Genomic DNA, 288,358 nt, shown 5'->3' with positions numbered 1-288,358 from the left:
AATAGCAAGTATAAGCACCAATTCACTGCAAGAAACAAACCAATTAATGTACAGCACAGCTGCAGTTATAACAGAATACCTGGGATGTAAAATCAACAAAAAAGAAAAACAAACAAACAGTGCACCAGAAAAATGGAAGGTTAGACTAGAAAATAAGATCAGCAAGATAAGATCACATGCAAGCAAGCTAGAACAGATGAAAGAAAAGAAGCTGAAGAACAAGAAGACCAAAGAATACCTAATCAAGAAATACCACTTAGAAACAAGGAAGAGCAAGGAAGCACTGGAAATAATAAAGCAACAAATAACAGCTATAGCCAGGAAAATCAGTAGATATGAAGCTCGAATTGCAAACTATAGGCAGAAACTCCAATTTCAATCCAATCAGAAACGTTTCTACCAATCCATCAATGGAGAAACTGCAAGGAATCAGGCAGTACCTGACAAGGAAGAAACAGTGCAGTTCTGGAAGCAGATATGGGATAACCCAAAGAAATACAACAAGGATGCGGCTTGGTTAAAAGAGTTGGATGCAAATAAAACAGAAGTTGAAATGAAAGAACTAGTAATAACAACAAAAATGGTAGAAAAAAGAGCAAAGAAAATCAAAAATTGGTCAGCACCAGGTGAAGATGAACTGCATGGGTTTTGTTTGAAACATCTAACTGTTATACACCCACTCATTGCCAAACAGTTCAACAATATAATACAAGGAGGAGAAATTGAAAAGTGGCTAACAACTGGGAAAACCTACCTAATAATGAAAAATCCAGCAAAAGGGGCAACACCAGGTAACTACAGGCCAATTACCTGCTTACCAACAACTGTCAAATTACTAACTGGGGTAGTAGCTGATGCAGTGCAACAGCATCTAGTTGAAAACAATCTCTTTCCAACTGAGAAGAAAGGAAACGGCCCCAATAGCAGAGGAACAAAAGATCAACTCCTAATAGACAAAATGATCTTGGAAAACTGCAAGAGAAGGAAGACAAACCTGAATGTGGCATGGATTGACTACAAAAAGTCATTTGACTCTCTGCCACATGATTGGATAATAAAGTGCCTAGAAATAAAAGGAACGTCAGTAGAAACATCAGGCAAACTTTGTGCAAAGATCGATGGCACAATGGAAAAGGACACAGTTCGCAGATTCAATGGTTGAGAAGCTGGGCCTGGGAGAGGTTAAGATCAAGAGAGGCAGAGAGGAATATTTCAAGGAGATTCATTATCACCATTACTATTTGTTATTGCACTGTTTCCTTTGTCAACAATACTGAATAACTCAGGACATGGCTATCAAACATCAAAAATATCTGCCAGACTATCCCACCTCCTTTACATGGATGATCTGAAACTGTATGGAAAAACATCATCTGAAATAGAATCGCTGCTCAACACTGTCCGTATATATAGCCAAGATATTGTAATGGAGTTTGGCTTGGACAAATGTGCCACACTTACTATCAAACAAGGAAAAATAGTGAAAACTGAGGAATCAAGATGCCCCACGAAAATAACATTAAGAGTCTGGATGAGGAAAAAGAGTACTACCAAATTACTTGGGTATCCCTTCAAGATGAACAACATCAAGCACATTGAAGTTCAAGGAAAAAGATTAGAATGTGAATACATCAACGAGAGTGAAGAAGATCTTAAAGTCCAAACTCAATGGAGGAAAGACCATAAAGGCAATCAACACCTGGGCAATCCCTGTCATTAGGTACACAGCTGGAATAGTGGACTGGATCAAGCAGAACTAAACGCAATGGATAGGAAGACCAGAAAAATAATGGCAATGAATCATGCCCTTCATCCACGCAGTGACATTGACAGACTTTATCTACCAAGGAAAATAGGTGGGCGTGGAATGCTACAAGTACATCAGATGGTTGAAGAAGAAAAAATGGCTTTGGAAGAATATCTGAAGAACAATGATGAAGATGCCCTGAAATTAGTATATCAGGAAGGCTTACTAACTACTGGAGAGACCAAACTGGCCTACAAAAAAGACCAAATGAAGAACAGAATAGAGGCATGGGAAGACAAAGCACTACATTGCCAATACATTAAAAAAATAGCTGGGAAAGCAGATAATAATAAAACATGGCAATGGCTAAGAGCAGGAAAATTGAAGAAAGAGACCGAGGGACTAATTCTGGCTGCACAAGACCAAGCCTTAAGGACAAATGCATATAAAGTCAAAATTGAGAAGACAGCAACAGACAGTAAGTGCCCCCTATGCAAAGAAGCTGAAGAAACAGTGGACCACCTGGTAAGCTGTTGCAAGAAGATTGCACAGACTGACTACAAGCAGCGGCATGACAAAGTAGAAACAATGGTGCATTGGAAGATCTGCAAAAAATATAGATTTGCCTTGTAAGCAAAAACTGGTGGGATCATAAAATAGAGAAAAGTCATAGAAAATGATAAAATTAAAATGCTCGGGACTTCAGGAATTCAAACAGACCAGCACCTGCAACTATAACACCCCACGCTTAAACTAATTGCGACAGAAAGACAAAAAAGTCGGATAGTGTGTATGCTGCGGCAGTGACTGGAGACAGCAGAATAGACGAGAAAGATAAGACTGGAGAAGATAACAATAAATTACAACAGATGTACAAAGAGAAATAGAAAGACTTCGTGGTCAAAGCAAGCAAGGTTAGTACCAATAGTAATAGGCTCCTTGGGTGCAATCCCAAAACAACTGGAGCACCACTTGAACACCATTGGCATTGACAAATTCGCTATTAGTCAATTGCAAAAGGCAGCCTTACTAGGAACTGCTTCCATCCTGCGACGATACCTGTAATACCATCCAACATCCACATCTGCCTATCCCAGGTCCTGGGTAAGGACTCGATAGGTAGACAAAATGCCAAATCCAGTCTGAACATCTGGCTGACTGTGCGATTATTGATAATAATAGTAATAAAGTTGGAAGGGACCTTTGAGGTCATGAAGTCCAACCCCCTGCTCAGGCAGGTAACCCTAGAATAGAATAGAATAGAATAGAATAGAATAGAATAGAATAGAATAGAATAGAATAGAATAGAATAGTTGGAAGGGACCTTGGAGGTCATCTAGTCCAACCCCCTGCTCAGGCAGGTAACCCTATACCATTTCAGACAAATAGCTGTCTAGTTTCTTCTTAAAAACTTCCAGTGTTGGATCATTCACCGCTTCTGGAGGCAGGTTGTTCCACTGGTTAATTGTTCTAACTGTCATGAAGTTTCTCCTTAGTTCTAGGTTGCTTCTCCCCTTGATTATTTTCCATCCATTACTTCTTGTCGTGCCTTCAGGTACCCTCAGGAGTTTTATTTATATATTTCTTTTGCATCCTACCATTGCATTTGCAGAACCAATGTCCTGTGCAATGTCACAGCAAATGGTCCTCAAATTACGACCACAACAGAACTCAAACTTTCTGTCGCTAAGTGTGAAAGTTGTTAAGTGAGTTTTGCCCCATTTTACGACCTTTCTTGCCCTAGTAGTTAAGTGAATGACCACCCTTGTTAAGCTAGTCACACGATTGTGAAGTGAGTCTGGCTTCCCCATTGACTTTGCTTGTCAGAAGGTCACAAAAGGGGATCACATGACCCCGGGACACTGCAACAGGCCAGTTGTCAAGCGTCCATCACGTGACCACAGAGATGCTGCAACTGTCTTTAAGGGTGGCGATAAGTCGCTTTTTTCAGTGCCGTTGTAGCTTGGAATGGTCACCGAACAAATGGTCGTAAATTGAGGACTACCGGTATAGGGTCCTGGTTTTCCAATTTTACTGCTGAACACAACAATTTACATGTTTCCATGTTCAAGAGAACCTTCCTACTAATCTAGGAGTGGGGGAAAATGATCCAACAACCCCTGGAATTAGAATCAATTTCCATGGAATTTGATAGTGACTTAAAGCTCTTGATTTACAGCACATTTATACTGTGGATCTTGTCCTTAAAATAAACCGATAAGCTCTTGGGTATGTGTCTCCAGCTCAGTCTTGTCCATGTTTATGTAGAAATCCTAAGACTAAGGTCAATAGTTCTTTCAGTACAGGAAGTCCTCAACTTACAATAATTCCTTTAGTGAATGTTCAAAGTTACAACAGCACTGAAAAAAGTGACTTAGGAACCATTTTTCACACTTACAACCATTGCAGCATCCCCAGGGTCACGTGATCAAAATTCGGACGCTTGGCAACTGATTCATATTTATGACGGTTGCAGTGTCCGAGGGTCATGGGATCCTCTTTTGCGACTTTCTGACAAGCCAGGTCAATGGGGAAGCTGGATTCACTTAACAACGGTGTTACTAACTTAATGTAGAGATTCATTTAGCGAGAAAGGTTGTAAAATGGGGCAAAACTCACTTAACAACTGTCTCAGTAAGCAACAGAAATATTTATGACCGTTGCGGCATCCCAGAGTCGTGTGATCCCCTTTAGTGACCGTCTGACAAGCAAAGTCAATGGGGAAGCCAGACTCACTTAACAACCATGTTACTAGCTTAACAACGGCAGTGACTCGCTTAACAACTGTGGCAAGAAAGGTCATAAAATGGGGCAAAAATCTACTTAAGAGCTCTCTTGCTTAGAAATAGAAATTTTGGGCTCAGTTGTCGTAAGTCAAGGACTACTCGTGTTTTGTTTAAGACGGCAGCCTTCAAGGTCCTGCCTTATTGATCATTTTTGCATTGATCAAGACCTTAACATAGGAGAACAGACCCATCAGGACAAGAGTCAGCAGTCCATCTGCATTTAAAAGACAACAGTCACTCTTTCGAAGACAGCAAAGTCCACATTTTGGACAGAGAGGACCGCTAGTTTGAAAAAGGGGTCAAAGAGGCCATTGTGTCAAAACTCAACAGCCTTCTCTCAACAGAGGGGGAGGGATACGACATCACCTATCTCCAGTCTACGACATGGTCCTTTCAGCAATTCCAAGAAGGCTCCACACCCATTTGCACCACTACTCGGGTGACCCTGAGGATTCAGACAATCCTCCAGGTGGCCTCAACAACTCTCTAAAAGAGTGCAAATGACCGGCTGTCTGCAAGGAGTATAAATCCTTCTATTCCCCACCATCCAGTCAGAGCTGAAGAAGCTTCTTGGATGAGAAGTGAAATGTCTTCAAGGAAAAAAACAAGGAAGTCCAGTTGCCTCGTGAAAAAAGCACCTCTGGGACAACCATGACCTGGATGACTGAGAATCTCCATAGACATTTAGAGATCAAGACCTTAAGCCAGTGATGGCGAACCTTTTAGAGACCGAGTGCCCAAAAACTAGCCCTGCCCTTCCTCCATCCCCTGCCCCGCCCCTGGTCTGCCCCCACCCTGTCCCCCACCCTACCTGCCCGCAGGGCCACTCACCGCCTCCAGGGCCCACCACAGATCGCCCAGGCAGCCCAGCAGCGCCATGGTGGCCATGCCCTCTGCCCGCACCCCGCAGCATCAACTGTGAGGGATGGGGCGTGAGGGCAGAGTCTTGTCTACGCTGCCTGGCTGCCATGTCCTTGGCTGCCCTGCTCTTTGTGGGCCACGCTCAGGGGCGACTCTCCTCCAGGGGGGCTGCTGGTGAGGAGGGGGTCGTGGGGGGAGGCGAAGTTGGGGCAACGGCACGTGTGCCCATAGAGAGGGCTCCGAGTGCCGCCTCTGGCACCCGTGCCATAGGTTCGCCACCACTGCCTTAAACATTCAGGAGAACTGGAATCTAGGGCTTCTCTTTGCCACATAAATAAAGCTGGCCTTTGTTCTCTGAAGATGCTCTGAGCTCTCCTTTGCTCTGCCTGTGGAAGGATAGGGAAGCATATTCTCAACTCTAATGAGCTTTTGGTATTTTTTTTTTTCCATGAGTTGCAGCTGCCCAGAAAGAAAAGAGGCAGAAACATTTTTGTACGGGGGTTTGTTTAAGAGCTCTGCAGAACTGCTTGTTATTCAGTGCATATTTAACAAATCATTTCTGCAAAAGTTCAAAGACCAGTTATGCTGCACGTGTTCTGTGACTGAGCCCGGATATTTAAAAAAAAAAAAAAATCCTGGACGGAGTTCTAGAATGGAGCAATATGACTCCAATCGCTGCATTTCACTTGCAAAATTTTGGAGGGGTTATTTTCTTTCCCCTTTTGACTAGAATCTACCTTAATCTGTGCAAAGGAGCCAATAGGGAAAGGATCCTTTGCAATTAGGTCCATGATTCTTCTATACGTGTGGATGTTTCCTTTTAAGTTCCAGGGAAAAATCCTTTCTGTCTGTTGGAGTCTCTTCTCTTTTTCTCTCTGAATCTTGTTAATTCCAGAACTGCCAGATTATTTTCCTCTGCATTCTAAAGATTAAGATTACTGAGCAGCCCCTCCTCCCACGATTTCAAAATCCTTTTCCATATTGATAGAGAAGTCATTACTTGTCTTCAAGTTGTCTTTCAAGGCCTGCCTGGGTTGGGTATCCTTTAGTTCATTACCCTTTGATCCTAGGAAAACATTGTGATTTTCACCAAGACCTTCATCAACGACCAAAGAGTATTCTTCCAGGTAGGGATATCATTGGAACAATAATCAAATAACTTATTTTCCTTTCATCATCATCATCATCAATATCATCATCATCATCATCATCAAGTTGGAAGGGACCTTGGAGGTCATCGAGTCCAACCCCCTGTTCAGACAGGAAACCCTACACCATTTCGGACAAATGGCTGTCCAGTCTCTTCTTAAAAACTTCCAGTGTTGGAGCATTCACCGCTTCTGGAGGCAGGTTGTTCCACTGATTAATTGTTCTCACTGTCAGGAAATTCCTCCTTAATTCTGGGTTGCTTCTCTCCTTGATTAGTTTCCACCAGTTGCTTCTTGTCCTGCCTTCAGGTGCTTTGCAGAATAGCTTGACTCCCTCTTTTTTCCTTTCCCTTCCTTTCCTTTCCCTTCCTTTCCTTTCCCTCTTTTTACATATAACTCAAGGTGGCAAACACACCTTCCTCCTCCTATTTTCCCCACCACAACAACCCTGTGAAGGAGGTTGGGCTGAGAGAGATTGGCTGGCTCAAAGTCACTCAGCTGGCTTTCATGGCTAAGGTGGGACGTGAACTCACAACTTCCTGCTTTCTCGCCTGGTCCCGTAACCATTAGACCAAACTTGCTCATTCTGGTCAATGCCATGGGCAATTACTCTTCCACTGCACTTCAGCTTCTTTCTGTGTAGGCTGCACTTCAGCCTCTTTCTGTGACAGCTTGCGCCAATAAACAACTTCTATCTCCCCAAAAGTTTTGCTTCTTGAATGAAGGCAATGAGCGTGGGCATGGGAGGGTGCATGACCCATTTTACCTCCACTCCATGGAACTGTATTACGGCGGAAAGATGGCATGAGTATATTTTTGCATACATATGCCAAGGGACGTTCCATAATGAGGTTAGCAGATGAAAGATTTATGGGTCTGGGTTACCAGGATATAGTACAAAAGCTGAAGGGACAAGACCAGTGGTGGGATTCAGCTGGTTTGCACCGGTTCTATAGAACCGGCAGCTAAACTTTGCTGTATTTGGAGAACCGTCTGGCTTCCAGAAGTCCAGTCTAGGCCTCGGAGGAGGAGAAGAACGGAGGAGGTTTAGAGGAGGAGAATGGAGGAGGCCTAGAACAGCCCATCGGAAATGCATGGATGCCACTTCCAGAAGTCCGTTCTAGTCCTCAGAGGCTGCATCGAATAAGAGAACTGGTTGTTCAGGTATTTGAATTCCACCACTGGACAAGAGATTCCTTATTTACTGCCAAACAAGCACTTGATTGGTTGAGCCATCTTCGTATTCAATAACTGGCCAAAAAGAACAAATTCTAATTGAATATCCTTTTCTGTATTCTAGATATGCAAAGATATGAACATGAGTGGCAAACACCAATAGGATTTCCTGCTCAAACATTGCTTCATTCAGAATATTTAGATGGCCTAAAGATATCTGGAAATGACTTGGAAACCTTTCTGGAAATGTGCAATAGAAAAGAACACAACTTGGCAAGCTCTTTGGGTTCTGTGATTGCATGGCTTTGGGTTCTACTTCAATTGCCCTTTCCCAAAAGTTGGGGGATTTTTAAATCTCGTGAGATTTTGACTTTGAGATTTTATGAAAGAATGTAACTTTGACTTTAAAAAATATATATATTTGGAGGAGAATGGATGGTGTCCAAGGTTATTTGCTCACTATCAGTGTTGTGGCTTTGGACTGTTCTGATCACTTGTGGCTTGGGATGATGAACAACTCCTAGAATAAAACACTCTCATTTTTTTCAAACTGCATCCATTTTTGCTTTTTAGTTTCTCGACTTGTATCTTGCATACCCATAAATGTGTACGCTAAGGAAATTCGCTTGCAAAACCACACCTTAGGGAAGATTGCACAGAAAAATACACATTGGAGAAACTGAGTACCAAAAAACTGTAAACTTTCATGAGGTTTGTTTTAATCTGGCAAACAATGCAGGAATTGTAGGAAATAAATTTGTATGCGTGTAGGACTGACCTCAAATTTAGACCTAGCAGTGGGATTTTGATGCTTATTAAATACATTTTTTTTTCCTCTCGCCTGTTCTGGGTTTGCCTCCTTGATTCTGAGGAGTTGACAGCTGAGACAGATGGTATGGGAGCTGTCTGTCTAACCCTCTTTATTTTTTCACATCCTTTCATTGGTTCCAGGACAGCAAAATAATACAGGCATATGGTGGAGAAACGAAAGAAAAAGATACAACAGACAAGGCCGAAATTCCTGTAGTGCTGATTATCTCCCAGGCAAATCTTTATTGTCTGATAAAATCGGTGCTCTCTTCACACCTGTCATCCTAATTATACCAAAGACAAGGTGTTTTTTCTGCTGATCGGTGAGGAAGCTGATGCACGCTCAGCTGATACAGTAAGGTTCCTGCACCTGCTTTCCTCCTATTCATGGCAACTGTTTGCACCTGGTGATAAGACGATTAGGCACAGCGTGCCCACCATCAAATCATAATTGCTATTTAAGTCATAAACTCTGCATGGTCTGATGGTCAGAATATTAAAATAAGACCTGGAACACCTGGATCTCAGTTGGGGACTTTGTGGGTGGCCTCGGGCAATCTGTTTTGTTCAACCACTGCACAAAGGCTGAATGCGAGAAATAATAGCATAGTTTACAGGGATTTGGGGAAGATTAATCAGATTATTATGATCACAAAACAAAAAAGAGATTTTTTTTTTGCGGGGGGGGGTTTAAAAGATCGGTGGAAATTTGACCGTGGTTTAGGAACAGAGGAATGTACATGTTGCGTCTTACAAAATACTGTGCTGGAGATGATAAGGAAGTAAAAAAGGTTATTCTTTTTTTGGATATTAGCTACTGTTTTGAGTCTTTCTAATTAGATTCATTTCTAATAATAATAATAATAGTAATAATAAGAACTGCTTCCATCCTGCGACGATATCTGTAATATCATCAAATATCCACATCTGCCTATCCCAGGTCCTGGGTAAGGACTCGGTAGGTAGACAAAATGCCAAATCCAGTCTGAACATCTGGCTGACTGTGCGATGATCAATAATAATAATAATAATAATAATAATAATAATAATGTAATACCATCAAACATCCACATCTGCCTATCCCAGGTCCTTGGTAAGGACTTGATAGGTAGACAAAAATACCAGATCCAGTCTGAACATCTGGCTGACTGTGCGATGATCACTAATAAAGTTGGAAGGGATCTTGGAGGTCATCTAGTCCAACCCCCTGCTCAGGCAGGAAACTGTATACCATTTTGGACAAATGGCTGTCCAGTCTCTTCTTAAAAACTTCCGGTGTTGTAGATTCCCGGCTTCTGGAGGCAGGTTGTTCACTTGATTATTTGTTGTAAAAGTCAGAACTTTTTTCTCCTTAGTTCGAGGTTGCTTTTCTCTTTGTTAGTTTCCCTCCGTTTTGCTTCTTTGTCCCCTGCCTTAGGTGGCTTTGGAAAAACAGCTGACTCCCTATTCTTTGGGGCAGCCCCCTGAGATATTGGAACCGCTATCATGGTCCCCCCTACGTCCTTCTCTTCTTAAACTAGACATACCCAATTCCAGCAATCGTTCCTTATATGTTTTAGCCTCCAGTCCCCTAATCATCTTTGTTGCTCTTCTCTGCACTCTTTCTAGAGTCTCAACATCTTTTTTACATCGTGGTGACCAAAACAGGATGCCGTATTCCAAGTGTGGCCTTACCAAGGCCTTGTAAAGTGGTATTAATATTTCACATGATCTTGATTCTATCCTTCTGTATGAAGACATACTGACGATTAATACAGGCAGTGCTTGATTTGCGACCACAGCTGAGCCCAAAATTTGCAGTGCTTGATTTACGACCACAGCTGAGCCCAAAATTTGCTTACTGAGACAGTTGTTAAGTGAGTTTTGCCCCATTTTACAACCTTTCTCGCTAAATGAATCTCTACATTAAGTTAGTAATACCGTTGTTAAGTGAATCCAGCTTCCCCATTGACTTTCCTTGTCAGAAAGTCGCAAAAGGGGATCCCATGACCCTGGGACACTGCAACCGTCAGAAATATGAATCAGTTACCAAGCACCCGAACTTTGATCACGTGACCATCACGGGGATGCGGCGATGGTTGTAAGTATGGAAAACAGTCGTACTTTTTTCAGTGCTTCGCACAGTGACTAAATGAATGGTTGTAAGTTGAGGACGACCTGTATTTGAAACATTTAAACACCCTGTAATCCCTTTATTTTCACCAAAACAATGGCACGCTGTCTTGGATTTAAATAACATAGTATTCAAGGGAAAGTGACATGACCTATGGGGCTAAAACTTTTCTGTACAAACTTTGAATGGGAAAGAATACAGTTAAAGAGAATTTCATGTTAGCCTGGAAAGAAAATATTCCATGGTGCAAACTTTGCAAAATACTGTATATTTATTTGCTGGTTGCCACCAATGGGAAAAAACAACAATGTTGTGCTTAGTCAAAAGAAAGTCGCCATTTTTCTGGCACCCAAAGGAAGCTTGCTGTTCACATGAGACGGAAACTCTTGCTGGGTCTCTGATCAAAAAGCACTGAATTAGGAGAAAGGTTTGGGCTTGCTAAAATATAGCCTGTAAAGACAGACTTTCCTGGGCTGTTCATTTGTAAACAAATATGTGCTACAGAACGAGAAAGGTCGGGTTTGTGTGCTTATTCCCTTCCAGCCTGCTAACATATTCCTGTGAGCTGAATTGTAATCTAAAAACACACTGAGTCAACAAAATATGCTTTGGACAGTGCTGGCGTTTGTAGAAAAAACAGAACAGAATAACAGAGCTGAAAGGGACCTTGGAGGTCATCTAGTCCAACCCCCTGCTCAGGCAGGAAACCCTATACCATTTCGGACAAACGGCTGTCCAGTCTCTTCTTTAAAACCTCCAGTGCTGGAGCACCCACAACTTCTGGAGGCAAGTTGTTCCACTGATTAATTGTTCTCACTTCAGGAAATTTCTTCTTATTTCTAGGTTGTTTCTCTCCTTGATTAGTTTCCATCCGTTTCTTCTTATCCTGTTTTGGAGAATAGGTTGATCCCCTCTTCCTTGTGGCAGTCCCTCACATATTGGAAGACGGCTATCATATCACCCCTAGTCCTTCTTTTCACTAGACTAGACATACCCAATTCCTGCAATCGTTCTTCATATGTTTTAGCCTCCAGTCCTTTAAATCATCTTTGTTGCCCTTGTCTGCACTCTTTCTCAACATCTTTTATATTTACATCATGGCGATCAAAACTGGATGCAATATTCCGAGTGTGGTCTTTATTTTGAAGTTGCATAGATTTTGGTGCTCTCTCTTCTTCGTTCCCTTCTTATGGTTCAAACTGAGGCATTGCCTCCAAGTTTTTTTGATAGCAGTGGGAGGCAAGACAACTGGGATTTATCTTACTGATTATGCAGGAGGCATAATATGGGAGAGGCCAAACTTCCTGTTAGATCCACAGGAAGCTCACCGAGAAGCTTTTGAAAATCTATTTATCAAGTGTCTGGGGCAGAGCAATCTAACAGATCTTTCCTCACTTCTGTTGAAGGAAAAGTCTTCATCATGGTTCAGTCCAAGCCGGGAATAAACAACATGGCAACTGCTTTAGAAAGAAAGTTGCAGTTTATTGAAGAGGAGAGCCAGACAGAAAGATGGCTCTGGAAGAAAAAGGGGTGAGCACATGTAGGGAGTGGGTTTTTATACCCTCTGGAGCCTTTTGTTTGGAGTTGTTCCTGTGGCATGAACTTTGACCTGAGTCTACGTGTGCCTTTCTGGTATTCTGATGGTGGTGGGTTAATCCTATTATGTCCCAAAGATCATATCCTGCTTCCCTGTGGCTGTGGCTGTGGCTGATGACTTAAAATTTTGGTATGTTGATTCTGGGGATCTTTCTTCCTAATCCCAGTTTCCTGATTCCAGTCTTTCTGACAAGATTATCACATCTGCATTTCTGCAGACTTGGTTCCTGTTTGGGACAGAGAGACTTGGGGACAAGTTTGGTTTCTGCTTTTAAAATCCTTTAGGGAAATATATTCTGTCTTTTAAATATTTCCAAAACTATTTCTTTCTCTGGGGTGGGGGCTGAGTTCACATACTTCATTGGTCATGCCAGAAAACTTCACAGGAATCAGAGAGGAAGCTTCCAGTACTAGGGATAAGTTCAGAGCCCCATATCATGTTGTCCCTGTCCCAAGACTAAAACTAGACGTAAGATGTGGCCTCTCATGTGTGTTGGACCCCTGATAACTCAGGTCAGATCCATGGTTGTCATGGCGAAGGTTGAAGTCCCCCAAAGTTACCAGTTGGGGGAACTTCACTGCCACACCAACAAGCAGGTTAAGGCTAGGGCAGGGATAGGTAACCTCGGTTCTTTTATGACTCATGGACTTCAAATCCCAGAATTCCTGAGTCAGCATGGGTCAGGTTGGAAACCTCTCCCTTTCCCCTCAGCATAGCTGACTCAGGAATTCTGGGAGTTGAAGTTCACGAGTCATAAAAGAGCCGAGGTTGCCTACCCCTGGGCTAGGGATGCTGCTGTGTAGCAGGGAAAATGAAAACAAGTCTCACAGGTAGTCCTCAACTTACGACCACAATTGAGCCCAAAATTTACCTTGCAAAGTGAGAAGTTTGTTCAGTGAGTTTTGTCCCATTTTTATGACTTTTCTTGCCATGTTTGTTAAGTGAATCACCGCCGTTGTTAAATTAGTAACACGGTTGTTAAGTGAATCTGGTTTCCTCATGGACTTGGCTTGTCAGAAGGTTGCAAAAAATGTTCACGTGACCCCGGGACACTGCAACTGTCATAAATGTGAGTCACTTGTCAAGCGTCCAGATGTAAATCACATGACCATGGGGATGCCGCAACGGTCATAAGTGTGAAAAACGGTCATAAGTCACTTTTCTCAGTGCTGTTGTAACTTCAAATAGTCACTAAGCAAACTGTTGTAAATCGAGGACCGCTTGTTTACGTGTCCCAGGATAATGTTGCAAAATCGAATCTAAGTCAGTCACCAGGACCAGAGGTTTACTCTTCCGAGCTTTCAGACTCCCATCCTCAGGGAATTTCTCTCTATTGCAGGGGTCTTCAAACTTGGCCCTTTGATGACTTGTGGACTTCAACTCCCAGAATTCCTCAGCCTGGCTGAGGAATTCTGGGAGTTGAAGTCCACAAGTCATCAAAGGGCCAAGTTTGAAGACCCCTGCTCTACTGGAACATGTGCTTTGGGCTGTTCTTGTCAGTCGTATTTATGTGGTGCCTTCCTATTGGTTGATTGGTCTGTTGATGGCCGGCGATTGGAAGAGTCTCTGATCCTCTGATCCAGTGACCGATCCAGATTCGATCTTGAAAATTAGTCTCTTTGTGATTTGCGTTGTTTTGGTTCTGAAAACCTATCTTAGTCGTATATGTTAATGTATTCCGTGGTCTTGTTGTTGTTTTTAATAGCACCCATTTAGGGAATTGAAAAGATCAAAATCCCATTGCCATTTAATAGCAAGGGTGCAATATTAGGGATGAATTTGTACATTTCCACAAGTCTTCCCTCTCCTCCAATCTTTACTTCTTGGATTCTGCTGAGAATCTTCCTTCTTCTCCCCACCATAATGGTCTCCATTTAATGTTAAGCAATTTTCCAGTTCCTCAGTCATTTAAACATTTGTCAGTTCTGAAAACAACAGCTGCTCCTAACATAAGCAGCCCATCAGCATTTTGCCAAACACATGTCAGCAGTTTGAGTGTTTTCTTCTCCCATCCAACTCTTTTCCTGAATCAAATCTACCTTGTGGGAAGGAGCACAATGAGTACAAGATACTTTAGAAATCAACGTAGTAATTTCTGGAGAAGTTTCTAGAACCCTTTGTACGATACTGTAGAAACATATCATTTTAGTCTATTTCCAGTAAGGGCAGGGAAATCCTGTGCATTATTTCTGAAAGGTAATTTCCAGTGTTTAAAAATACAATTGACTTCAGCTACAGTAAATGGACGCTTGCTCCTGGGGAGGAAAGCTATGGCAAATCTAGACAGCATACTAAAAAGCAGAGACATCACCCTGCCAACAAAAGTGCATATAGTCCAGGCCATGGTTTTCCCAGTTGCAATGTATGGCTGTGAAAGTTGGACCATAAGAAAGGCTGAGCGCCAAAGAATTGAGGTCTTTGAACTATGGTGCTGGAGAAGACTCCTGTGAGTCCCCTGGACTGCAAGGCGATCAAACCGGTCAGTCTTAGAGGAGATCAACCCTGACTGCTCTTTAGAAGGCCAGATCCTGAAGTTGAAACTCAAGTACTTTGGCCACCTAATGAGAAGGAAGGACTCACTGGAGAAGAGCCTGATGCTGAGAAAGATTGAGGGCAATAGAAGAAAGGGACGACAGAGAATGAGGTGGCTGGATGAAGTCACTGAAGAGTAGGCATGAGCTTAAATGGACTCCAGAAGATGGTAGAGGACAGGAAGGCCTGGAGGAACATTGTCCATGGGGTCGCGATGGGTCGGACATGACTTCCCAACTAACAACAATAACAGTAAATGGTGTTTTCTTGGAGATGAGAGATGAAAGTTGGGACAGTCCTGGTTTTGTCTTGCAAGAAAAAGAATACCGCATCTGCCAGCTTACTAAATCACAGGGACATGTGTCTTGATGGGAAGCTTCTTCCCTACCCAACCTGAACAGTTTGCTGTGCTTGTAGGTCACCAAGCAAACCCAAACTGGAGTAAAAGGTACTTGAATATCTTTGCAGTCAAAGGAATAAAGCAGAACAGAATAACAGAGTTGAAAGGGACCTTGGAGGTTTTCTAGTCCATCCCCCTGCTCAAGCAGGAGAGCCTATACCAGTGGTGGTGAACCTATGGCACGCGTGCCAGTGGCAACCACTCAGAGCCCTCTCTGTGGGCATGCGCACCATTGCCCCAGCCCCGCCTCCCCCATGGCCCCCTCCTCACCAGCAGCCCCCCTTGAGGAGAGTCGCCCCCAAGCACGGCTTCGTGAAACAGCATAGCCAACGTCATGGCAGCCAGGCAGTGGAGACAAGACTCTTCCCTCACGCCCCATCGTTCGTAGTTGATGCTGCGGGGTACGGGCAGAGGGCGTGGCCACCATGGCGCTCCTGGGCCGTCTGGTGATCTGCGATGGGCTTTGGAGGTGGCCCTGTGGGTGGGCAGGGTGAGGACAGAGTGGGGGCGGGTTGAAGGCGGGGTGGGGCAGAGCAGGGGCAGGCTGGAGGCGGGTGGTTTTGGGGCACTCAGTCTCTAAAAGGTTCGCCATCACTGCCCTATACCATTCCAGAAAAGTGGCTGTTCAATCTCCAGTGACTTTTTAAGGCAGGTCGTTCCACTGGTTATTTGCTCTCACTGTTAGGAAATTTCTCCTTAGTTCTAGGTTGCTTCTCTCCTTGATTAGTTTCCATCCATTGTTTCTTGTCGTGCTTTTTGGTACTTTGGAAAATATGTTGACCCTCTCTTCTTTGTGGCAGCCCCTCAAATACTGGAAGACTATTATCATATCACCTCTAGTCCTTCTTTTCATTAAGCTAGAGGACATACCCAGTTCCTGCTGCCGTTCTTCATATGTTTTAGCCTCCAGTCCCCTAATCACCTTTGTTGCTCTCCTCCATATTTACCTCACAATATTGGTTTACATCAGGCAATGCCTTGTCACGATTAATTCGACATAACCAGTTTGGATGTCTGAAGATGTCTGCTATGAGCTCCTTCTCCTTGCAAGATTCATGGATTTTGGATAAGGGCAAAGGTCTTCTCAATGTTAGCTCCGATATTGTGGAATATGGTGGGTTCCAAAGCTGTCTTATTTTACATCCAGCTCATAAACCAGAGTAAAACCAGAAGTAAACTAAAAGGGAGATCATTTAAAAGAATTAGTAACGTTCTTAAAATATAAGGGAGCATTTCGCCTGATTGTAAAGTGCCCATGGTAATATTTTCTCAAAGACAATGTTCTAAAAAATAGAGAGTGATTAATGAACAGACCAGCTTCTCATTTTGATTCATTCGACAGGGGAAGCCAGAAGAGAACTTCCTATGATTGATTTGGGGTCTGAGAAGAATAATATGGAAAGAGATAATCTATTAGGAATCCTGATTCATTAAGCTAATTAAGCTTTGGAAGTGAAAGGCATCTCTCTGAAATGGATCTAGTTCAGTGGTTCTCAACCTGTAGGTCGGGACCCCATTTGGGGTTGAACGACCATTTCACGGGAGTCGCCAAACAACGCAGTCCGCCATTTTTTCCCCTTTTCCTTAGCTGTGCTACTCCCTCTTATTCTATTGGCGTTCGAAAGCCAATAGAATCTATTGGCTTTCAAAAGCCAATAGAATAGACTCTCTTGAATAGAGTCTAATTCTATTGGCTTTCAAAAGCCAATAGGAATTGTCCAGGCTGTCTCTGCCCTGCTGATCCCGCCAAAAGTCCCATTCTGCAAATGATGCTGCACCAGTTGAGTAGTCCTCAACTTACAACCGGTTGAGTAGTCCTCGACTTATGACCGGTTGGGGGGGTCGCGGCATTAAAAAGGTTGAGAACCACTGATCTAGAAACAAAATGGTGTGATAAATTGCACCCTGCTTTTTTTAAAAAAGAGCTTTTCTTTATTTCCAGAATCATGTTTTATTCTTGGAGTCTAAATATAGTTCTTGGCAGAAGTTTAAGAGTTTAAAAATTTTAAATTTTAAGAGGTGGCCAAAGTCATATTCTAAGCCAGGCAGGTCTGAATTTGGCCCCATCAGTTAAATGTAACCTGGATGCAGTTTCAACCATGAACATAGTCCCTTAAGAACTTTTTTCCAGAACAAGCTGGAAAAACCAAGACATAAGCTTAAATAGCATTAACCTTCAGATTTAACTTCTTTCAGTTCTGTTTTGGTAAAAAAAAAAAAGTCATTAAAAGGGGTAAATTAGGGACAAGAGACCTCAGAAATGTACTAAAAAGTACATCACTGTCTTAAGGGCAAGTCTTAGGGAAAATGTTGATAAAGAACATTTGTTTTCTTAGATGAGACGCTCATAAACATTTGCATTTTCATGCTGGCTTTAAAAACCTAAATTGTAGAGCAGTGGAGAAATAACACGGGACACTGTTGATGCTGGAAAAATTCAAAAATGGGCAAAGCAAGAAGGAAGCGGGGTCCTTGGTGCTCTCTGAGCTGGCTTGTTTTCTTGCAGATGTTTCATTACCCTACCTAAGTAACATCATCAGTGCTAGTAAGGAGGTGCTATTTGCTGTCAGGTTATATTCTAGTGCAGTGGTGGCGAACCTATGGCACGGGTGCCCAAGGCGGCACTCAGAGCCCTCTCTGTGGGCACACATGCTGTTGCCCCAGCCTTGCCTCCCCTCGCAACCCTGCCCTCACCAGCAGCCCCCCTGGAGGAGAGTCACCCCCGAGTGTGGCCCATGTGGAGCAGCACAGCCAAGGACATGGCAGCCAGGCAGCATAGACAAGACTCTGCCCTCACATCCCATCATGCAGTTGATGCTGCAGGATGCGGGCAGAGTGTGTGGCCACCATAGCGCTGCTGGGCTGCCTGGGCAATCTGTGGTGGGCGCTGGAGGCGTTGAGTGGCCCTGCGGGCAGGCGGGGTGGGGCGGGGCAGGGACGGGGCCAGTTTTGGGGCACTCGGTCTCTAAAAGGTTCACCATCACTGTTCTAGTGTCTTGCCTGTCTGTGCGTGGGGGGGGATCAGTCTTAGCAATTCTTTGGTTGGGCTGGTTTAGAAATGGCTCTTTGGCAATTCCTTGATTGGTGTCAAGGTTCCGACCAATGAAACACTTCAAAGAACTTTCAGGCATTGTTTATCCTAGAAAGCCTTTATTGCAGTGTAACAGAGTGTCGGCACTACATGGATGGATGTCAAGATCTGAATTTCTCTTCCTTTGCACATAACATTCCAGCCTATTCCCCTCCCCTTTTTGCAGTCATCATTCACATTTTCCAATCAACCTGGAAGGCAAAGATTCACTTCTGTTCCCTTCCCGTGGGCAGTCCTTATCTTTCTCCCCCCCACCATCATCTGAATTAACTCTAAAAATACCAGACAGTTCTGCGTATCTTGTCAAAGCAATAATATCCAATATTAGCAGCGTTGACAATTGGGGCATTGCTTACTTGATTGTTGGTCTGAAATTGATGTTGGAGTTAATCTATGCTGATCTGAGTGCTGATTACTGGTGGAAAGATGTTGGAGTCTTTTTTTTTCTTTGGGGCTGGTTGATTGTCTCTTTTGCATAGTCTATAGATGTTGTTAATGTCTATGTGTCAATCGATGGCTGATTTGTCAGAGTGCCAGGCTTCTGTGTTACCTAGTTAAGGTAATGAATAGTTAATGAAACATCTGTAAGAAAACAAGCAAGTTCAGAGAGCACCAAGATCCCCTCATTTCAACCCTGATCTACAAATATTCTCCCTCATTGGCAAGAGGGATGCATTTCACCCACCTCTGTGAATAGTAGTCCAATATCTCAGGGGCTGCCCCAAAGAAGAGGGAGTCAAGCTATTCTCCAAAGCGCCTGAAGGCAAGACAGGAAGCAATAGATGGAAACTAATCAAGGAGAGAAGCAACCTAGAACTAAGGAGAAACTTCCTGACAGTTAGAACAATTAACCAGTGGAACAACCTGTCTCCAGAAGCTGTGAATGCTCCAACACTGGAGGTTTTTAAGAAGAGACTGGACAGCCATTTGTTTGAAAGGGTATAGAGTTTCCTTCCTGAGCAGGAGGTTGGACTAGATGACCTCCAAGGTCCCTTCCAACTTTTTTATTATTATTAATTCATTAAACATGAACCTCAGTCAACTGAACATTCAAATTGGCTGGCGCAATTTGACACGGGTTGCTACCAGCATCCTAGGTGTCAACCAGGTATCTCCTTAAAATGTAAGATGTTCCGAGTAGCCCAGTTTTTTTGTAACATTGCTGGAGTTATTGCAGGAAGCTGCAGTTTCTTAATGTATTTTGCAAAGTTTTTGGACATAGTTCCTAGTGGCCCGATGACAATGGGTACCACTGTTACACGTTTCATCCATAATCGCGCAGTTTCGATGGCCAAGTCACAATATTTCGTAAATTTTTCCAGTTCTTTTTCTTCACCTCTGGCCTCTCCTGGTACAGCAATACCAATCAGCTATACGCTTCGGTTCTCTACAACTGTGATATCCGGCATATTGTGCTCCAAATGGCGATCTGTCTGTATTCGAAACTCCCACAAGATCTTCACCCTCTCATTCTCAACAACTTTTTCCACCTTATGTTCCCATGACTTTTCGGACACAGGCAAGTCGTATTTTTTACACAATGCCCAGTGGATTAATTTAGCAACTCGGTCATGTCTAGATTTGAAATCAGTTTGCACAATTTTGCTGCACTCACAAATTATTACTATTATTATTATTATTATTATTATTATTATTATTATTATTATTATTATTGATCATCGTACAGTCAGCCAGATGTTCAGACTGGATTTGGCATTTTGTCTATCTATCAAGTCTTACCCAGGACCTGGGGTGGATGTTTGATGGTATTACAGATATCGTCACAGGATGGAAGCAGTTCCTAGTAAGGCCGCCTTTTGCAATTGACTAATAGCGAATTTGTCAATGCCAGTGGTGTTCAAGTGGTGCTCCAGTTGTTTTGGGATTGCACCCAAGGCGCCTATGACTATTGGTACTACCCTTGCTTGCTTTTGCCACAGTCTTTCTATTTCTATTTGTAGGTCTTTGTATTTTATTATCTTCTCCAGTTCTTTCTCGTCTATTCTGCTGTCTCCAGGCACTGCCACGTCCACTATCCAGACTTTTTTGTCTTTCTTATTAACAATTGTTAAGTTTGGGGTGTTGTTGTTGTTGTTGTTGTTGTTATTATTATTATTATTATTATTATTATGTTGGCAACTTTGGCATCCTTCTTAATCAAACCAATATAGTATATATTATAGCTCCATGTGATGGAGCTATATTTTCACGTCTCTGCAGATCAGTAAACATGGGCCCTTTTGATTCAGAAACAGTGATTGGCACGTTTCCTTTCTTCCCCGTGGTGTATAAAGTTCCATGTACTGGTGTAAAGCAATTTCTGTCCAATCTTTCCTGGCTTCCTACTTTAGTTGTGGACCACCTAGATGAGTTGACATTGGTTGAGAAAACAGAAGGAAAACATGTTACAAGCTTGGTTCTGTTGCAGTAAAAACAGGAACTAGTTATATTGGACATTTTAGTTTCTGGTCATTTTATTGACAGAACCTCCTCCCCCCTTTTCCTGTATGCCTATCCTACTTTCCTCCACCACATTAAACATGTAAATCCCATCAAATTATTATTTCACAAACTCAAGAGATATTTTGCGAGGGTCATGCTCCGTGAGCAGCCAAGGCAACTGGGAGATTTCACACCAGACTGATGGAAACTAGCAAATACATCGGACGTTCTAGCCCTCGAAAAACATTGGAATAAAAAAGGAAAACATGTGAGCACTGAAAGAAATGTAACATAATCAGCATGGGGCGAGGAGAACAGCAACATATGTGTTTCGCTGCCCAAATCTGTGTTTTTCCTTTTTCCAGCTGTAAAGAAACTGGAAGAAAAGAAGGAGCATTTATTTAGCATGTTAACCATTTTGCTGGAGAGCTGGGAGATTAGAGGCAGTCAGAATAGAATAACCGAATAACAGAGTTGGAAGGGACCTTGGAGGTCTTCTAGTCCAGCCCCCTGCTCAAGCAGGAGACCCTGTACTATTTCAGACAAGTGGCTATCCAGTCTCTTAAAAACTTCCAGCGATGGAGCACCCACAAGCTCTGGAGGAAAGCTGTTCCATTGATTAATAATAATAATAATAATAAAGTTGGAAGGGATCTTGGAGGTCATCTAGTCCAATCTCCTGCTCAGGCAGGAAACCCTATACCATTTCAGACAAATGGCTGTCCAGTCTCTTCTTAAAAACTTCCAGTGTTGGAGCATTCATCACTTCTGGAGGAAGGTTGTTCCACTGGTTAATTGTTCTAACTGTCAGGAATTTTCTCCTTAGTTCTAGGTTGCTTCTCTCCTTGGTCAGTTTCCATCCGTTGCTTCTTGTCCTGCCTCAGGTTCTTTGGAGAATAGCTTGATCCCCCTCTTCTTTCTGGCAACCCCTGGGTTGTTAGTTGTTCTAACTATCAGGAAATTTCTCCTTACTTCTAACTTGGATCTCACTTGGATGAGCTTCTACCATTCCTGCTTACTTCACCTGGGTCACAGTTGTCAAACTCGCCATGTCATGTGGCATGTCGTGACGTATCACGGCTTTTTTCGCATTGCCAGAGTTGGGGTGGGCACAATTGCCGCATGATGCAAGCAGCCCGCAGGCCGGCAATTTGACACCCCTGACCTAGGTTATCAAGTTGGAGATCCACAACCATTAAGCCAGCATTCGCCTTAAAACCTGCTAGAATAGCCAAAGGTCAGAGACCAAATATTCAAATATAAAATTGAAAAACCAATAAAACTTATATATATATATAAAGGACTAATAATCTTCTCTCAGCCTTCAGTGGGAAGGCTGAGAGAAGATTATTAATCCTATATATATATATATATATATATATATATATATATATATATATATATATATATATATAAGTTTTATTGGTTTTTCAGTTTTATATTTGAATATTTGGAAAGTAATGTGGTGACTGGGTTAGTCAAAAGTTCAATAACAGAATCTTTAGTACATATCTCAGGTTACATCATTAAATATTTCTTCTCTGTTTCCCTTAACATTTGCTATATCCTATTTAAGCTAGTAAGTTTCTAATTGTATCAAACTCAATTAAGATTTCATTATCAATACATTTTTTGCTTATACATCTCCTTATCCTGTTTTTGAGTTTTACCTAATTTTTAGTTTTTAATTACAGTACTCCAATTTAACCTTTAATATCCAAAGTATTTAAGTTTCAGGTAGCCCATATTTCCTTTGTCTCAGTACATAAAAATTATAATGTCTCAAATGCACATATTACTTACTCAGATATATTCTAATTTTATTTCATAAACATTTTCTATTTCTCGCCCTAATACATCATCACCTTACTAGTGGAGTATCCTTTGTTATCTATATTATCTGGGCTAAACAATCATTCAAGTCCTTGTCTTACGACCATAATTATTAATCCTTGACCTACGACCACTTACTGCTGCTAGGTAAAACAGTTGTTTCTCCTTAGTTCTAGGTTGGGTCTCTCCTTCATGAGTTTCCATCCGTTGCTTCTTGTTTTGCCTTCTGGTACTTTGGAGAATAGGTTGACCCCCCTCTTCTTTGTGGCAGCCCCTCAAATATTGGAAGACTGCTATCATGCCATCGACCATAAGAAAGGCTGAGCGACAAAGAATGGAGGCCTTTGAACTATAGTGCTGGAGAAGACTCCTGCGAGTCCCCTGGACTGCAAGGTGATCAAACCGGTCAGTCCTAGAGGAGATCAACCCCGACTGCTCTTTAGAAGGCCAGATCCTGAAGTTGAAACTCAAGTACTTTGACCACCTAATGAGAAGGAAGGACTGACTGGAGAAGTGCCCAATGCTGGGAAAGATTAAGGGCAATAGAAGAAGGGGACGACAGAGAATGAGGTGGCTGGATGGAGTCACTGAAGCAGCAGGCGTGAGCTTAAATGGACTCCAGAAGATAGTAGAGGACAGGAAGGCCTGGAGGAATGTTGTCCATGGGGTTGCGGTGGGTCGGACACGACTTCGCAATTAACAACAGCAACAATCATACCATCCCTAGTTCTTTTTTTTCATTAAACTAGAGATATACCCAAGAACCCAAGTTCCACCCTTTGGAACTTCCTACTTTCCAAGATGGAATCTGCTCCACTTTCCTATCCTTCTGTAATATCCTGAAGACCTGACTCTGCCGGTTGACCTGGGGACCCAATGGGAGAGTACCATACTAAAGATGGCTCCTAGATTGATAGCAAGCCCCACCTTCCCCCTTGCTCCCTACCTCCCCCTCCGCCCGTCGTTTATTCTCATATCGCTGTACCGTTGTTTTCTTTTTCATTGTTTATTCACTTGTTGCTACTACTACTTTTAGGTTTACACTTCTTTCCATTTCTCACTTTTTATTGCTGCAAGCTGCCTAAAATAGCCCTGTGATAAGCGGCAAATGAATAAGCGGTAATAAATAAATAAACCTAAATATTCAAGGATACCATGGAAGTCTTGTCGTTCTCCGAAGTATTTAAGATCAGAGTTCAAATATCTATGGCGATTCTCAGTCATCCGGGTCACAGCTGTCTCAAAGGTGCTTTTTCAAAAGACAACTGGACTGGGTTTTTTTTCCCCCCCATCAACTGATGAAGTTTCTTTTTCATCAACTGATGAAGCTTTTTGGATGAAAATGTCTTCTTCCTCAAAAAAAAAAAAAAAAAAAAGTCCAGTTGCCTTTTGAAGAAACACTTTTGAGTCAGTATTCAAAGCACATCTGTGTAGTGGATCATGCCAGACAGAAGAAGAATTTTCTTAAAGGTAGAGACTGTTTGAAAGAAGGGATGACTCTCTCTGTGGCCTAAACAGGAATGCATATCCAGTTGTGTGCAGCTGTATGCCTATTTTGTTCACAGTATTCCCAACCTTCTGTTGACCTTACAGACAGTTGCAGTCCTCAAGATACTGGAGATCAGTATTAGTTAGTAATAGTAGTAAAATTGGAAGGGACCTTGGAGGTCATCTAGTCCAACCCCCTGCTCAGGCAGGAAACCCTACACCATTTCGGACAAATGGCTGTCCAGTCTCTTCTTAAAAACTTCCAGTATTGGAGCATTTACTGCTTTTGGAGGCAGGCTGTTCCACTGATTAATTGTTCTCACTGTCAGGAAGTTTCTCCATAGTTCTAGGTTGCTTCTCTCCTTGATTAGTTTCCACCCGTTGCTTCTTGTCCTGCCTTCAGGTGCTTTGGAAAATAGTTTAATTCCCTCTTCTTTATGGCAGCCCCTGAGATATTGGAATACTGCTATCATGTCCCCCCTTGTCCTTCTCTTCGTTAAACTAGACATACCCAATTCTAGCAACCGTTCCTTATATGTTTTAGCCTCCAGTCCCCTAATCATCTTTGTTGCTCTTCTCTGTACTCTTTCTAGAGTCTCAACATCTTTTTTACATCGTGGTGACCAAAACTGGATGCAGTATTCCAAGTGTGGCCTTACCAAGACCTTGTAAAGTGGTATTAATACTTCACGTGATCTTGATTCTATCCCTCTGTTAATGCAGCCTAGCACTGTGTTGGCCTTTTGGGCAGCTGCAGCACACGGCTGGCTCATATTTAGGTGATTGTCTACTAGGACTCCGAGGTCCCTCTCACAGTTACTACTATAGTAAAGCGTCTCTTCTATCAAAAATTTCGCAAGTTTCTTCTGACTTAGCACGTGCACCCTCTTCCTAGAACTTGCTGGAAGGTACAGAGTAAGAACCTGGATGGCAGATCATGCAAGAAAAAGGGCTTAATCTTTTTCCTCTTTCTATTTCCTCCTGTGCCAAGAGAAGAACTCTGGATAAACATGACGGGCTGATCTTCTGCCAGCTCCAATCATGGGATGCGTCCAAGAGAGAGCAGGAGAGACATTCTAAATTAAGAAGTGAGATGTTGATTCTGATCTTTCCATAACATCTCCTTTTCGAATTTCCCGTTCGTTCCATTTTTAAAAGGACTCCTGCTTGCTCAGAGGCACAAGGTGTTAATATGATATAAATATTTACTATTGCTGCAAATAGCCGGGCAAGTATGTTATCAGAAAGATCAAGAATGACTCATAGCCAGTTAGACTGTGCTAGGAATACTCTGTGTTGGCTATGGTTCCACTAGAACAAGATACATTGCTGAATGATCTTATTTTTAGCTAGAGAAGAATCAGTTACAGTAAAGTGTGTTTTTCTTTTCTAATGTTCAGCCTAGCAGCTCGAAGCCTTCTTAAAAGCATTTTAATATAGATTTTATTTATTTTTTTAAAAAAAGAACATAAAAACAGAGAAATTAATACAGAATGAAGCAAACAGAACGGGAGAGAGACAAAAAAAGAGGAAGAAGAAGAGGAAGGAGAAAGAGAAGGAGAAGAAAAGGAGAAGGGGGAGGAGGAGGAGGAGGAGAAGAAGAAGAGGAAGAAAAAAAGAGGGAATTAAGCTATTTTCCAAAGTACCTGAAGGCAGGACAAGAAGCAACGGGTGGAAACTAATCAAGGAGAGAAGCAACCTAGAACTAAGGAGAAACTTCCTAAGAACAATTAATCAGTGGAACAGCCTGCCTCCAGAAGCAGTAAATGCTCCAACACTGGAACTTTTTAAGAAGAGACTGGACAGCCATTTGTCTGAAATGGTAGTAGGTTTCCTGCCTGAGCAGGTGGTTGGACTAGATGACCTCCAAGGTCCCTTCCAACTTGACTACTATTACAAAGAAGAAGAAGAGGAGGAAGAAGAAGAAGAAGAAGAAGAAGAAGAAGAAGAAGAAGAAGAAGAAGAAGAAGAAGAAGAAGAAGAAGAAGAAGAAGAAGAAGAAGAAGAAGAAGAAGAAGAAGCTTCTAGTTTTCTTTACAGCAAATATAAGTACTGTAGGATTAGAAAGTCTTACTGTATGATTACAAAAATATCTTACTTTTTCCTTTATTATCCAGTTTTTCTTCTAAGCATCAAAATCATAAATGATACATGCATTTTGTCTGTTTTATGCCAAAAGTTTATAAGTGGTTTCCAGTCAGCCAAAAATGTAGAGAGTGACTTTTTTCTAATCAAGGGAGTCAACTTAGACATCTCTGCAAGTTCCATCGTCTCCGCAAACAGCATATACCAAAGCTCTGTAATTTTCATAAATTCTCCTGCAGTTTATAAAGTTTCTGTTTAGTGCAACATAATTCCAGATTACTTTTGTTCTCTATAGCGGCGGTCCCCGACCAGTTTTGTGGAAGGCAATTTTTTCGTGGACTGCGAGTGGTATGGTGGTGGTTTCGGGTTTGCTCACTTGCCCGCCCACCACTCACCTCCAGCTGTGCGGCCCGGTTCCTAACAGGCCACAGACTGCTACCGGTCCGTGGTCTGGGGGTTGGAGACCCCCGCTCTACAGGACAGTGTTTTTTATGATAGAAAAGCAAAGGGCTAACTATTGTTTTAAAAAATGGTTCATTGGTGAACCATCCAATGGCTCAAGACTATGAATTAAGGAGACTCAGTGAAGTGATAGGCGTCTTAAATCAGTTTCTGGCATCACTGGGAAAACAACATGAGCAGCAGGATGAAAATAGCTTGCATAAACTAATCTTTTGCAACTATATGTATTATTTTGAATATTCACATAAAATGTTGGCTCTAGTATATAGGCTAGGTCTCCTATCCCTCTAAACTATACTTTGCTCTTGGAATTTTATCTGAAGCAAAACGTGGACAGTCCTCTTTCAGGAGAATCACCCTTGAAGAATCCCAGGTGGTTTCAAGAAGAGATTGGACAGCCATTTGCTTGAAATGGTATAGGGCAGGGGTCTTCAAACTTGGCCCTTTTATGACTTGTGGACTTCAACTCCCAGAATTCCTCAGCCACACACATGTGCCTGGCTGAGGAATTCTGGGAGTTGAAGTCCACAAGTCATAAAAGGGCCAAGTTTGAAGACCCCTGGTATAGGGTTTTCTGCTTGAGCAGATGTTGGACTAGAAGACCTCCAAGGTCCCTTCCAACTCCGCTATTCTGTTGTTCTATTATTCTGTAATCAGAAGAATTGCATGCTCTTAACATTTCTGGGTAGAGATTGCCAACTCTAAATTATTTTTGAGATTCCACCCAAAGCAAACTTTGAAAGTCTGTCTGCAGTTGAGACATCTAAGGAATTTCTCTGGGAGGAGAGTTCATAAATCCTATTTTAGAAAGGAGATATGAAAAATGAGAAAGCAATTTGCCAAAAGCTGACTGGCCTAAAGCTGGGTAGAAAGCACTGTTATTTCACCAACATTGAACCTTAGTTGTCCCAGAATCCTGCAGAAAAGCTACAGGCATTGGATTACCACTGGTATTTGCTAGTAGTTATATCCAATTTAGGATATTTGAAGGGATGCGAGTCCTGTAATCTAGAAGACCCCTAGCCACTTTGCTCCTGTGATGCCTTCAGATTCAGTATTGGTTCCAATGAGGGATCATTAAAAGTGTCTGCCTGCCTGCCTGCCTGCCTGCCTATCTGTCTGTCTGTCTGTCTGTCCGTCCGTCTGTCCGTCCCTCCCTCCATCCATCTATCTATCTATCTATCCGTCCATCCGTCCATCCATCTGTCTGTTGGTCTGTCTGTCTGTCTATCTATCTATCTATCTATCTATCTATCTATCTATCTATCTATCTATCCGTCCATCCATCCGTCTGTCTGTCCGTCCGTCTGTCTCTCTGTCTATCTATCTATCTATCTATCTATCTATCTATCTATCTATCTATCTATCTATCTATCTATCTATCTATCTATCTGTCCATCCATCCGTCTGTCTGTCCGTCCGTCTGTCTCTCTGTCTATCTATCTATCTATCTATCTATCTATCTATCTATCTATCTATCTATCTATCTATCTATCCGTCCATCCATCCGTCTGTCTGTCCGTCCGTCCGTCTCTCTGTCTGTCTATCTATCTATCTATCTATCTATCTATCTATCTATCTATCTATCTATCTATCTATCTATCTATCTACCGATCTCTTCTATCCATCCATCAATCAATCCATAGAATACAAGGCCTATCCATCCATCCATCCATTCATTCATCCATCCATCCATCCATCCATAGGATACAAGGCCTATCTGTCTGTCCAGCCGCCTGTCCATCCATTTGGAAAATGGGAAAGAAACAGCTACTCCATTTCCTGAGGTACCAATAGCTTAGGGAAATCAATCATGGTTATGGAATCTTACAAAACAAAAAAACAAAAAAAACACTTCACTGACCTCATCCTGACCTTGTGTTTATAAGAATACAGGATACTGCTTATCCCCTTAGGAATCTGCAATTGTTCCTCGCCCCAAACTGCCCTGTACTTTGCAGGAGGCTATTTGGTGTAAAAAAAATGAGTGATGCTTTTGAAATACCTATTTTATACTCCAACATGTTTTATAGCCATCTTGAGGGTTTGGCTTCCAGAACACGGAGGCTGTCAGAAATAACAAATTACTCCCAACAATGTTAACTTGTTTTCCCTTTTAGCAGAAAACATTCTTCTCCAACTGAAAAATGATTATGGGTTTGGTCTCCTCTAAGCGTTTCATTGAATCCAACTGAAAATTACCTTCTCCACAAGATGCTTTCAAGTCTTGAAAAGAAAAAAAAAAAAGGGGGGGGGAGATAGACGTAACAGGTTAACAAAAACCCCTAATACCACCCTCACCTAATTACAGAAGCCACAATCCTGAATTTGGGTTGAGAATGCATATCACACTACACCGTTTGCCAGCTTTGCCAGCCATCATAAACAAAGATATTGGAATGTTTAAAAATGATAGTGTACCCAATTTCCAGCTTTTCCCTGTTAACAAGATAATTTTTTTTTATTTAGATGAGGTATATCATATATTTGTTCGCTTTGCTAAAGGATGTGTACCATGGAAATTAAGCATCAACCTAATATCTTCTCCACATCCCAACTCTGCCCTTGCTATTGGTGTCCCACCTTAATCTCCATGATGCAAAACCAAAGGGTCTTTTTTGGAAAGCAGACCAACCTGAGTGGGGGAGAGGCAATTCAGGATTCTGTGAATTTCTCACACCCCTCTCATAACCCCATACTAGAGCAGAAGTGTGCACAGTACTGTAAATCATCTTTCTTCTAGAGCAGTGGATGAAATAGAAAGAAATGTATCAGATGGAAAAGCAATACGAGGTGTGATGGTGCAGTGGTTAGTGTAATGTATTGAGTTAAATTGATGGAACAGGTTGCTGAAATCTGTGCAGGAACGGTTAGCAGACCATGTGGCCTGCCAGCCAGACTTGCGGTCTACAAGACTTTATTATGCATTTGAGCGGGAGAATACTGTGCTTTCATTGGCTGATGCCGCCCAGAGCTGAATGTATAAATAGGGGCGGAGCAATGCTTGTTAGTTCCTGTTTTGACCTTCAATAAAGAAGTACTTGTTTCTATTACTGCCTCTTCAATGCTGAACCAAGTAGAAAACAGAACAGTTAGAGTGCAGTATTGCAAGCTAACTCTGCTCACAGCCAGGAGTTTGATCCTAGCCAGCTCAAGATTGATTCAGCCTTCCATCTTTCTAAGGTCAATAAAATGAGGACCCAGATCGTTGTGGGCAAAATGCTGACTCTGTAAACCGCTTAGAGAGGGCTGTAAAGCACTGTGAAGCACATATACAGTGATGGGATTCAGCCGGTTCGCACCGGTTCGGTAGAACTGGTAGCTAAATTTTGTTGAGGTTGGAGAACCGGCTGAACCCATGCTGCTTCTGGAAATCCGCTCTAGGCCTCAGAGGCCTGGAGGAAGTCTCCCAGGCCTAGGACGGCTCACTGGAAGTGCATGGATTTCACTTCCGGAAGTGTGTTCTAGGCCTGGTGGAGGCCTCCCAGGCCTAGAACGGCCCAACGGAAGTACATTGATGTTACTTCTAGAAGTCTGTTCTAGGCCTTGGAGGAGGCTTCCCAGGCCTAGAACAGCCCACAGGAAGTGCATGGATGTCACTTCCTTGGAGGCCCAGGCCTGCATCCACACAGAGAACCGGATGTTCAGGTATTTGAATCCCACCACTGGGTATATAAGTCTAAATGCTATTGCTGCTATTAACTAAACAGTTTACAGAATGCAAACAAATTAATTAGCTGGTTTAATAGGCTAATAAAGAGCTGACCTGTTCTTAAGAGTGAATTAAACTCTTCAAAAACAATAATAGATCAGAAGCTAATTGGTATTATAGACCTCTTTCTCTTAGAGTAATGTTTCTCATTCCTTATGGGGGAGTATTAGATCTTACACTTTTTATTCTTTTGATCGATCCCAGTGTCAGGTTTGATAGCTTTTTAAATTGTGTGCCAGTTTTTAACCTTCTGAAATGAAAAAACATTAGTTTTTTTTTTTAATGCCACCTGTTTGGTAAATTGGCGTCACTAAAAACAGGGACCATTAAAAGCTGCTGAGTCTAAGAGAGTGAAGTCTCTTTTCAGTCCAGTTTAGTTCTTGTTGGTGTCATGGACACATTCTAGCCATTTTTTTAAGCAAAGTGTTCTATCATTGCCAATTTTTAAAATATTTTTCAATTTCTGAAATTGGCCTGTAGACTTCATAGTCTTTTCTTCCATCCAAATGTTAACCAGGCTTGATTCTGCTTTGCTTCTGAGCTCCGAAAAGATCAATCAATTGCCAAAAATGTGTATCCTTCTGTTTTTATCTATAGCATCAACACAGAGTTGCTGTTTTTATCTGCTTATGTATACACATAGACACACACACATATTTAGTATAGTATATAGTATTTGTGGCAGTCAACAATGAAGCAAGACCATGCAAAATAACATCAGGCAAATGGTGACGTCATTATGCAAATTATACTGTATATTTATGTATTCGCACCTGACATCTGGTACAAGTAAGGAATTCACAATATTTGCCTGAGGTTGCCATGACATTTTGTTCTCCAAGTGCATGTATGTCAGTAGTGGGATTCAGCCAGTTCGCACCACTTCAGCAGAACTGATAGCTAATTTTTGTTTCCCAGGCCCAGAATGGACTTCCAGAAGCGGCATCCACACAGAGAACCGGTTGTTCACGTATTTGAATCCCACCACTGATGTATGTGTTTGTCTTTTATACAGCATGGAGAAAGTGTGACTAGGAGAGCGTTTGTCCAGCTTTACCAGGTCCTCCAGTTAGAGTTACAGAGAAAATTGGTGCCTTTTTGTTGTTTGGGTGGCAATGAAAACAGTGACTTATGCCCTTGTCGTTTCTCAGCTAGGTGACTACAACTCACTTTCAGTGGGGCACCCTTGAAAATGACTCAGGTGTTGGAGCTGACTCAGAATGTGGTGGCCTACTTGTTGTGCAGCACTTAATGGTTTAGCACAGGGGTCTTCAAACGTGGCCCTTTTATGACTTGTGGACTTCAACTCCCAGAATTCCTCAGCCAGCGTGCCTGGCTGAGGAATTCTGGGAGTTGAAGTCCACAAGTCATAAAAGGGCCAAGTTAGAAGACCCCTGGTTTAGCAGAACAACATCTCTTTTGCAGAACTGACTGCTAGTAGACTTCTGAGCCCTTTCCAAGGTGCTGATAATTAATATAAAGCCATTGACAGCTTGGATGCCTGTTGTGGTGGCACAAGTGCAGTATTGCAAGCTAAGTCTGCTGACTGCCAGGAGTTCGATCCTAACCAGCTCAAGGTTGGCTCAGCCTTCATCCTTCTGAGGTCGGTAAAATGAGGACCCAAATTATTTGGGGGCAATACGCTGACTCTGTAAACCACTGAGAGAGGGCTGTAAAGCATTGTGAAGCAGTATATAAGTCTAAGTGCTATTTGCTATTGCTATTATCTCAGGGACCATCTTAGAACGTAGAATAATAGTGTTGGGGATGGGCACTGGAGGTCTTTTAGTCCAACCCTCTGCTCAAGCAGGAGACCCAATTCAGACAGACCGGCTGTCCATTCTCTTCTTGAAAACCTCCAGTGATGGAGCATCCACAGCTTCTGGAGGTAAACCATTCCGTTGATTAAGTCAGTGAAATTTCTCCTTAGTTTTCAGTTGGATCTCTCTGTAATGATCTTTCACGTGTTACTTCTTGTCCTGACTTCAGATGCTTTGGAGAATAAGTTGACGCCTTCTCTGTGACAGCCCCTCAAGTACTAGAAGACAACTATCATATCAACCCAAGTCCTCTTTGTAAGACTAGACCAGGGGTAGGCAACCTTGGCTCTTTTATGACTCGTGGACTTCACCTCCCAGAATTCCTGAGCCAGCCTGGCTCAGCTTGGAAACTCTCCCTTTCCCCTCAGCATGGCTGGCTCAGGAATTCTGGGAGTTGAAGTCCACGAGTCATAAAAGAGCCAAGGTTGCCTACCCCTGGACTAGACATATCTAATTCCCTCAACCATTCACTGTATGGTTTAGCCCAAATTCCTTGTGCGTCTAATCAGCCAAATAAAGTATCCAGTTCATTTCTTCATGTAGTATAACCTGCCTACCTTACATGATGAAGCATGGTGAAGCCGTCCCTTGGACCAATCAGGAGGGCTGGGACCTGATCGCATTACAATAGTTCTCCTGATATTAGAAGCCATGGTCCTCTTTCACTAAGCCAGTGATCCTCAACCTTTCTAATGCCGTGACCCCATAATACAGTTCCCCATGTTGTGGTGACCCCCAAGTGGGTGTGGCCACCAATAAAAGGGAGTAGGACAGCTAGGCAAAAGGGAAAAAATGGTGGACAGCATGGTTTGACGACCCCCGTGAAATGGTCATTCGACCCCAAATGGGGTCCCGACCCACAGGTTGAGAACCACTGCACTAAGCAGTCGCCATGTTCCCTGGTAGTTCCACTGTTCCAGATTTATTCCATCGTGTCTTTCTGAACATGTAACTGTTTGCAAACGTGATTAAAGGCCATACTTGTTTTTTCCCAGGGAGAGAGGGCTCAGTAAACAAAATGCTTCAGAAACGCATATGTGATTATGCTGTCTCTCCCTCTCTCCCTGTACCATGTTTCTTTTCTAAGAAGAAACAAATTAAAGGTTTCTCCTAGAGCACTCAGTTACATCTGCAGTATAAACAACGCTGACATTTGTTTCGTTTGGTTGGTCTTCAAGCTTTTCCTCAAAACCTTCAAGCTCTCTTGGCCGTTGAGGTTTTCAGCTGTGCCGGAGTGTGGGTTTTGTATGCTTTTGAGTTTGGAAAGTTGCCATCTTTGGAAGAACCTCTAAGAAAACAATCAAAATGTGAAGGGGAAACCCCCAGAAACATTGCAGCCATTGAGGAGACCTCCCACCTCTCACTTCAACCCCATCCCGAGGGGGAGCTTTCCTGAGGTTGAAATAAAATTTGGCAGCAGAGAGAGAGAAGACTTCAGATTTCATTGTCAGTTGCCTCTGGAAGGCAATGTTCCATTGGCCATTCAGGGCCCTAAAATGGATTTGTGAGGCGGGTAACCCTTGAAGTAGATTTCGGCATTCAGTGGCCGTGACACGGACATGAGAATCCCTTTGAATGTAAGGTAGAATTACTTAAAATGTACAGCACTGGATCAATTTCTCCCTGAACAGCCAGTGGCTCCTGTTGCTCAGTGAAAGAAATCTTGATTAGATTTGAAGGATAATCAAATTACCTAACTGAATGTTTAATCAGAAGTAAGCTTCAGGATTTCAATGGGATTTGTGCCCAGTCTGTTCCTAGATTGCAGTCTAATCCTGCATAAATGTCCAGGAAAAGAAGATAATATTTCTGATGGAGCAGAATTGTTCTTAGGCAATGTGGCAGAAGCTTGCTTTTCTTTAGCTCCATCGCTGGAAGTTTTTAAAAAGAGACTGGACAATCACCTGTCTGAGATGGTATAGGTCAGGGGGAGGCAACCTCGCCTCTTTTATGATTCATGGACTTCAACTCCCAGAATTCCTGAGCCAGCATGGCTCAGCTTGGAAACCTCTCCCTTTCCCCTCAGTATGGCTGGCTCAGGAATTCTGGGAGTTGAACTCCACAAGTGATAAAAGAGCCAAGGTTACCTATCTCTGGCCTAGGCCTAGGCCGCTTTATGACTCATGGACTTCAACTCCCAGAATTCCTGAGCCAGCATGGCTCAGCTTGGAAACCTCTCCCTTTCCCCTCAGCATGGCTGGCTCAGGAATTCTGGGAGTTGAAGTCCACCAGTCATAAAAGAGCCAAGGTTGCCTACCCCTGCCCTATCCAGTCATATCCGACTCTAGGGGGCAGTGCTCATCTCTGTTTTTTTAGCTGAGGGAACCAGCATTGTCCAAAGACATTTCTGTGGTCATGTGACCAGCATGACTATCCACCAAAGGTGCAGGGAATGTTTTTACCTTCCCACCGAAGTGGTACCTATTTATCTACTTGCATTTGCATGCTTTCAAACTGCTAGATGGGCAGGAACCAGAGCTCACCCTGTCACATAGTGCTAGGGCAAGGGTCTTCAAACTTGGCCCTTTTATGACTTGTGGACTTCGACTCCCAGAATTCCTCAGCCAGGCATGCCTGACTGAGGAATTCTGGGAGTTGAAGTCCACAAGTCATAAAAGGGCCAAGTTTGAAAACCCTGTGCTAGGGTCTCAAACCTGGGCTGTCAGCTTTCCAGCTCAGCATCTTTAACCACTAAAAGTTACAACGTTTGAAAAATAATCTAAAGGTGTGAATCACCTGTCTCATGTTGAAGTATCGATGTAAACGATTCAGAAAGGAAACTTCAGGGACATTCAACACCCTGTTTTCTTTTGACCCATTTCTGCCTTACTCATACCTTTTGGGGACATGACCAACACAGCTGCTGCAGCATCTTCTCCTTGCTGGTAAGCATAATTTCCAGCACCCTCCTCCTCCTCACATGGGTTATGACCCAAAGGGTTGAGAGATCTTTCCAAGTTTCAGCCCCAAATTTAATTGCAGCAAAGATACGGTCAATTCTGGAACATGGCATAACTGTTTAAGCCTTGATCTGATGGATTTTAAAATAAACCTTATGAGATCCCAGCCACCCTCTCCTCTCTATTTCCTTGTGACCGCATTCGCTGCTCGGCTCTCCTGGTTAATTGCGGGCTGCTCCAGCTTTCCGCAGAGACATCTGCATAGTGGCACACCCTATAATTACATGGGAAGGGATCTCTATCTTGTGATTTTGTTGATAGCTGCCGTTGCCTGGCGTTCCACTGAACCTGATTGGAAAGGACAGCTCGTTTTCGCTAAGTTGTGGTGGCCGGGAGGGGAGAAGAATCCAAACAAACAAGAGAAAGCCTGAAATTACTCACTAGGGGTCTGCAAAAAAGTGGTAAGGGAGAGGAGCCATGTCAGTTTTCATCAGCTAAAATTGCACCGGCCTTGGCTCGGCCAGCATCAAGATCCTCTATGTGGTGAAATGTGTATTGGATCCAGGAAGAGACCATGTGTAGATTGTATCCTGGTTGAGTCAGGCATTTGCACTTACAAGCGTTGAGCTCACCTTGCTGACCTCACCACGTATATTATATTTTGGGTTTTACCTTTTGCAAGCAGTCTAGTTTTGTTAAATGTCTCTGGAGATTCCCAGTCGTCCAGGTCATGGTTTTCCCAAAGGTGCTTTTTTTCAAAAGGCAACTAAACTTCATTTTTTTTTTTCCTTAAAGACGTTTCACTTCTCATCCAAGAAGCTCCTTCAGTTCTGACTGACTTCGGTTCTGACAGTTCTGACAGCCAGAATTGAAGAAGCTTCTTGGATGAGAAGCGAAATGTCTTCAAGGAAAACCAAAGTCCAGTTTTCTTCTTTTGGGGAAAAAAAAAAGCATCTTTGGGTCTAGTTTTGTTGTTTTTTGATAAATGGAATAGAGGGTTATATCAGATAGTAAAATCAAAGATGCTAACAGAAGTGAAACAGCTTAAGTATTCATTATAGTTTTCCTAAAAACCAAATGCATGTTTTAACTTTCACGAACCACCAGGAAAAATGTTAAATAAAGCATAGGTGGATCCTTCAAGGCTGAATCCACTACACTTGGGAGAAACACCTATCACAATTAACTTCTCCTAGCTCTTCCAACATCTGTCCCTGGAGATTTGAAATCATTCAAGATACAATTATGGATTCTTACTACACAGGTAATTTTCGACTTACAATCATTCATTTAGTGATGGTTGAAAGTTACAATGTTACAAGTTTTTTTAACTGGAAATCACTTGTGGATTTTGTGCTTGTGTTGAAAAAAAAAAGAAACTTTGACTTTGGTTTTGCCAGTTAGATAGATTTGTTGTAATAGAAATGGCTAGTTATATACTAACGTGTAAAAGCAAAAAGTTGAGGTTGTAATGTTATCTTGTACTGTGCAAAAAAGAGTCGGATATCAACGACTTTTTCTTTCTTCCCTTGTACCTCATACTTGCTTTTTTCTTCCCTTAATTTCCTATTTTTTATTTTTCCTTGTATTTTATACATTAATAAAACAATAAAGGTTATATAAGGGGAAAGTTACAGCGGCATTGAAAAAAGGGACTTAGGACCATTTTTCACACTTATGATCATTGTAGCATCCAGTGTTTTTGTAAAAAAAATAAAGGTGCCAGAACTCACACACGTCATACAACCCACCTTGCCTACCTTACAAGGTTTACCTTTGTAGTTGAAAAAAAAAAACCTTCAATTTTTAGTGTATCTAAAAGACTAGGATTTTGTTCAAGGTAAGTTAATACTATTAATATTACCCGGCACTGTGTGGCTTTAAATTTCAAGAAGGCATTTTATTAATCTTTTGGGACATTTACCATTGGAATATCCATTTAGTTTAATGAGTGGAAATGTCAGCTTTCTATGTGGAATGAAATTGGCCCAATAAAACAAAATGTGGTTGCTTGTAAAAGATTGAATTATTTTTAAGAAGTTGTCAAACAAGGTAGAAAAATTTACATTTGGAGTTTAATATGGATATTGACTTGAAACAAATTAGAAACTTTGTCAGTGAACAGTGAACTTTTAATTTTCCTTTAAGTTAAACCCAATTTAATAAATAGATCTGGTTAAACCTCATACTGCAGGTCTACCTTTACATCTGACCAATACGTAATTAATATATATTATTAGTAATAATAATACCTCCAAATCACAAGACATTGGCTTCATTCTTATTCTTCCCCTCTGAAGTTTGAATATAAAGTATAAAAGACTAAAAAGATACATCTCGGTGTGGAGAAGATGGATAAATTTTGTACAGAATAAATATGGGATTAGAAAGTATCATTTAGTTTTTGATTAACTTATAGTTTAAACTGGGAATTGTTTGTATTCAAGTTAAAGTATTTTAGGGATTTGGTTATTGGTATAGTTGGATAAGCTTAGTTAGAATTTGTTTGCTTATTTTTAACCCTGTAATCAGCTCTGGGAAGTGAGGGGGGGAGGGTTGGGGTGGGGGGGAGGGGAGGGAGGGAGGGATATTGTATTGTAATAATAAATTTGTATAAAACTTTTCAATAAAATAAAATAAAATAAAAAGAGATTTTCGTAGACATCCCAGCCTTTGAACTACCCAAGGAACTGAAACAGCAAAGTTTCACTGTCGGGCAAACTTTCACGCAAGCTGCCTTTCTTTCCTCTCGCTTCACCTCTTTTTAACCTCACACCCCATCTTCTATAAGGGAAGGCAAAAGGCTCACTCACCCTCTCATGAAAGAGGGCCTCCATATTTATGTGTCTCCCACCGCCACCATCGGCTTCCACACCACATGGTCCGACCCAGCCAATCAAGCCACGCTCTGGCTGTGGTGCTCCAGCGCCTCATGGCTCCTCCTAGTGGAGGCAGACAGAGCTGCAGGGGACCTTGCTGCCACCGTACCACCAGCGGGGCATTTTCAAAAACAAAGGACGATAGGAAGGGAAACCATAGGAAAAGAACACAACTCGGGAAAATCCATCGAAAAAAGGTGCTGGAGCATCCCCATGGTCATGTGATTAAAAATTCAGACACTTGGGAACTGGCTCGTATTTATGACGGTTGTGGTGTCCCAGGATCACGTGATTCCCTTTTGCAACCTTCTGACAAGCCAAATCAGTGGGGGAGTGAGATTCAGTGTTACTAACTTAACAACTGCAGGGATTCTCTTGAGAACTGTGGCCACAAAGGTTGTAAAATGGGATGAAACTCACTTAACAACTGTCTTGCTTAGTGAACGGAAATTTTAGGCTCAGTTGTGCTCATAGGTCAAGAACTACCTGTAGTTTATCTCTCTCCTTAATTATCAGCCTCTGCGGCCATTTTCAATATATCTCTTCTCTGTTTCTCTTACCTTTTTAATTCTTTTCCCTTCTTCTCATTGGAATAATTTGTGCTTTCTCATTCCATTTGGAACTATTTATTCTTTGGGGTTTCACACTAAAGTATGCTACCCATCTTCAGGCACAGTTCATTAAAATTTGTCTTCTTCAAGTTTTCCTCTTTGCCTTTCCTCCCCTAATTATCTTGAACTCCAGCATGACGTGATCATTCCTCCTCAAGTCATTTGGCATCTTCGTTCCATCACTCAGTTTATGTCTAGGTAATCCTCTCGTTTCTTCTTCCCCCTGAAAAAAACAGATCAGAAATATGTTGTACTTAGCTGAGTTAATTTTCCCACAGATACTGGAATATAATTGAAGTCTTCCATTCACACTATCGTTTTGGCCCTCTTAAGAACTTGTTGAATTGAAGTAGAAAAGCCTTGTCTATATTTTATTTTTTTGCTTATAAAAGTGGCCTCTGACAAACTCACAATAGTATCACTTTAGGTTCTTTTCATCTTAACAGATGCTTGCAGCAGGATTTCCATAGTCAGAGTCATTTTTTTTTTTTTTGCAGGCATATTGTTTCACGGTATAGAAAGCTGTTCTACTTTTTTTTTTTTAAGTTGGGTCTCTTTGAATGAGTAGGTTCCAATTATGACTGTCATCAGAATTGGATTCTATCAGTTCATGCTTTCCTTTCTGTGCTAAGGTTTTTATTATCTCCTGTTTGTTATCAGTACTCTGTTGCTTGGTGTACCAATACTAGTACTGTAACCTGTATTACTATATGTAGTGTATTAGTTAGTATATGGCTGTATTACTATTATCCTTGTCATCCTTTCTACTACCTTCTCCTATTGGTATCATATGCTTATATTACCTTGATGTTTGTATGTACACTTGTTGTTTGTATGTACATTGATGATATTATCTTGTGCTTTGTACACTGAGAGCTTATACACCAGAGACAAATTCCTTGGGTGTCCAATCACACTTGGCCAATAAAGAATTCTATTCTGTTCTGTTCTGTTCTGTTCTGTTCTGTTCTATTCTATTCTATTCCTAATAATTCTTAATTCTATTCTATTCTATTCTATTCTATTCTATTCTATTCTATTCTATTCTATTCTATTCTATTCCTAATAATTCTTAATTCTATTCTATTCTACAGTATTCTATCCCATCCCATCCCCATTCACTTTATTTACTCCTTTCACCCTAGCAGTGATTATGTTACCTAGTTTAGGTAATGAACCATCTGCAAGAAAACAGAGAGCACCAACACTTCCTAGTTTACTCTTTTCCACAGAGTTGTGTTAGGGTCTCTGTCTGTCCTTTTCTGATTCATACCTCCTGCGTTGGAATGTGATGCCATTCTTCCTAATGCTCAGCATTTCTCTACCTGCATCTGTGCTTCTATTTCCCTCTCACTTCTATTTTTAGTTTCAAGCCCTTCTGAGAAGTATGCAAGGATGATGCAAAACACATTTTTACCAGCTCATACTCATCTAAAAAGTCCTTTATATGGGTAGTGTTGGTCAGGGTCTATCTCATCATCTTTCCTTTTTACCCATCGTCTTGTTTTCCATACTTATCCCTCAATCACCAACAGATCAGCAACTTTCTCAGGGAGCTCCTGTGGTTAGAATGCTGGGCTCATGTTTGAGACCCGTTGTTACCATAGGACAGGTTGAACTCCCGTCACGTGCTCCCGCTCCCGCTGATTCAATCGTTCGAAAGCAAGCAACTGCAAGTAGATTAATGGGTACCACTTCGATGAGCAACTTCACCAGGGTGCAAATGGAGCCTCCAAGTGGGTGCCCCCCAAGCAACAGTGATTTCAGTGGCAAATCCTTTCACCGAGGAAGCACTTTGGTGCTTCCAACATGAAACTTATTAGGATAGCAACTTTATGTTCCTCATCAGAGCTTTATAGACAGTTTTAATTCTCTCAAATGTTGTCCTCTTCTTGCAGTATCATTTATAGTTTATACCAGTGTTTCCCAAACTTGACAATTTTAAGGCATGTGGACTTCAACTCCCAGAATTCCACAGCCAGCGTTGCTGGCTGTGGAATTCTGGGAGTTGAAGTCCTCATGCCTTAAAATTGTCAAGTTTGGGAAACACTGGTTTATACCATGGATAAGCAAGACTGGTCAGTACTTGATTGATTTAATGAGGTGGTCACAATGTATCGATCACATCCCAGATTCACGCACCCAAAAAAAACACACCTTGACAGTAGAAGCCAGAGGTGTGAAATATGCTAGATCAGGGGTCTTCAAACTTGGCCCTTTTATGACTTGTGGACTTCAACTCCCAGAATTCCTCAGCCAGACATGCCTGGCTGAGGAATTCTGGGAGTTGAAGTCCACAAGTCATAAAAGGGCCAAGTTTGAAGACCCCTGTGCTAGATTCAACATTTGTAACTGCTTGATCTTGTCCAAAACTCACTATAAGCAGCAAATCTTTGGATTCAATAAACACTTGAATGTACCCCTCAAAATTGTGTAGTAGTGGGAGTCTGGGGACTTGCAGGCTATGTCTAGGCCCCAAAATTTCTCTAAATGCCATCTTTGTTCCTGATCTTTTAGACGAAATATTACATTTTCTCAAGAGAAGACATGAGGCAAATTTCTATCTAGCTTCTTCTCCACGTATTCTGCTAGCTGCTAGATGAAGACAAATTGAACTGAACAATTGAAATACATGAGAAAGTGCCCAGTTTAAACCACAAATGCTATACATTCTGGGGAACAGTAAGCCCTTTTGCATACGTCACAGGTTTTTTGTGTTTTTTTTAAAAAGAAAATCTATGGTTTGCTGGCCTCTCTGCTCTTATTCCGTGAAAAAATACCCCCCTTGTTAAAAATTAGTTGCTGACCCAAAGTTTTGTGCTAGCACAATTATTCTATGCAGAAATCCTTAAGGTCAGCAGATAAGAAAAAGTTGACTACCCCAGAGAAAAAAGATAACCATTAACTGCTCTGCTTTCTAAAAGAGGCCCAAGGAAAGAAACCAAGAATAAACTAGAAAGCTACAGTTGGGGGAAATGTGCCCTTAAAAACCTAATATAACAACTTCCAGAGGTTTTGATTTGTGTTGTTACCCCATCTAGTCTTCTCATTCTCACTTTGCCTAAAAGCAGGGGTCTTCAAACTTGGCCCTTTTATGACTTGTGGACTTCAACTTCCAGAATTCCTCAGCCAGGCGTGCCTGGCTGAGGAATTCTGGGAGTTGAAGTCCACAAGTCACAAAAGGGCCAAGTTTGAAGACCCCTGGCCTAAAGTAACTTTGAGGATAGCCTGAGGTTGAAGAAACTGTAGACCTCTCTGAAGATATTCACCCTAGGCTCCAACTGATACTTTGCTTGGATGGTGAGCTTTTGTCCCATTTTACGACTTTTCTTGCCACAGTTGGTAAGTGAATCACTGCAGCTGTTAAGTCAGTAACAAGGTTGTTAATTGAATCTGGCTTCCCCATTATATTTCGCTTGTCAGAAAGTCACAAAAGGTGATCACGTGACCCTGGAACATCACAACCATGGTAAATATGTGTCAGTTGCCAAGCATCTAGATTTTGATCACATGAGCACGGGAGAGCTGCAATGGTCATAGGTATGGAAAATGGCCACACGTCACTTTTTTCAGCGCTGTTGCAACTTCGAACGGTCACTAAACAAACTGTCGTAAGTCGAGGACTGCCTACATTTACAATGGTTGCAGCATCCCAGGGTCGTCATTTGTGATCTTCCCAGTCAGCTTGCAACAAGCAAAATCAACGACGGGAAGCCAGGTTCACTTAACAATCCTGTGGTTCATTTAATGATCCACTTAAAACTATGGCAAAACAGATCATAAAATCAGGCACAATTCATTTAACAACTGCCCTGCTTAGTAATGGAAATCTTGTTCCCAGTTATGGCTGTGTATCAAGGACTACCTGTACTCCATCCATCTCCCTTTTTTCCCTACAACAACCCTGTGAATTTGTTTGGGCTGAGGGAGAGTGACAGGCCCAGAGTCATCCAGCTAGCTTTCATGATTAAAGTGGGACTAGAACTCACAGTCTCCTGGTGATTGGCCCAAAGTCATCCAGCTGGCGTTTGTGCTCAAGATGGGACTAGAACTCACAGTCTCCTGGTGATTGGCCCAAAGTCATCCAGCTGGTATTTGTGCTCAAGATGGAACTAGAACTCACAGTCTCCTGGTGATTGGCCCAAAGTCATCCAGCTGGCGTTTGTGCTCAAGATGGAACTAGAACTCACAGTCTCCTGGTGATTGGCCCAAAGTCATCCAGCTGGCGTTTGTGCTCAAAATGGGACTAGAACTCACAGTCTCCTGGTGATTGGCCCAAAGTCATCCAGCTGGCGTTTGTGCTCAAGATGGGACTAGAACTCACAGTCTCCTGGTGATTGGCCCAAAGTCATCCAGCTGGCGTTTGTGCTCAAGATGGGACTAGAACTCACAGTCTCCTGGTGATTGGCCCAAAGTCATCCAGCTGGTATTTGTGCTCAAGATGGAACTAGAACTCACAGTCTCCTGGTGATTGGCCCAAAGTCATCCAGCTGGCGTTTGTGCTCAAGATGGAACTAGAACTCACAGTCTCCTGGTTATTCTTTCAAAGATACCCAGTCAACTTTCATGCCTAAGGCAGGACAAGAATTTACAGTCTCGTTGTTACTAGCCTTCTTCCTTAACCACTAGACTAGCTCCAGTTCAAGAAACAGGGGAACAGCCCTGGCCAAGTTTCCTCACAACTTTGTTTCCTGAACAATTCCTCACAGTTACTAATGCCCTTGTCACCTCCCAAGTGGATTACAACAAGGTGCTCTACATGGGTTTGCCCTTTGAAGAGGGTCTACAAGCTGCAACCGGTACAAAGCGCAGTGGCGCAGGCAGCTACGGACCTGCCTTCGCGTGCTCATGTTACACTTCTGTTTCGCAAGCTGCGTCGGCTGCCAGTATGCTTGTGGGCACAATTCACGGTGCTGCTTGTCATTTGTAAAGCCCTTTGTGAAGTAGGGCCAGGTTATTTGTGCAAGTGTCTCTCCCCACTTGTTTCTACCCATCCCGTTAGATCAGCAGGAGAGGCATGCTGCAAATCCCATCAGTAAAAGATTGTCAGCTTGTGAGGTCCAGAAATTGGTTGCTGCCCCTGCCCTAGGGAATTTTGCTCCCTATGGAACTTTGCTCCCCCAGAAACTGAGTCGGTATTGACCCTACTTATCGTTTGGAAGGCATAGTTATGTTCCCAGACACAAGGGTTAGAGCAGGGGTTCTCAACCTTGGCAACTTTAAGACTTGTGGACTTCAAGTCTCAGAATTCCTCAGCCAGCTTTGCTGGCTGAGGAATTCTGGGAGTTGAAGTCCACAAGTCTTAAAGTTGCCAAGGCTGAGAACCCCTGGGTTAGAGAGTCTGTGAGAGCCTGTGATGTGGTATGATGTTTAGGCTGATTTGGTCTCTTGGCTGCTGCATGTGTTGTACACTATGTTTTGTATTGTTTTTGCCCATTGTAAGCTCATGTGTGTGAAGTGCCTTCCAAGTCAAACAAGGGACACTTTCTAAGCAGCACCTCAAGAGGAACTGAGCAAGGTTTTGCCAACAGAGTTCCAGAGCCTCCCTACAGGTTCCTTCTCCACAGGACTTGTTTTCATTTTCCTGACTGTGGTTTGCACAGATTGGTGACTATGGCCTGGCCTGCTTTCCTACATGCGGCAAACTAGTAATAAACAGAGCCCAGCTGACATCCAGAGACACCTGCAGCCATCTGCACAGTGCACGATTGTTCAGCCCCCCCCCCCCCAAGAGGAAAACTTTGATGGCAGGAGAGATTTCCGCAGGCTTGCACTACATTCAAGTACATGTGCACACCCAGCAAGGAAAAAGAGGAAGCTGAAAAGATGTTTATTTGTATTAAATGCATTGGCCGACCATCTTGCCACGGAAGTTTCGTAAGTTTAAGAAAAAGTGTACTGTACTTGGAAAACATTTGTAGATTGCCAGCAAAAAACATACATAGGAATTCATGAATTTGCTTAATGACTTTGGCATTCACTTAACTACTGCTGTATTCAGTTAATGATCACACTGTTCCCTCGAAGCCGTGAGGGTCTGGATGGGGGTTAACAGACTCAGGCTCAATCCTGACAAGACTGAGTGGCTTTGGATGTTGCCTCCCAAGGACCATGTCGACTGTCCAGTGTTGACTCTTGCGGGGGAAAATATACCCCCTTCGGAGCGGGTTCGCAACTTGGGTGTCCTCCTTGATCCACAGCTGAATTTGGAACATCATTTGATGGCTGTGGCTGGGAGGACCTTTGCACGTCTGTTGCACCAGTTGCGACCCTACCTGGACCGGGAGGCTCTCCTTACAGTCACTCATGCCCTTGTCACCTCACGTCTGGACTACTGCAATGCGCTCTACATGGGGCTACCCTTGAAAAGTATTTGGAGACTACAGTTGGTCCAGAATGCAGCCGCGCGAGTGATAGTGGGCGCTCCTCGATACATCCACGTTACACCTATCCTCCGTGAGCTGCACTGGTTGCCTATTGGTCTCTGGGTCCAATTCAAGGTGTTGGTTATTACCTTTAAAGCCCTATATGGCTCAGGGCCAGGCTATTTGCGAGACCGCCTACTACCTCATAGTTCCCTTTGTTCGGTTAGATCCCACAGGCTGGGCCTCCTTCAGGTCCCGTTGGCCAAGCAGTGCCATTTGGCGGGGCCGCGGAGGAGGGCTTTCTCTGTGATGGCGCCCACCTCTTGGAACCAGCTCCCCCCGGAGATTAGGACCGCTCCCACCCTGTTGGTTTTCCGTAAGCTGCTTAAGACCTGGGTTTTCCGGCAGGCCTAGGGTTTATAAAATCTGACCCCTGGATGACTGTTCTTGTACTGTTTGTTTTGTTATGTTTTATGTGTTTTTATTGTTAGCTGCCCAGAGTCCTCCGGGAGTGGGGTGGCTTATAAATTTTAAAAATAAAGTAAAATAAATAAATTATTGACCACTACAAAAAAAAGCTGTCAGCTGCCATCTTATGCTTGCTTGCGCTTTGCTACCATGTGGTGACAGTCTGCCATGAACTCTGGTGAATGGGAGGGTTGATGCTTGGGGGGAAATGAAAGTAACCGCCGTATCTCCCCAAGACGCTGCCTCAAGGGAGAAGAACCTGGCTGGGAGAAGAACCACCCTACCCTTGAACTGACCCTTCTGAAAACATCTTGCTTGATCCTGGATTGGTTATGGGAAGATCAGTGATGGGAGGCAGTTAAGGGCGGGAAAAGTTGAACTTAGGAATTTTGGTGTGTGATTCTCAGTTCTGGCTCTGCATTACTGCAATACACTTGACGTCTAATAAAATTATACCTTTCGCAAAAAAAAAAACCAGCCAAGGATCATTTCTATTTAGAGCAGTGGTTCTCATCCTGTGGGTCGGGACCCCATTTGGGGTCGAACGACCATTTCACGGGGGTTGCCAAACAACGCAGTCCGCCATTTTTCCCCCCTATAGCTGTGCTACTTCCTTTTATTCTATTGGCTTTTGAAAGCCAATAGAATAGACTCTCTTGAATAGAGTCTAATTCTATTGGCTTTCAAAAGCCAATAGGAATTGTCCAGGCTGTCTCTGCCCTGCTGAGCCCGCCAAAAGTCCCATTCTGCAAACGGTGCTGCACCAGTTGAGTAGTCCTCGACTTATGACTGGTTGACTAGTCCTTGACTTACGACCGGTTGGGGATCACGGCATTAAAAAGGTTGAGAACCACTGATTTAGAGGTTTAAGTGCTGGCAGGTCTGACAAAGTTATAAAGTCAGATCCAGTCATGATGATGCCTCAACGTATGACCGTCACGACTTACAGCAGAAATTACAGTTGAAAGTTGAGGATTATCTGTACAGTGAAAATTTGGTCATGAATGGAATGACCCATGGACCTTCTAACCAAATAAATGCCAGAATTTTACCACGAGTATTACATCAAAATGTATGCTGCTTTAAAAAAAAACAAATCCTTTTCTTTAAGTGGAAGGAGAACTAGTAGGAAAAAAGCAGACATTACAATCCCTTGAAGTCTACCAAGATTAGTTTGAAGGTGAAGGAAATGGAGACTCTTTCAGAATCCTGAAATCTCTGCCTCACAGTTGACTTGCCAGAATCTTTAATGGAGTCACATGAAACTCTTACAGATCAGTTCTGCCAACACCCAACTCCCCTGTTCCCCCTTTGTGATTTTGTTATTTGTTTCAACCTGCTTAATCAAATTTTCATATGAGTTTTTTTCCCTCTTAGGAGTTTCATAAATATTGTATATTGTAGCATGATGCTAAGAATGCTCTCAACCATGGTGCACATGGAAATGTACCGGTTTCAACATCCTGTCTTTGTAAGGAAAGCTTGCTTTCCTTGGGACCAAAGCTATGAAAATAGTCTTCCTTTTAATGCCATTTATAGTCAAAAATGACAGGAGTAACTGGGAGTGAAATACTGGATAGAATCAAGATCATGTAAAGTATTAGTACCACTTTACAATGCCTTGGTAAGGCTACGCTTGGAATACTGCATCCAGTTTTGGTCACCACGATGTAAAAGAGATGTTGAGACTCTAGAAAGAGTGCAGAGAAGAGCAACAAAGATGATTAGAGGACTGGAGGCTAAAACATACAAAGAATGGTTGCAAGAATTGGGTATGTCTAGTTTGATGAAAAGAAGGATTGAAGGTGATATGATAGCAGTGTTCCAATATTTAAGGGGCTGCCACAAGAAGAGTTCGATCTATTCTCCAAAGCACCAGAAGGCAGGATAAGAAGAAAGGGATGGAAACTAATCAAGAAGAATGCTACTTAGGACAAATTTCCTGACAGTTAGAACAATTAATCAGTGGAACGACTTGCCTCCAGAAGTTGTGGATGCTCCAACACGGAAGGTTTTTAAGAAGAGATTTGCCTGGAATGGTATAAGGCAGGGGTAGGCAACCTTGGCTGTTTTATGACTCGTGGACTTCAACTCCCAGAATTCCTGAGCCAGCCATGCTGGCTCAGGAATTCTGGGAGTTGAAGTCCACGAGTCATAAAAGAGCCAAGGTTGCCTACCCCTGGTATAGGGTTTCCTACCTGAGCAGGGATTTGGATTAGAAGACCTTTCAACTCTGTTGTTCTGTTCTGTTCTGTGTGCATGGCAGATGCTGTTTATGTACTCTCAAGAAAATCCAAGAGGAAAATGTCTTGTACCTTTGAAAGCAAATTGGGTCAATCCAGGACTGGCAAGCTTAAGGAATACAGGGAGAGTTTACAAAAGGTGTGTTTAGTCCTGAGTAATTGGGATAGTGGGTAACAGTCTTCAAGTACCAGAAAAGACAACACAATGAAGAATATCAAGAGATGTTCATGAGTGTAGGACAAAAATTCCCCATTACTTGAGGAGATGGAGCTAGCATTTACATATGAATGGGTCAGAACCTGGGATAATAAATTTAAGATTCAGAAAAGTGGATTCCCATTGAATGTTAGGGAAACTTCTTAACAGTAAAAGTGGTTTGAAAATAAAGTCAGGTACTCAGGAAGATGAACAGTTCTCCTTCACCGGATGTGTTTGGAGGGAGCCTGGAAGGCCATCTGTCCGTGTTGCTTTATTCTGGATTCTTGCATGATCAAGGAATTGGATTCAGTAGCCTTAATCCCACTTCTGATTTTATCCTTCTGTGAAAGCAGATATTTAAGAGCCTGATGCTAACTGCTTCTAAAACCTGGAGATGCCATAATTGTTAGTTGCATTGAGTAGGAGTGGAGAGGTTGAAAAAAAAAAAAAATCAACGCTGGCCAACATTTGGTCAGCTCTTACAGAGTTTGCATCTTCAAATATGACTTTCACCTCCCAGTTTCCTGTGTTTTAGCTGTGTGTTTATTCACAGGTTAGGATGTGGTCAGTCAAAATACCATGCCACCATGAAATAGTAACTGTGGGAATTAAAAAAAAAATAGTGGATATAACTGTAACAGGTCCAGCAAGATCCAAAGCCACATTTGCTGGTGGAGTGCAATATCCAAAATGTGGATTTTGAACAGAGAGGCCCATGGAAAAACCAGACACATTTTTAAGTGTAGTGGCCACCATGAGTGATGAACTGACCAGGTGAGCAAGTTATATAAGAGACTTTGAGAATGAATTGGCTGTCTAAGGTCAGGTGTTTCCAGAAAGAGTGGATGATGGTGTTAGACTTGAGTCCTTGCAGTTCTCTTCAAATCAGAGATGCAACTTCATCACTGCAACTTTTATCAATGCCAAATAGGTACCCAGGAGCTACTGGATGGCTTTGTAGCCAGTACTTTTCAAGTGACAGAATAACAGAGTTGGAAGGGATCTTGGGGTCTTGAGCAGGACATCTTGTACTATTTCAGAGAAACAATTGTCCAATCTCTTCTTGAAAACCTTCAGTGATGGAGCATTCACAAGCTCTGAGGCAAGCCATTCCACTGTTCTGTCAGGAATTTTCTCTTATTTCTAGGTTGGTTCAATTATTGATTAGTTTCCATCCATTGCTTCTTGTGGGTTAATTCACACATTTGGGTGAAAAATCCAAAGCAGATTTTCTTGTGCTTCTTTATCCCTTGAAACGGGCACTGACAAACAAGTTATGCAAGCCTCACATAGTTGGAAAGGATTTCAAAGGTCATCTTTACCCCACTCTGCCAACTCCAGTGTGCCTAACCCATGGATATCCAGTCTCCCTGGGGGGAAAAAAAAACTGCAGTAAAATGGTCCACCATCTTCCAAGAGAAATTCAGCATTGTTTTAAGCGTGAGAATTTGCTCCTAATGACCAGCCAAAATCTTTGTAATTTGAACCCCTTGGTTCCTGTCCAAAGTAACATTATCCAAGTTATGGGGGGGGGGAATCTCTTTCTGGTGTTGTTCTTGTTTATATTTTAATGGCTTATTGTTTTAAAAAAATGTGACATAAAATAGGCTGCTGTCTCAAAAGGTTCTATGCAAATATTTTGCATAAAGATATGCTTTTATGATCGCTAAGAAGATCTTGAGTATGTCCCTCCAAATTTTCTATTTTCTTTCATCTCATCAGTCAAGTCTTCCTTGGCAGTTACCAGGATAGCTTTGATTCATTTCCAGTATCCTTCTCTCTCCTCATAGACCAGAGGTAGGCAACCTTGGCCCTTTTATGACTCGTGGACTTCAACTCCCAGAATTCCTGAGCCAGCATGGCTCAGCTTGGAAACTTCTCCCTTTCCCCTCAGCGTGGCTGGCTCAGGAATTCTGGGAGTTGAAGTCCACGAGTCATACAAGAGCCAAGGTTGCCTACCCCTGTCATAGACCATGACCTTCAATGGGAAGAGATGACAATAACAGCACCTGTGCTTCCAAAATCTTCAGCTTTCCATCTAGAGCCCTAATTTTCTGGGTGGTCACTTATGATTCTGGAAGAATTTATTGGGCTATGTTAGCCTGATCAGATAAACCAGACAGGAAATGAAACCAGACCAGCAAACTTTACTTTTCTGTTAAGTTACATTAATAGAATCTTGCGAGTCTGAAGCCACTTTTTTGCCACCCTAAAAAACTAGGGAAGGTCTTTTCTAAACCTCTGTCCCCACCCACATTCCTGCTGCAGGTTCAGCTCCCCTGTACGATAATCCCCGACTTACAACAGCTCATTTAATGACGTCTCAAAGTTACAACAACAATGGAGATGCTATGATGGTTACAAGTTCAACGACCAGTCATAAGTCATTTTTTTTCAGGGCTGTTGTCACTTCAGATGGCCACTAAATGAATAGTTATAAATTGAGGACTTACCTGTACATCTCCTCTAATAGTCCTGCCTATTGATAATTGGGATTTCCAAAAATCAGCCTAGAGGGGATGTGCCTTGTGCAACATCCATACTGCTTTGGAGGCACACGTGGAACACAGAAGGCGTTTCAGTTTGGTAATGCCATCTGTGCGAATACAAGATGCGTACACACACACTCGGGAGTCTGTTCTCACTGTGAATTACCACTTGCAAATGCAGCCAACACCCTGTTTACACAGATAAGCAAATCCGCAGTCTGCCAAGCTTCCTCCAGTCAGACGAGCAGCTGTGGGACACTGTGAATAATAGTTGACTGGAACACACAGTTGCGCAAACACTGGAACGGCTCTTCTCTCCAAAGCCAGTAGCCTTTCTTTTGAAGACTTCAAAGCTGGGACATCTGTTCCTCAGCCAGCCACTGTCTCTTATGCAAAACTGGATTTTTTTTGTTTTGGAGGTGGGGGCCTTATTGCTTTTTCACATGGTCCTGTGGAATTTGTGCCTCTGCCTTGTGTTTTCAAGAATTATATTCATTCACAACTTCTGGAGGCAGGCTGTTCCACTGATCAATTGTTCTCACTGTCAGGACATTTCTCCTTAGTTCTAGGTTGCTTCTCTCCTTGATTAGTTTCCATCCATTGCTTCTTGTCCTGCCTTCAGGTGCTTTGGAGAATAGCTTGACTCCCTCTTCTTTGGGGCAGCCCCTGAGATATTGGAACACTGCTATCATGTCACCCCTTGTCCTTCTCTTCATTAGACTAGACATAGCCAATTCCAGCAGCCGTTCTTCGTATGTTTTAGCCTCCAGCCCCCTGATCATCTTTGTTGCTCTTCTCTGTACTCTTTCTAGAGTCTCAACATCTTTTTTACATCATGGTGACCAAAACTGGATGCAGTATTCCAAGTGCGGCCTTACCAAGACATTGTAAAGTGGTGTCAAAACTTCACTTGATCTTGATTCTATCCCTCTGTTAATGCAGCCTAGCACTGTGTTGGCTTTTTTGGCAGCTGCAGCACACAGCTGGCTCATATTTAAGTGATTGTCCACTAAGACTCCCTCTCACAATTACTACTATTGAGCGAGGTACCACCTATGCTGTACCTGTGCATATTAAAAATTTTGGCACAACGGGCCACCATGGCTTTGTTTATTTGATTGGTACATCTTTGGACATTTTCTTTCAGGTGTGCTAAGTTCATTCCCCTTGGCTAATCATATTTAACAGCTGCCAGGGAACTGCAGGCTAAGCCCTGGACCCCCTAAAAATATTCCACTAGCTCCAAGAACAGAAAAAATAAGTTTCTTATATATAAAATATATAAAACTAAGGAGAAACTTCCTGACAGTTAGAACAATTAACCAGTGGAACAACCTGCCGCCAGAAGCGGTGAATGCTCCAACACTGGAAGTTTTTAAAAAGAGACTGGACAGCCATTTGTCTGAAATGGTATAGGGCAGGGGTAGGCATCCTTGGCTCTTTTATGACTCGTGGACTTCAACTCCCAGAATTCCTGAGCCAGCCATGCTGAGGGGAAAGGGAGAGGTTTCCAAGCTGAGCCATGCTGGCTCAGGAATTCTGGGAGTTGAAGTCCACGAGTCATAAAAGAGCCAAGGTTGCCTACCCCTGGTATAGGGTCTCCTGCTTGAGCAGGGGGTTGGACTAGATGACCTCCAAGGTCCCTTCCGACTTTATTATTATTATTACTATTACTACTACCACCACCACCACCACCACTACTACTACTACTACTACTACTATTATTATTATTATTAATATTATTATTATTATTATTATAAATAGTAGTAAATGATGAGCCACATTCACTTCTTGGTGGTTGTATCCATGCAGTTTTCTTGGGGTAGGGTGGAAATGGTGCTATTATTTGCCATTTCTTTGCACACAACTATGTGATTAACAGGTGATCTATCATCAGCAGCATTATGTTGCTGAACTGAAAGAAAGAGTTTGGTGTAGTGGTGAAAGTGCAGGCCTAGAAACTAGGAGACTGTGAGTTCTAGTCCCACTTTAGGCATGAAAGCCAGCTGGATGACTGTGGGCCAATCACCAGGAAACTGTGAGTTCTAGCTCTGCCTTAGACATGAAAGATGATGGGTGACTTTGGGCCAATCACCAGGAAACTGTGAGTTCTAATCCCCACCTTAGCCATGAAAGATGAGTGGTTGACTTTGGCCCAATCATCAAGTGACTATGAGTTCTAGTCCCGCCTTAGGAATGAAAACTGACTGGGTGACTTTGGGCCAATCACTCTCTTCACCTTACAGGTTTGCTGTTGTGCGGATAATAGGAGGAGGAAGGAGTAGTAGGTACACTATGTTTGCTGCCTTACTTATTGATAAATATGGGATAAAATCTAATAAAGGTCTAATTTAAATAAAGATCTAAGCTAATTATATTAGATTAGATAAAATCTAATAAATAAATAAAAGCTGCAAACAAACAAACAAATAAATGCCACCTTCTGCCTTAAGCAGGGAATTGCTTTCAAAGGCCCATCAGTGATTCTGGGATTCTACAAGAATAAAGGAAAGAAACAAAACTGAATAATTGGGGCAACATAGTAGAACATAGTAGAAAGTGAAGAGCCTCTTGATGCAGGTGAAGAAGGAGAGTGCAGAAGTTGGCTTGAAACTCAACATTAAGAAAACCAAGATCATGGCATCCGGCCCTCTCAATCCCTGAGAAATAGATGGGAAAGAAATGGAGGTAGTGACAGATTTTATCTTCCTGGGCTCCAAGATCACCACAGATGGGGACTGCAGCCAAGAAATTAAAAGACGCTTGCTCCTGGGGAGGAGAGTTATGACAAATCTAGACAGCATTCTAAAAAGCAGAGACGTCACCCTGCCGACAAAAGTGTGTATAGTCCAGGCCATGGTTTCCCCAGTTGCAATGTATGGCTGTGAAAGTTGGACCATAAGAAAGGCTGAGCGCCAAAGAATGGAGGCCTTTGAACTATGGTGCTGGGAAAGATAGAGGGCAACAGAAGAAGGGGACGACAGAGAGTGAGGTGGCTGGCTGGAGTTACTGGAGCAGTAGGCATGAGCTTAAATGGACTCCAGAAGATAGTAGAGGACAGGTAGGCTGGAGGAACGTTGTCCATGGGATCGCGATGGATCGGACACAACTTGGCAACATTGCTGGAATATCTCTTATTAGGATTCAATGTGTATTTTATGTGCTTTGAAACTGTTTTACATGTTCTGAGACAAAACATGATCGAGAACAGTGGGGCTGTAGATTCGACGCCTGGCTTATTCAGAGCAGCAGTCTGTTCTCACAAGGAAGACCACAAATCTCCCAGAAGACGATCTTCAGAGACAATCACATTACCATCAAAGCTATTAGCCCCATTTCCCAAAATATTTCCATGAATTAGTCCAACTTTTTTTCTTTTTTTGATGCCAGTCAGGCTGGTAGCCTGGCACATTTCATTATTTGAAAATATGTTTCTTTCTCTCTGCCCTGATTCTTGCTTCTTCAAGGATTCAGGTAATTGATTCTAATACTTTGGCAAGATGAAAATAACTTCACTTTGTCCACTTTATCCATACCACACATCATTTGGTAGACCTCAGTCCTGTCTCCAGATCTTTTACTGTTATCTATTGGTGTCTTGTACAAGTTCAGCACTCAGGTGCAATTTGCAGAACTTAAAATGATTGTCTCTTGAACTCATCAAACTGCATATTAATTGCTCTTAGAGAGAGAGAGAGAGACAGACAGACAGACAGACAGACACTAAATAGATATCTAATTTAATCAGCTTTGATTATAGCCAGATTTTCTTCTGAAAGATAGATTGCCTCATCCCTCAAACATAGGAGCACTTTTTAAAAAATGATCACATCTACCATCTGACAACTATACAGGTAGTCCTTGATTTACAACAGTCCATTTAGTGACTGTTCAAAATTACAGCGGCATTGAAAAAAGGGACTTATGACTGTTTTTCATACTTACGACCAGTTTCCCCAAGGTGACATGATCAAAATTCAAACTCTTGGCAACTGGCTCCTATCTATGACGGTTGCAGTGTCCCGGGGTCATCTGATCACCTTTTGTGACCTTCTGACAAGCAAAGTCAATGAGCAAGCCAGATTCACTTAACAACCGTCTTACTAACTTCCACAATTACAGTGATTTATTTAACAACGGTGGCAAGAAAGGTCATAAAATGGGGCAAAGCTCGTTTAACAAACATCTCATTTAACAACAGAAATGTTGAGCTCAATTGTGGTCGTAAGTCAAGGACTACCCATATAGACCTGAAATAAAATGCATTTGCAGACCAGGCCTATCCTAGATTTGTATATTTTTTCAAAACTGGATGCAAGGCAAATATTTTTACCTGCTCCATTTATAGAGATACTGATCCAAAGGGTCACCATTTGTTGCATCACTGAGGACAAGATAATTACAATATTCCAGAGAATGTTTTCCTAGTTGCAATATATGGCTGTGACAGTTGGACCATAAGAAAGGCTGAGCGCCAAAGAATTGAGGCCTTTGAACTATGGTGCTGGAGAAGACTCCTGCGAGTCCCCTGGACTGCAAGGCGATCAAACCGGTCAGTCCTCGAGGAGATCAACCCTGACTGCTCTTTAGAAGGCCAGATCCTGAAGTTGAAACTCAAGTACTTTGGCCACCTAATGAGAAGGAAGGACTCACTGGAGAAGAGCCTAATGCTGGGAAAGATGGATGGCAATAGAAGAAGGGGACGACAGAGAATGAGGTGGCTGGATGGAGTCACTGAAGCAGTAGACCTGAGCTTAAATGGACTCCAGAAGATGGTAGAGGACAGAAGGCCTGGAGGAACATGGTCCATGGCGTTGCGATGGGTCGGACACAACTTCGCAACTAACAACAACAGAGAATGTATGCTCAAAGTTTAAATCAAGCAACCTTCTTTCCTTGAAATCACCATCCCTGAGTTTCAGGCAGGGAAAATAGCGAAGCAGAAGATGATCATTCTGCAGCCAGCTTTCATCCCTTCTGCAAAGCCAGGCCAAACACTTTTGACATTTTTCCAGAAAAGAACTAAGGCCATCTGTTTTTAAAATACAGCAGGTCAGTTTCCTTTCACTCCTGGAGCCTGATGCTGTGTTGGCTTGGTGTAACCCGATCCACAGGTGGCAGATTAGGCCAGACATTATTATTTTATTTTTTTAAAAAAAAAATAGCCAATCATTAAGAATTTATTTTAAGTTATAATGTATTTTAAGCTTCCCCTTTCTCGGGAAATTGTTGCTTCAAGCCCTTAGGGCACCACCTGTGAAATTGTCCGTGTTTGGGTTGGACTTTTTTTTTAAATTGCTTCCTCTGTAGGTGAATAATTGATTCCTAAATATTGTCTGCATCATTTACCCTTAAGCTGGCACCCCTTCAAAGGTTTTCCGCCGTGGACTTTGTGTGCCAGGTGACAGGGCTGAGGTTTCAGGACTCCCCGTTTTTGTCTTCTCCCACTTTTCACTTGGGAAGAAAATTAGATTTCTCAACAAAAGCCTTTGCAGTCCAGAGGCCATTGTGTGGCCTCTCAGAGGCCAGGATTCTTTAGTTCTCCTTTCCCAACCGCATTCACACTTCTTTGAGGTCATGAAAATGTCACAAACGGCACTGCGTGCATCATATATCCATCTAATGATGCAAAGGGTACAATTTTTTTTATTTACTTATTTATTTGTATCAGAGCGGCATGGTGGCCCAGAGGTGAAGACACTAGCCTCCCACTTGAAAGGTTGAGAGTTCAATCCTAGACAGCGACACATGTTTCTCTATCAGGGCACAAAGAGAAAATATCTGCTGTGAATTCGGCGTAGGCGTCAGGAAGGGCATCCAGCCAGTAAATGCACAGCTCCACTCAGTCGCCCCAGCTCCACCCCGAAACAAGGGATTAATGGGTTATAAAAAGAAAAAAATATATTTGTACCACATCTTTATTATTTTTACAAGTAACTTCCTCAACCTGGCCCCATCCAGTGTATTGTGATGGCAGTGATCAGGATTTCCAGCTTCGAATCCAACCCCCTGCTCAGGCAGGAAAACCCTATACCAGTGGTAGGCAACCTTGGCTCTTTTATGACTCGTGGACTTCAACGCCCAGAATTCCTGAGCCAGCCATGCTGAGGGGAAGGGAGAAGTTTTCAAGCTGAGCCATGCTGACTCAGGAATTCTTGGAGTTGAAGTCCACGAGTGATAAAAGAGCCAAGGTGGCCTACCCCCTGCCCTATACCGTTCCAGACAAATGGCTGTCCAGTCTCTTCTTAAAAACCTTCAGTGTTGGAGCACCCACAACTTCTGGAAGCAAGTCGTTCCACTGATTAATTGTTCTCATTGTCAGGAAATTTCTCCTTAGTTCTAGTTTTGTTTTCTCCTTGTATTAATTTCCACCCATTGTCTATGGAGAATCTTAGTCATCCAGGTCATAGTTATCCCAATGGTGCTTTTTCATGAGGCAACTGGACTTTCTTGTTTTTTTTCTTTGAAGACGTTTTGCTTCTCATCCAACAAGTTTCTTCAGCTCTGACTGGATGGTGGGGAATGGAAAGATTTATACTCCTTACAGACAGCTGGACATTTGCATTCTTTTAGACAGTCGTTGAGGCCACCTGGAGGTTTGTCTGTGTCCTCAGGGTCACCTGAGTGGTGCAAATGGGTGTGAAGCCTTCTTGGAACTGCTGAAAGGGCTGTGTTGTAGACTGGAGATAGATGATGTCATATCCCTCCCCCTCTGTTGAGAGAGGGCTGTTCAGTTTTGACACAGATGGCCTCTTTGACTCCTCTTTCAAACCAGCGGTCCTCTCTGTCCAAAATGTGGACTTTGCTGTCTTCAAAATAGTGGCCTTTTTTCTTTTAAATGCAGATGGACTGCTGAATCTTGTCCTGATGGGTCTGTTCTCCTATGTCGTGTCATGCGTTTATGAAGTGGTTTTCACACTTGCAACCATTGCAGCATCCTCATGGTCACATGATCAAGATTTGGACGCTTGGCAACTGCTTCATACGTATGACGGTTGCATATCCTGGGGTCCCACGCGATCACTTCTGGCGACCTTCTGACAAAAAAAGTCAGTAAGGAAACCAGATTCCCTTAACAACGTTGTCATGAACAGCTGCAGTGATTCCCTTAACAACGGTGGCAAGAAAGGCCGTAAAATGGGGCAACACTCACCTAACACATGTCTCGCTGAGCCGCGGAAATTTCGGGCTCGGTTGTGGTCATAAGGTGAGGACTACTTGAACTCTAATCCAGATTTAACGAGGGTGTGCATCCTGTTCCAGGTAAGGACGCCAGCTGCAACTTAACATTTCTGAAATTAGATGGCCTCTGAATCAACAGCCATTCTGTCATGGCTAGGTTGAGTCTGAACATGTTTTCCCCATCCAGACCCTGACATCCTCCAGACACCGGGTCGTGACTTTCATGGCAGCTACCATCAGCTTGCTTATTCTTCCCACAGCTGGGACCGGCAGCCGGTGGTCTCATTAAAGGACAGTGCAGCAGTCCTGGGTCCTGGCACATCTGCTTTCCTGCTGTTGTGCTGCACGTGAGCTGGCAGAGCAGCTGAAAGGGAGCAGCATTCAAATAGAAGATGGTGGACTGGGAAAACAAAAGAATTACGTTTACAGCTGCAGCTGCCAAAAAAGGCCAACACAGTGCTAGGCTGCATTAACAGAGGGATAGAATCAAGATCACGTGAAGTGTTGACACCACTTTACAATGCCTTGGTAAGGCCGCACTTGGAATCCTGCATCCAGTTTTGGTCATCACGATGTAAAAAAGATGTTGAGACGCTAGAAAGAGTACAGAGAAGAGCAACAAAGATGATCAGGGGACTGGAGGCTAAAACATATAAGGAACGGTTGCTGGAATTGGGTATGTCTAGTTTAACGAAGAGAAGGATGAGGGGGGACATGATAGCAGTGTTCTCAGGAGCTGCCACAAAGAAGAGGGAATTAAGCTATTCTCCAAAGCGCCTGAAGGCAGGACAAGAAGCAATGGATGGAAACTAATCAAGGAGAGAAGCAACCTAGAACTAAGGAGAAACTTCCTGACAGTTAGAACAATTAACCAGTGGAACAACCTGCCTCCAGAAGCGGTGAATGCTCCAACACTGGAAGTTTTTAAGAAGAGACTGGACAGCCATTTGTCCGAAATGGTATAGGGTTTCCTGCCTGAGCAGGGGGTTGGACTAGATGACCTCCAAGGTCCCTTCCAACTTCTTCTTCTTCTTCTTCATCATCATCATCATCATCATTATTATTATTATTATTATTGATAAGTTTAGGCATCAGTCAAGGAAAAAGTCAAGGCTAACCAGCGGCAGAGTGCTGGTTCCAATGAAGGAGAACGTTTGTTGCTCAGGGTTGAAATGAGGGGTCGTGGGTAGTCTCTGAGCTTGGTTGTTTACAAGGAGTCCTTGACTTACGGCCACAAAATTTATGCTGCCGAGTGAGAAATTTGTTAAGTGAGTTTTGCCCCATTTTACAAAGTTTCACCCCATTTTGTGAGTTTTCTTGCCATATTTGTTCAGTGAATCACTTCAGTTGTTAAATTAGTAACACCGTTGTTAAGTGAATCCGGCTTCCCCCCCCCCCATTGACTTTGCTTGTGGGAAAGTCACAAAAAGGAATCACATGGCCCCGGGACAGTGCGACCGTCATAAATATGAACCAGTTGTCAAGCATCCGAATGTAAATCACGTAACCACGGGGAATGCTGCAACGGTCATAAATGTGAAAAACGGTCAGAAGCCACTTTTTTCAGTGCCGTTGTAACTTTGAACAGTCACTAAACGAACTGCTGTAAGTCGAGGACTATCTGTATAGTACTTGCGGACATTTCATTACCCAAACTAGGTAACCTCTTCAGTGCTGAAACATCAGTGAAACATCCGCAAGAAAAGAACTAAGCTCGGAGAGCACTGATGAGGTTAGCTATTTTGGGTAATGAAACGTCTGCAAGAAAACAACCAAGCTCAGAGAGGTGCTTCTTCTTCTTCTTCTTCTTCTTCTTCTTCTTCTTCTTCTTCTTCTTCTTCTTCTTCTTCTTCTTCTTCTTCTTCTTCTTCTTCTTCTTCTTCTTCTTCTTCTTCTTCCTTCTTCTTCTTCTTCTTCTTCTTCTTCTTCTTCTTCTTCTTCTTCTTCTTCTTCTTCTTCTTCTCCTTCTCCTTCTCCTTCTCCTTCTCCTTCTCCTTCTCCTTCTCCTCCTCCTCCTCCTCCTCCTCCTCCTCCTCCTGTCCATAAACCCCACTCTCTCCTAGCATTGATGAGGTTATCTAGTTTGGATAAGGAAACATCTGCAAGAAAACAAAGAAGCTCAGAGAGCACCAAGGAATGCTGGCTGGCTGCCTGATCTTAGAGCTTTCTGATCACCAAAAATGGTTGGTATGGCCAAGAGTAACTTTCCATGGGTTTTAAATTGGAAGTGCCTTTTGTCAGCCAGCTAGGTTTCATGGTATAAAAAAATGTAGTAATAATAATAATGATGATGATGATGGTGGTGGTGGTGGTGGTGATGATAACTGGCTGACTGCGATGATGATGATGATGATGATGATGATGATGATGATAATGATAACAACAACAACAACAACAATAATAATAATGGATCTTGGAGGTCTTCTAGCCAACCCTGGCCTATACCATTTTAGGCAAATGGCTGTCCAGTCTCTTCTTAAAAACTTCCAGTGTTGGATCATTCACCGCTTCTGGAGGCAGGTTGTTCCACTGATTAATTGTTCTGTCAGGAAATTTCTCCTTAGTTCTAGGTTGCTTCTCTCTTTGGTTGGTTTCTATCCCTTGCTTCTTGTCCTTGCTTCTTGTCCTGCCTTCAGGCGCTTTGCAGAATAGCTTGACTCCCTCTTCTTTGGGGCAGCCCCTATCATGTCCCCCCTCGTCCTTCTCTTCATTAAACTAGACATACCCAATTCCAGCAAACTCTTAGGAGCAGTAAAAAAAAAAAAATGAAGAAAAATTCCTAGAGTATACAGGTAGTCCTCAACCTATAACAATTTGTCTAGAGACTGTTTAAAGTTACAACGGCACTGAAAAAGTGGCATGACCATTTTTCACATTTACGGCCATTGTAGCATCCCCTTGATCACATGATCAAAATTCAGATGCTTGGCAACTGGTTCATATTTATGATAGTTGCAGTGTCCCGAAGTCATGTGATCACCTTTTGTGATTTTCTGTCACAAAAGCAAAAATTGACTTAACAACCGTGTTATTAATTTAACAACGACATTGATTCGCTTAACAATGGGGCAAGAAAATGGGGCATAATTCACTTAACAAATGTCTTGCATAACAACAGAAATTTTGGGCTCAATTGTGGTCCTAAGTCGAGGACCACCTGTACTGAATCTCCTGCAGATGGCTTGCTGGGATGGATGTGGTCAGTGAGCTGACTGTTCGTCCCAAAATCTGTGTATTCTGCAGTAACTGTTAATTATTCTGATTTAACTTACTTTTAAGCTGCCGATTGTTAAAAACGTATCTCGCTTCCACGTTTTTATATATTTCCAAGCTGCACAATAGCAAAGGGTACGTCACTGCTTTCAGAAAAACCAAACTGTTCTTTTCTCTAGCAATTCTGGGGAGTCTGTTTTCTTTCAATGGCACTTTAATTTCGTTCCATTGTTGGAGAAATTATGCTTGGCCAACTGCACGCATTTCTGAAGGGGATTTTTCAGGGCAGAGAGAAAAACGGCTTTTGAGAAAGTTCATTGTGTTACTTTTGTTCCAACATAATTGCTTAAGGAACTGGAGCAGAGACTAATCATACCTGCAAAATATGGATCCAGTCCAAGAATCCATATAACTGAGTTTGCCCGAGTAAGACTATGGACGTCTGCTTCTTAAGTATGTAGTGGATCAGTTCTGAGATGTTTGGACGTTTGCTTGCAAGGTAGCATGGACTATTGGGTGGGGAATAATAATAAATTAAATTAAAAATATAATCTCTGAGAATATAATGAAAACTCCCTAAATTAATCTTCTAAAAAGAATCAGCCCATTTTACTTTTGTCCTGGAAGTTGGATAGGATCCTTGTATGACCCACTGACTGTGGGTTGCTCCTCAGATTATTGTCCACCATATATAGTTTGTCACACTTACGACCTTTGCAGTATCCCGTGGTCACGTAATCAAAATTTGGACGCTTGGCAACTGATTCATATTTATGACGGTTGCCACATCTCAGGGTTATGTGATCATCTTTTGTGATGTTCTGACAAGCAAACCCAATGGGGAAGCCAAATTTTGTCAGTGAGAAAATCTGACTATAAGGGGTGTCAAACTGCTGGCCCATGGGCTGAATGCATCATAGCGAAATTGCGCCCACTCCATTGCTGGCAATGGCAAAAAAAAGTTGCGATACGTCGCAACACGTCACGTGACGTTGCAAGTTTGACACCCCTGGACTATAGCGATTCACTGAACAGCTGTGGCAAGAAAGATTTATTTTACTTTACAGACCTGTGGAAATCCTAAATGTGAGGATAGTTATTTTTTATCACCTTTGTAACTTCAAATAGCAGCTAAATGAGGACTATCTATACTGGATTTCATTTTCAGAGTATCTCCCTTTATCTGGTTTTGTATGAAAATCTGCCACATGTCAGGCAACTGAAATGGACATCTGTTTATAAGTTACTATTCACTATTATTATGTCATTCAATAAAAATATAGACAAAGGAGCATGGATTTCTACACTTTAACTTTGAGGGAATAAGGAAATAAAATAAAATCCTTTCAGAGCTAAACAAAGACCCTTCATTTAAAGGTCTTTTCATTTGATTGAAATAGTATTGTCCATGTAAAATGTTACATTTGGTTTAATGCCCACACAAAACTCGCATTTTATAAATATGTAATAAAATATGTAAAGACCTATTTGTGGGTAGGAAAGGCATAATTCAGTTAATATTTCTGTGATTTAAATGTAATCACCAAATGATGCAGAAGTAAATAATTTAATATATGCCAAATAGACAAGGACTAGATATATACTCCTCTCACCATCTACAGACCAATTTTATTTTTCTAATGTTTTTTTCTAAAGACACTCCTCCACCTGTCTGTACGGAGCACTATTTCTTATTTGAATGACTATTTCATCTTCATATTATTTAGTTGTTAGTTGCTGCTTTGATATTTTTGTCTGTACTTGTAGTTCTAGTATTGGCATCTTTAATGGGAGAGAGAGAGAGAGAGAGAGAGAGAGAGAGAGAGAGACGAACACACACAGAGAGAGAGACCCTATAGATTTTACACCACTAGTAGTTGCCAACTATAGAGGGCGGTGCTTATTTCCATTTCAAAGCCACTGAGCCAGCTCTGTCTGAAGACATTTCCATGGTCATGTGGCCAGCATGACGTCACGGAGAGCTGTTACTTGCATTTGAATGCTTTCGAACTGCTAGGTTGACGGGAACGGGAGTGAGGATGGCAGCTCACCCCATCACATGGGCACTCGGGTCTCAAACCCGGGCTGCTGGCTTTCCAACTGACAAGCCCACTGTCTTAACTGCTGAGCCACTGTGTTGCCCTCTAATGGTAGACCTTTCTGTATTTTCATGGTGAACCCTTCTGTATGTTCATGGGTGCTTGTAGCATGTTGAAGGAAAAGTCTTCATCATGATTCAGTCCAAGCCAGGAATAAACAACATGGTGACTGCTTTAAAAAGAAGGTTGCAGTTTATTGAAGAGGAGAGCCAGACAGAAAGATAGTTCTGGAAGGAAAGAGAGTGAGCACATGTAGGGAGTGAGTTTTTATACCCTCTGGAACCTTTTGTTTCGAGTTGTTCCTGTGGCATGAACTTTGACCTGAGTCTACGTGTGCCTTTCTGGTATTCTGATGGTGGTGGGTTAATCCTATTATGTCCCAACGGTCATATCCTGCTTCCCTTGGGCTGTGGCTGATGACTGTTGGATTTTTGGTGTTGATTCTAGGGATCTTTCTTCCTAATTCCAGTTTCCTGATTCCAGTCTTTCTGACAAGATTATCACATCTGCATTTCTGTTCTCTGTGTTCCTGTTTGGGACAGAGAGACTTCGGGGGGGGGGTGGTTTCTGCTTTAAAATCCTTTAGGGAAATATATTCTGTCTTTTAAATATTTCCAAACATATTTCTTTCTCTTGGGGGGGGGCTGCCTTCCCACAAGCTCTTACCACATGCTGCTGTTTCTTTTATTTTTGACTAGTTTTTAGGATAAGCCCTGTTCAGTCCCAATCTTGTATGAAAAGGCCAACCTGAAGATTGGTGCTAACCTTTCTGTCATGCTGGTTAGAAATTCTTGGAACTCAATTCCTGAAACATCTGGATGGAGCCAGGTTGAGGATACCTGCAGTCTCCTACCACCTTAACGTGTCCTTGTAGTAGACACACCTTTGTGATCGTCCTGTGAAACTCACATTAATTATTAGCGTGAACAAAGTTATCTTCTGCTGATCATGTCAAGGGAGAAAATGTTTAATCACCTCCCGCGAAACCTACTTTCTCTGAGGGAGAAAGGTGTGGTAAAACTGAAAAAAAAATATAGAACATCTTAAGAATATCTACCCAACACACTTGTACATTTTATGAATGAAAGCTTTTTAAGTACTTCTAAATGAATTTTTGGAAAAAGGGAGAAAATGGAGATGAATGCTGACAGGTGATATTTGATCAAAAGCAAAAAATACGAAACTTTGTTCCTTTATCACAGGACTTTTTTTTATGGGTGGGGGGTGTCTTCCAGATATTTTTGATCAGGTATTTGAAGCTGTTTTATTTTTAAAAAACAACCACATAGGGAGACATCCTGACTGCTTCCTTGTAGAGCTGTATAAATTTGTCATTTTCCACATGGTAGGTCTGTGTGAAAACACCCACTTTAGGAAATTAATTTTATAGTCATAGGAGAGTTGAAAGATATCCTTTATGTTGTTCACTGAACATAAGACAGCCCCTGCTTTGTCAACTTTTTAAACACAGGAACATCCCATGTGATTTAAGGTGATTATTGTTAATTTCTTCTTTTTTTAACCACGAATTAATGTTTCATAAATCTATAGCATGATGTTTGTCTTTTAAATCTTCATAGCTACAATATGTATTTCAGATCTGGCCACGAAGAGAAAATATTTTTCTGTCCTTAGCAAAAATGTTTTGATTGCAGCTCAGATATTTTTTTCTTTTGAGAAGATTCATACTGTAGTTTTTGATAGGAACCTTCTGTCTTTTTTTTTTATCCTGATAAATAGAAAAGTAACTCTGTATAACTCTTCTTTTTATGATTTCACTATGGGTTCCTCCTTGCTTATATTCATATTAAATATACTTTTCAATTTTGCCTCTTCCTGATCTTTATATCCTGATCTTATTGTCAGTGACAATCCAAAGTCTATTTTAAAGTAGGAGCCTGAAAACAGCTTTCGGTTTTCTCAAAACATGCAATCTTTGTTTCTTTTCAGAACCAACAGCCACTACCACTATCATAAATTCCGGTTAATGTATATGTTACCAGCAATGGGTGAAAAGCTGGCATTGTATAGAATGCCTCAGAAATCCATAGAATGTGTGACATTTTTAGGCAAAGTATGTGTGTTACTTTAATATGCTATATGGCTAGGCCAGGGGTAGGCAACCTTGGCTCTTTTATGACTTGTGGACTTCAACTCCCAGAATTCCTGAGCCAGCATGGCTCAGCTTGGAAACCCCTCCCTTTCCCCTCAGCATGGCTGGCTCAGGAATTCTGGGAGTTGAAGTCCACGAGTCATAAAAGAGCCAAGTTTGCCTACCCCTGGGTTAGGAGGATGGATGGGCAGAATAACTAAAATCCTGATCTTGCAAAGAAACTAGGTAAATGGCACAAACTATGTTTTGTGGATGCTTGAGTGCAGTAATGCTTTTCCCTTTCTCTCTAGTCCATAGTCTTCATTCGCGATCGAAATGCCCGTGGCCAGGAGGTCTCTGCCTATATTGATTATGCCCATCGTTTGAAGGTGGATGAATTTGATGCCTATTTCAGTGGAAAAAAGAAACTTTTCCCCAGGCGCAGTGATCTGAGGTTGGTGAGTCGTCTTCTGCCCACATTGGAAATTTCAACTGTTTGTAGACACATTAGAACCCTTATCTCAAGGGTGCTTTTCAAAAGATAGCTGGACTTTGTTTTTTCTTTGAAAACGTTCCACTTCTCCTCCAAGAAGTTTCTTCAGTTCTGACTGAATGGTGGGGAATGGAAGGATTTATTCAGCCAGTTTGCACTGATTCGGGAGAACCGGTAGCTAAATTTACCTGAATTCGGATAACCGACTGGCTTCCAGACGTCCAATCTAGGCCTCGGAGGCCTGGAGGAGGCCTCACAGGCTTAGAACAGTCCACTGGAAGTGCATGGATACCACTTCTGGAAGTCCGTTCTAGGCCTCGGAGGCCTGGAGGAGTCCTCCCAGGCCTAGAACGGCCCACCGGAAGTGTGTGGATGCTACTTCCGGAAGTCGTTCTAGGCATCGGAGGACCAGGCCTGTATCAAATATGAGAACCAGTTGTTCAGGTATTTGAATCCCACCACTGAATTTATAATCTTTGTAGTCATCTGGTCCTTAGCACTCTAAAGGTTGGTTATTGGCTCTCTGAGAGTCGTTGAGGCCACTGGGAAGTTTATCTCTACCCTCAGGGTCACCTGAATCAAAGTGCAAATGGCTGTGGAACCTTCTTGGAATTGCCGAAAGGGCTGTGTTGTAGACAAGAGATAGGTAATACCCTGTCCTTCCCCCTCTGTTGAGAGAGGACTGTTCAATTTTAACACAGATCAATATTAACATTGAACAGCCCTCTCTCAGCAGAGGGGGAGGGATATGACACCACCTATACCTCCTGTCTACAACACAGACAATACAGAGACAATGAGAGAGCTAACAACTGACTTTCAGACTGCTAACAATTAGATGATTGCAAAGAATATAAATCCTTCCATTTCCCACCATTCAATCAGAACCGAAGCTTCTTGGATGAGAAGCAAAACATTTTCAAAGGAAAAAAAACAAAGAAAGCCCAGTTGCCTTTTGAAAAGCACCTCTGGGACAGCCATGACCTGGATGACTGAGAATTTGCATAGACATTAGTACAGGGGCCCTCAAACCTGGCCACTTTAAGACTTGTGGACTTCAACTCCCAGAATTCCCCAGCCAGCCATGCTGGCTAGGGAATTCTGGGAGTTGAAGTTCACAAGTCTTAAAGTGCCCAAGTTTGAAGACCTCTGCATTAGAACATTTACTTTCCAGTTGGAACCATAAAAAGGAATCAAAAGTTCAACCTACTTCACTTGAGGAAACATATTCGACAAGATGAGCAGCCCTTGACTTACAAACCTTCATTTAGCAACTGTTCAGAGTTACAATAGCATTTTAAAAAAGTGACTTAAGACTGGTCCTCTTGGACCATTGCAGCAACCCCGCAGTCAGGTGATCAAAATTAGGTGCTTGGCAACCAGCATGCATTTACCACAATTGCAACATCCCTGGGTCATGTGAGGTCACCATTTGTGACCTTCCCAGCCAGCTTCTAACAAGTAAAGTCAAAGAGGGAAGCTGGTTTCACTTAACAACTGCAGTGATTTGTTTAACAACTGTGGCAAAAAAGGTCATAAAAAAATCAGGCATAACTCGCATAACTACGGCCTTGCTTGGCAATGGAAATTCTCTTCCAAATTGTGGTTGTAAGTTGAAGACTACCTGCCAAGAACGAAACTTTGGCAGCTACGTGCCTCTTCATTTCAACTTGCCATTAGAGTAAAAGGAGGAGCTGTTGCTTTAGAATGGGTTAGATCAGTGGTGGCGAACCTATGGCATGGGTGCCAGAGGCGGCACTCAGAGCCCTCTCTGTGAGCACATGTGCCATTACCCCAGCCTTGCCTCCCCCCATGATCCCCTCACCAGCAGCCCTCCTGGAGGAGAGTCACCCCCAAGCATGGCCCACGCGGAGCAGCGTAGCCAAGAACATGGCAGCCAGGCAGCGTAGACAAGACTCTGCCTTCACACCCCATCACGCACAGTTGATGCTGCAGGGTGCGGGGAGAGGGCGTGTCCACCATGGCGCTGCTGGGTTGCCTGGGTGATTTGCGATGGGCCCTGAAGGCAGGCGGGGTGGAGTGGAGTGGGGGTGGGGTAGTGGGTGGAGCGGGGGCGGGGCCAGTTTTGGGTACTCGGTCTCTAAAAGGTTCGCCATCACTGGGTTAGATGGAGAAACGAAACCTCTATAATTCTGTTGAAGACTGTGAGAGCCTGAAACCTTTCCAAGGACACCCCAGCAGGTGCGGAGAGGAAGCAGAAAGTTCCCACAACAAAGTTAAAATCGTTTACATGTACTAGGTGAGAGGTTGGGGGTTTGGCCGGAAAAAATATTGTTTAATTTTTATGAACGGATGTCTGGGAACCTCAGAATTAGTTTTGCTTCAACAAAACCATGCCGTATATTCAATAAACAGTAAGATTTTCAGAAAACGGAATGAACCTGGAGTTTCATTTGGATTCTCAAGCTGGACGTTGACACTACTTGTATAGATGTCCCAGAAGATAAATACATACCAAGTTAGAAAATGTGAGCCATCGACATGCCAAGTTAGCCTCAGCTAATATTGAATCATAAAATTGAGACTCTTCCAATGTTATCTCATACGCTGTCCTCTAGGCATTTTGCCCCAGGATGTGTAAAGTTTTACAGATCAGAAATAGCTCTTAGAATTGAATTTCGAAATGTACTTGGAGGCCGTGTTGCTATAAATGGTGCAGGCCTGAGGAACAAAAATGCTGTGAGATGTTTCATAGCCTGTTTGTTCCATTTTTTACCTGATCATTGGGGGTCTCCCAATGAAACTGTGAATCAAGTGCCTCAGAAAAGGGTAGCCTCACCCCTATAAAAGGTTCTATCTCTGGTGGCAGTTACACACGTGCAAATACCACTTTATAATGCCTTGATAAGGCCACACTTGGAATGCTGCATCCAGTTTTGGTCAGCACGATGTAAAAAAGATGTTGAGAGTCTAGAAAGAGTGCAGAGAAGAGCAACAAAGATGATTAGGGGACTGGAGGCTAAAACATATAAAGAACGGTTGCTGGAATTGGGTATGTCTAGTTCAATGAAGAGAAGGAAGAGGGAGGACATGATAGCAGTGTTCCAATATCTCAGGGGCTGCCACAAAGAAGAGGGAGTCAAGCTATTTTCCAAGGCGCCTGAAGGCAAGACAAGAAGCAATGGATGGAAACTAAGCAAGGAGAGAAGCAACCTAGAACTAAAGAGAAACTTCCTGACAGTTAGAACAATTAACCAGTGGAACAACCTGCCTCCAGAAGCTGTGAATGCTCCAACTGGACAGCCATTTGTCCAAGACACTCAGACAAATGGTCTAAATAGTTGGAATCTTTCTATTTGTTGAACACCAGAAAGTCTATTAAATAGTTGGCAATCCCCGTATGTAGGAGAAGTTTCTTCTTATTTGTATCAAGATTTGTTTGACGTTCTGTATGAAAAATATATTTTCTCTGTTAGTGAATGTCCCCAGCTTATATAACCAGCCACATCATTACAAACTCTGTTATTAGAAACATCCATTGGGGGAGGGCATATACAGGCGTTATGCCACTGTGACTTTTTCCCTCCTTTTTATTTTGATTATGATGGCCCTGGATTAAATATTTATCAAAATAAAGATGCACTTGGGGTACCAGGGGAAGGGGGCAGATATTTAGACTAGAGTTGGTGTTTCTATCCACTTTTCAGGTGCTCGTAAAGGCCCTGGGATAGGCAGATGTTGTTTCATGGTGTTAAAGATATATTCGGAGAATGTAAGCTGTTCCTAGTAAAGCTGCCTTTTGCAATTGACTAATAGTGATTATATCAATGCCAATAATTTTCAACTGGTGCTCCAGATGTTTTGGGATTGCACCCAAGATGCCTATCACTATTGGTACTACCTTTGCTTTCTTTTGCCACAGTTGTTCTATTTCCATTTACAAGTCTGTGTATTTTGTGATTTTTCTCCTGTTCTTTCCATTCTATCCTGCTGTCTCCAGGGTCTGCGGCATCCCTATCCAGATTGTTGTTCTTGTCTCAGTATACTGGAACATCTTAGCTTCAGCACTTTAGCCTATAAGGTAGTCCTTGACTTATGACCACAGTTGACCCCAGAATTTCTGTTGTTAAGGGAGTTTTACCCCATTTTGTGACCTTTTTGCCACATTTGTTAAGCCAATCACTGCAGTTGTTAAATTAGTAACCTAGTCGTTAAGTGAATCTGACTTCTGCGCTCATTTTGTTTGTCAGAAGGTCGCAGAAGGGGGTCACATGACCTCGGGGCAATGCAACTGTCCTAAATATGAGTCAGCTGCCATTGCGTCCGAATTTTGACCACTTGACGTGGGGATGCTGCAACGGTCATAAGTTTGAAAAACGATCATAAGTCACTTTTTCCCATGCTGTTGAAACTTCGAGTGGTCACTAAAGGAACCGTTGTAAGTCGAGGACTGCCTGTACTGTCCCTTTTTTTTCATGCCTGCCTTGAGCTGGAGCGACTGAATGCGTTGAGCAAGAGTGTTCCTCTCCTGCAAAGTTTTGTCTTGGAAGTCAAAAGTGGGGCACCAGTAGGACAACACCCTCTTTGTGTTCTCTCTCTCTCTTAATTGCTTCTGTTTGTTGTATCGAGATTCAAGAGAAATCCAGGACACACTTTTAACAACCCTGCAGTGTTCTCCTGAGTTTGGAAGGTGTTCCCCTTCACGTCTCCCTAGCCAAGGGCCTGCCTAGACTCATTTCTTATTATTGTGTCAGCTGAGCAATCCTCTCTGACATATTCAGGTAAGTGGTAGCAGCCAAGCTCACATCCATGCTGCGATATCTCTCGGCAGAGTGGCTGAGCCAGCAAATCTGTAATTTGAATGAGTTCATTAAGCTCAACTGGCTTCTTGCTTTGGCTGTTTCAGGAGGCCTCAACTCCCAAGCCTTAAATGTAATTCCAGTTCCCGAAAAGCAAAATTCAGCAGGTGTCAGACTGAAATTAAATGCAGCAGCAGCAGCAGCAGCGAGTGTGTTTCTGACATGCAAAGCAGGGAGCGGGAGTAGTGACTTCAAGGAGGGGGGAGTGTTTTTATTCCCTTCCTTGCTTCCATTCACATGCTGCCTTTTTCCTAGGCAGGTTTCCAATTAGGAGCACGTAGGCCAGCTTTTCACAAGCTGGCGTTTCACGCATAGGTTGAGAAACACCCACCATTCCGGGCTAACAGGCTCTTTGGCTGGGCTTTTTACATTTACTGGTGGTTTATCCAACACATGGGAAGTACAATCAAGTTGAGGAAAGGCATAGACCAGGGGTCTTCAAACTTGGCCCTTTTATGACTTGCGGACCTCAACTCCCAGAATTCCTCAGCCAGGCACCAGAAGTTGTGAATGCTCCAACACTGGAAGTTTTTAAGAAGAGACTGGACAGCAATTTGTCTGAAATAGTACATGGTTTCCTGCCTGAGCAGGGGGTTGGACTAGATGACCTCCAAGGTCCCTTCCAACTTTATTATTATTATTATGGATCATCGCACGGTCAGCCAGATGTTCAGACTGGATTTGGCATTTTGTCTACCTATCGAGTCCTTACCCAGGACCTGGGATAGGCAGATGTGGATGTTTGATGGTATTACAGATATCGTCGCAGGATGGAAGCAGTTCCTAGTAAGGCCGCCTTTTGCAATTGACTAATAGCGAATTTGTCAATGCCAATGGTGTTCAAGTGGTGCTCCAGTTGTTTTGGGATTGCACCCAAGGAGCCTATTACTATTGGTACTACCCTTGCTTGCTTTTGCCACAGTCTTTCTATTTCTATTTGTAGGTCTTTGTATTTTGTTATCTTCTCCAGTTCTTTCTCTTCTATTCTGCTATCTCCAGGCACTGCCACGTCCACTATCCAGACTTTTTTGTCTTTCTTATCGACAATTGTTAAGTCTGGGGTGTTATGTTGCAGGTGCTTGTCTGTTTGAATTCTGAAGTCCCAGAGCAGTTTAATTTTATCATTTTCTATGACTTTCTCTATTTTATGATCCCACCAGTTTTTGCTTACAGGCAAATGATATTTTTTGCAAATCTTCCAATGCACCATTGTTGCTACTTTGTCATGCCACTGCTTGTAGTCAGTCTGTGCAATCTTCTTGCAACAGCTTACCAGGTGGTCCACTATTTCTTCAGCTTCTTTGCATAGGCGGCACTTACTGTCTGTTGCTGTCTTCTCAATTTTGACTTTATATGCATTTGTCCTTAAGGCTTGGTGTTGTGCAGCCAGAATTAGTCCCTTGGTCTCTTTCTTCAATTTTCCTGCTCTTAGCCATTGCCAGGTCTTGTTATTATCTGCTTTCCCAGCTATTTTTTTTTTAATGTATTGGCCATGTAGTGCTTTGTCTTCCCATGCCTCTATTCTGTTCTTCATTTGGTCTTTCTTGTAGGCCAGTTTGGTCTCTCCAGTAGTCAGTAAGCCTTCCTGATATACTAATTTCTGTGCATCTTCATCATTGTTCTTCAGATATTCTTCCAAAGCCATCACCATCATTATTATCATCATCATCATCATCTTCCACCTGTTATTTCTTGTCCTGCCCTCAGATGCTTTGGAGAATAGGTTGATCCTCTCTTTGTGACAGCCTCTCAAGTATTGGAAGACTGCTATCATGTCACCCCTAGTCCGTCTCTTTGTTAGCATTTTAACTATTAAGAATCTGTCTTTTCTATTTCCATTTCTTGCTATATTTATTAGCAAACAGCAGCCATGGCACTCAGGCATTTTTAAAAAGTCAGCTAGGGTGAAAATGTTTCTGGTAAATAGCCAGAAATTGATTATTGGTGTGCAATACACCAAAAAAGACCTTAAGGGAACAGGTTAGGGACAGATTTATTTATTTATTTATTTAAACATTTTACACAGCCAGCTATCTTTTAGGCAACATTAACCCGGGGTGACTCACAAACAACATAAAAGCAAGCTTTAAAAAGAAAAAAGTGAAAATTTTATTTTAAAAGAACACAGAAGTCCCTCGTAACCACAGCACATTCCTACAGCTCCACACAAGCAACTTCTTGGAGTTCCAGCTTTATACTGTCCCAATGCTTGTGGGAAAATAGTTATTGAAGACTTAGGGGAAGCTAGCAGGAAAGGAAGTCATTGTGGAGAAAATCTATGTGGTCACCAAGAGTCAACATCAACTGGATGGCACATAATCAATTCATCAGTTGCACAGAAACCAATATGCATTTAGTTGTGGGTTTTCTCCCCTGCACTGATACACACAAATAAGATATGCACAGAAAGAGAGAGAGAGATTATTGAGGTCAAAAGGTAGCATATGGACTGCAGGCTCATCTCTTTGTTTAAAGATAAAAAGAGGAGATTCTCCTTTGAAACACGCTCTACTGATTTCATGAACACAACCGTGTAGTTTTCTCAGCTTGTCTGTCTTTCTGTCTATTTTTCTATCCACAGGTCGTCTTCAACTTCAAGCCACAATTCAGAGCAGAATTTCCATTGCTAAGCCAGGTGTTTGTTAAGTGAATGATGCCCAGTGTTATGACTTTTGTTGTTTTGCCATGGTTGTTAAGTGAATCCCTGCAGTTGTTAAATGAACCATGTGGTCATTAAGTGAATCTTCCCTCATTTGCTTTGCTTGCTGGAGGGAAGATCACTGCTGGGTTTGTAAGTGCAAGGACCTCTTGTAAGTCACTTTTTTCAGTGAAGTTGTAATTTCGACTGTCAATAAATGAATGGTTGTAAGTTAAGGACTACGTCTGCCTATCTGTCTGTGTACCCACTCACCCATTCATCCATCCATCCATCCATCCATCCATCCATCCATCCGAAGGTAAATATAAAGGTTTCTCCTGTCCAGTCATGTCCAACTGTCTGGGGCAGTGCTTATCTCTGTTTCCTAGCCGAGGGAACCAGCATTGTCTGAAGACACTTCTGTGGTCATGTGGCCAGCATGTCTATACATCAAGGTACATGGGACGCTGTTACCTTCCCACCAAAATGGTATCTATTTATTACTCATATTTGCATGCTTTCGAACTGCTAGGTGGGCAGGAGCTGGGGCACGTATCGGGAGCTCACCCGGTTGCACAGAACTCGGCTCTCAAACCTGCACTGTCAGTTCTCCAGCTGACAAGCTGTCTTTAACCACTGAGCCATCACATCTGTCTGTCTGTCTATCTATCTATCTATCTATCTATCTATCTATCTATCTATCTATCTATCATCTATCTATCATCTATCTATCTGTCTAGATCTACTTATCTATAATTCATCTCTCTCTCTCTCTCTCTCTGTATGTCCGTCCATCCCTCCATCCATCCCTCCATCCACCCATCCATCCATCCATCCATCCATCCATCCATCCATCTATCTATCTATCTATCTATCTATCTATCTATCTATCATCTATCTATCTATCTAGATCTACTTATGTATAATCCATCTCTGTCTGTCTGTCTCTGTCTGTCTGTATGTCCGTCCATCCCTCCCTCCCTCTCTCCATCCATCCATCCATCCATCCATCCATCCATCTATCTATCTATCTATCTATCTATCTATCTATCTATCTATCTATCTCCATCCTTTATCCATCCATTTTCATTCATTCATTGAATTTATTTGCTCCCCCCATCTTGCCACAAAATGACTCTGTCTATCTGCCTATTCATCATCTTCCCTATCTTCCCTATAGTTGTGGAATTCTCTGGCACTCTCCCATTCCAAATCCAAACCAATATTTAGTTTTTTTGGCCCTGATAAGATTAGCCTGGTACCGCCACATATTAAGTAAAAAAAAAAAACCTCTGTTTACTTTCAGGATATTTTCTTTTGGTATAAAACATGCATACCTGATGCACAGCTATCAATGCTAAAAGGGTATTGTAAAACCAGAGCAATTTTTAAGACTCCGAACAATTAACACCAGAACAAACTAGTTGGAGCTGTCATTCTAAGATTCCCTTTGTTTGGGGGTTTTATTCTGATTACTCTGAACTCTCATTTTGAATTCAGAAAGTGGGGTTGGGGAGTGGGAATTATTGCAAGGCCCCTACTCTTGGGGGGAAAATATTCTCTGTTAGGAAATTTCTCCTTAATTCCAGGTTGCTTCTCTCCTTGATTAGTTTCAATCCATTGTTTCTTGTCCTGCCCTCTGGTGCTTTGGAAAATAAGTTGACCGCCGTCCTCTTTGTGGCAGCTCTTCAAATACTGGAATACTGCTATCTTGTCCACCCCAAGTCCTTCTTTTCTCTAGAGCAGTGTTTCCCAAACTTGACAATTTTAAGGCATGAGGACTTCAACTCCCAGAATTCCACAGCCAGCAACGCTGGCTGTGGAATTCTGGGAGTTGAAGTCCACATGCCTTAAAATTGTCAAGTTTGGGAAACACTGCTCTAGACTGGCCATAATCAATTTCTGCAACCGTTCTTCTGCCCTTTAATCATCTTAGTTGCTCTTCTTTGCACTTTTTCCAAACTCTCAACGTAGTCCACGATCCAGAGCCAGATGTATATTTTTGTTTGCAGCCTGAATATTTTGGATTTGATTAGGTTGTGTAATAAAGGAGGCACCACATGTGAGAGTGATGGCTTAGCCGATAAGAAGCAAGCGTGCTGAAAACAGGAAGCCACCCCCCCCCCCGTTTCAGTTTTGTCTCCACGTTGCACCCAGAGGTATCTGTGGTTTTTTTTCATGTGTTACCATACAAGCCACTGAAGTCTTGCTATGTAGCTGACTACAGCTAAAAGGGAAAGAAATTCACAGCTTGTGGCTTCACGTCAGCCACTCTTTTTCTTGACAATCAGGAAGAGAAGGAGAAAAAAAAACAAAAACCTTGTGGCTGATCTTTTTTGGGCAAAACTTGTCAATGAGATGCTAGGTATCTACTTGTACCCCAGCCAGATAGGGGTTTTTTCTTGGTGTCAAATTATAGTCCTTAAGTTTTATCCTGTCTTGATGGACGTATACTGTAGGTTTCCTTCGATTACCTGCTTGCTATTCAGAAATTTAAACCACAGGCTTATAGAATTAATTAAACATTCTTGAATGAATTGTTTATCATGTACTATAGGCTTTTAAGAAACGACTGGATAGCTATTTTTCCAGAATAGTATAGGGCAGTGGTGGCGAACCTATGGCACGGGTGCCAGAGACGGCACTCAGAGCCCTCTCTGTGGGCACGCGCACCGTCGCCCCGGTCCTAGGCCTTCAGCTGGGTTTTATAAAATCTTTTCGCTTTAGGCCTCTGCCGCCATGTGCAAAAAAAAAAAAGGTTCAATCAATCAGTCAATTTCAACTTTTCGCGGGAAAAAAAAAAGATCCTGCAAAGTTGGAATTGATTGATTGAACTTTTTAGTCCCATCCCGTCTGCCATTACCACCGAAGCCACGCCCACCCAATTGGCCACACCCTCCAATGGGCCACACCCACCTGGCATTCGACAATGCATAAGTGGGTTTTGGGTTGCAGTTTGGGCACTCGGTCTCTAAAAGGTTCGCCATCACTGGTATAGGGTCCCCTGCTCAAAAAGGGGGCTGGACTAGAAGACCTCCAAGATCTCTTCCAACTCTGTTATTATGTTACCCAACTAGAAGAATTCTAATGTGTCTGTTGCTGTCTGTGGTACAGCAAAATCACAACTTGCATAGTACCCTCTGACTTTGTAGACTGAATTTTGGTCCCTATTCACATCTGAATGGTGTGTCCGGGTGTTAAGAACTGCTGACTGTTGTCCTGTGTGATAAGGAGGCAAAGGTAGTTTCTCGGCAGACAGACAGCCTTGCAGATCTGATGTGGTTCTACCTCTCCTGGTGGAAAGAATATAGAGGATTTCATTTTGCACCTAGCCTTGAGGTGACATCAAGGTTTGCTGTGGTTCTAAGCCAGCAGAATTGTCACCTTCCAGATATGTTGGGGCTTGTTCTCAAGACCTTCAATCTCAGCTGGGAAGATTGAAGACTTTGAACGCTCAATAACTGAAGGATGTTGTTTCTGGTTTTATTCTTAACAGAATAATAGAGTTGGAAGGGACCTTGGAGGTCTTCTAGTCTAACCCCCTGCTCAAGCAGGAGACCATATACCATTTCAGATAAATGATTGTCCAGTCTCTTTTTGAAAGCCTCCAGTGATGGACTGCCCAGAACTGCTGAAGGCAAGTTGTTCCATTGGTTGATAGCTCTCATTGTTAGGAAATTTCTCCTTAATTCCAGATTGCTACTCTCCTTGATTAGCTTCCATCCATTGTTTCTTGTCTTGCCTTCTGGTGCTTTGGAAAATAAGTGGACCCCCTCTTTTTTATGTCAGCTCCTCAAATATTGGAACATTGCTATAATGTCCCTTCTAGTCCTTCTTTTTTCTAGTCTGGCCATTTTCCAGACTTGCAACTGTTCTTCATATGTTTTAGTCTCCAGGCCTTTAATCATCCTAGTTGCTCTTCTTTGCACTTTTTCCAAAGTTTCTACATCTTTTTTGTAATGTGGTGAGCAAAACTCGATGCAGTATTCCAGGTGTGGCCTTACTAAAGCTTTACAAAGCGGTTCTAATACTTCATGTGATTTTTATTTTACCAGCTTTGGAAGGATGGAAGGCTGAGTCAACCTTGAGCTACTCAGAATCAAACTCCTGGAGTGAGCAATGAGTTAGCCTGCAGTACTGCATTGTAACCACTGTGCCACCATGGCTCTAGTTTCCACAGTGATTTGATAGATCATAAAGTTTGATTTCCCAGGCGGAGATTAAGTATTGCCTATGCACTCACTATACAGTTTTTGAAATTCAAACTCTGCCATAGGACATATAACTCTGTGGTGCAGGTCATCAATTATAAAGCCTGCACTGCAATTCCCAATCAGCCTTAAACATGAATGATTGTGGGTCAAACATTGTTTCTCTTGATATAATATATGGTTGATTACAGTAGGCTTTTTTTTACAGAGAATGTGATCAAATATGATAACAAATAATGTGAGTGACAATCCACCCTCGACATTTTATCTCTGTCTACCAGAAATGAGCTGACGTTGTAAAACACATCTCTAACCATCTGCAACTTCAGCACAAACGCTCTACAATCCCAGCATCAAAGGCCACCAAAAGTCTAAATAACTGCCATTAATGCAATGTTCTTTTTAAATCCTCAGGCCCATGTGAAACAAAATACTGCATCATCCTCAAGTTTCAGAGACATGAGATTAATCCTAAGCTTACTGGATAGTTGTGAAAATTTTAATTGAATTTAACTTAGTGAAAAGTTAGCTAAAAATATGGGAGCCCAGACTGACATCTGTCTTTGACAAGTCATATGTCTTCTGATGAGTTTGAACAGAACAGGCTGAGGTCCTTTTATCCAGGACTGGAGTGCCGCAATCAAACTAGTTGTCTCCAACCTCTGCTACATATAGTCATAATTATCTGAAGGATTATCTGATAACCTGTTCCAGTAGCAGATAGTAATAGTAGTAATAGTAGTAAAGTTGGAAGGGACCTTGGAGGTCATCTAGTCCAACCCCCTGCTCGGGCAGGAAACCCTACGCTATTTCGGACAAATGGCTGTCCAGTCTCTTCTTAAAAACTTCCAGTGTTGGAGCATTTACTGCTTCTGGAGGCAAGCTGTTCCACTGATTAATTGTTCTCACTGTCAGGAAGTTTCTCCTTAGTTCTAGGTCAGTTCTAGGAACTGACCTCTGTGAACTCAACAAGCTGAAACTTTCACAATAGTAATAGATGAAACTTTTCTGCTAACATCTGTCAAACTGTCTCTTGAGCACCAGACAGTGTAGATATGATCTAATGTATCTAATGTATCTCCTCCATGCCATAGCATTTCTTCATACTGGGAGAGGCTCCCACCAGTTAAAAATATGACATGGGATGGATTAGGCAAAATAATGCATCTACTTATACTTACACATGCTATGTGAGACTGAAATTTTGTAGAGAAGGAAAGACTTTCTCATTGGAAGTTTTTAAGAAGAGATCGGATAACCATTTGTCTGAAATGGTAAAGGGTTTCCTGCCTGAGCAGGGGGTTGGACTAGAAGACCTTCAAAGTCCTTTCCAACTATTCTTTTTATTTCTATTTCACCCCACCCCACCCTACTCTACCCTACTCTGCTCTGCTGTACTCTGCTCTGCTTTAATCTTTGCTTCATCGAGAGCCAGTTTGATCTAGTGGTAGAAAGCAAGAGACACTGAGTTCAAGTCCCATATCTATTCTATTCTATTCTATTCTATTCTATTCTATTCTATTCTATTCTATTCTATTCTATTCTATTCTATTCTATTCTATTCTATTCTATTCTATATTCCATTCCATTCCATTCCATTTTCTATTCTATTCTATTCTATTCTATTCTATTCTATTCTATTCTATTCTACTCTACTCTACTCTACTCTACTCTACTCTACTCTACTCTACTCTACTCTACTCTACTCTACTCTACTCTACTCTACCCTACACTACACTACACTACACTACACTAAGAGCAGGATTGTTATTGTTGTTTTTAACCATTTACTCATGCCCTACTCTTGGTGACTTTATAGGCAAGTGGTCTCCATGCTACCCTGTCAAGCACAGTTTCTTCCAGTTGTTGGATGATCAACTTTGCATCAGATTTGATGCTATCAAGCCAGCGTTTTCTTTGCTTGCCCCTTCTTCAAGATGCAAATAAATAATAGTCAATAATCCTAATCTTTAGAGTGCATTAGAGGAATTCGGTTTTTTAATATTGGTCTTCTTTTTAGAAGGCAAACTAAGTAGTAGATTTGAAAGATACTAATGGCCAAGCACTAAATAATACACCAAACTATTTATTTATTAAATTATTGCAGCCTGGAATGACATATGTAATCTTTGTTAGACTAGAGCATCTAAACAATTAATGTTAAGTGCTCCTTTTCTTGCTTTGTGTTTGTGCAAAATTATCGGCTATCTAATATCTAATATCCATATAGGCTCACTATGTTTTGGAAATGTTTGCCAAAACAAAGTAATTGTGATGTAAAGCATTCTCCTCCCCCCCCCACCCCCGACTGAATATTTTCATGTATTGTATGCCATCAGATTCACTTCTGGTGAAATGGACAGCTATTTAGAATGAATGAATGAATGAATGAATGAATGAGCTATATAGAATGAATGAATGAACAAACAAACAAACAAACAAATGAACGAACGAACGAATATATCTGTGTGGGAACTTTATCTCTCCAGATTCCTAGCCATCATTATCCAATACAAATCCTGAACTGGCTGGAAATGTTGGCCATTGCCATCTCAGGAGCCTGGTTGAGGCCAGGTTGAGGAAATCTAAGGAAAGGATGACTGATGCTCTGCATTAGTGGGGAAGAGCCATTTGAAAAGAGACAAACTAATCATATCTATAATACCGATGCTGAATCCAGGAAAAAATATGCAGAGTTCTGATTCTGGGCATCTTGGTTTATTGCTGTTTATTGTAATAGATATGAATGGGGCATTCTGGGGATACTTTTCTCATCTGGGCATCAAATGTTTCAGAAAACATGCAAAAAAAAACCCCAAAAAATTGCGTGTAGGCAAACCTTCACCAAGGACCCCACCCCCTTTTAGCACTGTTGATGTTACCTAGTTGGGTAATGAAACATCTGCAAGAAAACAGCCAAGCTCAGAGAGCACCAAGAACTCCAAAGTTCAACCCCAAGCTATCAATACTTTTCTCACTGTCTTTAAGAATTAGGTTGCCTCCCCTGATTCATGGTCAATGGACATTACCAATGGGGTGTGGTAGTTTCACTGAGTTTCACTAGCCGCAGAATCACCCTGCAGGGTCCAAAAATAAGTTATAGGAAACAGGGATCCATCATTCCTCATCACTATCCATTCTGATGAAACTCAGAGTCCAGCCACATCTGGACAGCCACATCTTCCCTGCAGAGCAACAAAGCATTTGTAACAGAACTGTAAAAAGATTAGTTTTTCGCTCTAGAAGGGAGCACTTCCTTGTTGTCCTCAAGTTTCCCACATAGTGAATTAAAAAGCAACTTTTCCAAAGTTGTCAAAAGACATTAAACTACACGTTATAATATTATCCAGTTAAATTCTCCCTCCTGAAAAAAGAGAAAGATTTGGACAATTAACAATGCAATGCAGCAGTCATACTTTAAACCCTTCGGGGGTTCTTTGAAGAGTTTGCAGTTGATGTATAAGGCTTTCCCTTTCCATTTTATTGCAGCCCTTTATCAAGGGAGCATTATTTATGTGTTATGATACTCATTTGGTTCTAGTTGTTAAAGGAAAGGAATGTGTTAGCAAGAAAAAATTTGCAGTGAAACATGGACCAGGAATCTGGCTTGTAATTTAAGTCATTGTTCCTCTGCTGGTATTTATAATCTAATGGGGTACAGGTGTAATTCAGTTTTTTCAAAGGGAATTCAATGTTTGGTTTGGAATCATTTTCACTTTTTTTCTCATTCTCCCCACCAAAAATCCCTGCTGAAAAGAATAGAGAACCGTACTATAAACAGCAAAATCACCTGCCTAATCATTAATTGTTGAGTGCTCTGGAATAAATAATGGATTTTTAAATCCAGGTAGTCTTGGTATGTCTTGATTTTTGGGATCCAATCCAACCCAGGTGTATGAGATCATTTCTGTTAAGTATTTCACCATTACCATTTAATCTGTCAAGGGTAGGAAGTCAGGAAACCCAGGCAGCTCAAATGAATATAAGGATTTGTTGCAAACTTAAGGTCTCTACAAGAATCTGAAGTACTGACGGTGAAAACAAATAGGTGGTAGATAAGAATCAGTGGAATTAATTCAAGGTGGGCTGGATTTAGATCTCTTGTGGGTGTGAAGGGACTCGAGACTGATGACGCATTTGCCCCCGCCCTCGGGCTCAATCCGGTCATCTCCTACATAGTCATGTGGAATGGAGACACAGTAATGGTATAGTGAGTGATGTATGCATTTTAGAAAATCTACATTCCATAGAACATACGTGGTTCCTTGGGGGGAAACCATAGCATGTATAAGCTTGGCTTTGCCAAGTGGCAAAGGAAAAAGTGTCCCTGTGTCTAGTTGTTTTGTCCTGCAATGCCCTATAGCAGACATGTCAAACTCGCAACGTCACATGATGTCGCACGACGTATCAGAGCTTTTTCTCTATTGCCAGCAATGGGGTGGGCACGGTTTCCTCGTGACACGTCCGGCCCGTGGGCCGGCAGTTTGACACCCCTGCCCTATAGCAACATCCTGAGAGGAGGAGTTGAAACAGGATGTGAGGGGGTCTGCAGATATCTTCTCAATGTTCCTTTCAACCCACGCAATATACAGGTTTTCTACGGAAGGCAGGCTGGTTGCAACTGTTCTTTCTGCAGTCTTAACTATCCATTGGAGTTTGTACCTGTCCTGTTCAGTTGTTGTACCAAACCAGACAGTTATATTACAATACATCTTTATGGTCTCTCCTATAATCTAAAGATTGCAAGAGAAATTGAAGGATAACCAATTTCTGTGTCAGCCTTGCCTACCTAGAAGCCTTCTAACAATATACTGTCATACATCTGGCAGGTACCCTTTGAAGGACAGCTGTTTCTACAAAATATGAGTCGTGCCAAATTTTATTTTTTCAGATACTGGAACACTGAAATTCTTTCCTTATTTGGCAAGCCTGGACTTAGCACCTAGAGAATTCCTAGCAGGAGGCTCCCTAGTTTACTTTTTTAAAAAAAAAAAAAAAAACCAATCCTGAACATCCTGGCAAAGCTCTTTGTTATCACATTAGGATAAATGCCAAACCTCTTTTGTTGCTGACGAAACAGCTGGTCTCTTCTGAAACTGAACACGGTAATGGAAAGGCTGGTGGAACTAGTTAAGCTGCTTCTGAGACGGTCCTAAATATCTAACCTGGGGAATTCATAAGACTAACTTCAAGTTCAGAACCTGTCTGTGGAGCTGACTTTTGGACTTCGTAGTTAGTAACCCCCTATTTAGAGGCCCCTTATTAAGCTATCCGGAGGCTGAACTCCAAGGTCTCACCATCCTAGCCAATGTAGCTGATGGCGTGGAATGATCATCTTGGAGGCTACTCATGTTAGAAATAAAACTGCTGAGTCAGGAAGCAATATGTTGGAGAGAAGTAATTTATGGTCCATCACATTTAGCAGGAGATATACAATGCAGGAACTGTGTTGGAAAATTCCCAGCCAGGAAAGGACAAGGGAGCCGAGCAGAGAGGTATCCTAGAGTTGTTGCACAGTTGCAAGAGACCAAGGATTGACCCCATCTAACTTCCATGAAACCATATCTACCTTTTCCCAAGGGAAGGTGAGCAGTCTAGGGAGATTCTTGTCCTATAGCAGAAGTGTCAAACTCGCAACGTCACGTGACGTGTCGCGACATATCGTGACTTTTTTACCATTGCCGGCAATGGGGTGGGCGCGGTTTTGCTATGATGCATCCGGCCCATGGGCCGGCAGTTTGACACCCCTGTACTATAGGCAGAATACAATAAAGTAGTCAACTTAAATGCTGTTATTTTTCTTATTTGTTGGTATTGTGCTAGACTGAGCTTTTATTATCTCACTTTTCAAAATTTCCCAAACTCCTTGAGTTGTTTTCCCCTTAAGGATTCTCATCCATGGAATCCTTCCTAAGCTGTCTCTAAGTTTATTGAAATTAGCTCTCTTAAAATCCAAGACTCTAGTTTGACTGTGTTCTATTGCTTGTGCTTCCATAATGTTGAATTCCAATATTACATGATCACTTTCCCCCAAGGTTCCTGTAGCTTCAACACCTTTGATCACTTCATCTCTGTTAGTGAGGATTAGATCCAATATGGCTAATTCCTTAGTTCCCTTCTCTACTTTTTGGGAGACAAAGTTGTCTGCTAGGTTTGTCCGGAATCTGTTTGATCTTCCATTTGGTGCAGAGTTTGTCTCCCAGTTGATGCCAGGTTAATTAAAGTGCCCCATTACTATTGTGATGTGTTTCCTGCATACCTTAGTTAGCTGATTAGCAAAAAGTTCATCTATTTCCTGTTTGGTTGGGTGGCCTATAGTATACACCCATGGCAATGTCATTTTTCCCACTTTTATATTGACCCAAATGCATTCAAGACAGTTTTCATCATTGTTGGGTTCTATTTCTGATTGCACATGATAATTCTTTCAAGCTGAATTCTATATTGTTTCAAAAATCTTGCAGACTGAAGACTCTACTATCTGCCTCTATCATATACTCTGTGAACTATTAGGGAGGGGCTGTCTTCATCTCTTTCTCTCACACAAAATATCTGGGCTGAGTTGCCTCTTTTTCCACTGGAATGTACCCTCCACCCTGCAGTTCCACTTCCTCATTGCATTCCATCACACCTTAAGACAGTGATGGCGAACCTTTTAGAGACCGAGTGCCTAAAAACCGCCCCCCACCCCCTGCTCCGCCTCCCACCCTGCCTGCTACGCCCCCGCCAACCCCCTGGCCCACCCAGCCACAGGGCCACGCACCACCTCCATGGCCCGCCACAAATCGCCCAGGCAGCCCTGCAGCACCATGGCAGCCACGCCCTCCACTCACACCCTACAGCAGCATCTCCACGCTATGGGGCGCGAGGGCAGAGTCTTGTCCCTGCTGCCCAGCTATGTCCTTGGCTGCACTGCTCCATGTGGGCCGCGCACGGGAGTGACTCTCCTCCAGGGGGGGCTGGTGAGGAGGAGGCTGCGGGGGGAGGCAGGGCTGGGGTGATGGCATGCGTGCCCATAGAGAGGGCTCCAAGTGCCGCCTCTGGCATATGTGCCATAGGTTCGCCACCACTGCCTTAAGACTTTCCAAAAATCACTTACAATTTTTTTTTCCCCATCAGGCCTGGGGATATCCTGGCAGGAAGTTGATGTTGGCTGCATCACACTCTGTAACATTCTGATGCATTCCTTAATGCAATCTCATTTTTACTTAAGTCTAATTGTTTTCAGTGGTCTCTGTAGAATTTTTTAATTGTTGGTTTTATTGTACCTCACCAGAGACACTTTGTGTGAGGGGGCAGCCATGTAAATTTGATAAATATATTGATTAATTAATCTAATGGCTCATCGTGACCTTGAAAAGACAGTAAGTATCCATTCACCTGTGATGAGGCCTAGAAATATTTTGCCACTGTTGGTGAAAAAATTCTCTAGGTATCACTCTACCTAATATGATAGACTCTAATAATCTCTTGAAGATCCAAATTACAGATATCTCCAGATAGCAGCATCCATAATAAGCTATGCTGACATCAAAATGACATAATATCATGGCATCATTATACAACGTCACATAGAAGCATGGTGTCACAATCATTGTGATTTGCCTTCTGTTGTGTCCTGAGCCTGCAAGAGCTGAAAGCAGGCTCAGAATGTTGCAAATGGTCCCGGGCATTCCAAAAGCTGCCCGGGATCAGACAGAGTGGCGTCAGCCTTGTGCGCATGCGCAAGGTGCGAAAATGCTCAATTCCTATTGGTTAACACTGTCTGGGTTTCTGGCCCTATGAAAGGCCTGCGTGCCTTTTGCTGTTTGCTTAGTTGTAGGAGAAAGAGAATAAAGTGTTTGTTAATTGTCACCATGTGCCTTCATCAACTACACACGAACCACGAACACAACACCTTCCATCTCTCCCATTGACTGCAATATCTCCAAGACTCCAGTCCTGCTTAATTAGCCAGTATATTGTAATGCTTGCTTATTTGTTTGTTTGTTGTAACATTTATTAGCTGCCCATTCAACCACTGGGTAACTCTGGATGGCTTCACATAAATTCTTACAATCTTACATTTCCCTAGAGCAGTCTTTCTCTACTTGTTACTTTAAGGTGTATGGACTTCAACTCTCAGAATTCAACCTAACCTAGTCCAACCCAGCTATATTAGCTGGGGAATTCTGGGAGCTGAAGTCCACACAGTTTAAAATCATCAAAGGGGAACAGCATAGAGCTAGAGTCTTTAATAGTTTCCCCAGGGAAGACTGATTTGGGAGGGGTTTTCCTGTGAAACCTCTAGATATCCAACCAGTGAAATTAAATTGTAGATGCTAAAGAAGTATAAATAACTCCTAATTTAAAAACACTGCTAGAAGACTAACTCGCCACAAATATACACGAGCCTTTTCAATATATTTCCTAGCCTGTCTTCCAGCTACAAAATCAAAAATACGTTTTTCCTTAGCCAACAAGTTAAGAAATATATACGGACATTGAGAAGGAAAGTCGGGAAGCTAAGAATGAGGGTGTTAGTAGGACAACATAACTAAAAGAGTAAAGTGAGAGAAATGTGACCTTATAATGTAGATTTGGGATTGTGTGTGTTTGTGGAAGAGAAATTACGTGTACAGTACATTCAGAAGTTCTGTTAATTTCTCTCGTTCGTATGACAGTTCCACCACAGGTGGCTTTTTAACACTGGAGCCTGAAAAAAAGATCTTTTCTCTCTACCCACTTGATTCAGAGGATTGAAGTCCCAACTTGCTCTAATAGCAAGTTTGGGAAATGAAGTATTAGGGCAGAGACCCAAGCAGCCAACCACAACAGACCAGAAATGCATTGTTCTTCTGAGTCTGAGTGATGCACTTGTGTCTGTACATTACGAACACCACAAGGGGTGGGGAGTCTTTTTATTACTTGTAATGGCTTCTCAAGATGTTTCAAGTAATAATGTGGTAGGAGGTCCTTTTTCTCCTTTCTCCCTTCTCTCCAGAATACGCACTGACGTACTCTGATATTGCCAGGAATGTCAGTGCAGAGCTCTTGAAGGGATCCAGAAACTAAGGAGAATGTCTTGACTTGTGGACCTACAGCTATAGGGGGTCAACACCCAAATTTCAAAACGAATGCCGCAGTGCAATAAAGGAGAACTGTCAACCTTTAGAAGTGATAGAAGTGGAGAAGATTAACATCTCTCCATCCTTCTCAATCTTTCCCCTCTTTGGAAAGACTGCTGGAAAAACCGAGAGCACAGAAAAGATCACAACTCAGCTTTCTGCTGACGAGCATGCAGAGGAATACGGAGATAAAGAGAGGCATATTCCGACATGCATGAACATGCCAGGCTCTGATTAATAGAAGATTTGTTAGTTAACATCATTCAAAAGGAATCAGAACATTAACAGAACAAGATCCTTATGGAGGCACCCAATTTTTAAAAATTTCACTTTGTAGGCAGTTTCTTCAGTTTCAGAATAACGTTAAAGAGAGCTAACAAAAGCCCCACAATACACAATGAAAGAAGAAAACACATATTTTCCATTATTGATGCAGAAAAGTACAGAATGAGTGTGGTAAAGAGTTAGCAGTTTGTTTAAATCCATGCTTATAGGTTTGCACAGGAACAAGAAAATACATGTTTGGGCCCTGCATATGCGTGGGGGACAGAAACAGTAATAAACAGAAAGCGAGTTCATTGAGATAATGTAAAAAAGGATTATTTGATTGATCCGTTTCTACTATCCCATTGCTTACTGAACCCCTGAGGGGGTTGATTTGAATCTCCTTCCTATGATAGCCACTCCTGCTTGAAGATTTGGTTATTATTTTCATAAAATAACAGAATAAAAGAGTTGAAAGGCACTTTGGGGGTCTTCTAGTCAGACTCCTGCTCAAGCAGGAAACTCTATACTATTTCACACAAATGGCTGTCCAATCTCTTCTTTAAAGCCTCCAGTGTTGGAGCATTCACAACTTCTGGAGGCAAGCTTTTCCACTGATTAATTGTTCTCATTGTCAGGAAATTTCTCCTTAGTTCTCCTTGCTTCTCTCCTTGATTGGCTTCCATCCATTTTTTCTTGTTTTGCCTTCTGGTGCTTTGGAAAATAAGTTGGCCACTCTCTTCTTTGTGGCAACCCCTCAAATATTGGAACACTGCTACCATGTCACCCCCTAGTCCAGGGGTAGGCAACCTTGGCTCTTTTATGACTCGTGGACTTCAACTCCCAGAATTCCTGAGCCAGCATGGCGTGACGTCACTTCCTATAGTGCTTTTCCATACAGACATTCAGCTGCAAATGGTCAAATCTTGTATAATCAAGCAATATTTGTCCAAGTGAGAATCAGCCCTGATTATATTTGAAACTCCATAATGGCTTCTTCCCAGTAGTTTACCACTCAGAATCACTTGACTTTGGGAAAGTATTAGCAATAAATAACTGTCCAAAGAATCAACTGGGAATTTCCTTAATTATATAGCATTCACTTTTTCTAATGCCTATTGGGAGCCATTCCATTGTGTTATCAAAAATGTCTAATAATCAAATCACACTTAACTGCATTAAACAGTTTTTTGCCTCAGTTCCATAAAACACATACACACAGAGAAGCATCTGGCTAGATTGTGCAAGAGAACAATTCTTAACCCTGTTTTTATTAAATCTACAGAGAAAGTCTGCAGACTGCCAAAAGACAATTAGCCCTGCTGGAGTTTAATTTTCCAGCCATTAAATCTGTGTATTGAATTTTAGACTATTTCCAAATTCTTCTTTGGAGAATAATTTGCTTTCGTTGTGCTTCTCTTCTTTTTCTTTTTTAAAGGAACTAATAATTCTCCCATACTCTGTAAAGAACCTGTTCCTCTGTTCTGCAGTTTTTAATTCCAATTTTTTTTAATGATTAATAATACAAATAAGAAGCTATTAGGTTATTATGTTATTTTCTTCTTCCCTCACCATTTTTTAAACTTTGGTATACAGACTTACATTGAATCATATAAATCTTAATGTAGTTTATTCTGATAGCAATTTACAAATATGAAATGAAAGTTTCATTTCTAATATTCAATTTTTTTTCCTTTTAAGTTTGCATTCTGCACCAGAATGCAAACTTAATATAGCTTTCCATTTGGGATCAATCATATCAGAATCTGGTTTATAACTCTGTTGCTCAGAGAATTCACTGAATTCAAAATAGGTACTTGTTCCATTCGGTTTTATTCTGTTCTGATTCTGAAATCATGTTTTAGGATCGACTGGCTTGCCATACTGTATATTTTTAAATCCATTGCAGATGATTTTGCAGTCAAACATTTAATAAAGACTGTCCAATCTTATTGTGCTAAATATAGGTGCAAGCTGACTGGTGAATAGATTGAAGGCTGATCCTATCATTCAACAGAGTGCTGCAGTCCACTTCAAGATTCGATGGCCCTTAATGGTCAGCCAGTTTTCCAGGATTTTTTCTTTTTTATACAAGGTCATTTTGACTATTCATAGAACCAAAAGATCTTGAACTGCCTCAGGGGACCAGGAAAGTCCTGGATGCAAAGAAATACAGCTTGAAGCATAGCCAAGGATTTGAACATTTTATTTATCTTTCTAAAGCATTCCTTTAGATTCCAGTATTTAAAGATTGGAATTTTTGCACTGCAATCTTATTTCTTGATCTTTCCTCCCAAGAAACATATTTAGGATTACAGCTACAGCTTTATTATATATTGACTGTATGAATGCCACCATCTTTAATCAGACTTTAAACCCGTATTTCTCAACCTTGACAACTTTAAGAGGAGTGCTGGCCAGGGAATTATGGGAGTTGAAGTCCATCCACCTTAAAGTGGCCAACTTTGAGAAGGCATACTTTAAACAGATAATATTAATTCATTGCTGATATCTTTATAAGAGTGTTGAAGATTAATGCTGGATTTTTACATTGGTTTGTTTATATCGGGTAGGCAACCTTGGCTCTTATATGACTCATGGACTTCAACTCCCAGAATTCCTGAGCCAGCATGGTTCAGCTTGGAAACTCTCCCTTTCCCCTCAGCATGGCTGGCTCAGGAATTCTGGGAGTTGAAGTCCACGAGTCATAAAAGAGCCAAGGTTGCCTACCCTGGCTCTAGGCCTGTATTTTTCAACCTTGGCCACTCGGAGATGGGTAGACTTCAATCCCACCCAGAATTCCTGAGCCAGCATGGGGGAACTATGGCCCCTTCATGATTCGTGGACTTCAGTTCCCAGAATTCCTGAGCCAACATGGCTCAGCTTGGAAACTTTCCCTTTTCCTTCAGCATGGCTGGCTCAGGAATTCTGGGAGTTGAAGTCCACCAGTCATAAAAGAGCCAAGGTTGCCTACCCCTGGTTTATATGAAGCTTTGTATTATATACTGATGTTCTATTGCACTGATTGTACACTGATAACCTCATTCAAAACCATCTTAAAATCTTTCAAACAGATAAACAGTATGAAATGTGATGAAGTGATAGAGGAGAAGTATCTTACTGCCTTGCCAGAAATCTGGCCTGGCCTGGCCTGTCCTCTGCTTCTAAGAGTTAGGAAGAAATGTAAGCTAATAGTAAATGGCAAATATTTGGAGACCATTAAATAAATCACTGATGAAGCACATTCTAAGATGAAACATTTTAGCTGTATTGCCGATTTGTTAAGGACACGCGCTTAAGATGCTAAATCAGGAATCTGTGCTGTTATACCACATAACTGATATCTCATGGATCTTTTTTTTTTTTTTAAGATTACAGATAGAAATGTCTCCCAAACCACAAAGAGCTGGTTATGTGCTTAGAAAAACATAGCAAAGCTGTTCCTTTGAAACAATTCAGATTCACAAGTACCATGACTGACAGACCAACAAAATGAGGATTAATTGTCTCTTTCTATTCCTCCGGCTCCATTATTGTTTGTTTGCTTGCTTGTTTGTTTAAAAACAAAGTGGATCATATGGTGATCAAGGTTTTTTCCTCACGTATCATGGTGAAGGCTCAGTATTCACAGGCCAGGGGTAGGCAACTTTGGCTTTTTTATGACTCATGGACTTCAACTCCCAGAATTCCTCAGCCAGCATAGCTGGCTCAGGAATTCTGGGAGTTGAAGTCCACGAGTCATAAAAGAGCCAAGGTTGCCTACGCCTGTCATAGGTTAACAAATTCTGGGTATGTAACCTGATATTCACTGGTAATGTGTGGTATTGCTTTGTGCTGGAAAGATTTTGCATGGATGTAGGACAGTTGAGATAGAAAGGAGACCTTCTTTCAGAGATTTTTTGAGGACTCCTGGAAGTATAAATTATTATTATTGGGGGGGCACTATCACATATATCTGAATATATACATAAAGATAATAGTAACAAGATATTCTGTGTGTATTTCCATGTTCTATAAAGATGATATTGTAAAACAGGGATCTCCAATCTTGACAACTTTATGACTTGTGGATTTCAACTCCCAGAATTCCTCAGCCAGATTGGCTGGCTGAGGAATTCTGGGAGTTGAAGTCCACAAGTCATAAAGTTAGAGACCCTTGCTGTAAAGAATCCATACTTCATAGATTCTGAAGAAAGCCTGCTGTACCCGTAGATCAAAACTCATTGCTTTAATCATTTATTGTTTTTGTTAAGACATTAGCAATCATAATGACCATGGGCCAAAGGTTACATCATGTGATCTTGACGAAACAGCCACAAGTAGCTTTTTTTTATTAGTAGTACACCTTCTCTTGAGAACCTCCTGGTTTTTCAAGCACTTTCTCTGGAGTGACTGTTATGACTAATCCAGGGAGAGAGGGGCATCTCCCTACATGTAGTGAACTACCAGAGACCACATTGCTCACTTGTGTGCTTGCACTGAACATTTGCACTGAGCTTGAGTCACATCTGCACCTCTTATAAAAGTAAAGGTTTCGCCTGTCCAGTCGTGTCCAATTCTAGGGGGGCGGTGCTCATCTCCATTTCTTAGCTGAGGGAGCCAGCATTGTCTGAGGATGTTTCCCCAATCATGTGGGCAGCATGACATCATGCCACAAGGCAGAACATGTGGCAAAACACAGAACGCTGTTACCTTCCTACCGAAGTGGTACCTATTTATCTACTCGCATATTCATGCTTTCAAATTGCTGGGTGGGTAGGAGCTGGGGCAAGGAACGAGAACTCACCCCGTTGTAGAGTGCTTGGGTCTTGAAACCAGGGTTAACTGTTAAGCCCTCACACCCCCTTGCACCTTTTCTAGGGAGGCATAAAGGCCAAAGTGCCAGGATGTCCTGCTTCTGCATTTTTTTCAGTCTTACGTAATTCCATCAACAAAGCAAGAGAAGTGCATGATACAATCAGAAAAATGGCCAAACAACACATCCTGCCCTGTTAAATGTTCAAAAGAAGAAAAAAATCTTATTAAATAAAACAACTAATCTATTTTATGCCATTTTTTAATTCCTGAAGCCAAGCTGCAAATCAAAGCAAAACAACAATTGTTATTATAGCTACCTCCATGCCATTGGTAATGATCAACTTCTAACTTCATTGAACAGCGACCAATTAACCAATAGAGATAATGAATTAACAGAAACGTGGAACGGTATTTCAGAAATGTAACCTGGAATTAAGAATATGTGCAGATTAAAGTTTGTGCTATGGTGGTTAAAACGTTGGATTAGTTCCAGTGGAATCCAGGTTCAAGACCATTCTTAGCGCCCTAACCATTGTCTCTCAGTTGCACCAACTTTAAAGGGTTGCTGTGAGTCAAACTGGAGGAGAAAGTGCTATGTATATTCCCTCGATTTCCAGGAGAAGATATAAATCTAATAAATATATTAAACAAGCACGCTCCCTTCTTCCCATGTGTAGCCTTAGAAAACTTAAATTAAGCTCTGAATGTTGGTACGTTAGACACATCACGACAAGAACTATCTGGCAAGGGCAACTGAAGTTGAGGATCAAAAAAAGAACAGCAATTTGGGGCTGATCTGATCCTTCTCCATTTCTTCCTTTTGAGATGGGCCACCTTCTCGAACTATTTCCCCTTTAAGGACGCAGCATTTAATATCTGTGAATAAACCAGCCTTTTTGATCAAAGACTGATGAGCTCTCCAAAATGGAAATTCTGGGTCTTTTTGAAGGCAAGTTTTCAAAGCTCTCCATAATATACGCATCTCTCCAGCTCGCTCCCCAGTTCTGTGGTTTCTTCAAAGGGGCTTCTTCTCTTCCCTTTTAATCTCCTTAGGCACTGAAACACTTTCATCCAGAAAGAATCAAGTCACTGAGCTGTGCACAAAGCTTCTAATCGCCAGCCAAGCTAATGGGATTTCTCCCCCCCCCCCCCGTTGTTGTTTCAAACACTTCCGCTGCTTTGGGTGAAATCGAAAGCTCGCATTTATTCCGTGTCTTTTTCATCCTATGGAGAGAAAAATGCTACATTTCCGATAGCCTTTGTAAATCTTAGCCATTTGATTTACAACTCCTTCCATCCTCATGGGCTCAAGGCAAATAAGAGCCTCATTAACACAACCATTTCTGCTCAGAATCTCATGCAAACCATCAGTTGAAAAGCTCATGGTTTGGCAACCCCACAGGAGGAAAACTTTCCCAGACTTGGAGTGATGCCATCTAGGACCATTTCAAAGGCGATGCCTTGCATTCAGTTCTACCTCTAAGGCACAAGTGAAGTACCTCTAATATCAGATATAAAACCATAGGCAATTGTACTTAGATTCAAGCCTTCCAAATCATATCTGTGGCTGGAGTTATTTAAGGCTTGATGTTTTTAACCAAACCTTCTCCTTCAATTTTCCAATATCTAACGGGCTGCCACAAAGAAGGAGGGGGCCAACTTATTTTCCAAAGCACCTAAAGGCAAGGCAAGAAACAATGAATGGAAACTAATCAAGGAGAGAACCAACTTAGAATTAAGGAGAAATTTCCTGACAGTTAGAACAATTAACCAGTGGAACAACCTGCCTCCAGAAGTGGTGAATGCTCCAACACTGGAAGTTTTTAAGAAGAGACTGGACAGCCATTTGTCCGAAATGGTCTTGGGTTTTCTGCCTGAGCAGGGGGTTGGACTAGATGACCTCCAAGGTCCCTTCCAACTTTATTATTATCATTATTATTATAAAGTCAAGCTCAGTTCCTTATACACATATATGCAGGAATGGCTGCTAGAATTGGGTCTGTCTAGTTTAACGAAGAGAAGGACGAGGGGGGACATGGTACCAATGTTCCAATATCTCAGGGGCTGCCCCAAAGAAGAGGGAGTCAAGCTATTCTCCAAAGCGCCTGAAGGCAGGACAAAAAGTGATGGATGGAAACTAATCAAGGAGAGAACCAACCTAGAACTAAGGAGGAATTTCCTGACAGTGAGAACAATTAACCAGTGGAACGACTTGCCTCCAGAAGTTGTAAATGCTCCAACACTGAAGTTTTGAGAACTGACTGGACAGCCATTTGTCTGAAATGGTACAGGATTTCCTACTTGAGCTGGGTGTTGGACTAGAAGACCTCCAAGGTCTCTTCCAATTTTATTATTCTGTAATCCAGCAGCATGGAGATGCCAACCAGCATCCAACTTACAATGCAGAGTTTTTGCTACTGTGGACTAACATGCACTCATGAATCCAACTGCTTGATGCTGCTGCATTATTATATAGCCACAGAAACATAAAGGATTTTTAACAGTCTGTATATATAAACCTTCACCCTCTGACCATCCAGATATCAGTGAACCTTAGAATTTCCAGCTTCCGGTGAAACTGGTTAGGAATTCTGCATGTTCTAATCTAAGACATCTGGAGGATGGTAGATTGGAGAAGATGCTGTTTGCTTATATTTGGTTCACTGCTGTTTTGTGGATTTTCTTGGCTAAATGCTCTTGGTTGGGCTGTTGAGGCTGTTACAGACACAAGTCCTCTTCACAGCTTGAAGATGCCCTGTTCACCTTTTGCAAAGGACATATCCTCATCATGAAGTTTCCATCTCATTGCCCATTCCTTGATGAGGGAGATGAAGCCAGATAAAGGTAATGCAGCAGGAAAATGATTATTTCCCATAAATGATTATGGGTAAATGCAACAAAACTTCCTCTGCAAATCAAGATTTAAACCCTAGCCCAGGTTTATGATTCCCAAAGAAATTCATCCATGATACATGAAAACCAGGTGGAATTGGCCAGTTAAGGCTAGAAAGCAGGAAACAAGGAGTTTTGATCCTGTTTTAGGTATGAGAGACAGCTGGATGACTTTGGGCCAATCACCAGAAGACTGTGAGTTCTAGTCCCCACCTGGGCATGAAAGCTGTCTGAGTGACTTTGGGCCAATCACTCACTCTCAACTAATACACCTCAGAGGGTTATTGTTGTGGGGAAAATAGGAAGAAGGAGCATTAAATATATTTACCACCTTGAGTTGTTTATGAAACTAAACAAAGGTGGGATGTTAAATAAATAAATTTCTATTGTGTCATCATCGTTGCCATTAAGACATATTTTACCATACTCTGTGGATTCACTTCACTCTAAAATACCTATAGGCTTTCTCTATAATGGAGGTGTGTTCTCATTTGCCATCTGTGACCTCTACCTCCTTCCAATACCTTGCTCTAAACCAGCCTCCTTGTAGGAAATGAGTTTACACACAAATATTTAGTGTATGTGATCTAATAGGGAGCCTTGAGACTATAACACTATGGCCGCCATATAAGACCCTCATTCTTACCAGCAACAAGTCAAAGTTGCATTATTGCATTAATTAAAAATATTCCTTACGTTTCAGTATTTCTGTTCAAAATTTGAGGATAAATGAGTTGACCTAAAGCCAGTTTAGTGTAGTGGTAAAGGCATCAGCCTAGTATGAACGATTGAGGAATCTGGGTATGTCTAGTCTAACAAAGAGAAGGATTAGGGGTGACACGATAGCAGTCTTCCAATACTTGAGAGGCTGACACAGAGAGAAGAGGATCACCTATTCTCCAAGGTACCTGAGGGCAGGACAAGAAGTAATGAGTAGAAGATCATTAAAGAGAGTTCCAATCTAGAACTAAGGAGAATTCTCCTGAAAATTAAATCAGTGAAACAGCCTTGCCTCCAGAAGTTGTGGGTGCCCTGTTACTATCGGTTTTCAAGAAGAGATTGGACAGCCATTTGTCTGGAATAGTATAGGTCTCCTGTTTGAGCAGGATGTTGGATTAGAGGACCTCCAGGTCTCTTCCAAATTATTCTATGTTCTAGAAATCGAAAGAATGTGAGACACAAAGCCAGCTGGGTGATCTTGGGCCAGTTACTTTCTCTCAGCCCTAAAAAAAAAAAAACCCATTGCCAATAAAACCACTTGTTCTTTCAGTCTCTAAAATCAGACACAATTGAGCAGAAATAGAATATATATATATATATATATATATATATATATATATATATATATATATATATATATATATATATATATATATGAAGGTTTTCAACGTATGTCAGTGCTGTTAAGAGTACTTGAATATTGAAACTATTCATCTTATTGTTTCTTCCCTTTCTTTCTTTCCAAAGCTACTCTATGCCATTTATTTCTGTGTCTTGTCTTCAGTATAAAACAATTTAGTTTCCATGGCTATAAATAATATTTTCCTTTCCTGGGTGGGGAGAACTAATAAGATAATAAATTTTGAATGATTACCAAATAGCTTCTGGAGCCTGATGATAATTTCATCATATTTGGGACTGGGCCTTTACCCTCGAGGTCTTTAATTTCCTTTTATTTTTATTACTGTTCCCCTTCATCCTGAAAATGTAAACACACCATAATGATCACTCCAAAGGAATTCCACAAGTACAGAGGAAAGTACACAGTCTCCAAAAACAGAAAAATCTGATATGATTTCCAGATTATTACTGAGGGAAAAAAATACGAATTCTAATTTGCTGGATCTTAAACTCCAATTAGCTAAGTCCATAATTCTATTCTCTCCATTTTTAAAGCTTCCTCCTTTTGTTAGGGTCTACTTGGAATCAATCTTCCCTCCTTCCTTCCTTCCTTCCTTCCTTCCTTCCTTCTTTCCTTCCTTCCTTCCTTCCTTCCTAGCAGTGGTTAAGACCACAGGCTAGAAACCAGGAGACTATGAGCTAAACCAGGGATAGGCAACCTTGGCTCTTTTATGACTCATGGACTTCAACTCCCAGAATTCCTGAGCCAGCATGACTCAGCTTGGAAACTCTCCCTTTCTCCTCAGCATGGCTGGCTCAGGAATTCTGGGAGTTGAAGTCCACGAGTCATAAAAGAGCCAAGGTTGCCTACCTCTGGCCTAGGCCTAGGCCGCTTTATGACTTGTGGACTTCAACTCCCAGAATTCCTGAGCCAGCATGGCTCAGCTTGGAAACTCTCCCTTTCTCCTCAGCATGGCTGGCTTGGGAATTCTGGGAGTTGAAGTCCACGAGTCATAAAAGAGCCAAGGTTGCCTACCCCTGAGCTAGTCCCATGTTGCGCAGGAAGCCAGCTAGGTGACCTTGAGCCAATCACCTTCTCTCAGTCCTAGAAACCAGCCAATGGCAAACCACTTCCGAAATCTTGGCAAGAAAACTGAAGGGACTTGTCCTGACAATCACCAGGAATCAAACACTGACTTGAAGGCACAAAAATAATGATTCCAAACAACTCTGGACATGGGGGGAAATATTTGTGTACATCCAGAAAAAAGAGACTTGTCCGTGTGGTCACCAGGAGTCATGTATATGAGTGCTACACTTAGAAGAAATTGGAAAATAACATGCTTACAAAAGCATGTTGAGGATGGCTTGCAAATCAAATGTTTTGTGGCATGGCAAGGTTCCAAATCACATCATCGTAAGCAGGTGATTGGTGGTGGCTGTCTAGCTTCAAAAGATTAGCTTAGGGCAGATTTGAAAGAAATTTAGCCAAACTAATGCAAATGCATATATCATTAAAGATATACCCTGAGAAGGTCTAGGGAGGAATTGCCTTAACTCTCTTCCTCCCAACCAAGCTATCTAACTTTCACTGTCTCTTGGTTCTCTGGAATGCAGCCCCTCCCTTCTGGGAATCCAGGCTACATTCCACCACATCATGCCACCTGAACACGATGACAAAGTTGTAAAAGTGGTGAGGGTACACCTTCTTCTGTTAGTGGTTTTTCCCATCTGCAGCCTCTTAACCTTCATAGATCTTCTCATTAATCATTGCAAAGACTGAAGTATCTTATTTTTTCTCAGAAAATTATCTTTGGCTGTTTTCCATATCAGTGTAAAATATCTTTTACAAAGGACGTTTGGGAAGATATGGTGAAGGACTCAGGAAGTGCCATCTTCTCTTTCTTTCTTTTATTTATTTATTTAGAGAGAGAGAGAGCAACAAGTATTAATGTCCTATCAGCTATTTATATGGAATTCCCTTTTCTGGACAAGGGGAAATGCTGATTTAAATACCAAGACAATAGGCATGTGTATAGTATGTGTGCAAATTCATATACAGAGAAAGAATATTATGAACTAGCACAGTGATGGCGAACCTTTTCGAGACCAAGTACCCAAACTACAACCCCAAATCCACTTGTGTATCATCGGGGGCCAGGTGGGTGTGGCCCATTGGGTGGGTGTGGTCCATTGGGTGGGCGTGGCTGTGGTGGTAATGGCAGGCTGAGTGGGACTAAAAAGTTCAATCAATCAATTCCAACTTTGCGAGATTTTTTTTTTCCTGCAAGAAGTTGAAATTGATTGATTGATTGAACCTTTTTTTTTTTTTGCACACGGCGGCGAAGGCCTAAAGCAAAAAGGTTTTATAAAACCCAGTTGAAGGCCTAGGAGTGGGGCGAGGGCGCACGTGCCATAGGTTCGCCACCATGGAACTAGCATCTCAGTCCTTTCCAATCACAACTCAGTTATCAATAAAGACTTCTGCTCCCCATATCTTTTTTTCAAATCCAATAAATAAATCAATAAATCAAAGGTAAACAGCAATGCACGACTGAGTGTCAGTACAGTATGCCTACTTGGTACATACTTCTCTTATTCTATGCCATGCTGTTTCCACACAAAGGTAGTTTTAAGATTCAGCCTGTTTAAAAGAAATGCAAAGCTGTTATCATCAATCATAGTATAACTTTTATTTACAATATTCTTTCTGGACCTCTTCTGGACTTCTTAGGAATAAGGAGGCTGCAACCAGTAGCAAGTACTTTGTCTGCAAGTACACCCATTACAAGGAAGGAAGGAAGGAAGGAAGGAAGGAAGGAAGGAAGGAAGGAAGGAAGGAAGGAAGGAAGGAAGGAAGGAAGGAAGGAATCGAAGTGGTTGCAAAAATTTATTCTGGGATTTAGTGAGCCTCCTCACTAAATGTTGAGCCAACGAGCATCAACACTGTCCAAAAGATGGACACTTGAGTATCCTTTAGATATCCTGGCTTAGAACTTGGGTATCCTTTAGATATCCTGGCTTAGAATGTGGAACGTTGAAATCCATACATTTGGAGAATATTCAGGATGGAAAAGCCTGATTTATAAGATCTCTCAACATAGTCCATGTCAGTGGTGGGATTCAAATAGGTGAACAACCAGTTCTCTATGTGGATGCCACTCCCGGAAGTCCATTCTGGGCCTGGGCAACAAAAAATTAGCTACCGGTTCTGCTGAAGTGGTGCGAACTGGCTGAATCCCACTACTGATCCGTGCACTGGCCTAGAACACCTTTGTCCTCAGGACTATCATCACGACAACAACTCTATTAGAGCAAGCTTAAGACTCTTTATAGAAAATCTGGGGCTATGGATTTCTGGAGCCAAAATACCTGGACCATCTTTCCTCGTCCTACTGGCGGTTGGGAATTCTGGAGAGGACTAAATTAGTGCAGTACTTGACAGGGTAGCTTGTTTCTTGGTATAGTTAAAAATTCAAGGCCCAATTAATTTTGTAATGATACGTTGATGGTTTGTGTTGTGTCCTGGGCCTGATGAGGCAGCTCAGCAGGCCCAGAATTGTTGCAAATGGTCCCGGGCAACCCAAAAGCTGCCCAGGAGCAGACTGGTTGGCGCCAGCCTTGCGCGCAGATGCAAGACGCGAACAAAGGAGATTTATGATAGGCTGTTTGGAAAACTATAAAAGGCCTGCGAGCCTGTTGGGTTAGTGAGTGGTAACATGGATCAAATAAAGAAGAACTTGGTTACAACGTGAGTGTGTGTCGCTTCAATGCCGCGAACCCCAAGACATAAAAGTTTGTATATATCTGATCTTCAGACACAAAATAGGTCTTCCTGAACTGACAGATAAGATTTGAGCTATAAATCTGTTTAAAGCTCTAATTGCTGGCTCATTAAAAATCAAGGGAACCAGTATAAAGCAGATGATATCATACTGTGAGATTCAGATCTCCCACAGACTCAGAAGGATCACATGAAAACAGCCTTTGCAGGACTAATTTATTTTTATTTTTTGAATGATGAGGTTGAGGGATTGAACTGTAAAGGTGTCTCACAGGTTAGACAAGTGCCCTAGAGACACTTGTAGCTTCCGAGACTTTCCGGTGCCTTTCACTGATTAGGATTAAACCTAAACCAAAAAAAAAAAAAAAAAAGGCCCTGAGTGCAGTGACTACATCTTCCTGAATCTAATATAGGCTACTCTGATCAAAATGGAGCAATCCAGAGAGCGGTATGCAAGCTGCAACATTTAAGAAGACAGGTGAATGCTATCTTGCCACAGAATAATTAAAGATGCAAGTTGCCTTAAGCCAAAGGAAGATTTGGCTGCAACTGACAGCTTTGCACTACAAAGGAGATGAGTGTAGCATGTTCTCTATCCTATCAGGTAAACCTTAGCCCCCAAATTAAAGATACCTCTGCTGATAATGAAAGAGAGGAGAAACTGCCAAGAAACCTTGCTAGTTCTACTCCAACATCTTAGGTTTACCCAGGCATGCTTCAGATGTTTTCCTGAGATAAAGAGATTCCGTACTTGGCTGAAGTGTTCATCTTTTCCCATATCTCGTGCCAACCTCTTCTCAAATCTTATCAACTTTTCTCTCTGCCCAACTCTCAGGCAAATCTTTGCAACAGACAGCCAAGGGATGTAGCTCTGATTGACAAGCAAGCTTTCAAGGCCAGGAAGATATTTTGCTGCTGATCCAAGTCAAAACTGTGTAGCAATCTAAGCCACACGGGTTATTTCAACATGGAATCTGAAAACCACACTCTCCACCTTAGCAATCATTCAATTAACAATTTGCTGCCCTATTATGAAATTTGAAAACTGCTACCTAAGGTAGTGTTTCTCTCCAAGAGTTAGGAAGGCTTTGTAGTTTCCATGAAAGGTTTTGGAAGGACTGTGGTTGGATATGTCTCAGTGAACATAGGAATTTCTGTATCGCGGTCCTCATCTGCTTTAACAGAACAGTCCTTAACATAGTCCTAGGCTGCATTAACAGAGGGATAGAATCAAGATTGTGTAAAATGTTCCAATATCTCAGGGACTGCCACAAAGAAGAGGGAGTCAAGCTATTCTCCAAAGCACCTGAAGGAAGGACAAGAAGCAATGGATGGAAACAAATCAAGGAGAGAAGCAATCTAGAACTAAGGAGAAATTTCCTGACAGTGAGAACAATCCGTGGAACCACTTACTCCAGAAATTGTGGGTGCACCAACATTGAAAGTTTTAAAGAAGAGATTGGACAATCATTTCTCTGAAATGGTATAGGGTCTCCTGCTTGAAGAGGGGGCTGGACTAGCAGATCTCCAAGGTCCCTTCCAACTCTGTTATTCTGTTATTGGCCCTGGCCCTGGAGAACATCAGTCCCTCTGCCAACTGCATGAAGTTTGTATTGGAAACTTCTCGTTATTACATCCCTTTGTGCTATTTCCATATTTCCTTATGCAAGAACATTTCCTTTTGACCCAGGAGATGCAACGTCCAAAGCAGCAAATCTGTTTCTACCGTTTGTTGGAGTGGGCAGATGGTGCCCATAGGAGGAGATTTTTGGCATGATCTGTCTCTTCTTGGGCTCTTATTGTAGCAATACACTGGCATGGTTTAGTACAGTGGGGGCGAATCTATTGCATGCGTGCCAGAGGTGGCACTCAAAGCCCTCTCTATGGGCACGCGTGCCATTGCCCCAGCCCCTCCTCCCCCTGTGGCCCCCTCCTCACCAGCAGCCCCCCCCCAGAGGAGAGTTGCCCCCGGGCGCAGCCTGCGCAGAACAGCGCAGCCAAGGACATGGCATCTGGACAGCGGGGACAAGACTCTGCCCTCGCGCCCCATGGTGCATAGATGATGCTGCGGGGCACGGATGGAGGGCGTGGCCACCATGGTGCTGCTGGGCCACCTGGGTGATCTGCAGTGGGCCATGGAGGTAGTGGGTGGCCCTGTGGGCGGGCGGGGTGGGGGCAGAGCGGGGGTGGGGCAGTTTTTGGGCACTCGGTCTCTAAAAGGTTCGCCGTCACTGATTTAGTATATTCTTTCTCAACCTCAGTAACTCTAAGCTATGTGAACTTTAGCTCCTAGAAATTGCTGGGAAATTCTGGGAGTTGAAGGCCACAAAGCTTAAAGTTCCTGAGGTTGAGAAACACAGGTTCAGGAATAGGAGCTCATTGCTGAATTGCTGGTCTACTAATATTAGAAGTTTGTTAACCAGGTTTGTTGCTATGACATGTTGAGGGTTTCAGTGCATTTTTTTTTATAAAAATAATAATTCATCTTATCTTGTACAATATCCCCTCAAGCTGACTGTGGAATTTGGTTGCAAAAAAGGGAGAAAGGTTTTGTTCATAAATGTATGTACCGAAACACTTGGAACATGGAAGAAAGGGAATTCTAGCAATGAATTCCATTTCTTCTTTGTAAAAAAATAAGGAAGGAAGATGCATTTAAGCCAGGGGTCTTCAAACTTGGCCCTTTTAGGATTTGTGGACTTCAACTCCCAGAATTCCTTAGCCAGTGTGCCTGGCTGAGGAATTCTGGGAGTTGAAGTCCACAAGTCATAAAAGGGCTGAGTTTGAAGACTCCTGATTTAAGCCCAGACTGGGAGAACTTGGCTGGATAGGATAAACACTCAGTTACTAGCTGTCAATTAATTCTCTCCCTAGCAACTGGCCAGAAGGGATAACTGATTAGAAAGGAGAATACTGAATGTATTATGGTTCTTTTCCAACATTATGGACTTGCTGATATATAAATTTGATGGGGCTCGTGATGGATTGAGTTCCAACTACTGTAGGTCTGCCAAAAAAACAAGATCAGCATTTGGTGTGTTTTAAGCTGGATTCAATGGGTTAGTAATAGTAATAGTAGTAAAGTTGGAAGGGACCTTGGAGGTCATGTAGTCCAACCCCCTGCTCAGGCAGGAAACTCTACACCATTTCGGACAAATGGCTGTCCAGTCTCTTCTTAAAAACTTCCAGTGTTGGAGCATTCCCTGCTTCTGGAGGCAGGCTGTTCCACTGATTAATTGTTCTCACTGTCAGGAAGTTTCTCCTTAGTTCTAGGTTGCTTCTCTCCTTGATTAGTTTCCACCCGTTGCTTCTTGTCCTGCCTTCAGGTGCTTTGGAAAATAGCTTAATTCCCTCTTCTTTATGGCAGCCCCTGAGATATTGGAATAGTGTATTATACTCTATTTAAACCCCATTTCAACTCCTGCCGGGCTGCTGGAATGTGCTATATTGCATCAGCTGCTGCTAGATCTGCAAGTTTTGTGAGAATCCACCAGGAAAGTAGTGAGGCCCTGATTGGATCTCCATTATATTTATAGTGTATTATACTCTATTTAAACCCCATTTCAACTCCTGCCGGGCTGCTGGAACGTGCTATATTGCATCAGCTGCTGCTAGATCTGTAAGTTTTGGGAGAATCCACCAGGAAAGTAGTGAGGCCCTGATTGGATCTCCATTATATTTATAGTGTATTATACTAGAACTCTGTCTTCTCCATTCAGAAATGGAGGTTTGAAGTAATAACTAAGGTTATTAGGGAGGACAGTCCTCCTTTTGTAAGTTCTGTTCTCCCTCAAAAAGTGTCCTCCTACATGTCCTCCTTTTTGATATTTGAAGACTAATCTGCAGGGCTTTTTTTTCCCTCATAGAACGCTCAGAACGGCATTCCAGCACCTTTTTTATGTGTTTTTTTTTTCAACTTTTGCATGAGCTGTGCTACTTCTACTATTGGCTTTTGAAAGCCAATAGGAATTGCTGCTGCGCCAAAACACCTGGCTGGCAAACTTTGCACATGCAAGTTGTCTGTATTATTGTTGCAATGAATAAAATGTTTCTTTTATTTATGATATTTTTTTCTTCAATTTATTTGTGTCCTCCTTTTCATTGTAAAAAAGTTGCTCACCTTATAATAACAAATCAAGAAAGTAGAAGTAGGTTTTTATGCATTGCTACTTCTAATAGCACCAGACCGAAGCCTCGTAGCTATCCATTGCTTACTTTGATCCAATTAACCTTTAGGGCCTTGATACAGCCTAACTGAGATCTCCTCTGTTGCCCAATCTAGCTTTTAACTGCATTTTGTATCAGGGTAGATAGAATCTCAGTGTTTTGATTAACAAGCTTAACAAGAAAAGGAACAGCTGAGATTCAGATTTCTGTATCTGAGGAGATATAAAATATAGGTGAAGGTGTGGTTGGCATATGCATGCCTTATCATATCCAGGGCTGAGAAAGGCTTATTTATTTGCTCAGGTGTGGCAAAGCCGGAAGTCTACTGTGTAGAGAATCCCTAACTCATGCTAGTGAAATTTCCACATCATTGACCACATTTCTCTGAGAACTTTTTTATATGAAATTCAAGCAGGGCACTTTCTCAGAGGGCATGTCTTATGCCATTGCTGTTCAAAATTGCTTCCTGAGGCCTTTTCCTTACCTACCTTTAATCTGTTTCTTTTTCTTATATCAGATATATTTAAGCTCATAAAGATACCCGCATTCCTGCAAACCCAGGTTCCTTCTAAATCAGGGGTGTCTAACCTTGGCTACTTTAAGACTTGTGGACTTCAGTTCCCAGAATGGCTGGCCAGGGAATTCTGGGAACTGCTCCACAGGTCTTAATGTTGTCAAGGTTGGACACCCCTGGTCAAGACCTACATACAAACACCTGCGAAAACCTCAGAAAACACCCGCATAGATATACATATATAGATATACATATATAGATATACATATATAGATGGACTTGAAAAAGCACCTTTCAGACATCAAGTGTGAGCATTCCTGAAAAACAGAATATTCACACTATGATTGAACTCTAACATAATGGCCGAAATATGCCCAAACTCATCAAAACAGGAAAATAGGAAGAATATAATGAATGATCTTGGAATCAGCTAGATTTAACTTTATTTCCTTTTCTTATTTCATGCCTGAATTTCTATGGTTTCCTATCTCTTATTCCCATTCTGTGCGTTGCGTAATGTTACCTACCCTAAAAGGGGAACAGCACAATGGATATGCACATGCAGATACGTTTGGCTTGCAATACCTATGTGCAACACAAAACCAAAAGGATTAAAAAGTAGAGAAGCCTGTCTTAAGGCCAGACATTTACTGAAGTCTGTCTCGTGGTTTTTAGCATGTTGGGCCCTTCCCAAGAGATTTCTACACCAGTTGGAAAGCCACACTGGATCTCTGTCATTTCATGACTTTAGCAGTAATTAGAGCTTGGCTGATTAATTTGGGGCTTGTAGGTGATACTGTTCTAACTGCTGTAAAACCTGGGTTTGTTAGTGAATGTGTGAAGCGGGTTAATTTTATCTTTTGGCCATCAGATGACTCCTGTGTTTGAGACTTGACCGTTTTTCCTTAGTAACCCAGCTGCAGTAAGGAAAAAAACATATTTAGTCCATGCGGTATTGGATGGTCATGTGATCATGTTTTGCCATATTTGTTTTCCATTTTTTCCAGCAAAAAATGTCCATTGGATAATATGGGCTTGCACTTATGACTATGGGGTTCACTGAACACAACATGGTTTGCTTAACAATTCCAGTGACTCAGAACTAACCATTGTAAAAACAGTAATAAAATCAATCCGGTCACATGATGCCTCGACTTAATGACCATAATGACTTACAAGCGAAATTCCAATCCTAATTGTAGTCATAAATCAAGGACTATCTGTACAGAACTGGAAAAACCAAGAAGCTGGTTGAAACCAGAGCTATCATCTCCAGATTGGGCCAGTATGCAATTAATTCACTGATAATTCTCTAAGATGATGAGAGAGTATTAAGGAAGTCAGATCTGCAGATGGTATCAAAATATTCTGGATGGTGAGAACAGAGGATCAAGGTAATGATTATACTAATGCCATGGCTGCAGTTTAGTACAGTATAAAGGCGCCTCCTGAAGCTATTATTTGCACTGAGTGGAAATTTTTAGGATAACTTTTATTGCCATTTTTTTACTGTGGGCATGTTGGCACACATTAAAAATGAAATTCTGTTGCCTGCTCTCAAAAGTGCACACATACATAACACAGATATAGACAGGCTACATACATACATATGTATATTCCTACACCCTTACATGTGTTCCAATATCTCAGGGGTTGCCACACAAAGGAGGGAGTCAAGCTATTCTCCAAAGCACCTGAAGGCAGGACAAGAAACGACGGATGGAAACTAACCCCCCAAAATAAGCAACCCAGCACTAAGGATGAATTTCCTGACAATGAGAACAATTAATCAGTGGAACAACCTGCCTCCAGAAGCTGTGAATGCTCCAGCGCTGGAGGTTTTTAGGAAGAAATTGGACAATAGTTGGTCTGGAACGGTAGAGGGTTTCCTCCATGTGTTGCTGTAACCTGGAGACTGACTGCACATCCTTAATCCCCTGGGGCTGTGGGCTTCTGCTTCTGCCAGGAACTCATAAAATTCCAAATGACATCAAACCAAAATTGGTATGCCCCCCTCTCTCTAAACAAAAACAAAAAAACAAGTTCAGTGTAGGTTTGAAGGCAAGAGAAGCAGAACCAGAGAATGGGAGGGGGAAGATATAATATGCATTGGGGTTTCCAGGAATATCAGGACTCAGTAGGGGGTATGAATTAGATCAAAGAAGAGCCGTGGCAGCAGAACTGTGCAACATCTCCCCCCCCCCCTTGATCTGAGAACTGCTCCAGCATGCTTCTGAAGACATTAAAAATAAAATCAGGGCCCAGAGCCAACATCTTCAGCATCTCTCTAGCCACCTCCCATCATTTGCATAAGAAGAAATTTTGCCTTGAATCTGCTTAACCCTTGAGAGGACTGGAGAAAGGCACACCTGGCAGGGAGACTCTGTAAAGCCACATTGTGCTGGCGCCAGGACAGGATTTATCCATCGCCGCTCATTAGTATTTTCTTGGGTTGATTAAAAACCAATGAAGAACTGATGCAACAGTAGCCCCCTGATGAATGACTTGGTTGATTAAGATCCTTAGGGCAGGTTGGGTCTGTTGTCTTTCAGACGTGGCTTGTGGACCAAAGGCATGTTAATGTTGGGGTTTTGCAAAACCACAGCTCAAAAGGCATTTTAAATCCCCACATCCCTTTGGTATGAGCGTGGTTGGGTAGAAGCACAATAAAGATTCAATCTCTAGAACAAAGTACTGTTTCAAGTCAGCTCTTGGAAGATAAGAGGAGGTTAGGCAGCTGTTGTGCTGCTTGTTATCAGATCCTAAAAGTGGGAGGGCTGTTGGCTCTTTCCCTCCCAAACCATTTAGTTGTTCTGAACCAGCTGTGGAGCTTCTGAAAACCATCACTGGTGTGTTCACACAACATGCATAACCAGGTTAAAAACAAAGATGATTAGGGGACTGGAGGCTAAAACATATAAGGAACGGTTGCTGGAATTGGGTATGTCTAGTTTAACGAAGAGAAGGACAAGGGGGGACATGATAGCAATGTTCCAGTATCTCAGGGGCTGCCATAAAGAAGAGGGAATTAAGCTATTTTCCAAAGCACCTGAAGGCAGGACAAGAAGCAACAGGTGGAAACTAATCAAGGAGAGAAGCAACCTAGAACTAAGGAGAAACTTCCTGACAGTGAGAACAATTAATCAGTGGAACAGCCTGCCTCCAGAAGCGGTGAATACTCCAACACTGGAAGTTTTTAAGAAGAGGCTGGACAGCCATTTGTCCGAAATGGTGTAGGGTTTCCTGCCTGAGCAGGGGGTTGGACTAGATGACCTCCAAGGTCCCTTCCAACCTTACTACTATTACTGTTACTAACTACATGTGCACAAGTTCATAAACTTGGGAGTGTTAGGTTCTGGAGGCAGTGACCAAGCATTCATTGGGCAGTTTAGAGCTCAATGAATTGTGCATAGATTAGTTCAGCAACCAGGTTAAATGTGGTGTGTGAACATGGGCAATATTAAGAGCTAAATTGGCTTTAAATTCTAATGTGCATCCTTCTTGGTGTTTATCCAAAGGCTCCTTAATCCTTTGTAAACTGTTGGGTAGCAGTCAGAAATGTATACTCTTAACTTACAAAGCCCCATCATGGATCTGCCAAGGGGGAATAGATTAGCGACAGACAGCAGAGGCTAAGAAGATGATTGAAAAGGAATAAGGAAAAGGAGAAGGCTGACTCATCAAAGCAACAGCCATTTTGCAAGATTTCTTTGATAAATTACACCCCATAATTAATATAAAATGGAAACAAAGTCAAGAGATGCCTCCTGAAAAGAGAGACCGTGTTTTAAACTCCTCCCCTAAATATTCCTATAGCATGTTTGTGGAGATTCTCAATCATCCAGATCACGGTTGTGTCCCAAATGAACTTTTTCCAAAAGAGAACTGGACTTTTTTTTTTTCTTCTTGAAAAAGTTTTGCTTCTCATCCCAAAAGCTTCTTCAGTTCCTATATTCTTATACCATTTCAAACAAATGGCTGTCCAATCTCTTCTTAAAAACCTCCAGTGATGGAGCACCTAGCTTCTGAAGGCAAGCTGTTCCACTGATTAATTGTTCTAACTGTTAGGAATTTTCTCCTTAGTTCTAGGTTGCTTCTCTCTTTGGTTAGTTTCCATCCGTTGCTTCTTGTCCTGCCCTCAGGTGTTTTGGAGAATAGCTTGACTCCCTCTTCTTTGGGGCAGCCCCTTAAATATTGGAACACTGCTATCATGTCACCCCAGTCTTTTTTTATTTTATTAAACTAGACATACCTAATTCCTGCAACTGTTCTTCATAAGTTTTAGCCTCCAGCTCTTGTTGCTCTTCTCTGCACTCTTTCTAGAGTCTCAACATCTTTTTTACATTGTGGTGAGCAAAACTGGATGCAATATTCCAAGTGTGGCCTTACAAAGGAATTTTAAAGTGGTACCACACTTCACGTGATTTTGATTCTATCCCTCTGTTAATGCAGCCTGCCCAAACAAGCATATCCTTATTTCATCTTGCCAGCAAACTGGAGAGATCATCTCCCATTACCTGATCTGATTAAAGTTGCACATCTGAAAAATTCCCCAACATCAAACACTATAACCTGGTACAAGATCAGTGAGGTTGGGGTTGTTTCTCTCTCTCTCTCACACTCTCTCTCTCTCTCTCTCTCTCTCTCTCTCTCTCTCTCTCTCTCTCTCTCTCTCTCTCTCTCTCTCCCTTCCCCTAATTATCTTTCTGGATGAAGAGTTCTTGAAATTTTAAAGCTTGCAGTCTAATAAAGGGGTAGCCTGCATGGATTTTGAATCTGTTGTTGTTTTTTCTCATGGCTTTGAGAAAGGCTGATTGGCTGAATCCCATCCTACGGAACATCCAACTCAGGATTCTATTTGTTGAGACTCAAAAGAGGACAAAACAGATGATTATTTGCTGATTAGCAATGAAATGCAGAATGAATTTCATATATGTTTCTCAAGCCCATTACCAACCTTTCAGTTTGCTTTCCCCGCTCATTTCTGGAATAGTAATTGCTTTAGTTCTTTGAGGTAGATTAGGAGTGTCAAACTGCTGGCCTGAGGGCCAAATGCGTCATGGTGAAACCGTGCCCACCCCATTGCCGGCAATGGCAAAAAGTAGTGATACGTCATGACACATCATGTGACGTTGCAAATTTGACACCCCTGAGGTAGATTATGACCTGTATGGCTGACATCACAAATTTTTGAAACCACAATCTGAAGAGCTATCATTCCATGGTGGTTCACAATTAGTAAAAGGTAAAAATAAAGATTTCCCCATCCAGTCATGTCAGAATCCAGAATCCATCTCCGTTTCTTAACTGAGGGAGCCACTTCTGTGGTCATGTAGCCAGCATGAATATATGCCGAGGTGCACAGAATGCTGTTCCCTTCCCACCAAAGTGGTACCTATTTATCTTCTTGCTTTTGCATGCTTTAGAACTGCTAGGTGGGTGGAAACTGGGGCAAGGAACGGGAGGTCATCCCATCATGTGGCACTCAGGTCTCAAACCCCAGCTATCAGCTTTCCAGCTGACAGGCTCAGCGTCCTTAACCACTGAGCCATCAAGCCCCAATCTGCCTTAGGAAACATTTTTATCTTGTTGTATTTACAATATGAGGGGGTCGGGTGGAAAGAAAACTGGAGAAGGGAAACTTCCTGGCCTGGTGCAAAAGTTGAAGAGAGAGGCAGAAAATCATGTAGGATTTCTCCAGCACAATATGTGGGTGGATGTATAGCTACCTTAGATAGATAGATAGATAGATAGATAGATAGATAGATAGATAGATAGATAGATAGATAGATAGATAGATAGATAGATAGATAGATAGATAGATAGATAAGTAGATAGGTAGGTAGGTAGGTAAGTAGATAGATAGATAGGTAGGTAGGTAGGTAGGTAGGTAGGTAGGTAGATAGATAGATAGATAGATAGATAGATAGATAGATAGATAGATAGATAGATAGATAGATAGATAGATAGTCCTTTTGTGGCAAGATGAGTAGCAAAGAAATGGATGGATGGACGGACAGACAGACACAGACAGACAGACAGACACAGAGTCACTTTGTGGCAAGATGGACAGTGGATGGATGGACAGACAGTCATTTTGTGGCAAGATGAGTAGCAAAGAAATGGATGGATGGACGGACAGACAGACGGACGGACAGACAGTCACTTTGTGGTGAGATGGGCAGCAAATGGATGGATGGATGGATGGATGGATGGACGGATGGACAGACGGATGGACAGACAAACAGGCATAGATAGAGTCACTTTGTGGCAAGATGGGCAGTGGATGGATGGATGGATGGATGGATGGATGGATGGATGGATGGACGGACAGATAGACAGATGGATGGATAGACGGACAGACACCATCCCTAAAGATATCATCACATGTATCATAGATTATTTTATCATATTTCCATCTCTTCCACTTTCAAAGAAGCTCAGGACATGATAGGTGTGGTGTGTTCCTCCTCAGTTCTAATTTGTCCTTGAACTCAAGAGTGTTTGGGATACCAGTGGAAGTGTCTTGTTCCGAAAGTTTGAAAAGAGCTTTTACCTGTTCCAATTTATCAAGGATTCCTAGTGGTATATTACAAGTGCCCATAATCTGTAGGTTTTCTCTGCAGTATTCTAAAGGGATCTATAGCCGGGAGTTTTAACGGGCATTTCAATTACACCAATATACTAACATTTATTATGCTAATTTACTAATTTGGCAATGAGGGACACGTTGGCAAAGGAATCGATGCATTTCTTCCTTATTCGGTTACTTGAATAAGCAAAGAAAGAATCATAGGATGCCCAGCTGGGAGTAAAAGTCTGTTGTTTGAATAGCAATGCTCACCCGTGTGAATTAGGCTGTTTCTGATTCTTCAGTGGATCTTTTGTCCACGCATTGCAGACATTCAAAGTGCTCCAGTGTTAAGTAAAATGAACAAATAGGAAGGAAGAGAGGGTGATCGTTCCCTTTGTTGTACACTTGGAACATTAAATATGTTCTATTACAAAGTAAATAATGGTCCTGACAGACTTGAAGGTTGGTCTCAGATTTCCTTCAAGACAAGCTGACTGTCAACTGTCTGGCTGGCGAATTCAATACTGAAGAAACTCTACAGTCTTGAGGTGTCATAAGAGATCATCTTTATTGAATACACATCCCGGCACTGAAGAAGCAAAATCAGCTCTAGATTTCCCGTGCAAAATTCTGGTTAGTTAACAATGGCTTTTCATAACCCCTGCCCACCAAGTGTTCACATTGCCCAATCACATTCTTTCTGTTTTTTTATGGGAACGGTCCACTTCTCCATCACACACCTGCTCTGGTCTCAACGGTCCGTGGACGGCTTCCTAAAACTCCCATTTCTTTCCCAGGCTCCCCCTCCCCCGTTTCTGTGGCAAGTTGAGTAGCAACAGAGGTTAGCAAGCATCTTAGCAACTCAACCTTGACCTTCATAGGCCTGTCCACGTAGATTTTTCAACATCAGTATGAAAGTATTTTGCCATTGTTGTCCTTGACTTAACAACCATTCGTTTAATGACTGTTTGAATTTACAACAGCCCTGGGGAAAAAGTTGACTTATGACAGTTTTCCAGAATCACAACTATTGCAGCCATCACTCATGGTCATGTGATCAAAATCTGAACGCTTGCAGTATCCCAAGACTTAACAACCACGTTACTAACTTAATAACGCCGGTGATTAACTTAACAAAAGGGGCAAGAAAGATTGCAAAATGGGGCAAAACTCACTTAACAACTGTCTTGCATAGCAACAAAAAATTTAGGGTCAATTGTGGTCATTCGTCAAGGATTACTTGTAATTTAGAGTAATGATTAGTCTCCCTTTTAAGTTATTTTTGTTAAATTTTTTGCCAGTGCAATGTCTGTAGTTCAGGACAATTTTAACTTCCTCTCAGAGATGAACAAGTGTTTCTGTAGCACCAATTGTTTCCTAAGAACCACATAAGCCCCAACTGTTAGTTTCGCCTAATTTCGATTAATAACATCAGAGCTGCCTTTGAAATAATTTAAAACATCCTGAGATAAAGAGCAAAAAAATGTTATCCAGTAAACAGTGAAGAATGCCAAAAATGTGCTAAAACTGCAGCGTAAATTTCCTCTTATTATGATTTTAGGTTTTCCAACTGTTCTAAACTGAATTCATATCCTTCCAGTAGACAGTCAGCTATGTGGAATATGCAGCCCTAACCGGTGCCCACTGTCCAGCTGCAAGAGGAATTCTATTTTTATTTGTAAGGCAAATTGTTGAGGTTGTTGCCATGCTTAACAAAAGCATGTTATTTGGAAAAGCAGAGAAAGGAATGTCGAGATAATTTCCTCTGGTTTATTCTAGCCAGCAAAGGATTAGAGAGATGGAATACATTATCTTCTCCACTTCCACTTAGAACATAGAATCATAGGGCTGGAAGAGACCTTGGAGGTCCTCTAGTCCACCCTGCTGCTCAAGGCAGGAACCTTATACTATCCCAGTCAAATGGCTGTTCAGTCTATTTTAGAAAACCTCCAGTGATAGAGCACCCACAACTCTGAGGCAAACTATTCCATTGATTAATTGTTCTCACTGTCAGAAAATTTCTCCTTGTTTCTGCTTCTTACTTAACAAGCTTCCACTCATTGCTTCTTCTCCTGTCCTCTGGTGCTTTGGAGAATGAGTCAGCCCTTCAAGTACTAGAAGACAGTTATGTCCCTTCTAATCCTTTCCTTCAATAGACTGGACATACCTAGCTCCCTCCATGGTTCATCATACAATTTAACTTCTAGACCGTTTGTCATCTTTGTTGCTCTTCTCTGCACCCTTTCCAGGGTCTCCACATCTTTTTTTTGTATTCTGGTGACCAGAACTGGGCACAATATTCCAAATGTGGCCTCAGTAGTGCAGTATTGTCACTTTTCGTGATCTTGATGCTTTTGGTTGATGCAGAACTGCATTGTGGTTTTTTGGGGCACTTGCAGCACATTGCTGGCTCATAGTTAAGTGGTGCTCTACTAGGATTCCTAGATCCCTTTCACAGTTACTACTGTTGAGCCAGATACCACTTATTCTGTATCTATGCATTTGGTTTTCCCTGTCTTAAATGCAAGAACTTACTTTAGTGAAAATCCATTGGCCATCTGGTAAAGGCCGATGGGATTTGTATTCCTATGAATCCAGATGACATTAAATTGGTCCAGTTGCCCTGGGAGAAATAAGCACAATGAAATTTGTTTTGAGCAACAGAGACAATGGAGACTTTTCTCAAGTCATTGACACCAGTGCAAATCCTTGCAACACAAAATTCCTCCACAATGTTCTTAGGGGGTCACCTGGATCATTTGTCACCCTAATATCGACCAACACAACTTCTTGTCTTGGTTTCTATGACCAGAATTATAAGAGAAATAGGTGGGCACAGCAGGTTGAAGTTAGCTGGGATGTTTGAGGTATCAAAACGAAAGGAATAAATGCCAGTGTAGAATTGGTAACCTATCAGTCAATGCTGCTAACATTGGATGTTTTTGCATTGACAACACAGGGAAATGTAGCCATCTTTTACCTTTTGCTTTTAGAGTTAGATGATGCTGGGAGGGGGAATGTGAACAAGAGTTCAGCTAGACATAACAACACTAGACCTAGCATGAGAAACAAGGTTATTGTAACCAGAGCTGATAAGGAATTGGTGGGCTGGAGAACTGGAGAGGAGGCCTGCTCTTTAAACTAATTGGGGGATGTGATTTATGACTGTTAATTGGAGGAGGGAATTGTGCTTTGATACTATGTGCTCAGGGGAGGAGATTTCAGTTTTTGGCTTCAATTATGCAGTGCCGATGTTATGCTGCTCAAAATAAAGATTCTTTAAGGTAAGCAATGCCTCAAAGTTCTTTTGAAGAGTTTCGGAACCATGACCCTATCCTTTTCTAAGGCAGGGGTCCCCAACCTGTGGGCTGTGGCCCACTACCAGGTCATGGCATGTTGGCCACTTGGCCGTGGAAGTGGCTGGCCAGTGCATGCACATTTGCGCACACACTCACCTCCACTCGCACAAGTGCCACCACCAGCATCGCACGGGCGCTAATGGCCCATTTATATCATACAAGCACTAGCGCTATCCTGAGCATTGCGCGGACTCTAACAGCTCCATTTGTGGCACATGGGCACTAGCAGCCCTGTTTGTACGGTGCAAATGCTAGCACCGCCCCAAGCATTGCATGGGCACTAGCGGTCCTGTTTGTGGCCTGTGTGCGCTCGCAGCCCCGTTTGCATACGCACGTGTAAAAGTGCCTGCCCCTCCCTTTCCCTCCGGGCCGCCAACCCAGAAAGCATCCATTCTAAGTCAGCTTCTACTCTTATGAGGAAAAGATTTTGATTTCATTCAGGTAATATGTTGCGCCATGGTTTATCTCTATTTTATCAAGCCACAGTGAGCTGAGTTCATACTACCCAACAAATGGGTCAAAACACGGGTCTTCAAACTTGGCCCTTTTATGACTTGTGGACTTCAACTCCCAGAATTCCTCAGCCAGCAGGTCTGGCTGAGGAATTCTGGGAGTTGAAGTCCACAAGTCATAAAAGGGCCAAGTTTGAAGAGCCCTGGGTTAAAAGCATAGTGGCTGGGTTCATAAGCCACATACATGAGTATTGATGAAATTAAGAGCGTGTTTACCCTCGGGAACTGAGGTGAGGTTTCCAAAAGGAAGAAGCTCTCCTTCACTGGACTATTTAAGCAGTTGGCCCTTTACCAGGCATACTGGAAAAGAGGATTTCTGCGTTGGAGGCTGGACTAGATGGTCTCCCAGGATCCCTTCCAACCCTTACATTGTATCCGAATTCTTCACCCTAAACCAAAATCAAGCCAATTGCATTTTGAATTGAAGCATTTTGAGACAATTAGGAAGGACCTCCCAGAGCCATGGGTGCTGTGGGCTCACTGAGCATGTGGGGAAAGGTATATATCAAGCCATAATGGTTATGTTTGTTGTGTCATGTACAGTCTTGCAAGGAAGGGTTAATTCCTTGGCCAGGTAGAAGTGCTCAGGTGCATGTTATATGAGGGCATGAAGAGGATAGAAACACAATGATATTTATTTGTGAGTATAAAATTTGGATACGTGAGGGAAGAAGTTATCCCGGCAATGGTTTTTTTCTCCACCGATCTAATTTATTTCGTCTGACCAGGGAAAATACAGGTGGTCCTCAGCTTACGATTGCAACTGAGCCCAAACTTTCCGTTGCTAAGCAACACAGTTGTTAAGTGAGCTTTGCCCCATTTTACGACCTTTCTCGCCACCGTCGTTAAGTGAATCGCTGCAGTTAAGTTAGTAACGTGGCTGTTGAGTGAATCTGGCTTGCCCATTGGCTTTGCTTGTCAGGAGGTGACAAAATGGGATCACATGAACCCCCAAAACACTGCAAGTGTCATAAATGGGAGTCAGTTGCCCACTTCTGAATTTTGCTCTAGTCCAACCCCCTGCTCAAGCAGGAGACCCTATACCAGGGGTAGGCAACCTTGCTCTTTTATGACTTGTGGACTTCAACTCCCAGAATTCCTGAGCCAGCATGGCTCAGCTTGGAAACTTCTCCCTTTCCCCTCAACATGGCTGGCTCAGGAATTCTGGGAGTTGAAGTCCACGAGTCATAAAAGAGCCAAGGTTGCCTACCCCTGGTATAGGTGGTACCTTGCTCAATAGTAGTAACTGTGAGAGGGATCTGAAAGTCCTAGTGGACAATCACTTAAATATGAGCCAGCAGTATGCTGCAGCTGCCAAAAAAGCCAACACAGTGCTAGTCTGCATTAACAGGGATAGAATCAAGATCACATGAAGTATTAATACCACTTTACAATGTCTTGTTAAGGCCATACTTGGAATACTGCATCCAGTTTTGGTCACCATGATGTAAAAAAAATGTTGAGACTCTAGAAAGAGTGCAGAGAAGAGCAACAAAGATGATCAGGGGACTGGAGGCTAAAGCATATAAGAAACGGTTGCTGGAATTGGGTATGTCTATTTTAATGAAGAGAAGAACGAGGGGGGACAAGATAGCGGTGATCCAATATCTCAGGAGCTGCCATAAAGAAGAGGGAGTCAAGCTATTCTCCAAAGCCCCTGCAGGCAGGACAAGAAGCAACAGATGGAAACTAATCAAGGAGAGAAGCAACCTGGAACTAAGGAGAAACTTCCTGACAGTGAGAACAATTAACCAGTGGAACAACCTGCCTCCAGAAGCGGTGAATGCTCCAACACTGGACGTTTTTAAGAAGATACTGACAGCTATTTGTCTGAAATGGTATAGGGTTTCCTGCCTGATCAGGGGGTTGGACTAGATGACCTCCAAGGTCCCTTCCAACTTTATTACTATTACTATTACTATTATTATTATTACTGTTGCTGCTGCTGCTGTTGCTGCTGCTGCTACTACTACTACTACTACTACTACTACTACTATTACATTATCCAATTGAAGGAGAACGAATCCTTCCAAATGCAGGCGAGTTGCGCAACATTGTCCATGCCTTGAGTTGTGCAGTGAGTGAAAGCGATTACAAGGTAGCATGTGAGATAAATAGACATGAGCCGAAACTCAAGCAATTCACCCTTGGGCTTGCTTGTTCAGATCTTCCTGCAGAACTGAGCAGGCATATAGCAGTGAGCAAACAGGAGCTATTTCTACCCTTGTAGTCATCCAGTGTTTTTGAACTGATAACATGGAATAACAGAGTTGGAAGGGACCTTGCAGGTTATCTAGTCCAACCCCCTGCTCAAGCAGGTGACCCTATATATCATTTCAGACAAATGGTTGTCCGATCTCTTCTGAAAAACCTCCAGTGTTGGAGGACTCACAGCTTCTAGAGGCAAGCTGTTCCACTGATGAATTGTTCTGTCAGGAAATTTCTCCTTCGTTCTAGGCTGCTTCTCTCCTGGATTAAGTTTCCATCTGTTGTTTCTTGTCCTGCCTCCTAATTGTCTCTATTCTGTTTTCTATTTTCTCTATTCCATTATCTGGGGTGAAGAGGAGGAGGTAGGAGAATGTTGCACAAATATTTTTCTTCTGAAACATTTTGGCTCTGTTAATGCTGACATTAATGCTGAAAAAGAAATGAAAATAAAGAATTCAAACTGACTGGGGAAGCATTGTATGGTGATAAGGTGGCTGGGTTTGGCAGGTAATTTAGCACAAGGATGCCTCAACTTAAAACCATTCCTTCAGTGACTGCTCAAAGTTACAACGGCACTGAAGAAGTGACATGTAACTATTTTTCATTGCAGCATCCCTATGGTCATGTGATCAAAATTCAGACGCTTGGCTCATATTTATGATGGCTGCAGTGTCCCGGGGTCATGTGATCCCCTTTTGTGACCTTCTGACAGGCAAAGTCAATGGGGAAGCCAGATTCACTTAACAACCGCGCTACTAACTTAGCAATGCTTCACTTAACAATTGTGGCAAGAAAGGTTGTAAAATGGGGCGACTGTCTTGCTTAACAGCAGAAATGTTGGGCTCAGTTGTGGCCATAATTCAAGGCCCGCCTTCGCGTGGTCTTCAGGAATCTTGGGAGAAACATGGAGCTATGTCTTCACCTTCTTTTAGAAATGCAGAAATGGGTGCCAAGATGCCTGCCATTCCCATAAGCACTGCTTACAGGAACAAGAGATCTTTGTAGTAATAACTTTATTGTATGTATGCATCTGTGCTTGTTTCCAGGTGGAGTTGGGAACACCGCTATATATTTATCAGGCCCCTTGTGATACGTTTCCTGAATCCTAGGAATTCACAATCGTAGGACAGATGCAGTGCACACACAAACTCACTTCGAAAGTAGCAGGCAACCACAAAATATACTATTTATTTGGATCTTCAGCGGCTGCAGCCCCAGATCCAGTTATCTGAGAGTTAGTTCCTGGTTCAGTTTCTTCTATTATATTTCTCTGATTTAACAGACAAAATATATGGATCATTAACTAGAGATCTTCAACTAGTTGAAAGTCACTCTTTATCTTGGGAAGAATGTTGCCACTGATACCTTTCAGAAAGGAATCTGAAGAAAGGAAAGTAAAAGCTCTCCAGATTCATTTTTACTTCTCTTGACTGCCTTGTTAATCTTTCTCAAACAGCAGCAAACCCGAATCAGAATAGAGCTGGAACCAACCTTGGAGATCCTCTAGTCCAGTGTTTCTCAACCTTGACAATTTTAAGGCATGTGGACTTCAACTCCCAGAATTCCACAGCCAGTGTTGCTGGCTGTGGAATTCTGGGAGTTGAAGTCCACATGCCTTAAAATTGTCAAGGTTGAGAAACACTGCTCTAGTCCAACCCCCTGCTCAAGCAGGAGACCCTATACCAGGGGTAGGCAACCTTGCTCTTTTATGACTTGTGGACTTCAACTCCCAGAATTCCTGAGCCAGCATGGCTCAGCTTGGAAACTCTCCCTTTCCCCTCAGCATGGCTGGCTCAGGAATTCTGGGAGGAAGTCCACCAGTCATAAAAGAGCGAAGGTTACCTATCTCTGGCCTAGGCCTAGGCCGCTTTATGACTCATGGACTTCAATTCCCAGAATTCCTGAGCCAGCATGGCTCAGCTTGGAAACTCTCCCTTTCCCCTCAGCATGGCTGGCTCGGGAATTCTGGGAGTTGAAGTCCATGAGTCATAAAAGAGCCAAGGTTGCCTACCCCTGACCTATACCATTTCAGAAAAGTGGCTATTCACTCTCTTCTTAAAAACTTCCAGTGATGAAGCACCCACAACTTCTGGAGGCAAGCTGTTCCACTGGTCAATTGTCCTCAGTGTTAGGAAGTTTCTCCTTAATTCCAGGTTGCTTCTCTCTTTGATTAGTCTCCCTCCATTGTTTCTTGTCTTGCCTTCTGGTGCTTTGGAAAATAAGTTGACCCCCCCCTCTTCTTTGGGGCAGCCCCTCAAATACGGGAATACAGCTACCATGTCACCCTAGTCCTTCGTTTCTCTAGACCAAGATAACATCATTATCTCTTTACTTCCTTTCTAATCCAGGATTCTCCAAACTTGGCAAATTTAAGACTTGTGGACTTCGACCTCCAGAATTTCCCAACCAGCGTGGCTGGCTAGGAATTCTGGGAGCTGAAACCCACAACTCTTAAAGTTGCCAAGTTTGCAGACACCAGTCAAAGAAAAACCAAATGCACAAGTACAGCATAGGTGGCACCATGCTCAATAGTAGTAACTGTGAGAGGGACCTCGGAGTCCTAGTAGACAATCACCTAAATATGAGCCAGCCATGTGCTGCAGCTGCCAAAAAGGCCAACACAGTGCTAGTCTGCATTAACAGAGGGATAGAATCAAGATCACTGAAGTATTAATACCACTTTATAATATCTCAGTAAGACCACACTTGAAATTCTGCATCCACTTTTAGTTGCTACGATATAAAAAAGATGTTGAGACTCTAGAAAGAGTACAGAGAAGAGCAACAAAGATGATTAGGGGACTGGAGGCTAAAACATATAAGGAATGGTTGCTGGAATTGGGTATGTCTAGCTTAACGAAGAGAAGGACGAGGGGGGACAGGATAGCAGTGTTCCAATATCTCAGGGGCTGCCATAAAGAAGAGGGAATCAAGCTATTTTCCAAAGCACTGAAGGCAGATCAAGAAGCAACGGGTGGAAACTAATCAAGGAGAGAAGAAACCTAGAACTAAGGAGAAACTTCCTGACAGTTAGAACAATTAACCAATGGAACAACCTGCCTCCAGAAGCAGTAAATGCTCCAACACTGAAAGTTTTTAAGAAGAGACTGGACAGCCATTTGTCCGAAATGGTGTAGAGTTTCCTGCCTGAGCAGGGGGTTGGACTAGATGACCGCCAAGGTCCCTTCCAACTTTACTACTATTACTAAAAGAGGAGCAGGAGTCACCAGCTATTGAGAAGTCCAGCTTCTATTAGGAAAACTTTCTGGGGAAGAAATGCCCTCGACAACACAATTCCAGATAATGAGGTCAAATTGCTTTGAGCTTTTCTTACATGAAAGGGTTAGTTTGCATAGTTTCTGTTTTTGTTTCCACAGTTTCTACAACTGGGACCGAAACCTCTGCTGCATGAATTCAAGCCCAAACTACCAGGTGATTGCAGAAAATGCATGTGGCTTACTCTTTAAGAACAAGTCTGACCGGAAGATCATTAACGTGGATCCCAAGGTAATAATGTTGCCTTAGATATTTTTTAGATCCTTCAACATATTGTTTATCTCCCTGTATTTAGGCCTCAGGGACACATATGGTCTTTATCTCTCTAATACGTTTGTCGTTGACCTGTGCCAAGATATGCTGTAATGAAGTTCATATATCTTCATATAGGCTTCACATATCTTTGTGATAAAATATTCTTCAATTTAATAGAGACAAGAGAGACATCCAAATTAAAACCATCCCTGGACCATGTCCTTCCACCTTCTGCTCAAGCATCCAAAATTAATCAGCAGTCATCACTTCTTCAAATGTTTCTTTTGCTATTTTCCAGAAGAGGTTTGTTCAGCACAAAATAGCATCTACTATATTTATATATCTTGAATAGCTTTTGATGAAGCGAGATGTTATTGAATCACCCCCTTGAAAGATTTGGCTCATTAGTTCAGAGAGCAGTGTAAAATAACAACAAAGTGTATCCTGGTCTCCCCAAAAATCAAGCTCCTGTGAATTATGGGAACAGGGTAAGGGGTGATGTGACACTTACTAATAAAAACAGGACAGGCTGTTCCAAGACAGTGCAATAGGCAAAATTACATATGAATGCAAACTTGGTTATTGAAAAACATGGATACCTTTGATGATTGATTGTCTATAGCTGTCCAACTCAACCAAGGCTAGCTATTATTATTTTTTTTAAATAATTTTTATTCATAATACAATTAAAACAACAATGGACAAACATGACATTCCAGAATGAATTTTCCTATCAGTTCCTATCATGGTACAAAAGTTTAATATATCGTTCTTAACCTCTATATAAGCCTCATCTTCTATACAATACAATTATATATACAATTATATGTACAGTTATATATATGTTTTAATTCTACCATTAACTTGAAGTCTAAGCAGTTCTCCTTAATTCATACCAACGGTAAAATTTGCCCCAGATTTCGAAGTATTCGTGTTCTGTCTTGTCTTTCATAATCATTGTAAGCCTATCCATCTCAGCACATGATAGAATTTTATGCAGGATCTCTTCTTCCGTTGGAGTTTCCTTATTCCTCCAATTTTGAGCAAAAACCAGTCTAGAAGCAGTTAAAATGTGTAGCATTAAATAAAGTACGCCTTTGTCATGCTTTTGCGTAGTTAAACCTAATAGAAAGAGTTCTGGTTTTGGTTCTACCGCTTGCTCTAATATTTCTTCCAATCATACTTTAATCCTGTTCCAAAAATCACGAGCTTGCGTGCATTCCCACCACATATGATAGTAAGTTCCACTTGTCAAATTACATTTCCAACATTTAGGGGAGACATTGGTACACATTTTAAAGCAGTGGTTCTCAACCTTTCTAATGCCGTGACCCCATAATACAGTTCCCCATGTTGTGGTGACCCCCAAGTGGGTGTGGCCACCAATAAGAGGGAGTAGGACAGCTTGGGAAAAGGGAAAAAAATGGTGGATAGCATGGTTTGGCGACCCCCGTGAAATGGTCATTCGAGCCCAAATGGGGTCCCGACCCACAGGTTGAGAACCACTGTTTTAAAGGCTAGCTATTATTGATTAATTTAAGGTTTTAATGAATATCTTAAAAACAAGCTATGTTTCAGAATACCTAAAGAGTCTCCCATCTCCAATTTCATTGCCTTCTAAATGTTCACTTATCCATAAATGGCAATTACTTCCACTTGAAAGTAATAGTCATTGTTTAGTGTTCTTTTGGGGACTCAACCTTTGACAAGAAGAATAGTATAAAAGAATAGAAAATAACAGAGTTGGAAGGGACTTTGGAGGTTTTCTAGACCAACCCCCCCCCCTCCTCAAGCAGGAGACCCTACACCATTTCAGACAAATGGTTGTCCAGTCTTTTCTTAAAAGCCTCCAGTGATAGAGCATCCACAGCCTCTGAAGGCAAGCCGTTCCACTGATTAACTGTTCTCACTGTCAGGAAATTTCTCCCAAGTTCTAGATAGATTTTCTCCTTGATACGTTTCCATCAATTGCTTCTTGATCTGCCTTCAGGTGCTTTAGAAAATATGTTAAACCCTCTTCTTTGTGGCTGCCCCTTAAATATTGGAACACTGCTATCATGTCACCCCTAGTTCTTCTTTTCATTAAACTAGACATACCCAATTCATAAAACATATAAGGAACGGTTGCGAGAATTGGGTATGTCTAGTTTAACGAAGAGAAGGACAAGGGGGGACATGATAGCAGTGTTCCAATATCTCAGGGGCTGCCATAAAGAAGAGGGAATTAAGCTATTTTCCAAAGCACCTGAAGGCAGGACAAGAAGCAACGGGTGGAAACTAATCAAGGAGAGAAGCAACCTAGAACTAAGGAGAAACTTCCTGACAGTGAGAACAATTAATCAGTGGAACAGCTTGCCTCCAGAAGCAGTAAATGCTCCAACACTGGAAGTTTTTAAGAAGAGACTGGACAGCCATTTGTCCGAAATGGTGTAGGGTTTCCTGCCCAAGCAGGGGGTTGGACTAGATGACCTCCAAGGTCCCTTCCAACTTTACTACTATTACTATTACTAATTCCTGCAACCGTTCTTCATACATTTTAGCCTCCAGTCCCCTAATCATCTTTGTTGCTCTTTTCTGCACTCTTTCTAGAGTCTCAACATCTTTTTTATATCATAGCAACTAAAAGTGGATGCAAAATTTCAAGTGTGGTCTTACTGAGATATTATAAAGTGGTATTAATACTTCAGTGAGCTTGATTCTATCCCTCTGTTAATGTAGCCTAGGATTGTGTTGGCTTTTTGGCAAGCTGCAGCACACGGCTGACTCATACTTAAGTGATTACCTACTAGGACTTTTAGATCCCTCTCACAGTTACTGCTGTTGAGCCAGGTACCACCTATTCTATACCTGTACATTTTGTTTTTCTTGTCTAAATATAGAACCTTACCTTTCTCATCACTGAATTTGATTTTGTTAGATAGGATCTTCAACAGCTGATTGGACAACTTAAATCATTTTTCACTGTTAGGCTTGTGATTTTGATTCTAAGCCCATATATCTGGGTTTATAGACTAGGTTCTATTTCCAAAGAAGGCCCTTACTCACTTCCATTAACACAAACTTGTTGGGATTGTATGTAGCCTTGGGTTTGATATAATTCGGGGGCAGTGTCCGGTTTAGGTTTGATAGGACGTCTGGGGCCAAGGATTCCTACCAGTCTTGTTTGCATGATCGTTTAGATCAGGGCTCTCCAAACTTGGCAATTTTAAGACTTATGGGCTTCAATTCCTAGAATTCCTCAGCCAGCATGCTGAGGAATAACACACTGGCTGAGGAATTCTGGGAGTTGAAGTCCACACATCTTAAGATTGCCAAGTTTGGGGAGCCCTGATCTCAAGAAGGGAACAACAGGTGTTTGTTCCTTCTGTGGCTTCTTTAGCTGGTCCAAGCTTTCTTGTAAGTGGGGCAAGGGCAAGGCTTCGCCTCTCCCTCAATCCCTCTGCATTCGTTAGCCAATAGACAGCTACAGGAAACGGCAGAGAAATAAACAGAGGTTTGGCGAGCAAGTCAAGCAGATACTTGGAACCTTTGCCTAGAGCAACTGAAGCTTAGCAGGATCAGTTGCCAGATGCAAACCTTGAGGCTCTGCCTGAAGCCGGAGGATGGAATGCAAAATAAAATAAAATAATCACAGGCTTGCAGGCCACAGGCAGGAAATTGGCAGATCCAACATTTCCAAGTGGTTTCCTAAGGGTCACTTTGTGCTGCGTGGCCGTATAAACCAACTGTAAAATAGAGGAAAGTGGGCTGTTTTCTCCAGGTGGGAGAGCACCAAAGGTTACGTGTCGTCAAACCAGCAGCTGCACCATCATAGAACCCCCATTTGCCTCAGCAGGTACATCTTTTCTTTTTTCTAATAATAGTAGTAAAGTTGGAAGGGACCTTGGAGGTCATCTAGTCCAACACTCTGCTCAGGCAGGAAACCCTATACCCTTTCGGACAAATGGCTGTCCAATCTCTTCTTAAAAACTTCCAGTGTTGGAGCATTCACCACTTCTGGAGGCAGGTCGTTCCACTGGTTAATTGTTCTAACTGTCAGGAAGTTTCTCCTTAGTTCCAGGTTGCTTCTCTCCTTGATTAGTTTCCATCCGTTGCTTCTTGTCTTGCCTTCAGGCGCTTTGGAGAATAGCTTGACTCCCTCTTCTTTATGGCAGCCCCTGAGATATTGGAACACTGTTATCATGTCCCCCCTCGTCCTTCTCTTCATTATTTGCTGAACAATAAACTGAATGAGTGTCAAAAAAGCCACCCATCATAAGCAGGTGACTGTAGATGCTAGAACCAGTCATACATGCAAGCTGGTTGTCAACTACCTGACATGCAATCACATGATGGGGGGGAGGACCATTTGTAACTTTGAGAACAAGTTGTAAGTACTTTTGGGAAGTCCGTCATAACTGCAAACAGTCGTTGAGCAACCGGTTATAAGTTGAGGACTACTTGTACATGTAGCTCAGGGTTGAATTGTGGAGTTCTTGGTGCTCTTGGTAAGCTTGATTGTGCTTGCAGATAACTAGTTACCTGACTAGGTAATATCTTCAGTGCTAGAAGGAAGTGGGATTTTTATATGGTAGTAGTTGGTCCTGTTGGGGATGTTGTTTTCTCCTTCGTAGTTCTTTGATTGGGTTGTTGTTTATAGCTTGATTGTCTTGAGTTGATCATTCTTTGAAGAAGTCACTGTTTACTGCTTAATTTATGGTCTGGTGTTAATCCTTGAGTTAAATCCTGTTGAATCCTTGCTAATCCTGAAATTTGAATAGAGATCTGGAATCTTAGACCCATAGCAGATGTTCTAGTAGTAAAAGATCTGGGAGAACAGAGGCTTTATCTCCAGGTGCAACTGTTGCCTACAATAACCCTGCAACACTTACAACTGCAGTGATGTTTTATATAAAAAGCAATTCCCCAGAAGCTGTTTTCCCCTTTCCAAGAGACTTTTAATATATAATTTTATTAAAACTTTTAAAAACGAAATTTAAACAAAGTGAATACCGACTAATGAGCAAGGAAGAAAAAAAGAAAAAGAAAGAAAAAGAAAAAAAGAAAGAGAGTTAAAAGTGCAAGAAAGGAAAAAAGTAAAAAAAAGAAAAGAAAAAAGAGATACACAAAACTCGCCTCTTATCGTCTTTTTAGCAGATATAAGTACAATTATAAATTCACCTCTTTTTCTAAATTTGCAACACGACTGTCTTCTTTGTATGATATATATCCTATCTCATCATCAAAACCGTGAATCATACATTCATTTTTACCTGTTTTATGCAAAAAGTCCATAAAGGGTTTCCAGTCAGCCATCAATGTGCCTATTGCCTTTTATCTAATCCAGTGATGGCGAACCTTTTAGTGGCCAAACTGCAACCCAAAACTCACTTATTTATCGCCGGGTGCCAGGTGGGTGTGGCCCACTGGGTGGGCGTGGCTGTGGTCATGGCAGACTGCTTGGGTGTGGCCAAGGTGGGCGTGGTCACCTCGATGTTGCTCGTGGGGAGGATGCCTGTGGGGGCCGGGCAGGGTTGGGGGAAATCCAGGGGGTCTCTGGCAGGTGGGCAGAAGGCTCGTCCTTCAGGGTGAGGTGAGGCAAGGCGAGATAGGGTGGGGGTGCCATTGTCGCAGGGCAAGGTGAGGCAGGGGCCGGGGCGGCTGCTGCCTGACACCATCGGCCCCTGCACACAGAGGCCAGCGAGCGCATGAAGGCCCCTCAACCAGCACACTCTGGGGCTCCGCAGTCCGCCACCAGCATTTCAGAGAAGCCGCCTCTGAGCTGGACGGCCAGCTGACAGCTGAGGAGGCGATGCAGTGGGTTGTGCCCGGGAAAAGGAGCACATGCGAGGCCAGGAGGGATGGGACAGGGAGAAGGGAAACCAGCCATGCTGGGATGCATCCAACTACGTGGAACCTCAGCAAGTTAGCGGGCAGCTGGTTGAAGAGGGATGGTTGCCATCTCCAGGGCATGGTGCGCGTGCCCACAGAGAGGGCTCTGAGTGCCGCGTCTGGCACACGTGCCATAGATTCGCCACCACTGATCTAATCAAACAAATCAGCAAGTTCTATCATTTTCACCAACCATTCCTCCTTTGTAGGTATTGCCAGATCTTTCCATCTTCGTGCATACAAAAATCTTGCTGCGGTTATCATCTACAAAAACAAAGTTCCATGATTTTTTCCCAACTATTTGTCTATCCATTCCAAAAGGAAGACTTCTGGTCCCAATTGTATATTAATTTTTAAAATCCTCTGAATCCATATAAGAGGTAGTCCTTGACTTACAACACTTCATTTAGTGACCCAAAGTTACAACGGCACTGAAAAAAGGGACTTATGACCGTTTTTTACACCTACAACCATTGCAGCATCCCCAAGATCACATGATCAAAATTCAGACGCTTGGCAACTGACTCATATTTATGACCGTTGCTGTGTCCCAGGGTCATGCGATCATCTTATGTGCCTTCTGACAAGCAAAGTCAATGGGGAAGCCAGATTCACTTAACAACTGTGTTACTAATTTAACAACCGCAGTGATTCACTTAACAACTGTGGCAGGAAAAGTCGTAAAATGGAGCAAAAGTCAGTTTAACAACAGAAATATTGGTCTCAGTTGTGGTCATAAGTTGAGGACTACCTATATGTATTTGAATCTTATATTTGGGACCAATTTGGTCTAGTGCAGGGGTAGGCAACCTTGGCTCTTTTATGACTCATGGACTTCGACTCCCAGAATTCCTGAACCAGTCATAAAAGAGCCAAGGTTGCCTACCCCTGGTCTAGTGGTTAAGCACCAGGCTAGAACTGTGAGTCCTAGTCCCACCTTAGCCATGAAAGCTGGCTGGGTGACTTTGGGCCAATCACTGTTTCTCAGCCCAGCTCACCTTATGGGATTGTTGTTGTTGAAGGAGGAAAATATGTAGGATATGTTTTCTATGTTATTTGTGAAAAATAATAAAGGCAGAATATATATCAAATCAAATCTGCCTGCCCAAATGTGTATTTGGGGAAGACGCACTCAAAAGTCCCCTCCCCAAATCCCTGAAATACAATGAGAAAAAGCTCAGAGTGAAAATTCATTGTTGGAGGCCCCTTTGGTGGACTAGTTTAGTGCCTGAAAGAAAAGCAGTACCCTCCATCTTGGTAAAATTAGTACTTAGAAAAATTAGTGATTAGAAAATTAGGAAAATTAGTAAACCCTTATTTATTCTGCACAGCCTTTGGAGAGTAAGATGCTGAACGCTATCAGTGTGTGTGTGTCGTGGAATGGGGGATGAGTGCTATGGATTGGGACTTTATCTGCATTACTATTATTGTTTAATAATTGTGATGATGGTTTTGCTGTTCTATGGGACTGCTAAACCCCCTTTCATTTGCTTGATAGATGCAGCTGTTGAGATGAGTTAGAGAAGCCTGGATGCAGCTATCCGGAGTCAAGCTTAATCTGAGGGTGTCTTTATTGTTTTAATTCATTTATATGTCTGCATGCTTATATGCACTCGAAAATTAAAAGCATCTTGTATGCAAATGAAACAAATGCTACATGCGATAAGGCATGCCCTTGTCTCTGATTTAAAGCCATAGTTCAAGGATGTTTAGATTGGACAGGATCCATCTCAAACACTTGGGTTCCAATGAAAACTTTTCCCACACACTGCATTTCTAATTAAAAACACATCTGCTTTCACATGACACTGGAAACGAGTCATTTACTGTCCGGTGTAATTAGCCTCTATAATTTAGCCTAGTCTTAAGCACTGAAAGTGAGATTATGTTAGATACCAGCCTTTCTTTTGCCACAGTTTTAACCTCAGATTTGCCTCCAAGAGGTTAGGCTGACTTGAGGGAACAAAATAGCCACTCCATCCAATCTAGGAAGAGTGGACTAGTGGAGAGAGCTTGAAACAAGCTCCAAACCATCTCTTCTCTGCTCTCCAACTCAAGGAGAATCATGCTAGAACCCAGATGCTTTCTCTCACCGGCTCCTGTAATTGGCTGATTTGTCTGCTTCTGCCTATTGGCAGAACCAGCTCTGGAAAACTACTTTCTTCCAGGTCAAACTATGGGTCGACTTAGGCCCATATTGTTTAGCTTGTATGGCAGTGACTTCCCCTCTTGCTTTCATATTATTTTCCAGATTAACAACGGTAAGAGGTCCTTACGCAGCAATATTGGCCTTGTCCTATTACCTGAAAGAGGTGGGGAATCAAACTTGGGCCTTCTTTATGAAAAACATAAGACCTTCTGCTGAGCAATGATTTTTCTTAAGGTGACCAACTTTTTTACAATGAAAAGGAGGACACAAATAAATTGAAGAAAAAAAATATCGTAAATAAAATAAACATTTTATTCATTGCAACAATAATACAGACAACTTACATGTGCAAAGTTTGCTGGCCAGGTGTTTTGGCGCGCTCAGCAGCAATTCCTATTGGCTTTTGAAAGCCAATAGGGGGAGAAGCACAGCTCATGCAAAAGTTGAAAAAAAAACCATCAAAAAAAGGTGCCGGAACGCCGTTCTGAGTGTTCTATGAGGGGGGAAAAAAAGCCCTGCAGATTAGTCTTCAAATATCGAAAAGGAGGACATGTAGGAGGACACTTTTTGAGGGAGGACAGAACTTACAAAAGGAGGACTGTCCTCCCTAAAGGAGGATGGTTGGTCACCTTATTTTTCTCCTAAAGGAGATAACATTGCAAGAGATTGTGGCCAATATGAGGTTACTCCTTTATGTACATAAATGGCGCTTGGACCATTTTCTCCTCCACAACAAAACAATAAAGCAACCAACTCAATCAGGGATGACATAGTCTACATACTAATGTTTTACAGTGGGTCTACTAAGCAAAAGCCTACTTTTCCAATAAAATGGGACATGCTAGGCTGATTTGAGGTCTACCCATTTGTGAGTTGTTTCTTTGCTCGCTTTCAAGGAATGGAGTTTTCCCTTTAATGAACAATGACTCTGTCTTGTAATTGGAGCATATCCAGTTGTTCTTCACCGCCCTCTTTTAAAAAGTCCTTAAGCAGAGTTTGAATATGACAAACACACCCATGCTTTGGTTCCTCTCAAACCAAACCAACCCAGAGTAAGCCAGGCAGTAATTTGTTTGGGTTTGTGCAGAAACAATTCTCGGATGATAGTTTCTTTGAAGTGCTTCCCACGAAAGATGGTTGCATATGAATAGCCTCGGTACAAAATATCAAATTATAAGCATTCAAAATGAGCGCATTGGTTTGCGAGACGTTTAAAAATGCATACCTAAAAAGTGGATTTGGTTGCACTCAAAATGGGTCACTGGTCTATGTTCCAGCAGCTGTGGAACATCTGTAATGAATAAGCAGATCTTCTCTTGCTGTGTGAAATATATACTTTAAGCATTAAAGCCCCAAAGAATCTGGACCCTTGAAAGACACAGGCATTACATTGTTGATCTCTTCTGTGTGGTGTGCATGGAAATGATTGAACACAAATGTATCTCCTGAGGTATATCAGTTATGGGAAATTGTACATTTCTCAAATGGTTGTGAGGGACAAAGGATATCAATCAAGGATCAAGCAAGGTCTGCATGGACAAATGCTGACCATCTTGACTGTCTTTGTCAGCTGCACTTCTGACAAGCAGAATATTCCTAGAAAGATACATCATGCATGCACGAGATATCATAAACAAAAACTTGGCTTCTTGAAGTCTGCAAAGATTTTTCATGATGGATTCTCCCACAAGATTTGCCAAAATGACTACTTTGAGTCGGAAAGATTATCTAAGATTGCAATGAATTCTAGGGTCATCTAATTTAAGAAGGGCTGTGCTTGCATGACATACTAACCCATGTTCTCTACTCAGTTTTTAAGTTTGTACAGTACACTGTGTGATCTACTTACATGGTTATATGAACCAGATTTGCATGATACTATAATGCGATTTGCTAGTTTTTAGTTCACTTTGTATGAGAACATAATTATACCTTCCATACAGGTTGCAGTGATTGATATAATTTGTTCACCTCCACTCTTTCTGATGATGGCTAATATTTGGTTCTTAGGCATTTCCCGGAGATAACACAACACGGGTTCCGATCAAAACAGACCTCTACCTGCAAGTGGTTATCTATGACCATGTCCTCAGAAGAAAAATCTAATTATCAATTCTCATGAGGAGAGAGACATTGGCAGAAATCTTTAACCTACCGGAGACCCCTGGACAGCCTTCCAAGATCCAAATGGAACAAGCATTAAGATTCCAGACTTAAGTAGCAAGATCTTTGTAGAATGCTTCCCTGTGACTATTCATTACAGGTTATTGTGATTCTTTGCTGGCTTTAAATCCTTGTAATTGCACAGTAACATTAAAAATGTGTGCATACAGAAGGTGAGATACCTGCTTGTTCCTGCGTTTTAAATGATCGGTTTAATTCGCTTCAGAATACAGTAAATGTCATTGTTATCGCTATAAAAATGTGTAGGAACTGAAGGAGTAATCATAGAGACTAAGGAAGATGAACTTCTCAAAAATATGCAAGAACTATTACCTAGAGAAAAGGGGTTGAAACACTTGATAAGTCCAGAAGAATAAGACAGTATACAAAATGGCTCCCTGATTCAATGGAATATAAGATAGGTAAAGTCATATAGCACAATCAGATTTGTAAAATTCTGTTATTATCTCAATATAAATAGTTTTAGCCTTCCTTTGGACTTGATTTCTGGGTATGGTCTATTTGTGGGGCTGACACCAGCTCTGATGGATTAGGCCATGAATCCATCTAGCCCAGGGGTAGGCAACCTTGGCTCTTTTATGACTGGTGGACTTCAACTCCCAGAATTCCTGAGCCAACATGGCTCAGCTTGGAAACTTTCCCTTTCCCCTCAGCGTGGCTGGCTCAGGAATTCTGGGAGTTGAAGTCCACGAGTCATAAAAGAGCCAAGGTTGCCTACCCCTGATCTAGCCCATACTGTATAGTCAGTTAGATACATTCATAAAATTCAAAGCCCACCAGATGTGTTCAGGAAGCTTACAAGCACAAGAAGGAAGATGATGGACCTGTTTCACTGTAGCTTCCCAGCAGTTGATTTAAGCTCTGCTTCCTGAGATCTATGAAGTCGTAAATAACTATTGGCTTAGCAGTCATGGATGGTGTGATTTCTACAAATGTGTCTTTGCTGTTTGTTCAGTAACTTCCAACTCTATGGATATCATTTCACCAGAACTGGCTGATAATTTTGCTTCTTTGAGTCTTATAAGTTTTTTGCTTGTTACCAGTAACAGTGTTTAACCACTTTGATGCCAGGGGCCTCTTTTTTATTGTTTTTGAAGCAAGTAATAAAATTTGCCTTTGCAGTTTGTGTCCCAAGTATTTACATTTTCCCTTCATTATTAGGGCTTTGAATGACCTACCCGGTTTTCCTTCATCTAGCAGTGAATCGTGTGCTGTTCCTACACTTCAAGGTATTCTCAACATTTTTTCAAGCATTGCAGTTCAAAGGCATCCTTTTTTAATTTAGCCTTTCTGATAGTCTAGCCATCATATTTGCATATCACAACTGGGAAATCTATAGCGTGACAATGTAGTTCTTTACTGTTATGTGACGCACTTTAACATTTTGTCTAGATCTCCACAAAAAATGCTTGAGGGGACAGGGAGAGGCTTCCAAGCTGAGCCATGCTGGCTCAGGAATTCTGAGAGTTGAAGTCCACGAGTCCTAAAAGAGCCAAGGTTGCCTACCCCTGCACTAGAAGAATATCAAACACACTGTATGGAAAGGAGGTAGTTTATTTTCAAGAGTAAGAAACCTACTCTTGAAAGGTAGCTACACATGGGGGTCAGAGCTAGAAACATATATAGGGAAGGTAGTCTTTGTGGGGGTGTAAGATATGGGTGTGTATGTGCCTTATGTGCTGTCTAATTCAATGAACTTCAGTGTGGGGAAAGATAGTTTAATTAACTTTACTGTATTTGCAAACTCTCCTTTGATGTGTGGGTTAAGTCTGGGTAAGTCATTTGTGAGTTCAAGGATGTTTGAGCAAAGGATTTCCCTGTTTGCTATTTTTACTTGATTTAATCAGTTTCAGTTTGGCTGTCAGTTATTTAGTGGAGACACCATTTAGTAATCTTCTGCAAAAATGTATTTATCTTTGCTTCAACTGTTGTTTTTATCCTTGGTCAATTGTGGATTGTGTTAATGGTTAAGGGAAAGTCTAAGATACTGCAGAAATGGAATTAATTTGATATAAAAGAAATTATTTTGACACTTCCAAAGAATCAATTCTAAGATTCCGCTCTATGACTCCATTCTAAGGGGCAACTCAACCAAATCATTCCTTTAAAAAGGAATTAAGTGTCAGTTATTTCCTGGTTTCTGGAAGTCTGCCTTATCTCCTGGTTTTGATTCCAGGTTTCTGCAAAATACCAAGAATTTAGAAAACAAATTCCTAAGAATTTAGGAAACTTGCTGTTTTGTCCTACAATTCACTTGACCATTATAGGAACTTAAAAAGAAACAGATAAGTGATAGGGATAAGAAAATGACAAGAAATGTGCAACATTAATTGTGTCATATAAGTTTAGGAGCAATGGTTTAGGCCAGGCATAGGCAACCTTGGCTCTTTTGTGGACTTCAACTCCCAGAATTCCTGAGCCAGTCATGCGGGAAAAGGGAGAGGTTTCCAAGCCGAGCCATGGTGGCTCAGGAATTCTGGGAGTTGAAGTCCACGAGTCATAAAGCGGCCTAGGCCCAGGCCAGAGGTAGGTAACCTTGGCTCTTTTATGACTCATGGACTTCAACTCCCAGAATTCCTGAGCCAGCATGGCTCAGCTTGGAAACTCTCCCTTTCCCCTCAGCATGGCTGGCTCAGGAATTCTGGGAGTTGAAGTCCACCAGTCATAAAAGAGCCAAGGTTGCCTACTCTTGGTTTAGGCCAAAGATAAGTAGGTTGAGTATTCTGAACATATCTGGAAGATACCACCTTGTAGGTAGTGGGGTAGAAAATAAAAATAAAACTGAAGGTTTTACCAATAGATTCATTCAGGACATTTGAATTCCCCAACCTGACGTTCTCCAGATGTTTTTGAACTACACCTCCCCTTATTTACACAATGTACATTTTGTTCCCAACACACCTGGAGGGCAAATCCCGATCTGGACAATTCCAATCCACCATACGACCATTCCTTTCTTTCTTCTTCCTAAGGGTCTCAGGCACAACCCTGGGAAGCTAATGTTGCCTCTCAACACGGAGCAATTCCCTCATTAGTTTGCAAATCTCTAATTAAAAGGACCCACCTACTAAAGTGGAGAACAGATGATGCCATGGGCCAAGTGCTTACAGGAAGGGCTGGCTGGGAGAAAGCAGGCTGGGAATTATCAAAGAACTGAAGAAGACATAGAGAAGAGCAGCAGCTCCAGGGAAAGGACTATACTGTTAAAAAGGAAAAAGAAAAAGAAAGAATGAAAGGACACCCAGGGCTGGGATACTCACACACTAAGCAGTTTCTTCAAAGTGCAGCAATCTTTGAGAGGCCCCCAATAGAGGAAAATTCATTAAGGGATGGGAGAGGTAAATTCATTAAGAGATGGGCTCAGTTCCAGGAAGCTAACAAGATGAAGGCAACGCAAGGACAGTCCAAAGCATGACTGCCAGGAGTCTCTCCGTTTAGAGTCACATTATGAGCTAAGATGTTGTGATGTAGGCAGAAGTGCCCAGGTAGAAACAACCTTCACAATAGAAATCAACAGCGCCCAAAGCATAAAGCAGACATTCCTTCCATAGGGCTCTCCAGATGTTCTCCCAAAATTCCCAGCTTTGCACCCATTGCAATAGCCATGGAAGGTTGATTAGATGGTTGCCCCATGGATTGTGTTCCAGGCAGCAGCTGACTAGCTCTCCACAATGTGGCTGTGTTCTTTTCATCACCACAAAGGATTTGGGGGAACCTGCTCCACGTAATGTGAAAATAAGAACATGAATGACGGGAACTAGTACATATAAGCATAAAAAATGTCAGGGATAAGTGAGAATCTCTGGGTGCTTGATGTTATGGAGATTTGTCTGAATTGGTGTAGGGTTTCCTGCTTGAGCAGTGAGTTGGACTAGAAGACCTCCAAGGTTTCCTCCAACTCTATCATCATCATCATCATCATTTCTCAGTCATCCGGATCATGGTTGTCCCAAAGACCCTTTTTCACGAGACAACTGGACTTTCTTGTTTCTCTTTGAAGACGTTTCACTTCTCATCCAAGAAGCTTCTTCAGCTCTGACCGAATGGTGGGGAATGGAAGGATTTATACTCCTTTCAGAGAGCTGGTCATTTGCAGTCTTTTTTTTTTCTGGGAGCTTGCTTTTTTTCTATCAGCTTTGAAAAAGAAAAATTCTCTCTGAGTATTTGAATTTGCCCACGAAAAGAAGTCTATGGGTTTAACACAAATACATAAATCTTTAGCAGTTGATAAAGAAGACCAGCTACAGAAGTGTTTTTTAACCTTGGCATCTTTAAAATGTCTGAACTCCAACTCACAGAATTCCTCATCCAGCCATGTTTCTCTCCAGGAAAGACTATTCATAGAATCATAGAGCTGGAAGGGACTTTGGAGGTCTTCTAGTCCAGGGATAGGCAACCTTGGCTCTTTTATGACTCGTGGACTTCAACTCCCAGAATTCCTGAGCCAGCCATGCTGAGAGAAAAGGGAGAGGTTCCAAGCAGAGCCATGCTTGCTCAGGAATTCTGGGAGTTGAAGTCCACGAGTCATAAAAAAGCCAAGGTTGCCTACCCCTGTTCTAGTCCAACTCCATACTCTCTCTGATTGTTGCTTGTCTCTGATTTTTCTCGCAAAGAATATCTTTGAAAACAGACAGTATGTCTTCCTTTTCATCTTTTAATGAAAAAGGATATAATAGAAACACTTCCACTACTGCAGAGGAGTGTTGTACCTCATTTAAAAGTTTATTTTAAAATAATTTGTTATCCATTTCATCAAATCTAGTCCTTTGCCAGGAAATTGTGTTTCATCTTTCGCTTCAAACCACTAACAAACATAACTGCACCACTTTCAGAGGCAAGCAGTTAATACTGAACTACACAAAATTATTTCTAACTAATAGGTTTACTCATTAAAGGTAATTTTAATAGATAATAATGGATTGTTGGTTTGCTAGTTTTTTATTATAGAAAATTCCAAGGAGTTTAGAGCAACCGTAAAATCATTTCGGAATAAAGCAAAATGAAAATAGGAAATCTGTCAGCATTAGAGACTAAAACACTTAATGAGGCAGGTGCTAAGTAAGACTGTGATTCAAATATTCAGTTTACTAGAATAAAGTAATCCTAAAGAAAATTAGCTTTAACAAATTAGCAAGCATCTGCTGTGTTATGAAAATAGACTATGTGTATGGGAAAGATTGTGGGGTACATCTAGCTATTTCTGTACTACAAGTAGTCCTTGATTTATATCCATTGCTATAGCAACCATTTGAAGTTATAGCAGCACTACGAAAAATAGACTTATGACCAGTCCTCACACTTATGACTGCTGCAGTATCCCCAAGTCATAGGATCAAAATTGGAGTGCTTGGCAACTTAAATGTATTTATTTTGGTTGCAGCATCCCACAGTCATGTGACTACCATTTGCAAACTTCCCAGCTAGTTTCCCAACAAGAAAAGTCAATGGGGAACACCAGATTTGCTTAACAATTTGCTTAACAATTACATGATTCACTTAGCAACCTCAGTGACTTAGTAACTTCAGTTAACAACCATAGCAAAAAGGGTTGTAAAATTGGGCACAAGTCATTTAACAACTGTCTTGCTTAGCAGAGGAAATTCTGATCCCAATTGTGGCTGAGAGTTGAGGACTACCTGTATACAAAGAGCCCTTAACATTACAAATATGGAAAGAACAGAAGATTGTCAAATATTAATCTATGAGGGGACTATTTCACACCATGATGGCGCAGTGGTTAGAATGCAGTACTGCAGGCTAACTCACTGCCTACAATCAGGAGTTCAATCCTGACTGACTCAAGGTTGACTCAGCCTTTCATCTTTCTGAGGTCGGTAAAATGAGGACCCAGATTGTCGGGGGGGGGGCAATAGGATCAGTGGTGGAATTCAAATATGTGAACAACCGGTTCTCTGTGTGGATGCCACTTCCGGAAGTCCACTCTGGGCCTGGGCCACAAAAACATAGCTACCTCTTCTGACCACCACTGAATAGGCTGACTCTGTAAACCGCTTAGAGAGTGCACTGAGAGTCTAAGTGCTATAACTATTGCTATTTTAAGAATGTTCACCTCACATTTAAAAATTCAGTACTAAAAAATAGATTACAAAGCACAAAGAATGTCGCCAGTGAGGCTACCCCTTGCTGCTGAAGATGAATTTTAAAAAGCCTTGATGGATGATGTAAAGGAAACATACCCAACCAAGAGCTCACAACCACTCTAAGTCCCTGGACTTTTTCTCTAAAGGAGAAAGTTCTGGTAAAAAAGTCAGAAATTTGCCTTTTTACAGAAGATAGGTCATTAAAATGAAGTTGATGGCATGGATGATGTTACCTAGTTTGGTAATGAAACATCTGTAGGAAAATAACCCAGCTCAGAAAGCATCAAGGACCCCACAGTTCAACCCTGCGCTACAAATATTCTCTTCTCTCAACAATGTCATTGTTGGCAATAATTTCTATCATTAAGATCATTGTTTTATTTAGAATGTTATTTTTATATCAGACAATACCAATACTAACTAGTGACTGATGTACCACTTATGCAATGGCAAAAGGATATGTCCAAATTTGTCTGGCAAGGCATGAAACTAAGAATTAAACGTAAATTACTGCAGGATGCCAAAGAAACAGGGGTTAAGATTATAAGGCTTGAAATTATATTTTGTTGCTTTTTGTTTGGAGTGGGTGACCTTGAGAAATAGGAGGTTAATGGAACTGGAGGGACATGATTTAAGATTTGGCTGCCACCGCTTTTTATGGTATAATAAAGTTAAGGTCAATTTAGGTTTTAAAAACCGTTTTATTAGATGCGCCGTATTGAGAATCTGAAATAGGTATAAGGCAAGATTGTTTCCTGAAATCCCCTTATTGTCACCTCAAGAAAGTTTTTATAGAAGAGAAATTAAAGTTAAACAAAGTAATTAATTTATGTTCTTATACTGATTTTTTTCTCAAGGAGAGTTTAAGTTAAAAGAAAACCTGGAATTGGCAGGTTATATGTATATGTCATTGATTTCCCTGTGTTCAGCTAATGGAAAGATTTAAATTTGATAAGAGTTATGAGTCTGAAAATGGTAAGAGTGATGTAGAATTGTGTACAAATGATGATCATATTATTGTTAAGATATACAAACTTTTACTGAAAATGGAAACAGGACGAACAAATTAAAGATAGTATGATAAAATTGGCAAAAAAAGGTTGAATGTAATATACAGCTGGATCAATAGGCAAATATGTAGAAGAAAAGGTTAAAATGTACACTGAATTACAACCTTAAAGAGAACCTCAGTAAAACGATGCACAATTCTTGTTATTTTTCTATTAAATAATTCTCTGTTGCAGCATTTAGTACGGTAAACCTTTCTGCTAGTTAATCAATTGCAATCATATAGGGGATTTATTTATTTACCTTCCGCTTTGTTCAGATGTATTCATTCATCTGGTAAGTAAAGACAGTGGGAGGTTTCAAAGAAAAACTTTATTATGTCCAAAGACCAACATAAAGGAAGTTTCAAAGCTCAGCTGTTATCTTCAGTGAAATTCTAAACACACTAAGAACAGTTTGATAATGCTTTCATTAGGTGATGAATAGAAATTACATTCTGCAATTCTTTCAAATAACTTCTATTGCCCCCACCTTCTGACATCTCTGATCTTAACATAATAAAAACCTACAATGTGACAAAATACATGGAATATGGCAAATATCACCCAGAAGTGGAAAGACACACACATAGGCAGAGAACATAAGTAAATCTGAGAAATCAAAAGGGAACAAAATTAAAACTTGCAAGGATATGGAAATTATTTCTTCAAGGTGTGTTCTTAAGTTATGCTCTATAAATCAATGCTTTTGAAGTTAGTTCAATTACAGCAAAAACCGTGTCTTTGCCTGTAAGGGATAAAGAAAGTAGAATTGATGCAGGGGTTTAAATTATAGCACATACATATTAAACACATGATTATAAAAACATGATGATTGAAAAGAAATTTGTGTGTATTTCAAGTACGCAAAAGGAGGAAGATTGTAAGAAAAGACAGCCCAGTTAAGAAAGGCTGATGTTATAATGTGGTACATTATAATACAAATTGAATAAACATGAGGATTGGTGATCGATTCTAGTCATCTTCTCCAAGTGTACTGATCCAACTTACAACTTACAACCATTCATTTAGTGATTACACCGTTATGTAATCATTTAGTGATTACATAACCATTTTTCACACTTTACAATTGCAGCATCTCCATGGTCACACGATCAAAATTCAGAAAATTGACAATTGTTTCATATTTATAACGGCTGCAGTGTCCCGGGGTCATGTGATCATCTTTCCTAACTTTCTGACAAGCAAAGTCAATAGGGACTTTGGTTCATTTAACAACTATTTTACTAACTTAACTGTAGTGATTCACTTAACAAGTGTAGCAAGAAAGGCAATGAAATGGAACAAAACTTACTTAACAAGCATCTTGCTTAGCAACAGAAAATTTGGGCTCAGTTGTGTTTGTAATTCAAGGGCTACCTGTGCCTTCTAGATTCTAGAAGTTCTAGCCATTGATGGACAAACCATACTGGAAGAGTTCCAGATTCAGGTTTTGATATTTTTTTAAGCCCAATTTTCAACTTCATTGTTGTTTTATTCTTGAGCAGATCTCTAAAGCAGACCCAGAGTTTCTCAGTGAAGCATAAAGCTACCTATACAGCTCTTCTTTCAGTTCAAATAACCATCACCAGTGGACAATTACAGGAGCCTCACAATTCCATCCAGAGTTTGTGCTCCTGTGGATTAGATGTACAAGATTGGTTAAATCAGATGAAAGATGTGTCTCCCATTTCTGGAAAGAGTGTGGAGAAGAGCAACAAGAATGATGACGGGGCTGGAGGCAAAACATACAAGGAACAGTTACAGTTCAAAAGCACGCAAATGTGAGTAGATAAAGAGGTACCATTTTGGTGGGAAGGTAACAGCGTTCTGTGATGTCATGCTGGCCACATGACCATGGAAATGTCTTTGGACAGCACTGGCTCAATGGCCTTGAGCCAATGAATTGGGTATGTTTAATCTAATCTAAAGAAGGACTAGGAGAGTGTTTCCAATATTTGAGGGGCTCCTACAAAGTTGAGCACCAAAGAATTGAGGCCTTTGAACTATGGTGCTGGAGAAGACTCCTGCGAGTCCCTTGGACTGCAAGGCGATCAAACCGGTCAGTCCTAGAAGAGATCAACCCCGACTGCTCTTTAGAAGGACAGATCCTGAAGTTGAAACTCAAATACTTTGGCCACCTAATGAGAAGGAAGGACTCACTGGAGAAGGGCCTAATGCTGGGAAAGATTGAGGGCAATAGAAGAAGGGGACGACAGAGAATGAGATGGCTGGATGGAGTCACTGAAGCAGTAGGTGTGAACTTAAATGGACTCCAGAAGATGGTAGAGGACAGGAAGACCTGGAGGAACGTTGTCCATGGGGTCGCGATGGGTCAGACACAACTTCGCAATTAACAACAACAACAACACAAAGATGAGGGGGTCAAATTATTTTCTAAAGCACCAAAAGGCAAGACAAGAAACAATGGATGGAAACTAACCAAGGACAGGAGCAACCTAGAATTAAGGAGAAAATTTCTAATGGTGAGAGCAATTAATCAATGGAATAGCTTGCCTTCAGACTTTGTTGGTGCTCCATCACTGGAGGTTTTTAAGAAAAGATCAGATAACCATTTGTCTGAAATGGTATAAGGATTTCCTGCTTGAGCAGGGGGTTGGACTAGAAGACCTCCAAGATCCCTTTCAACTCTAGTATTCTATGTTAAATGGTCTTCTATGGCTATGTTAGTAACTAGTAATTCAGTTAAAAGTTCATTAGCAAGCCAAGCAGAGTAGAAATAAAATATGAAAATGAGGTAATTGCTATGCTACTGTCTTGCACTTGGAACAACAACAAAAAATAACTGTCTTGGATTTGCATCCTTTTCAAGGTCCAAAGCATTGTTTGTGAAAAATCTACCTTGATCCTCTAAACTAAATGATTTTTAGGATGCATTTTTTTTCATCCTCCAATCTTAAAACTCCTGTTATCTTGTGTGCACAATAGACAGTTATGAGTAAATATGGATTGTGCTGTACATAAATGTAAAAAACGAAGGTTAGTATATTTCGGACATGTGATGCCACACCCAGAAAAATACGGCATACTCCATTTAATCCTCCAGGGAAAGATTGAAGGCAAATGAGGTCCAGGCAGAAGAAGAACATCGTGGCTTCAAAATTTAAGGGACTGGTTTGGACAAAACTCAGCAGCACTTTTTCATGCGGCTGCTGATAAAAACAGGATCGCCAACATGATCGCCAACGTCCGATAACGGATATGGCACAAGAAGAAGAAGTACATAAATGATTTGTGCACATTTCTCATTTTTAGTAACCATGTTCATCAAACATAAATGTATTATTTATTAACTAAATTTCTACATCACCCATCTCATCTAAGTGACTTTCCTATCTTGGGTAACAGAACATCGGTTAAGCCCTTAGGGTTCTTTGGCACTAGAAACCTAAGTTGTTAACACAGCTACTTTTTTAGAATTCCCCTTTAACAAATATTTTTAAGACATGTTTATCATGCAACAACACCCTTCAGATGGCCTTGGCATTTCTCTGTTGCTGATAAAAGCACCTGTTCTAGATACCAAATCAGATTAACTGCAATAAAATTCGATAAAAAATGCAGATTAACAGTTCTTCCTTCTTCTTCGACATTATTTCTGGTGTCATTGGATTTGAAGGTTGTGTTTCATCCCTGAATGAAGGAACAGAGACACGTAAATCTGGGTAGAACTTTGGTGAAAAGCAGAGGTATTTGTATCATCAGCTTCACTTCATTTCCCTTAAAAAAAAAATGGGGTGCAATCAGTTCCTGAAATTTTGACTGGGAAATTCTTGGCTGCTTTGAAAGCATTCTTAATTGGGTCTAGGTCTAGGTCCCCCAAGTGGTCTGTGGCAAGTTGTCCTAGACCAGGGGTTCTCAACCTTGGCAACTTTAAGACTTGTGGCTGAGGAATTCTGGGAGTTGAAGTCCACAAATCTTAAAGTTGCCAAGGTTGAGAACCCCTGGTCTACGACAACTTGCCACAGACCACTTGCCATGACTGCCAACCCAACCGGAGCCAACGTGCCATGGGACAACTCACCATGGCCAACTTAATAATAATAATAATAAATAAAGTTGGAAGGGATCTTGGAGGTCATCTAGCCCAGCCCCCTGCTCAGGCAGGAAACCCTATACCATTTCAGACAAATGGATATCCAGTCTCTTCATAAAAACTTCCAGTGTTGGAGCATTCAGCACAGGACAACCTGCTGGGGCAAGAGTTACGCTAATATCAAGAAATGGTGGGATCGAATAATTAAAGCAAGGATGCCAAAAGAAGAGCAAAATGAAATGTGAATTACAAAAATAATTCTTAATTAAATTAAATAGAATTGTAGAATTTCCCCATGGCAAATTGTCCTGTAGTGAGTTGACTAGGGCAAACTGGCCCATGAAGCATTGGTTGCAGTTGTTTGGTGGTGGTGAGTTGCCTGTGGCAAGTTGTCCCATTACGTTCTTAATCATCTTTATATTTATGTGTACACACAACTGCTTTTCTTTGCTTTGCTGGCAGTCCCAGCACATGTCATGGTCTGTGTGTGTGCACACTCACCCATCAACAAGCAAGACATGGCTTGGAAACATTTGGGCCAAGACCTCCAAATGACATATCTACTTTCCTGCTTCGAGAAGTATTTTACTTCACTCAAGGCGTTGTGTAAAGCATCCCTTTCAAATATTTTGCCCAACACTGCTCGCCATCGTCATCCGATCTTCATTCCCAAACCACAACCAAGGCAGGACCAGAATGCTAGCAAAACCCACAAAATGTCGCATCTGGAGGTTTTGCACACGGAAGCCCTTTGCTGCCTTGTGTTCTATTTCAGCTTATAACATTAGCTGAGGAGCAGGGTACAAATGCAAGGAATTACTTTTTGCCCACTGTGTATCAAACCCATCTGGAGAAAACAAATCAATGGGTGTTCAGTGATCGTTCCAAAACAACTTTACCTTGGAGGTCTACTACATTTAATACTACTACTACTACTACTACTACTACTACTACTACTACTACTACTACTAATAATAATAATAATAATAATAATAATAATAATAATAAAATTGGAAGGGACCTTGGCGGTCATCTAGTCCAATCCCCTGCTCAGGCAGGAAACCCTATACCATTTCAGACAAATGGCTGTCCAGTTTCTTCTTAAAAACTTCCAGTGTTGAAGCATTCACAACTTCTGGAGGCAGGTTGTTCCACTGGTTAATTGTTTTAACTGTCAGGAAGTTTCTCTTTAGTTCTAGGTTTCTTCTCTCCTTGGTTAGTTTCCATCTGTTGCTTCTTGTTCTGCCTTCAGGCACTTTGGGAAATAGTTTGACTCCCTCTTCTTCAGGGCAGCCCCTGAGATATTGGAACACTGCTATCATGTCCCCCCCCCCTCGTCCTTCTCTTCATTAAACTAGACATACCCAATTCCAGCAACCGTTCCTTATATGTTTTAGCCTCCAGTCCCCTAATCATCTTTGTTGCTCTTCTCTGTACTCTTTCTAGAGTCTCAACATCTTTTTTACATTTTTACATTACATCAAGATCACAAAAAGTGACAGCAACTTTCCCTTCAAGGTCTACTACATTTAGACTGGGCATTCTCCAAAGGGTTTTAAGGCCACCCTGTCGGTGCTGGTTTGAAGTGACTAGACAAGGACATATATGGATTTTATTTTTATTTAGAGAGGAAATAATATTTCTTGCAAGGGAAACAAAAGCATAGGTAACTTTTAGGAAATAGAACAAGATTACATTTAAATAGATAAAATATGTATTTTGGATATTAGATTTTGTTATGAATTGAGACAAGGGAAATCTTGGTTACCTAAGGCTTGAAAATTATAAATATCAAAGGTTAAATTGGAATATTGATGAGAAACTAAAAAATTGGGTAAAAATTAATAACAGGATATGGATTGTTTATGAAGACTGAATGTAATTAAGATACGTATAGGCTAAAAATTTATTGATAAATGTAATAATGATGTTTTTATTGAGTTGATACAATAACAACTGTACTAGCTTGAATACGACACAGTAAATGTTAAGGGAAAAAGAAAAGAAATATTTGATGTTGCAACTTGAGATTTGTACTAAAGATTTTGTTATCGAACTATTGACTAACCCAGTCAACTACGTTGCTTTTTAAATACCTAAATGTAAAATTGGAAAACTAATAAAATATTATTTTTTTTAAAAAAAAAGCATCGCCTTCTCCATCAAATTTGCATGCACAACATGGCCAAATAAATCAGAGGTAGTCTTATGATTTTAGCTTCCCACGACATGTCCGGTTTTATACCCATTTCCAATAGTAACTACTAGTAGTAATTAGTAGTAATTACTAGTAGCAATTCAGTTAACAGTTCATTAGCAGGCCAAGCAAAGCAGAAATAAAGTATGAAAATAAAATAACATTTGATATTCTTAATGGTGTGAATGCAAAACACAATTTGAGTTTAAAAACATTTAGTCATTTTGATTTACTACTTTCGTTTTGAAGTCAGTGGTTGCTTGTGTTCTCTCCCAATGTTTTTCTGAAATGATCTTTCTAAACGACATTTCTACATAGATCTTGCAGAATGGGGATCGAATTCCCCATCAAATTGGGTAGATGAGTTCTCTACATTTCTCATTGGAAAGCAGATTGTCAATTTCTCAATTTCTTTTCTTGTAGTAGTGAAAGTGGCAGCTCTCCTAAAAACGCCCTTGTGAACGTTCTTACCCCAGGTCTTCCTTGGGGTGGAACAAAGTGTGGGAAGCCAGAGAGATTGCTGACTGAGCAGCTCTTGGTATTCTCCGAGCTTGGTTGTTGTTGTTTTTTTGCAGGTGTTTCATTACCAAACCAGGTAACATCATCAGTGCTAGAAGAGAATAGGTCTTCTTAAAATATCTTATTCTTTCTTGGACCTAAAGCAAACCCACCTTACCATTTGTCCATTGGTTAAAAAAATGCCAGTGTTAGTAATCTGCATCGCATTTGCTTCCCAAGTGAGAAAAGTCCACCTAAAGGAGCTGAAATCAGTTACCATTTGAGCATCTTTGCCAACGCAATAGGCCAGACATGTCAAACACAAGGCCGGGGGCCAGATGCGGCCTGCGAAGTGGTTTCATGTGGCCCGTGAAGCCATCTTGGAAACAGTGAGGGAACGGCCCCCGCTGCCTTGGCCCTGGCCCAGGCCGGCCGGGAGCCAATGCACAATTTTGTGGTGGCCATCTATGCTGAAACGCATTCAGTCTTAGCTCCATAAGCCCCCCCCCCCATTCCTGCATGGCCTGAGAGGAACGCTGAGGCTCCTCCAGTGGACCATGCCTTGGCACTTGCCCCGGTCCCACCCCCTTCTGCCAGAGACCCTCAGATCTGTCCCACTCCTGCCCAAGCCCCCACAGGCACCTTTGACGTGAACGGTGTAGAGCTGGCCACACCCACCCAGTAGGCCACACCCACTCCATCCACACCCACCCAGTAGGCCACACCCACCCAGCCCTCTGAGGGCAACCGCAATGCCAATGCGGCCCTCAATGAAATTGAGTTTCATTGCAATAGGCCATAACACTCCTGCAATAGGCCATAACACTCCAATTTCATGCCTTGGCCCAGGGGCAGCAGTTGAAGTAAATTTGAACTATTTCCCCCAATTTTGCCTGTTGACAGCCCAGAGCAAAACGAAGGAGAGCCGGGCAACTTAAAATGATCTGTCTGAGCTTTAACAGCCACATTCTACATGTGTTGGGATTACAACTTCCTGAATTCCTAGCCTTATCCAAAAATTTGTAAAGGTAGAATGCGAAGCTGCAATCCAGGCAGGTCCTATGTTTCTTCTCTCTGGATCTTTCTATATTACCTCAGCCTCACCATGCCTCCTGAAGATACTGGCCTACCTTACAGGGCTGTTGTGTCAAACGGCACGATCATTTGAACTAAGAACACCGAAACCCAGAAAACGGTTTGGGTTCCTATTAAGCAGCGCCGCCTTCTGTTGCCACGCCAAGAACCTCGCCCCGAGCAGCTCACTCGAGGGGCCGAACCCCCAAACTCCTTCCTCTTGGGGTAAAATCCGGACAGGGGGACGGACGAGCAGATGTTGCCCCTCAGATCTTTCCCCAGCGCAACTGTACCGGTTGGGCCGTCCAGCAGCAGCTGGGAGCCCGCAGCAACTCCGGGTGGGTCGAAAGCAAAGCCAGCCTGCCTGCCTGCCCGCTCTTCTCCCACCGCTCTTCTCCGCCCGATCCAGCAGTCCGGCGCTGTGGATCGCCTTGGCATCGCGGGCGGGCGCGCGCGGGCTTTGAGGGTGGCGCAAACCCCCCTTCTGCTCCCCCCCCCGTACTGTGAGACTTTCCCTCTCGCAGCCGGCTTGGCTACGAGAGGAGGCGGCGCGATTGGCTGCCGCTTCGCCGGCGCTGCGAGTCCTGCACACACGCACCCGCGCACACACACACACACACACACACACACACACACACACACACACACACGCCGTACAAAACTCAGCCCAGGGCTGCGCCTGCCCCACTCCAGGCAGGGGCCAAAGAACCTGCCGGAGCTGCTGCTGCTGGTGCTGCGCGCGCGCGCGCTCCTCCGCCGCCCGTGGCGCTTTGCGCCAGCTTCTGCCCTCGTCCCGCCGGCAAATACCTCAGGCAGGTTGAGAGCCGCCGCCCTCACACTCACCCCCACCCCGCCAGCCGAGCTCCCGCCCTCCCCTCCCCTGGTTTCCCGCAACACCCCACCCGCGGCCGTGGCAGCGGCGGGGCTCGGCTGCGCTCGCTCGGCTCCCGCTCCCTCCGCGCGCTCCGGAGTTGGACGGGCGGCTGAGTAGCGAGTCCTCCTCCTCCTCCTTCTCCGGCACCCCAAGGCGGGACGGCATGGCGGGCTCTCCTCGCGCGCTGCTCTGGTGGTGCCTCTGGCTTAGCTGCAGCCTGGTGGCCGAGGGGTCCGGGGAGCGCCCGGGCGGGCTCGGCCAAAGGAGCGTCGGAGGAGGGCGAGGCGTCGGCGGGCGCAGGAGCCGGGCGGCAGAAGCGGAGGCGGAGGTGGAGCAGCCCGCCCCGCCGGCGGTGGTCTCGGCCGGAGACAAGGTATCGGAACACATGCTGCGTCTCTACGTCCGCTACAGCGGCCGGGCTCAGGACTCCGAGGCGCCCGGAACGTCCCGGCTGCTTCATTTCCAAGAAGGCAACACGGTGCGAAGCTTCCGAGCGCTGCCGCCAGGTGAGTCCCAGGGCGCCGCGCGAGGGGAGCGCAGAAAGCGGCGCGGGGGACGGGCAGGCGGGCGGGCGGGCGGACGCTTCCCTCAGGACGCGGGGCCCGTTTGGCGTCCAGTGAGCGGGGTCGCGCGGAGAGGCTGCGTCGAGGGTGGGCGCGGGGGAGGGAGGGAGAGAGAGAGAGAGGCAGACGGCGGGGGGTGGGTCCGTGCGAGGCGCGTGCGGCTACCCCTTCGTGACAGGTGCGGCTCTCACGGGGATTCGTTCCCCGGGCGAGACGCGCGACCGGACGAGAAGTTTTTTTTTGGGGGGGGGGGGAGGGCGCGACTGTCCGCGCCAGAGCGCGTGAGCTGCGGGGCCGATTGCGCGGCTTGCAGTTGCAGGTGTTGTACAGGTAGTCCTTGAGTTAAGGAGCAGATAAGGAGGGAGACCCAGGCGACACAGTATTGAATAACTGGAGGTTGTATAAATATTTATAGAAGTATATACCGAGAAGGTTAGATAAATGGAAGTATTAATGTAAGAGAAAATTAATCTTATTGCATATAATATAGATAGGGAAATTTGGAGAGAGGAGTTGCTCGGACGTTACCCTGAATTGTATCTGAAGAGGGATGAGAGGGAAGAAAGGAGAGGAGAGAGAAAAGAGTGAAGGAGGGGAGAAGGAAGTAGGAAGGTTGGAGGAGAAGAGGAGAAGTGGGGAGAAAGGGGAGGAGAGTGGTGAAGGAAAGAGAAGAGGAGAGGAAGAAGAGGGAAGCAGGGAAGAGAAGAAAGGGAGAAAGAAGGTAGAGAAGAAGGAGTGTGGATACAGTGAAAGGGGAAATGGGCGAGCAACACCAAAAGTCATGTATATGTATTTATTTCATTTTATTAAAAGTATCTTATATATGAAAAAAAAAGATAGTCCTTGAGTTACGACCACATTTGAGCCCCAAAAGTGAGGTGGGTAAGTGAACAATTTGTTTTGCCCCCACTTTACCTTTCTTGCCACCATTGTTAAATGAAATCGCTGTGGGGGTTAAATCAGTAACGCGGTTGTTAAGTGAATCTGGTTTCCCCCCACACACACTTTGCTTGTCAGAAGATCTCAAAAGGGGATCACATGATCCCCCGGGGCACTGCAACAGTCATAAATGCAAGCCAGTTGCCAAGCGTCTGAATTTTAATCACGTGACCTTGGAGATGCTACAATGGTCGTAACTGGAAAACGGTCATAAGTCACTTTTTTCAGTGCCGTTGTAACTTTGAACGGTCACTAAGTGAACGGTTGTAAGTCGAGGACTAACTAATTAGCAGGGAGGCAGTTGCATGTGCTGGATGGCAGCTTAAAATTGGTGTGCTACTCGGAGGAAGAGTTATTGCCTGTGCTGGAGGGTGAGTATCCAGCACTGGACCTCCACATATGTGGGTCTCTGATCCCTGGAGCAAGCAACCCATAGCTCTTCCCTGCTAAATCAAACCTATGTTTTGAGGGAGCTGGTATACAGGTAGTCCTCGACCTACAACAGTTCATTTAGTGACTGTTCAAAGTTACAAGGACACTGAGAAATGTGACTTATGACCTTTTTTCACAGCTACGACCTTTGCAGCATCCCCATGAGCATGTGGGCAAAATTTAGATGCTTGGCGACAGGTTCATATTTATGACCGTTGCCGTGTCCCAAGGTCATGTGATCCCTTTTGGCCACCTTCTGACGAGCAAAGTCAGTGGGGAAGTTCACTGTACAGCCGGGTTACTAACTTGGCAGTGGTGCACTTAACAACGGTGATAGGAAAGGTTGTAAAATGGGGCAGAGCGCACTTAGCAAATGTCTCGCTGAACTACAGAAATGTTGTGCTCAATTGTGGCTGTAAGTCTGTGGTGAACTGTGGGCACATTTCCAACTCAAGGGAACTGGGGGGGGGCACATGGGGGTCCTTTTTCTCCTGGTGGAATCTTCCATACAAGAAGGGCGAGACGCTGGCTCTAGTCCGTATTAAAACAGAAGTTGAAACAAACTCGTCCTGGGTCAGCTTTAGGGATTAGAACTGTGTTCTGGCCAGGTGATCGGGAGTAAACGATAGAGGAGGTTGTTGTGTAAACAGGGTTTGTTTGCACAAATACTTGGGAGTTTCCGTATCTTTGAAAAAAGACTTCCCGGAGTTGTCAGTCTTGGAACCCAGGGAAGACCTGCTAAGTGGTTAAAAAATAAGAAATGAAGGTAGGAAAAACAGTGAATGTCCAACTGAGGACACCTTTTTTGTTTAAATTAAAAGCGAAGTATAGCCATGGAGTTTAATTTATTTTTTTTAAAAATGGAACTTCACCCATTATTAAGGACTTCTTCCAGGCATTCAATCTATTTTTCTCAGGTATGAATTAGCTCCTGAGAAATTATTACGCGCTAGAAACTTTGCAGCTGCTAATAAAATTGCTTTGCTGAAGACACTTAAGAGGCTTTGAATGAAAGTTCAGTGAGATATCGGCGTCTGCGGATCACTTTGGCTTCTGGCTCCACTGAACTCTAGAGGGATTTGGTAAATAATTTGGCAGCTGGACCAAGTCCAGCGTCTGCACTTGTCTCAGAATCTCTGTTCAGAGATTTTCCCCACCTTATAACACCTCCCCCCCACCCAAAATTTCCTACCTGCTTAATATTGAGAAAGCTATTCTTGAACATGTATTTGAAATCTACAAGATAGTAGCCAAGTCTCAATTAGAATAGAGGTGGAAGGGATCTGTTCAAGCAGGAGACTCTACACCAGGGGTCCCCAACCCCCGGTCTGTGGACCAGTACTGGCTCGCAGCATATCAGCAACCGGTCCGCACAAACAAGCAAAGCCCCATCCGTGGGATGCAAGCAGCACACAAAACCATGCACCCTCCGGTCCATGGAAAAAAATCTCTCCACGGAACGGTCCCTGGTGCCCTGTGCCATCTGAGACAAGTGGCTGTCCAGTCTCTTCTTAAAAACTTCTCTTCTTAAAAATCTCCAGTGATGGAGCACCCACAATGTCTGAAGACAAGCTCTTCCACTGGTTAATTGTTCTCCTCTCTTTAATTCTTCTCTTAATTCTTAGTTAATTCGTCTCTAAAATTGTCTCTTAACAGCATTACTTAATGTTTAATTGATGTATATAGTCCTATAAAGCAGTGTTTCTCAACCTTGACAATTTTAAGGCATGTGGACTTCAACTCCCAGAATTCCACAGCCAACATTGCTGGCTGTGGAATTCTGGGAGTTGAAGTCCACATGCCTTAAAATTGTCAAGGTTGAGAAACACTGCTATAAAGTATTAGGTGCCTTATAATTAGAAGCTGTTGGAGTAATATAAAAATGTAAAGTATTTTTATGGGGTTGAAACTCTACGCCAATAACAAGTAAGTATAAATAAGAAAAAAAAATGAATAAAAGTTCCACTTTGCACCTATTAAGCCTTTTTAATCTAAGGGTTCAGCTTTCTAACCCAATCCTGCATATATTTACTTGGAAGTAAAATCAAGGATGCAAGCTACGTAGTTGAGTCTGCTTGGCTCAGCATTTTAGTCAGAAGTAATCAGTTGGCTTATTAATATGATTAAACACACCATAATACCACATGGAGCAGATATAGTTATCACCAGTGGCTTTACTTCATGTGAAGCAAGAATTATATTGCTTCTGAGCAGAATAATCAGTCTGATAATTTATGTTTCTTCTGAACAAGCCTTTGTCCGTTTCATTAATCAGTCCAGTATGCAGAGCGTGAAAGTAATTTGTTCCTCTTTATACTCTCTATGCATAAATTCTATGCCAGTGGTTCTCAGCCTGTGGGTCGGGACCCCATTTGGGGTCGAACGACCATTTCACAGGGGTCGCCAAACAATGCAGTCCACCATTTTTTTCCCCTTTTCCTTAGCTGTGCTACTCCCTTTTATTCTATTGGCTTTTGAAAGCCAATAGAATAGACTCTCTTGAATAGAGTCTAATTCTATTGGCTTTCAAAAGCCAATAGGAATTGTCCAGGCTGTCTCTGCCCTGCTGAGCCCGCCAAAAGTCCCATTCTGCAAAGGGTGCTGCACCAGTTGAGTAGTCCTCGACTTACGACCGGTTGAGTAGTCCTCGACTTAACGACCAGTTGGGGGTCGCGGCATTAAAAAGGTTGAGAACCACTGTTCTATGCGGCTCAGAATTGTATAGTCCCGTATCAGTTCCATAAACCAAATTTAGTGTAGTGGTTATGATGCTTGCCTGGAAACCAGGAGACTGTTGAGTTCTACCTTAGGCACGAAAGCCAGCTGGGTGACTTTGGACCAGTTACTCCAGGCATGTCAAACCCACAACGTCACGTGACGTCGCACGACATATCACAACTTTTTCCTCATTGCCGGCAATGGGGTGGGCGCAGTTTCGGCATGACGCTTCCGGCCCGTGGGCGGCAGTTTGACATGCCTGAGTTACTCTCTCTCAGCTCAACTGACCTCACAGCGTTGTTGTCATGGGGGGAGGAAGGTGGAAGAATGAATATTAGATATATCCATCACCTTGACTTATTTATAAAAAACAATAAAGGCAGAATAAAAATCTAAAAAAAACCCTGCAGTCTTTTTTTATCCTAGAGTAGATTTCTGAGGAACTCAAAATCTTGCTTATGTGAAAATCAGTGTCATTAGTTATTCAATGTCTGATGAATATCCAGTAAGTTTTTTTTTCTGCACTCTTAATTACAGAATTGCAATGAGACTCAGTAATATTTTGTACTCTTATATTAGCATATTTACTGAGCCTACAAGTCAGTTTTATGTGCATCTGTTGCTTATGTAAAGAAATAAATGCAGTAGGCTACTGTATGTGTAGTTAACCATAAGTTATTTTCAGCACGCTTCTAAAAACATATAGCTCTGTTTGGAATAATTGTAAGTTTGATGTGGTCTGGAAAAATTCTACTGCAAACTTTACAGGGGATTTGGCTGTCCCCTAGATAAACTACTGAAAATACTACTTTTTTTACACAATGTATTTCGAGACCAAGGCATTCTTATACAGCTATTTCTTAACAAAAAGTATCTAGGCATGAATTTGCATGAAATACTGAAAATGTTGACATCTCAGAATTATTGGCTCCCCAGTTAACACTGAAGTTTTTAGTGTTCTGCTCTATCTTAATTAGTAATCTTCTAGTGTTGATCTGCGGAACCAAGTAATTCTTTTAGACCATTTTTTTTAAAAATCAGTTGTTTGTTTCATCAGGAGGAAATGAATCCTCATCAGTTCTAGATCTGATTTGAGGAGAGGGAAATTGGAGACTAGGATGCTTTTCTATCTAGGCCAGAGATGGGCAATTAATTTTCCCAATGGGAAAATGTAACAAACTGGGACTGTTGGAGGGCAGAACCAATAAGGCTGTGAAGATGCAGAGGCTTGCACCAGTTTACATATGTAAATTGAGGAAAAAATAGCAGTCAGCTTCAAAATAAAAGCAAAGCAGTTGTGTTGTGTGCCTGGCATACACATATTTACATTTGATTTCAAATTTCTGATTGACTTCAAAGGGCCAGATATGGGCAGGGGCTATAAAATGCCCAGGTCTTGCCTAGAGATATTCCTAGCATATCTCCAGAACATTGTATTCTCCCACCACCAAAAATGAATCTGGCATGTTGGTTTAGCTGGCAATTGAATAGATAATCCAGCAACATACTCCTGTGTGGAAATCTGAAATAGCCTATAACAGTGATGGTGAACCTATGGCACGGGTGCCAGAGGCAGCACTCGGAGCCCTCTCGGTGGGCACACATGCTGTTGCCCCTGTGACCGCCTCCTCACCAGCAGCCCCCCTGGAGGAGAGTCGCCCCCGACTCTCACCAGCAGCCAAAGACATGGCAGCCAGGCAGCGTAGACAAGACTCTGCCCTCACGCCCGATCGCGCCCAGTTGATGCTGCGGGGCACGGGCAGAGGGCGTGGCCGCCATGGCCGGGCTGCCTGGGCAATCTGCGGCGGGCCCTGGAGGTGTTGAGTGGCCCTGTGGGCAGGCGGGGTGGGGGCGGGGCAGGGGGTGGAGCAGGGGCAGGGCCAGTTTTTGGGCACTCGGTCTCTAAAAGGTTTGCCATCAGTGGCCTATAACTTCTGAAAGCTTGCAATATTCATAATTATCGGGTTCTGTGGAATGGCCCACTGGTCAACATGATCGCTACAAAAGAATAAATCTCTTCCCAGGGAGCAATCCACGACTGCTTTTTTTCCTCTTTCAGTGTCTTTCTAATTTTTAACTTAGAGGGATTTTTTTTTTCCTTCTGATATTTTCTGCGAAATCTGATGCTGCTTTGCTTGCTGACTAGGTAGGTTCATTCAGCGAGAATTCCCACTGTGCTCAGTTATGCTTATCTGCAATAAGTACATACAACTGCAGACGTAAAGTTATTTTCTTAGCCATCAAAATCAAGAGGAGGGAGGGTGTTTGTCCTATTGGGCTGTTGACCACTGTAGCTATTACCCATCAGCACCCTGCTGATGCATCATGAAATGAATTACTTATTATATACCTTGCTGATTCTGACCTTAACACTATTGCAGTCAAAAACTATAACTAAGTTAGGGTTTAGGGTTGATCGTGGGGACACTGCAACAGTCATAAATGCAGAATTGATTGTAAGTCAGTTTTTTCAGCGCCATGGTAATTTTGAATGGTCATTAAATGAATGTAAGTCCAGGATTATCTCTAAGATTGTTTGCCAGGGCAAGATGTATATTTGATTGTTTTTGAGATGAGACAGGGAGTTGGTTCTTTCACACACATGCATACAATCAGAGGCCAACTGTCTCCATGCTAGCATTTTAACTGTCTGATGGCTTTTCATGAATTTTCAAGCACGTTCAAAGTGCTCCCAGATATATATATATATATATATATATATATATATATATATATATATATATATATATATATATATATATATATATTCTTTCTTAAACCCTGGGGCTTCCCCAATGAAAACTTAATCCTACAGTTGTTTTTAATGTAAATTCTAGACCTTTTGTATGATGAGCCCATGTGGTCCTGAAATAAAAACGAGGGATTACATAGGGATTGTGAGTCAGTAGGACAGTTAAATTATTTGCAATCTGAAAAATCCCTTCGCACTGAATTGTAGTTAAGTCTCAAATCATCGTTTTCTATGGGATGGATACATTTTTCCCACTCACAGGTATGGGCATCGGAATTTGAGCTAGGCGTCTCATTAATTCCAAGAAAGCAGCTGTGTTTGCCATGATAGTCATCTGCGTCCATAGTCCAGGATTCTTTTATTTTAATAGAAGTATTCCGGTGCACGTAAAGGTGTGGATAGTGGTCAAGAGTCATTCCAGACAAAATATTGCGTGCTTCATTTTAATGGGTAGTTTGTAGGAATCTTCGAAGATAGTAATTTGCTAGTTCACCACTGGTGAGTCAGAGTTGCCTCCAGGCAAAGTTATTTTTAAAAGTTAAAAAACAGTTGTTACTTCCCCCCATCTTGCTGAAATTGATAATGCCATGCATAATTAATGTAGGGAGAGATGGATATGGATTCTAAGTTATGCTGGTTGGGAATTCCTATAACTTATTATATCTAGAGCAGCAGTTCTCAACCTATGGGTCGCGACCCCATTTGGGGTCGAATGACCATTTCACGGGGGTCGCCAAACAATGCGATCCGCCATTTTTTTCTGGGGTGGCGCATGGGGGCAGCGGCGCACCTGCGCGCCACGCAGGGGGCAGTGCCGCACCTGCGCGCTGCGCAGGGGGCGCCGCCACGCATGCATGCCGCGTAGGGGGCACCGCCGCGCATGCGCGCCGCCTGCTTAATACCAGGATCGCCGTATAAAAAGGTTGAAAACCACTGATCTAGAGGCCAAAAGCTTAGAAAGTTTTGTGATGGTTGCAAGGATAATTCTGGTCTGCTTGCTGTGAAAACGACTATTTGGGGGGTCTCCCAAGTGAATGTTCATTTGTTTTTTAATTCGTTGAGCATAGTAATAATCAGTATTCTAGAAGGAGAAAAGGATGAAGTTTAGTTTCTGATCACACGTACAATCTCCTTGAAGCTACCATTTTTATTTCAGGAAATGGGATTGTATAATGCTATGTTATCTTACCGGAAGGTTTAATTTAGGTTAATCCAATTTAGGTTTAATGCAAGGCAGAGTAGCAGTATAGATAGTCCTCACCTTACAACAGTTCATTTAGTGACCGCTCAAAGCTACAACGGCACTGAAAAAAGTGACCTGTGACTGTTTTTCAGTCTTACAACCGTTGCAGCATCCCCATGGTCACGTGATCAGAACTCAAACTCTTGGCAACTGGCATGTGTTTATGACCATTGCAGTGTCCCGGGGTGATGGAATCCCCTTTTGTGACTTTCTGACAAGCCAAGACAGTGAGGAGACCAGATTCACTTAACAACTGTGTTATTAACTTAACAACTGCAGTGATTCACTTAACCATTGTGGCAAGAAAGGTTGTAAAATGGGGCAAAATTCACTTAACATCTTGGTCACATTCCATACTTCCATATGGAATGTGACCTCTACAGACAACCTGAAGATTTGATCCAGGTTCAAGACACTCAACCAGCATCTTTCTATCTCTCTCTCTCCCTCCCTCTCCCTCTCCCTCTCCCACCCTCCCTCTCCTCCTCCCTCTCCCTCTCTTCCTCCCTCTCTCTCTCCCTCCCTCTCCCTCTCTCTCCCTCCCTCTCCCTCTCTCCCTCTCCCCGTCTCTCTCCCTTCCTCTCCCTATCTCTCCCTCCCTCTCTCTCCCTCCCTCCCTCTCTCTCCTTCTCCCTCCCTCCTTCCCCCCCCTCTCTCTCACCAACCTACAGCATTGTTGTTCTACAAAAAATTATCAGAGACTCCTACTTGCACTCCCCTGAGCGCCTTTCATTAGGTGGGAGATAAATCAAGAAAATTAAATATAATTAATTACAGGGGAGGGGAGCATTCTTTTACCTGCAGATAAGTCCTGTGTATGTTTATTTAAAAGCGAAATCTCAGAAACTTTATTCTAGAATTACTGCCCTGAAGTTACTTCTTTGTACCAAGGAAACCCTTTCAGGCAAATCCAAGCAATTAAAAGTTCAGCTGAATGAGTACAAAGGTGGAATATAAACTATAAAAAAAACTAAATAAAGGAAACAGTCATAACTCTCACTTGAAAGTGATGGGATCTAAGCCCATACTTACGGTGTAGTAAAAGTGGAACATGTTTATGTTTTTCCTTTCCCTACGTTGCCCATAATTGTCTCGCTGAATCCAGCCATTTTAAAGTTCCCCAGATTGTGTAGTGTATCATAAATTTACATTGTATAATCATGTGATATAATATATACTGTGTAGTGTATCATAAATTTACATTGTATAATCATGTGATATAATATGTGCTGTGTATTATGTTATAGTCCTTAATATGGTCACACTGCAGCAAAGTCCATATCAATCAAATATAGTAAGTATTTATTTATTAAAGTTATATGCCATTGATGGCGAACCTTTTAGAGACCAAGTGTCCAAACTGCAACTTAAAACCCACTTACGTATCGTCGGGTGCCGGGTGGGCGTGGCTCATTGGGTGAGCGTGGCTCATTGGGTTAGCGTGGCTGCGGTGGTAACCGCAGACTGGGTGGGATTAAAAAGTTTAATCAATCAATTCAAACTTTGCAAGATCATTTTTTTCCCATGAGAAGTTGTAATTGATCGATTGAACCTTTTTTTTTTTTTTTTTGCAAATGGTGGTGGAGGCCTAAAGCGAAAAGGTTTTTAAAACCCAGCTGAAGGCCTAGGACTGGGGCAACAGCACATGCGCCCACAGAGAGGGCTCTGAGTGCCACCTGTGGCACGAGTGCCATAGGTTCACCACCATGGAGCTAGGGCAGTGGTGGCGAACCTATGGCACGGGTGCCAGAGGCGGCACTCAGAGCCCTCTCTGTGGGCACGCATGCCGTCACCCCTAGCCTCGCCTCCCCCATGGCCCCCTCCTCTCCAGCAGCCCCCCTGAAGAAGAGTCGCCCCTGAGTGTGGCCCACGTAGAGCAGCGTAGCCAAGGACATGGCAGCCAGGCAGTGTAGACAAGACTTTGCCCTCACACCCCATCATGCAGTTGATGCTGCAGGACGCGGGCAGAGGGTGTGACCACCATAGCACTGCTGGGCTGCCTGGGCGATCTGCGGCGGGCCCTGGAGACAGTGAGTGGCCCTGCAGGCAGGCGGGGCTGGAGATGGGGGCAGAGTGGGGGTGGGGTAAGGGGGTGGAGTGGGGGCGGGGCCAGCTTTTGGGCACTCAGTCTCTAAAAGGTTCGCCATCACTGAGCTAGGGTCTTAAAATTGTTCCTGACAAAAAGTCCCTGTGTGGTTGAATGCAATGCCATTGATAGAAAATGCACAGACAAGCCGCTCGGGAAGCTATTTTGCTTCCTTTGGGGAAAGTTGATTAAAAGGTATTTATTATTCTAAAGCTAAGATATCTTTGGATAGAAGCCCATCACTGTATTCTTCAGCTTGTATTTATTCCATTTCCTTGCCTGTGGGTGGCAGATGTCTTGCAAACATACAGTTCACTTACCCTTTCCTTTTTCCCCCATGTGATCCTTTGTCAGTTCAAGTACTAGAGAAATAGAATAGAAGTGACTATAAAAGTTTTTCACCTTTTGGGGAGTGTTTATGCAAGAGATTTAACCAATAAAATGATGGCTTTCCTGTCCCTTAAGATATGACAGCATATTTTTCAAATTGTTACAGGCTGAAAGTATATTTGCTGTAAATCCTATAGCTTGCAGTTATTAGTTTTCTCTACTAGCAACAGGGTCAGAAAAGTCAAAATCATAAATCATAAATTCATTTTTGTGTTATACAAAAAGACTATAAAGGGTTTCTAATCAGCAGTAAAATTAGATATTTTTTTCTCCAATCAAAGAAATCAATTTGGCCATCTCCGCAAGTTCTATTATTTTTACCACCAACCATTTCTCCATTATCAAATCTTTCCACCTTTGTGCATACAATAATCTCACTGCAGTTATCATATAAAAAAAAACAACATTCAATTTCTAACTGTTTGTCCATCAGTCCCAAGAGGAAGATTCTGATCTCAATTGTATATTTTTAAAATCCACCAAATCAGTGTATATATTTGAATCTAAAAATGTCCAGCTTTTTTACACATCTACCAAGTTTGATAAAATATTTCTTCTTGTTCACATTTTTGGCATAAATTTGAAAAGCCTTTTTACATTATAAATAATTTCACTCGTGTCATATAGCAGTAGTACATCATTTTGTAAAAATTCTCTTTAATGTTATAATATAATGTAAATTTCAATCCTCTCAACTACATATTTTCCCATTGTTCAGTCTGTATTCTCTAACCAAGGTTTTAGCATACATTCTTTTACTTGTTTTTCTGTTTCAATTTTAAAAAAAAAATTATACATTTTAGCAATAATATGTTCATCATTTGTGCACAATTCTGTTTTAAAATCAGTCCTACAATGTTCAGTACTATAAATTCCTTTGTCTACTTAAATCTTTTGGATAACAAAAAAAAGCAAACCATTGGCAAACTGAACACAATTGGGACTGGAATTCCTATCATAAGTTGTTGCGGTCGTAAATCAAGTCGGACCCAATTTTATAACAATTTTTATGGCAGTTCTTAAGCAAATCCAGCTGCGCCAATGGATGTTTTTTGTCAGAAATTGGCAAAAAAAGGTTAAAAATCACAGTCATGTGACCAGAGAACACTGCAACTAGTTGTAAATGTAAGCTAGTTGCCAAGCACCCAAATTGTGATCGTATGATAGTAGAGTTGGTGTGATGCTTGTTAAGTGCACAAAAGGTCACAACTCTGGGGCCATTGTAACTTTGAAGCATCATTAAATGAATGGTTGTAAGTTGAGGAGTAAGGTAGCCCTTACCACAATTGAGCCCAAAATTTCTGTCGCTAAGTGAAACATTTGTTAAGTGAGTTTTGCCCCATTTTACGACTTTTCTTGCCACAGTTGTTAAGTGAAGCATTGCGGTTGTTAAGTTAGTAATGCGGTTGTTAAGTGAATCTGGCTTCCCCATTGACTTTTCTTGTCAGAAGGTCGCAAAAGGGGATCACATGATCCCGGGGCACTGCAACCGTCATAAATATGAGTCAGTTGCTAAGCATCTGAATCTTGATCTCGTGACCACGGAGATGCTGCAATGGTTGTAAGTGAAAAATGGTCATAATTCACTTCCTAGGTTGAGGAATCTTGAATCCAGACAATCACCAGTCCGAGATGGTGTAGGTTCTCCTGCTTGAGCAGTGGGCTGGATTAGAAGACCTCCAGGGTATATTCTATTCTATTCTATTCTATTCTATTCTATTCTATTCTATTCTATTCTATTCTTGTTCTTTCCTATTCTATTCTATTCTATTCCATTCCATTCTATTCCATTCTATTCTATTCTAAATTAAACACTATATCACAGTTAGGTATGAATATGATGTTGAGAAGCCAGCACAAACCACTAGGCATAGTTCTTTAATTGCTTTTAATTGGCTTTAATTTGATCTTTAATGGATAAATCAAGCTGATTCTTTAGTTTTTGATTGGATTGTTGTGCCACCCTGAATCAAATGCAAATGAGATGGGTGGTGACATTCCCTGAGATAGTTTTTCATGGCCTTATCATATAATCCAGGGGTCCCCAACCTTGGCAACTGTAAGATTTGTGGACTTCAACTCCCAGAATTCCCCAGCCAGCTATGTTGAACTCCATAGGTCTGAAAGTTGCCATGGTTGGGGACCCCTGATATAATCAGTCCATACCTACAAATGTAAATGCAAATACAGCAGCACAATGGGTGTGTGACAGAACATGATATGTTACACATATTGCCAAAGAACAAGCCTAGGCTATAGAAATATGAGAATGTCCATAGCAAAGCAATGCTTGTTGGCTTGTTTCTTAACAGAGTGTTGAAGTTGCATTTGTTCAAGGTTAGGGTAGTTTTTTGGTTTGTTTATTCTGGCAACTTGACACTAAACAATATTTGTCTCAACATCTTTCCCACCAAAAGTATTGGCTTGAAATTCACCTAGCAGCTGGGAAATTTGATTTCTATTGCAACGTTTATATTAGGTTAATTCTACTGCTGTATATGATTTCAGTCCACTTTGGGGGCAGAATGGTTATTTTTTTAACCTTGAATGCAAGTTTCCTGCGTACTGAAGTTAAAAAGTGTGAAATGACTCTTAGAAAGTATAGAGAGGCAAATTCTCTAAAATGTACAAAAACAGTAATATTGTTCTCCACTGTTTTCATGGGTATAAATTACAGGTAGTTCTCAACTTACGAGCACAATTGAGTCCAAAAGTTTTGTTGCTAAGTGACACAGATGTTTAGTGAGTCTTGCTCCATTTTTCAACCTTTCTTGCCACAGTTGTTAAATGAATCACTGCATTTGTTAAATTGGTAACAAGGTTGTTTAATGAATCTGGCTTGCCCATTGACTTTGCTTGTCAGAAGGTTGCAAAAGGGGATCACATGACCCTGGGACACTGCAACTGTCATAAATACGAGTCACTTGCCAAGCATATGAATGACTGTAGGGAGGCTGCAACGGTTGTAAGTGTGATAAGCAGTCGTAAGTCACTTTTTTCAGTGCCATTGTAACTTTTAGAGAATGGAGGACAGGGAAAAAGCAGAGTGTTCTGACAACCAGAATTAAATTGCGTTGTAAAACTGGGTCAGACAGATAAACTCAATAGAAATGATTTTAAAACAGAAATATATTTATTCAGAGGAAATATTTGCATTTGTGTTGGTTGCTTCTGGACAATACATCTCTGTTCATTCCCATAGGTGAGAAATTAATGCTTCCTCCATACCACTTCTACATCGTGAATTGGGGTCATCGGAGACATGCTGGTGACCGCATGCTTTCTGAGACAAAAGCATTCCAAACTGGCTTGTGTCCAGGAAATCCTGTGATGAGCTCAGTAATTCCTCCCACATACCTGATAACATGAGATAGCTGACTAGCTAAACTACATTTCCCATAAGCCATCTCTTAAAGAGACAGCACTTAACTCAATAAATGTCAACCTTCTAACATACAGAACTACATGGTCCAGAACACAGAGGATGGAGATGAGAGATAGAGAAAAGAAAATATTGAATATATTAAAAGAAAAACAAAGGTGAACATTTCCTTCTTACAGTTTGGACTTAAAACACAGAACCCAGATATTTAATCTGATCTGTCCAGATAGATGATCTTTAAGACACCAGGCACGTTGATTATCTGATCATTCTTGCTAATATCCAGTAATTGGGTAAAGGCAATTCCATTTTTTTAAAACCACTAATTTCCAAACTAAGAAATGATTAAAAAAAATTTCTATAAGGAAGATTTCTCCCACTGTTTTGTTTAAAATAACATCTGGCAATTTTTTTTCTCAATGTTAGCAACTTTAAGATGTGTAGACTTCAACTTCCAGCATTCCCTTGCCCACTGGCTGGGAAATTCCGAGAGTTGAAGTCCACACATCTTAAAAGTTGCAAAAGTTGAGAAATGCTAAGATGTAGAATGCAGAGGATATTGAATTCCATGATTTATAAACTCATTAATAGATTTTCTAAGCTTCTCCATAAACATGCTCTCTAGCCCTAGAACAGTGGTTCTCAACCTTTTTAATGTCGCGACCCCCAACCGGTCGTAAGTCGGGGACTACTCAACTGGTCGTAAGTTGGGGACTACTCAACTGGTGCAGCACCGTTTGCAGACTGGGACTTTTGGTGGGCTCAGCAGGGCAGAGACAGCCTGGACAATTCCTATTGGCTTTTGAAAGCCAATAGAATTAGACTCTATTCAAGAGAGTCTATTCTATTGGCTTTCAAAAACCAATAGAATAAAAGGGAGTAGCACAGCTAAGGAAAAGGGGGGGAAATGGCGGACTGCGTTGTTTGGCGACCCCCATGAAATGATCGTTCGACCCCAATAAGGTCCTGACCCACAGGTTGAGAACCACTGCCCTAGAAACTGAGTCGTTTTAAAAGATAACACTGCAATGCCAGCATCAATCTTCTAACAATTTGGTTTGATAAAATGATTCAGGAAGAATTTGGTCAGTATAATCATGCTTAAAAAAGTAGTTTGCTAGCTTAGGGTAGGAAGAATCTTATTTGCTTTACTGGGTCCTCATGTGGAGAGTTTTTTTCCAAGAGTGTACAAATATGTGCTGTGTGTCTGACATGTGAGAGAGTATTCAGATGTATAGTGTGCAAAGAATGTTAGCAATTTTATGAAAGTCTGCCTATATCCATCCATCATTTGGTCATCATCTTGACACATCTGTGTCTCAAATTGAGGGGGGAAAATCTGTATAAGCAAGAAATGTTTACTATGTGAAAAAAAAATCTCCAAAAGGCAGGGAAAGTGATGGATGTACTAAAGAAGTGATATGCTTGTAGTAAGTTACATAATTTTAATGCTGCTGCATATAAAGAACAAAATCAAAGTGATTTGACTTTGCTAACTGACAAATTTTATTAAAAAGCCTTGCTGCAGCTCACAAAAGCTGATGCCTTCTAATAAAATTTGTTAATCAAAACAGCACTGATTTTGGGCCACCATAGATTAAGTCCTGCAGTATAAATAAAGGGAGAATGTTCTGTATTTACGAGAGCAATTGTCAGAACATCTAATCACCAGGTTGACAGAATTTCCAAAAGATTCCTAGCTGAAAATGCAGGAAAACAGTGACATCTATTGTTAAAGATCAGCAAATTTTAAAATTTTCGGAGCTTTGGAACAGCTGCACCCTTGTATGTCGTAGTCTGTTTTTGTTTGCAATTTGTGGTAAACAGAATTGGAAATGTTAACTATCCATGGGTTTAAATTCAAGATAGTGTTGGGCAGTTTCCAGGAAATCAAGAGGTCAAGACTTTCTGGGTAGAAAAGAGAGTGTTTGACGCCCACTGCACTGAAATATACTGTAATAGGAAGTGTTAGTGCCACTTTATACTGCTTTGGTAAGTGCACCCAGTTTTGGTCACTATGTTACAAAAAAGATGTTGAGACTTTAGAAAGAGTGCAGAGAAGAACAAAGATGATTAAGGGACTGGAGACTAAAACCATATGATGAATGGTTGCAGGAACTCTTCTGTCTAACGAAGAGAAGGACTGGGAGTGACATAACAGCCTTCCAATATTTGAGGGGGTGTCACAGAAAAGGGGGGGGGCAATCTATTTTCCAAAGCACCTGAAGGCAGGACAAAACAGATGGAAGCTTATTAAAGAAAGATCCCGTCTAGAATTAAAGAGAAATGTCTTGTCAGTGAGAACAATTAATCTGTGCAATGATTATCTCCAGACGTTGTGGGTGCTCCATCACTGGAGGTTTTTAAAGAAAAGATTGGACAGCCATTTATCTGGAACGGTGTAGGGCAGGCGTGGGCAACCTTGGCTCTTTTATGACTCGTGGACTTCAACTCCCAGAATTCCTGAGCCAGCATGGCTCAGCTTGGAAACCTCTCCCTTTCCCCTCAGCATGGCTGGCTCAGGAATTCTGGGAGTTGATGTCCACGAGTCATAAAAGAGCCAAGGTTGCCTAACCCTGGTGTAGAGTCTCCTGCTTGAGCAGAGGGTTGGACTAGAAGACCTCCAAGGTCCCTTCCAACTCTGTTAATTCTGTCATATATAAAAATCAATTATGCCTAGTAGGGGGGGGAGCAACCTCTTAAGCAGTAAGAGAATTGATCAGAGTTGTTTCTTACATGGACTCCCCATTTTAATGAGAATAATAATAATAGTAATAATAATAAAAAAAGTTGGAAGGGACCTTGGAGGTCATCTAGTCCAACCCCCTGCTCAGGCAGGAAACTCTATACCATTTCAGACAAATGGCTGTCCAGTCTCTTCTTAAAAACTTCCAGTGTTGGAGCATTCACCGTTTCTGGAGGCAGGGTGTTCCACTGGTTAATTGTTCTAACTGTCAGGAAGTTTCTCTTTAGTTCTAGGTTGCTTCTCTCCTTGATTGATCAGGATATTATAAAATGATCAGGATATTATAAAAAATCGGCTTAGAGTATCATGCTTAGAGACTGCATAGCATTAAGGCTTCGTCAAAATTCATTTTATCTCTGTTCTGTTCTAAATCAGCACTCTAATTTAGTGTTGCAATTGTGACAGATCATAAATGTTCATCATGACTACAGGTATTTCTCGGCTTTCAACCTTTCATTTAGTGACCGTTCAAAGTTACAATAGCACTGAATAAAGTGACTTATAAGCCTTCGCATTTACGGCTGTCATAGCATCCCATGGTCACGTGATCAGAATGTGAGTGCTTAGCAACCAGCATGTATTTACAAGGGTTGTAGTGTCCCGGTCAACTGGACACCATGTGAGACCCTCCCCAATTAGCTTCCAACAAGCAAAGTCAACAAGAGAAGCTGGATTTGTTTAACAGCCATATGTTTCTCTTAACAACTGCAATGATCCACTTAACAATTGTAGCAAAAAGCAAGATAAAATTGGGGATGATTCACTTAACCACCATGTTACTTAGCCTTGGAAATTCTAGTCCTGGTCAAAAATTGAGGAATACCTATATGATCACCCTCACTTGGATAGTTCTCCTTGCCAGTGTGAGTCTAAGAATTATGGGAACTGAAGACCAATCTATCTGGGGACATCTGGTTAGGAAAGGCTGAATAACAGCTGAATTAAAGGACTTAACTTTTTAATATTTTAGCAGCTCTTTTTTAATATATGGGACTGAGGTATGTTTGAGTTCTCACTCCATTCTCTGACTATTGGTGTGATAGCCCTACATTACCTTTACATTTATAGTTTTAAGTTGGCCAGTTTTTATTGTGGTTTTGCTGTTTACTTTGTTAACCTTCTAGTATGTTTTGACAGTTTGATTTACCAAGAACTGTAAAAGTATGATGGAAGTGTGTTATCAAATGTCTTTAACAAATTAATCTCTATGCACAGCAGTGTTTAAGAGGTTTTGTTCCATGATTTTGTACTGTCATTTGACTGTTTAGAACAGGGCTTTTCAACCTTTTCATCCATTGTACCACTTTTAGGATATGGCAACATCCGAGTACCACCAGTCGCCTAGCAAAGTGTCAAAAACATGATGACCCCCCCAAAAAGGAAAAAAGTGAGAAAGTACAGGTAGTCCTTGACTTACAACAGTTCACTTAGTGACTGTTCGAAGTTACAGTGGCACTGAAAAAAGTGCCCCCCAAGCCACAGCCGAGCAAGACACCTGCCTGCCCACCTGGCGGCACTTTTCCTCCTGTCCGAGGTTTTCATTGTTGTGAGCATTTCTGTTGAGGATTGGCAGCGGGGGTGGGGTGGGGGGTGTTTGGTTTTTATTCCCCCCATTTGCTGGGTGGTTGCAGCAGGTTTTGGACACTTCACATGACCCTGGGACACTGTGACCGTCATAAATATGAATCAGTTGCCAAGCATCTGAATGTAAATCACAAGACCCTGGAGATGCTGCAACATTCCAAGTGATTGGTGCTTCTTCTGGGCTCAGCAGAAGCGCCAGGATCAGCGTCGAGCAGCACTGATCCTGGTGCTTCCGCTGAGCCCTGACAGTCCTGCAGCTCCAATCATCTCTCGTTCAGACTTGTGTGGTGCTACCACCGGTTCAGCTCATTCCCCTCCCTCGCTACCACTTTTCTAGGATGGCCGCATACCACCTGCCAGGTGCAATGTACCACAGGTGGTACCCGTACCACTGGTTGAAAAGCCCTGGTTTAGGAGAACAGTGTTTAAGAGAACTTATTGAGTGCTTTTTTTGGTGCAAAGGAAACTGGTGTCCCTGTTTAAGGCCTAGACCTGTCTGTAGCTGCTGACATGCAACTAATGTTGGCTTTAATTAATTTTGGTTTCATTTATGTAACTTTACTGGAGAGCTCTCTAGTCTATTCCTGTACTGATCCATTGTGTGAGGGTTCTGTCCATTTATATGCTTTTTTATATTTGGTGAGAAACATAAGAATACATCCCTTGTGGAAGAGTCTATTGACAATTTTCTATTGATCCTTTTTTAAATTGTCTGATAGCCCCCTTTTTTGAGGATTCCCGCCCCCTTTTTGAATCCCCTTCTCCCGTGCTTCTTGGAAGACTTACCAAAGATCTGAAATGAGTCACTTTCAAAAAAACTCCAGATATTAGTCTAAAGTTTAGTCTTAGGGATCTTACCAGTTTTAAAGAAAAAACAGATCTTCTATATGAAGGCCATGTCTCCATGAATTTGATCAACTGAATGTTGAGGCCTACATTTTCAAGTGCAAAGACCAAATTAATTGTGCTAGTATTTACAGTTCTAAGTAGATATGATAATTTGGGAATCGGGTATTCTGGATGTGCAGGCATACAGACAGGCAGAGCTAGCGCAGAATAAAATGAACTGAGGTGGAGAATTAAAGGTTTGTCTCCATCCTTGTCATTCCATTGTCTGTCTGTAGGTGTCCTCACTTTCCCTATTTCTAAAGCAAGGAACTGCTGCTCCGTTTCAGAAATGTCTTAAAAAGGAGAGGAATAATGTACTTATTTGTAGCATTGGATGTTTTCGTAAATAAAAAGTTTCTCGTTCACATAAATAAAAAAATACAACGATCCCAAATTTCCTTTCCCTTTCTTACATTTGCATTTCCTACCATGTTTAATCCCTACATTTCATTTTTTTTATATTCCAATTATTTCCCAGCACCAACGTTAAAAAAAAACAAACCGTCTTTTAAATTAGGCAGTTGGATGGATACAAAAAAAAGGGGGGGGTGGAAACAGGAGCAGAGTTTTGGGGAAAGAGCTGAAAATCCTCAACTTTCATCAGTGGCCCCAAAGAATAGCTTGATCAATATTTAATGGCATTAAATGATACTGATAATATTGAATGCTGCTGAAAAATGTGAAAGACCAGACGTATATTATTCTTAGCCAGGTCCCTATTCAAGTTCTAAATAAGAACAGCCAACGAGATTTTCATTACATGCCAAAGACTGAAGCTGAACTAAAAGGGATCTAGATAATCCATCCCGGACTTAACAATTGTAGCAACATTTCTTAAAAAGAGAAGATTTGGGATTTGTAAGATGGCTATAGGACAGCGAGGGCGAACCTTTTAGAGACCAAGTGCCCCAAAACTGGCCCTGCCCCTGCTCCACCCCCTGCCACACCCCCACTCTGTCCCCACCCTGCCTTTCCACAGGGCCACTCACCGCCTCCAGGGCCCGCTGCAGATCGCCCAGGCAGCCCAGCAGCACCATGGTGGCCACACCCTCTGCCCGTGCCCCGCAGCATCAACTGTGCGCGATGGGGCATGAGGGCAGAGTCTTGTCTACGCTGCCTGGCTGCCATGTCTTTGGCTGTGCTGCTCCGTGTGGGCCACACTCGGGGGCGACTCTCCTCCAAGGGGACTGCTGGTGAGGAGGGGGTCACGGGGGGAGGCAAGGCTGGGGCAATGGCATGTGTGCCCACAGAGAGGGCTCCAAGTGCCGCCTCTGGTTCCCATGCCATAGATTCACCACCACTGCTATAGGAGAAGAGCAAGCAGAGTTGGGGGTGGCGTTAAGCAAGTCACCAGCCTAGAATCTTTAAGTTCCCATAAATGGTCCAAATCCAATGCCTCTTGAATTCCATTGACCTTTATCTGGTGCCAATTTAATATTTAATTTTAGTTGACTATATTATTGGGTATTGGCTTGAACAATAAATCTTCTGAATTGAAACTTATATGTTACCCTGATTCTTGCTGCCTGACAGTGGCTGAGTTGAATAATACTGTACTTTATGGAGGAGGGGGTGAGCGGACATTTTCTTCAAGGCTTGCAGCATCACCCTATTCCTCAAGGGAGCATCACTACCTCTCTCAACTAACACGTTACATTCCCTCTTTGATCAACTGAACAAGCCAGTTTGTTGCAGTAGTGTCTGCTTGTATGATTAAAAAAAAAAAAAAAACCGCTCCTAGATTGGAGCTAAAAGCAATAAGTAGATTGCTTTCTACAGCCCAAATCATTTTTGAACATTCTTTCTCTTTCAAAAACCAATTTAGCTTACCACTCTCTCAGTCCATGCATAGCATGGCATTCTGACAGGAGCTGGCTCAAAATTCTCTGAGCCGATTTAATAAAACTACAAGAGAAACAGGGAAGACAGGGAAGGATTTCTGGGGACTCTCCTGATGTCGGTATGTTTGTTTTGTTTTTCTAGGGATACTTGGCAGCAAAGAGGTGTATGTTTTTAATCTAACCTCCCTCACCAAGTCCGAAAACATCTTGTCGGCTCTGTTGCATTACTACGTTGGAGATCTCCAGAACAGCAGCACCCACTGCCCTCAACCCAACACCTGTTCTCATCTGGGCCCCCAAAAATCTGAGCTACAGATCAGGCTTTTGCTGTTCAGTTCTCAGTCATCGGCAAACCAATCTCGGACCCTGGGACGTTACTTGGTCAACATCTCGACTGCTTTGCAAGATGACCATTTGTGGCAATGCAAAAACATCACTCAGGACTTGAGCCGAGCAAAGGAGCGTGACCATCTCATGATCGAGGTCCAAATGGCCTCTGTTGGCCAACCTCCGTGGAAGAGCCTCCATCTCCGCTATGAACCCTACATTCTTGTCTATGCCAACGACTCCGCCATTTCAGAACCGGAGAGCGTGGTTTCTAGCTTGCAAGGCCATTGGAATCCGCCATCTGGGACAGTCCCCAAATTGGATAGCCGGTCAATCAGTGACCTCCGTGGACAGCGGCCCAAGCGTTCCACCAGCTTCCTTCTCCCCTTGCAGAACAACGAGCTTCCAGGAGCCGAGTATCAGTATAGTGAGGACGAAGGATGGGAGGAGAGGAAGCACTACAAAACCCTGCAGCCACGGCTGGCAGAAAGGGCAAAGGGTAAGAAAAAGCCCAGAAAACACAGTCATCCGAAGAGCCAGACCCTCCAGTTTGATGAGCAGACCTTGAAAAAGGCACGGCGGAAGCAATGGAATGAGCCAAGATCTTGTTCGAGGCGCTATCTCAAAGTAGATTTTGCCGATATAGGCTGGAGCGAATGGATCATTTCTCCTAAATCTTTTGATGCTTATTATTGCTCAGGTGAATGCCAGTTCCCTATTCCGAAGGTACCGTATCTCTTTTTTAAAATTTTCATTTCTTTCTTCTTCTTTTTTTAAAAAAAGTGTTTTGTTTTTTTCTTTACCACTGGGTGCAATATGAAGAAAATCCTCTCTTTTAGCTGTCCAAATGTGGCTTTGTTAAAAAAAAATAAAACCTTATTAAAAACCCAGCTTGCTTGTTATTAAGCTACAGTACAGCATGCAGGAAATGGGCCATTTACTAGATAGATAGCATAAATAAATATCTGTTTTTAAGGGCCACTGCTGTCAAAACTAAGTGCAAAGCCAAAACTGGTTGATGCAGGGTTATAAAAACAAAATTACAGAGGAGAAATGCATCAAATCTTACAGTAAATCCCATGTCAATTTCTTGCTGCATAATAATGATGCCTGAACTCCTAAATTGCTGCTAATTCCATCCCCTGGTGCCAGTTTCTAAAAATATAATAATGTTTAATTCTGGGTGAAAGTTGCAGCTTCTTTCTAAAATGTGCTTTTCTGAAAAATAAGTGCTCCGTATGGATTTAGGATGCCAAAGGCCAGGAGAGTCCAGAAGGTAAAGAGATTGCCACCAAGTTTCAGTGGTTTAGATCAGTGTTTCCCAAACTTGACAATTTTAAGGCATGAGGACTTCAACTCCCAGAATTCCACAGCCAGAGTTGCTGGCTGTGGAATTCTGGGAGTTGAAGTCCACATGCCTTAAAATTGTCAAGTTTGGGAAACACTGGTTTAGATTATGCACAGTAGTTCAGTCAAAACCTTTGAATGGATGTCATGCATCCATTCTCTCTTATCCAAAGACTTGCTGTCCTTCCATTTCCTCCAATGTCAACAGGCTTCTGCTGGTGTAAAGTCTAGAGAAATTACTTGAAACTCATTAATAATTCTCTCAGATAGAAAGCAAACAAAGGAAATATTCTGGAACGTATAGCTCCATGGAACGTATAGCTCTATGTAACCCTAACTAGAGAGCAGGAATCAGCATGTTAGAATATCTGGCAGTTATTGGGTTAAATGCTAGGTATGTTGATGGGTCAGTGGGAGACGTCTCAAAAGGTCATCGGGAGACTTCCTGGACACAAGCCAGGGTGGAATCTTTTTGTCTGAAAGAAGCATGGGCCATCGAAAGTCACACAATGCGCTTGAGTCATTATAAAGATTGTATGGAAGAGAGCATCATCCTTTTGCCTAAAGAAATGGTCTAAAGAAATGGACAAAGGATGTATTTTCCAAGAGTAACAACCACAGCGTGAATGCAAGTAATCTTTCTAATAAAATATATTTTTGTTTGTTATGAGATCGTTTCTTTTGAGTTATCTATCTGATTTGATTTAAAGAAGGCATTTTATATCAGAGTCAGAATAGTAAAAATATGATGCTCTCTTATATCAGAGTCAGAATAGGAAATATTCCATAAATCATAAAGTCAGTCCCATCTGATAATGTGCAGGGTTGGCATGAGTAGAGTAGAGTAGAGTAGAGTAGAGTAGAGCTGAAAGGAACCTTGGAGGTCTTCTAGTCCAACCCCCTGCTCAAGCAGGAGAACCTATACCATCTCAGGCAAGTGACTGTCCAGCCTCTTCTTAAAAACCTCCAGTGATGGAGCATCCACAATTTCTGGAAGCAACTTCTGTTCCACTGGTTAATTCTCCTCACTGTTAGGAAGTTTCTCCTTAATTCCAGATTGCTTCTCTCTTTGGTCAGTTTCCAACCATTGTTTCTTGTCCTGCCCTCTGGTGCTTTGGTGAATAATGCTGACCCCCCCCCCTTCTTTGTGGCAGCCCCTCAAATACTGGAAGACTGCTATCACGTCTTCCCTATTTCTTCTTTTCTTTAGACTAGCCAAACCCAAGTCCTGCAGCCATTCTTCGTATGTTTTAGTCTCCAGGCCTTTGATCATTTTTGCTGCTCTTCTCTGAATTTTTTCCATGGTGCATGGTGCAAGGAAGTTGTTGAAAGAAAATACAAGTAGTCCTTGATTTACAACCATTTCTTTAGAGACCATTTGAAGTTGCAATGGCATGAAAAAGGTGATTTATGACCGTGTTACTTACACTTACGACTGTTGCAGCATCCCTGTGGTCATGTGATCAAAATTTGAATGCTTGGCCACTGACTCATATTTATGACAGTTGCAGTGTTCCGGGTCATGTGATCCCCTTTTATAACCTTCTGACAAGGAAAGATAATGGGAAAGCCAGATTGACTTAACAGCCATGTTACTAACAACTGCAGCGATTCACTTAACAACTGTGGCATGAAAGGTTGTAAAATGGGGCAAAGCTCATTTAGCAACTGTTTTGCTTAGCAACAGAGATTTTGGGTTCAGTGGTAGTTGTAAGTTGAGGACTACCTGAATTAAGACGATCTCAAATGCATCCAGTAACCAGCATCAGGTTGATAGTGAGATGGTATTAATGGATAAAGTCAGAAGCATTGCACACTCCTCAAATGTCATTCAAATCACAATGGCATTCATTTAAACCCGATGACATTCTCAAATGTATTCTATGTACATTGATTCCTTTAGCAACTGCTCTGCTTTAAACAGCATTTAGGCGATCTGCATAACATGAGCATGTGCCAACCAGTTAAAATACATAAGCAACTGCTTTTTATAGACACTCGTACACCAGGAATAGTTTTGGAGCATGCCTAATTGTTTGAGTGGTGTCCCTAAGTAAATGCAATCAAAAGTTGATGTAATTTTACTTGTATTAACTGCAGCAAGAATTCTATTGGCCCAACATTGGGAAAATGAAAATTTACCAAATGAAGAAGAACTAATTAAGAAAATTTTAGAGTGTGTAGAAATGAATAGACTGATTTTAAAGATAAAAGAGAAAGAAGACTCAGTGTATTTTAGAACATGGGATAATTTCTATCCATGGCTAGAAAAACGAGTTAGAGAGAAAGGAATGTGATATGTAACATTGAATATATACTAGTAAGAAGAAGACTGTTGAGCGATTAATTAATGTATTTTTATGATAATTAGTTAATACTCATTGGTTTTTTTCTTTTTAAATACATGTACCCAGACAACATGCTCTTTGCTAAATATTAAGAATGCTATTTCAAAAAATCCTAACCCTGACCCCAACCCCGACCCCACCCTGTTCCTAATCCTATAAAAACTAATAAAACATTTTAAAAAGTTGATGTAATCTAGAGAAAAGTACACTGGACAGCCACTCATCTGAAATGGTCTAGGGCAGGGGTAGGCAACCGTGGCTCTTTTATGACTCGTGGACTTCAACTCCCAGAATTCCTGAGCCAGTCATGCTGAGGGGAAAGGGAGAGTTTCCAAGCTGAGCCATGCTGGCTCAGGAATTCTGGGAGTTGAAGTCCATGAGTCATAAAAGAGCCAAAGTTGCCTACCCCTGGTCTAGGCCTAGGCCGCTTTATGACTCATGGACTTCAACTCCCAGAATTCCTGAGCCAGCATGGCTCAGCTTGGAAACTCTCCCTTTCCCCTCAGCATGGCTGGCTTAGGAATTCTGGGAGTTGAAGTCCATGAGTTATAAAAGAGCCAAGGTTGCCTACCCCTGGTATATAGGGTCCCCTGTTTGAGCAGGGTGTTGGACCAGAAGATCTCCAAGGTCCCTTCCAGCTTTATTCTGATTGATTGGTGCAATTCAGATTGCATCAAAGTAATGAGCGGCATTGATGGGCCGCCCCAATTCATCATTTTTTTACTCTGCCACGTTCAAAAATTACAATTTGGAGGGACCATTTGCAGGTTGTCTGCAGCCTCACTTTAGGCAGTTTTGTTGCATTTCTACGTATTGGTATTTGCCCTGGCGGTTAACGTTTGGATTATGTCAGCGCTCTATATTTCCTTTCCTTCTCCAGATCCACATATCCTCCCAGACACTTCCATGCAAGGGTGCACTGAGAATGTGTATAGTCACCAATATATATTCAGTTTCACTGCAGGCTTGCTAAGGTTTCATGGTAGCAAGTGAATGTCAATGAATAATAGGCCTACGTGCATGGCACCACCGTGCATTGCTTCAGGTTCTGTTTGAAAGAGAGCCTCTGCAGTGCAGGCAGGTATCTTAATGAGTTGTCAACAAGCTGTGTTTGCACTTCTGCATGTTCTGAAGAACAGCTTCTGAATTGCAGTGGATGGGAGAGGCAGCGCTTGGAAGCTAGTGATATGAAGAGTTTCCCTGCCTTAAGTTCCAGGTGCGACTCGATCTGAAATAAGTGCTTTTCCCGTTTAATAATAATAATAATAATAATAATAATAATAATAATAATAATAATAATAAAGTTGGAAGGGACCTTGGAGGTCATCTAGTCCGACCCGCTGCTCAGGCAGGAAACCCTATACCCTTTCGGACAAATGGCTGTCCAGTCTCTTCTTAAAAACTTCCAGTGTTGGAGCATTTACTGCTTCTGGAGGCAGGTTGTTCCACTGGTTAATTGTTCTCACTGTCAGGAAGTTTCTCCTTAGTTCTAGGTTGCTTCTCTCCTTGATGAGTTTCCATCCGTTGCTTCTTGTCCTGCCTTCAGGTGCCTTGGAGAATAGCTTGACTCCCTCTTCTTTGGGGCAGCCCCTGAGATATTGGAACACTGCTATCATGTCCCCCCTCGTCCTTCTCTTCATTAAACTAGACATTCCCAATTCCAGCAACCGTTCCGTATATGTTTTAGCCTCCAGTCCCCTGATCATTTTTGTTGTTCTTCTCTGTACTCTTTCTAGAGTCTCAGCATCTTTTTTACATCGTGGTGAAGCTGGTATCTGTCTGGACTGTTTCTTTGCTTTTATTAGTTTATAATATAAAATACAAAAGCAAATAACAGGACAAAATAGGGGACGGAAGAAGGAAGAGAAAAGTAATAATAATAATAATAATAATAATAATAATAATAATAATAATAATAATAATAATAATAATAGTAGTAATAAAGTTGGAAGGGACCTTGGAGGTCATCGAGTCCAACCCCCTGCTCAGGCAGGAAACCCTATACCATTTCGGACAAATGGCTGTCCAGTCTCTTCTTAAAAACCTCCAGTGTTGGAGCATTCACAGCTTCTGGAGGCAGGTTGTTCCACTGATTAATTGTTCTCACTGTCAGGAAGTTTCTCCTTAGTTCTAAATTGCTTCTCTCCTTGATGAGTTTCCAACTCCCTTTGATGCAGTAGAATAAAATAATAACCTCAAACCTCAACTTTTTACTTTCTTTAACAGGAAAAGCTTTTTTCATGATCTAAAGCTCCCTCCTTACAAAAGCTTCATTTCATCAATTGAGCTTAAATGAGAAGGACAGGGAAGGCTAGATTTTCATTTTGAATGTTTGGCTTTACTTTAGGACCATTTTTTTTCCTCAGGACAATTGCTTTGGAAAGAATTTTCCCCAGCTGGCATGGCCTTGTGACAACAGGACGTTTGTCTGGATATTTACTGACATTTGTTTTCTTTCCCTTTGCCATTTTACGACCTTTCACCAAGCCTTCAAGGCAGCTAGCAATTATTTTTAACAACTTGGGTCATTGAGAAAATTGCATAACATCAAAATGAAGTCAGACAAACCAAAACATAATCAGTACCGTCATGACAGTTCACTCAGGCAGCTGATGTCACATTTCCCAAATCATCTTTCTGCTGTTATTTCTCCCTTTATTTTCACTTTCCCCCAAATTATGTTTATGGTGGTTTCCCTTTCCTAAAAGATGGATGTGATTTTTAAAGCTGCAGAGCTTGTTTTGCATCGTTTTCCTGCACTATTTCCTTATACTTTAGTAAGGGGGAAAGATAGCTTTTTCAGCATGAAAATGAACGTATGTCTTTTTTCCTGAGATTGTTCATCATTTTATAACATTTTAAAAGGACATGGTATATGCATGCAGCTAAGAGAATCTTAAAAAAGAAAAAAGTAACTTTAAATGGCAACATAGGTTTTGCAATATTCCCCCAGACAAAGTTCTGTAGGTGAGTTGTGGCACCTGTTCATACCTTAAAAACATTTTTAAGAGCTTAGAAATTAGTCTTTTTTTTAAAAAAAAGTCCTTTAGAAAGATGGGGCTACCACAGAAAAGGCCCTGTTGCCAGAAGCATAATAGACCTTAAATGCAGACTTGGAAGCTGAGTTACTGAGGCTATTGTTAAATTATGAAACTTTAAGCCTTTTAAAGTTAAATATAGTTCCAGGCCTGAAGCCTGAAAATAAACATGTATTGCATTGTTGACTGTCTAGTTCAGTGGTGGCGAACCTATGGCACGGGTGCCAGAGACGGCACTCGGAGCCCTCTATGTGGACACGCTTGCCATTGCCCCAGCCTTGCCTCCCCCCGTGACTCCCTCCTCACCAGCAGCCCCCCTGGAGAAGAGTCACCCCTGAGCATGGCCCATGCGGAGCAGTGCAGCCACGGACATGGCAGCCAGGCAGCATAGACAAGACTCTGCCCTCATGCCCCATCGCGCACAGTTGATGCTGCGGGGCGCGGGCAGAGGGTGTGGCTGCCATGGCGCTGCTGGGCAATCTACAGCAGGCCCTGGAGGCGGTGAGTGGTTCTGTTATTTGTTTTATTACAAAAACTCCCCTTTCAATAAGATGTTTGTATTAAATGTTTTGTTAATAAGCATATTGGTTCAGGCTTGCAAATGCATTTTGGAAATAATAGTAATCCACAGATAAGTTTTTTTTTCCCCCATCCCATCTGTTCCGACTGTATTAGTCATCTGCAGTTATCCTGACAATTTATTTATGCAACATCTTGGTCAGTGAGATGTGATTCATGGGCAGCACAAGCAACCAATCAAAAATAAAAGAAGAAATAGGGGAGATATGATAGCAGTATTCCGGTATTTGAGAGACTGCCACAAAGAAGAGGGGGTCACGTTATTCACCAAAGCACCAAAGGGCAGGACAAGAAACAATGTTTGGAAACTGACCAAAGAGAGAAACAACCTGGATTTAAGGAGAAACTTCCTAACAGTGAGGACAATCAACCAGTGCAACAGCTTGCCCCCAGAAATCGTGGATGCTCCATCACTGGAGGCTTTTAAGAAGAGACTAGACCTTCACCTGTCTGAGACAGTATAGGTTCTCCTGCTTGAGCAGGGGGCTGGACTAGAAGACCTCCAAGGCCCCTTCCAGCTCCTATTCTATTCTATTCTATTCTGTTCTGTTCTGCTCTACTCTACTCTACTCTACTCTACTCTACTCTACTCTACTCTACTCTACTCTACTCTACTCTACTCTACTCTATTCTATTCTATTCTAATGTGGTGTCCTGGGATAAAGACAAGGTAGTTAAGTCATTGTACAATTGTCTCTTCGCTAATCTGCAAACTCTGGCTTCTCAACTCTTTAATTAAAAATTCTTTAGAAAAAGAAATACTCTCAACAGAATGTTTGAAAGAGAAAAAGTTCTTTCAGTTTACCTTAAAACCTTATCCAAATGATATTTTGAGAGAGGCTGGGCATCTCTTTTAGGTGTCAAAGTTCTTCTGACTTTCTGAAAGATCGCAAGAGGCTACCCATCAGTCTATGACACAACATAGATTGGGACATAGGTTGATTTTGGGGATGGGGGGCTAAGGGAATTAGAAGTGGGAATAGGAGGCAGGTATCTATGGGGATTCTCAGTCACCCAGGTCATGGCTGTCCCAAAGCTGCTTTTTCAGGAGGCAACTGGACTTCCTTGTTTTTCTTTGAAGACGTTTCGCTTCTCATCCAAGAAGCTTCTTCAGCTCTGACTGAATGGTGGGGAATGGAAGGATTTATATTCCTTGCAGACAGCTGGTCGTTTGCATTCCTTTAGAGAGTCGTTGAGGCCACTTGGAGGTTTATCTGTGTCCTCAGGGTCCCCTGAGTAGTGGAAATTTGTGTGGGACCTTCTTGGCTGCAGGATGTTTTCTGCCCTGTGTCCCTTCACTGACTCATCCCCAACAGCCCACGCCTGTCTTCAACAGTGAAGGGACATTCTTTTTAGTTTTCTTCTGCCAATATTTATTCAGTTGTACGGAAGACAAATTGTTTACAAATTATTGCAAAGGAGAAGAGAACTCTGGGGATTTCTTTCAGGGGTGTGATGTGGTGGAGAGCTGGCCATGAACTATTTGGAATGACCTTGTCTTTCATGTTATAATCATCATTGTGGTCTTCAGCCTCCCAGTTTCTCATTAAATCCTAAGGGAAGCCCTCAAGAAGAACCTCCTCAAAAACATCTTCAGAAGGACTTGCTACTGCCCCCACCGAACAGGTTGTCCTTCCTGGAGAAATTATTGCAACTTTGAAGAGCTTTGGAAAAATCAACTACTCAATTTCTCAACCTCAAATTTACATAAAGGTTTTTTTTTTGTTTTTTTTTAAAGGCCTTGTTATGCTTACCTCTCAATAATAATTTGTGGGATTTGATATTTATTCTTCATGGATTCAAGGACAGTGATTCCTAACCAATCACTTACAGATCTACCTCTAGGACAGTGTTTTTCAACTTCAACAGCTTTAAGATATGTGGACTTCAACCTCCTATAATTCTCCAGCCAGCATTGACTGTGACAATTATGGAAACCGAAGTCCATATATCTTCAAGTTGCTGAGGTTGAGAAACACTGCTCCAGGAAAATGCCATTTCCCAGCTGAATTGATAACCATTTGATAACATTGCAGTACAGGTAGTCCTCAATTTGCAAGCACAATTGAGCCCAATATTTCTGTTGTTAAATGAGACATGTGTTAAATGAGTTTTGCCCCCTTTTACGACATTTCTTGCCACAGTTGTTAAGTGAATCACTGCAGCTATTAAGTCAGTGGCACAGTTCTTAAGCGAACTTGGCTTCTCCATTGACTTTGCTTGTCAGAAGGTCACAAGAGGGGATCACGTGACCCCGGGACACTGCCACCGTCATAAATATGAACTAGTTGCAAGTGTCCAAATTCTGATCACATAACCTCAGGGACACTACATGTACGTGTGAAAAATGGTCATGTCCTTTTTTCAACGCCGTTGTAACTTTGAAAGGTCACTGAACAAACTGTTGTAAGTCAAGGGCTACCTGTAGACATCTGTCCATCATTCATTGCTGTGAAGAACCCGGTGTTTTGTGTCCTGTTGGCCATGCAGTGCTTTTTTTTTTTTTGTAAAAAAAAAAAAAAAAGGTGCCGGAACTCACACACATCATACAACCCACTTTGTCTACCCTACAAGGTTCCATCAAGAAAAGGTGCCGGAATTCCATTCTGAGCATTATATGACAAAAAAAGCCCTGTGGCCATGTATTGAGTTTTCTTATTTATCTTCTTCTCCACAGGCCCTGAAGCCATCAAACCACGCAACCATTCAGAGCATAGTGAGAGCCGTAGGGGTGGTTTCTGGCATTCCGGAGCCTTGCTGTGTTCCAGACAAGATGTCACCTCTCAGCATTTTATTCTTTGATGAAAACAAAAACGTGGTACTCAAAGTTTATCCAAATATGACAGTGGAATCCTGCGCTTGCAGATAACATATTCCTGCTTTCTACAGCGACTTTGTTGCTTCATAAAGCCTCTCCTCTTTCCATTTTCCAAAGCATATCGTTGTCCAGTTTTATGAATGGATAAGTAAGCAAGAGCTGAGAAGGAAGATGGAATAGCTTTCCTCAAACTGTAATTTTCCTACTGTGAGCATAGAGAAGGAAGTTTGGAAAGCTCACCACAGGGGCAAACAATGTGGGGGAGGTCTCAGTGGTGGTGGGGAAATAGGAAAATGAAAACTGGAAAGAATTCATCAGGAACTGAAGATTAGCAGGAAAATACGATATATATTTTTAAGCTACAGTATGTTTGAAGAGCGTTCACCCAAGTTGCTGGTTTTCCAATGTACTCTTCCAGAATGTAATGGTGAAGGAGATTTAATATCCACCTTGTGCTTTTGAAGCTAAGCTTTCTAATTTAGGTTATCCGAAGACTCAAAATATACCATAAGCTAGTAAGATCCTATTTCCCATATTTCAGAGATTCAAATAATCTAAAAAAACCTCCAAAATTTAACCTGTTGGTTTTCCTGGCATAACATGTCAGTAGTGTTCTGTTCTACCCCCTCACATAAACATGGGCTTTCATTCTTAAAATTATAGGCACTTTTTATCTGAAAGCAGAAATGCACTTCTGGTGCGTATTTAGTAAAGGTCGAGATACCTTACATCTCTGTTTGCTATAAAATCTTGAACCTTGATCTCTTATCTCAGTACTGAATACCAGAAAGAAGTGATAAACGGGATAGAGTGGCAGAAAAGAAGGCAGATTTTAATTTGCCAGTCAATTATGGTAGCCAATAATTGTAATGACCATTTCACAATGGGAATTGTGAAACTTATACATGTTCAGGATATTATAGGCAGGGAGTCAAGATGGCAGCCGTGGCCAGAGGATTGAAGCTGCCATTTTGACTTTTTATTAGCCTGCTATAGAGAACCTGACATAATAGTCACTCTGTGAGGGAGACTGATGGTTTGTAAATTTGATATATGTATAAATAAAACAATTGTCTACTCAAGGCCCAGTAGGAGTAACTTCCAGGGTAATAAGTATAAAATTGCAGCCTATCCAGGTGATGATCTTTACAAAGTGAAGTTAAGGATTAAAGAAAATATAGCAAATACCTTTAATGCATGACCCATTTGGGAAGGGAGCAGGTAAGTTCTTAACTAGGACCCAGATCATCAAAGTTGAGATGCCACTCCTTGATTTATTGGGTTGATTTCAACACGCTGTATGAACTTAGCCATTGGAATTTGTGAAGGTGATCTGTGGCTATATAAGCTAGGTGAATTGTGATGTATTTAATGAACTATGATTAAATCGTGGCTTAGCAAGATGTATGAACTCAGCTTTGCTCTCAGAATCTATTTCAGTGTGAAGTTAGTTAGTTAGAGGCAGTTGTCCCAATATACGGTATCCATATGTGTTGCAGAAAGGGGTGCCCATGGAGGAACAGTCAAGATGGCAGCCATCATAGAAGCATAGCTATTAGAAGCTAGCAGCCATCACTTGTCATAAAAAGCCAAAGCCAGTAGCTTTAGAGTTTGTCACACATATTATAAGAATCTCCCCAGACTGCTTGCCTTCCCGGGAATGACCAGATAAAGCTTCATGGATTTGGGGGGGAGGTCAAGCTTATACTGCTTGCAGCTGTGCATGGATTCCAAGCTAAACCCTCATTTGACCTCTCCTTCCAGGTTAACTGGCAATTTTCCAACACTTGTCTTCTTTACACGCATCATGCCTGTAAAACTCATTTAAAATGGGTGGGACTTCAAAGTTGCCCTAACCATCATCTTGACATTTTTCACACCCCTGTCTCAATGACCACATGCATAACTTTGTAAAACATAGATCTTGGGTCCCCAAACTTGGCAACTTTAAGAGTTGTTGACTTCATGGCTAGGTGAGGAATTCTGGGAGTTGAAGTCCAAAAGTCTTGAAGTTGCCAATTTTGGAGAGGTTAGGATCTTGGTTCAAATCTACCACTGCATCTTCTGCATCTTACAGAAGATGGAAAGTGCCTTCCACTCTCTGCCCAAAGCCTGGGACAATTTTCTTGCATTCAGGCAAACCTGTAGTAGTGCAAATGGGGTTTTTCAGCTTTAATTTCTAGAGAGGTGAGTTGCAGATTCAAGAGGGTAAATACTGCCTAAGTGAACAACCAATTCATTTGTGATTAATCTTACCACCTCCTCGTCTATGTAAAATGTATATAAAGACTTTTGTACATTTTTTTTTGTTTAGGAATAAATGCTTGTACAGTTGGCATCAGTAAAGTTTTTAAAAGGCCAAAGGATATTTGTATATGGAAAGAAGCTTTTATCAATGCATTTAATTTATTTCTAATGCATATGTTAATTAATTTCTGCATTTTAGTAGTCTTCAAACACGGCGGTTTTTATATTAATTTTGAAAAATTATATATCTATATATCTGCCTTCAAACGTAAATGTGTATATCCCAGATCACAAAGAAGAATATTTTCTCTGCTAATATATAAGCTTGTTTGATTTGTTTGTTTCTCTCCTTTAGTTAACAATGCTTTTTTTTCCCCACTGCATATTATTGTGTACAAGATTGTGTTTTTGAAAAACAGCTTAGTATGAAGTTTAGGATTCTTGTTTATTTTCTAGTAACTACAAAAGTACTCATGACAAAAATCACAGTCCACAATTGTTAAAGAGAGGGATGTGGAAGAATATTTTTTTTTATTTTTCTGCATTAATTCTAAGCTACTTAATTCACGCTTCCTGGGCAAATACTGATAGTCCTTGATTTATGACCACATGAACCCAAACCTCCTGTTGCTAAGCAAGACAATAAATGAGTTTTGAACCATTTTATGACTTTTCTTGCCCCAGTTAAGTGAATCACTGTAGTTGTTAAGTTAGTAGCTACCAGTCTTGCCAAGAGGCAACTCTTACATCTAAGTAAAACAAGATAAAACATTAAACCTTAAAATAATAACTATCAACATTAAAATTGAGTTGAAATTAGCAAAGTTAGCCTCCTTGAGGCAGAGAAGAAAGACAAAGCATCATTCAACTGTGCAAATAAATAAAATTTTAGAAACTTATGTTATAGCCAGCTTGCTCTAGTCAAGTGCAGGAGTCTTCAAACTTGCCCCTTTTATGACTCATGGACTTCAACTCCAAGAATTCCTGAGCCAGTCATCCTGAGGGGAAAGGAAGAGTTTCCAAGCTGAGCCATGCTGGCTCAGGAATTCTGGGAGTTGAAGTCCATGAGTCATAAAAGAGCCAAAGTTGCCTATGCCTGGCCTAGGCCTAGGCCGCTTTATGACTCGTGGACTTCAACTCCCAGAATTCCTGAGTCAGCCATGCTGAGGAGAAAGGGAGAGTTTCCAAGCTGAGCCATGTTGGCTCAGGAATTCTGGGAGTTGAAGTCCATGAGTCATAAAAGAGCCAAGGTTGCCTACCCCTACTCTAGTGGTTAAGGTTCCAGACTAGAAAGCAGAAGATGAATTCAAGTTTTGCCTTTTATTTTATTGTCTATAAGCCATGGTGTTTCCCTTTCATGTTTGAGCACAAGAGATGGCCCTGTCAAGCTGGGCTTCTTAATACAGTAATTCCATTTTTATATAATAGAAACCAATGGGTCAGGTGCGAAAAAACAGGCTTATATGTAACTTTGTAACTTATGTAAAATTGTAACTTCAGAAGATTTATTGCTCAGGCCTATACACAGGAATCTAATCAACTTGAGGCCTACCAAATTGGTGCTAGATAAGAGTTAAACGGATTCAAGAGAGGCTAGTCCTGGATCACTTTTGGCAACATAAGGACTCCAGACTGATTACTCTCTTGACTCCACCTCTTCTGCATCATGTTGCTCCTAAGCACTTGTTCCTCCAGGTGGATTGAATTGCGGTCTAGAGAACAGAAATGCGATGGTAATTGGTTGCTAATGATCCTGTCTTTCACCCTCATTTTTCATTGGCACTAGAATGCTCTGGAGCCCATCACATTCCTGGATCGCAAGACATTGCAAGCTCAGAATTTACCTTAATGGTGATCATGGACCACAAACGAATCTGGTTTCCCTATATAAAGAAGCCTTGGATGTCAACTTTAGGGAAGTGTTTTGAGTGATTAAAGTTATATTGAGCTTTGCATCTAGAAAAGTTGCCCAGATTGGATACCCCTGCTTTAAAGCCTTTTTACCCGCCTATACTTATTCATCAGGTGGCGAAAGCAATCTCCCTAAAAGGACAGACATCTGCCAGGGCACTTCTTTCCAAACCTGGCAATGTTGGCTCATGGCTTCAGAGACCAAGCTGAAAGTTTGTTTTAGAGCAAAATGATCCCAACCCAGAATGGAAAGCTATGCTTTGGGTTCACACACAAAGTATGCCAATCCATGGCTTCCTTACTCGTCTCTTCTTTATTAGTTAATGCATAGGTTGACTCAATCTTCTTATTATTAAATAAGTGCTTGACTTCAGAAAATCTGATAATTGTAAGGCTTACAAATCATACATTACAGGGAGTCCTGGATTTACAATGGTGCCCAACATTTCCATCGCTAAGCAAGACATTTGTTGAGTTTTGCCCCATTTTACAACCTTTCTTGCTGTTCAGTGAATCACTGCAGTTGTTAAGTTAGTAACATGGTTGTTAAGTGAAATCCGGCTTCCCCGTTGACTTTGCTCATCAGAAGTATGCAAAAGATGATGAAATAACCCCAGGACACTGCAACTGTCATAAGTACATGCCAGTTTCCAAGTGCATGAATTTTGATCACCTACCCATGGGAATGCTGCAAAGGTCAAAAGTGAAAAACATAAATCACTTTTATTCAGTGTCGTTATAACTTTGAATTGTCCCTAAACAAATAGTTTTAAGTTGAGGACTACCTGCAATTAGTTTGAAACAAGGAAGAGTGTAAAGAAGAACAACAAGGATGATCAGGGGACTGAAGGCTAAAACATATGAAGAATTGGGTATGTCTAGTTTAATGAAGAGAAGGACGAGGGGGGACATGATAGTAGCCTTCCAATATCTCAGGGGCTGCCCCAAAGAAGAGGGAGTCAAGCCATTGTCCAAAGAACCTGGAGGCAGGACAAGAAGCAATGGATGAAAATTAAGGAGAGAAGCAACCTAGAACTAAGGAGAAACTTCCTGACAGAACAATTAACCAGTGGAACAATCTGCCTCCAGAAGCGGTGAATGCTCCAACACTGGAAATTTTTAAGAAGAGACTGGACAGCCATTTGTCCGAAATGGTATAGGGTTTCCTGCCTGAGCAGGGGGTTGGACTAGATGACCTCCAAGGTCCCTCCCAACTTTATTTTATTATTATCGATCATCGCACAGTCAGCTAGATGTTCAGACTGGATTTGGCGTTTTGTCTACCTATCGAGTCCTCACCCAGGACCTGGGATAGGCAGATGTGGATGTTTGATGGTATTACAGATATCGTCGCAGGATGGAAGCAGTTCCTAATAAGGCCGCCTTTTGCAATTGACTAATAGCGAATTTGTCAATGCCAATTGTGTTCAAGTGGTGCTCCAGTTGTTTTGGGATTGCACCCAAGGAGCCTATGACTATTGGTACTACCCTTGCTTGCTTTTGCCACAGTCTTTCGATTTCTATTTGTAGGTCTTTGTATTTTGTTATCTTCTCCAGTTCTTTCTCTTCTATTCTGCTGTCTCCAGGCACTGCCACGTCCACTATCCAGACTTTTTTGTCTTTCTTATCGACAATTGTTAAGTCTGGGGTGTTATGTTGCAGTTGCTTGTCTGTTTGAATTCTGAAGTCCCAGAGCAGTTTAATTTTATCATTTTCTATGACTTTCTCTATTTTATGATCCCACCAGTTTATTATTATTATTATTATTATTATTATTATTATTATTATTATTATTATTATTATTATTATGATGTCCCATTATGTTAGCACAGTTACACATAATACTTTACAGAACTAAGCCAGCTATTTGTTCGATTCTAACAGCCAACTGACATCCTCAAGATATTTTCCCACCCCCAGCAATGAGGATAATAAATTTCCACAGCCAACCATGACAGGATCAATAGTTGAGGTAACCATTTCTGCACGGTGAGGGCTGAGTCACTCCAAGGGAACCTGATGAGAAAGGCTGAAAGCAAAGGCTATAAAATGGATTTAAAAACTGATACAGTCCTGTGAAGCAGGTTATTGGATAGAATCCAATGAAAATTATGGCTAGTTTATGATTCAACAGAAAGAAGGGGTTTGTGAGAAGGAAGCACTTCACGCTCCATTACTCCATCAAAGGGCAGAATCTAAATGGGAAAGAAGGACTGAACCTTTTTTCATAAAACAGCCTTTGAAAAAAAACCTCCCCATGTTGACAGGGCCAGGAGGAACATTCTATAGATAAGCTTTTCAAGAGATGAAAAGTTCTCTTTTCTTTATATTTTCAAGGTACATTAAAGGTTTTCATCCAAACATGAGATAATAGCTATTTAAAACTTCAAAGGGAGAAAAAAAATTAGAAGGGTAGAAAAAAGCATTGCATCAAAAATAGGTCTAATTTGAGATAATAATTATCTATACGTATTTATTCAGCAGTAAGATATGTGTTATTTGCCCTCTGGGTTATTCAAAGGGCATTCAGATTCTTAGGAGGGCAAAGTGACTTAAATTCTGCACATGTACATTAAATCTGTCTGTTTGGCATACACAAAGGACCATTTAGACCAGGGGTAGGCAACCTTGGCTCTTTTATGACTCGTGGACTTCAACTCCCAGAATTCCTGAGCCAGCCATGCTGTGGGGAAAGGGAGAGTTTCCAAGCTGAGCCATGCTGGCTCAGGAATTCAGGGAGTTGAAGTCCGTGAGTCATAAAAGAATCAAGGTTGTCTACCCCTGTCCTGAAGTGACCAACTGACACAAAGCACCTCCCCCCAATGAATTACCTGTGTTCAGCCAGGTGATCCAGATCTTATGGGAAGATGAGTGGTGAGAATAGAGAAGGCAAGGTATATGAATACATGCACTTGCAAATAGCTGGCTTAGTTCTGTAAAATGTTATGTGTAAACTGATTGTGCTGGCATAATGGGACATTGCTTGTTTCAAACTAATTACAGATAGTCCTTAACTTACATTTAGGGACAATTCAAAGTTACAAGTTACAAGTCACTGAAGAAAAATGACTTAGGTTTTTCACACTTTTGACCTTTGCAGGTAATCAAAATTCATGCACTTGGAAACTGGCATGTACTTATGACAGTTGCAGTGTCCTGGGGTTATTTCGTCATCTTTTGCAAACCTCTGACGAGCAAAGTCAATGGGGAAGCCGGATTTCACTTAACAACCATGTTACTAACTTAACAACTGAAATGATTCACTGAACAGCAAGAAAGGTTGTAAAATGGGGCAAAACTCAACAAATGTCTTGCTTAGTGATGGAAATGTTAGGCAGAATTGTAAATCAGGACTCCCTGTAAATGTATGATTTGTAAGCCTTACAATTATCAGATGTTCTGAAGTCAACCACTTATTTAATAATAAACAGATTGAGTCAACCTATGCATTAACTAATAAAGAAGACACGAGTAAGGAAGCCATGGATTGGCATACTTTGTGTGTGAACCCAAAGCATAGCTTTCCATTCTGGGTTGGCATCATTTTGCTCTAAAACAAACTTTCAGCTTGGTCTCTGAAGCCATGAGCCAACATTGCCAGGTTTGGAAAGAAGTGCCCTGGCAGATGTCTGTCCTTTTAGGAAGATTGCTTTCGCCACTTGATGAATAAATATAGGCGGGTAAAAAGGCTTTAAAGCAGGGGTATCCAATCTGGGCAACTTTAAGACCTGTGGACTTCAGTTCCCTGAATTCTCCAGTCAGCCATGCTGGGTGGGGAATTCTGGGAGTTGAAGTCCACAGGTCTTAACGTTGCCAAAGTTGGACACTCCTACTTTAGAGTTTCTGATTGGATTTTGAGTAGACCTCTCAATTCTATGACTGAGGTTGTGTTGGTTTATCAGGAAATGGTGCTTACTGCTTGAATTCTGCTGGCAAATAACCTTCACAACTGAATTGGTGTCTTGTGTTACCAGCAAACTTCTTGAACACTAGGATTCATTAGCATTGTGTTTTTGTGTGGGAGCACAGTAATATTTCATTCAGAGTCAGCTTTGGTTTACAATCCATTTCTAGATGCAAAGCTAGATGTAACCTTGGGTTTACAAAAGCGTTGTTATAAAAGCCAAGCTATCATTTTTGTACTACTCGGCTAAGAGGAAACACCCCCCCCACCCCACCCCACCCCGAACAAATTAGGCCAGACAGGATTTAGGCTGGCTACCACAGAACTAAAATAATGATTCCTCTAAGTAACTGCTTCTCATTCGGTTCTAAGTAGTCTTTGTGGAAGTAAAATCCTACTGATTTTCATGGAACCACCGCTTTAGGAATATTTTAGTGAAAAAAGAAGAAAACTGAAAGGTAGCTATACTTCAGAGTTCATTTCCAATTCCTGTATTATTTCAACAAAGGGTAAAGTGTTTCTCACACATTAACTTGTGTTTCTAACAACCTTCTTATGTAATAGGTCAGCACTACCCCTCCAGGGGAGCTAAGATATTAACCCAAAGTAGATTTATCTTTCCAAGCAATCCAACATGGAATCATAGGACTGGAAGGGACTTTTGGAGACCCCTGCAGGAGTCCTTATGTCATCCTGGACAAATGGTTGTCCAATCTTTTTTGGGGGAGTCTCCAGCAATAAGAGTACCTATAACTCTGAGAGGCAAACTGTTTCACTGGTTAATTTTTCTCACCGTTGGGAATTTCCTCCTTGATTCCAGGTAGGATCTCCTTCTGATCAGCTTCCACCCATTTGGTTTTATCCTGCCTTCAGGTGCTATGGAGAATAAATTAATGCCCTCTTCCCTGTGACATCCCTTCAGGTACTGGAAGATGCTATCAGGTATCCCCTTAGTATTCTCTTCATTAGGCCAAACATACCTTGTTCCCTTAGCCGTTCATCACATGATTTAGCCTTCAGACTCATATTAAAGGTAAATAAACATGTTCAAGATGAAGCCATGGATTTGATCTCGGAGTCCTAGTGGACAATCACTTAACAACAACAGCAACAACAACAATAATAATAATAATAAAAAAGTTGGAAGGGACCTTGGAGGTCATCAAGTCCAACCCCTTGCTCAGGCAAGTAACCCTATACCGTTTCGGACAAATGGCTGTCCAGTTTCTTCTTAAAAACTTCCAGTGTTGGAGCATTCACCGCTTCTGGAGGCAGGTTGTTCCACTGGTTAATTGTTCTCACTGTCAGGAAGTTTCTCCTTAGTTCTAGGTTGCTTCTCTCTTTGGTTAGTTTCCATCCATTGCTTCTTGTCCTGCCCTCAGCCGCTTTGGAGAATAGCTTGACTCCCTCTTCTTTGGGGCAGCCCCTGAGATATTGGGACATGCTATCATGTCCCCCCTCGTCCTTCTCTTCATTAAACTAGACATACCCAATTCTAGCAACCGTTCCTTATATGTTTTAGCCTCCAGTCCACTAGTAATCTTTGTTGCTCTTCTCTGTACTCTTTCTAGAGCAGACATGTCAAACACAAGGCCCGGGGGGCGGATGCGGCCCGCGAAGTGGTTTCATGTGGCCCGTGAAGCCATCCTGGAAACAGTGAGGGAACGGTCCCCACTGCCTTGGCCCTGGTCCAGGCCAGCCGGGAGCCAATGTACAATTTTGTGGTGGCATCTTGGCACTTGCCCCAGTGGGCAAGAAGCAAAGGATGGAAATTAATCAAGGAGAGAAGCAACCTAGAACTAAGGAGAAATTTCCCGACAGAACAATCAGTAGAACAATTTGCCTCCAGAACTTGTGAATGCTCCAACACTGGAGGTTTTTAAGAAGAGATTGGACAACCATTTGTCTGAAATGGCATAGGGTTTCCTGCCTAAGCAGGGGGTTGGACTAGAAGACCTCCAAGGTCCCTTCCAACTCTGTCTTCATTCATTCATTCATTCATTCATTCTTGTTCAATGTGAAGACAAGGTTTAAAAGAAGAGTTTAGCTTTGCGGAACAACCATAATTCCTAACCCTGCATTAACCATTCCAAAAAGTCCTTAATTCTCATGTTAATTGCAGAAGCAAATCCTCTGAAAGGTTATATTTGAGCCCAGCTCTTGTGATGAAGATTGATAGGTCTTGTTGCTGGTCTAATGATGAATTATCCTGAGTCTATGTGCACGGCAGTATTGGAGGCAGCAGGAATAAATGTACTTAAATTATTGCCTGGGGATGTCACAAGATTGTGGTTTGAAGCAAGGAGATAAAATTGGGTGAGGGCCAAACTGTTCTGTGAGGTTAAAAGCAACTAAGAAAGAAATGTTCTGTTTTGTTCATCTCTGGGATAAACCACAATACAAAACCACATGATGAACAATTGACAGAACCAGATATGTCTAGTCCAGGGGTAGGCAACCTTGGCTCTTTTATGACTCGTGGACTTCGACTCCCAGAATTCCTGAGTCAGCTATGCTGAGGGGAAAGGGAGAGTTTCCAAGCTGAGCCATGCTGGCTCAGGAATTCTGGGAGATGAAGTCCACGAGTCATAAAAAAACCAAGGTTGCCTACCCCAGTCTAGTCCAAGGAAAAGAAAGATTAGGGATGATATGATGGCAGTCTTCTAGTACTTCAGGGGCTATTACAAAGGGGGGGGTCAATCTGCGTGCAGGACAAGACATAATGGGTGGGAGTTCATTAAAGAGAAACCCAATCTCGAACTGAGGAGGAATTTCCTGACAATATCAGTGGAACGGCTTAGCTTTGGAAGTCAATGGAGATCTCAATCATCCAGGTCATGGCTGTCCCAAACGTGTTTTTTCCAAAAGGCAACTGGACTTTCTTGGAACTGAAGAAATGTCTTGCATGAGAAGTGAGATGTTTTCAAAGAAAAAAAAAACAAAGTCCAGTTGCCTTTTGGAAAAAAAGCACCTTTGGGACTTACCTCTGGATGTTTTAAGTGCTTCAACTCTGGAGGTTTCCAAAAGAGACTGGACAGCCGTTTGTCCAGAATGATATATAGCAGCGGTTCTCAACCTGTGGGTCGGGACCCCATTTGGGGTCGAATGACCATTTCACGGGGGTCGCCAAACAACGCAGTCCGCCATTTTTCCCCCTTTTCCTTAGCTGTGCTACTCCCTTTTATTCTATTGGCTTTTGAAAGCCAATAGAATAGAGTCTCTTGGATAGAGTCTAATTCTATTGGCTTTCAAAAGCCAATAGGAATTGTCCAGGCTGTCTCTGCCCTGCTGAGCCTGCCAAAAGTCCTATTCTGCAAACGATGCTGCACCAGTTGAGTAGTCCTCGACTTACGACCGGTTGAGTAGTCCTCGACTTACGATCGGTTGGAGGTCGTGGCATTAAAAAGGTTGAGAACCACTGATATATAGCATCTCCTGTTTGGGCTGGGGATTAGACAAGAATACTTCAAGGTTCCTTCCAATCCTATTATTCTATGTTCTATGTCCTAAAACCCTGTTATTTTGATATCCAGGTGTCAGAATGCTTCATAAAGTACTAGGCCGATTAATAGGAGCTTGTCGGGAAGATGGATGAAAAATTATCTTTCATTAACAAAATAAACATAATCTCAAAAGGTGTTCACTGTCTCTCAAGTACCATTGAGAATTTTAGAGGGCTATTGCGATGGTAATATTGTACGAGCCTCTGCTAGTGGCCTTCTGGGTTTTGCGCCTAAACAGTTACATGGTGGGAAAAAGAGGTTTTGTTAAGTGGCTTTTTTTAAAAAAAAAATGCAGCTTTAATTGCCAAATATCCAGTTTTGGTGTTATTGGACATTTTAAAGAAAATATACAAAGACGAAGATGAAAAAGGACTAAAAGGATATGAGGGAACATACCAGGGATTTAAAAGGCCATAGATGTTAGCTTGCTAATATATACAGTATCTTGTAAATAGTTGTGGCTATTTTATTGCATTAAAAGATGAAGAAAATATTGTACAGCCTTTACATTTCGAAAAGTTCCAAAACAGGGCAAAAATTAGAGATGCCTTGGTGACAATGCGCAGTCTTTAGTATTACTAATGGGTATCAGTTGGCATCTACAGAGTTCCTTTACATCAAAGTAAGACTTCTGTAGCTTGGCAGATGTTGCTGATGCCAATTTCCATTAGGCCAAGCCAGTATGACAAATGGTCGTTTGGGAAAACCATTCCTGTTTGAGAGAATCTAAATAAAAATGAATTACATTGGATGGAAGGACCGTTACATTCAACTAGCAGAGATGCTTCGCAGCCCAAACACCTGAGATCATTTACCTGGAGATACCATTTCTGTAAAAGTGTAGAATTCCCACCCACCCCTTATTTTGCAGAACCACTATTAGAATGGATCAAGAAGGATCCATTTGAGCACTCGTAGAGCATTCAGTAGGTCAGGGGTGGGCAACCTTGGCTCTTTTATGACTCGTGGACTTCAACGCCCAGCATTCCTGAGCCAGCCAGCTAAAAGAAAGATAGCTCTCTTAGGCTAAAGTGGCACATTTTTTGCATTTGTCTCAAAAATGTTTTTTCAAAAGGCAACTGGACTTCGTTTTTCCTTGAAGATGTTTGGTTTCACATCCAAGAAGCTTCATCGGTTCCTGCAGGAATGTGGGGAGGATGGAAGGATCATATTTCTTTGCAGTCATCTGGTCGTTAGCACTGTCTCTGAGAGCCGTTGAGCCCCCTTGGGGCTTTGTCTGTGCCCTCAGGGTCATCTGAATCAGAGTGCCAGTGGGTGTGGAACAGTCTTGGAACTGCTGAAAGAAGGTCCCCACACGCATTTGCACTATTCTGGTGACCCTGAGGACACAGATAAACCTCCAAAGTGGCCTCAACAACTTTCAGAGAGAGTGCTAACAACCAGATGACTACTAGGAATATATATCCTTCCATTCTCCACTATTCAGCCAGAAGTGAAGAAGCTTCTTGGATGAGAAGTGAAACGTTTTCAAGGAAAAAAACCAAGAAAGGCCAGTTGCCTTTTGAAAAAGCACCTTTGGGACGACCATGACATTGTTGACTGAGACTCTCCCTAGACATCTTTTGCACTTCTAATCTAGAGAATGCAGGAATGTCTACGAAGAAGGTTCAAAATCTGCAAGAAGTCAGTCATATATGCATGCAACATTGATACATACATACACATACATACATATATGCTAAATTTTTGGATTGCCAACAAAGAGTTAAGGGGGACTGGGATAACTATTTTGAGCTAATTAGCTCTCATCAGCCAGATTCGAACCTGGGCTGCTAGCACGTTAGGCAGCTGCGTTGACCTCTAAGCCACAGGCTCTTTCTCACTTTGTTAGCTGTATCAGGGAGAGAAGGGAAGAGAGTGAGGAAATATGTCTTGAGTGTTTTTTTGATACACCTGTCAGCCCAAATAGATTTCTTCTTCCCATATTTGGGCTGATAGGTATATCAAAAAACCACTCAAGACATACATATATACATACATACAAGAAATGGACCTTGGATCACAATGCTGCACTTTTCATCTTGCAGATTTTGATACACACCTCCTCTGAACACCACTGCTACAATGCGTTACAAAACTGTTACAAGGCGCACATATTTACAACGGGTGGCTTAGTGATTGTTCGAAGTTACGACAGACCTCCCAAGGCTACCTACAACCTGGAATCAAATTTCTCACGGTGGGCCACCCTTATCATCACGTGATTGCATTCTGGCTGCTCAGCAGTTGGCCGGCATTCATGTCCTGTGGCGATGTGATCATGATTTGTGACATTTTTTGTCAGAAACTAATGTTTGATTTCCAGTTTCCACACAAAAAAAATAATCAACACCCATTACAGACAATGGATTTGCTTAACGGCCACTTAAAAAAAGGTTGCAAAATCAGTCACGGTCACGATGACAACGGCACAATTGACTACCATAATTCTGGGCTCAATTATAGCCGTAAGTCAAAGACTACTTATATCTCAATTTTTCATCTTTTAGCATGAACATGCATGGGAAACTTGACTGAATCCCTGTCATTTGGTCACCACGATGTAAAAAAAATGTTGAAACTCTAGATAGAGTGCAGAGAAGAGCAACAAAGATGACCAGGGGACTGGAGCTTAAAACATATGAAGAAAGACTGCAGAAATTGGGTATGTTTAATCTAATGAAGAGAAATATGAGGGGTGACATGATAACAGTGTTCCAATATCTCAGGGGCTACCACAAAGAAGAGGGAGTCAAGCTATTCTCCAAAGCGGCTGAAGGCAGGACAAGAAGCAACGGGTGGAAACTAATCAAGGAGAGAAGCAACCTGGAACTAAGGAGAAACTTCTTGACAGTGAGAACAATTAACCAGTGGAACAACCTGCCTCCAGAAGCGGTGAATGCTCCAAAACTGGAAGTTTTAAAGAAGAGACTGGACAGCCATTTGTCTGATATGGTAGGGTTTCCTGCCTGAGTAGGGGGTTGGACTAGATGATCTCCAAGGTTCTTTCCATCATCATCATCATCATCATCATCATCATCATTATTATTATTATTATTATTTTGTGAAAGGCTGTTTACCCATTTTCGGCCCTGGTTTTCACAACCCATCATTTGCATTAATTTGGAGAAAAGTCCCTTCTGAACTCCCATTACTGGAGGAGGCAGCAATGTGCCAGAAGCCAGAGTTGTCTTACCCTTTATGACAACATGGAAAAATACAACCCAATGAAATGCAAGATGTTGTAGAACGGATTTATTTATGCACACAAAGAAATCAATGCATTTGACAAATATTAAAAAGGACAAGGGCTGTCTCTTGCTCTCTACACTGTGCAATAAAATGTGGCTTCCTGCGGTCATTAAAAATATTCTCAAACATATAGGAATGACGATTGCATTTATATACAAATAAATAGAGGGAAAGCACTCTGTTGTTTTTAAAAAAATATTTTACAGCCTTTACATTTCGAAAAGTTCCAAAACAGGGCAAAAATTAGAGATGCCTTGGTGACAATGCACAGTCTTTGGTATTACTAATGGGTATCAGTTGGCATCTACAGAGTTCCTTTACATCAAAGTAAGACTTCTGTAGCTTGGCAGATGTTGCTGATGCCAATTTCCATTAGGCCAAGCCAGTATGACAAATGGTCATTTGGGAAAACCATCCCTGTTTGAGAGAATCTAAATAAAAATGAATTACATTGGATGGAAGGACCGTTACATTCAACTAGCAGAGATGCTTCGCAGCCCAAACACCTGGGATCATTTACCTGGAGATACCATTTCTGTAAAAGTGCAGAATTCCCACCCACCCCTTATTTTGCAGAACCACTATTAGAATGGATCAAGAAGGATCCATTTGCGCACTCATAGAGCGTTCACTAGGCCAGGGGTAGGCAACCTTGGCTTTTTACGACTCGTGGACTTCAACTTCCAGAATTCCTGAGCCAGCATAGCTCAGCTTGGAAACCCTTCCTTTCTACTCAGCATGGCTGGCTCAGGAATTCTGGGAGTTGAAGTCCACGAGTCATAAAAGAGCAAGATTGCCTACCCCTGCACTAGGCATACAAAAGATCCAAGCTTCATTTCCTTAGCATATTCCACAAAAGTTCGGTCTAGATCCCGATGGATCCCTTATCAACTATATTATTATGGCTAGGATGCAGACCCAGGATCCATCCAATGATCTTATACCCCTACATTCAAGCCACTGCTCTACCACAAAATAAAATCTTTGATTACTAATTTTGATCGGTTTATTTTAAAACTGGAAGACTTGAACTTTTTTTAAAAAAACAAAACAGACAGGATCTCTGTCTTTATAAATAGCCTCTCATGTGGCTAGTGTGCTTGAATTCCAAATAATCCATTGTGTGAGTGAGTTACCTACTATAAATCATCCCCACAAAAGAATACTTAAAGCTCTGAAAAGAGATCACAGCGGGCCATTAAGATAATGCTTATCATTATCAAGGAAAGCTGCCTCAGCTTCAGAGGGGCATGGTCAAAATTGTCAAAATGCTGGACATAATGGTGTAATTAATGCTCTGCCCGTTTTCACTGTGTGTTGCTTTTGTGATTCACGGGAAAAAAAGCAGGTGGAGCTTGGATTGCACTGTCATATCCAGTCCATCTTGATTTTTTTGACCATAGCCCTGTTTAGGTGCATGCAGTTGATAGATCAGACATGGGCAGATCTAGAAAAAAGGGAGCAAGCATTAAGAAAAGATTTAAAAAATACTATGGAGTTCAGAAAAGATTCCCGCACAGGGGGACTCAGCAAAGTTTAACTTTTTAAAACATATTTCTATTACAGTGCCTACCTACGGCACTCCATTTTTTTAAACATTATGTCCAAAAACTACCTATAAACATAAATCTCTCTTCGTATCTTTACAGAATTAAGTGAAACATATAGAAATGACTACTTATGGAAATAATTTTTCAGTAACGATTGAATTTCTTCTTGAAAGTCTAATTGGTCATCAAATGCTTTGTACAACTGCATTGATTCATTCCTCCCTGAAAGAATAGAAACTAGAATAGAAATAACAGAAATAGAAATTTTCTGTGAAAATGTGAATGTGTTTGTGTGTGTCTATAGGAGATATACACACACTTCATCTATGGAAAATAAATCAAATACACGTGTATGTCTATGCATGTACTGTACATCTAGTTTTTACTACTTTTTTTCCCTTTTTTGGCATTCGTTTATTTTTATTTTCTGCATTTTTACATCTGCATGTTTTTGCTTTTGTAAGAATAATACACCTTAATTTTAAGATTTTTTTTTTTTAAGGGAAAAGATTTCAGAGGCACATTTTAGTTTTCAGGAGTCATCCACTGTTAAGAATGGGTTTCATTTATCCCGGAAGGTCTGGCGCTGAGACCTTCACAAAGCTATTTAAATGCTACTCTCTTTCCAGCATTCCCCTCACGCTCCTTTGTTCCTCATCTGATCCAAGATAGCTCACCGAGGCATTTTATGCAAAGCACATTACAGCATAGATACTGATGTTAATAAATGGGTCACACACACTTCCGAAGGAGATGATTGTGGAATTTAATTTGGCAGGGCGCTAAACTGCTGGTCACTGCTCCCCTTTGTTCTGTTGCTCGGAAGGCATAGCTTCCCAACGCAATACTTTTGTGTTGGGAATTTACCGAGAAAATTAGAGAGCGATCCATGGTCCTTTGAATTTTAAATGCAATTTCAGTGCATCTCGGCTGTGCCCTGAAGAAGTACGTGTGCAGTCCCTGCAGACAACCAGTGGATGAGGACAATTACATCACTAGCCTTCTTCTTAGAAATCTTTATCCCAGCCTGAAAGTTCATCGGGCGGAACTCCCTGTTCAGGTGGATATCTGTCGAAGTGGCTGTAGTCCATAGGGCCTGAAAGCTATAAAAGAGTTATGGTATAAGCATACTTGAAGGAAAAGGTTGAAGGTTTCCCTGTCCAGTTGTGACCAACTCTAAGGTATTCATCCCCGTTTCATTGTTACCTTTCCACCGAAGTGGTACCTATTTATCTACTCGCATTTGCATACTTTCGAACTGCTAAGTGGGCTGAGACAAAGAACTGCTGAGGCAAAGAATGAGAGCTCACCCCTTTGCAACATGCTGGGGTCTCAAACGCAGGCTGCCAGCTTTCCAGCTGACAAGTTTAGTGTCTTTAACCGCTGAACCATCAGTCCCCTTTTAAGCATACTTGAACAAAATCTTAAAAGAGATATTTTGCTACCAGATCCCATCAAATTATTATGCCCTATGTTGGGCTTAACACGTGACAATCACAATAAAGCCCATGCCCAGCTACCCCTTTGGATCCAATTTCTGCCATTTCTGCCTGATGTCCCATCAGGCCTTGCATGGGAAGGTCTTGGCAAGACTTCATTTCATTACAAGCCTCTTTCCTATTGGCTGACTAGGCAACCATGGGTATGGATTGGGGATTACAGCCAATCAGTGTTCGGAGATGTGTTGTACAACACCAGGCTTTGCTAGTGAGGTCTGTAACAGAGAGGTTTTCTCTTCTGGACATTCCTCTCCAGATTTTTCTGGAGGATTAGATGGTCAAAACAAATTAATTTGTATAGGTGCCCCTACAACATAACTGACTTAGGTTGTGTTATTTTAACTTTGTCATAATTAGATATATTTGGAGTTATAAGGGATGAAATGAGCCAACCAACTCGTTGTTGATAGGTCCACAATACAATAACTCTGTCCCCACTGACCCAAATTAGTGTGGAGGGAACAGTACCTCTGTGGCATCTTCATAACACATATCTTAAAGGGGAACTCCAGTAATACTGTTCCTGATAAAAATGAGACACTGGCTTGTGCATGTAGCTGATCATTAATTTAAAAGGGACTGCTTGAGTACCTCTCTTTTTAGGGGTGATGACAACTTCATTGCTTTGAGTCCTTCCCAGTTAAAACCATTCAGCCACCTAGAATGGAAAGTTAAACAGCAAGACGGTTATTTAACTGGTGTCCCACTTATGGTCCCAAACAAACCTGCCACTGCATCTTACTGTTAAAATAGGGATGGATATTGGAGAATATTTTTTCTGTTCAAGGGCTGCAGTGTCCTGTCATCTGTCAAGGGTCCATAATAAATAAGTCCATAATAAATCCTCCCTGTTACACACCGAAACCTGTCTGCCCTACGTTTTCTACCAGTGGACTGCTATAATGCTAAGTGGGGATGATTGTGAGAAACAGAACAGATCCTATCTAGGGATTGATTAGATAAGAGACAGTGGAGCCTGCAGCTGCATACTGGGTGGAGAAAGAAATTCTTATCAGGACTAAAAGCAAGGGTGGGAGATTTGTATCTTTAGTCTTGCAAGATTGATACCAGCTTTTCTAGCTAGTCCCGAGGGGAAACATGACTTGATGAGCTAATTCTACTTTGTTCTAAGGCAGGGGTAGGCCACCTTGGCTCTTTTATGACTCGTGGACTTCAACTCCCAGAATTCCTGAGCCAGCCATGCTGAGGGGAAAGGGAAAGTTTCCAAGAAAAGAGCCGAGGTGGCGCAGCAGTTAGAGTGCAGTACTGCAGGCCACTTTAGCTGACTGTGTTCAGCAGGTCAGCGGTTCAAATCTCACCGGCTCAAGGTTGACTCAGCCTTCCATCCTTCCGGGGTAGGTAAAATGAGGACCCAGATTGTTGGGGGCAATGTAAATATATATATACATTGCTTACTGGTGTACACCGCTTAGAGAGTGCTTGCACTTAAAGCGGTATATAAGTCTCATAAATAAATAAATAAGCTGAGCCATGCTGGCTCAGGAATTCTGGGAGTTGGAGTCCACGAGTCATAAAAGAGCCAAGGTGGCCTACCCCTGTTCTAAGGCCACATTAACAGAATCTTGCAAAACCCAAAGTATAGGTAGTCCTTGACTCACGACCACAATTGAGCCCAAAATTTCTGTTGCTAAGTAAGACGGCTGATAAAGTGAATTTTGCACCATGTTATGATCTTTCTTGCCACAGTTGTTAAGTGAATCACAACACTTAACTGTCACGTTAGTAACACGGTTGTTAAGTGAATCTGGCTCCCACATTGACTTTGCTTCTCAGGTCACAAAAAGTGATCACATGAGCCCAGGACACCGCAACCATCATAAATACGAGCCAGTTGACAAGTGTCTGATTTTTGATATGTGACCATGGGGATGCTACAAAGTCATAAATGACTTTTTTCAGTGTCCTTATAACTTCGAATGGTGACTAAACTAGTGGTTGAGGACTACCTGTATTTCCCCCTTCCTCCCCTTTTACTCTCTGGAAAATAGGGGGGGGGGGATTTCCTTCTGAAATGTTTTGTATGCCCTTCCTCCTTCTGTGGGCCAAGAAATCTTTTGCATGCCAGTTGCCTTGTTTGTATCTCTTCATCATGTCTTCCAAGGTCATTCCCACATACCACTATAATACCAGAGTTTTGGGTTACCTTCCTTTGTGTTAACGCCAGAATATCAAGGAGAGAAGCAACCTAGAACTAAGGAGAAACTTCCTGACAGTGAGAACAATTAATCAGTGGAAGGGCTTGCCTCCAGAAGCAGTAAATGCTCCAACACTGGAAGTTTTTAAGAAGAGACTGGACAGCCATTTGTCCAAAATGGTGTAGGGTTTCCTGCCTGAGCAGGGGGTTGGACTAGATGACCTCCAAGGTCCCTTCCAACGTTACTACTATTACTATTACTATATGTTTAACCTTTTTGCAGTTATTCAGCACATCATTCCTACAGCTTATCTGTTGGGGACTATCTGCCATACCCGGGTCAGACAAGCAATTGGGGTCTACAGCCAAAACGTGGGGGCAGCTTTCCGTATTGTTATCTCTTCTTCCAGCTCCTGACGGTATCTTTTCTTTGTTAAAAGCATCAGACACTTCAAGGAAGGGAGTGTTGGCCCTAACTAGTGATCTTCACTGGTCTCCTGCCTTTGGGATCTGAACTGAGGCCAAGATATACTGTACAATTGTACATTGAAACCAGCCTGACTGTTAATTTGGCCTGAGGGCCGCAGTTACAAACGCTTCTCTTAAGCATTAAAATCAATGACAGCAGTAAAATGAGAGAATTTATGTATAGTCAAACTCTTCATTGATTACTACCCAAATCTTTAAACCTTTACCCTGTGGTAGGATGGGCAGCCAATAAATTTAATAAACAAAAAAATTAAACATATAAATAAATATATACACTAACACACAAACAAATACAATTTACCTGTGCCTCTTAATGTCATGGATTCCATTCTTCAGATTTCCTAATCTCTCTGTAGGACTTTGTCTAGTGTACATTTGTGAGTAAGAGACAGACAGAGGAAGAGGATGAGTACACACTTTATAATTTAGAAAATATCTACATAACTCCATCATTAATTTCCTGGTGCACCTCAGAGACTTGAGAATCTCCAGCTTGATTTGCAGGATAAAAGTGATTGGGAGGGAATCGATTTATTATTACCATGGTTATTATTATTTATATTTTTTCTTTGGGAGCTGAAAGGGGGTGTACAGGGATGTCTTCTTATTTTTTTCTTATCCAGTAACTGAGGTGGGCTGAGCTCAAAACAAGAGACTGGCTCAAAGGCAACTGGTGACACAGGGCTGACCTGGTGACAGACCAAATTGTATATCTTCTCAGGTTTAACACTTTACTATACATTGTACTATCCATGGATAATCTGTGGGGCAGCTGAAGGATTTCCAATCCTTCTGGCTGGTGTGCATATGTGATCGTTTGAGCAGATATTTTAGATGCCATGTCTGCTATGGGAAAGGAACATGGAACTTGAAGACAAAGAAATCTACAAGTTCACTGATGTTTTTGGTGTATATGGGTGACCAGAAAAGTGGCATAGAGCTTTGCCCATTAATAGCCTTATTCTCCAGGAATCTATCCCAAAGAGGTTGAAGAAGCTTCTTGGATGAAAAGCGAAACATCTTCAAAGAAAAACAAGAAAGTCCAGTTGCCTTGTGAAAAAGCATCTTTGGGATAACTGTGACCTGGATGACTGAGTCCAGCTGCAGGTTCTTTACTTCATGAAATGTTTGAGGAGTCTCAAAATCTAAGCTTGGTATCATTTAAAAAAAAAATGCAAACTTCTCCTAGTCAGAGGATTAAAACGAATGACTTATTCAGTATCTGTTAGGGAAGGGGTTCTCAACCTTGGCAACTTTAAGACTTGTGGACTTCAATTCCCAGAATTCCTCAGCCAGCAAAGCTGGCTGAGGAATTCTGGGAGTTGAAGTCCACAAGTCTTAAAGTTGCCAAGGTTGAGAACCCCTGTTTAGGGCAATTACAGTATATATCAATGGGTCTGAAGCAATTCCCATAATAATCAGATATTAATTTCTAACAGCCAAATGTGATCCACAAGATTGATTTACACTGCTTCCTTGCACATTAGTGGTTTGACAGCTCAAGGCTTCCCATGATCCATATATATAATTAAAATGGCTGTAGGTTAATTAAAAGCAAGAGACTAAGAGCATGATTATGTGAAATATTATTCAAGGCATAGAAATGAAGATTTATGGTGTCCATTCTGTTTGAAAAATGGGGACAGAACATCAAGAAATTCTGCTGAAGGTATTATACAGGTAGTCCTTGAATAATGACCAGTCACTTAATGAGTGTTTACATTTATTATGTAAACCAAAGAGGTCCTTTATAGCCACCAAAGAGGTCCTTTATAGCCTGTAAAGCACTTCAGAGCGATTGTAAATGGTTGTAACCACTCATCCACCTCTGTGGTCACGTGACCACGATCTGCAACATTTTTTGCTAGTTGTTGGCAAAAAAATGGCATTTGACTGAGTGGATTCACTTAATGACTGCTACATTTGCTTAATGACTGTTGCGTTAGCTTAACGCCATGATGAAAAATGTCAGAGAAACACTTCAGGTCATGTGGGAATTCTGGGAGTTGAAGTTCACCCATCTTCAAGTTGCCACGGTTGAGAAACGCTGGTCTAAATAGATCTGTATGGAATTACACTGCTTAATAACACCAACGAACATAAGATTTTAGATTAAAATCTGGCTGGATATTGGGTGTTAAAAGAAATACAACGTAGCTCAATTATTCTCCTCACACCTCTGCAACACAATTGTTCTTCCCTCACCTGCAAAGCCGTCGAATCAAATCCTCAGGGCGCTTGGTTACTATTCTGGGGAAGTCCAGTCTCTCAACGCCTTTTAAAATCGAATTGTAGGTCATCATTTGATCGATTCCAGTAAAGGGAGGACTTCAGTAGGTGTCATTTCAAAATTGAGGGAAGGGGAGGAAAAGAAGATGCATGATTATGAAAAAAGAAATTGTGTGTTTTCCTCACATGCTAGGCTGTTCCTCTAAACCAGGGGTAAGCAACCTTGGCTCTTTTATGACTTGTGGACTTCAACTCCCAGAATTCCTGAGCCAGCCATGCTGAGGGGAAAGGGAGAGATTTCCAAGCTGAGCCATGCTGGCTCAGGAATTCTGGGAATTGAAGTCCACGAGTCATAAAAGAGCCAAAGTTGCCTACCCCTGCTCTAAACAAAGACAGGATTTAGATGAATCACAAACTGGTTTTTCTCATCAGCTGTGTTTTGGGTTTCAGATGATTTTTAGGGGGGATTCATAGGTAGTCCTCAACTTACAGCCAAAACTGAGCCCCAAATTTATGCCACTAAGCAAGACAATTGTGAAGTGAGTTTTGCACCATTTTGCAAACTTTTTGCCACGGTTGTTAAGTGAATCACTGCAGATGTTAAGTTAGTGACATGACTGTACAGTGAATCTGGCTTCCTCATTGACTTTGCTCGTCAGAAGGTTGTAAAAGGTGATCACATGATCCCGGGACATCATAAATATGAATCAGTTGCCAGGCATCTCAGTTTTGATCACCTGACAATGGGGAATGCTGCCATGGTTGTTAAGTGCGAAAAACGGTCATAAATCGCTTTTTTCAGTGCTGTTGTAACTTCAAACGGTAACTAAAAGAACGGTTGTAAGTAAAGGACTACCTGTAGTTAGGTTGAACCAAAATGTGAGGATTGATGTTTATACCCAGGAAATGTCAAGGCTGAGTACAGCCTAATGCCAGGGTCTCCAAATCAAGACTGTTAGTTGTCCCAAAGGTGGTTTTCTAGAGGCAACTGGACTTTCTTGTTTTAATTTGAAGATGTTTGGCTTCTCATCCAAGAAGCTTCTTCAGAGAAGTGAAATGTCTTCAAAAAAAGAAAAGAAAAGAAAAGAAAAGAAAAGAAAAGAAAAGAAAAGAAAAGAAAGAAGGAAGGAAGGAAGGAAGGAAGGAAGGAAGGAAGGAAGGAAGGAAGGAAGGAAGGAAGGAAGGAAGGAAGGAAGAAAGAAATCCAGTTGCCTCTTGAAAAATTACCTTCTGGACAACCAAGATCTGGACGACTGAGAATCTCCATAGACATAAGACTATTAGTTCTTTCTGGCCCAAGATTATCTGCCTACAATGGCCTGTAACTCGGGAAGACACCTACCCAGCTACACACTTTTAGTCTTGCCGTTATAAGGACAGTCTAATTGCAGATACTACCGTAGCATTTATTCCTCCTCCTTGTGAAACAGAGAAATGTCACTTCCATTAGCTAAAGGAAGTACAAAATAAACCCTGTATCAGAATTTATGAGCATATCACTTCAAAACTGAGTGGAGACAAGCTATATTGTAGGACAAGGGTTCCCAACCAGGGGTGCGAGACGATATTCCAGGGGGTGCGAAAACTTGGGTTTTCAAAATTATAGCATAATTTGTTGCTGTTATTTCAAACTTTTGTAAGGGGTGCGGGGTATAGAAAAGGTTGGGAACCACTGTTGTAGGAGATGACCAGGCTGAGCCCAAGGAAAGGGGTCAAGCACGTCATCAGTCTCCAGTTCCTTCATACCACAGGAGATCTAAGTCCAGCCCATCTTGAATTCTGTTGACTTACATCTACCATCTATTTGCTTTTACCATTAGCTGTTCAGATTTTTGTAGAGAGCATTAGCTTATAATAAAGCTATATTCTTTTTGAATTGCCTGGACTCTTCATTTCCTGCACTTGACATATATTTTGGGTTTAGAGATTTTAAAGACTAATGTTTTATTTATTTATCTGTATCCCGTCTTTATTATTTTTAAACTTAAGGCAGAGAACATAACCAATACACCTTGCTCCTTCTACTTTTTCCCACAACAATCCTATGAGGGGCTGAGAGAGAGATGGCTCAAAGTCATCCAGCTGGCTTTCATGGCTAAGACGGGACTAGAACTCACCGTCTCCTGCTTTTTAGCCTGGTGTCTTAGCCACTAGACTAGACCAAAGTGGCTTTCTATAGATTCTTTAAGTCTTCTGCAAGGCTTAAAGTATACCCTTGCTCCTTCAAATGTCCCAATGTAAAGAAAAAAATCCAAATTTTTAGCCCTATCCCTTCAAAGGAGGGCACAAATATAAGACTAATGAGCTACAATTTTGGCAACCTTGCCATGAAACACAGCTGAAAAATAGTTGCCATACAAAGGGCACCTCACAACTTGAAAAAAACAATCAGCAATTGCAACTGATAGTGAGCACAGTGTGCCCCTTTTTGCTTTCTGGGCTGTTCTACACCAAACCTTCTCTGTTTCTTGCATACCCAAAGATGAAGTAGAAACAATTCTCAGATGTAGGACAAGAGTTGTGTACAACCCTTGAGCTATGGGCCCCTCTCTCATTTTATAAGCATAAACCTTATGAACCCAATATGGCCCTCAGTCTAGGCCAGAAGAATCCAGTCTCCTGGGACATACTTTCCTGTAAGCAGTTCATACACAAGGATTCCGAGGGACCAAAAATCCACACTGAAATCATGGCCTTTATTCAAAATGACTTCAGGTGCGACATATTCAGGAGTCCCACAGAAGGTCCAGGTCTTCTGCCCTGCTCTGATTTTCTTAGCAAACCCAAAGTCAACCTTGTGGGTCAAAGAAGAGAAGAAGAGGCTGTTACTGGATAGTTTTACCTCAGGTTATTTTTCTTGTTTCTGTCTGTTATAAGATCTTCTACTGCAGTGTTTCCCAAACTTGACAATTTTAAGGCATGTGGACTTCAACTCCCAGAATTCCACAGCCAGCATTGCTGGCTGTGGAATTCTGGGAGTTGAAGTCCACATGCCTTAAAATTGTCAAGTTTGGGAAACACTGTTCTACTGAGATGGATTCAATATTCTTCCTCATACAGTGGCTACTAGATACATCTTGGGAAGAGTATAACCAAAAGAGTAGCAAGCTATCTTTTGCTATTAGTCCTTAGTAATTGGAATTTGACTGCAAGACTTAGTAATTGGAATTTGACTGCAAGCACTGTCTTATGCCTAAAGACATTTACCCATGTAGTAGGGCTGTATTGCTATTATCCTTCTCATCTTTCTCATTTTCTCATCTTTCCTACTACCTTCTCCTATTGGGGTCTTATGATTTGTCATTTGTTTGTATCTTATGATTTATTATTGTATCTTATGATTCATGATCTATGACCTACCACTTTGTTGCTTGTATGTATACTGAGAGCTTATGCTCAGCAGACAAATTCCTTGTCTGTCCAATCACTTGGCCAATAAAGAATATTCCTATTCCACATCTGAAATCCCCAATATATACCCTTCTCACTCTATAGTTTTGATCAACTGTAAACACTGCAGGAACTTGTTAGTGCGTGGGAAATTGACAGGAAAATATATTACCAGTTTAGCAAAGAAAGAGTCAGGATTGTCTCTAATGAAAAATAATATATACTGTAAATGCATTTGTGTTAGCATGTAAGTATAAATCAATATATGTCTTTCCACAATGATATTTCTTCCTAACATTCAAGATAAAATAATTTTATTTTCAGTAGCATAAATGTGTAAAGATATAAGCATTCTTAAACTTTCCTTTGAATGGTTGCATAGTTTCATTCCACACAGCATTAGCCTTGTGAACTCTCAAGCTTCCTCCTTCCGTTATATATTCAAGATGGACAGTATTTAATATTTATTTGCTACGTATATGTAGGGATGTGGGTCTATACATATGTTGTTCATAGTATGTTTAGGTGTGCGTCATGTATGTGTTTCACTTTGAGAGCGGGCAACTAAATTTCATTTTTGATGAGTGCTGTTGTGCCCACAGTAAAAAAATGACAATAAAGGTTATCTTATCTTATCTTATCTTATCTTACCTTACCTTACCTTATCTTACCTTATCAAATGCAAAACAAACTTTTCTTAACAATGCCCCTATATTTCTTTTTTTAAAAAAACTTACCAACTTTATATAACCCTGGGCATCCAAAATTAAATTTTCTGGTTTCAAATCCCTGTAGATTATACTCATAGAATGCAAATATTCAATAGCTTCTGTCACACACCCAACACAGAACTTTGTAGTGGTTTCATCAAAACTACTCCTGAAAAAAGAAAGAAAGAAAGAAAGAAAGAAAGGAAGGAAGGAAGGAAGGAAGGAAGGAAGGAAGGAAGGAAGGAAGGAAGGAAGGAAGGAAGGAAATGAATTAAGGGTAGAAGGAATGATAGAAGGAGAGAAAGATATATAAATAAATAAATAAATGGAGGGAGGGAGGGAGGAAGAAAGAGAAAGAGAAAGAAGGAAGGAAGGAGGGATGGAGGATAGAAGGAATGAAAGAAGGAGAGAAAAAGAAAGAGAAAGAAAGATTGCTTTCATTGTCAAATTATTTTCAATCTTTCCTCTTCCAGTCTTAGTAGACTCTGAAGAGATACAGTAAAAATCACGAACATAACAAAATAGAAGAAATCATCAATAAAGTAATTCAGTGTATACCCAAAATCATCAGTTGTGTTGAAGTAAAATTATCCTCACAGCATACAAAAGTATAGGGGTCAACATCCAGGAGAGTCCCTTGGACTGCAAGGCGTTCAAACCGGTCAGTCCTAGAAGAGATCAACCCCGACTGCTCTTTAGAAGGCCAGATCCTGAAGTTGAAACTCAAGTACTTTGGCCACCTAATGAGAAGGAAGGACTCACTGGAGAAGAGCCTGATACTGGGAAAGATTGAGGGCAATAGAAGAAGGGGACGACAGAGAATGAGGTGGCTGGATGGAGTCACTGAAGCAGTAGGTGTGAATTTAAATGGACTCCAGAAGATGGTAGAGGACAGGAAGACCTGGAGGAACATTGTCCATGGGGTCGTGACGGGTCGGACACGACTTTGCAGTTAACAACAACAACATCCAGGAGAAGGATGTTGAAAGAGGGAAAATATTGCTTGGAAAGTTACTTATTTCCATCATAGGCTGATGACACTAATCTAAAAGACATTTAACCTCTTCCCTTTTCCCTGGGACTCCTCAGCAGATGATATTCAAAGGGCCACTGTGATTCTTGAGTTGCTATTAAGCATTCAAGTCTAGTAGACAGCGATAATCCATTTTCCCATTAATTTCTTCAGGCCCTGTTTAAATTAGTGGCTATCACAACATCTGATGGAACCAAATCCTGTCATTTAATTATGCCCTTCCTTTGATCATTCCCCTACATTTAGTTTTAATTTAGTTTTAATGAATGAAGACTGTCAGGGAGAAAAAGCGATCTACATTTTTATATATCATGGCTAATTTTTAATACCTGTATCATAACTTCCTTAACGCCCTACCAAAATCCCAGACGCTCTTAGTCTTTGTTCATCCATAATAATTCTGGCTGCCCTTTTTTCAATTTTATATGATTGCTTTTCTGGTCTGCTAATCGATACCAATTGTGGTCTCACCATAGATTTATACAAGAATATTACTGCATTGGATTATTGTTGGTTTTTTTTTTAAATTTCCTTCCTAATAATTTCAAGCATGGAATTGGCCTTTTTTTACAGCAATCAGACTTGAATTGTTATTTCAACAAAATAACAGAGTTGGAGTTTGACCTCATGCTGAGGCAAGAAGTCCTATACCAGGGGCCTTCAAACTTGGCCCTTTTATGACTTGTGGACTTCAACTCCCAGAATTCCTCAGCCAGGCACACGTGGTAAAGTGGTATTAACACTTCACAGTGTTATTTTCAGTCACCCCATAACTCTAAACTCCACTTCTTGATCAGTCTCTAACAATTCAGTTCCTAAGATACATTATATTAGGATCCAAGATTTGGAATTTCCCACGCTAGGTAAAGAAATTGATCACCATATTTTGCAAATGTATATTCACATTTTCTTTCTCATACGTTCATAAAAACAAAATACTTGGTTATATTTTAAATATTAATCTGGTATTTCCTTTCGTGCCTTTGACTGAAAAGTCCATTTTAAGTTGTATGAAATAAAATAAATCCAAGACTCAATTTTGGGGAGTAAGCACCACTCAAGTCAATAGATTTACTACCAGGTAAATCTGCATAGGATCAAGTTGCAGGCTGAGATCAAACATCACTTCATTTTATCAACAATCCAGATTCCTACTGCAGGTAGTCCTCGACCTACGACCACAATTGAGCCCAAATATTGCTAAGCATGACAGTTAAATGAGTTTTGCCTCATTTTACAACCTTTCTTTCACAGCTGTTAAGTGAATCGATGAACTTATTATTAACACAGTTGTTTGGTGAATCTGACTTCCCCCATTGACATTGCTTGTTAAGTCGAAAAAGGAGATGACATGAATTTGGGACACTGCAACTGTTATAAATACACGTCAGTTGCCAAGCCTCTGAATTTTGATCATGTGACTACAGGGATGCTGCAGTGGTCATAAGTGTGAAAAACAGTCATAAGGCCTGTTCAATGTTGTTATAACTTAATAATAATAATAAAGTTGGAAGGGATCTTGGAGGTCATCTAGTCCAACCCCCTGCTCAGGCAGAAAACTGTATACTATTTCGGACAAATGGCTGTCTAGTCTCTTCTTAAAAACTTCCAGTGTTGGAGCATTCACCACTTCTGGAGGCAGGTTGTTCCACTGGTTAATTGTTCTAACTGTCAGGAAGTTTCTCTTTAGTTCTAGGTTGCTTCTCTCCTTGGTTAGTTTCCATCCGTTGCTTCTTGTCCTGCCTGCAGGCGCTTTGGAGAATAGCTTGACTCCCTCTTTTTTGTGACAGCCTCTGAGATATTGGAACACTGCTATCATGTCCTCCCTCATCCTTCTCTTTGTTAAACTAGACATACCCAATTCTAGCAACCGTTCCTTATATGTTTTAGCCTGCAGTCCCCTAATCATCTTTGTTGCTCTTCTCTGTACTCTTTCTAAAGTCTCATCTTTTTTACATCGTGGTGACCAAAACTGGATGCAGTAGTCCAAGTGTGGCCTTACCAAGGCATTGTAAAGTGGTATTAACACTTCACGTGATCTTGATTCTATCCCTCTGTTAATGCAGCCTAGCACTATGTTGGCCTTTTGGGCAGCTGCAGCACATTGCTGGCTCATATTTAAGTGATTGTCCACTAGGACTCCGAGATCCCTCTCAGATTCACTTAACAACTGTGTATTTAATTTAACAACTGCAGAGATTCATTTGAGAACTAGGGCAAGAAAAATCGTAAAAATGGGGCAAAATTCACTAAATAAATGTCTTGCTTAGCAACAGAAATTTTGGGCTCAGTTGTGGTCGTAAGTTGAGGACTACCTGTATAATGCCATTCTTTAAATAAAAATATAAAAATGGGTAAATAATAATAATAATAATAATAATAATAATAATAATAATAATACCTGTCCCTGAGGATGCTCCATAGTTCACCTCCAAGACAGGCTTCTAAGAGCATATAAACATATTTGTTGTCTTTGAAGGTACGATACAACCTGAAGCACGTTAAAAAGAGAGAGAAAGAAACAATAGGCAAATAGTTCTAGTTGAAGATAAAATGCATCTAACATAACAATAATCACATTTCTATAGCACTGCGTGCATGTTGGAACAACTCCAAAATCTGGAGTCCCTGGGTAAAATGAGAACACAAAGAATATTGATCAACCCAACCAAGGGGGCCATTCATGAACAATCACCTAGAATTAAAAACTTGGTGGAAGAAGTTTGTTTGTAGAGGAGAAAATGTGTCCTTTTCATAAAGTTTGTTATAAACATCATTCAGGTTCAAATCACCCATCGACAGTGGAGGATAATAGTGGGCAATTGAGTGAAATAGTCTTCTACTTGTAAAGGTTCTCTGTATGTTTGAAAACCTAGAAAAATCAGAAATATAAAACAGGGGTCCCAACCTATGGTCCGTGGCCCACTGCTGGGCCGTGGCCTACTGGCCACCGGGCCACAGGGCAGGCTGGCCAGTGTGCGCACGTATGCGTGCACTCTCCCCCACTCACGCTAATGCCCGCAGACCTGTTTGCGCATGCGCACGGGACTAGCCGCGGTGAGGTTAGAGCCTGTGCAAACAAGGCCACTAGCACCGTGTGGGCTGTGTGGCCTGTTTGCGCATGCGCATGGGGCTAGTAGCAGTGGGGCTAGCGCCTGTGCACATATGGGGGCGTTAGCCCCGTACGGGTGCGCGCGGCCCTGTTCATGTGTGGCCCTGTTTGCATGTGTGCGGTGTGTGCAGCTGCTTTCTTTCCCTCTAAGCCACCAGCTTGAAAAGGTTGGTGATCTCTGATCTAAAGTACAGGTAGTCCTCTACTTACAACCACAACTGAGCCCCAAATTTATCTTGCTAAGTGAAACATTTGTTAAGTGAGTTTTGCCCCATTTTATGACTTTTCTGTTGTTAAGTGAATTGCTGCAATTGTTAAGTTAGTAACACAATTGTTAAGTGAATCTGGCTTCCCCATTGACTTTGCTTGTCAGAAGGTGGCAAATAACCCCAGGACACAGCAACCGTCATATATATGAAGGGGTTACCAAGCATCTTGAATTCTGATCATGTGGCCAGGGGGAACGTTGCAATAATTGTATGAAAAATGGTCGTAAGTCACTTTTTTCAGTGCCGTTGTAACTTTGAATGCTCACTAAATGAACTGTTGCAAGTCGAGGACTACCTGTATATAAGAGTTCCATGGAAAGTTCTCCACTAAATGCAACTACTCACTATATACGACGAGTGATGCAAGGACAACGAATCCAGTATCCTCAACTTTTCTCGTTAAGTAAAAACATATTGTCACAAGTTCCAACTATTGAAAAACAGCCCAAAAAGGGAATTGCAGGAGATAAGAACGTGTTGAGGAATGGAGAGTGACAATGAGATTCATGGTTTCTGGAACAGTGTGAAGAAACAGTGATGCCCTATTCCAGGGGTAGACAACCTTGGCTCTTTTATGACTCATGGACTTCAACTCCCAGAATTCCTGAGCCAGCCATGCTGAGGGGAAAGGGAGAAGTTTCCAAGCTGAGCCATGTTGGCTCAGGAATTCTGGGAGTTGAAGTCCACGAATCATAAAAGAGTCAAGGTTGCCTACCCCTGCCCTATCCAGACCGTGTCATTTTTTGAAAGAGATCTTTTTTTTTAAGAAATAGGTTTATATAAATAATTTTTAAAAATTACTTCACAATGAATGGCGAACAGGCCTCTTCTAGAATTTTCTTTTCGGAATGAATATGTTCCTGTTGCTTGGTATCCACTATGTGCTTCTTCTTAATGCATTTCATGGCAAATGCTATGTTCTCGTTCTTAACTTTCACCTGAAGTCACCGGAAAAGAAAATATAATGTCAGAATCATAAACATGAGTTCTCTCCCTTTTTCAAATTCTTCAGAATAACAGCAGAATAGAATTGTAAATCCAAGATGTAATGCTCCCTCCCTCAATTGGCACCTTCTAGATCAGTGGTGTTAAACTCGCAACGTCACCTGATGTGTCGTGACATTTCGCAACTTTTTCCCCATTGCCGGCAGTGGGGTGGGCGCAGTTTCGGTGCAACGCATCTGACCTGCGGGCCGGCAGTTTGACACCTCTGTTCTAGATCAAGGGTGTCCAAACTTGACAATTTTATGACTTGTGGACTTCAACTCCCAGAATTCTCCAGCAAGCATGAAGAATTCTGAGAGTTGAGTCATAAAGTTGCCAGGTTTGGAGATCCCTGTTCTAGATATTTGGACTTCAATTCTCAGAATTCTCAGCAGTGATCCTGCTTTTTGGAGAATTAATTCTTGGAGATGAAGTCAATACATCTCAAGGACTCCCAGGTTTAGGAACAAGTTCTTGCAATGTGTTTTAAACCTTAATACTGTAACCAAGAATGTAAGCAGAGGATCACTTCCAATAAGACAATTTTGTCAAGCATATTGGATCTGCCATTCAGCAAAACATTAACATATGCCCAAACTATTGTTTTCACCAAAAACAGTGGACTTCAGCATATGTATAAATTTTTTTAGAGCATAGATAGATGATCTTTTAGTAGTCCTTTTCTGGGATGGGGGAGCAAGACTGATCTGAAAATTGATTTAAAAATGACAGGCTGCAAGAATAATATAGTAAGGTGCTAAACTGGATATATCAAAGAAACCAACACGGGCTTGAGTTTGTGAAAATAATAAAGATGAGAGATAGATGATGATGGATGGATGGATGGATGGATGGATAGCTAGCTAGATGGTGGATGGATGGATGGATGGATGGATGGATGGATGGATGGATGGATGGATTGGAGTGGGTGGGTGGGTGAATGGATAGATGGATGGATGGATGGATGGATTGAATTGAATTGGAGTGGAGTGAATGGAGTGGAGTGGAGTGGGCGGGTGGGTGGATGGATAGATAGACAGACAGACAGACAGACAGACAGACAGATAGATTGGATTGGACTGGGTTGAGTTGGGTTGGGTTGGGTTGGATGGATGGATGGATCGATGGAAGGATAGATAAATACAGAGAGACAGATAGACAGACAAGATAGATAATTTTAACAATTAAAAGAGATACAAATAACAAACCGAAAGAGTGACCTGGGTACTTTTCTTATATTAAATTTACAAAAGATGCTCGTTAAAGCTTTGGAGAATTTTGTGAGACGGGACAAAGAAAAAATGAAACATCATAAGAAATCAAGTCTTAGACAACCGAAGCACAAAACTGTATCAATCACTCTCCCAATCCCAAGCAAGACGCTAAATTCTTACAAGCTCAACTCTTCCAAATCCACCAACACCCAAAGTCGCAACAATTTCCAGGTGCTGAAAAGGGCAGGAGGCAGGAAATTGGGTAACTTTTTCTGTCAATTGAATCATCTCCAGAGAGAGATCACGAGGGAGTCGCTCCATGGAAGAGACTCTGCATTAAAAAAAAAAAAAGACCTATCAGGATGTTCGGCCTGCTTCAGCCTGCACTCTTTCTAGAGTCTCAACATTTTTTTTACATCGTGGTGACCAAACTGTGTGCAGTATTTCGAGTGTGCTCTTACCAAGGCATTGTAAAGTGGTATTAACACTTCATGTGATCTATATGTTTTAGCTTCCAGTCCCCTAATCATCTTTGTTGCTCTTCTCTGCAGTTGCAGCCGTGTCTAGTGGACAGGAGGATTAAGTAGAACTTAAAAGTGGAGACCTTCTTCAGAAATACTATAGAACAGTGATGGCGAACCTTTTAGAGACCGAGTGCCCAAAACCTGGTCCCACCCTGGTCCACCCCCTGCCCCGCCCCCGCTCCGCCCCCACCCTGCCTGCCCACAGGGCCACTCACCACCTCCAGGGCCTGTTACAGATTGCCCAGCAGCGCCATGACAGCCACGCCCTCTGCCCACGCCCCGCAGCATCAACTGTGCGTGATGGGGTGTGAGGGCAGTCTTGTCTACGCTGCCTGATTGCTATGTCCTTGGCTGCGCTGCTGTGCGTGGGCCACGCTCAGGGGCGACTCTCCTCCAGGGGGGCTGCTGGTGATGAGGGCATCGCAGGGGGGAAGCAAGGCTGGGGCAATGGCAGTGTGCCCACAGAGAGGGCTCCGAGTGCCGCCTCTGGCACCCATGCCATAGGTTCACTGCTATAGAATCAGTACTGGGCTTTAGCTCCAGTATCGTTGCTTTTTGAGTTCTAGTGTCAACGCTGTGACAAACCGAACTGAAGCCATTTTCACTTTGTCTTCGTTGCCACATATTAGTTTAGATGAAGGAAGGTGTGTGTGTGTGTGTAGTTCTCAGTTAGCTAAAACAATTCATATGTGTGAGAACCAAGGTCATTGCTGATAACATTTTGGTGAGTTGGAAAGCTGGGAGGAGAGCCCACATTTTGCAACAATTGGTGAATGTGATTGATGACAGCAAATTGGGGTGGGAATTGAAACTTGTAACTTTGTAACCAGAGGGAGGGAATTTTAGTCTTGGTTTCACCTTTGTATGTGCCAATATCTTGTTTCCAAAATAAAATGCTTTTTAAGGAAGAAATCCTTGCCTTGAAGTTCTTTTAAACGGTTTCATCTGTCGGAACAGTGACATTTAGCAGCAACGGTGGTAAATCTTAGATCTCATGACGTTCATGATGGATTTATTATTTTGACTTACAGCCTGCCTTTCTGTGCATACATAGGCACTCAAGGTAGCTGGGAGGAAGGAGAGGATTCAGTCACAGTCTGGAAAGCCACTGGAACTTTTTCAAAGGAGACTAAGGAGACCAGGAACCAGAAGCAGACGTGGAAGGAACGATCCATGTTTCTCACCATTTGGAAAGAAATCCTGATTCGTTTCAATGGAAAACTGAATGGCATTTGTTGACTGCAGGGACACCATCTGATGGAAGGAATGGGAGAAGGAGGGAGTCCGCTCTCTTTCTACATGTGTGTAATAATAGTAATAATAATAAAGTTGGAAGGGACCTTGGAGGTCATCTAGTCCAACCCCCTGATCAGGCAGGAAATCCTATACCATTTCAGACAAAGGGCTGTCCAGTCTCTTCTTAAAAACGTCCAGTGTTGGAGCATTCACAGCTTCTGGAGGCAGGTTGTAGGGATTTGATTATTCAAGGCATCCTGCAGCTGTCACACCAAGAGGACAGTGCTTGGGGCAAAGCTGTCTTTTTATGATATCACAACAAAGGGAAGGAGAGTGTCTTTTGTCAGTTGATTTGTGTTTCTGTCACAAAAACTGCAGCTTCATGACTGATCTTACTCAACGGAATCAGGACGCTTAGTTTGCCGGGTATGTTTTCAGGTCCTTGAATTCGAAGATACTTATCATAAGGATGCAAGTTTGCTGTACAATAGGGAATTAAATTCAGGTAGTCCTCGACTTAAGACCATAACTGAGCCCAAAATTGATGCTGCTAAGCGAAGCATTGGTTAAGTGAGTTTCCCCCCATTTTACCACCTTTCTTGCCACAATTGCTAAGTAAATCACTGCAGCTGTTAAGTTAGTAACACAATTGTTAAGTGAATTTGGCCTCCCCCTTTGACTTTGCTTGTCAGAAAGTCGCAAAAGGGGATCACATGACCATGTGACACTGCAACCGTCATAAATATGAACCATATTTATGGCTCATATTTGTCATAAGTCCTTTTTTCCCAGTGCTGTTGTAACTTTGAACAGTCACTAAATCAACTGCTGTAAGTCTAGAACAGGGGTAGGCAACCTTGGCTCTTTTATGACTCGTGGACTTCAACTCCCAGAATTCCTGAGCCAGCATGGCTCAGCTTGGAAACCTCTTCCTTTCCCCTCAGCATGGCTGGCTCAGGAATTCTGGGAGTTGAAGTCCATGACTCATAAAGCGGCCCCGGCCTAGGCCAGAGGTAGGCAACCTTGGCTCTTTTATGACTCTTGGACTTCAACTCCCAGAATTCCTGAGCCAGCCATGCTGAGGGGAAAGGGAGAGTTTCCAAGCTGAGCATTGCTAGCTCAGGAATTCTGGGAGTTGAAGTCCACGAGTCATAAAAGAGCCAAGGTTGCCTATCCCTGGTCTAGGACTACCTGTACTAGCCCTGGGAAAAATAATGAGAAAACCTTAGGAGAACTAATTGGGAAAAGGGAGTTTTAAATCTTCCATTGAAGGAAAATCTGAGGGAAGCAAAAGTGAAGCAGCCCAAAGAAATTTACAAGGTCTCCTTCCCCCCCTCAGATGTCAAAAAATATGCAAAACCCAGGCATCGCCCACAGTGCTATTTAAAGTCCTGATAAAATAGCAACATTTCATGAGACGTTAAATATCAATTGTGTTCTCTCTCTGTGTGTGTAGCCATAGCCTGAAATAGTAATTTGTTCAATAAACAGTCATCCAACTTGATTATAGCTCTCAGGGCCTTTTGTGAGTTTACAGTAATGAAGCAAAGAATAAAAGCATTGGAAAATCAATTTTTATTTCTTTTTTTCTGAGCACTCATTCCTGTTCTTATTTCAGACCAGTAGAACACAAGTAGCCCTTGACGTACAACCACAATTGAGCCCAAAATTTATGTTGCTAAGCGAAACATTTGTTAAGTGATTCTGTCCCATTTTGCAGCCTTTCTTGCCTTTCTTGTTAAGGTAGTGGGTGACATGATAGCAGTATTTCAGTATTTGAGAGGCTGCCACCAAGAAGAGGGCATCAAATTATTCTCCAAAGGACCAAAGGGCAGGACAAGAAACAATGGTTGGAAACTGGTCAAGGAGAGAAGCAACCTGGAATTAAGGAGAAACTTCCTGACAGTGAGGACAATCAACCAGTGGAACAGCTTTGCCTCCAGAAGTTGTAGGTACTTCATCACTGGAGATTTTAAAGAAGAGACTAGATAGCCACTTGTCTGAGATGGTATAGGTTCTCCTGCTTGAGCAGGGGGCTGGACTAGAAGACCTCCAAGATCCCTTCCAGCTCTATTCTAATTCTATTCTATTCAATTCTATTCTATTCTATTCCTAGTCTAGTCTAGTCTAGTCTAGTCTAGTCTAGTCCAGTCCAGTCCAGACTATTCTCCATTCTATTCTAGTTTATTCTAGTCTAGTCTATAGTCTAGTCTATATCATATTCTAGTCTAGTCTAGTCTAGTCTACTTTAGTCTAGTCTATATCATATTCTATTCTATTCTATTCTAGTCTAGTCTAGTCTAGTCTAGTCTAGTCTAGTCTATATCATAATTCTATTCTGTTCTGTTCTGTTCTGTTCTATTCTATTCTATTCTAGTCTAGTCTAGTCTAGTCTAGTCTAGTCTAGTCTAGTCTCATGGCTGTTAAGTGAATAAGGCTTCTCCATTGAATTTGCTCATTGGAAGCTCACAAAAGGTGATCACATAACCCCGGGACACTGCAACCATCATAGATATGAGTCAGTTGCCAAGCATCCAAAATTTGAGATCATGTGACCATGGGGATGCTGCAATGATCGTAAGTGTGAAAAATGGTCATAAGTCACATTTTCCAGTGCCACTATGACTTCAAATAGTCACTAAATGAATGGTTGTAAGCTGGGGACTACCTGTAATCTCTTAAAATCAGAAGGACTGAAACAAGAACAAGACTGATGGGGCACTTGGCTCTTTCAAGCTTTTGCCCTCCAAATCTGTGACAAGTAATGAAACGTCTGCAACAAAACAAGCAAACTCAGACAGCATCAAGGACCTTTCATTTCAACCCTCCTTTAATGGGAAGTATAATTCCCAGAATTGTTACCCAGCATGGTCAAAGGTGAGAATCATGTTGAGGACTGAGACTAAGGACCCTCCCACCATCTATAATTGACTGCATCTCCATGGCTTCAAGCAGCATCTCCAATAGTGATGGTGCTGGCACACAGCACTAAGTGATCTTGATTAGCTTTTCTGGGAATATATATGTTCTGTCCTTGCTAAGAATAAAAGTACTGTATTTATAAAGTAACCCATAATATGGGAGTTTTAAAAAGAAATTGTGGATCACTTACTAGAATTAAAACCAAATTATAGAAGCCTATGTAGGAGATAACCAGGCTGAGCCAGAGGAAGGGGTCAAGCACGTCATTAGTCTCAAGTCCCTTCGTGCCCACAGGAGATCTAAGTCCAGCCCACCATGAATTCCGTTGACTCTTAGCTACCGCTAAGCTAATAAGCTAAGCTAATTTGCTTTGACTATTAGTAATTCACATTCTTGTAGAGAGCTTAAGCTTACAACAAGTCCTTTATATTGATTTAAACTGGCTCAGCACTGGGGGACGGCACAAATTACTGGTCTCGGGTGAGCTTGGTTTTAGGGGACATGACTGGCAGGATGTTGAACTTAAGATTGCAAACAAGACCTCAGAGAACATTTCAGAGCTGCATGCTTAAGAGTTTCCTGTCATCTTGTACAGGGAATCCAAATTTAACATTTTTATGTAAAGAGCAGAAGGTGAAACGAGGACACTGAATTATGGAAACTTTGTTGGAAGCTTGAAAAATTGCCAAGTAATTGTCACTTACGTGCATTATGGAAACATGGGCCCAGATATGAAATAACAGCTGGTTTAGAATGTGTCGTTGCTGAACAGTTCTAGCAGAAAACATTTGGAAGCAAAGGGCAGCATCTTATATTCATTAAAGCAAAACTTTGTGTTTTTATTATTCTGAACTGTTTGCTCAAATAAAAAGTCCATGCATGGTGATTTTCTTAAGCTTCAAAGTGTTGACCAAAATGTTTACCAAACTAGCAACACCAGAGGTGGTAGAATTTTTTCTGTATTTTTTATAACCCCGCTGTTCCAATTCTATCTAATTTGACACAACATTGGTGAGGTTACCTTCCTTACAGTTTCAGAAACCAGTTGGAAGACTTACTGAGCGTGTCTTTTTTCATCATCTCGAGCCAAAGTTGCTACGTAACCCACAAGGTATGCTTGCAGTTCTTCAAACGTTCCAACCGTTTGATTAAAAGTTCTGCAAATACAACAGAAGTGAGTCAAAATATATCCTTTTGCTAGAAAAAAAAATATTGCAGCAGTCTTCTATGGAGATATAAGTATTTTAAAACTCATAAACCAGGGGTGTCAAATTCAATTTGATTGAAGGCCGCATCAGCATTGCGGTTGCCCTCGGAGGGTGGGGTGTGTGGCCAGGGTAGGTGCAGCCTACTGGGCATGGATGGAATGGGTGTGGCCTACTGGGTGGATGTGGCCAGCTCTACATCATTCGCGTCAAGGGTACCTGTGGGGGCCTGGGCAGGAGTGGGACAGATCTGAGAGTCTCTGGCAGAAGGGGGTGGGACCAGGGCAGAGCCTATCAAGCCGGATATGTGAAGTAGGCAAGGGCCATTTTATGGCCACTTCCAGATGATGGTGCATTTCTTTATTCCTCACAAAAGGTGACACTTCCCCAGCATGCACCCAAGGGTGGGGCCGACGTGGCAGGGGCTGGTCCTTCGCTGTTTCCACACGGCCTTGTGGAGCTAAGACTGAATGCATTTCAGCATAGATGGCCACCACAAAATTGTACATTGGTTCCTGGCCAGCCTGTCCCCTTTTTATAACATATGACCTAAGGACTTCCGCAATTTGATAGTCCACCAATATGATGGACTGCAATATCCAGAATTCCCAATCAGTAAGGCAAAGGGTAGTCCAACACATCTCACTGAGGGTAAAGCTGGGTCAATGCATTACCAAGACATGGTTTGCTTAACTATACTTACTTGACTAAGGCCCAACAGCTGTTCAGCAACACAGTCAGTCAAAGCCAAACACACTTAGCATGATTTGTGAACCCAGCCACAATTATAACAATGATCATAGTGTGACAGAAGCATCAGCAGCTGCTACTGTATAGTGCAATGGATAATTAGAAAAAATATCCAGAGGTCTGGCCTTTTTGATGCCATGATTAAAAAGAAAATCACCCACAGCAGTCACTGCACGTTGCTGCCACAAACTAATTCTCTGAACAAGCCAACTGCACCTTTCAAAGGTGAGAAAGATGGCAGGCAATTATCACACTATTACAGACCCAACCAACTTGGGATCTAAAAAATTGAACCCAGATCATCAGCTGTGTAATGCAGCCTACCAGGAACCTGATAAAAGTCATTATTTTCTCTTTGCCTAGACTGAAAAAATCAAAGGAGCCTAAGAAAGATTAAATGGGCAACATTAAACTTATTTTAGATATTTTTTTCGCAGTTGCGCTTGAAATACAAGATTCCCAGGAAGATATACAATCAACAGAAACATTAAATTTAAAACTATATACATGCTAACAAAGATCAAAGAACAGAAACTGCAAACATGGTAAAACCCATACTGTCCAATTAAGTACCAAAATACCATTCAGCTCACAACAGAGGTAACATCTGCTGAAATGCTTAAGTAATGTTTTAAAATACTGTTTGAAACAATGCTAGGGTTGCAATTCAATTTTGAATTCACACTGTTTTTCATTTTCATCCTGTTAATATAGCTGGAGGCTCACTGGAGTATAACTTAGATATTTATACATTTCCTGTTATGTCAGTCTAGTCCATATATCTGAAGGAACAAATTCCTGCCTTTATAAATATATAAAGCAGCTAACTGCTGTTCATGGTCTCACTGTATGCAGGAGTCACTATTTTAAAAAACCAATTAAAATATAAAAGTTAGAGATGATAAAGACAATCAACTAGTTGAACAGCAATGCAGTGAACATGAACCATTCCAGTCCTAATGTAGCCACCGTTGTCCAAAATAACTAGGCCTGTTTTTCCTCTCCCCCACCTCTTTTTGTGCCTTCAAGTCTGTTTGACTCCAGCAGTTTTCTTAGCAAGGTTTCCAAAAGCGATTTGCCATTGCATTCTTTCTAGTCCTAAAAAAAAGTTGACTGACCTGAAGCCACACAGCTGGTTTTATGCTTAAGGCAGGACTAGAACTCACAGTCTCCTGATTTTATCTTGGTACCTTAACCACTACACCAAACTGCTTTTTGCTTTACTTGAAATATTTCAATGTTCACTACTATGGAGATTTTCCTTATTTACTAATTAAGCAGCCAGAGCATACCACTCTGCAGTAATTAAAATCTTTGATGATCCAAATGGGAACTGGATGTTCTTAGTTTTTTTTTAAAAAAAAACAAAACCCTATGAAGTATCCCCATAGTTACATCTCTGAGGTTAGAAGAGATAGCACTATCAATCATGAGCTTAATTATATAATTTCCCCACTTCCTAACACATGCACATCTTGGTAACATAATTGCACAAGGCACACCACATGCTTGTTGCAGCTTCAGGACAAAACCAAGTATTGCAAACACAAATAACTTCAGGATCTTGCAACAACATGTTACAATGCAGAAGAGAGTGGTGATTCCTGATCTATTGAGAGGACCTTGGTGCTTTCTGAGCTTCATTGTTTTTTTTTTACAGATGTTTCATTACCCAAACAAGGTAATCTAAGACTAGCACTGATGATGTTACCTAGCTTGGTAATGAAAGGTCTGCAAGAAAACAACTGAGTTCAGAGAGCACCAAAGACCCTGAGCTACAAATATTCTGCTCTTCAATGGTCAGTCTGCCTGTTTTGCTACCTTCCCCTTAATGTCCACCTCCTCCAAATTTGGGCAAGGAAAAAAGAAGTGAAGAGAACATAGAAAATCTTTGATGTAACTTATCGGTGAACAGGAAAAGCGGCTGGAAAGAAGACAGCGGTGCAGGAAGAGAATACTTACTCTCTGTCAATAACGAGGCACTCCACATCGTTTTCGTCTGCAATTATATTAGCAGACCTAACATCATCACTGCAAACAGAAATATATCAATTGAGTTTAGGTAGATAAGAAGAGTAAGTAACAGGTCAGATTTACGCTATAATCCTGTACAGATAGTCCTGGACTTACGACCCAAAATTTCCATTGGTGAGCAAGGCAGTTGTTAAGTGAATTTTACTCCATTTTACAACCTTTTCTTGCCACAGTTGTTAAGTGAATCACTGCAGTTGCTAAGTTAGCAACATAGTTGTTAAGTGAATCTGGCTTCCCCATTGACTTTGCTTATCAGAAGGTCGCAAAAGGGAATCGCGTGACCCCAGGACACAGCAACCATCATGTTGCACAGTTGCTAAGTGTCCAAATTTTGAACACACGATCATGGGGGTGCTGCAACGGTGTGAAAGATGGTCAGAAATTACATTTTTCAGTGCTGTTGTACCTTTGTAGGAGTCACAAAACTGTTGTAAGCTGAGGATTATCTGTATACACTTATTAACAGTCTGTTTCCCTTGAGCATAAAACTTATTTCTAAAACTATATCTAGAGAGAACCACATTGATTTATGACAAGCAACTAGATACTAGAATAGAATAGAAATAAAATTAGAATAGAAATTAGAATAGAAATTAGAATAGAATAGAATAGAATAGAATAGAATAGAATAGAATAGAAATAAGAATAGAATAGAAATAAGAATAGAATAGAATAGAACAGAAATAAGAATAGAATAGAATAGAAATAAGAATGGAATGGAATGGAATGGAATAGAATAGAATAGAATAGAATAGAATAGAATAGAATAGAATAGAACAGAGCTGGAAGGGACCTTGGAGGTCTTCTAGTCCAGCCCCCTGCTCAAGCAGGAGAACCTATACCATCTAAGACAGGTGATTGTCCAGTCTCTCACTCTCTCAAGACAGGTGATTGTCCAGGCAGGTGATTGTCCAAATGCCTGTGTGTAACCTTGATTTTCTATGGTATCTTTGCAAAAATCTCTTTAACAATGATTTTACAGAACAAAAGTGGATGAAACATGCAAGCTAATTTGTTACCTAAGTAAGCATTATCTATTTGTCCAAGTGCCACTTCAAAGTTTAAATCCTCCCATTATTACTATCCCTGCTGTTTCCTCTGTTCGAAGCACTGTTGATACCTAACAACCAATTCATCATCTCTGCAGGTTCTCTACATCTGTGCTGCTAAATGTTCTTGATATGGATAATTTTAACACAAGCTCGCGATGCTTTATTTATTTCACTTCATTGTTGATTCTTCTTTTAAAGCGGTGTTGCTCAAATATATATATATATATATATATATATATATATATATATATATATATATATATATATATATATATTGACCCAGCATTGTCCTGTGTGCATTCGTGCAGCAGTGAAATGGATTTAGTGAGATTTTTTGTTGGTTTAGTAGAGCAATGTTTTTTAATTTTTAATTTTTTTAAAAAAAACCCAGTGATTAGATGGCTGACCTAGAAACTAGAAGACGGTTAAGTTCTAGTTCTGTTTTAGGTATGAAAGGCAGATGAGTAATTTTAAGCCAATCACCATGAAACTATGAATTCTAGTTCTGTTTTAGATATGAAAGCCAGCTGATTGACTTTGGGCCAATCGCTAGGAGACTGTGAGATCTAGTTCCACCTAAGGCATGAAAGCCAGCTGAATGACCCTGTGCCAATCATCAGGAGATGGTGAGTTCTAGTCCTGCCTTAGATACGAAAGCCAGCTGAGTGACTTTGGGCCAATCACCAGGAGAGGGTGAGTTCTAGTCCTGCCTTAGGCATGGAAGCCACCTGGATGAATATGGGGCAGTCACTACCTCTCAGCCAACTCATCTCACAGGGTTGTGGTGGGGAAAACCGAAGGAAGGAATATATTATGTACGTTTGCCATCTTGAGTTGCTTATATACTAAATGAATAAAGGCAGGATAAAAATCAAGTAACTAACAAATAAGTCAACAAAAATCTCATAAATTCATGTCACTGCTGCACGAATGCACACTGTGGACTATGGTTTCATGAGTAGTTCCAGAATTGGCTTGTGCCCCATGCATCAGAGCATCTGCTTCGAAAAATCCATCAGCTGCAACTACCAGATGCAAAAAAAAAAATCAGCATACATTAACCAAGAAAGACAGTTTGGATGGAAGAGGCAGTGAGGGGAAAAAATGGTAGCATGGATGCCCACTCTTTCAGTCATCTATGAATTATAATACTAGTTAATTCAGGAATATTACACCTTGGCAACTTTAAGACAGTGGTTCTCAACCTGTGGGTCGGAACCCCATTTGGGGTCGAATGACCATTTCACGGGGGTCACCAAACAATGCAGTCCGCCATTTTTTTCCCCTTTTCCTTAGCTGTGCTACTCCCTTTTATTCTATTGGCTTTTGAAAGCCAATAGAATAGACTCTCTTGAATAGAGTCTAATTCTATTGGCTTTCAAAAGCCAATAGGAATTGTCCAGGCTGTCTCTGCCCTGCTGAGCCCGCCAAAAGTCCCATTCTGCAAATGGTGCTGTACCAGTTGAGTAGTCCTCGACTTACGACCGGTTGAGTAGTCCTCGACTTATGACCGGTTGGGGGTCGCAGCATTAAAAAGGTTGAGAACCACTGCTTTAGGACATGCTGGCTGAGGAATTATGGGAGTTGAAGTCCACAGATCTTAAAGTTGCCAATGTTGGACCCCCCTGAGTTAATTTCTTAAAAATAAAATGATGTCCTTACCTTGTCTTCTCAGTCCCTGTTCCATTTTGAACTCCTCAAATGTTTAAATAACAATGGAAGTGCTTCCAAATGGGAAATAATTTTAAACCAACCTGATCAAGGCCTTTTCTCCAAAAGAATCTCCTTTCTGCAACGTTTTAATCAACTGAGGCTGGGTCTGCCCTTCTGGGGTCTGGGTAACCTTAACCTAGGAAATGAAGACCCACTAATTAAGTCAAAAATAAATGCAATATACTTAATAGACCTGCTTCATCCTTAACGTTCACCATAACAATCCATTAAGATAAAGGACCTCCATCAAAATTCATGATCCATCTAGAGAGCCAGTTTAGTCTAGTAGTGAAGGCACCAGCTTAGAAAGCAAGAGACCACGAGTTCAAGTCCTACCTTAGCCATTTGGGCCTGTCATTCTCTTTCAGCCCAACCCACCTCACACGATTGTTCTTGTTGTTGTTGTGGGGAAAATAGGAGGCAAAAGGTGGGATATATTTGCCACCTTGAGTTGTTTGTAAAAATAATAAATATGAGATATAAATAAATAAGAATTAAAAAAATTAAGGGATATAACCAGAAAATTGAGTATTTTTATCATGGCGAGTTCCAATGAGATTTTATAACTCAAGGCTGGACTTTGAAAAGCAGAGACAAGGATCTGAATCACAGACTTGTAAATATTGGCTACAATTGAATGTAATCCCTTGTGATTGTCTCTTTTTAGTGATAGACAGCGAACAATTCTCTTTGTTGAGACTTTCTGGAACACTTTTGGCACTAGAGTCAGAGCGTGCCAGAGCTAATATCAAACAAAGAACAAGGGATAATAATTGGATGTGGCATGGGTTCCAAGCTAATATAATTTGAATTGAATCAATTGTTCTCTGAAGCTCACAGATTATTGAGTTAATATCAGTTCCAATTATAGAAAACCTTCGTGATGGCCAGGTTTTTGCAAAGAGATTTTGTCCTTGTGGTTCTCTAGATTGAACCAGCAAAACAGGCCGTCCTAAGCTGTTTTGTTTTATAATTATATTTGGCACTTTCACATTGCTCTCCTTCTAAAGTCATCCCAATGTTATCAAGAGGTGTCACAAAGCATTTTCTGTTTACAGTCCAGACCGAGAGACATATATAAAGCCAGCCAAATATTGTATTTATCTGCCCAGTTGATCAGATAAAGAAAAATATAAAGACATAAAATATCTTCCCTAATTTCTTTTAACTGTAAAAATGAGGTGGATCTTACTACTGTATTTCAGGCAGAGACTTCAATACACACTTATGTCAGTGGAAGTAAAAACAACAACAACACAACTATTTCTTTATGTTTTGGGATTTTTTTTTTTCCCTTTACCCATTGTAACGATATCCTTCCTTTCCTACCTTGTCCTCTTCTCACCCCCCCCCCACTCCACCATTAAGAGATTTTAAATTTCGGCTTTATTTCCAAAGCTGCCAGTTGCTGCTTAGAATGGTATGCGGTTTCCTGCTTGAGCAGGGGGCTGGACTAGAAGACCTCTAAGGTCCCTTCCAACTCTATGATTTTATATTCTAATTCCTATGTGTGGATTGGGATTTTATAACTTAAGGCTGGACATTATCCCTTTCCCAAAAAGAGAAGACAGTTTGATCTAGTGGTTAAGACACCAGGCTACAAAGTGGGAGATTGTGGGTTCAAGTCCTGCCTTAGCCATGAAAGCCAGCTGGGTGACTTTGGGCCAATCATCAGGAAACTGTGAATTCAAGTCCCGCCTTAGACATGACTGGCTGGGTGAGCCAGTCACTCTCTCTCAACCCAACTCATTCTCATAGGGTTGTTGTGTGAAAAATAGAAGGAAGAACCTTAAGTTGCTTGTAAAAATAATAATGGCGAGACACAAACAAATAAAATAAAAATAGAAAAAGTCTGCAGAGATTCCAGCATACTGAGACTGCAATGTGGTGAAATCATATTCTTGTACGTGTATCTTTGCCAAAGAGCATGGATGAAGGGCAGGACAGGAATCCATTGATGAAAGACTGAATATCCCACATAGCTATTGTGATGGTTAAGAGTGTAAATCTTGCTTGATCTTCCCAGTTTGCAAAAATGATGCAAAGTAATACAAAGAAATGCCCCACATCAGTTTTAAGGTAAGGGAACAGCTCATTTAAAATAACTCCCTTACAAAGTAAAAAGCTTATACTTCAAGGGAAAATGTTCCCATTCATTATATTTTTGTGAAGTTAGTTTTTTTACATGGAGATTTTTTTTCCTTTGTTTTTTAAAAAATGTAGGACCGGATGAAACTTAACATGCAAACTCATTCCAATAGATTTTTCCGAAAGAAAGATAGCACAAAGGAGGGCAGTTTGTAGTTTAAATGCCCAGGTGAGAGCATGCTTAAATGTGCCTCACCTCTGCAGTTACAAATTCTGAAATAGAAAATAGACCACAGAGATTAGGACAGCGGTTCTCAACCTATGGGTCGCGACCCCATTTGGGGTCGATCAACCATTTCATAGGGGTCACCAAGCAAAGCTGTCCGCCATTTTTTTCCCCTTTTCCGGCGGGTGCCTTACCTCCCTTGGGCTGGGCCAGCTGGTGGCCCAGCCGGTGATCGGCCAGCTCCGTCTCTGCCGCTTGCCAGCTACGCCTCGGCTGGCGCAGGGGGCAGCACCACGCATGCGTGGCGCTCCCAGGCAGGGAAAGTCCTCGACTTACGACCGGTTGGGTAGTCCTCGACTTACGACCGGTTTAGTCCTCGACTTACAACCGGTTTAGTCCTCGACTTACGACCGGTTTAGTCCTCGACTTACGACCGGTTTAGTCCTCGACTTACGACCAGTTGGGGGTCGCGGCATTAAAAAGGTTGAGAACCACTGGACTAGGATATCAATTGTAGCTACTTAGATTTCACTGAAATAGAATGAAAAACCTTCATTCTATTTGTACAACAATGAAATGAAATGGTGTATTATATATGTTATGGGTTTTCTGTCCTTGGAGCAGTTTAAGAAGGAAAACAGCGACTTCTCATAGATTGTTAATTGGCTTTCCTGAACATCACAGGTGGTTAGACTAGACTTGTTAAGGTTTCTTTTAATTCTTCAGTTCTATGACTCTATAACAAACGAACTTCAAAATCCCATTTGTCTCCAAATGGTACTTCTAAATATGATCGCAGGAGAAATATATTAAATATGTTAAGGAGTTATCATATTATTTTTCATTAAAATAGCATGTAAATGATATTCTGGTTTAGGGACTTATTTATTTTGCTTTATGGAGTGAGTCCTACCACAGCAATAATGTTTATGTTAATACTTACAATAATAGTAGCAATTGTTGCACATTTCTAGCTTTAAACAAATCTGATTCCAATTCTTACTCCTGTGTTTAAATGTCTTACAAGAATTAGCGCAGATCACCATATCCATTTTAGCACCTCTTTTTATTCCTTCTATCGCATGCCAAGGTATAGCCCATAATGGTACTTTAAAATCACTTTTATAATATTTTCTCCAGGTCCTAAGTAAAGAAATTCTTAGAATATGAGCTTTAAAGACCCAATCCATTTTTTTTATTAAATATTAAATAGGCATGCCACCCAAAAAGTAAATCCCATCCCTCTAGATGGAGTATCTCAGGATTTGTCAAATTTACCCAATCACTAATTAGTGTTAGAACCACCGCATCATAGTATAATTTCAAATTCGGTACCTTGAGTCCACCCCTCTCACGGAAGTCTTGCATAATTTTAAACTTAACCCTTGGCTTTTTCCCTGCCCAAATGAATTTATTAAGGCCTTTCTGCCATTCACTTAGATTAATCTCATTCTTCAAAATCGGTAACATTTGAAACAAAAAGAGAAACTTGGGTAGAATATTCATTTTTATCACTGCAATTGGACAAAACTGGCAGTTAAAATCACGGGAAGAGTTAGCACAAGAAAATATTATTTACTCTTGGTTCCAATATAGGCAACTAGTAGATAGATGGAAGGTGGATTGTAAGGTGGGTTTTCTTAGAGAAGATGAAAATTTTATTAAGCAAGTGAAGGATCAAAGACAAACCCACACTAAGAGAATTTATGGGGTTTTAGTTGAATTGGACTCAGAAACGTAACTAATTAAAGATTGTATAATCAGATGGGCACAGAACTTTGGTGAGCCAGTTCCATTGGACACCTGGGAAAATATTTGGGTGAGAAATGTCAAATTTACACAAGCACAGAACTTAAGGGAGAATTTTTATAAAATGTTTTATAGATGGCACCTTGATCCACAAAAAATGTCTCTTATGTACCCTGACTTACAACCTAAATGTTGGAGATGTGGTTGTATGGATGCTACTTTTTATCATATTTGGTGGTCGTGTAGAGAGATAAAAGCATTTTGGATTAAGATATGGTGGAATATCCAGAGAATTTTTAGAAGGAGGGTAAAATTTACTCCGCAATTATTTTTGTTGGGTATAGTTACTGATTGTGATACAAAGGAGGTTATATTGATGTTAAATTTGATTACAGCCGCGAGGCTGTTAGTAGGACAATATTGGAAGAAGGAATCTTTGCCTACATTGCAGGAATGGTTTCTTAAAGTGTCTTATTTGGCGGAAATGGCAAAGATTTCGGCTTTTTTAAAGGAACAAATGCAAGAGAAATTTCTTGCTGTTTGGGATAAATGGATAAAATTTATACAATTTAAACTGGATATTAAAAAATATTATATAGCCTTTTCATAATCTTTATTTTTATATATATACATATATATTTTAATGTTATATTTTCTTTTTTTTTTACAAATATAATTTTTTAATTGTTTTTTAATTAAGCCTATATTCTGCTCTGGGAAGCTCGGGGGGGGGAAGGGGGGGTGTTTGGCTGGGGGTTGGGGAAGGGGGGTTTTGTTGTGTAATGTTTAGTTTTTTTTGTATATGTTGTTTTTTGTTTTTGTATTGTTTTGTTCTTTTTGTAAAACTTATAAAACTTTTTAATTAAAAAAAAAAAAAAGAATTAGCGCAGATCCAGCTTGCAGCAACCCAGATCATCACTAGATGGCAGCAAAGAGACTTTTCAATGCCAATTTTTTCTTGTCATCTACTCTGGATTTTGGCAGCCCAAATATAGTAGCAAATATCCATCTTATCTTCTTGGTTTCCAGATTTTGCAAATATTGTTTAGCAGAAACCAAGAAGAACTGATCCTTGCAAGCGGCCAGCATAAGTGTTTATATCTAGAGCTTGCAAACTTGGTTACACACCATCTGTCTCTTTTCATGCATGATGTGTTTGTTCTCCAATAGTTAATGCATAAATGTTTTTTCATTAAGTCTCTCTCCCCTTCCCCCCCCCCCTTTGCATAAGAAAGAGGAATGATTTCTTTCTGGGGGGTTTTTCAAGTGCTGCTTTTGAAGGCTTTGGCTGAGATCCAAAGACTATTTTAGTCATGTTTAAAGTCAGGGAATATCCAACTGAATTTTGACCATTATTTTAAAGAGCAAATCTACCCTCCTCCAAAGTCTTAGATGCTTCATGATTTGTATTAAATCACATCTGCTTTCAGCTATCCAGCACATGTTTGTCTAGATAAATATCTTAAATAATTACATCTTTCATATGTGCATCAATGATTTTCCTTCTAGACTTTGCAAAACACCTGTCATTTGCTGTGGGGCTACCCTACATTTCTGTGGCTTTATCAGGCATGTTTTGGACCTATTATCAGTTTAGGTAGGTTGATTTCAGAAAACACTGCTCTTTAACAGAATAAGAGTTGGAAGGGACCTTGGAGATCTTCTAGTCCAACCCTCTGCTCAGGCAGGAAACCCTATGTCATTTCAGACAAATGATTGTACAATCTCTTCTTAAACACCTGCAGTGATGGAGCACCCACAAATTCTGAGTGCAAATCGTTCCACTGATCAATTGATTCTCACTGTCAGGGAATTTCTCCTTAGTTCTAGGTTGCTTCTCTCCTTGATTAGTTTCCGTCTGTTGCTTCTTGTCCTGCCTTCAGGTGCTTTGAAGAATAGATTGACCCCTCTTCTATGTGGCAGTCCCTGAGATATTGGAACCCTGCTATTGTGTCACCCACAGTCTTTCTTTTCATTAAACTACACACCCCCAATTCCAGCTGTCATTCTGCATATCCTTTAGCCTCCAGTCCCCTAATCATCTTTGTTGCTCTTCTCTGCACTCTTTCTAGAGTCTCAACATCTTTTTATCTTTTTGCGGTGACCAAAACTGGATGCAGTGTTCCAATATTCTATAAAGAACCATATGTCCTTTCCTTGTAGCTTCTGTTTTGGGGTGCAGTGGGGAAAGGGTGACCAAAAAAGGAAAAAAAGAAGATATTAGGGAAAGATAGAGAATAGAGATCCTACTCTCTTTGGTAGTAGTAGTAATAATAATAATAATAATGTTGGAAGGGACTTTGGAGGTCATCGAGTCCAACCCCCTGCTCAGGCAGGCAGGAAACCCTACACCATTTCGGACAAATGACTGTCCAGTCTCTTCTTAAAAACTTCCAGTGTTGGAGCATTCACCGCTTCTGGAGGCAGGTTGTTCCATTGGTTAATTGTTCTAACTGTCAGGCAGTTTCTCCTTAGTTCTAGGTTGCTTCTCTCCTTAATGAGTTTCCATCCGTTGCTTCTTGTCCTGCCCTCAGGCATGACTCTCAACAGGCTCTTGAGAAAATATAGCCCTCAGCCAAAAAAAGAAAGAAAGAAAGAAAGAGAGAGAGAGAGAGAGAGAGAGAGAGAGAGAGAGAGAGAGAGAGAGAGAGAGAAAGAGAAAGAAAGAAAGAAAGAAAGAAAGAAAGAAAGAAAGAAAGAAAGAAAGAAAGAAAGAAAGAATCATCTTCTACCCTTACTTTTACTGGGACATCACTTAAAATTCAATCTAGTGCAGTGTTTCTCAACCTTGACAATTTTAAGGCATGTGGACTTCAACTCCCAGAATTCCACAGCCAGCATTTGCTGGCTGTGGAATTCTGGGAGTTGAAGTCCACATGCCTTAAAATTGTCAAGGTTGAGAAACACTGATCTAGTGGAACCTGATAACTGTCCAATTTTCTTCTAGTTTTATATTTTTGGGATATTCAAAGATCCCCATGAAAAGCTCTTGTGCAAGCCTTCTCATCTTCAAACAAGGGTGATGAAAAGGAAAAAGGTCTTTTCCACGGTTGGTCCACCATCACTGAATCTCCCTTCTTTAATATTCTACTTGATGCTTAATGCTAGTAGGGTTGTGCAAAACGTGAAGACTTCTTCACTTTGATGATGCTTTGAGTGCAGCATCCCTTTGAAGATGCTCCATGAAGCAACACAGACCTGCCTTCCCTTTTAAGAATAAATCTGGTGCATTACTATTTTTCTAAGCCAGGAAAGTGACTTGCAGCCCATTGTTTAACTATAACTCACTGCCAATACTCACTGAGAATTACACCTCAGTGAGAATCAGAAGTTATATGCTCTTCCCCCATATTATGACCCAATCTATGTGCATACTACAACAAATATACAGTTATTATTTTCTCTACTGTAATGCTTTTGTGAGATATAAATGATTGTGTTAAGATCCTCAGGAGGTCAGAATTGAACAGTGTTGTATAATTACCATGTTAGTAATAACCAGATTGACAATAGCCCAGTGCTAGAAATCAAATACTCCCCCTTCACTTGACATATGGTTATATTATATTTCTATGCAGTGCTTTTTTTTGTAAGAAAAAAGGTGCTGGAACTCGCATCGTGTTAATCTTTTATTTAAAAAATTATATATTCAGTTCTTAGCAGGACCAGTGGTTGAGAAGTAACTAATAATTTTCTTTCATTTTTAAATTTGGTTTCACACTTTTACACTAAAATTTTAAAAAAGATTTTCAATTCACCAACAAGTTTTTAAAATAAAGAAATTATTTACCTTTCACACGTAGTCAATCACTGTACACACACCCCCACATGTCAGTTGTGTAATGAAACATAATGGTCACCGCCCTCAGTAAGCACTCAGCGCACAAACACATGACCAATCACAAGCCGAGCAGTGCCACAAGCCGAGCAGCGCCATCACAACCAGTGCGGACGAAGTACACATGCATTGGACTCGACACACAAGCAGCCCACATGCACCATTTTAATGATTTTGCCGCCAACCTGCTACGCTCAACAGAGCGATTCAAGTCCACGTGCACCAAACGTCAAATTTTCAAAAGTTACTTTTAAAACTTGGAAAATCCATCAAAAAAGATGCCGGAACTCTGTTCCAGTATGTTCTATGACAAAAAAAGCACTGTTTCTGGAGCTTCCGGTGTGAGGCGACGGCGATGGCGGCTAGCTTTTAGCCGTCCAGCTGGGGAAGTGTCAGAGCCGCGGAGCGCAGCGTGCATCAGCTGGCCCGCGGCTCGGAAATCCCTTCCCGGGCAAAGGGAAGGGACAGAGAGTGCAGGGATAGAGGTAGAACCCCTGAACCCCCTCTGGATTTGTTTCTAGAGGGGGTGAAAGGAGTGTTCCCTCGGAGCTCCTGCTGATCTCCGCCTCCCAGCTGTTTTTGCTTCCTAGGAAGCAAAAGAAACCGCCGCTTCTATCTCCGTGTTTATAGCATTCTGGTGAGTAATTTTTAAACGGACGGAGCAGTTTAAAGGATTTTTTGTTATAATTTAGGTGTTTATTTTTTTTACTTTTTGATTTTTACTATTATTCCTCCTTTTTTTGTTATATTAGTGAAAGGATTTAAGATGGCGCTTTGAAAGTGTCGGAGTTTTTTTTTCCTTTCTCTTTTGTTTTACTTTCCCTTTTTAAGGACTGGTTTTTGCTTTTACTTTTGCTTTTGGCTTAGAATTTTTTCTTTTGAATTGTTTGCTCTTTTATTTTTTATTCTTTGGATTTACTCTGGACTTTCAAGGACTATAGTTTGTCTCTTTTTAAAAAATTTTTTCTTTTTTTTTTCCCTCCTCCCTTCCTGGCTGGAGGGGAAAGGGAAGTGACAATTGTGCTTTTTAAAATGGCTTCAAAGAGGCAGCAGCCTTCCTCAATACCCAAGGTTATTTCTTCTCCTATAACTTCCACTGCACAGCTACAACAACAATCTAAACATGTACCACCGGCTCAGCCACCACCCTCCCCTCCTCTATCTGGACTTTCAGCACAAGAGGTTAGAGGCATAATGGGAGAGATTGTAGTTCAAATGAGAGAGGAAATGAATCAATTTGTCTCACAGATTAAATCAGAAATTAAATCTGATCTCAAAGAAGAGATAACGGGGATAAAGACTAAATTGCAAGAAAACAATAATGAATTACGACAAGATATACTGGCAGCTGTTTCAGGTTTGGCTACTGTGGTGGTTAAGCTCGATGCAAGGCTTGAGGAAGTGGAAGACAAAGTTGACTCTTTGGATGACAAAATTCAAGATGTGGAAAGGAAGGTGGACTCCTCACAAGAAGATATTTTGATGTTTCAGTACAGACAAATGGAGTATGCCCTGAGGATCAGAGGCCTCAAGGAAGATGTGAATCAAGATCTGGTGGAGGTGGTCCTTACTGATCTGGCGCTGGCCTTGGATATGGATAAAGGAGAATTACAGAGAGAAGTGGAAAAAATTTATAGGCTCAACTCCTGGATTGCTAAGCAGAAGAACTTGCCTAGAGATGTGGTGATTTATTTTACAAAGAAGTCCCTGCGGAATGAGATTATACAAGCTTTTTACAATAAAAGATTTCAGATTGCTGCCCAAGATGTCATCATTCTAAAGGAAATCCCATCCAAAATTTTAAGAAGCAGGAAAGACTTTGCTTTTTTAACCAATGAGCTTAAAGCTAGATCGATGCCATTTAGATGGGAAATTCCGATGGGTATTGTTTTGAGCCATGCTGGGACACGCTACAGATTGAACACAGTTGACAAAGCTAGAGACTTTTATACTTCGGTCCTGGGTGCAGGCTCAACCTCATCTGGTCGGAAATCTCTGAGTGGCAAGGAAGTTGAGCAGCAATCTGAGGCATTAGATTTGGTTTCCGCTGGGATGATAGAAGCTGTAAAGCAACGCCAGACGGAGGTTAAAGAGCAGAGGATGACCCGTGCAGCCTATAAGCGTAAAGAGAAGGAGCAACGTAAAAAAGAGCCTAAAGAGAGTTCTCCTGGAAGTGCATCACCGCCGGTGGGAGGAGCAAGACCCAAGAGTTATGCAACACACGCAGCTCTTTCAGAGTTTGATGGTGTCTTCTCCAGGCTGCGTGCCAAGGGAGATGGCAAAGTTTTTGGGAATGTTAATGGATTGAATTCTCCTCAGAAACACAAAAAAATCTTTTATTATTTGAAGCAACATACTAATGATGTTATTTGCTTACAGGAAACTCATATTTTACTTAAAGATCAGAAATATTTAGTTAATGCTCGTTTGGGATCTCATTTTATATCTTCTGCTCCTGGGAAGAAAGGGGGAGTTGTTATATATGTTAAACAAAACCTACCAGCTTGTCTGGTAGAATCAGATCCCCAGGGGAGATATGTGATGATTGAACTTGGTATTTATGGTAAGAAAATACTTATAGTTGGACTTTACGCTCCAAATCAACAACAGGAACAATTTTATAAGCAGTTACATCAAAAAATAACATTGCTTGATTATAGATCAGTGGTATTAATGGGTGATTGGAATGGTGTCTTAGATACACAAAGGGATAAGAAAGGTTCCTCTCCTTTTCTTAAACAAGCAAGGCTACCTAAAGCCTTTTTTGATATGAAAGAAGACTGGGAATTAAGGGATTATTGGCGGGAACGTAACCAAGAGGAGAGAGACTTTACTTTTTTTTCTGATAGACACCAATCTTTTTCAAGAATTGACTTTTTCTTGATTACCACGGACTTGTATAATAAAGTAAAGAATGTTAAGATTTTTCCTAGATCACTGACGGATCATAGTCCAGTTTGGATGGAGCTGATTCAAGAGAAAGAGGAAAGAAGATCCTGGAGAGTTAATGAAAATTTGTTTAGACAAGAGAAGAATGTTCAAAAATTAAAGGAGTGTTTAAAGGACTATTTTGCTTTGAATATGTACAAGGGGACTTCAATGTCAATGGTATGGGATGCAGGTAAAGCATTTATGCGCGGTGTTTTGATAAAAATGAATAATTTTTATAAGCGAAATCAGATTCAGAAACGTAGAGAACTTGAAGATGAAATTAAATTAAAAGAAAGGGCTTTGATTCTAAATCCTTCTGATGAAAGTACTAAAGAATCTGTAAAGTTATTAAGGTCACAATTTAATATGTTGATAGCAGATCAAGCTGCAACCAACTTATTATTTATGAAACAAAATACATTTTGTAATGCTAATAAGCCGGGGAGATGGTTGGCTTATCAATTAAGAAAGAAACAGAGACAGAGAATAATAGAGAAAATAAATTACAAGGGTAAACTAGTTTCTCAGAAGGAATTAATTAAAAAATCTTTTTTGGATTATTATCAAAACTTATATAAATCTACTAATGTACAATTGTTAGATATAAATAAATATTTAGCTGAGGCAAGTTTTCCTAAACTGACTGAGGATCAGAAATATGAAATTAATGGTTTAATTACTAAGGAGGAAATTGCCTCAGCAATTCAACAATTGAAATTAGGGAAAGCACCGGGTACGGATGGGTTAACAGCTGTTTATTATAAAGCTTTAATGGAGGAGATGATCCAACCATTAAATGATCTTTTTAATGGTATCTTACAGGGTTTAGAGATTCCTCCTTCATGGCGTAGTGCCTTTATATCATTGATTCCAAAGGAGGATCAAGATCTTACTTTACCAAAAAATTATAGGCCTATATCTCTTTTAAACGTGGATTATAAGATATTTGTAAAAATTTTGGTAAATAGGCTTATGAGGGTGGTGCATCATCTTGTGCATAAAGATCAATCAGGGTTTATAACAGGAAGGTATATGAAAAACAATGTTAGACAAATTATTAATCTATTAGAATACTTAGATAAGAACAACCAAGTTCCTGCAGGGCTCATATTTTTAGATGCTGAAAAAGCATTTGACCAATTGAATTGGCATTTTATGCTAAGAGTAATGGAAGAAATGAATTTTGGTGAAAACATATTACAAGCCCTTAAGGTAATATATCAAAAACAAACAGCACAACTTATTGTTAATGGAGGTCTTTCGGAGGTTTTCACAATAGAGAAAGGTACTAGACAGGGGTGTCCTTTATCGCCATTGTTGTTTGTTTTAACATTGGAAATATTATTGATCAAAATTCGAGAGTCTCAGGAAATTAAAGGAATATATGTTAATAAAAAAGAATATAAGTTAAGAGCTTTTGCGGATGACTTGGTTGTTACTTTGTCGCAACCTGATTATTCTGTAGTAAACTTATTACAGTTGATTCATCATTATGGCTTGGTCTCGGGTTTTAAGATTAATGTAAATAAGACCAAAATTTTACCTAAAAATATGTCTAGTCAGGAGAAGCAGATTTTGACTAACCTGACGGGTTTTGAGATTGTTAATAAGGTAAAATATTTGGGGGTGATGTTGTCTGTTTCTAATGTAAAATTATTTAAAAATAATTATGAAAGGTTGTGGGTCAGGGTACAGAAGGACTTGAAGAACTGGGAAAAGTTGCAATTATCCCTCATGGGAAGAATTGCAGTGATAAAAATGAATATTTTACCCAAGTTTCTTTTTCTGTTTCAAATGTTACCAATTTTGAAAAATGAGATTAATTTAAATGAGTGGCAGAAGGGTCTTAATAAATTTATCTGGGCAGGGAAAAAGCCAAGGGTTAAGTTTAAAATTATGCAAGACTTCCGTGAGAGGGGTGGACTTAAGGTACCAAATTTGAAATTATATTATGATGCGGTGGTTTTAACACTAATCAGTGATTGGGTAAATTTGACAAATTCTGAGATACTTTATCTAGAGGGATGGGATTTACTTTATGGGTGGCATGCCTATTTAATATTCAATAAAAAAATGGATTGGGCTTTTAAATCTCATATCTTAAGAATTTCTTTACTTAGGATTTGGAGAAAATATTATAAAAGTGATTTCAAAGTACCATTATGGGCTATACCTTGGCATGCGATAGAAGCAATAAAAAGAGGGGTTAAAATGGATATGGTGTCTTACAGACAGTTACTTAAATGGGATGGACAAAACTGGCAATTAAAATCACGGGAAGAGTTAGCACAAGAAAACTTTATTTATTCTTGGTTCCAATATAGGCAATTACTAGACAGATGGAAGATGGATTGTAAGGTGGGTTTTCTTAGAGAAGATGAAAATCTTATCAAGCAAGTAAAGGATTCAAGACAAACCCACATTAAGAGAATTTATGCGGTTTTAGTTGAATTGGATTCAGAAACGGAACTAATTAAAGATTGTATGATAAGATGGGCGCAGAATTTTGGTGAGCCAGTCTCATTGGACACCTGGGAAAATATTTGGGTGAGAAATGTCAAATTTACACAAGCACAGAACTTAAGGGAGAATTTTTATAAAATGTTTTATAGATGGCACCTTGATCCACAAAAAATGTCTTATATGTACCCTGACGTGCAACCCAAATGTTGGAGATGTGGTTATAAGGAGGCTTCCTATTATCATATTTGGTGGTCATGCAGAGAGATAAAAGCATTTTGGATCAAAATATGGTGGAATATCCAGAGAATTTTTAGAAGGAGGGTAAAATTTACTCCGCAATTATTTTTGTTAGGTATTGTTACAGATTGTGATACAAAGGAGGTTGTTTTGATGTTAAATTTGATTACAGCCGCTAGGCTGTTAGTAGGACAATATTGGAAGAAGGAATCTTTGCCTACATTGCAGGAATGGTTTCTTAAAGTAGCTTATCTGGCGGAAATGGCAAAGATTTCGGCTTTCTTAAAGCAACAAACGCAAGAGAAGTTTCTTGCTGTTTGGGATAAATGGATAAAATTTATACAATTTAGATTGGGTATACAAAAATATTATATAGTTTTTTCATAAGTTTTATTTTCATATATATTATAGATAATCTTTTCATATATATAAATATAAAGTTCTTAATTTAATTTTTATTTTTACTTCTTAAGCCTATATTCTGCTCTGGGAAGCTCAGGGGGGGGGGAAGGGAGGGTTTTTTTTTTTTTTTTTTGGGAGGGGTGGGGGGTTTTTTTTTATATATATATATGTATTGTTTAGTTTTATTTTTTTTGTATATGTTGTCTCTTGTTTTGTACTCTTTTTTCTTTTTTGTAAAATTTATAAAACTTTTAATAATAAAAAAAAAAAGCACTGTTTCTATGGAAAAATCAACACATACAATAAGAGGTGTTAAAGCAGGGCTTTTCAACCAGTGGTATGGGTACCACCTGTGGTACATTGGCACCTGGCAGGTGGTACACGACCATCTTAGAAAAGTGGTAGCAAGGGAGGGGAATGAGCTGAACCGGTGGCAGCACCTCACAAGCCTGAGCAAGAGATGGCTGGAGCTGCAGGGCTGTCAGGGCTTAGCGGAAGCGCCAGGATCAGTGCCACTTTCCAACTGATCGGCGCTTCTTCGGGGCTGTCAGGGCTCAGTGGAAGCGCCAGGATCAGCGCCAGGCTCCAGCTGGAGTTCGGCACTGATCCTGGTGCTTCTGCTGAGCCCCGAAGAAGTACCAATCAGCTGGAAAGCAGCACTGATCCTGGCACTTCTGCTGAGCCCAGAAGAAGTGCCGATCAGCTGGAATGTTTCCGCATCTCCAGGGTCTTGTGATTTACATTCAGATGCTTGGCAACTGATTCATATTTATGACGCTCACGGTGTCCCAGGGTCATGTGAAGTGACCAAAACCTGCTGCAACCACCCAGTAGATGGGGGAAATAAAAACCAAACACTCCCCCACCCCACCTCCACTGCCAATCCTCAACAGAAATGCTCACAACAATGAAAACCTTGGACAGGAGGAAGAACGCCGCCAGGTGGGCAGGCAGGTGTCTTGCTTGGGTATGGCTTGGGGGGCACTTTTTTCAGTGCCATTGTAACTTCGAACAGTCACTAAGCAAAATGTTGTAAGTCAAGGACTACCTGTATTTTATCACTTTTTTCCTTTTTTTTTTTTGGCCATTAAGTTTTTGACACCTTGCTAGGCGACTAGTGGTACTCGGATGTTGCCATATCCTAAAAGTGGTACAATGGGTGAAAAGGTTGAAAAGCCCTGTGTTAAAGGATATGCATAACCAAAAGATTTTTATGACATGCATCAATCTAGAAAAGAATGTTGATCCTTATTAATAAATATGATCAGGAAAAGGATCCTTAGGTGTATAAAATATCCTAGTCAAAAATAATCTAAAATGTTACATATTATTATGTTTATTAATTATCTCCTTTTATTACTTGCTTTATTGCTTTTTAATAGGAAAAAAACTTCATATATTTTAATGTCTCTACTGTGTTTGTTGTTATCTTTCATTTTATTGCTTGACTAATTTAATTAGCTAGTTTTCTAACAATATTTTATCAGGTTGACTCTGTATCAGAAATTCATCATTAGCTTTTTACCTCCTTCTGCATTATATTATACTGCTTTTGGTGCTTGTTTTTTACACTGATTTACGCTATTGTGTAACTTTATATAACACCTCAAGAATCTGAGAAAGAAAAGACAGAGAGAGAGAGAGAGAGAGAAAGAGGGAGAGGGAGGGAGGGAGGGAGGGAGGGAGGGAGGGAAGAAGGAAGGAAGGAAGGAAGGAAGGAAGGAAGGAAGGAAGGAAGGAAGGAAGGAAGGAAGGAAGGAAGGAAGGAAGGAAGGAAAGGGAAGGGAAGGGAAGGGAAGGGAAGGGAAGGGAAATTTTTTTGTTTTAGCTTGAATTCTAAAGGTACAGTGGGTGGATTTAAAATAGCTAATGTCACATTCCAGAAAAGGGACGTCAGAAAAAAAATCAGTTTAAGTCTTTTTGCCCACATTAGTTGCTTCAAACTGAAAAACCAAGGCCAACTCTAGTTCACTGAATTCTTTTCTAGAGTTTCCTTCCTTGCTCCAGGCCAGGTAGTGCTTTTCCTAAATGTTCTTGAGTGCTACTGAGATATTCCTTTATTCAGGATTGTTGTTGCTTACTTTAATATCATCATTACCACTCCTGAAACGTGTGCAGATTTTAGCAAATGATAAAAAGGTGGAGGACAAACAGCTAAAGCAAGAATAACTGTGGAAAGGCATGCATATGACCGGGTAACTAATTCAAATGTTGTCTGGCAGCTTACGAGACCCAGATATTCACTAGCCAGTTAATTCCTAATGATCTCACATCTCATTATGCCCTGTCACTTTTGGATAGCACTTTGCCTTGAAGAGGTGGATCAACACCCTATTGGGAGGCTCTCCTAGGCTTAATGGAATGTCCTTTATCTCTCAGGAAACAAATGGGTGAAAATGCAGCTTCCCATAAGGTTCATTGGCCAAGTAAGAGTTGTACATCTACGGTACGTTAAGATATATCTAAATTTAGTAGCTGGAGCAGTGGGGTTTTTGTGCAGTGAGGGAGAACACACTATTATGTTTCATTGGTTGACTGCTGGCTCCTGCGTGAGGCAATCTGCACTGTGATTGGTTGCTGTGGGTGTGGAGGGGGACTTTTCTTTTTCTCCCGCCTTTTTCTTCTGTGTGCTCTGTGATTTACCTCACGATGCTCCTGTTTGCCTGACTATCTTGTTTGCTGTATATATAGATGTAAAATATATTTATTTACATAATACTACAAGTTTGTGTCAGCATCTCTGACTTCATTTGGACACCTGTTGGGCAATTCCCTGACAACATATTTTCAAGTTACCTTACCTTTCCTCTGGATATAACGAAGAAAGTACTTCCTTCCTCTCCTTCCCGGATAACATAATCACCTTTGTCATAGTATTCCTGTGGAACAAAGAAAAGACAGGCAATGATAAGCTGTAAGTCCTTGACTTACAACAGTTTAGTGATTATTTAGTGATCGTCTGACGTTACAACAGCATTGAAAAAAGTGACTGATGACCATTTTTCACACTTCTTACCATTGCACTTCTGACCCTACAGTCACGTGATCAAAATTCAGACACTTGACAATTGACTCATATTTATGACGGTTGCAGTGTCCCGGGGTCATGTGTTCACCTTTTGTGACCTTCTGACAAGCAAAGTCAATGGGGAAACCAGATTCACTTAGTAACCATGTTACTGACTTAACACCTGCAGGTATTAGCAACTGTGGAAGAAATGTCATAAAATGGGGCACTTACTAAATGTCTCACTTAGCAACAGAAATTTGGGGCTCAATTATGGTTGTAAGTCAAGGACTACCAGTATTTAGATCTCCCCACGACACTAACTAAAGACCACTGGCATCTTCTAGGGAAAAGTATTTAATTTCTTACCAAACGACAGTCAAGACTTAAATATGAATATTATATTAATCAATTTGCTTAAAGTGCACTGAAGTTTTTTCCTTCAAGCAAGGGTGATATTAATATTACATAACAATCACTGTATTTGAAGTGGTTTCTATATGGGGAGAACAGAATCTTTCTATGCCAGAAAAATAATGCAAAAAGCCACATTCAAAAAAGCTACAGAAGCTTTTGGGAAGAAAAGCCAAAAGATTTTTGGCTCCACTGCTTGCATTTTCCCTGTGGCAAGTATGTCTTCTTCTGCATAAGTTATAAACACGTTGATCAATTAAACATGAATGTTTTTTTAAATGACTGAAAGGGATTTAAAGCTAATTGATAATCCAAATAAATCTATTAAAGAATGTGGCATGACTAATTGCACAAAGTAATCCCACAGTCTTTTGCTTCCTTTGATCAACTGTTCAGATTTAGTCAGTGTAAACCCATTGAAATCAATGGATCATTAATATGGGCCAATAAACCTAAAGGTATTGATTATTCAGGCTTCAAACATACATACATAATATATACATACATACATACAAACATTATTTTTAAATGACGCGAAATCCAGAAGCCATGAAGGTGAACTGGAAGTGATTCCTTAACTCTATGGCAGGCATGTCAAACTCACGACCTCACGTGACGTCGCGCGACGTATCGGAGCTTTTTCGCCATTGCCAGCAATGGGGTGGACACAGCTCCGGTATGATGAAACCTGCCCGCGGGCCGGCAGTTTGACACCCCTGCTCTATGGGATGCAGGGAACACTTGAGAGAACAATCAAAAATGATTGGTTTCTATGAATTGGGCCTTATAAATATGATCTAAGTAGCTCCTGTTTCTGGCCCTTAAATATGAGGCCTTCTAAGTGGGAATTGTAAATGTATAAGACTATCATATAGACAGCACCAAGTTTGGAAAGATTTCTATAGATACATTGCTAATAATACTGATATAATGCAATTAAGAATGGCAGGGGTTGCAAACATGCTCAAGTTCTAGGACAGTACAGCTGCTTATCATAAAATTGAAGAATTATAAATGCATGACATGACCTCTTCAGGAAGAAGACTTAGGTAATGGTAGTAAAGAGATACAAGTTAGTTCGTTGGGACAAGGATGCTGGATTTTCAAAGAGGATTTTAACAGAATAACAGAGTAATAGAATAACAGAGTTGGAAGGGACCTTGGAGGTCTTCTAGTCCAACCCCCTGCTCACGCAGGAAACCCTATACCATTTCAGACAAATGGTTCATCCAATCTCTTCCTAAAAACCTCCTGTAGTTGGAGCACCTACAACTTCTGGAGGCAAATCGTTCCACTGGTTAATTGTTCTTTGTTCTAACTGTCAGGAAATGTCTCCTTAATTCTAGATTAGTTCCTTCCTTGATTAGTTTCCATTCGTTGTTTCTTGTCCTGCCTTCAGGTGCTTTGGGGAATAGGCTGATCTCCTCTTTGTGGCAGCTCCTTAGATATTAGAACACTGCTATCAGGTCATATAATGTGATTCCTTTAGAAAAACAGAGGGTCTAATAAAGTTTAAATTAAAGAATATATTGCAAAAACAATTTAATTTATTTTGTTCTTAAGTTTACGAAAGAAGGCAGAGGTTTCCAGAGGTATCATGGATCAAGTTGCTCAAACTGGTCAAGTGAACTTTCTTAGATAATTGCTAAAATATACAGAGCTTTCTCATCCTGGGCTTCCTTTATAGCTGGAGAAATGCCAGATATTTAATTTCTCTTATCATTCATCTTGTGATCTAATTAATCTATTATAGAGAAGAAATTCCTCACAAATAGAAATAGTGGATTACTTCTGAAGAATGTTGTGGGCTACAGGAATGTTACCGCATTCTTATGGAAATGATATTCTCCTTAAGTAAAGACAGGAATGAAAAAAAGAAATGGGTGGGAGAAAAAGCTAGAAAATTCCTAATAAATCCTTAACAAAAACTGCAATTTCATAACAACATGTATTCCATTATCTCACAATGCAATTTTTATGCTGGCAAACTATTCATCCCCATTCGTCCCACAGACAATAAACATGTTGGATTATTTGAGGACATGGAACATCTCAGTAGATGTGCAACCCAAATAACTGGGTTAAAAAAGTCAGTATGGAGGTACCAGCAGATCCACCATTTTTTGGATCTGCATTGATAATGCACATATATACAAAGGGGCAGAGTTCCACCTGCATTGCTGTGACCGCCATCTTGATTTTCTTTGACATCTCCCATGGATACTATTGAACCAAATTACTTAAGAATCCAAACAATATTTTCTTTTCTTTAAAGAGATGGAACCAGCAGGAAGGACCTACCACATGCTAATATTTGTTTTATTGAATTTTAGTTGCTTTAAAATATTTCCAAGGAAGAAAAATGGGACTATCAATTTGGACACGTGTTTGTCTGTGTAGGATTTATTTATGAACTTATATAGGGCATTTAAAGCCCCCCAGTCCTGCATTAATGCACCTAAAATCTACTGCCTGCAAATGGACCCCTAGCCTCAATTTTGCAGCCGTCCTTAGCTCCACAGTTTTGCAACATTATCACAACCTTTTGTCTTTTAATTTTAAGAGAAAGAATCTTTTTCTAACATACAGCTGGGATTCATGTCTGAAAACTTAGCAAATGGCTGTGGCTCAGAGTGGACAATACAGGTAGTACTTGACTTACCACCACAATTGAGTCCAAAATTTCTGTTGCTAAGCAAAAAAGTTGCTAAGTGAGTTTTGCCCCATTTTACAACCTTACTTGCCACAGTTGTTAAGTGACTCACTGCAGTTGTTAAGTAATAAGATGGTTGTTAAGTGAATCTGGCTTCCCCATTGACTTTGTTTGTCAGAAGGTCGCAAAAGGGGAATCACATGATCCCGGGACTCTGCAACCGTCATAAATATGAGTCAGTTGCCAAGCATCTGAATTTTGATCACATGACCACGGGGATGCTGCAACTGTCGTAAGTGTGAAAAATGGTCATAAGTCACTTTTTTCAGTGCTGCAGTAACATCAAACAGTACTAAAGAAATAGTTGTAAGTGAAGGACTATCTGTATTGAGTTAAAGACAGCCAATGGTGTAAATCTGCTTTCAGGTACATAAAATAGGATGCCTGAAACAAATGACTCGGGCTGTGGCTTAAGCAGTCAGGCCAGCTCTGCAAACAATTTGTGCTAGACGATGATTTCAGCGAAGGTATTCTATTGTTGCAGTTGCATAACATCGAAAACAGGCAGTGGGTCTCTTTAGGCTTCCCTGCCAAATGGAAGAAGTGTGTTGCCAAAGACTTGCTCTGAAAAAATTCAGGTCACGCAGGCAACACAACAGCTTTGGGAAGGAAGAAAGGGAAGGAGGGAGGGAGGGAGGGAAGAATTTACAGAGAAAAGCTGAGCCCACATGGCATCCAAAATTAATATATCTTGACTGTACTTTTCATCATCACCGGATGACTCTGCAGCACTCCTGTCTACAATTAATTTCCTTTTTTTTTTAACCCTTTGTTCCACTGGAGCATGCAAAATGATTACGTAAGAATATGTGCACAATAAATCAATTTGCGCAGAGTAATTTCAATTAGCCCTTCAAACTGTATAAAACTGTTCATTTACACTGAATAAAGCATAAACAAAAGAGAAAAAAATAGATATATTAATAATGGAATTTTTTTTTCCAATTACAAATCCTTATATTCCAAAAGTGTAACGAAAGACGGCAGACAGAATATCCTGCTATTTTATTTGAAAGCTAGCCATGATTGCTTCTATGGGTCATTAACACAGATATTTGGTGATATATGAGATAAGTAACACAGCATGTCACATTTTTACAGGTCAGTGTTATAATTCCATCAGCTATTTTAAGTGCTCTTAAATACAGATCTCCAGATTTCAAATGTTAGCCAGTGTTCCTTCCCTTCCCCTATGAAAGGATTAAATTTACAGATTTCTAATAGCATCTAAATCTTTCCCTTCCCTATCCATTTATTTCCTTTCCTTTCCTTTCCTCTCCTCTCCTCTTTCTTCTCCTCCCCTCCCCCACTCCCTCTCTTCCCCTCAATTTAGTCAAATTTTGACATATTTGGGGACTTTTGCACAGATGGATTTCATCTCAACCTTTTGCAATGGGACATTATTTCCCATAAATTTCAGCTTTTTAGGTAGTTATAATCTGGCTATTTTATGTAAAGTACTGTGATAAAACATGCTATCCACCAAAAACTACATGTTGCTAAAGCAAATTTATGGGAAGCCATGCAGTTTAGAAAATATTCCTGGAATTTCTGTGTGGGTTTCAGAAAAGAAAGGTCAGTATCTTCCTGCACAATGGGACTTTCAGATTCTGCATGTTAAAAATGCTACTGAATAATCTTATTTACCCCAGATCAAATAAGATAGAATTTGGAGCTTAATCAGAGCACACTGTAATATATAACTCTGTTTGACTTTACCCTAGACTAGAGTGATTTTGCTAAAGAGATAAATAAGATTAAATAATCTCATTAGTAGGGGTACAAGACTTACCACTTCCAAGCAGTCTATAATCTTGGTTAGTTTATCTTCGGGTAAATTCTTCAGTAAAGAAACACTTGGAAAAAAAACAACCAAAGAAATCCATTGAATTCAATTTGTATACAACGTTTTAGCTCTCATTTTTCAATTTTAACTTTGATCCATTTTGACTTCAGCTCTTTCTTGGGGAGATATTAGATACCCCTAAAAATATTGTGCATATTATGGGCATTACTTATAAAAAAACAGTTAACGTGAATGTGGTTAATGGTAAGGTTTGGCATATAAATGGAAGTTCAGCAGTGATACAGAATAATCACTACAATCTACAGCCCTTGCAGACGTTTTTGCCCAAAATACATTCTTTCAGTTTGGTTTAAGTACTACTACTAAGATAATTACATAAGATTTTATATCTGAGGTCCATGTTTCTTCAAAGAATTGTGATTTGAGAACTGGTTTCTAAATGGGTGTCATTAAAAAGGACAAGTTATCTGTGAGATTCTGGTCAACAGTATCAGTAATCAGTACTTACTCAGTCTATACAACTGCCTTCAAACCATGAGGAAACCCCCCATTTCCTATCCACTGATGAAATAAATACTGATAGAACAGATACTCCCTACTGATTCTTTTTCAATCAAAATTCACTGGGTTGAATAAATCTCCAGAACAAACTGGTGGACATGGAAAATGAAAATAAAAGAGATGATAACTCTTTGTGTAAACACTTGTATTTTGGTTTGACACTGGGTGTAAACAATATTATTGTTCTGTTTATAATACAATAGCTATTTTCACATTGAAATGAATGAATGATCAAGGTGGAACTGCATAGCAGGGGATATTTGTAGCTCCGAGATGAGCTGTGGAGTTCTTGGTGTTCTCTAAGTTTGGTTGTTTTCTTGCAGATGTTTTGTTACCAAACTAGGTAACATCTTCAGTGCTAGAAAGGAGTGTGTTTTTCAGCCATTAACAGAGACATAGGGATAAATGACATTTACATACCATTCAAAAGAGACAATCAAAACCTAAAAAGGAAATCGAAAGACCAAAAACACCTTCTTGCCAGCAATCAACACTCAGATAAGCAGGGATTAACATCAGAATTAATACCAGGCCAACAATCAAGCAGTAAACAATAATCCAATCAAGGAACTATCAGCTCAAACAAACAATGAAAGGAGTAAACAACAACCTAACCAAGAAATTACCAAGACGAAAATGTGGTAGGACAAGCCACTGTATATAAACAGCGAACAAATTCCACTCCTTTCCAGCACTGAAGATGTCATGTAGTTGGGTAATGAAACATCTGCAAGAACAGCAACCAAACCCAGAGAGCACTAAGGACTTCATAGAATTGCATGTTACAGAAACTTTTGTATAGAGCTCCTAATTATATGGATATTTGTAGTACAGAACCCAAATGGAGAAATTCAGAATTCAACTCCTAGAGAATATTCAGATTTATCTCCAATGTGTTCATTCCAATATAATAACTAAAGGATAATTCTGGATCTCAGAATTGGATAATAAGATTCAATTCATCTATCTTCTAAAAACAGGCATGTCAAACTGCCGGCCCGCGGGCCGGATGCGTCCAAAACTGCACCCACCCCATTGCCGGCAATGGGGGAAAAGTTGCGATGTGACGTCGCAAGTTTGACATGCCTGTTCTAAAAGCAGAAAGAGTGTTTTCAGGTAGCAGCACCAACTACCGACCCAAATACTTTATTTTTCTCTTACTTTCTTTCTTTCTTTCTTTCTTTCTTTCTTTCTTTCTTTCTTTCTTTCTTTCTTTCTTTCTTTCTTTCTTTCTTTCTATTTATTTATTTATTTAAGATAATAAGGTTTTACAAATAGGATCAATATATTGCCCAGCAAATTCTTGTCTCAGAACATCCTATTTTTATCTGCTGATATTAAAAAAAAGAAGATGCACGTGCCACGTTTACCTTCTCAGGAAGTTTCTATATTGGTCATGCCTTGCTTGAGCTGTTCTTCTCATGATGTTTTGGAAAACCTCTCTGTCTAATGCCCATGTTTTCACACTGGTGACAGCTAGGGAACAAAATGAAAACAAAACAGAAAAGTAGACAATTCTAGCATTCAACCTAATACCCATACACATTTCAAAACATATTTTTTCAACTAATGATGTTTACTAAAGTTCTCAGTGCTACTGACAGCAATTTCACACTTTCTCTCCAAGGAGTTAACACCGAAGAGTTGCAACCAGCTTCATACCATATTAGTCACACCTACATTTTTTTTTGTTTACCTTGTTCACCACTTCTATCAATTGGAAGATGACCTACAAATATTTTAGACAAATAAATGTAGTTGCCCCAAAGCATTTCAGAATAATGATTCAACTGTTATATAATATCTCCCAAAGTTATCTATAAATCAAATAGTGTAAGAAGCTAATTTTGAATGTAGACCTCCTCTATACCTCCATATTTGCTAGGGGAAAAAAACATTCTGAGTACATTGCATATTCCGCCACATTATGTTGGAATGCATGAGAATGTCCAGATTAGAGATCCTACTTTGCATAGGAAACACGAGCATGGTTGGAGCAAAATTGGGCTACGCTTGTGGCACATTGACCAAGTAAGTAAACAGACTTGAGTTATGACATAAAAGAATAACAGAGACAGAAGGGATTTTGGAGGTCTCCTAGTCCCTGCTCAGGCAGGAGACCCTACACCAGTGGTTCTCAACCTTTTTAATGCCGCGACCCCCAACCGGTTGTAAGTCAAGGACTACTCAACCGGTTGTAAGTCGAGGACTACTCAAGTGGTGCAGCACCGTTTGCAGAATGGGACTTTTGGCGGGCTCAGCAGGGCAGAGACAGCCTGGACAATTCCTATTGGCTTTTGAAAGCCAATAGAATAAAAGGGAGTAGCACAGCTAAGGAAAGGGGGAAAAAAATGGCGGACTGTGTTGTTTGGCGACCCCCGTGAAATGGTCGTTTGACCCCAAATGGGGTCCCGACCCACAGTTGAGAACCACTGCCCTACACCATTTCAGAAAAATGGCTCTGAAATTTCTTCTTAAAAGCCTCCAGTGTTAAAGCACCCACAACTTGTGAATGCAAGTCGTTCCACTGATTAATTCTTCTCACTGTCAGGAAGTTTCTCCTTAGTTCTAGGTTGCTTCTCTCCTTGATGAGTTTCCATCCATCGCTTCTTGTCCTGCCATCAGGTGCTTTGGAGAATAGCTTGTCTCCCTCTTCTTTGTGGCAACCTCTTCGATTTTGGAACACAGCTATCCTGTCCCCCCTCATCCTTCTCTTCCTTAAACTAGACATACCCAATTCCAGCAGCCATTCCTTATATGTTTTAGCCTCCAGTCCCCTGATCATCTTTGTTGCTCTCTACAAAACAAAAATGTTTTGCTGAAATATGGGATTGAAATTTGGTTGCTGAATGAAATAAGAGGAATATAGTAAAGGCTTACAAGTGGATCAACAGTCAGCAAAAAAAGAGGATGGGGCAACGTCTCTTCAGTTGTTAGATGTCTTTATGCATAAATGTATAAGGAAAGTTTGTGATGACATTAGAAATGCACCAATTGGGACCTGAAAGTTTGTGTACTTTGGTACAATGGAGACGCAGCGTTGTTGTTGTTATTAGGAACATCTTGAGAATACACCTTTACATATATCTACAAAGTTTTCTGCACAGATGTGACCGCCCTGCACTATTTTCAGGGAACTGGATTTTGTAGAGAGACTGATCAGTTCTATTCTATCTCTCTTCATTCCCATCTCTAATAAGAAAGTATTCAGAATTTCCCTACTATTGTTAATGAGAAAACATGGCAGGAACAATAATAATGTCATACATAGGTTTTATTCACTTTTTTTTTTAATTTCACCTCCTCGCAAAATTAAAGCAGTCAGGGAAAACATCCTCACCATGGAACCCTGGATTGTATTCTTGTTTTTGCCACATTTTTGGGAACAAGCTTACTTACCTTTTACTGAGGCTGTCCTTGTACAATTATATAAAATAGCCAGTTCTCCAAAGGCTGTCCATACGGGGATTGATGACAGAAATTTGTTATGCTGATAAACCTCCAATCTGCCTTCTGTTGGAAAAGGGGGAAAAAAAAACAAAGTAAAAATCAAACTGATATAATGATGTATTAAACTCCGCTTCCCTTTTATTGTTTTTGTACCGCTTTCAAAACATTAATCTGTTTTCCATTTTTAACTTGATTTTTTGTTAACAAGCTTGACTGAATAAATTTAGTAAGCGCCTATTTAATTATAAACTAATTGCAGTTTCAAATTGTCAGTAATTTAATTATGCAAATGCCTGCTCAAATAAGCTTACTCCATTGTTTCAGCATGTGTGGTTTTTTTTTTTTTTTTTTAAAAATATTTTTATTGGTGTTAAAGAAATGGACTTGTGTTACATTTGGTGTGTGATTTTTTTTTTCCCCTGACTCTTAAACATTTGTCACCGTAATAAGAACTTATAGTTCAGGGATAGAACATAACTACAAAATCTGAAATTCTATTCTATATGGCATAAAGCCAGGTTATCTGTAAAACTGCCTTTCTATCAGGCCATACAGGGTGGGCATGCTCTTAGTCCCTTTCTCTAAATACAGGTAGTCCTCAATTTATGACCCCAATTGAGCCCAAGATTTCTGTTGTGAGACATTTGTTAAATGAATTTTGCCCCATTTTACAACTTTCTTGCCACAGTTGTTAAGTGAATCACTGCACTTGCTACTGACTTTGCTTGTCAGAAGGTCAGGTCCGTCATAAATATGAACCAGTTGCCAAGCATCCAAATGTAAATCATGTGACCACGAGGATGCCGCATCAGTCGTAAGTGTGAAAAATGGTCATAAGTCACTTTTTCAATGCCGTTGTAACTTTTGAATGGTCACTAAACGAATTGTCGAGCACTACCTGTACTTGAAAATTGCACAGATTACCATTATCAGTTTATAGAGCCATATATTATAAAAAATGGCAAATAGGTGTGTGCGTGCATGTGCGTGTGTGTGTGTGTGTATCAAAAAGTTGAAATTCCTCCATGAGTTTCAAGCACGATTTGTGAGAAAGAGAGCCAAAATTGGCTATAATCTCTTTCTCCAGATTCTGCTCAGGGGGTTTTCATTTCCCCATTTTTATTGCGGTTGAAGAACGGATCGCATTAGTGCTAACAATTCTTCTTTCTATAGGCTAAACTTAATTTCTGGCTTCAACCAAAGGCGGGTTGTCATGTGTACGAGACCTCTAAACCTGGCAGCGCGTTTTCTTCCTTGTGAGTAATTGCTTCCTTCAGGATGACAAAAATAAAAAAAGTCTGTCTCACAGCATGCTGTCCACAAATTACCCGATTTTGCTAAAGAAAAAAACCACGATTGTTCTGGCACCAAAAGAAGTCAATGGAAATTGGAGATGAATATTTGGGCAGGAGGAAAGGACAGATTTGCCCTTAATCCTATTTCTTTCCTATTATCGATTTTAACGCTTAATTAGAGCTAATTCAATTCCGTTATTGATGTCTTCAGAACTGTGCAGCTTGTCAGATCAAACCTAGAGACAGAATTAGTCGTGGTTATTTAAGGACACCTTGTGACTCACATACAGTATATGCAAAGTATTTGGGTACGTTTGGGTTTTAACATCATCACAAGAAGGGTGATGTTTAGAAAGAGGCTGTGACATCTCCCCAAATTCTAGGCATTTTTCCTCCAGCCCAACTTACTTCATGAGTTAATGGTAGAAAGCAAAAAAAAGAAGAGCAAAATCTCAATTCTGCTCAAACACTGATCTTTTTCAGGCCCTACTTTGAATCCCAAACTGAGAATCTTGAGAAAACGATCATATCATTTTAAAATGCAGCGGCTTAAAAAAAAACCAATGATCTCTCTCTCTCTCTCTCTCTCTCTCTCTCTCTCTCTCTCTCTCTCTCTCCATATTCTTTGCATTAGATAATTATGTTGAGAACTGTACCTGTTTACTGTTGCAAAGTTGTATACTTTATATTTTAATTTTTTTCTGTTGTATTTTTCACTTATTTTTAAAGCTCCTGCTTTTTAAATAATATCTGCATCTTTGCGTTTTGTACCTTTTTTCTTTTTTATTATTAATAAATGAATGAATAAATAAATAAAATATTTTATTTTTTAATTTTTTTCCTGTTGTATTTATCACTTGTTTTTAAAGCTCTTGCTTTTTAAATAATTTAAGTATTTTTGCGTTTTGTACCTTTTCTTCTTTTTTTATTATTAAGAAATGAATGAATGAATGAATTAATAAAGTAAGTACATACGTACGTACAAGATACCTGGACCAGGTGGAACAAGCGTAATCCCAACAAAGCTTTCCTTGTATTAGCAGGCTAAGACTTAGCCTCAGAAGCAAAATTTCAGAGTTTATTTATTTAAATAATACTTAAGCAGTGCTTAAATAGACCATTAAAGTGGTTACCAACCTGCCAGGACAAATATATGGTTGCCAGGTTCTCCTTGTTTGATGATGTAGTTCCCTTGCTGGTATGTCCTTCCGTACATACACTCCACCATGTCCCTGATCTGCTGAAGGTCCAGCCTTTTGAGAAACTGGTTTCTACTCAGGGCATCTGTGATTAGCTTCTTCTCGCTTGCAATCAGCAAAACAGAGGACAGGGAAAGAGCGAAAAGTCAAGATTAATTTGCACACACGAATGAATCGCATTAATCTATTCCTCTGTCACAATATTCAACACCTACTGCCTGTGAAGGTAACTTCCTTTTCCAGAGGTAACACAAAATGTTCATTAGTAGGTAGGTATCTTTATCTGCTAGCCAGCTTTTCTCCAACCTGTCCAGTAATTGTTTTTTCGTATCCCCTTGTAGCTGAACTTTTAAATAGGATGGTGCAGAAGGAACATTCAGGTAGTCTTTGATTTACAACTACAACGGAGTCCAAAATTTCTGTTGTTAAATGAGGCATTTGTTACGTGAGCTTTGCCCCATTTTACGACCTTTCTTGTCACAGTCGTTAGGTGAATCACCGCAATTGTTAAATTAGTAACACGGTTGTGAAGTGAATCTGGCTTTCCCATTGACTTTGCTTGTCAGGAGGTTGCAAAAAGAGGATCACATGACACACACACCCAGGACACTGCAACCGTCATAAATATGAGTTGGTTGCCAAATGTCCGATCATGTGACCATGGAGATGGAGCAATAGTTATTAAGTATGAAAAACGGTCATAAGTCGCTTTTTTCAGTGCCGTTGTAACTTTGAATGGTCACCAAGTGAACTGTTGTAAGTCGAGGATTACCTGTAATTCATTCTACTTTACTGTAAGCCAGTGGTTCTTAACCTGTGGGTGGGGACCCCATTTGGGGTTGAACGACCATTTCATGGGGGTCGCCAAACAATGCAGTCAGCCATTTTTTTCCCCCTTTTCCTTAGCTGTGCTACTCCCTTTTATTCTATTGGCTTTTGAAAGCCAATAGAATAGACTCTCTTGAATAGAGTCTAATTCTATTGGCTTTCAAAAGCCAATAGGAATTGTCCAGGCTGTCTCTGCCCTGCTGAGCCCGCCAAAAGTCCCATTCTGCAAACGGTGCTGCACCAGTTGAGTAGTCCTCGATTTACGACCGGTTGAGGAGTCCTCGACTTACAACTGGTTGGGGGTCGCGGCATTAAAAAGGTTGAGAACCACTGCTGTAAGGCTACGTTAACAGAACCTCGCAAAGCTGAAGGCATAAACTTCCCGCCTCCACTTTTAACTACTCGGTCCATTTAGGGCGGGTTTTTCCTGATGTTTCTTTTTCTGACCGTCAGGCAACTGTGGGCTCCTGCCTCTCTTCTCGGATGGTTTGCTGCACAGCCTCGTCTCCTGTCTTTCCCCAAGCTCATTCATGCCTCCCAATTTCATCCCTCCCCTTTCAGAGTAGAGCCTCCTATCTCACTGAAAGGGGGAATGGGACATCTCATCACAGCCAACTTGTCGCAGGACAACTCACCACAGACAACTGGCTGTGGGACAATTCAACAATTCAATTAAACAATGAAAAATGTATTTTAATTTTTGTCATTCACATTGCATTTCGTCCTTCCTTTGGCATCTTTCCTTTAATGATTCTATGCCACTGTTTCTTCGATATGAGTGTAACTCTTGTCCTGCGGCGAGTTGGTGGTAGCGAGTTAGCTCTGGTGAGATAATAATAATAATAGTAATAATAATAATAAAGTTGGAAGGGACTTTAGAGGTCATCTACTCCAACCCCCTGCTCAGGCAGGAAACCCTATACCATTTTGGACAAATGGCTGTCCAGTCTCTTCTTAAAAACTTCCAGTGTTGGAGCATTCACCGCTTCTGGAGGCAGGTGGTTCCACTGATTAATTGTTCTAACTGTTAGGAAATTTCTCCTTAGTTCTAGGTTGCTTCTCTCCTTGCTTAGTTTCCATCTGCTGCTTCTTGTCCTGCCTGCAGGCGCTTTGGAGAATAGCTTGACCCCCTCTTCTTTGTGCAGCTTCTGAGATACTGGAACACTGTTATCATGTCCCCCCTCGTCCTTCTTTTCATTAAACTAGACATACCCAATTCCAGTAACCGTTCCTTATATGTTTTACCCTCCAGTCCCCTAATCATCTTTGTTGCTCTTCTCTGTACTCTTTCTAGAGTCTCAGCATCTTTTTTACATTGTGGTGAGCAAAACTGGGTGCAGTATTCCAAGTGTGGCCTTACCAAGGCATTATAAAGTGGTATTAATACTTCACGTGAGCTTGATTCTATGAAGTATTAATACCACTTTACAATGCTGTGATGAGTTGGCCGTGACAAGTTGTCGAAGACCCCCAGAAAAATCAAGTGAAACAACTGCACCACAGAGAATTCTACAAAATATTTCAACATGTGTGCTTAGTTTGCACATGGTGATAGGTTTCGTCATTCCTTGTGGGTCAAAACTGCATCTCCAAGAATGTACAGTATTTCCATTCAGCTGTATCCTGCAGAGGAAGATTAATATTGGTGCTCAAGTTGTCTTTCAGGAGAGGTAATGTTGACCTTCTTCTTACAAAACCCTGATATATTTCTATGTCTACCCTCTGCTACTCCAAGAGAGGTTTTTAAATTCACATTAGTTCTCTGGAGCAGTGTTTCTCAACTGCGGTAACTTTGAGATGTGTGAATTTCAACTCCCAGAACTGCCACAGCCACCATGCCAAAAGTGTGCCGACTGGGGAATTCTGGGAGCTGAAGTTCACACTTCCTGAAGCTGTCAAGGTTGAGAAACACTGCTCTAGAGAAACAAAGCTATGATGACAATATAAAGGTAAAGGTAATAGTTTCCAGAGTCTAGCTGCGTCCGACTCTAAAGGACGATTCTCATCTCTGTTTCTTAACCAAGGGAGCCAGCGCAGTGGTGGGATTCAAATATGAGAACAACCGGTTCTCTGGGTGAATGCCGCTTCCAGAAGTCCATTCTGGGCCTGGGCAACAAAAAATTAGCTACCGGTTCTGCTGAAGTGGTGCGAACCGGCTGAATCCCACCATTGAGCCAGCGTTGTCCTAAGACCCTTCCGTAGTCAAGTGGCCAACATGACTATATCCTGAGACACACAGAACACTGTTACCACCTTCCCACTGAAGTGGTGCCTATTCATCTACTCAACATTTGCATGCTTTTGAACTGCTAGAGGGGCAGGAGCTAAGGCAAGAAATGAGAGTTCGCTTTTTTCAGTGCCGTTGTAACCTTGAAGGGTCATTAAATGAACTGTTGCAAGTCGGGGATTACTTGTCCTGTAAAGCAGAGGTCCCCAACCTTTTGGGCAGCAGAGACCGGTTACATGGAGAGAGCTTTTTTCCACGGACTGGAGAGGAAAAATGGTTTTGTGTGCTGCCTGCATCCCGCAGATGGGGCTTTGCTTGCTTGTGTGGCCCGATTGCTGGCATACCGTGGCCCGGTACCGGTCCACAGACTGGGGGTTGGGGACCCCTGTCCTAGAGATATCCCACAGATCACCGGATTATACTTTTCTGGTTATTCTGATCTTTTTCCTGCCATCCCTGCCCTAAAGCTGCTAATAATTTGATAAGAAAAACCAGACAGCCGCATTGAGTCCCGCTTAAGTCATTCAGCCACAGAACAATTATTTCAGCGCCCAGAAAACAATGCAGCATTTTTCAGCAGCATCCAATACATCCAAAGTCAATGCTGCTGTTCTAATTATGACAAAGGACCAAGGCTATGAAGCAGAAGCAATCTATAACTTGTGTCAGCTTCAAAATATGAAATGCTGGAGGGAGTTGATAGCAAAGACAAAGTGCTTAACCAAAGTTCCCAGAGTAGCAGGTAACAAATAATAAAAGAAAATACAAATAACCTAGAGTGATTTTCTTTCTTTTTTCATTGTGATGACTCCATGATTAGATTCATAGAAAAGAATCTGGCAAAAGAAGATAGCAGATTGCTCCCATAATTTATGATTTACAGAATTAGGGAAAGTTGAGTGGCTTCGTTACTTTGCACTCTTTTGTAAAAAACAAAACAAAAACAAAGTTCTATTACTCTGTTAAGAAGAGAAACATTTTCTCCTGTCCATATATTTTGGATTTTAACTCCAATCAGTAATGGCAAGACTTTTGGGTGTTGTAGTTCAAAGCCTCTGAAAGATCATCTCAGCATGCCTGGCTGAGGAATTCTGGGAGCTGAAGTCCACAAGTCATAAAAGGGCCAGGTCTGAAGACCCCTGACCTATGTTTTCTATCTCTGAACTAAATATCTTTTCGCCACAAGACAAAGGGACATGAATCTTTTTATCATTTTTGCTACTCTGCTCACTGCTTGCTTCAAATTCCTGCCACTGGGTCTGTCCATGGTTACCTAACATAAGCCCATTAAAATTGAGAAATCACATCAGTGTTTCTCAACCTCAGCAACTCTTACACTATATGGACTTCAACTCCCAGAATTCGTAGCCAAGCATGGTGGCTGAGGAATTCTGGGAGTCAAAGTCCATATATCTTAAAGTTGCGGAGGTAGAGAAACACTGCATTAGACTTCTGTATCATTCATTTGCAAATAAGCAAACCTGAACTCAGAACTGTAATAATAATAGTAATAATAGTAATAATAATAATAGTAATAACAACAAAAACAACAATAACAACATAACACCCCGGACTTAACAACTGTCGATAAGAAAGACAAAAAAGTCTAGATAGTGGATGTGGCAGTGCCTGGAGACAGCAGAATAGAAGAGAAAGAGCTGGAGAAGATAACAAAATACAAAGACCTACAAATAGAAATAGAAAGACTGTGGCAAAAGCAAGCAAGGGTAGTACCAATAGTCATAGGCTCCTTAGGTGCAATCCCAAAACAACTGGAGCACCACTTGGACACCTTCCTCGGCATTGACAAATTTGCCATCAGTCAATTGCAAAAGGCAGCCTTACTAGGAACTGCTTCCATCCTGCTACGATATCTGTAATGCCATCAAATATCCACATCTGCCTATCCCAGGTCCTTGGTAAGGACTCGATGTGTAGACAAAAATGCCAAACCCAGTCTGAACATCTGGCTGACTGTACGATGATCAATAATGATGATGATGATGATGATGGAAGGGACCTTGGAGGTCATCCAGTCCAGGCAGTCGTTGCTCTTTAGCAATTATGCATGGCTATTATGACTGCTTCTCGAACAGTTTAGTGAAACATCCCACTGAGGAAAAATTCCAAGTCCCTTTACACAGGGATTAATAGAACAACATGCTGTAAACTGATCTCAGAAAAATCACACATCGCATTAACATCTCTAGGGAACGCCCTGACAGTGAACAATCACTTCTCATTTTGTAATTTGATTTATTTCCTTTATTATTTTTACAGCAGAGCTGAAGAATGAAGAATGGCAGTAATAAAAGGTTAGGAAAATACCACGACAGCACAGGAATCTAGATGGAAACTTTGATCGTTCTGGTGCTCCCGATTAAAAGCTGTAAATAGGCCACGATGTTCCGTCAGAAAACAAAACTCGTCAGCATGCATTAACCCATAAGCAGTTTTTACTAAGGAACAGCGGAAACAGAATAGAAGGGGGGGGGGAGAATTTGAATTGAGTTTGGCCAGCTTGCTCAATCTGATCTCTAGGGGACCCAATTCCAGGAATTCAAATGGAGAAATAAACTCTCTGAAAATGCATAAAAACTTTAAGAGCAGTCTTGTTTTTCTTAGTTATGTGTCCCAAAGGTGCTTTTCCAAAAGGCAACTGGACTTTATTGGGTTTTTTTCTTTGAAAACGGTTAGCAACTATCATGACCTGGATGATGGAGAATCTCCACAGACTCTTAGTTATGTGATTTATAAGATTTTTTTTCCCTTGACAGACATAAAACACAGGCACACAAACCACTACAACAGTGGTTCTCAACCTGTGGGTCGGGACCCCATTTGGGGTCGAACGACCATTTCATGGGGGTCGCCAAACAACTCAGTCTGCCATTTTTTCCCCCTTTTCCTTAGCTGTGCTACTCCCTCTTATTCTATTGGCTTTTGAAAGCCAATAAAATAGACTCTCTTGAATAGAGTCTAATTCTATTGGCTTTCAAAAGCCAATAGGAATTGTCCGGGCTGTCTCTGCCCTGCTGAGCCTACCAAAAGTCCCATTCTGCAAACGGTGCTGCACCAGTTGAGTAGTCCTCGACTTATGACCGGTTTAGTAGTCCTCGACTTACGACCGGTTGGGGGTCGCGGCATTAAAAAGGTTGAGAACCACTACACTATAAGAAAGGAAGAAAAAAAAGTCAGCTTTCAAGGGAAGACTAGATATTTTGATAGGAAAATGGCCAATTTTAATTAGACCCACAATGAAGCGGAGGGCTCCTTCAAAGCGTATCAGATGAGCTCTTGTCTCCTACTTAAGCCACAAAAGTAACACAGGTAGTCCTCGACATATAACCACAATTGGGATCAGAATTTCTATTGTTAACCAAGGTAGTTTTAAAGTGACTTGCACCCGATTTTATGACCTTTTTTTTTTGCCATGGTTGTTAAGCAAATCACATTGGTTGTTAAATGAATCAGGCTTCCCCTGTTGACTTTGCTTGTCAAAAGCTGGCCGCAAATGGTGATCACATGACCCCATAATATAGATGCGGGTTGCCAAACACCCAGATTTTGATCAAATGACCCTGAAGATTCTGCAATGGTCATTAAGTGCAAGGATCCATCGTATATTTTTTTTTATTGCCATTGTAACTTCAAGTGGTTGCTAATCAAATTAATGTAAGCCAAGGACCAATAATAATAATAATAACAACAACAATAACAATAATAATAAAGTTGGAAGGGACCTTGGAGGTCATCGAGTCCAACCCCATGCTCAGGCAGGAAACCCTATACCAGTTCAGACAAATGGCTGTCCAGTCTCTTCTTAAAAACTTCCAGTGTTGGAGCATTCACTGCTTCTGGAGGCAGGTTGTTCCACTGGTTAATTGTTCTAACTGTCAGGAAGTTTCTCCTTAGTTCTAGATTGCTTCTCTCCTTGATTAGTTTCCATCTGTTGCTTCTTGTCCTGCCTTTGGGTGCTTTGCAGAATAGCTTGACTCCCTCTTCTTTGGGGCAGCCCCTGAGATATTGAAACACTGCTATCATGTCCCCCCTTGTCCTTCTCTTCGTTAAACTAGACATACCCAATTCCAGCAACCGTTCCTTATATGTTTTAACCTCCAGCCCCCTAATCATCTTTGTTGCTGTTCTCTGTACTCTTTCTAGAGTCTCAGCATCTTTTTTACATCGTGGTGACCAAAACTGGATGCAGTATTAAGGGACCATAGAGGTCATCTAGTTCAACCCCCTGCTCAGGCAGGAAACCCTATACCATTTCAGACAAATGGCTGTCCAGTCTCTTCTGCACTTCCTGCATTTATTTGCTGTCTTCATAAAACAGACCTTCAGACTTCTAGTCTCCTCCCTGCTTCGCCCTATCTTTTCTGTTTTCATATGGGAGAAAGCTTATAATAATAATAGGGATTTATTGCAGGCATTTCATTCTTCTTTGTTTGCTGAAGCTTTTCCAATTCTTTGGCAAGCTCCAGATCAGATGCTGGATGTCTCAGAGCGACACAATCCACATCCCATAATTCTGAGCCATCTCCCCATCTAGGAGCGGCACTAAATTCTACTTAACCATATGACACAGTGCTAGGCTGCATTAACAGAGGGATAGAATCAAGATCACGTGAATTATTGATACCACTTTACAATGCCCTGGTAAGGCCACACTTTGAATACTGCATCCAGTTTTGGTCAGCACGATGTAAAAAAGATGTTGAGCCTCTAGAAAGAGTGCAGAGAAGAGCAACAAAGATGATTAGGGGACTGGAGTTAAAGCATATAAGGAACGGCTGCTGAAATTGGGTATGTCTAGTTTAAGGAAGAGAAGGATGAGGAGGGACATGGTAGCAGTGTTCCAGTATCTCAGGGGCTGCCCCAAAGAAGAGGGAGTCAAGCTATTCTCCAAAGCGCCTGAAGGAGCAACAGATGGAAACTAACCAGGGAGAAAAGCAACCTAGAACTAAGGAGAAACTTCTTGACAGTTAGAACAATTAATCAGTGGAACAGCCTGCCTCCAGAAGCTGTGAATGCTCCAACACTGGAAGTTTTTAAGAAGAGATAGGACAACCATTTGTCTGAAATGGTATTGATTTTCCTGCCTGAGCAGGGGGTTGGACTAGAAGATCTCAAGGATCCCTTTCAACTCTATTATTGTTATTTCATTTACTCAGAATTAATCTTCTTTCCAGTCCATCAAAATACAACTTATTCTAATGGACTAAAGTTTGACAATATCGACAATGGAAGAATGGATGGTGAAGATGGTGGACAACGTGTGGAGATGGCTAAATTAACTTGCTTGACTAGAGGGAAAATAATACAGGTAGTCCTCAACTTACAATCATTCATTTAGTGACTGTTCAATGTTACAATGGCACAGAAAAAGTGACTTATGTCAGTTTTCACACTTATGACTGTTGTGGCATCCTTATGATCAAGGGATAAAAATCCATACTTTTAGCAATTGGCATGTATTTATGATGGTTGCCATGTCCCAGGATTATGTGATCACCTTTTGCGACCTTCTGACAAGCAAACACAGTGGGGAAAGCCAGTGTCAACACTGCTAACATCAGATGGTTTTGCATTGATAAAAGATGGAAATGTAGCCATCTTTTACCTTTTGCTTTTAGAGTTAGAATAATCAGTGTTTCTCAACCTTGACAATGTTAAGGCATGTGGACTTCAACTCCCAGAATTCCACAGCCATCCAGGGGGGATGTGAACGAAAGTCCAGCTAGACATAACAACACTGAACCTAGAGTGAGAATCAAGGTTATTGTAACCAGAGCTGATAAGGACTTGGCCAAGCTGGAGAACTGGAGGGGAAGCACACTCTTCAAGCTAATTGGGGAATGTTATTTATGACTGTTAATTGGAGGAGGGAATTGTGCTTTGATACTATGGGCTCAGGGGAGGAGAATTCAGTTTTTGGCTTCAATTATGCAGTGCCGATGTTATGCTACTCAAAATAAAGATTCTTTAAGGTAAACAATGCCTCGAAGTTCTTTTGAAGAGTTTCATCTGTCGGAACCATGATAGCCAGATTCACTTAACAACTGTGTTACTAACTTAACAATGGCAGTGATTCACTTAACTGTGGCAAGAAAGGCCATAAAATGGGGCAAAATTCACTTAACATCTATCTCACTTAGCAACAGAAATTTTGGGCTCAATTGTGGTCTTAAGTTGAGGACTACCTGTGTACATTTACAATTGACCCCTTATAGACTTTTTGCACACAATGGAAGGTTGTGGTTTTGATGATTAGGAAAAAACTAGATAATAGAAAGAATGGGCTTTCTTTTGCACTCACAGAGTAAGAGCTAAATTAGAAATTGTACTTATATTTGCTGCAAAGGAAATTGGAAGCTTCTTTTTTTCTATTTTTTTAAACTTTTGTCTCCTCCCTTTTCTATTCTATCTTTTTACTTTTACTTTTTAGAAATTGGTGTTAGTTTTTATGCCCTTTGTAAAACTTTCAATTAAAAAAAATATTTTGAAAAACTTAACTCTAATGAACTGAATGCTTATTCTGTTTTTCCAAATTATCACTTCCTTATTATCTCCCCGACCTCAAGCCAACAATTCTCTTTTGTAATGTTTATTTCTACTGGCAGACCTATTTACTATAGAGAATGTATGTGCAGAAAAATTAACTCCATTAAAAACTCTCCTGATGCAGTTAGTTTATTTCTATAAATGTTTACTCGTGAAGCAAAATGCATGCATCATTGTCCTTTCCTGTGAAATATCATCAGATGAGTAATGGTTGGATATTAAAAATCAAATAACCAACCAAACTTGTGGAGCAAAAAGAAAAAAGAATGGCCCTGAGGACATCACACAAGCAAAACTAAAGAGCCGAGGTGGCACAGTGGTTAGAATGCAGTATTGCAGGCTAACTCTGCCGACTGCCAGCAGTTCGGTTCTCACCTGCTCAAGGTTGACTCAGCCTTCCATCCTTCTGAGGTCAGTAAAATGAGGACCCAGATTATTGGCGGCAATAGGCTGACTCTGTAAACCGCTTAGAGAGGGCTGTAAAGCACCGTGAAGTGGTATATAAGTCTAAATGTTATTACTATTGCTGAAGAGGAAATAACACAAACAAAACTAAAGAAGACAAATACACAATTCTCTTGGAGAATTTTCCAAGTGAAGTCACTTCAAGCACGATCTGAATGCACCCAGAGAATCATATAGAAAAAGAATGTGCACCTCAAGATCTTCTTATCCCTCACTTTTCTTGAAAAGTAAAGAGAAAGTTAGGGGCAAGTGAACATCCATTCAAATTCCAATTATAGGTGGACCTCAACTTATGACCACAAGTGCACCCAAAATTTCTCTGGCTAAGCGAGACATTTGTTAAGTGAGTTTTGCCCCATGTCACTTCCACAGTCGTGAAGTGAATCACTGCCCTTATTAAGATAGTAACATGGTTGTTAAGTAAATTTGGCTTCCCCGCTGACTTTGGTTGTCAGAAGATTGCAAAAAGAAGATCACGTGACCCGAGGACACTGCAACTGTCATAAAAATGAATCAGTTGCCAAGCATCTGAATTTTGGGACCGCGGGGAGGCTGCAATGGTCGTAAATGTGAAAAACAGTCACATCACTTTTTTCAATGCCATTGTAACCTCGAAAAGTCGCCTAAACAAACTGTTGTAATAGGCATAGCACCAAGACCAAATAGGATCTATGTCTACCCTGTTAATTAGCCCACTATCATATATTCTGACAATCAGAAATAGTGATTCAAGACTGGAGATATCAATTAATTTGGACCTTCTGCACAGATATCAGAGATCTTTGGATCAAGCTGTGACTCTGCTCTTCCTTTCTCATCAAAGGTAAGATTGCTTCACGAACTCTACCCAGCCTGGACAAATGATGCCTGTCATGGCATTCTAGACCATAATATTGGTCCTTCCGAATAAATGTGATCATGGAGCAGGCATGTATATGAAACTAGCAGCCTTAGTCCATTGCAAAAAGCAGAATGTTCTAAATCAAGTTTTATAGCTTCGCTTTGGACTGAAGCACTGATGGCTCACAGCTGTCATTATTCCAGGTCCTACTTATAAAATATAGTTATACATTCTCAGATGAATAAAACACCTCAGATTTAAGATCGTGTTGTGTAAACATCCGAGATTATCTAATGATACTTCCCAATTGCATGTCTTATATGCAGTGGTGGAATTCAAATATATGAACAACCTGTTCTCTTATTCGATGCAGGCCTGGGCCTCAGAGGCCTAGAACGGACTTCCGGAAGTGGCATCCATGTACTTCCAGTGGGCTGTTCTAGGCCTGGGAGGTCTCCTCCAGGCCTCCGAGGCCTAGACTGGACTTCTGGAAGCCAGCCGGTTCTCCGAATGCAGCAAAATTTAGCTACCAATTCTGCCGAACTGGTGCAAACCAGCTGAATCCCACCACTACTTATATGGCCTAGAAAATCAGGAAATAATAGTATATACAGGAAAACAAAATAGTTATTTCTGTATATGTAACAGACTAGGATGTGTGCTGATATAATATTACTGATGATGTTATTCACCTGGGTAATAAAATGTCTGGAAGCAAATGACCAAGCTCAGAGACTACTAAGAACACCACAGTTCAGTGCTGAGTTACAGAAACACTGATCTTTTATTGGTCCCTCCATATAGTTATGTACATTAAGACCTTTCTCTTGTTGCCTCATCCATCCCATGTGGAAGTAGAGAAGGGTTATATCTGTGATGACACACACAAAATATACATTTTATTTCCCCATACTTGTCATTAAAATGTTAGTCATGGTGGCTGCTTTATCTTTTTTTTTTTTTTTTATTGAAAGTTTTATAAATTTTACAAAAGGACAAAAACAATACAAAAACAAAAGACAACATATACAAAAAAAAAAAAACTAAACATTACATATATATATATAAAAAAAAACCCCATCCCCCACCCCTCACAAAAACCCTCCCTTCCCCCCCCCCTGAGCTTCCCAGAGCAGAATATAGGCTTAATTAAAAATTAAAAAATAAAAATAAAAAATTAAATTAGAAAATTTATATTTATATATATATATATAAAAATATCTATCTATCTATATATATATATATATAAATAAAACTTATAAAAAAGCTATGTAATATTTTTGTATACCCAATCTAAATTGTATAAATTTTATCCATTTGTCCCAAACAGCAAGGAACTTCTCTTGCGTTTGTTGCTTTAAGAAAGCCGAAATCTTTGCCATTTCCGCCAGATAAGCTACTTTAAGAAACCATTCCTGCAATGTAGGCAAAGATTCCTTCTTCCAATATTGTCCTACTAACAGCCTAGCGGCTGTAATCAAATTTAACATCAATACAACCTCCTTTGTATCACAATCTGTAACAATGCCTAACAAAAATAATTGCGGAGTAAATTTTACCCTCCTTCTAAAAATTCTCTGGATATTCCACCATATTTTGATCCAAAATGCTTTTATCTCTCTGCAAGACCACCAAATATGATAATAGGAAGCATCCTTATAACCACATCTCCAACATTTGGGTTGCACGTCAGGGTACATAAGAGACATTTTTTGTGGATCAAGGTGCCATCTATAAAACATTTTATAAAAATTCTCCCTAAGGTTCTGTGCTTGTGTAAATTTGACATTTCTCACCCAAATGGTTTCCCAAATGTCCAATGAGACTGGGACACCAAAATTCTGCGCCCATCTAATCATACAATCTTTAATTAATTCCGTTTCTGAGTCCATTTCAACTAATACCCCATAAATTCTCTTGATATGGGTTTGTCTTTGATCCTTGACTTGCTTAATAAGATTTCCATCTTCTCTAAAAAAACCAAATTTACAATCCACCTTCCATTTATCTACTAGTTGCCTATATTGAAACCAAGAATAAATAATATTTTCTTGCGCTAAATCTTCCCGTAATCTTAACTGCCAGTTTTGCCCATCCCATCTAAGTAACTGACTATAAGACACCATGTCCATTTTTACTCCTCTTTTTATTCCTTCTATCGCATGCCAAGGTATAGCCCATAATGGAACTTTAAAATCACTTTTATAATATTTTCTCCAAATCCTAAGTAAAGAAATTCTTAAAATATGAGATTTAAAGACCCAGTCCATTTTTTTATTAAATATTAAATAGGCATGCCACCCATAAAGTAAATCCCATCCCTCTAAATGAAGTATCTCAGGATTTGTCAAATTTACCCAATCACTGATTAGTGTTAAAACCACCGCATCGTAATATAATTTCAAATTTGGTACCTTAAGTCCACCCCTCTCACGGAAGTCTTGCATAATTTTAAACTTAACCCTTGGCTTTTTCCCTGCCCAAATAAATTTATTAAGACCCTTCTGCCACTCACTTAAATTAATCTCATTTTTCAAAATCGGTAACATTTGAAACAAAAAAAGAAACTTGGGTAGAATATTCATTTTTATCACTGCAATTCTTCCCATGAGGGATAATTGCAACTTCTCCCAATTCTTCAAGTCCTTCTGTACCCTGACCCACAACCTTTCATAATTATTTTTAAATAATTTTACATTAGAAACAGACAACATCACCCCCAAATATTTTACCTTATTAACAATCTCAAAACCCGTCAAGTTAGCCAGAATCTGCTTCTCCTGACTAGACATATTTTTAGGTAAGATTTTAGTCTTATTTACATTAATCTTGAAACCCGAAACCAAACCATAATGATGAATCAACTGTAATAAGTTTACTGCAGAATAATCAGGTTGCGACAAAGTAACAACCAAGTCATCCGCAAAAGCTCTCAACTTATATTCTTTTTTGTTAACTTCTATTCCTTTAATTTCCTGAGACTCTCGAATTTTGATCAATAATATTTCCAGTGTTAAAACAAACAACAATGGCGATAAAGGACACCCCTGTCTAGTACCTTTCTCTATTGTAAAAACCTCCGACAAACCTCCATTAACAATAAGTTGTGCCATTTGTTTTTGATATATTACCGTAAGAGCTTGTAATATCTTTTCGCCAAAATTCATTTCTTCCATTACTCTTAGCATAAAATGCCAATTCAATTGATCAAATGCTTTTTCAGCATCTAAAAATATGAGCCCTGCAGGAACTTGGTTGTTCTTGTCTAAATATTCTAATAGATTAATAATTTATCTAACATTATTTTTCATATACCTTCCTGTTATAAACCCTGATTGATCTTTATGCACAAGATGATGCGCCACCCTCATAAGCCTATTTACCAAGATTTTTACAAATATCTTATAATCCACATTTAAAAGAGATATAGGCCTATAATTTTTTGGTAAAGTTAGATCTTGATCCTCCTTTGGAATCAATGATATAAAAGCACTACGCCATGAAGGAGGAATCTCTAAACCCTGTAAAATACCATTAAAAAGATCATTTAATGGTTGGATCATCTCCTCCATTAAAGCTTTATAATAAACAGCTGTTAACCCATCCGTACCCGGTGCTTTCCCTAGTTTCAATTGTTGAATTGCTGAGGCAATTTCCTCCTTAGTAATTAAGCCATTAATTTCATGTTTCTGATCCTCAGTCAGTTTAGGAAAACTTGCCTCAGCTAGATATTTATTTATATCTAGCAGTTGCACATTAGTAGATTTGTATAACTTTTGATAATAATCCAAAAAAGATTTTTTAATCAATTCCTTCTGAGAAACTAATTTACCCTTGTAATTTATTTTCTCTATTATTCTCTGTCTCTGTTTCTTTCTTAATTGATAAGCCAACCATCTCCCAGGCTTATTAGCGTTACAAAATGTATTTTGTTTCATAAACAATAAATTGGTTACCGCTTGATCTGCTATCAACATATTAAATTGTGACCTTAGTAACTTTACAGATTCTTTGATACTTTCATCAGAAGGATTTAAAATCAAGGCCCTTTCTTTTGATTTAATTTCATCTTCAAGTTCTCTACGTTTCTGAATCTGCTTCCGCTTATGACAATTATTCATTTTTATCAAAACACCACGCATAAATGCTTTACCTGCATCCCATACCATTGACATTGAAGTCCCCTTATACATGTTCAAAGCAAAATAGTCCTTTAAACACTCCTTTAACTTTTGAACATTCTTCTCTTGTCTGAACAAATTTTCATTAACTCTCCAGGATCTCCTTTCCTCTTTCTCTTGAGTCAGCTCCATCCAAACTGGGCTATGATCCGTCAGTGATCTAGGAAAAATCTTTACATTCTTTACTTTATTATACAAATCCGTAGTAATCAAAAAAAAGTCAATTCTTGAAAAAGATTGGTGTCTATCAGAAAAAAAAGTGAAATCTCTCTCCTCTTGATTACATTCCCGCCAATAATCCCTTAATTCCCAGTCTTCCTTCATATCAAAAAAAGCTTTAGGTAACCTTGCTTGTTTAAGAAAAGGAGAGGAACCTTTCTTGTCCCTTTGTATATCTAAGACACCATTCCAATCACCCATTAATACCACTGATCTATAGTCAAGCAATGTTATTTTTTGATGTAACTGCTTATAAAATTGTTCCTGTTGTTGATTTGGAGCATAAAGTCCCACTATAAGTACTTTCTTACCATATATACCAAGTTCAATCATCACATATCTCCCCTGGGGATCTGATTCTACCAGACAAGCTGGTAGGTTTTGTTTAACATATATAACAACTCCCCCTTTCTTCCCAGGAGCAGAAGATATAAAATGAGATCCCAAACGAGCATTGACTAAATATTTCTGATCTTTAAGTAAAATATGAGTTTCCTGTAAGCAAATAACATCATTGGTATGTTGCTTCAAATAATAAAAGATTTTTTTCCGTTTCTGAGGAGAATTCAATCCATTAACATTCCAGGTCAAAAACTTTGCCATCTCCCTTGGCACGCAGCCTGGAGAAGACACCATCAAAATCTGAAAGAGCTGCATGTGTTGCATAACTCTTGGGTCTTGCTCCTCCCACCGGCGGTGATGCACTTCCAGAAGAATTCTCTTTAGGCTCTTTTTTACGTTGCTCCTTCTCTTTACGCTTATAAGCTGCACGAGTCATCCTCTGCTCTTTAACCTCCATCTGGCGTTGCCTTTCAGCTTGTATCATCCCAGCGGAAACCAAACCTAATGCCTCAGATTGCTGCTCGACTTCCTTGCCACTCGGAGATTTCTGACCAGATGGAGTTGAACCTGCACCCAGGACCGAAGTATAAAACTCTCTAGCTTTGTCAACTGTATTCAATCTGTAGCGTGTCCCCGCATGGCTCAAAACAATACCCATCGGAATTTCCCATCTAAATGGCATCAATCTAGCTTTGAGCTCATTGGTTAAAAAAGCGAAGTCTTTCCTGCTTCTTAAAATTTTGGATGGGATTTCCTTTAGAATAATAACATCTTGGGCAGCAATCTGAAATCTTTTGTTGTAAAAGGCTTGTATAATCTCATTCCGCAGGGACTTCTTTGTAAAACAAATCACCACATCTCTAGGCAAATTCTTCTGCTTAGCAATCCAGGAGTTAAGTCTATAAATTTTTTCCACTTCTCTATGTAATTCTCCTTTATCCATATCCAAGGCCACTGCCAGATCAGTAAGGACCACCTCCACCAAATCTTGATTCATATCTTCCTTGAGGCCTCTAATCCTCAGGGCATACTCCATCTGTCTGTACTGAAACATCAAAATATCTTCTTGTGAGGACTCCACCTTCCTTTCCACATCTTGAATTTTATCATCAAAGGAATCAACTTTGTTTTCCACTTCCTCAAGCCTTGCATCGAGCTTAACCACCACAGTAGCCAAGCCTGAAACTGCTGCAAGTATATCTTGTCGTAAATCATTATTATTTTCTTGCAATTTAGTCTTTATCCCCGTTATCTCTTCTTTAAGATCAGATTTAATTTCTGATTTAATCTGTGAGGCAAATTGCTTCATTTCCTCTCTCATTTGAACTACAATCTCTCCCATTATGCCTCTAACCTCTTGTGCTGAAAGTCCAGGCAGAGGGGGGGAGGGTGGTGGCTGAGCCGGTGGTACATGTTTAGATTGTTGTTGTAATTGTGCAGTGGAAGTTATAGGAGAAGAAACAACCTTAGGTATTGAAGCAGGCTGCTGTCTCTTTGAAGCCATTTTAAAAAGCGCAGTTCTCACTTCCCTTTCCCCTCCACACAAGAAGGGAGGAGGAAAGAAAAAGAAAAAGAATTTAAAAAGAGACAAACTATAGTCCTTGAAAATCCAGAGAAAATCCAAAGAATAAAAGATAAAAGAGCAAACAATTCAAAAAAAAAAAAAATTTCTAAACCAAAAGCAAAAGCAAAAGCCAGTCTTTAAAAAGGGAAAGTAAAACAAAAGGGAAAGGAAAAAAAAACTCCGACACTTTCAAAACGCCATCTTAAATCCTTTCACTAATATAACAAAGAAAAGGAGGAAAAGTAATAAAAATCAAATAATAAAAAAAATAAACACCTAAAATATATAACAAAAATCCTTTAAACTGCTCCGTCCGTTTAAAAATTACTCACCAAAATACTATAAACACGGAGATAGAAGCGGCGGTTTCTTTTGCTTCCTAGGAAGCAAAAACAGCTGGGAGGCGGAGATCAGCAGGAGCTCCGAGGGAACACTCCTTTCACCCCCTCTAGAAATAAATCCAGAGAGGGTTTAGGGGTTCTACCTCTATTCCTGCGTTCTCTGTCCCTTCCCTTTGCCCGGGAAGGGAATTCCGAGCCGCGGGCCAGCTGATACGCACTGTGCTCCGCGGCTCTGACACTTCCCCAGCTGGACGGCTAAAAGATAGCCGCCATCGCCGTCGCCTCATACCGGAAGCTCTCATGGTGGCTGCTTTATCATGCTGACTTTAAAATGTCTACATTTGAGTTTGGGTTTATATTTCTCATTGTCTTATACTTTCTGTAAACTGCCCTGGGAATATGACTTTAGGATGACAGAAAAACACTTCTTATACTCAAGCAAAAGTCAGAACTGCAACACTGTGTTAATAAACAAGTCATAAAACGTAAGTTTTGTTCATTTCCCTGTTTAGGGAAAATAATCCACAGACTTTCTGATCTTTGCACAAGAGTTAATGTTGAAGAGAGCTTATTCTTAAGAAGAATATAATTGCAAAATGCTAAGCACAGAGGTCGATCAGTATCACTACATGGAAAACATCAGAAGATGTTGATTGGCTTTTAATCCATTTCATATCTCATCTGTGACCTTCCTCCAAGCCCACACCTCACTTTCCAGGAACGAAGATCAACACATATCAAACTCAGAACATTTCATCCGAAGGAAGTAAAGATATAATGAACGTTCCTTACATTACACATTCCAAGTATGACCACTGGGAATTTTGTTGTCATTTGGACCAGGGGTGTCAAACTGCTGGCCCGTGGGCCAGTTGCATCATTCGGAGGCCACGTCCACCCCAGCTCCAGCAATGCAAAAAAAGTTGTGATACGTCGTGACATGTCACGTGACATGGTGAGTTTGACACCCGTGATCTGGACAATACAATTGTGAGTGACAATTGTGCCTTTCTTCAATGCGGAGCTGAAGTCCTATCTACTTATGCTTGAGTCAGCCAAAAAAAATATATACAGGCATGATATCTGATGTCCGGTTGCTGATCCCTGCCTGCTTCTGTGGTCAGTGTTTCATTCAGCCATCTGACTTCCTTCCAAGGCATTGTTGGTATAGCTTAACTCATTTTGTGATGGTGGCGAATATCTGTAGCTCGGGTGGAGGATAAGGGTGGAGGTTCATTCTCTGCAGAGCCAACTCAGACACCTATTGAATGACTCTACCCACTCAATAAACTCCGGAGAACAATTTATCCAACTCATCAAGCAGACCAAGATCAACAAGGAATAAATCATGGTCTCCTTTGATGTCACTGCACTCTTTACCTCAATTGACATGGACCTGGCTAAACAAACCATACACCGCCTACTCACTAAACATCATATCCACAAAGATGACGCAGCCACAGAACACTCCAGGTCCACAGAAACCATTCTGAAATTCCTGGACCTATGCCTCAGTACATACTTTAAGTTTAATGGGAAAATCTATAAGCAAGTTCAAGGTACCCCGATGGGATCACCCATATCAGTCCTAATAGTAGAAGCAGTCATGCAACAACTCAAATCCATAGCCCTACCCACCATCCAATGAAAATTCTGGACACTCTACGTCAATGACACTTTTGACATCATCAAACGCTCCCAAATTGAAGAAACGCACACCCTGCTCAACAACATAATCCCTGGGATCAAATGCACACGTGAAGAGGAAACAGACAACAAACTCCCATTCCTCAACATTGACATAAGGAGACTAGACAATGGAGAACTGGAAACCTGAATCTATCGCAACCTATGCACACGAAAAAGATCCTCGTATGCAACAACCACCCCATCACATACAAAAGAAGTTGCATCCAGACTCTCTTCAGAAGGGCCAGGAGACACTGCAGCACCACAGCGTTAAGAAAAGCAGAAGAGAAACAGCTGCTTGATGGTTTTCTCAGCAACGGCTATCCAAAAATTTTTGTATTCAGACACAGAGCACCCAAAGTACACCACACCACACAACCAACCACAATGCATAAACTAACCCTGCCATACACAAAAGCAGTGTTGGAAATGACAACCAGAATCCTCCAACCCCTAGGAATAGCAATAGCCCACAAACTCACAGCCACACTCCACTGGGAATTATCCAGAACCTAAGACAAGATACAGAAGGATGAATGAATTTACAAAATTAACTGTAACAATTGCAACCGATTCTATGTGGGACAAACATCACGTCGATTAAAAACCAGAGTACATGAACACCGGCTGGCAGTCAAATGCCACAATCCCAAATCCCTAATCTCTATCCATACTGATACAGAACAGCATCAATTTGATTGGAGCAATACAAGAAATATTGGCCATGCTACCACTCGTCATGCTCACAAGTTCATCGAAGCCTCGCATTCCACAAGCAATTCCATCAACAGACACATTGTTCTAAAACCAGCCTACGAACCCCTCAGAATCCAAATCAAACTCACAGTCAACCAGAGACAGCACAGACCTTCAACCAATCCACACAATCCCTCCAACCAGCAGTTCACCTCCCAGTGACCCTCACTTGACATAACCTCCCCATCACAAGACCCTCACTTGACACACTCACACCTGTCCCATTACAAGACCCAACACAAGACCCTCACTGATGTAACCCTTACCTGATGGGACCTCCCCATCACAAGACCTAGTGACCACACACAACCTTTATAAGCAGAAAAACACAGACACTGACATCCCCTAAACTCTGCCGAAGATGTTACCTAGTCTGGTAACAAAATGTTCGGCAACCAACCCACAAGGTCGGAGAACGAACCTCCACCCATAACTCAGCTGTATAGAAATATACATGAACATGCTTAATACTGAAGAGATGAGAGTGGATTTTAGCCCTTCTATACTACCATCTCAGATTATATTTGAAAGCACAGTTATCAACAGTAGAGTCCTTCATGTTTTTGGGTTCTATTCCATGATTTGAAATGCACACCTAACATTAGAACCATCATTAAAAAGCACCACAAGGAAAGTTCTTCCTGCTTCAACTCAGACAGTTCAGACTGCTCCAGGAGCTGTTGATACAGTTTTATTGAGCCTGTCATATGTGCATCTATAACTGTCTGGTTTGATACGGCAACCAAACAGGATAGTTATAGACTCCAACGGATAGTTAGGACTGCAGAAAGAACAACTTTCTGAGAGGGATCTCAGAGTCCTAGTGGACAATCCTTTAAATATGAGCCGGCCATGTGCTGCAGCTGCCAAAAAGGGCAACACAGTGCTAGACACAGGAACAGTTTTTTTCCCTTGTGCCATCACTGCTAAACACCTAATCCTTACAGTACTGTCCAATGTCTCTGTACATTTACCCATGTTGTATATTATTATTATTAATTATTATTATTATTATTATCATTATCTTCTTTACTACCCCCTCTTATTGATATTATTATTATGCTTATGAACACAGTGCTAGGCTGGATTAACAGAGGGACAGAATCAAGATCACATGAAGTATTAATACCACTTTACAATGCCTTGGTAAGGCCACACTTGGAATACTGCATCCAGTTTTGGTCACCACGATGTAAAAAAGATGTTGAGACTCTAGAAAGAGTGCAGAGAAGAGCAACAAAGATGATTAGGGGACTGGAGGCTAAAACATATAAGGAACGGTTGCTGGAGTTGCATATGTCTAGTTTAACGAAGAGAAGGGCGAGGGGGGAACACGATAGCAGTGTTCCAATATCTCAGGAGCTGCCACAAAGAAGAGGGAGTCAAGCTATTCTCCAAAGCGCCTGAAGGCAGGACAAGAAGCAACGGATGGAGACTAACCAAAGAGAGAAGCAACTTAGAACTAAGGAGAAACTTCCTGACAGTTAGAACAATTAGCCAGTAGAACAACCTGCCTCCAGAAGCAGTGAATGCTCCAACACTGGAAGTTTTTAAGAAGAAATTGGACAGCCATTTGTCCAAAATGGTATAGGGTTACCTGCCTGAGCAGGGGATTGGACTTGATAACCTCTAAGGTACCTTCCAACTTTATTATTATTAGTAGTAGTAACTGCAGCCAGCCTGCCTTCCACAGAAGACCTGCATATTGCATGGGTCAGAAAGAGGGCTAAGAAAATATTTACACACCCCTCATATCTTGGACATAAATTGTTTCAACTCCTCCCCTCAGGATGCCACTACAGGGCATTGCATGCCAAAACAACTAGACACAGGGACAGTTTTTTCCCTTGTGCCATCACTGCTAAACACCTAATCCTTACAGTACTGTCCAATGTCTCTGTACATTTACCCATGTTGTATATTATTATTATTATTATTATTATTATTATTATTTTATTATTATTATTATTATTATCAATATCTTCTTTACTATCCCCTCTTATTGATATTATTATTATGATTATTATTACTCTGTTGCTTTGCATATATATTGAGAGCTTCTGCACTGGAGACAAATTCCTTGTATGCCTAATTACATTTGGCCAAATAAAGTATTCTATTCTATTCTATTCTATTCTATTCTATTCTATTCTATTCTGTTCTATTCTATTCTATTCTATTCTATTTTATTCTATTCTATTCTATTCTATTCTACTCTATTCTACTCTACTCTACTCTACTCTACTCTACTCTACTCTACTCTACTCTACTCTACTCTATTCTTCTATTCTATTCAATTCCATTCCATTCCATATAGGAGACACTGTAACACTAGGATAGCTAAGAACAACTATCTCCTCCCATCGGTTAGGGATAAGTGTGACGAGACGAGACGCGATGAAGACAATGCCATTGGGGCGTGACAGAAAAAAAGAGGCTGCCGAGAGATTTTGGTTCTGTGATTGGGAGGTTGTGAGAAAAGGCCCTTATGGTCACAATAGCTAATTGTGGACCATCCCGACCTATTAAGTCTCAAACTCAATATTTAGGAGTGAATGAAGCTGTTTGTTATCTATTATAATCACTGGTTCTACAGGCTTAGTGCTTGTAGAGGTTCCTCCTCCTAAATCTCTGATGTTGGAGAAACCAGAAATACTCGGATTCAGAGACATGATGAAGTATTGTTTTATACTGAACAGACTCTCCGCCTAAAGAGTTGGTTGCTTTTTTAATTGAATTGTCAGAGGGCCCATAATTAGAAGACTGAAGAAACACCAACATAAATATCTCACCCAGACGGTGGTATTTTTCCCATTTAATGCTGTCGCATTCAAAGGGTAACTCCCTTTTTAAAAAATATTGTTATGCTTTGTGCTCTTGATAGACCCCCCCTCCCCCCAGGAGAAAGGCAAGGAGATCCCTGGTCTTTCTGAAGCCTGCTTCCCTGTTCTCTGTGGTCTACATTTCCTTCTCATGGAGCCCAAATTTCTTACAGGTTTCATTTATATAACCTCTCAAAAGTTCCTTTCTCTTTGGGAGCCGAATACACCACACACTGACCCATAAGAGTTATCACCTGTTTCCATAACAACACAGAAAAATTATCATTATGTGTCACAGAAGGCAACTAATATTTCGGTTTCTTACCCACGTAGGTCCTAAAAAACTGGAAGTGATTATCACCTAACTCTGACTTGCTTCTGACCAACTAATTTGCCTTAAACCAGAGGTGGGAAAGTAAACAAGGGCCAAATGTAATGGGGAGGGGGAATGACACAGTCAGCACCCTCATTAACAATTAAAAGCTACACACAACCAGAAACTATATAAATACAATATACAGAACAGTAAAGTAAAAGAGTTCCTCTGGATTTTACTCCGCTAATTGTTGCAGACTATAGGGGGTGCTGCTCACCTCTGTTTCAAGGCCAAAGAGCCAGCACTGTTTGCAAACATTTCCACGGTCATGTGGCCAGCATGATGTCACAGAACGCCGTTACATTCCCACTGAAGTGGTACCTATTTATCTACTCACATTTGCATGCTTTCAAACTGCTAGTCGGGCAAGAGCCAGGGCGAGGACGGAAGCTCACCCCATCCCATGGAGCTCGGGTCTCGAACCTGGTCTGCTGGCTTCTCAGCCAACAAGCTCAGTATCTTAACCAGTGAGCTGCTGTGCTGCTCACATAGAACAGTCCAGTGGACATATTTTGGAAGAGAAAAATTCCCTGACGATGGGCTCCAGCACAAGCCTGAAAGCTTTGAAAAAGAAAGCTTTGATCAAGGTGATAGACTCAGACTGGATCCTGCAATGTTGTGGATGACACAGTGTTCACATATACTATAGAGGACTTATTGTTTGAACTATGTTGGGCCTGTTTCAAAGCTTAAAATTCAACATTCATATACTTCTTGCCTTAAAATGGCAGGAAATATCTCCAATGTTCAGTCATCAGGGAGGACTGGCATAGGTCAGGGATAGGCAACCGTGGCTCTTTTATGACTCGTGGACTTCAACTCCCAGAATTCCTAGCCAGTATGACTCAGCTTAGAAACTCTCCCTTTCCTCTCAGCATAGCTGACAGGAATTCTGGGAGTTGAAGTCCACGAGTCATAAAGCGGCCTAGGCCTAGGCCAGGCATAGGCAACTTTGGCTCTTTTATGACTCATGGACTTCAACTCCCAGAATTCCTGAGCCAGCATGGCTCAGCTTAGAAACTCTCCCTTTCCCCTCAGCATGGCTGGCTCAGGAATTATGGGAGTTGAAGTCCATGAGTCATAAAAGTGCCAAGGTTGCCTATCCCTGGCGTAGGTGCATGAAACAGGCCAGAATTTGCTGGTTGCCCAACCTGACTTAAAAGTCTAATAAAGTGATTGCCAGTTCCAGTGTGAAATTCTGACAGAGTATCATCTCTCAGAACTAAAACTTGCAGGAGCAGATTAAATATTTATTCACTCCAGAAGTATGATTTAAAAAAAAAAGCATATCTGCCTGCCCTTTTGATGGGTCATTTCTTAATAGATCTGTTGTGCAGAATAGGACTTTACTTAGAACCAGGCTCTTGATTTCAATATGAGATTTTCTGATGGGTAGCCTGCAAAGAGATGTTTAAAAGGAGATGTAGCAACCATGGCTACACAGTTAACCATTTTGACTTTTTTTGATGCTGCCCTGAAGATATTCTGACCTAAGCAATCTTAACGACAGATGAGGCACCTTGAAGCAACAAAGCTTCTAGAATACAGATAGTCCTTGACTTACAACCATTTGTTGAGTGGTTACATACAAAGTTACAACAGCACTTTAAAAAAGGTGACTTACAACTGTTTTTTTCACACTTATGACCGTTGCAGCATCTCCATGGTCACATGATCAACATTCAGAGGCTTGGCAACTGACTCATATTTATGATGGTGGCCGTGTCCCAGGGTCATGTGATCACCTTTTGCAACCTTCTGAGAAAGAAAGTTGATGGGGAAGCCAGATTTACTTAACAACCGTGTTACTAACTTAACAACTATGATGACTCACTTAACATCGGTGGCAAGAAAGGTCATAAAATGGGGGCAAAACTCACTTAACAACTGTCTCACTTAGCAACAGAAATTTTTGGCCTCAATTGTAAGTTGAGGATTAGCTGCAATGTTTTTCAACCTCAGCAACTTTTAAGGTGCATCATGGATTTCAGCTCCCAGAATTCCCCACCCAGCATGGCTGGCAGAAGAATTCTGGAAGCTGAAATCCACACATCTTAAAGTTGCCAAGGCTGAATACACTGTGCTGGAAGAACAGGAGATAGGATGAAAAAAGAAGAGCAATAAGAACACAACCAACCATGTGCTGTGGTACATGACAGAGCAACATCTTAAACCAGTTCTTGTGATTTTAATTATTGTACATTTCCCCTAACCTCTATTTATATTTGTGCATAAACAAGAAATGTAGAGAAGAAGAAGAAGAAAAAATCACTTTGTAGAAGCTGCATAGCTTTGCTGTTTGAAATCAGTTTTTTACTTGGGAACGGCATTGGTTGAACAGCGTTTCTAAGCCTGGAATAATATTTGTTTTTTTCTTCTGCTCTCTTGCAGGCATCAGCTATAAAAACAAGCCTATTGTGTACGTGCACCATAATTATCCTAAGTTGTAAAGATACAGATACATTCCATTGGCAAAGAGCGAGAGGGAGGGAGGGATGGAGGGAGGGAGGGAGGGAGGGAGGGGGAGGGAGCGAGGGAAGGAGGGAGAGAGGGGGGGAAGAAAGGAGGAAGGAAGGGAGGCAGGCAGGGAGGGAGGCAGGGAGGGAGAGGAAGAGGGAGAGGCGGAGGGAGAGGCGGAGGGAGAGAAAGGGGGGAAAGGGAGAGGGAGGGAGGCAAGGAGGGAGAGGAAGAGGGAGGCGGAGGGAGAGAGAGGGGGGAAAGGGAGAGGGAGGGAGGCAGGGAGGGAGAGGAAGAGGGAGGCGGAGGGAGAGAGAGGGGGGAAAGGGAGAGGGAGGGAGGCAGGGAGGGAGAGGAAGAGGGAGGCGGAGGGAGAGAGAGGGGGGAAAGGGAGAGGGAAGGAGGCAGGGAGGGAGAGGGAGACGGGGAGGGAGGGAAATGAAGAGGGAGATGGGGAGGGAGGGAGGGAGAGAGAGAGAGTGAGGGAGAGAGAGAGAGAGAGAGAGAGAGAGAGAGATCTTCAGAGGGAGCACACAAAGTATAAGGCACACATTTAGAATCACTCCAGTAGACTTTAAGCAAAAACAGCCCACGGTTTCTTCATCTGGAAGAGCCATTTATAAGTAGTGAGTTTTATGTTTAAGCGCTGGCATTAGCTTTTGTGCACCAGTCTGAACAATCAGTTCTCCCTGCTTTCCTCTTTTCATCCCAAATCTCTCTCCTCTTATGCAGTTATAGACGCTAGGTCCTCAGAGAACAAATACTTCCCTGATGACAAGGAATCTCCATCACAGACCAGTCCACTGCAATGGACTCTTGAAACCTTAAATACAGTCTTATTTGATGAAGTAATTGTTTTTCTATTGGCCTGTAGGTTTTTTTTAATATCTTTTAATAAACCACCTGGAAGCTTAGGGAGTTTGGCATCCAAATTGGATGGACGGATAGACAGACAGACAGACAGACAGACAGACAGACAGACAGACAGATAGATAGATAGATAGACAGACTAATGCCATGCCACCAAATAGGGAAAGAACTTTTGAACCAACAGCAATAGCACTTAGACTTATATACCACTTCGCAGTGCTGTACAGCCCTCTCCAAGCGGTTTACAGAGTCAGCATATTGACCCCCAACAATCTGGGTCCTCATTTTACTGACCTCGGAAGGATGGAAGGCTGAGTCAACCTTGAGCTGATGAAAATCGAACTCCTGGCAGTGAGCATTGAATTTGCCTGCAATACTGAATTGTAACTACTGCACCACCACAACTAAATAAAGGAGAATATTTGTAACTCAGGGTTGAAATAAGGTATCCTTGGTGCTCTATGAGGTTTGTTGTTTTCTTGCCTACGTTTCATTACCCTAACTAGGTCAGATCATCATCAGGAAAACTACCAATCTCAGGGAGCACCTCAGAACTTTAGAACTTTAAATATGCAACTTACATCTCAACGCTGGGCTCAGTACTTAAATTTTAGCCATCATGCAGAAACTACTTGAGAAACAGAAAAATAAACACCATTCCACCCAATACTACATCATTAGGATGTAGCCAATCTTGCCTCTTTTATGACTCGTGGACTTCAACTCCCAGAATTCCTGAGCCAGCCACGCTGAGGGGAAAGGGAGAGTTTCCAAGCTGAGCCATGCTGGCTCAGGAATTCTGGGAGTTGAAGTCATAAAAGAGCCAAGGTTACCTACCTCTGGCCTAGGCTTAGGCCTCTTTATGACTCGTGGACTTCAACTCCCAGAATTCCTGAGCCAACAATGCTGAGGGGAAAGGGAGAGTTTCCAAGCTGAGCCATGCTGGCTCAGGAATTCTGGGAATTGAAGTCCACGAGTCATAAAAGAGCCAAGGTTGTCTATCCCTATCCTAGGATGAAGATTAAGAGCAGGGGTCTTCAAACTTGCCCCTTTTATGACTTGTGGACTTCAACTCCCAGAATTCCTGAGCCAGCCATGCTTGAGGGGAAAGGGAGAGTTTCCAAGCTGAGCCATGCTGGCTCAGGAATTCTGGGAGTTGAAGTCCACAAGTCATAAAAGAGCCAAGGTTGCCTACCCTGCCCTAGGATGAGAGTAGAAATGCTGGCCTTGAAAGGCAGCGTAAAGATAGACTTAAAAAAAAATAGAGAGCATGTTTGATTTTTCACATTATGACAGCAGCTGGCTAGAGTCAGCCTGAGTAATCATTCTGGTCAATGCACAACATGATGTGCTAAGCACACCGATTCTCCCATACTATGTAACTGGGACAACGAACAAGCTCACCTTGAGGCTTTTCGGACTCTGGCTTTTTCGAAAGAAAACCGAGGTTGCTCAGTTAGGTCGTATGTTCGGGTGGTCGGCTCTGCAGATACTCCTTCCTTGGCTCCCCTCCTCCTAGTGCTGCCTGCCATTTGGCTGGCCCTGGGTGTCTCTGTAAGGCTGGGGAAAAGGAAAGGATTTGTCCCTTGAGTGACCACGACATCTTGTAGCTTGTTCAGCTGGATACATTTACACTTCAGCTCCTCGGTAAGGTCTCCGATGGTCTTAGTCTGCTTGGCGAGCTGCTCCTGAAGCTCTAAGATGTGATAGTTCCTTTCGTGTAACTCTTCCTCCTGCCTCTTCAGTTCTTTCTCAAGCTCCCAAATCTTCCCTCTCAGGATATCTGCAGCTCCTGTTATTGTACTGATGCTCAGCCCCGGGTCTTTCAGGGTCTTGCCGCAACCGGAACAACCAAAAGGACAGGTTCCGACATGGATATCCGACCTCTTTGGGTACCTGGGTTTCACCGAACCATTTCCCATTGGGGCTGGTGACCTAGGCAAAGAAAACAGATCAAACCTTGTGGCAAAGTTGTAGGAAAGGGTGGGGAGTGTCATGGGAACAATCAGAGCCTAGATTGGACAGTTGTTGATCTGGGATAATATAAGGTCTTGTCAAGGTCCCGTCCAGCTCCTGTGAAAGAATTTTTTTAAGCTATCTATCTATCTATCTATCTATCTATCTATCTATCTATCTATCTATCTATCTATCTATCTATCTATCTATCTATCTATCTTATTATCTCTCTATCTGCCTGTCTGCCTCTCTGTCTGTCTCTCTATCTGCCTATCTGCCTGCTTGCCTGCCTGCCTTCCTGCCTATCTATCTATCTATCTATCTATCTATCTATCTATCTATCTATCTGCTATATCTATCGCTCTATTATCTTTCTATCTGCCTATCTGTCTACATCTATCTATCTGTCCTATCTATCTATCTATCTATCTATCTATCTATCTATCTATCTATCTATCTATCATCTCTCTATCTGCCTATCTGCCTGTCTGCCTCTCTGTCTATCTATCTGCCTATCTGCCTATCTATCTATCTATCTATCTATCTATCTATCTATCTATCTATTATCTGTCTATCTATCTTATCATCTACTGTATTTATCTAACTACATTTCCTTTTAAGAACTCAGTATTATAGAAAGTAATAATCATAAGTAACTTTGCTCAGTATGACTGTTAGTAAAATAAATAAATGTAATGCAAAAAGCTTGTTTGGCAGAGGAAAAAAATATCCAATAAATATTACCAAGTGAATAGCAAGGAAGTAAAAAAATTCCGTACAATGAGAAAAGCTCCTGTTCCAGTGAATCAGCCAATATATGCTATATCTAGGCTATTTTATTTTATTTTATTTGTATCCCACCTTTTTTATTTTTACAGATAACTCAAGGTGGAAAACATATCCAACATGCCTTACTCCTCCACTTTTCCTCACAATAACCCTGTGAGATGGGCTGGGCTGAGAGAGAGCGGCTGGCCCAAAGTCACCCAGCCGATTTTCATGCCTAAGGCAGGACTAGAACTCACCATCTCCTGGTGATTGGCCCAGTCACCCAGCTGGCTTTCATGCCTTAAGGCGGGACTAAAACTCACCATCTTCTGGTGATTGGCCCAAAGTCACCCAGCTGGCTTTCATGCCTAAGGCGGGACTAGAACTCACCATCTCCTGGTGATTGGCCCAAAATCACCCAGCAGGCTTTCATGACTAAGGCAGGTCTTGAACTCCTGGTTTTTTGTTTTCCAGCCTGGTGCCTAAACTAAACAGCAGAACACTTTTTTGCCAACCGCTTCAAACCCAAAGCCTATGTTTTTCGCTGCAAACTTTAATTACAAAACTTTTTCATACTCAAACTTAGATTCTGAACTCAGATGATTGGCAGAAAAATCAAACCAAACTTTAGAAATCTAGAACAGGAGAGGTGAGCTGAGGTGAGAAAACATTTACTTAATCCTTGTAAAAGAACTGAAAATTTTTAAGGGGAAAATGTGCAGAAATTTCCATATCACACAGGATTTTAAAAAAAAAAAAAACTGGGAAATCTCTGCAATCAACAGAGCACTTTGCAAACCTAAAATGCGGAGTTATCAAACCAACAGAGAGACAGAGACTGTCAAATCTGCAAATGCCAAAGTAATCAAACAGCCAGGTATGTGTTCTCATCCACCACCACCCCTTCCTGTAATTCCTACTGATTTTGCCTCCAAAGGATTTTCTTCATGCTGCTTCACTCTCATTTATTGTTCAATGCTTTCACAGGCTCAACAAATCTTGGCATAATGCAAGTTGAAAAGACCTTTTTTGGACAGGGTATTTTTAGTGAGTGTGTGAGCAAAGAAACCTGGACAAAAATGGAACAATTCATAGATCCTGACCCAGCATGGAGAAATCCTCAGATGTTGTGTGAATTGTTTTGTTTTTTTTCACAAGGCCAACATTTACTTAGAGTAACCTGCTAACTTCAGAGAAGGCAAACTGGCTATTCTCTTGGACAAAATGTCACAGCTATAAATGCATATAACCAAATAAACGGGTTATTTTTTTCTCCGTGGGGTGTCTGGGCTCTGTTTCCCAAGTCAAAAGATCTCCCACACGGATACAGGTAAAGGATCATTTCCTGCCAGAAGGAAGCCCAAATCTAAGACCAAACTGAACCTTGAAAATTACATCTGGCTGAGTTAATTGATATCTTTCATGATGGACTTAGCCCCGATGGCTATTTTTGTATCTTTCCATTATAACATCGAGCAAATGAAAACCTCCCTTTTAATTAAAACGGAATGGAATTCTCTTGTTTATAAGTAGTCCTTGGCTTACAACAGTTTATTCAGTGACCGTTCAAAGTTACAACGGCACTGAAAAATGTGACTTATGACCATTTTTCACACATACGACCGTTGCAGCATTCCGATGGTCACACGATCAAAATGCAGATGCTCGGCAACTGACTCACATTTATGACGGTCGCAGTGTCGCGGGATCATATGATCATCTTTTGTGACCTTCTGACAAGCAAAGACAATGAGGAAGCCAAATTCATTTAACAACCGTGTTACTAATTTAACAATTGCAGCCATTCACTTAACAAATATGAAAAGGAAGATCGTAAAATGGGGTAAAACTCACTTAACAAATGTCTTACTTAGCAACAGAATGTTTGGCTCAATTGTGGTCGTGAATCGAGTACCACCTGTATTCGCCTTCATTGAAATGCAGTTCTCTTCCTAACTTTGGATCCCAATGGATCCAAATTTACTGAGTGAACCTCTAGAGCAGTGGTTCTCAACCTGTGGGTCAGGACCCCATTTGGGGTCGAACAACCATTTCACGGGGGTCGCCAAACAACGCAGTCCGCCATTTTTTTCCCCTTTTTCCTTAGCTGTGCTACTCCCTTTTGAATAGAGTCTAATTCTATTGGCTTTCAAAAGCCAATAGGAATTGTCCGGGCTGTCTCTGCCCTGCTGAGCCCGCCAAAAGTCCCATTCTGCAAACGGTGCTGCACCAGTTGAGTAGTCCTCGACTTACGACCGGTTGAGTAGTCCTCGACTTATGACCGGTTGGGGGTCGTGGCATTAAAAAGGTTGAGAACCACTGCTCTAGAGTAGAGAGGGAATTTGGATCAGGACCTCCCAACTCTTGGTCCAACAACTCCACCACATGTCTTGCATAATACTATAAATTAGTATTCTCAACCTCGACACCTTCGAGATTATGGACTTCAATTCCCAGAATTCCCCAGACAGCCTGAGAGTTGACATCTACACATCTTAAGGATGCCAAAATAGATTAACACAGATCTACAATATCTAAAGTTTTTTTTTCTCTTTTGCTAGAAATGCAGCTTTTAGTGAAGCAAAAAGGAAAGAGTTCCTCATCCCCAGCTCTAATATGTTAAAAAAAAAAGAGAACCTCTTATGACTTGAACTTTTCCAGAAGGATCCATTGCATCTGACGTGCACATTCATACACAAACTGTTGCTAATGTTTCCTCAACCTACTACATTTCAGTTTTACTGGATGATAGGGATACATGATAACAGGGGAGCTGAATCACCCCATACTGGAGAAATTGGACATACTTAGTAAACTTGTAGTAATCGCCAAAACTTTGGCTTGCACAGAAAAATAAAAACCTTCCATCTATCTCTTTTGCTAGTGCTATTTAATTAACCAACAGAGGAACCCAAATATGAGATGAAGTCACATCAGAATTTCAATAATAATAATAATAAGAAGAAGAAGAAGAAGAACAATGATGAAGATGCACTGAAATTAGTATATCAGGAAGGCTTACTGACTACTGGAGAGACCAAACTGGCCTTCAAGAAAGACCAAATGAAGAACAGAATAGAGGCATGGGAAGACAAAGCACTACATGGCCAATACATGAAAAAAATAGCTGGGAAAGCAGATAATAATAAAACCTGGCAATGGCTAAGAGCAGGAAAATTGAAGAAAGAGACCGAGGGACTAATTCTGGCTGCACAAGACCAAGCCTTAAGGACAAATGCATATAAAGTCAAAATTGAGAAGACAGCAACAGACAGTAAGTGCCGCCTATGCAAAGAAGCTGAAGAAACAGTGGACCACTTGGTAAGCTGTTGCAAGAAGATTGCACAAACGGATTACAAGCAGCGGCATGACAAAGTAGCAACAATGGTGCATTGGAAGATCTGCAAAAAAATATCATTTGCCTGTAAGCAAAAACTGGTGGGATCATAAAATAGAGAAAGTCATAGAAAATGATAAAATTAAACTGCTCTGGGACTTCAGAATTCAAACAGACAAGCACCTGCAACATAACACCCCAGACTTAACAATTGTCGATAAGAAAGACAAAAAAGTCTGGATAGTGGATGTGGCAGTGCCTGGAGACAGCAGAATAGAAGAGAAAGAACTGGAGAAGATAACAAAATACAAAGACCTACAAATAGAAATAGAAAGACTGTGGCAAAAGCAAGCAAGGGTAGTACCAATAGTCATAGGCTCCTTGGGTGCAATCCCAAAACAACTGGAGCACCACTTGAACACCATTGGCATTGACAAATTCGCTATTAGTCAATTGCAAAAGGCGGCCTTACTAGGAACTGCTTCCATCCTGCGACGATACCTGTAATACCATCAAACATCCACATCTGCCTATCCCAGGTCCTGGGTAAGGACTCGATAGGTAGACAAAATGCCAAATCCAGTCTGAACATCTGGCTGACTGTGCGATGAATGATAATAGTAGTAGTAGTAGTAATAAATGGGATCTTGGAGGTCATCTAGTCCAACCCCCTGCTCAGGCAGGAAACCCTATACCATTTCACACAAATAAATGGCTGTCCAGTCTTTCTTCTTCTACCCACAAGAATCCATAAAGACACTGGTGACCCAACTCCAATCAACCCCCCCTGGGCTCCATTGTTACATCTTGAGAATGGTTTGGCTATCACCTTTGCGCCCACCACCGATAGAGTGAGACAGTCAAACAGAATGAATACTCCTATTACATAAACTTGATTTATCCCCGCGTACTCTAAGGCATGGAGAAAAGGGAGAAAAACTACCCGGCATAGATTTATATCTCTTTCATGAAAATTATCCTGATCATAGTCTCTTCTTTGATATTCTTGTCCAATCATCTCCTCCAGAAAAGGCATAAGGAATCTATTGCAGTTTTGAAGGGGGGGGGGGAAGCCTGAGATACAATCTGTTTATGGAAAGAAGAGACCACAATTCAGTGTACACAAAAGCCTCCTCTTACACCCACAAAATGAAGCATCTTCGCTGATGTCAAGTGCCGGGAGACAACGGGACTTCTGTGGTTCTCTGAACCTCGTTGTATTTCGAATGGCAACATGTGCTACCCAAAGCCCACCAACCTTGAAGTGAAGCCTTCTTCTAGCCAGGGGTCCTGAAGCAACGCGTAGGGCCCCTCCCAACACAGGGCTGCCGGCCACTGGCAAGCAAGCATCTCTCACCCAGAACCTTAACACCCCCCACCCCAACCTGAAGCTATAACCTGGGGAATGGGGGTGCACTAAGACATTAGCCCGGTGGATTGTTCTTACAATCATAACAGTAGGCAGCAGCTCAGGTCAACTAACGAATTGTTCTCCAGGGGTCAATCCTTCCGGACCCCCCCCCCTTCCCCTCCAGTCCTTGCTATCTATTCGGTTCCATTCCCACGACATCCCGCTGCACGTTAACCAGGCGCGCTTTTCCGGTCTGGATGGAGGCAGCGATCCCCAAGTGAGCGTGAACCGGAGAATCCCGTCCTGAAAATGGAGACAAGCCATCCCGTGCAAAGGAGGGGGGGTCGTAGCTTGTCCCCCCTCCCCCGCCGACAGGCTCGCCTTCCCCTCTCCAGCCCAAGCAGGGGATGCCCACAGCACCGCGGCGCCTCCGTCCTACACGTGAACTGCCGATAGGGTGGCGGGTGCCCCCCGACAGTCCCCTTCTCCCAGCGCGCGCGCCTGCGTCCTCCTCGCCTCTCCTTCCCGCAGCTTCGCCGCCTTTGCCGTACTCACCTGCCCCGCTCGGGCGGTCGGGCAGCCCTACCCGCGCCCCGGCCGCTTCCTTCGCTCTCCTACAAGACCGGAGCCGGCTGGCCCCTGGCGCGGAGCAGCAGCAGCAGCAGCAGCAGCAGCGTCTGGCGAGCGAGCGAGCGAGCGACCAAGCGAAAAGCAGCCAGGCGGACAGGCAGTGCGCAGAAGGCGGGCAGCGCGTCGCGTGGGCACCTCTGCCGCCGCCCCGACTGCTCGGGAGAACCGAGGAGGACCGTCAGGCACGCAGGCGGGGGGGGGCTGCCTGGCGGGGGGGCGGGGGAGGGGCGAGGCGAGCGAGGGACCGGCCCGCCCGGGCTAGTAGGGAAGGCAGCGGCGCTGCATCGGGCCCGCGCGCCGAGGACCGGCTTGTTTACGGCAGGAATGCGCGCGGCACCCACCGTGCGAGGAATCGGGAGGGCCGGCTCGGTGGGATTCACACGTGCTTTGCGAGTGGGATGACTTGCTTGTGTGAATGCGGTAGTCTTAAGTAGGGAGGGTTTCTTTCTTTCTTTCTTTCTTTCTTTCTTTCTTTCTTTCTTTCTTTCTTTCTTTCTTTTTCTCTCTTTTTTCTTTCTTTCTCTCCCTTCCTTCCTTCCTTCTTTTTTTCCTTCTTTTCCTTCCTTCCTTCTCTTTCTTTCTTGTTCTCCCTTCCTTCCTTCTCTTTCTTTTCTTCTTTCTTTCTTTCTTTCTTTCTTTCTTTCTTTCTCTTTCTCTCTTTTTTCTTTCTTTCTCTTCCTTCCTTCCTTCTTTTTTTCCTTCTTTTCCTTCCTTCTCTTTCTTTCTCTCCCTTCCTTCCTTCTCTTTCTTTTCTTCTTTCTTTATTTCCTACCTTCCCTTTCTTTTCTTTCTTTCCTTCCTTCCTCCCTTCTCTTTCTTTTCCTTCCTTCCTTCCTTCCTTCCTTCCTTCCCTTTTCTTTCCCTCCCTCCCTCCCTTTCTTCTTTCCTATAAAGTTATAACTAGAAGTTAGCATAGATTTGTTTAAAAACAGATGCCAAACCAATCTTATTTCATTCTTTGACAAAGTGACTAAATTAGTAGACCAGCGAAATGCTGTGGACACAGTATATTTAAACTTCAGCAAGGCATTTGACAAAGTAGACCACAACCTACTAGAAAAATATGGGACAGACAGCATCACCACCAGATGGATTTGTACCTGGCTAACAAACCATACTCAACGAGTTGGTCTTAATGGTACTACATCTACATCAGCGGTTCTCAACGTTTGTGTGACGGCGACCCCCGTCACACAAACGTTATGTGCATGCGCGGCACGGCGCGCATGGGGGTGGGGCCCCCGCACGCGGTGCGCATGCGCGGTGCCCCCCGCGCGCGGCGTGCATGGGGGCGGGCCCCCGCACACGGCGCGCACGCGCGGCGCCGCTCCCCAGAGGCACGGCGTCGCCCCCCATGCACGGCACGCATGTGCGGCGCCGCCCCCCAGAGGCGCGCCGCTGCCCCACGCGCGGCGCACATGCGTGGCGCCACCCCCCGGAGGCGCGCCGCCGCCCCCCACGCGGCGCACGTGCACGGCACCGCCCCCCGGAGGCGCGGTGCGCCCCCGGAGGCGACAAAATGGCGGATCGCCGCGTTTGGCAACCCCACAAAAGAGGTCGATCAACCCCAAATGGGGTCGCGACCCATAGGTTGAGAACCGCTGATCTACATGGAGAGAGTAAGCAATGAGCTACCACAAATTTCCATCTTAGGCCCAGTACTCTTCAATATGTTCATAAATGACTTAGATGAGAGAATAGAAGGGGAACTCATCAAATTTGCAGATGACACTAAGCTAGCAGGAATAGCCAACACCCCAGAAGACAAGCTGGGTGACATGATAGCAGTATTCCACTTCTTGAGGGGCTGCCACAAAGAAGGGGGGAGGTCAACTTATTTTCCAAAGCACCAGAAGGCAAGACAAGAAAAAATGAATGGAAACTAAGCAATGAGAGAAGCAACCTGAAACTTCCTAAAAGTGAGGACAATTAAGCGGTGGAACAGCTTGTCTTCAGAAGTTGTGGGCGCTTCATCACTGGAGGTTTTTAAGAAGAGACTGGACAGCCATCTGCCTGAAATGCTATAGGGCAGTGGTGGCAAACCTATGGCACGGGTGCCAGAGGCGGCACTCAGAGCCCTCTCTGTGGGCACATGCGCCATCGCCCCAGTCCTAGGCCTTCAGCTGGATTTTATAAAACCTTTTCGCTTTAGGCCTCCATCGCCATGTGCAAAAAAAAAAAAAGGTTCAATCAGTTAATTTCAACTTCTCGCGGGGGGGGGGGGAAAGATCTTGCAAAGTTGGAATTGATTGATTGAACTTTTTAGTCCCACCCAGTCTGCCATTACCACCGCAGTCACGCCCACTCAGTGGGCCACACCCAGCCAATGGCCACACCCACCCGGCACCCAACGATGCATAAGTGGGTTTTGAGTTGT

At 41.4% G+C, this 288,358-nt stretch overlaps 3 protein-coding genes across 3 annotated transcripts; 2 read left to right on the top strand and 1 right to left on the bottom strand.

Annotated features, from left to right (window-relative positions):
• The first annotated feature begins 10,587 nt into the window (after positions 1-10,587).
• On the top strand, positions 10,588-131,396 carry CFAP299 (cilia and flagella associated protein 299). The gene is made up of 4 exons (XM_039350893.1): positions 10,588-10,608; positions 65,155-65,297; positions 119,902-120,031; positions 130,086-131,396. Exons 1-4 carry the CDS (start codon positions 10,603-10,605, stop codon positions 130,179-130,181), a joined length of 375 nt encoding a protein of 124 aa, XP_039206827.1. The 5' UTR covers positions 10,588-10,602; the 3' UTR covers positions 130,182-131,396.
• Positions 131,397-145,912: 14,516 nt separating this feature from the next.
• Positions 145,913-181,035, top strand: BMP3 (bone morphogenetic protein 3). The gene is made up of 3 exons (XM_039350892.1): positions 145,913-146,612; positions 167,813-168,723; positions 177,987-181,035. The coding sequence occupies exons 1-3, from the start codon at positions 146,270-146,272 to the stop codon at positions 178,176-178,178; spliced, it is 1,446 nt and encodes a 481-aa protein (XP_039206826.1). The 5' UTR covers positions 145,913-146,269; the 3' UTR covers positions 178,179-181,035.
• An 11,897-nt stretch (positions 181,036-192,932) lies between these two features.
• On the bottom strand, positions 192,933-286,148 carry PRKG2 (protein kinase cGMP-dependent 2). The gene is made up of 19 exons (XM_039350891.1): positions 285,907-286,148; positions 279,344-279,874; positions 251,333-251,499; positions 248,850-248,963; positions 246,821-246,926; positions 244,875-244,938; positions 239,750-239,827; positions 223,056-223,150; positions 220,178-220,246; positions 217,319-217,417; positions 211,759-211,909; positions 210,182-210,318; positions 208,401-208,490; positions 204,994-205,135; positions 203,497-203,660; positions 200,843-200,965; positions 198,939-199,001; positions 196,585-196,651; positions 192,933-195,597 (listed from the first exon to the last, which is right to left on the bottom strand). The coding sequence occupies exons 2-19, from the start codon at positions 279,859-279,861 to the stop codon at positions 195,502-195,504; spliced, it is 2,343 nt and encodes a 780-aa protein (XP_039206825.1). The 5' UTR covers positions 279,862-279,874; positions 285,907-286,148; the 3' UTR covers positions 192,933-195,501.
• Between the last annotated feature and the right edge of the window lie 2,210 nt (positions 286,149-288,358).

Source organism: Crotalus tigris, unplaced genomic scaffold (assembly GCF_016545835.1).
Source record: "Crotalus tigris isolate CLP2741 ecotype Arizona unplaced genomic scaffold, ASM1654583v1 scf7180000018362.2422785, whole genome shotgun sequence".
In the NCBI taxonomy this organism is placed as follows: Eukaryota; Metazoa; Chordata; class Lepidosauria; order Squamata; family Viperidae; genus Crotalus; species Crotalus tigris.
This window is presented reverse-complemented; position numbering and strand designations above follow the sequence as displayed.

Excerpts from the sequence above, each read along its gene's own strand:
- CFAP299 (XM_039350893.1), top strand. Across the intron at positions 65,298-119,901 it reads CCCAGGCGCAGTGATCTGAG|TTTCTACAACTGGGACCGAA; the intron begins GTTGGTGAGTCG and ends TTGTTTCCACAG. Across the intron at positions 120,032-130,085 it reads TCATTAACGTGGATCCCAAG|GCATTTCCCGGAGATAACAC; the intron begins GTAATAATGTTG and ends TTTGGTTCTTAG.
- PRKG2 (XM_039350891.1), bottom strand. The coding sequence starts at position 279,861 with ATGGGAAATGGTTCGGTGAAACCCAGGTACCCAAAGAGGTCGGATATC. Across the intron at positions 239,828-244,874 it reads TTATAGACTGCTTGGAAGTG|GAATACTATGACAAAGGTGA; the intron begins GTAAGTCTTGTA and ends TTTGTTCCACAG. Across the intron at positions 196,652-198,938 it reads CATGACATTAAGAGGCACAG|GTGGCTGAATGGTTTTAACT; the intron begins GTAAATTGTATT and ends TTTCCATTCTAG.
- BMP3 (XM_039350892.1), top strand. The coding sequence starts at position 146,270 with ATGGCGGGCTCTCCTCGCGCGCTGCTCTGGTGGTGCCTCTGGCTTAGC. Across the intron at positions 146,613-167,812 it reads CTTCCGAGCGCTGCCGCCAG|GGATACTTGGCAGCAAAGAG; the intron begins GTGAGTCCCAGG and ends TTGTTTTTCTAG. Across the intron at positions 168,724-177,986 it reads GCCAGTTCCCTATTCCGAAG|GCCCTGAAGCCATCAAACCA; the intron begins GTACCGTATCTC and ends TCTTCTCCACAG.